We start from the raw sequence: 288,358 nt of genomic DNA on the forward strand, positions 1-288,358 counted from the left end.
CATCCATCTGTCTATTTATCCATCCATCCATCCATCCATCCATCAGTCCATCAGTCCATTCATCCATTCATCCATCCATCTGTCTATTCATCCATCCTTCCATCAATCCATCCTTCCATCTGTCTATTCCTCCATTCATCCATCCATCCATCAGTCCATCCATCCATGAAGAGGAGGAAGAGGAGGAGGAAGAGGAGTCTTCTTCAGCCACTGACTGCTCAGTTTGATTGACAGCTGCTGTCAGCTGAACGATGACACAATCTCCACCCATGTGTGGTCATGAAGCTCTCAAGACCCACAGTGACACAGCAGAAAAACACCATTCACAGCTTAAAATTATTTATTCACCGTTTAAACTTGAATTAATATTGAAAAAAATGACTACATAACACGTACATTGGTGGGAGAAAAAAACTGGAGTTGCATTAAAATATTTGCCTATTGTTAAGATATGCTCTCACATTGTTTTTTTTTTCTTTTTTCCAAATGTGTTTGGGCAATTTACTTAATTTATGCCACCTGTGAGTGGGCGTTGTCTCTTCCATTTGCCTTCAATAAAATGCCTCAGGAAAACTGAGGGCAGTCCACTGCTGGCTGCGTAAAGTGAGGTGCTGTTTCGTCTCCAAATATTATTTTCCTCCGTCTTGTAATGTGCCTATGCTGCTGCGCATCGCTATGCTAAGAGGTTATGGGCCCAGCCAAGCTGTAACCTGGAAGAGACTCTTAATGCAGCACTTAATTGAGCCAAGGTGCGTGCAATCTCTAGAAGGAGCTGCACCTGTGGCCACAGCACAATGACGGCAAGAAGGAAAGCAGAGCTGAGTGCAAGCCGCTGGTCTCGCTTGGTTTTTGATGGTGATGAAAATAACTATGAGTTATGGGAGACAAAATTTTTGGGGCATCTTCGCCTACAAGGTTTAAAAGAAACCATCCTGACAGTGCCCGCAGATGCGGCGGATGAAGCTGAAGTGGCAAAGAACGAGGAGGCCTATGCGGAGCTCATCCAGTTCCTCGATGACAAAAGCCTGTCTCTGGTGATGCGGGAAGCACCCGATGATGGCCGAGCGGCGCTGACAATTTTAAGGAACTACTACCAGGGCAGAGGGAAGCCACGCATCGTAAGCCTTTACACAGAACTGACCTCGCTCCAAAAGTTGAGTAGCGAGAGTGTGACGGATTATGTGATAAGAGCCGAGACAGCCATCACAGCATTGAGAAACGCTGGAGAGACCTTGAGTGATGGGCTATTGGTGGCAATGGTTTTGAAGGGGCTACCCGAGTCCTACAAGCCTTTTGTGATCCACATTACTCAAGCAGCCGAGCCCGTAGCTTTTGCTGAATTTAAGACAAAATTGAGAAGCTACGAAGACACAGAAAAAATGCGTGCAACTGTCGAAGAGGACAATGTGATGACAGCGCGGGGCAGACGGGCAGCGAGGCCTGCCAGAGGCGCAGGTCCAGGTGACCGAGAGCGGCAGCTAACTGTTGCGAAGGACGAGGTGTGTTTCCGATGTGGAACTGTCGGACACCGAGCTCGCACCTGTCAGCGCAAAGTGTGGTGCAGACATTGCAGGAGCACAACACACAGAACTGAGACCTGCAGGAGCCAAAACCGCCGAGATGATGCCCGCAAAGCCGCGGAGACGACGGAGGCGCACGAGTACGTGTTCCGGCTGAGTGACATGTCAGCGGACCACCCGCCGGGCCGAGATGTGAATGTGATGGGCCTGATGGTCGACTGCGGTGCAACCTCGCACATCATCACGGACCACGCCAAGTTTAAAAGTTTCGACGAGAGCTTCAAGGCCGAGTCTCACTGCGTCGAGCTGGCGGATGGGACGCGGTGCAGCGGTGTAGCAGAGAAGCGAGGGGACGCGGTCGTTTTTCTGACGGATAGCAGAGGCAGAAAGCTGAAGACAACGCTGAGAGACGCTTTGTACATCCCCTCCTACCCGCAAGACATCTTCTCCGTTAAAGCAGCTACGGCCAGTGACGCGACAGTGATCTTCAAGAAGGACAAGGACGTGCTGATCCACAAAGACGGTACGAAATTCAACATACACGTTCATAACAGACTTTATTATTTACACACTGTAGACAATGATGTGACGTGTGAAGACAATGCGAAGGGGTGTTTTGACCTACAAAAATGGCATGAAATCTTGGGTCACTGCAACTATGATGACGTTCTGAAATTGCCGCCTGTAGTAGAGGGCATGAAAATTAAAGGGGCAACAAGAAAACCTCCACATTGTGACGTATGCATACAGGGCAAATTTGTGCAGACTGTAAATAAAAAGCCTGATGCAAGGGCCACGGAACCACTAGGGCTGGTCCACACAGACTTGGCAGGGCCGATAACGCCCCAGTCGAGAGAAGGATTTAAGTATGCACTTTCCTTTACGGATGATTTTTCCAGTGTTGTGTTTGTGTATTTTCTGAAAAATAAATGTGACACAGTGGAAGCCACAGAGCGATTTCTGGCTGATGTAGCACCTTATGGTAAAGTCAAGAGACTAAGGTCTGATAATGGTACAGAATATACATCCAAAAGTTTTAAATCTTTAATGACCAAAAATAGAATAAAGCATGAAACATCAGCTCCAAACTCGCCACACCAGAATGGCACAGCTGAGCGCAATTGGCGCACACTTTTTGATATGGGAAGATGTATGTTAATAGAGAGTGGGCTACCAAAAAGTCTTTGGCCTTATGCAATACAGACAGCAGCAGTAATCCGAAATCGTTGTTTTAATCACAGAACAAAGCAAACTCCTGTGCAGTCTCTAACTGGGAGGCAACCCAATCTCTCAAAAATGCAAAAATTTGGCTCAGAGTGTTACTCTTATGTTCACGAAAAGAAGAAACTCGACCCCCGGGGTGTGAAAGGCATTTTTGTTGGCTATGACAAATCGAGTCCAGCATATTTTGTTTATTTCCCTGAATCTGGCAAGGTTTCAAAAAATAGACTAGTTAAGTTTGTTTCTGAACCCAGAGTTGAGGAACAAAACCCAAATGTTCTACCACCAGCTGAGTCTGACTGTTGGGATCTGAGGATCAGGTACCCAGACCGCAGCAGGACTGACAGACCCCAGCAAAATGCTGTTCCAGCCATTGAAGAAGAACTTGTTCCAGCCAATGAATCTGAAGAAAGTAATCAGCCACAAACAGTGGAAGTTAAAAGTGAACCTAGAACTTACCCTTCTAGAGTGCGAAATAAACCAGCCTACCTTCGTGACTATGTTTCTCTGTCAGCAGCTGAAGAAAACAATCTAGTCCAAAGTAACATAGATTATTGCTACAGAGTAACGTGCAACATTCCCGTCACCTTTCAAGAAGCAATAAATTCAGACAAGTCAAATGAGTGGAGAAATGCTATGGGTGAAGAAATGCAATCTCTGACAGAAAATAATACATTCATTTTAACCAATTTGCCTCCGGGTAAGAAAGCAGTGGGGGGTAGATGGGTTTATACAATAAAGAAAAATACTGATGGGTCAGAAAAATATAAGGCCAGATATGTGGCAAAAGGCTACAGCCAAAAACACGGTATTGATTATTTTGACACATTTTCTCCTACTGCCAACTTGACGAGTGTTAGAGTGCTAATGCAGAAAGCAACCCAAGAAAACTTGATTTTGCACCAAATGGATGTCAAAACGGCTTATTTAAATGCACCAATTGATTGTGAAATATACATGGATCAACCACAGGGATACGAGGTAAAATCAAACAATGGTGAAAAATTAGTTTGTAAATTACAGCGCTCATTGTATGGACTCAAGCAGTCTGGCAGAAATTGGAACAGACTGCTACACAAATATCTGAATGAAAACGGTTTTGTGCAAAATCAAGCTGACAACTGTGTTTACACCAGAGTGACCGAACAACACAAAGTGTTTATTTTGATATGGGTTGATGACCTCATCATTGCAGCAAGTGACGAAAATGTACTGAAATCTGTTAAAGACAAACTTTCATCAAGATTTCAGATGAAGGATTTGGGTGAACTCAAACATTTCCTCGGTATTGATTTTCTACAAACGGATATTTGTGTGAAAATGTCACAAGCTAAATATGTAGAAAAAATCCTTGAAAGGTTTGACATGCAGGATTGCAAACCAAGGGGTACACCTTGTGAACAAAAACTCCACTATAACGATAGTGCTGATATAATGACAGATGTTACAAAGTACAGAGAAGCTGTTGGTAGTCTTATTTATTTGTCAATGTGTACAAGACCAGATTTAAGTTTTATAGTAAGTAAACTATCACAGTATTTTTCAACCCCAACTGAAGAGCAATGGGTTTCTGTTAAGCATGTTTTGCGTTATCTTAAAGGTACAACTGATAAAGGGCTATGCTATTTCAAATCTGAATCTTTAAGTTTACAAGCGTATAGTGATGCTGATTGGGCAGCCGAAAGTGACCGACGCAGTACTACAGGTTACTGTGTAAGCTTAACTAATAATGGCGCTTTAGTCTCATGGAAAACTAAAAAACAGCCCACTGTTGCCTTGTCAACCTGTGAGGCCGAGTACATGGCCTTAGTAGCCACTGTCCAGGAATGTATGTATCTCAAACATCTTTTGGATACACTTGATGATCGAGTGTATCCACCGCCAAAGATTTTTGAGGACAACCAAGGCACAATTGCGTTAGCCAAGAATCCAATCAGAAGGCAAAGATGTAAACACATAGACATAAAATATCATTTTATTCGGTCCATTATTAATGAGGGATGCATTGTGTTACAATATTGTCCGACTGAGGAAATGGTTGCAGACCTGATGACCAAGCCTGCAACAAAGTCAAAGTTGACAAGGTTTGCCTCATTTATCTTTGGAGAATGATTGTATTTTCCCTGTTAAACTGAAGAAAAATGCTAAACTAAAGTTTTGTGTGACAGGTTAAGATTGTGTTATGAATTTGAATTTATTTTGGTGAGTAATTTTCAGAAGAATTTTTATTTTTAAGACAAATTACCCAGTTATTGCAATGTAAGAACAAGTGGGGGTGTTAAGATATGCTCTCACATTGTTTTTTTTTCTTTTTTCCAAATGTGTTTGGGCAATTTACTTAATTTATGCCGCCTGTGAGTGGGCGTTGTCTCTTTCATTTGCCTTCAATAAAATGCCTCAGGAAAACTGAGGGCAGTCCACTGCTGGCTGCGTAAAGTGAGGTGCTGTTTCGTCTCCAAATATTATTTTCCTCCGTCTTGTAATGTGCCTATGCTGCTGCGCATCGCTATGCTAAGACCTATCATAGGAATTGAACTTCAATCTCCAGGTATACCAACCCTGTTTCCATCCCAGTGAGCTAATTCTCATATATGAAATAATGTGACTTCACCATGAAGGAGAGCGGGTCTCAGCTGCAGAAGCTTCTGGAACGATGTCACAGAGCCATCAGTGATGTGATTGGTTGGTTTGGTGCGCGGTCACTGACATCTGATCTGGCCACACGGAGCCTTAAAAACCTCCGCGTCGGCCATCTTGACTCCTTCTGGATCTGCTGGGTGAGTCGGCTGTTTCTTTCTCTCTGCTGGAGGCATAAATTCAGGCTTTATGTGGGTTTAATGGCTGATTTTGTGAACAAATGCTGCAGAAAGAGTCATTCTTTAGTGAAACGTTACTGTTGCAGAGTGAATTGGAGCTAAATAACCTGTTTGCTGGTTGTGGAGACGTTTAATGGCTGCAGATGGTTAAATGAAGCTTTTTGTTATAAACCTCCAGTTTAAGAGACAAATGTTGGATTTTAACAGAAGGTTTTAGTCCTCATAAGGCAGTGCAGTGCTGATTGAGCAGTTTTTTAGACATTCTGAGGGCTTTTTGTCGTGTTTGGTGTGACTCTGGTTAGCTTTGGCCTGCTAGCGCTTTTGCATCGCTGCAGCCTGCTTCTGCTTGAGTTGAAGCTGTATTCACAATGTCTGGTGGGGGAGAGAACTTTCTATCTGCTGCTTGGAGATGTGTATTACCCCAGGACATTGTGTGATGCTTTTCCAGTCCTTTTTTTCTGATGTAATGAGCTTAAAAAACCCCGCGAGCTCCATGCTAATGTCCGTTTTGCTATTAGCCTGGCCGCAGGCTGCTCTCTGCTGAGTCACATTGCTGCTGTGTGGATGCTGCTGGCTGGGTGAATGGTTAGAACGTTCCAGGACCTCACTGTTTGCTCCTTCTCTGCTCAGAGTCAGATGTGGAGCTTCTGTCACTGCTGTCAAGCCAAGTCAGTTTTAATTCATATTTTTTATGAAACATTTCTTTGTTTAGCTCCATAGCTCCTGCAGCATTTGAATCGTTGACTCCAGATCAATTGTGAATCCGTACTGCAGTGTGTTGTTCATATAGGCCTCTTTGTGGTTCAGTTTTAACACTCCATGTAGTTTAATTCTTATTTTTTATGAAAATAATGCAATATTTTAGCTCCATAGCTCCACAGTATTGACTCCATTTCAGTTGTGTATCGTTACTCCCATGTGCAGTTCAGACAAACCTCTTTGTGGTTCAGTTTTAACACTCCATGTAGTTTTTACTTCATATTTTTTATGAAGAATACAGTGTTTAGCTCAGTAGGGCCCATATTACTTGACCTGTTGATCTCAAATGACTTTCGAATCACATCAGGGCAGTGTATTGTTCAGATGCTTTCGGATGCTTTGTTTCAGCTTTGAGTATTTTGTATAATGCACATTGCTTTTAAAAAACCCTGTGTGCTGACATGCTGATGGCTGCTGCCTCTCTCTGTTAGCCTCCTTAGCTCACTGGCTGTTCATGTGTGTTTCAGTGGAGGACATGAGACGTTGTGTGTGGCTGGTAGATGCATGTTTCTCCGGCTGTGAGCTGTGGAGTGTGAGTGTGTCAGTCAGTTGTGTGTTGTCGTGTTGTGAAATGTGTGACATGTTGTTCATTGCTGTGTGTTCACTGAGCACATGTTGAATCCAGATGCTGCTTGAATTGTCTTTTCACAATGAAATCATGATGATTTAAAGTGTTTGTAGCTGAAGACTTGGTTCCATTCAGGGTGTTTAGAGAGTTCAGTGCATTTAAAAATTCTCTCTTTATCAAACATGGAACTGTACAGACACGTAGAACTGCCACAGTGAAGAAAGAGGTTTCTACACTGTGGCAGTTGTGTGTTTCTGTAGAGCGGCTCATTTTCCACATTTCATTTCATTTTTCATTTATTTATTTTGTTCCATCCATCACACGATAGTTTAATGAAGTATGTCCTCCTCATTTCCCAGCTCTCCACTGTGCGGTCTGGTGTGATCTGGTGCGGTCTGTCTGCTGGTTCCTGTCTGCTGGTTCCTGTCTGCTGGTTCCTGTCTGCTGGTTCCTGTCTGCTGGTTCCTGTCTGCTGCGGTCTGCTAGTCCTTGCTGGTTCCTGTCTGCTGGTTCCCCTCTGGTTCTCTGATACTTGAGTATCTGCTCCTTCACCCACTACACAAACATCTTTACACACATTCACTCACACACTCCAACACACACCCCTCCACACACACACCCCTCCACACACACACCCCTCCACACACACACCCCTCCACACACACACACACACACACACACACACACACACACACACACACACAGCAAGCTTCAAACTCAAACACACCTCCTCTTCCTCCACACTCCGCCTCCCCCAGACTCCTCCTCCTCCCCCAGACTCCTCCTCCTCCCCCCAGACTCCTCCCCCTCTTCCTCCAACAGACCCCTCCCCCTCCTTCCCCAGACCCCTCCCCCTCCTTCCTCAGACCCCTCCCCCTCCTTCCTCAGACCCCTTCCCCTCCTTCCCCAGACCCCTTCCCCTCCTTCCCCAGACTCCTCCTCCAACAGACTCCACCTCCTCCCCAGACTCCTCCTCCTCCTCTTCCCAGTCTCCTCCTCCACCTCCCCAGACTCCCCCTCTTCCTCCAACAGACTCCTCCCCCTCTTCCTCCAACAGACTCCTCCCCCTCTTCCTCCAACAGACTCCTCCCCCTCTTCCTCCAACAGACTCCTCCCCCTCTTCCTCGCCCTCCTACTCCGCAGACCCCTCCTCCTCACCCGGACTCCTCCCCCTCCTACCCCCGAGACTCCCCCCCACACACACCCCTACACACACACACACACGCACAGTAAGCTTCAAACTCAGACACACACCTCCTCTTCCTCCAAACTCCGCCTCCCCCCAGACTCCTCCTCTTCCCCAGACTCCTCCTCCCCTCTTCCTCCCAGACTCCTCCCCCTCTTCCTCCCAGACTCCTCCCCCTCTTCCTCCCAGACTCCTCCCCCTCTTCCTCCCAGACTCCTCCCCCTCTTCCTCGCCCTCCTACTCCGCAGACCCCCCCTCCTACCCCCGAGACTCCCCCCCACACACACCCCTACACACACACACACACGCACAGTAAGCTTCAAACTCAGACACACACCTCCTCTTCCTCCACACTCCGCCTCCCCCCAGACTCCTCCTCTTCCCCCAGACTCCTCCTCCCCTCTTCCTCCCAGACTCCTCCCCCTCCTCCTTCCCAGACTCCCCCTCCTCCTTCCCAGACTCCCCCTCTTCCTCCCAGACTCCTCCCCCTCTTCCTCCCAGACTCCTCCCCCTCTTCCTCCCAGACTCCTCCCCCTCTTCCTCGCCCTCCTACTCCGCAGACCCCTCCTCCTCACCCGGACTCCTCCCCCTCCTACCCCCGAGACTCCTCCCCCTCCTACCCCCGAGACTCCTCCCCCTCCTACCCCCGAGACTCCCCCCCACACACACCCCTACACACACACACACACGCACGCACAGTAAGCTTCAAACTCAGACACACACCTCCTCTTCCTCCACACTCCGCCTCCCCCCAGACTCCTCCTCTTCCCCCAGACTCCCCCCCTCCTCCTTCCCAGACTCCCCCTCCTCCTTCCCAGACTCCCCCTCCTCCTTCCCAGACTCCTCCCCTCCTCCTTCCCAGACTCCTCCCCTCCTCCTTCCCAGACTCCCCCTCCTCCTTCCCAGACTCCCCCTCTCCTCCTTCCCAGACTCCCCCTCTCCTCCTTCCCAGACTCCCCAGACTCCTCCTCCTCCTTCCCAGACTCCTCCACTTCCCCCAGGCTCCTCCCCCTCCTCCTTCCCAGGCTCCTCCCCCTCCTCCTTCCCAGGTTCCTCCCCCTCCTCCTTCCCAGACTCCCCCTCCTCCTTCCAGACTCCCCCTCCTCCTTCCAGACTCCCCCTCCTCCTTCCAGACTCCCCCTCCTCCTTCCAGACTCCCCCTCCTCCTTCCAGACACCTCCTCTTCCCCCAGACTCCTCCTCCTCCTCCTTCCCAGACTCCCCCTCCTCCTTCCCAGACTCCCCCTCCTCCTTCCCAGACTCCCCCTCCTCCTTCCCAGACTCCCCCTCCTCCTTCCCAGACTCCCCCTCCTCCTTCCCAGACTCCCCCTCCTCCTTCCCAGACTCCTCCTCCTTCCCAGACTCCTCCTCCTTCCCAGACTCCTCCTCCTCCCAGACTCCTCCTCCTCCTTCCAGACTCCTCCTCCTCCTTCCAGACTCCTCCTCCTCCTTCCAGACTCCTCCTCCTCCTCCCAGACTCCTCCCCCTCTTCCTCCCAGACTCCCCCTCTTCCTCCCAGACTCCTCCCCCTCTTCCTCCCAGACTCCTCCCCCTCTTCCTCCAACAGACTCCTCCCCCTCTTCCTCCAACAGACTCCTCCCCCTCCTTCCCCAGACCCCTCCCCCTCCTTCCGCAGACCCCTCCCCCTCCTTCCTCAGACCCCTTCCCCTCCTTCCCCAGACCCCTTCCCCTCCTTCCCCAGACCCCTTCCCCTCCTTCCCCAGACCCCTTCCCCTCCTTCCCCAGACTCCTCCTCCAACAGACTCCACCTCCTCCCCAGACTCCTCCTCCTCCTCTTCCCAGTCTCCTCCTCCTCCTCTTCCCAGTCTCCTCCTCTTCCTCCAACAGACTCCTCCCCCTCTTCCTCCAACAGACTCCTCCCCCTCTTCCTCCAACAGACTCCTCCCCCTCTTCCTCCAACAGACTCCTCCCCCTCTTCCTCCAACAGACCCCTCCCCCTCCTTCCCCCTCCCCCTCCCCCTCCTTCCTCAGACCCCTCCCCCTCCTTCCTCAGACCCCTCCCCCTCCTTCCTCAGACCCCTCCCCCTCCTTCCTCAGACCCCTTCCCCTCCTTCCCCAGACCCCTTCCCCTCCTTCCCCAGACTCCTCCTCCAACAGACTCCACCTCCTCCCCAGACTCCTCCTCCTCCTCTTCCCAGTCTCCTCCTCCACCTACCCAGACTCCCCCTCTTCCTCCAACAGACTCCTCCCCCTCTTCCTCCAACAGACTCCTCCCCCTCTTCCTCCAACAGACTCCTCCCCCTCTTCCTCGCCCTCCTACTCCGCAGACCCCTCCTCCTCACCCGGACTCCTCCCCCTCCTACCCCCGAGACTCCCCCCCACACACACCCCTACACACACACACACACGCACAGTAAGCTTCAAACTCAGACACACACCTCCTCTTCCTCCAAACTCCGCCTCCCCCCAGACTCCTCCTCTTCCCCAGACTCCTCCTCCCCTCTTCCTCCCAGACTCCTCCCCCTCTTCCTCCCAGACTCCTCCCCCTCTTCCTCCCAGACTCCTCCCCCTCTTCCTCCCAGACTCCTCCCCCTCTTCCTCCCAGACTCCTCCCGCTCTTCCTCCCAGACTCCTCCCCCTCTTCCTCGCCCTCCTACTCCGCAGACCCCCCCTCCTACCCCCGAGACTCCTCCCCCTCCTACCCCCGAGACTCCCCCCCACACACACCCCTACACACACACACACACGCACAGTAAGCTTCAAACTCAGACACACACCTCCTCTTCCTCCACACTCCGCCTCCCCCCAGACTCCTCCTCTTCCCCCAGACTCCTCCTCCCCTCTTCCTCCCAGACTCCTCCCCCTCCTCCTTCCCAGACTCCCCCTCCTCCTTCCCAGACTCCCCCTCCTCCTTCCCAGACTCCCCCTCCTCCTTCCCAGACTCCCCCTCTTCCTCCCAGACTCCTCCCCCTCTTCCTCCCAGACTCCTCCCCCTCTTCCTCCCAGACTCCTCCCCCTCTTCCTCCCAGACTCCTCCCCCTCTTCCTCCCAGACTCCTCCCCTTCTTCCTCGCCCTCCTACTCACCCGGACTCCTCCCCCTCCTACCCCCGAGACTCCTCCCCCTCCTACCCCCGAGACTCCTCCCCCTCCTACCCCCGAGACTCCTCCCCCTCCTACCCCCGAGACTCCTCCCCCTCCTACCCCCGAGACTCCTCCCCCTCCTACCCCCGAGACTCCTCCCCCTCCTACCCCCGAGACTCCCCCCCACACACACCCCTACACACACACACACACACACACACACACACACACGCACGCACAGTAAGCTTCAAACTCAGACACACCCCAGACTCCTCCTCTTCCCCCAGACTCCCCCCCTCCTCCTTCCCAGACTCCCCCTCCTCCTTCCCAGACTCCTCCCCTCCTCCTTCCCAGACTCCTCCCCTCCTCCTTCCCAGACTCCTCCCCTCCTCCTTCCCAGACTCCCCCTCCTCCTTCCCAGACTCCTCCCCTCCTCCTTCCCAGACTCCCCCTCTCCTCCTTCCCAGACTCCCCAGACTCCTCCTCCTCCTTCCCAGACTCCTCCACTTCCCCCAGGCTCCTCCCCCTCCTCCTTCCCAGGTTCCTCCCCCTCCTCCTTCCCAGACTCCCCCTCCTCCTTCCAGACTCCCCCTCCTCCTTCCAGACTCCCCCTCCTCCTTCCAGACTCCCCCTCCTCCTTCCAGACTCACCCTCCTCCTTCCAGACTCCCCCTCCTCCTTCCAGACTCCCCCTCCTCCTTCCAGACTCCTCCTCTTCCCCCAGACTCCTCCTCCTCCTCCTTCCCAGACTCCCCCTCCTCCTTCCCAGACTCCCCCTCCTCCTTCCCAGACTCCCCCTCCTCCTTCCCAGACTCCTCCTCCTCCTTCCCAGACTCCTCCTCCTCCTTCCCAGACTCCTCCTCCTCCTTCCCAGACTCCTCCTCCTCCTTCTCCTTCCAGACTCCTCCTCCTCCTTCCAGACTCCTCCTCCTCCTTCCAGACTCCTCCTCCTCCTTCCAGACTCCTCCTCCTCCTCCCAGACTCCTCCCCCTCTTCCTCCCAGACTCCCCCTCTTCCTCCCAGACTCCCCCTCTTCCTCCCAGACTCCCCCTCTTCCTCCCAGACTCCTCCCCCTCTTCCTCCCAGACTCCTCCCCCTCTTCCTCCCAGACTCCCCCTCTCCTCCTTCCCAGACTCCCCCTCTCCTCCTTCCCAGACTCCCCCTCTCCTCCTTCCCAGACTCCCCCTCTCCTCCTTCCCAGACTCCCCCTCTCCTCCTTCCCAGACTCCTCCTCCTCCTTCCCAGACTCCTCCTCCTCCTTCCCAGACTCCTCCACTTCCCCCAGGCTCCCCCTCCTCCTTCCCAGGCTCCCCCTCCTCCTTCCCAGACTCCCCCTCCTCCTCCTCCCCAGACTCCTCCTCCTCCTCCTCCCCAGACTCCTCCTCCTCCTCCTCCCCAGACTCCTCCTCCTCCTCCCCAGACTCCTCCTCCTCCCCAGACTCCTCCTCCTCCTCCTCCCCAGACTCCTCCTCCTCCTCCTCCCCAGACTCCTCCTCCTCCTCCTCCCCAGACTCCTCCTCTTCCTTCCCAGGCTCCCCCTCCTCCTTCCCAGGCTCCCCCTCCTCCTTCCCAGGCTCCTCCTCTTCCCCCAGACTCCTCCTCCCTCTTCCTCCCAGACTCTCCTCCTCCTCCCAGACTCCTCTTACTCCTCCTCCCCCCAGACTCCTTCCGCCCTCCCCTCAGACTCCTCCTCCTCCACCAGACTCCTCCCCCTTCACCACACTCCTCCACACACACTCCTCCTTCACACACACTCCTTTCAGATCTCTCCAGGGTTTTCCTGCTGCTAAGGTGAGTTGAACCATCAGTGTCAGTGGACTCTCAAGTTTAGTATCATTGATCATTGACTCTGGTCTCTGTGTTGAACTGATCAGGTTTTTTTTTTCTCTCCTTCTTCTCCAGATGCCCCGCGCCAGGGGACATCGACGTGCCCAGGCCCTGAGACGCAGGACGGCGCAGCCCCAGGACTGGAGTCCTGCACCTGCCGTCCCGGAGTTCGTGGCCCGTAAGTGTAGGACTGTTTGGAGATGTTTCGACCTTTGACCCTGCTGTTGTGTTATGTGGCAGTGTTACCAGACTGAGGAAGAGTTTAAGAGTGGTGTTGTTCAGCGTGATGTAATGACACACTCTGTCCCTTTCCTTTGTCCTCGACCTAAACAGGGCGTGGCACGGGCTTTCGGCACCGCGTGCGGAGATGGCCAACTTCCAACCTGACCGGGAAGCCCTGCAAGTTGGTCACTCCTGCCTGGGATGGACAGAAGAAGGTATGAGTTGTTGTTGTTGTTGATCCAGACTGCGGCAGCCGGAAAGGCTCACGGCTGGTGTCTCTGACCTAAAGCAATGTCTCTGTGGATGCAGATGGTGTTCGTCGTGGGAGACTCGCAGCTGAGGGCCATCGTGGACGGGTATGTAGCCGTGCCCGAGGGAGATCTGCGTTTCTCTTTTCTTTGTGTTCCAGGTGCAGTGGGCTCCCAGCTGAGGATGGAGCTCCTGCATGCTGACCTGCCCTGGACCCCGGACGCCGTGTGCGTGTGCGCCCCCAGCAACGACCTTGTGTCCCGGACCGTGGACAAGGCGGCCCTCGACTTCTGTGCTCTCCTGACGACGGCCTGCAGCTCCTGCCCCAAGGTGGGTTGATTTTCCACTTGTTGTTGTTAGTAGTGATGGAGAGATGAGCTGTTGCTGTTGTGAAGCCACGAGGAGGCAGTCTTGGTTTGAAGACGGAGGCTGATGAAGGATCTTTCAGCCTCCGTCTTCACACCAAGAACGCCCTCTAGTGGCCTGAGGCAGCAGGCGGTGGCCGTCACTGGTTGCGTTGGTGCAGTTGTCTCTGCTGCTTCATGTGACTTCATGGCTCAATGTGTCTTTCTAGGTGTTCGTGCTGGACTTCCCTCCACGCCTGAACATCGAGCCGGGCCTTCAGGAGCTGCTGCGTCAGGAATACCGCCGTGTCGCAGCACGCATGGGTACGTTGAGGTTTGGCTGCTGTGTCCAGTTTTAATGGACGCCACATGGCAGTCATCACAAACGGCTTCTCTGAATGTACATATGACAACTGAAGGTGTGTGTCCTCACTCTGCAGGTGTCCCGTACGTGCCTGTGGCAGAGCACTTCCCCCTGCATCGGTTGCAGCTGTGGTGCCCGGACCGGGTAAGTAGGGCTGCTTTGTAGTGACGAGACGCAGGGAGCAGTAGGTGGTCTTTCTTGTTGGTACACCGGTGGACTGAAACGTGTCCTGTGCTGCACTTCTACAGGTTCACCTCAGCGACTCCGATGGCATGACGGTTCTGGTTCAGCTGCTGTGGGACGCCGCTTCCCAGCAGCTGGCGCCTCCTCCGCCCCGGCCACCGGCGCCTCCCCGGGCGCCGCCGCGTGCCGGGGCCGCTCCCAGGCTGGTGGTGACGGGACACGCCCCCGTGCCCCGTCACTGCGACCCCTGGGAGTGGAGCGTGGTTGGACAGGGAGGCAAGGTGAGGTGTTTCTCTGAGTCTCTGTGTGATTGGAAGTTTGAGCCACGTTTCCTCAAGTCCCAAAGCAATTCTAATCACGTGTGTCTGGTGTTGTTTTCAAAGGCTGCACGCCCGGTGCAACCCTCTGCCATCCCATCCAACCCGGTGTGGTTCAGCGGGGCCATGTTGGACGCCATGGAGAAGGTGTCCCCTTCTTCTGGCTCTGACGGCGGCCCCGCTGTCCCGCCAGCTGGCCAGGTAACTTTCACACTTATTCCATGTTGACACTGGTTAACCAAGCAGGAAGACAGCTGTTGGAAAGGACTGTTTTTCTGTCTTCAGACCTCCCGTGTGGTGCGTCGGCCTGCAGGTGTTGCCAGGAGGCGCAGAGGAGCAAAGCGGCAGGTTGGTAGAACGTTTTCTTTGATGTAGAATTCGATGTGACTTTGAAATTTCAGGGATGAAATGAGTTGGTGCTCAACTTGACTGTCAGCTGTTGTCCTTTGCTTCACAGGTGCTGGCAACACCGTCACCTGCCCCTGAGCCCATCCCTGCCTCCCGCCCCAGCAAACCAGTCCCCCCGGTTGGTTCTTGGTTTTATACTCTGCGTGTCTTATTTGTAGATGACCTGCATCATTTCTCTTTAGTTTGAACACGCTGTAAAACCTGCTGCTTCCTTTCTGTGTCAGGCGGAGGCAGCAACCCAGGAGGTGGTGGAGGAGGTGTTGCCCCCGACCGCAGGCCCGGTTCCAGCGGCGGTCGGGGAGGAGGATCCTGCTGCGTGCCCTGCCCTGCCAACAGAGCGACGCCTCTTCCCCGCAGCTAAGTGTCCCGTTCCCGAGCGTTCCCGGTCAGGCCAGTCAGGTGTTGGTGTGAGCGCAGCGAGGCCAGCAGCAGTGGTTGACGTCAGGACGGGGATCAGGCTCCAGAAGGTTGTGCAGGGATCCTTCCACCAGGGCAACCAGAGGTTTAGCAACGCAGGGAAGCAGTGCATGTCTGTAGCTGCATTCAGCTTAGCCAGACACACGCTGAACAGTGTGTTCTCGTGGGGGAGGCAGGACCTTGACGATGTCTTGGTTTGTGGTGATGCACTGTACACCACGGCGATGAGCCGCGATGGCTTCCAGCCTCGCTCAGAGTTCCTGTGCGTGACTGAACTGCCAAAGCAGATCCAGGTGGATGAGCAGGTGCTGGAGTTTACTCCTGGCTCCACTGTGATGGGTGACCTGCATGTGTCTGAAGGTCAGCTCATCGATGCCGGTGTGTTCTATACCCTGAGGAACGGCCTGCACACCATCTTCAGTCAGTACAGCATGTGTATGCTGACATTAGGCAGCAACACGACCGCCGTCATCAGTGAGAATGGACGGTTTGCTGTGGTGGACAGCCATTCACGTAGTCGTGTTGGCTTGTTGCACCACAGCGGCAGCAGCGTGCTTCTGCAGTTTGCGTGTCTGGACGACCTGCACCACTACATCCGACGGTTGGCTGACAGCCTGATTTCAGGCCAGCAGCTCTTTGAGCTGTGTGGCATTACTGTGGGTGGGGGTGCAGGTCCAGCGCCGTCTGGTGTTCCTCTGGAGAGTCACGTCTCTGAGACGAGTTCTGCTACAGCACCAGAGTCCCCTGAGGACACTGAGAGCAGAACACCGGCTGTGGCCCCTGCAGGCTCTTGTGGGTCTGAGAGTGGTGCTGGTGTTGCTGCCAGTCCGGCGCTGTCTGGTGTTTCTGCCGTGAGTCGTGTGTTTGAGAAGAGTGTTGTCGTGCCGGTGGAGGGATCACAGATCGTCGGAGCCAAGTCTGCTGTGTTTCAAAGATCAGACCCCCTTAGGTCAGGTGTTGTGAGTGTAGCTGGTCCAGCAGCAGTGGTTGATGTGAGTACAGGGATCAGGCTGCTGAAGGTTGTCCAGGGATCTTTCCATCAGGGCAGCTCCAGGTTCAGCAATGGGGGGGTGCAGTGCATGGCGATAGCTGCTTTCAGCTTAGCCAGACACACGTTGAACAGTGTGTTCTCGTGGGGGAGGCAGGAACTTGATGACGTCTTGGTCTTGGGTGATGCTTTTTTCACCTGGGTGATGGGCCGCCCTGGCTTCACCCCTTGGTCGTCTTATCTGTCCGTGACTGAACTGCCAACGCAGATCCAGGTGGATGAGCAGGTGCTGGAGTTCACTCATGGCACCACTGTGATGGGTGACCTGCATGTGTCTGAAGGTCACCTCATCGATGCCGGTGTCTTCTACACCCTGAGGGACGGCCTGCTCACCATCTTCAGTCAGTACAGCATGTGTCTCCTGACCATGTGTGCCAACACGACCGCCATCATCAGTGAGAATGGACGGTTTGCTGTGGTGGACAGCCATTCACGTAGTCGTGTTGGCTTGTTGCACCACAGCGGCAGCAGCGTGCTTCTGCAGTTTGCGTGTCTTGACGACCTGCACCACTACATCCGTCGGTTGGCCGACAGCCTCAGTTCAGGCCAGCAGCTCTTTGAGCTGTGTGGCATTACTGTGGGTGGGGGTGCAGGTCCAGCGCCGTCTGGTGTTCCTCTGGAGAGTCACGTCGCTGAGACGAGTTCTGCTCCAGCACCAGAGTCCCCTGAGGACACTGAAAGCAGAACACCGGCTGAGGCTCCTGCAGGCTCTTGTGTGTCTGAGATTGGTGTTGGTGTTGCTGCCAGTCCGGCGCTGTCTGGTGTTTCTGTGGAGAGTCACGTCACTGAGATGAGTTCTGCTCCACCACCAGAGTCCCCTGAGGTCACTGAGTGCAGGACTGTGGTTCAGGCTCCTGTAGACACTGGTGTCTCTGAGAGTGGTGTTGGTGTTGTTGCCAGTCCAGCACTGTCTGGAGTTTCTCTTCAGACTCTTGCCAGTGAGGTGAGCAGTGGTTCAACTGCAGAAGCAGTCATTACTGAGGGCAGGAAGCGTAAGATTTCTTCTGACACTCGTTTGTCAAAGAGATCAAAGCGCTGCAGTGCTGCTGAGCTTGATGCTGATGTGGAGTTTGTTGCTGCTGTGAGGAACGAGGAGCTGGTCTTCCGTCCTCTTGATGCTGATGTTTGTAGGGCTTTGTGTAGCAGGTTGTGTGTTGACTGTGAGCGGGTCAGTGCTTCTGCGTCCAGCCAGGTTGGTTTGCTGGGTGTTCCTTGCAGGAAGGAGAGGGTAGTGGCCGATGGGAACTGCTTCTTCAGAGCCATCTCTCAGGCTGTGAGTGGCTCTCAGAAGCACCATCGTAAGATCAGACTGGCTGTCTGTAAACAGCTGGAGAAAGAGGCAGCTCAGTACCAGGGCTTGTTGAGGACTGAGTTCTCCTCTGTCTCCCAGTACATTCAGCAGTCTAGGATGAGGTTCGTGGGGAGTTGGGCCACAGAAGTGGAAATCCAGGTTACGGCTGACTGGTTAGGTGTTGGTGTGTGTACTTTCACCAATGGACGCTGGTTGAAGTACAGTTGTAGCAGGAAGCAGTTGTCGGCTCAATGTATTCATTTGGAAAATATTGGTGGGACTCATTTTGAGAATGTTGTCTGTGTTTGTGAGCTTGGATTACAGAGCTGTTATGGGTATTGTAAGGTGAGTGAGGTGACCGGCTACAGCACCAGGTTGAGGATGACAGAGGCTCCAGTTGTGGATGCCGGTAGATCGGTCGTTGAATGTGAGGTTGATGACGTAATTTTTGTTAGTGGTGAGGCTGTAGATTGTGTTCGTCAGAGTACACCTGGTGTGTGGCAGTTAAAGTCGAAGTATCTGAAGGATAAAAAATGGAGACAGGAGAAAATGAATGTGTTGCTCAGGCAGAAACGTAGGGAAACTTTCAGGAAGGCATATCATAAAAGTAAAATCTTCAAGGACAAGGAAATGTCTCGGAGTGTCAAAAAATATTCTTACAACATTTTGCACAGGGAGAGAGTTAAAACAATGAGTATCCATAAATATAGAGACGTTATTGACCATAGAGAGCGGGTGAAAGAGAGTAGTGTGACTAAATATAGGACAAACGTGCAACACAGGGAGAAGGTTAAGCAGAGTAGTGTGACTAAATATAGGAAAAACCTGCAGCATAGGGAGAACACTAAAGCCATGAGCATCAGGAAATACTGTGACAGTTCAGAACACAGGCAGCGAGTCATTGATACTGTGAGGCTCAGTCGGCAGCAGAAGCAGGTTTTGTCAAAGGATTTTGGTTTTGTGATGGATCAGTTTGTGGAGAAGGTTAGAGATGGTCCAGATTTTGTGTGTTGCATTTGCCATCGGTTGTTGTTCAGGTATCAGGTGCTGAGTTGTCAGAGGGAAGTCTATAGTTCCAGGTCAGAATCGGCTCGTGTCGCGGACAGGTGCATCAGTGAGGATTATTTGCATCATTGTAGTGAGGAGTGTGCTGAGCCCTGTCAGCTGGTTCCTTCTAGAGGACACCTTTGGATTTGCTACACCTGCCATTCTAAGATTAGTAAAGGTGAGACTCCAGCTGAGTGCTGGATCAATGACCTGCAGCTTGATCCCATTCCACCTGAACTGGGATGCTTGCATAGTTTAGAGCAGCACCTGATCGCGTTGCATATTCCGTTCATGAAGATGTTGGCGCTGCCTAAAGGAGGGCAGAATGGAGTACATGGACCGGTCACCTGTGTTCCAGCCAACATTGTTCAGACGACCAGCGTGTTGCCACGGTCGAGTATGGAAGGCTCTCTGTTACAGGTCAAGCTTAAGAGGAAGTTGACCTACAAGGGACACTATGAGTACCAGTTTGTGGATACTCTACGTGTCCAGCAGGCGCTGGACTATTTAAAGAGAACTAATGTTTATTATAAAGACATTGAGTTCAATGAGGACTGGGTCAATGAGTTTTGTAGGCAGGAAGATGGGGAGCAGGAAGAGGCTGAATCAGGCAGTGAGGATGAGGCAGTGAAGGAGAAGGGTGATGTTCAGGTTGTTGTAGAGGGCGAGGCGGTCCATCAGGAAGGTGGTGAGGTTCAGAAAAGGCCTGCAGTTGTTGATGTTGTTGAGGAGGAATCAGCAGACATAATTCAAGATGAAATGTTACATGACAGACAGCAACACTGCATGTTTCAGGACACTTGTCTTATGCCTGTTGATATTGGTCAGGAAGCTCTTGACCAGTATTTTGAGGACATAATCAATGTAGCGCCTGCAGAGGGGAACAGTCCAGTCCGGATGCTTTCTGATAATTCAAATGAAGCTAAGTGTTTCCCCGTGTTGTTTCCTTTAGGACAAAAGACCTTCCATCATGAACGGAGTTATGCTTTGACGTTGTCGCGTTATTTTAATAACCGGATCATGCACGCCGATGGCCGTTTTGCGCGTAGCGTAGAGTATATCTTCTTTGCCCAGTTCATGTCGGAGATGGACAGGGTGGTGTGTAGTGTCTCTGTAGCGCTGCGTAAGGGAAAGGGCGGTCAGGGCTCTCGACGGATTAGCCAGAGGATGTTGCAGGATGAGGAGTCTCTGAAACAGTTGTTGGAGTTTGATGAGGGTTTCCGGTTCTTGAGGCCTGTTAGAGGAACTCCTGCGTTCTGGCAGTCTGTTCAGAAGGACATCATGGCCTGTGTCCGTCAGTTAGGCATCCCGACGTGGTTTTGTTCATTTTCGTCTGCAGATCTGCGCTGGCAGAACCTTCTGACCAGCATTCTGAAACAGGAAGGCAGAGTGCAGACGGTGGAGGATTTGGAGTGGGCAGACAGGTGTGAGTTGTTGCGGCGTAATCCGGTGACTGCGGCCAGGATGTTCGATTACAGGTGGCATTGTTTTCTGAAAGAGGTTCTCATGTCTCCTTCTGAGCCAATTGGCAGAATCATCGATCACTTCTACCGCGTTGAGTTTCAGCAGCGCGGTTCTCCTCATGTTCACTGCTTGTTCTGGATCGAGGGTGCTCCTAAAATTGACCAGAACACAGATGAGGAGGTGGTCGAGTTTATTGACAAGTATGTAACATGTGAGCTGCCCTCAGACGACGACGCATTATTGGACATTGTGTCCTCGGTTCAAACACATTCCAAACGACACTCAAAGTCTTGTAGGAAGAACAAGACGACATGTCGTTTCCATTTCCCAAAACCTGCTACTACGCGTACATTCCTTTGTAAGATGAAGGAATGTCGCTGTGACAAACAGAAGCTGAAGGAGGCCCAGAAGAATTCTGATTCAGAGAACAAGCTGGTCTGTAAGTGCTTTGAGAAGGATCACCCCATGAAGAAGGAGGTCGCAAAGAAGATTTTGAAGTCGGTCAATGATGCTATCAGGGAGGAGGAGCCGTTTGATAGTGTAGAGGAGTTGTTTGCCAGTCGACACATCAACCAGGATATCTTTGAAATGGCCTACAGGAGGTTAGAGAAGAAGACCAAGGTTGTTTATAGGAGAGGCTTGAAGGAGGTGTGGGTGAACCAGTATAGCAAGAAGTTGTTGAAGTGCTGGAACGCTAACATGGACCTTAGCTTTGTCACCGACGCCTACGCCGTAATCATTTACATCATTTCGTACATTACGAAAGCAGAGAGAGAAATTGGCCTACTATTGAGCAACGCCCAAAAAGAAGCAAACAAAGAAGGAAACCTCTCTGCTCGAGAAGCCCTGAAGAAGCTGGGCAGTGTATATTTACACAACAGGGACGTTTGTGCCCAGGAGGCGGTGTATAGGCTAACCAACATGCACCTGAAGGAGTGTTCCAGGAAGGTGGTGTTTGTTCCAACAGGAAACAACATCGTGAGGATGAGTTTACCCCTCCATGTCCTGAAGGAGAGGGCGTCATCACATGATCTGAGCTCAGATGACATGTGGATGACCAGCATAGTGGACAGGTACAGGAACAGGCCTGATGGTGGTGTGTTTGACGACATGTGTATGGCCACGTTTGCCTCGGAGTATCGTGTTCTCACCAAGAACGAATATTCTCCAAACAGAATCCAGTTGAAGAACGAATTGGGCTTCATCTTGAGGAGAACACGATCTCAGTTTGCAGTTGTCCGCTACATGCGTTTCAACTTGGACAAACAACGGGAGGCTCATTTTCAGGGTGTGCTTCAGTTGTTCCTTCCTTATAGAAGTGACTCAGAGCTCAAGCCCGAGGGCTTCCAGCTCTTTGAACAGTTCTATAACGACGGTGAGGTGACGTTTGGCGACGGCTCCGTCCATAGAGTCAAGGTGGTGGTGGATGAGAACAGGGCCCGGTTTGAGATCGATCCTGAGAATCTGGAGCGTGCTGAGGAGATTGCTCAGCATGTCCATGGCAGTGAGGAAGACGCTTGGGGGGACCTGTGTCCTGAACAGGAACTGGAACGTGACGAGTGTGCTGTGGAGTTTAGAGAGCAACAGGCAGCAGAGATAGCGGGTGAGCAGATGGTGGAGGGTCTGGAGAACGTTCCAGATCTGCAGGAACGTGGCCGACAGGTGGCCCAGTTAGAGAGAAACAGGCTGGTGTTGTCTCGTGCTGAGGGCTTAGCTCTAGTTAGGTCTCTGAATGAGACACAGCAGGCTGTTTTCTACCAGGTGAGGCAGTGGTGTCTGCAGAAGGTGAGGGGTGAAAACCCTCCGCCTCTGCATGTGTTTGTGACGGGCGGGGCTGGTGTCGGGAAGAGTCATTTAATCAGGGCCATCCAGTACGAGGCAGGGAGGCTGCTGTCAACACTTTGTGATCAACCAGACGAAATCTGTGTTTTGTTAACGGCTCCAACTGGAATCGCTGCGTACAATTTAAACGCAGCAACAATTCACCACACATTGAGCATCGGCAAACAGTGTAGTTTACCTTACATCCCTCTGGGTGAAGATAAACTAAACTCTCTGCGCGCTAAATTCCTTCACCTCCAAATTCTAGTCATTGATGAGATCAGTATGGTGGATCACCTTCTGTTGGCGTATGTCCATGGCCGCTTGAGGCAGATCAAGCAGACTGGAGACTTTTCCCCGTTCGGTAATGTTAGTGTGATCGCTGTGGGAGACTTTTATCAGTTGCCTCCTGTCAAAGGGAAGCCTCTGTATAGCAGTCAGGTGGGTGTGGACCTGTGGTGCCACTTCAGTGTGGTGCAGCTGACCACGGTGGTGAGGCAGAAGGACAGCGTGTTTGCCGAGTTGCTCAACAGGTTGAGAGTGCGTTCCAGAGACACCCCCATGTTAGAGAGTGACGTCCACATCCTGAAGAGCTGTGAGACGGGCGAGGAGAGCTCAGCCTTGCACATTTTCCCCACCAACCGTAAAGTGAATGAGCACAACGTGAAGCAGCTGTGTAGGACGTGTCCCGATCCTGTGACCTTTGAAGCTCAGGACTTCATGAACAACAGGAGCACGGGGAAGCTGGAGTTGATGGCGGGGCATCACAGTGCGGCGTTGGACACATCGTTAGAGGAGACTCTGAGTCTGGGTCCAGACGCCCGTGTGATGCTGTGTAAGAACGTTGACGTGGAAGACGGTCTGGTCAATGGAGCATGTGGCACAGTCACTCATATCCAGTTGAGACAGGGTGACAGCTTTCCTCAGACAGTTTATGTCAAATTTGACGATGAGAAAATTGGCTCCCAGAGGAGGAAGAAGCGCTCACATGCTGCAGTGGCCTGCCGGCTTTCGACTGCCATCGATCCGGTGGAGGAGAAGGCCACCAAGCGTGGAGGTTTGCGTCGTCAGTTCCCTCTGAAGTTGGCCTGGGCGTGTACCGTCCATAAGGTGCAGGGCCTGACGGTGGACCGGGCCGTGGTGTGTTTGGAGAAGGTGTTTGCACCTGGCCAGGCCTACGTAGCTCTGAGTCGTGTGAGGGATCTGTCTGGACTGATCATCATGAACTTTAAAGAGAAGTCCATTTACTGCAAGGACACCATCAAGGAGGCCTTGGACAGGATGCCTCCATTTTTGATTGAGCAGCCACGGCCTTCATTAGACACGCCCACTCTGTCGGTGTATCTAATGAACGTTCAAAATTTAAGTCGCCACCTGGTAGATTTGGTGTCCTGCACACAGCATTTGCAGCCTACCTGCATTGCTGTCACAGAGACGTGGCTCACTGCACATTCCTCATTAGACGGCGTCCAGATTGACGGCTACTCTTTCCACAGCCGCCCTCGTGCTCTGTGTTACAGCAGCAGTCAGCCCAAACTGTTAGAGCTGCAGGCTTTAGAACATGGTGGAGTTGGTTTGTACAGGCCAGCAGATTCGGACTGTGACATCCTGCAGGCACCCGATTTGGATCTGGAGTGTTTGGTGTGCCTGTGGAACAAATTCAACATAGTGATGGCAGTAATTTATCGTCCACCACGTTACCCAAATTTCCTCTTCAAGCAGAACCTGCAGCGGTTGCTGCATTGGCTTAATCCAATCAGTGACACCATTGTAGTCATGGGAGATTTTAATGAGAACATTTTAACGGGGTCATCAATTTGCAAATTAATGGGAAACAAAGGATTTGATCAGCTGGTGACACAAGCGAGCACAGAGAAGGGGACTCTGATTGATCATGTTTATGTGAGAAGCAGACAGTTTGATGTGGAATGTGCAGTGATGCCCACGTACTTCAGTGATCATGAAGGAATTCTGTGTAGTTTCAGAGCTAGAGGTGACCAGGGGCAGCTGGAGGAGCTGGACAGGTGGTTTGAGGTGGATGATGTGGAGTTTGAGGATGTTGAGGGGATGTTTGAGGACGACTTGGACTGATTGAGTCCAACTGAGCTACGTGGCAGTGGGCCGAAGCAAGTGTTGCTGTTTGTTGTTGTTGATGAGCTGGTTGATGGAGGGAACTGACTGTTAGTGCGGTGCTGCTGTTGATCTGTTAGAGCACTTTGTCTGCCAGTCCAAATCCTGCTTTATGGTTGTTTTCATGAATCATGTGTATTTATTGAAGGTTTTTAGCAAGTTTGTATTTATGTCACAAAAGGAGTTGTTTATGAATTATGAAATGATGTTGTAGATATTTTAAACTAACTTATTGACGAGTTCCAGGTTCAACTTGTAGAGAATTTTGTTTAATCAGTGAAATTTTGTATTTGTCAGTGAAATCATGGCTGTGTGCTTCCTATGGTTCTTAGTGTCTCTTTGTACTTGTAGATATTTCTCTGTGGTTGTCAGTGTCTGTCTGTGGATTTAGGTGTGGCTCTGTGATTGTTATTTGTGGCTCTGTAGTTGTAAGTTTGTGTTTGTGGTTGTCGGTGTGTTTCTGTGGTTCCAGGAGCAGATCTCTGGTTCCAGATGTGGTTCCAGGTGCAGGTGTCTGGTTCCAGGTCCCTGGTTCCAGATGTCAGCCTCTGTTTGCCAGTCCCAGCTGTGCTCTGATCCACCTTGTCTTCTTTTCTTCCTGATGTGTTGATTCAGAGCTCTTCAGTCTTCACTGAGGTTCAATATGTAAAGGTTCATTGAGCTCCAGTCTTTTGAAGGATTTACATTCAATCAGATGAGTTTTCATCTCCAACATGTTCTGAATGAACACATCAGGAAGAGTTTCAGTGGAACAACTGAACTGTAAATATATTATTGGAGACAATGTTCTTTTGACTGGCCTGACATGTAGATAGTTACGTTGTAGATCACTGTTCATTATGTTGTTTGTACAGATGTTGCTCGCTCTCTCTCTCTCTCTCTCTCTCTCTCCTCTCTCTCTCTCTCTCTCTCTCTCTCTCTCTCTCTCTCTCTCTCTCTCTCTCTCTCTCTCTCTCTCTCTCTCTCTCTCCCTCCCCCCCCCCCCACACGCACACGTCTGTCTGGCACTCTGTCATGCCAGTTTAACAGAAAACTCCAGTGATGATCACTGATCTCTGAGCTCTCTACAGAGATGATCCAGTCTCTGAGACAGAGATGATGGATTGAGAAGGAAATGTGAATCTGAGGTGTTTTCCTCATGTTTTAAACATCGGTCATGTCTGAGCAGCCAAACACTGTCTCTCCTCTGGTGTGTGTCTAATGTGTGTGTCATTGAACCTCCTGAATGGAGAACCCGTGGAGGTGTTTACTACAGGAGTCTGTTTGCTTTGTTCTCTCCAGGTCAACCTTCTGGTTGAAGATGCTGCTGTGTCCAGCTGATGGTGCTGTGGAGGACACACCACCACTCTGATGTTCCTGCTGGACCTTATTTCCTGGACATGTGGTGTATAAAGTTTAAATATAATCACATCTTCAACACAGGATTCATAGGTTTGTATGTTAATTGTTGATAAATCACTGTGATGTGCGAACCTGTGATGATCAATAAAGTGAGTGTTGACTGTAGAACGTTGTCTGTCCTCTATACATCAATGAGGAGTTTCCCCTGTAATGGAGCTCAGGTCTGCTGATGGTTCTGCTGCTTTACTGAGGAATGTCTAAACATGAATGTCTCATGGAGAACATGGTAGTTCACACAGGTGAAGATATGAGTGTTTTAAACAGGGTTTAATTCTCAGGTGGTGATTTACAGGTTTGAGTGAAGCATTCTCAAGAGAAGCTCTTCTTTCTGTACTTGTTCTTAACAGAGCCAGATGTTTTCCTTCATTCACAGCTGGACCAGAATGATGATGATCTTTGACCTTCAAGATGTTCTTTTAGTCAAACTGGGGAGTAATACATTCTGAAGGTTTTCCAGGTCATTTCAAAGTGATCAGAGTTAAACAGGTTGTGTTTGGAGTGTGGATCATGACCCAGGTGACCTGCTTAAAGCGATACTTCAACATTTTGGCAAATTGGCCCATTTAGTGCAATTCTTTAGTCATTTCGAACAGCATACTTACTTTTTTGTGAGGGCGAACTGTGGTTTATTCAGAGGTGAGTCGGGGAAGGTTTTTGGGACGGACACAATGGAGGTGAACGGTATTTGTGTTCCCCCTCGTTAAACTCGTCAAATACACAATCCAACAACCCCAAAACACTTTGGACACGCTATAATCCGCACATTCACTACGCTGTGAAATATTAATGCAAAATTACCAGATTGAGTTGTTTATGCGAAGATTGCTAAGACGGAGCTACTTACTAAACATGGCGTCTGGGCGTAGTGATCTCAAAAGAAAAAGTAGTTCCCAGTATTTGCTTCAGTGTCGTAACGCTACAATATTATTTGTTGGTGTTCCACAGCGTAGTGAATGTGTGGATTATAACGTGTCCACCAAAGTGTTTTGGGGTTGTTGGATTGTGTATTTGATGAGTTTGACAAGGGGGAACAAAATACCATTCACTTCCATTGTGTCTGTCCCGAAAACCTTCCCCGACTCGCCTCTGAATAAACAGCTCGCCCTTACAAAAAAAAAGTAAGTATGCTGTTCGAAATGATGAAGGAATTGCGCTAAATGGGCCAATTTGCCAAAATGTTGAAGTATCGCTTTAAAGGCTGATTTCAGGTGTGACGTTGGTAACAGCAGGTATTCGTGCTGATCTGTTCAGATCATTCACACACCAGTGGAGTTGTCTGCCATGCAAGGTGCTCAGTCCATCCGCTGGGAGCAGCTTGGGGTCCAGCGTCTTGCTCAAGGACACATCAACATGTGGACAGGATGAGATGGGAATAAACAACCTCCTGATGGTGAGATGACCACTCTGCCCACCGAGCCACGGCCGCCCCGGGTTGATTCAACACAACATGACTCCACATTCACAAGAAAGGCAGGAGCTTTTATTTAGAAAGAGAAACATGTCCTGTTTAGTGTGATGTGTTCAGTGAGGTGAAGGGTGAAATTTCCATTTCATGACATGTTAGCATCTCGGCTATTGGCATGCAGCTTTTAACATCTCTCATCCGTTACCATTGTTTTAAAAGCACTGCAAGCATCTCCCATCCCTTAAAATGAAGATATTAGCATCTTATCTATTAGCATGTAGCCGTTAGCATCTTCCATTAATTTACATGGAAATGTTAGAATCCTATACAGTAGCATGTAGCCATTAGCATCTGTCATCTGTTAGCATTGTATTTTTAGCACTGTTAGCATCTCCGTCCCTGAAAATGAAGTTGTTAGCATCTCATATACTAGCATGTAGCTGTTAGTATCTTCCATTCATGAAAACGAAGATGTTAGCATCTCATCAATTAGCATGTAGCTGTTAGCATTTATGATCCGTTAACATTGTTTTTAGCACTGTAAGCATCTCTCATCTCTAAAAATGAAAATGTTAGCATCTTATCTATTAGCATGTAGCTGTTAGCATGTTCCATTCATTAATATGAAAATTTTAGCATTTCATCTACTAGCATGCTAGCTGTTGGCGTCTTCCATTCATTAAAATGAAGATGCTAGCATCTAAACTATTAGCATGTAGCTGTTAGCATCTTACATTCATGAACATTTAAATGTTAGCATCCCATCAACTAGCATGTAGCTGTTAGCATGTTCCATTCATTTACAAGGAAATGTTAGAATCCTATACACTAGCATGTGCCATTAGCATCTCTCATCCATTAGCATTGTATTTTTAGCACTGTTAGCATATCCCATCCCTGAAAATGAAGTTGTTAGCATCTCATGTTATAGCATGTAGCTGTTAGCATCTTCCGTTCATGAAAATGAAGATGTCAGCATCTCATCAATTAGCATGTAGCTGTTAGCATCTGTCACCCACTAACATGTTGCTCTTAGCATCTCCCATCCACTAACATGTAGCTGCTAGCATCTGTCATCCACTAACATGGAGTTGTTAGCATGTCGCATCCACTAACATGGAGTAGTTAGCATCTCCCATCCACTAACATGGAGTTATTAGCATTTCCCACCCACTAACATGGAGTAGTTAGCATCTCCCATCCACTAACATGGAGTTCTTAGCATGTCTCATCCACTAACATTGAGTAGTTAGCATCTCCAATCCACTAACGTGGAGTAGTTAGCATCTTCCATCCACTAACATGGAGTAGTTAGCATCTCCCATCCACCAACATTGAGTAGTTAGCATCTCCCATCCACTAACATGGAGTTGTTAGCATCTCCCATCCACTAACATGGAGTTGTTAGCATCTCCCATCCACTAACATGGAGTAGTTTGCATCTCCCATCCACTAACATGGAGCTGTTAGCATCTCCCACCCACTAACATGGAGCTCTTAGCATCTCCCATCCACTAACATGGAGTTGTTAGCTTCTCCCATCTGCTTTTGAGAGTCACTGAATGAAGGCACTGAGTGTCAGAGTTTGATTGACAGCTGCTGTCAGCTGTGTAACTGCACTGTATGCCCATATATGGTCATTTCAGTTAGAGTGGAGAGAGGAGAAAATAAAAGTGTTTTTTGGGGAAACAACTGCTCCTTGTTCCTTTGCTGTTTGGCATAACTAAACAAAAAATATCACGTTTGATAGGAAAATTTGTTGTCTTTCAGTTGGTGAGGCTTTCAGAGAAGTCAGACGTTTATTTTGGATCGTAGAGGCCTCAGTTTGTGAGAAGCGCAAGATTTTTCCCCATCCGGCTCCATTATAACTGAGAGGCAAAAAAATGCAGAGCGCACACCCACTTATACCTGTGAAAACTTACAGATACATGATATTTTCCCCACTTACGTTACATCATCTTGTTCGGGAGAACCTGCTGGAATTTTGCGTGTGCTCGGTTTGTTGATAGGAGTCACGGTTTAGCCGCAGTCGCCACTTGTTCGAGGTGCCAAAAAAAGGCGACTTTTTTCCTTTTTTCACCATTATAACGGATGAGGGCCGGAGCAAGGCAGGATTTCAGACTTCCAACTTTGTACGCTTATAAAATGCACACCGTTAGACTTTTGACAAAGTTGTTCACAACTTTTGTAGAGAAATTTGTCCTCTTTCACGTCGCGTGACTATTATGTCTGTACGACAAACGGTCTCGGAGGAGATAATTTTTTCGTGAGGAGTGATTTTGATCAAAATTTTACTTTGAAAGGGAAATAGCGGACTTCCTGTTGGATTTAGGTCAGGTGTGTCAGCGCGTGAAATACAGATCATGATGAGACGAACGTGTGAGTGTTGGTTTGATCTCTCTAGGACATTCCTGTGGTTCGTGGCGACTGTTTTAGACGTTTTTTGGGATATAGGTGGCGCTAGAGAGCCGATGGTGTTCGTTTTTGTATTTTATAAAATTTTTCGCCGGTCATGATGTGCGTGCCAAATTTGGTGAGTTTTCGTTCATGTTTAGGGGGTCAAATTCGCGTTTATTTGGGCGTTAGTATAATAATAATAATTAAAGCCGCAAGCGGCATTGGTCGGGACCGAGCCTCCCCGCCGGCCTGCGACTGAGACGTCCACCCAGGAACATGCAAGTTGTTAGCATCTCCCTTTGTCTAAGATGTAGCTGTTAGCGTCTGTCATCCACTAACATGTAGCTGTTAGTATCTCCCATCCACTAACATGTAGCTGTTAGCATCTACTATCCACTAACATGGAGCTGTTAGCATCTCCCATCCGCTAACATGGAGCTGTTAGCATCTCCCATCCACTAACATTGAGTTGTTAGCATCTCCCATCCACTAACATGGAGTAGCTAGCATCTCCCATCCACTAACATGGAGTAGTTAGCATCTCCCATCCACTAACATGGAGCTGTTAGCATCTCCCATCCACTAACATTGAGTTGTTAGCATCTCCCATCCACTAACATGGAGTAGTTAGCATCTCCCATCCACTAACATGGAGTAGTTAGCATCTCCCATCCACTAACATGGAGTAGTTAGCATCTCCCATCCACTAACATGGAGTAGTTAGCATCTCCCATCCACTAACATGGAGTAGTTAGCATCTCCCATCCACTAACATGGAGTAGCTCGCATCTCCCATCCACTAACATGGAGTAGTTAGCATCTCCCATCCACTAACATGGAGTTCTTAGCATGTTCCATCCATTAACATGGAGCTGGTGGCTTCAGTCATCCACTAACATGGAGTTGTTAGCATGTTCCATCCACTAACATGGAGTCGTTAGCATCTCCCATCCATTAACAAGGAGTAGTTGGCTTTTGCCATCTGCTTTCCTGAGTCACTGAATGAAGTCATTGAGTGTCAGAGTTTGATTGACAGCTGCTGTCAGCTGTGTAACTGCTCTGCATGTCCATATATGGTCATTTCAGTTAGAGTGGAGAGAGGAGAAAACAAAAGTCTTTTTTGGGGAAACAACTACTCCTTGTTCCTTTCCTGTTTGGCAAAACTGAACAAAAAATATCACGTTTGATAGGAAAATTAGTTGTCTTTCAGTTGGTGAGGCTTTCAGAGAAGTCAGACGTTTAGTTTGGACCGTAGAAGCCTCAGTTTGTGAGAAGCACGAGATTTTTCCCCATCCGGCTCCATTATAACTGAGAACAAAAAAAATGCAGAGCGCACACCTTTTCTTACCTGTGAAAAATACATATAACATGATATTTTCCCCACTTATGTTACATCATCTTGTTCGGGAGAACCTGCTGGAACTTTCCATGTGCTCGGTGTGTTGATAGGAGTCACGGTTTAGCCGCAGTCGCCACTTGTTCGAGGTGCTGAAAAAAGGCGACTTTTTTCCTTTTTTTCCCCATTATAACGGATGAGGGCCGGAGCAAGGCAGGATTTCAGACTTCCAACTTTGTACGCTAATAAAATCCACACCGTTAGACTTTTGACAAAGTTGTTCACAACTTTTGTAGAGAAATTTGTCCTCTTTCACGTCGCGTGACTCTTATGTCTGTACGACAAACGGTCTCGGAGGAGATAATTTTTTCGTGAGGCGTGATTTTGATCAAAATTTTACTTTGAAAGGGAAATAGCGGACTTCCTGTTGGATTTAGGTCAGGGGAGTCAGCGCGTGAAATGTAGATCTCGATGAGACGAATGTGTCAACGTAGGTTTGATCTCTCTGCGACATTCCTGCGGGCCGTGGCACCTATTTTACTGTTTCTAGGTGGCGCTAGAGAGCAGATGGGGTCAATTTTTCCATTTTATAAAATTTTTCGCCGGTCATGATGTGCGTGCCAAATTTGGTGAGTTTTCGTGCATGTTTAAGGGGTCAAATTCGCGTTTACTTGGGCGTAAGTATAATAATAGAGGAGGAGGAGAACGACAAACGAACGAATAACAATAGAGACCTTGCCCTACGGGCAAGGTGGCCTGCGGCCACCTTGCCCTCCGGGGCTCGGTCCCTAATTAAAGCCGCAAGCGGCATTGGTCGGGACCGAGCCTCCCCGCGAGCCCACGACTGAGACGTCCATCCTCTAACATGGGAGTTGTTAGCATCTGTCATCCACTAACATGGAGTTGTTAGCATGCCCAGTCCACTAACATGGAGCTGTTACCATCTGTCATCCACTAACATGGAGTTTTTAGCATGTCCCATTCACTAACATGTAGCTGTTAGCATCTCCCATCCACTAACATGGAGTAGTTAGCATCTCCCATCCACTAACATGGAGTAGTTAGAATCTCCCATCCACTAACATGGAGTAGTTAGCATCTCCCATCCACTAACATGGAGTAGTTAGCATGTCCCATCCACTAACATGGAGTAGTTAGCATCTCCCATCCACTAACATGCAGTAGTTAGCATCTCCCATCCACTAACATGGAGTTGTTAGCTTCTCCCATCCACTAACATGGAGTAGTTAGCATCTCCCATCCACTAACATGGAATTGTTAGCATCTTCCATCCGCTAACATGGAGTAGTTAGCATCTCCCATCCACTAACATTGAGTAGTTAGCATCTCCCATCCACTAACATGGAATTTTTAGCATCTTCCATCCGCTAACATGGAGTAGTTAGCATCTCCCATCCACTAACATGCAGTTGTTAGCATGTTCCATCCATTAACATGGAGCTGGTGGCATCAGTCATCCACTAACATGGAGTTGTTAGCTTCTCCCAGCTGCTTTTGACAGTCACTGAATGAAGGCAATCAGTGGCAGAGTTTGATTGACAGCTGCTGTCAGCTGTGTAACTGCAATGCATGCCCATATATGGTAATGTGAGTTAGAGTGGAGAGAGGAGAAAATAAAAGTCTTTTTTGGGGAAACAACTGCTCCTTGTTCCTTTGCTGTTTGGCCTAACTGAACAAAAAATATCACGTTTGATAGGAAAATTAGTTGTCTTTCAGTTGGTGAGGCTTTCTGAGCAGTCAGACGTTTAGTTTGGACCGCAGAGGCCTCAGTTTGTGAGAAGCGCAAGGTTTTTCCCCATCCGGCTCCATTATAACTGAGAACAAAAAAAATGCAGAGCGCACACCTTTTCTTACCTGTGAAAACATACATATAACATGATATTTTCCCCACTTATGTTACATCATCTTGTTCGGGAGAACCTGCTGGAACTTTCCATGTGCTCGGTTTGTTGATAGGAGTCACGGTTTAGTCGCAGTCGCCACTTGTTCGAGGTGCTGAAAAAAGGCGACTTTTTTCCTTTTTTCCCCATTATAACGGATGAGGGCCGGAGCAAGGCAGGATTTCAGACTTCCAACTTTGAACGCTAATAAAATCCACACCGTTAGACTTTTGACAAAGTTGTTCACAACTTTTGTAGAGAAATTTGTCCTCTTTCACGTCGTGTGACTCTTATGTCTGCACGACAAACGGTCTCGGAGGAGATAATTTTTTCGTGAGGAGTGATTTTGATCAAAATTTTACTTTGAAAGGGAAATACCAGACTTCCTGTTGGATTTAGGTCAGGGGTGTCAGCACGTGAATTTTAGATCTCAATTAGACGAACGCGTGAGTGTTGGTTTGATCTCTCTGCGATATTCGTACGGACTGTGGCGATAATTTTACTGTTTCTAGGTGGCGCTAGAGAGCAGATTGGGTTAATTTTTTCATTTTATAAAATTTTTCGCCGGTCATGACGTGCGTGCCAAATTTGGTGAGTTTTCGTGCATGTTTAGGGGGTCAAATTCGCGTTTAGTTGGTAGGTCAGTATAATAATGAAGAAGAAGAAGGAGAAACGAACGAATAACAATAGAGACCTTGCCCTACGGGCAAGGTGGCCTGCGGCCACCTTGCCCTCCGGGGCTCGGTCCCTAATAAACGAACGAATAATAATAGAGACCTTGCCCTCCGGGCATGGTGGCCTGCGGCCACCATGCCCTCCGGGCTCGGTCCCTAATTAGGAATAGACGTTTTAAATAAACACTCATGAACTGAACCGGATGATTTATGGTGCATTTTGATGTATTTGTGACAAAGGTAATGGTTGTGACAGCCAGTGCTGATCTCACGCTGCTCTGATAATTTAAACATTTAACAGGAGGAAATGGTGGTGTGCTAAGGAGAATCCAGAGCAAGGTGAAAGATTAAAATCCTGACCAGGATGTTATTTTCCTCCACTGCACCATCCACGAGGAATCTCTATGTAAATCGATATTACAGCTGAATCATGTTGTGAATCCTGTCGTGGAACTCATCAACTTCATACGAGCAAAGGGACTTCTGCACCGTGAGTTTATTGCGTTCCTGGAGGAAACTTTTGCAGATCACCAGGACCTCAACTTTCTGTGCTTTAAAATAGACATTGTTAGTCATAAAAAATGTTGTTGTTGGTTCATTTAATTTTCTGTATTTTAAGACTCATTTCAATAAATAGTTAAATACTGTAAGGCGTCAAAGACAGATATTATGTCGTAATGCTTTTGTTCATTTTCATTTGAAGTTAAATCCTTCCTCCATGTCCCTTGATATGTATTTTTTTCTCCAATGAGATGGGGTTACCAAAACATTCCCTTCAGCCACTCGTGGTCTGGCCCCTCTGTCAAATTTCAGAACCCATTGTGGCCCACGAATCGAAAAGTTTGTCCACCCCTGGGTTATACAGATATCAACAAATTGACTATTATTGCCTACGAAACAAATGGTGCCTCAGAGGTTATCTGCTATTTTTCAGATTGTAAATATTTTAATAATCAGTCGCTATCTTTTGTGATCATTATCAACCATATTCATTAAAGCTCGGGTCGACGATCTTGGAAAACTAGCATGTAGCACGAATGTAGCATCTCCCCAAGGCTCCGCCCTGCTCCCACACCTTTGGAGAAGCTCCCGTTGGGAGCGATACGCACTGGACGCGGAAGTGCGCTAGCGGAAGCGCCACGCGCACAGAGTTTGTGATCGCCTCCAATGTCATTAACCTTTCTGACTGCCCGCACACAATGCGCATAGGAGCGCAGCGCGCCCGCTCCGCTTCGTTCTATTTTTCACGCGAGCCGCAAGCGCCGAGAGCGCCTTGGCAACGCACACGCGCTCTGAACCAGGGCCAGTGCACGCCATTGAAATGTACGCGCAGGGGGCTGGTAGAACGGCGAAGGGATTTGATTGGTTTCTTAAGAGCGGTCCGTGCCTTCCGATTGGTCGGAGTTTTTACTGTCCTGTGGCCGCTACAGTGGTCAGATTTTTTCCGCACCTTTTTCCGTCCACATAATGTATTGACTTCTCCCAGAGGGCAAGGAGCATTTCACTCAGTATGACAAAAAGTGCTTTTGGACAACATCGTCTACCCTAACTTTAACAAATACATCAAATTAACCTTAAAGTTGATCCACAACATAATTATACCTGTAAGTTGATGCCAGTGGTGACTGGCCAAGAGGCGTTCTGACACTGTTCAGATATTGAACAAACTGAGTAAATAATTGGAAGACTGTCCAGCACTGAGACCTCCGGGCAAAAAATAAAAAAGTAAAGTGTCATCTGCATAAATCACTAAGGTGCTCTTGTCTTAAATAACACTGTTAATATCCTGACTCTTCCTGATGTGTTTTGCCAGTGGCTCTGAGGTGAGGAAAAAGGGAGGAGGAGAGTGGGCATCTCTGTCTGGTCTACAGAGCGGCAAGAGGGGAGAGGACATGATCAACACTTAAGTCTCTGACGGATTATTCATAGTTTTATTTTCCTTGTTTGTTTTTGATAAAGTGCTCTTCTAAACCTGTCAAAGACAGAGCACGTGGTGTGATAATGATAGAGCGAGTGTTACATATGTGTTTAACATTTAGGAGCCTTCTCACATGAGAGTATTAAAACCTCCTCCTGGTAAATCCTGTCCGATCATCAACTGGAGACATTGTGAAGAACATCTCAGTCTCCAGGATGAGCTCCGGTTGTGAGTTCATACCTGAGAGTCTCCAGTTTGCAGTGTGGATCCCCCACAGCAGCAGACAGTTGTTTGACTCCTGAGTCTCCTGGATGGTTGTAGCTCAGGTCCAGCTCTGTCAGATGGGAGGACTTGGATCTCACAGCTGAGACCAGAGAAGCACAGCCTTCCTCTGAGACCAGACACCCTGACAGACTGGAGACACAAACACGGCTGCATCAAGTCAAGAAGGAAGAAGGAAGATCCTCCACATGATGAAGCAGCAGCTGGATCCTGACCTGAGAGCTTCCAGTTTACAGTGAGGACTCTCCAGTCCAGCAGAAATCAGCTTCACTGCTGAAACCTGCAGGTCGTTGTTACTCAGGTCCAGATGTGTCAGACTGGAGGACTGAGAGCTGAGAACTGAGGACAGAGCTCCACAGCTTCTTTCCGACAGACCACAGCTGCTCAACCTGAAGAAGAAGCAACAATGAAAACCAGATCAATATTTGTTATGGACTCACTTTCTACTTATCTGACTCGGAACATCACAAGCACAGTGAGTAGAGGATGTCATTCTGCTACTTTCCTGCCAATCACACATTGGAAAATGTACTGTGTGCTTTTACTTCATGGATAGCAGTGGAGAAAACATCAAATGTGACTATGTTCCACTGAGAAGTTCTACCGATGTTCTATAGAAATAGGGAGGGGGAACAGAGTGTGTTGAATAATAATTCACGATCATGTCAGAACCTGAGAGTCTTCAGTTTGCAGTTTTTATCCTTCACTGCATCAAACAGCATCTTCACTCCTGACTCCCCTGGATGGTTGTTACTCAGGTCCAGATCAGTCAGACTGGAGGACTGACAGGTGAGAACTGAGGACAGAGCTTCACAGCTTTTCTCTGACAGACCACAGCCGCTCAACCTGAAGAAGAACCAACAATTAAAACCAGCTGACTGTTTGTCATGGATACAGTTTTATGGGCTCATTATTAAGCCACCAATATTTTGTAGCTTTCAATGAATGTTTGCAGATAACAGAGTTTCTTTGTCCACCTTTTTTTTTTCATTAAGGACAAAAACAATCTGAATAAAAAACATCTACTTTTGAATGTGCAGAACATTTACATTCATGGAAAAAAACAGCACTTCCTATGAAAAAAACTCTTTTCACAAACGCAAAACACAAAACTGCGTGAAAGATTTTGAAGTTGTTGCAATTTTTGACCTCAAATTCATTCCTCTATCCTATCGGATAGTGACAAATCCAACTGTCCAATCAGGGATCAGATGGTGTTGTGTTCTTCCACACTGCTGTGGACTCTTCAAGGGGAGGGGAGTATCAACATGGTTTAAATAAAAAACTGATACAAGTCATCTCCCAGTTCTGGCTTGAAAATTGAAAACCAAAACTCTGACAATGAGTCTTTGGATTATGTGTTAATTTTGCACGTCATGGAATAAAGTTAGACCAATTCATTATATCAAGCTTGCTTTGACAACAAACCTGACAGATGTTCTTCATTTTAAATGGAAGTGACACATTGAGTCCACCACCTGCAGCTGGTGAGATCTGCTGTTTTCTGGGCTACTCAAGTCATTTAAGATATCAAAGTCGTGAAACGATGTGCCTGAGCCACATGCAACAGCAGGGAGTTTTCCTGAAAGCACCAAATAAATCACTGAAGTCATTCTGTAGCTTCATTGAACATCTGATGGGTTCTCTGTCCTCTCCTCCTCCTCTTTCTCCTGCTCAGTGTTCCTCATGTTGTCTTACTGCTTGGCCTCCATTAGTGATAACAGTACCTGTACTGAAACATCATGTCTTTGAGTGCACATATCACACACACACACACACACACACACACACACACACACACACACACACACACACACACACACACACACACACAAACACACATACATGCACCTGTGCCATTTTCAGCTATTACAAATGTCTTTGGGTTTTCCGTCAAAGCAAGCTTGAGAAAATGAATTATGGTTGTATTTTATTTTACACCTTGTTTTAAACACATAATGGGAAATCACAGCAGGCAGTTTTTAGTGTTTAAATTCCAAATCTTCAAAATGGATGTAGGAGACGACTGTTTTTCTTTTTCTGTATTCTATTTTTTAGCCCATGTTGAAACAGTCCTCCCCTTGAAGAGTCCACCGCGGTGCTGCAGGACAGAAAGCCACCTGCTTCCTCACGAATCTGGTTGATTTGCCATCTTCCAATCGCAGAGGAGTAAAGATGAAAACAAAATTTGTAACCACAACTTCAGAGTCTTGCATGACATTTTTCTGCTTTGCATCTGCAAAACATCATGTGTGAAGAAAAACTTCTACTATTGGTTCCAAATGGAAATCTCTCTTCTTTTTTTTTAAAGACCATGCAAATCCGTTGTTGACACATTCACCAATATGAATTTTCCAGGCTGATTTTTTTTACAGGATGACAAAACTTGATGTACAAAAAGAATCTCATGTTATCGTTAAAAATATTCGTTGGAAACTTCATAATATCTGGGCTTGATGTGAAGCTCACTCAGTTGTTCATATTAGTTCATGAGGTACGTACAGAGTTTTGTTGGAGGCTTTGACCACTGGCAGCAGGTTCAGAAGAGCCTCCTCTGAAGGAGAGTATTTCTTCAGGTCAAACTCCTTCAGATCTTCTTCTGATGACAGTAAGATGTAGACCAGAGCTGACCACTCAGCAGGAGACAGACTGGCTATTGAGAGACTTCCTGACCTCAGGTACCGTTGGATGTCCTCCACCAGAGAACCATCATTCAGTTCATTCAGACAGTGGAACAGACTGATGCTTCTCTCTGCAGACTGACTCTCATTCAGCTTCTTCTTGATGTACTGGACTGTTTTCTGATTGGACTGTGAGCTACTTCCTGTCTGTGTCAGCAGACCTCGAAGGAGACTCTGATTGGTCTCCAGTGAAAGACCCAGGAGGAAGCGGAGGAACAAGTCCAGGTGTCCTTTTAGACTCTTCAAGGCCTCGTCCACAGCTCTCTGATGGAGATGGTGGAGATCTGGTGTTGTCTTCATCTCTTTGGACGTCCTGGATGTTTCCTGTTGTCCATCCAGCAGGTTGATTCCAGAGTTGATGAAGGTCTGATGGACATGAAGAGCAGCCAGAAACTCCTGAAGGCTCAGATGGATGAAGCAGAACACACTGTTGAGGAGGCCTTTCTCCTTTTTCAAGATCTTTGTGAATATTCCTGAATACTTTGAGGCTGCTTCAAGATCGATGTCACAGTCTGTCAAGTTGGAGGGATAGAAGATCAGGTTTCCTTTCTGCAGCTGATCAAAAGCCAGTTTTCCCAGAGACTCTGTAATCTTCCTGCTCTCTGGACTCCAGGTTTCATCTGAGGTAGATCCGTCATACTTGACACTGTTCATTTTGACCTGGGCATTCAGGTGCTGGATGTACATCTCAGTCAGGGTCTTGGGCAGCTCTCCTCCCTCTTTGTTCTCCAACTCGTCCTCCAGAACTCTAGCGGTGATCCAGCAGAAGAGTGGGATGTGGCACATGATGTGGAGGCTTCGTGACTTCTTGATGTGGGAGATGATCCTGCTGGCCTGCTCCTCCTCTCTGAACCTCCTCCTGAAGTACTCCTCCTTCTGGGGGTCGGTGAACCCTTGGACCTCTGTCACCACCATGTCCACACAGTCAGCAGGGATCTGAATGGCTGCTACAGGTCGTGTGGTGATCCAGATGTGAGCAGAGGGAAGCAGTTTCCCCCTGATGAGGTTTATCAGCAGAACATCCACTGAGGTGGACTCTGTAACATCAGTCAGGATCTCAGCTCGACGGAACTTCAGAGGGAATCGACACTCATCCAGACCATCAAAGATAAAGATCACCTGGAATTCTTCAAAGCTGCAGATTCCTGCTTCTTTAGTTTCAGTGAAGAAGTGATGAACAAGTCCCACCAAGCTGAACTTCTTCTCCTTCACTACATTCAGCTCTCTGAAGGTGAATGGAAATATGAAGTGGATGTCCTGGTTGTCTTTGTCTTCAGCCCAGTCCAGAGTGAACTTCTGTGTCAGGACTGTTTTCCCAATGCCAGCCACTCCCTTTGTCAGCACTGTTCTGATTGGTTTAGACCTTCCAGGTGAGGCTTTAAAGATGTCTCCTGATTTGATGATTGCTTCCTCTCTGTTTGGTTTCCTGGATGCTGTTTCAATCTGTCTGACCTCATGTTCCTGATTGACCCCTGCAGTCCCTCCCTCTGTTATGTGGAGCTCTGTGTAGATGTCGTTCAGGACGGTGGACTCTCCTTGCTCAGGGATCCCCTCAGACACTCTCTGGAAGTCGTCCTTCAGTTTGGACTTGAGTTTTTCCCGACACTTCTTAGATATCGCTGACAGAAGAACTTTTTGAGGTCCGTCCTTCCCTAATTATTTTTTTATTCCGAAAAAAAAGAGACAACTTCATTTTGACTCATTTTCAAACTGATCTCGAATAAATTTAGTTAAACACACATACTTATTATACAGCTCACCAGAAACTTGAAGATCTTAGCTTTGATATTTGGGTTTGTATAATCAGAAACAATCAACTTAAATAAGATGGTCCTTAAGAAGGTAAGTAATAAAGAATCAAGAATAATTTTCTCATGTGTTTGTTTTCTCTTCAGCTTATTGGACTGTGAATTTCAGACTGGGTGCAAAATATCATGCAGAAATCAGAAACTGATCTTCAACAACAATAACTACGATTGTTGATGGGTTTTTTTTGCAGTCATGTATATTTTTTATCAAATGATATATCAACATCAGAAAAATGAAAAGATCAAACATTGTAAAAGTAGAGGACAGTTTGTCTTTTTTACCATTTCACCTGTCATGATTCATCTCTGTTGTTTCACGTTGAGTAAATATAAGTTATAACATCAAGTTTTCATGTTTCAAAGACTTACCTTCAGGTTCTGCGGTGTTTATGGTGTGCTTATCCCATATCCACTTCTTCCCCATTTTCTCTAACAGTAGTTTCATGAGATCCAGAGCATGGTTGCTGTACCTGTCGTGAATCTGTCTTGCTGTGTCCATCTCGTTAAATGTCTCCAGTTGTCCTGCTGGAAATGGTTTGCATCTTTCAAAGATTCCAATTTGACCCAAATGGAACTTAAATCTTTCAAATTTTTCACGTCCCAAATCATCCAGCATTTCCAGGATCACTTCTGGAGTTGAGCTCATCTTTGACCTTGTGAAGAGTCTGATTTATCTCACTAAACTTTCACTGTGTTCATAGACTTCCTGGAAAGACCATGATGAGGAGCTGATATGCTTTAATGCAAGTGAGATGTTTCACTCTGAAAAACACAAAACAAGAATCCTCATGAGCTCCTTTCCAATCATTTGCTTGTTTCAGGTTCAGTTTTATCAAAGACAATGTCTGATTCTATTTGGTACGACTACCACAGATTCAATGAAATATTCTTGACAACTTGGAGTGCAGACCAGGAGTCAGAGACCAGGAGTCAGAGACCAGGAGTCAGGGACCAGGAGTCAGGGACCAGGAGTCAGAGACCAGGAGTAAGAGACCAGCAGTCAGGGACCAGGAGTCAGGGACCAAGACTCAGAGACAAGGAGTCAGGGACCAGGGGTCAGTGGCATGGGCAGAATTGATGTTCGTCATGCAGGAAACCAAGGTTTGGTACCCAGCTCGGACATATGATTGTTTTTTTGACTCAACTGTGGGGTGGGGTGGTAGCAGTGGCTCAGGGAGTTACGCTGGAGACAGGCGATGATTGGCAGTTGTTTCTCATGATTGCTGATTGTCTCTCTCCCTCTGTCCCTCAGCAATGGCCGGGATCAAAAAGGCCAGAGCTCCAGTGAAGGAGGCGGCAGAGCAGAGCAAAGTCTGCTGGCTGAAGAACATTCCCTTGGGGAGAATGCGGAGAGACAACAACGGCCTGTGTTTCATCTGTGCTGGTGAACTCACGTTACATTGGTGCCCAACACACCAGCAGGGGACGTCAGAGACGCAGCCGGTGCAGCCTGTGGAGGTGTTGCCCAAAATGATGGCAGACGTAGCCAGGATGCAGCAGGAACAGCCTGCCATGAACCAGGGATTCCTGAAGTCAGTGTTGGTACAGACCGAGAAGCAGACCTGGGTCCCAGTCGGATGGCGCACCCAAGAAATGGCCAGTCCCTCCATTCTCCGGCCTCACTCTCCACAAGATGGCAGTGACAGACAATCCCCAGACATTCAATGAGATTTTTGAGGCCACGGTGGAAGCATGCAGGTGGCAAGCGACTGAGTGGGCAGTGAGGCCGCTCCTCCTCCTGACTGGGGAAGTGCAGACAGTGGCGCGGCGCTTCTAAGACATCAAGAGGGCAGTTCTGGACAGACTTGGACACACATCGGAGGACCACCACCACGGCACACACCTTGGGAAGGCGGAGCAACTCTTCCCCATTGCCTTCAAGTTCAGAGATGCCACGTCTCGGTGGTTAATGGCTGATCAAGACAACCAAGGAGAAGAGGATCATGGAGATGATTATTACAGAGCAGTTCCTGGATGGGCTGCCGAAGGGGATGGTCGAGTGGGTACGCTGGCATCGGCCCAGCAACCAGGAGGCAGCCGTCATCCTTGCTGAGGACCACCTGGTGGTCCATTCCCAGAAGGTGGAGAAGACCCCAGCTCAGAGCTCGGGGAATCCAGTCCTGGGTAGAAGCAGGAGGGCAGGGTAGCCCAGGGTTCAGCCACAAACATCAGACACTGCCCCCTCCCCCTACTAACACTGGCCTCGTGCTGCTTCCTCCTCCGAGTGTTCTTCCCAACCCACTGGGGGCCCTCAGAGGACAGGGCAGGAGTATTGGAGGTGCAGACGGACCAACCATCATTGTCCCAACTGTCCCCTCAAGATCGATCTACCTACCTACCTAACTATCTACCTACATCCCTCCCTCCCTCCCTCTCTACCTACCTACTGATGTACCTACCTACCTACCTACCGACCGACCTACCTCCCTACCTCCCTCCCTACCTACCTCCCTCCCTCCCTACCTACCTACTCACCAACCAACCGACCTACCTACCCACATACCGACCTCTCTCCCTTGTTGAAATTCAGTTGGTGACTTTGAAAATGTCCTGAGACAGACTGAAAGAATTCAGGGAAAAGGTATCAGAAGGAACAGTGTTTTAAAGCTCTGTGGCTCTGTGTTCTGGACAGACAGACATCAGAGTTCAACCATGGATTTAAAAAGGACACATAAGGAGTCATGAGAGCACAGGCCTCTTTTGCACATGGATCTGCCACTTCTGGTGCCAAAGACATTTGAAAAGCTCCCTGTGAATTTGATGGGATGGAATAGTTGATACTGAACATACTGTATTCACTTACCCCATCAGAAGGAAAATGGATCGGGACTGTCAGTGCTGATGAAAATACTGGAAAGCTGCCTGTGAGATATTTCTCCCAATATGAAGAGTCTGACGACGGCCATCATAACGCTCCTTTAACTTATGACAGCGTCAAGAGACTTTTCTCTGGTTTTATTGCTTATATTCTGTCCAGCCTGCCTGTAATGACTGTGGTTATGTAAGGCAGTTCAGTTCCTCTGGTAACAGAGGAACTGAACTTCTTCTTTGCTGCTCTGGTTGAAGAGCAGCAAAACAAAACAGCTTCATCACGTAGCCTATGTGCCACATCTCTCTTGTTCTCTCCCTCTTTTACTCCTTCAGGTCTGGACAGTGAAATTTAACAGATTATAGGTCTCTGCTCTATATCCTCTCATTGGTGTAGATATTCAAACATCAGTGACGTTCTGGCTCCACCACTGGTGTGTGTGTGTGTGTGTGTGTGTGTGTGTGTGTGTGTGTGTGTGTGTGTGTGTGTGTGTGTCCATACCTTTGAAGGACTGAAGTGTTTTCAGGTCAAAATGAGTTGAATTCTGGTCTCAATATGAAGTGAAAAGGTGAAAAAGAAGAAAGGAGCAGTCAGTTTGAAATGAGAGGATGAAAAGTCTTCTGCTCTGTTCTGGAAGCTTCTCATCTTCTTTCCCTCATGAGGAAATGTTTTCTCCCCCTTCAGAGAAATCAGGTGTCCTGCAGAGCGCTGGAGGAAGGAGGGCTGAGAGGGGAACCAGGACGTGACTTCCTGTGTCTGTGGTCTGCTTCTCAACAACAGTCGCCGTGACCTGAACGTGCACTCACTTCTGCTTCTCAGCACAAACCACAGCAGACCAACACACACACAGTTCACACAGCTTCAGCTCTCTCAGCTCAGCCTCTGCACTGATCAATAAAACTGTCTGTTGACAACGATGTGACGCATGTAGGACTAAAAATAGTTGATCTAATCTGATCCAATCTAATCTGTACATACATATATATTTATATGATGTCTTCTGAGTCTGGTTCTACAGAAAGTCTCCTCTGAGTCTGGTTCTACAGAAAGTCTCCTCTGAGTCTGGTTCTACAGGTTTCTTCCATCAGATCCAGTCTTTCCTGTCCACTGTCTCATGTTGATCTTTTTTTTTAAATTAAAAGGCAACTCCGGTTTTTTCACACCTGGACCTTATTTCTAGGTGTGTGCATGCTCATATACTCACTCAGACAAACATCGTGCAGCTCGGAGTCCTCCAGAAGTTATTTAGATCCAACCGACTTAGCGGGGGCCACGGCAGGGGAGCTTCAGCGCGTGACATAATCTCTGCAAAATCGCTCATTTCAGCTATATTTTTTCATCCATCGCCAGTGTTATCATAAAGTCAGCTCATCTACCGTCTTCAGGTGGGTCAGCTGACAGTTTTCGCTAACTTAGCCACAATTAGCTCGAATGGGAACGTTGGAGCTTCTCTCCCCAGTACAGAGGCACTCTGAGCCGGCTCTGCTCTGCTCTGATGGGATCTCTGACACCGTGCTAACTTCGCCACAATTAGCTCGGATGGGAACGTCGCGGAGCTCCTCTCTGCCTCCGTGGTTATGCGGCGAGTCCCCGCGCACTCCGTGGCCAGCACGGAGCGCATCTCCACCCGGGAGCAGAGATCCGAAGCTCTCCCATCAGCCTCCATGGAGCAGCTCCGGGCCATTTACCCAATCGGCCCCAACTCAGCCCCTGGAAGCCGCGGCCTGCTTCACGCACCTTTGTGGAGCAAGCTGCGGCGCGGCAGCTCCGGATCTCCGCTCCCGGGCGGAGACATGCTCCATGCTGGCCGCGGAGCGCGGGGACCCGCCGCATAACCATGGAGGCGCGTGAAGCAGGTCGCGGCTGCTGGAGCTCTCCTGTCACCTCCGTGGAGCAGCTCCGGGCCGTTTAACCAATCGGCCTCAACTCGGCCCCAGGAAGTCAGGCACCCAGGCGCTGTGACAGCCGAGGCTGACTCAAAGTGCTTCTCTGCTGGGGAGAGGAGCAACGTTCCCATTTGAGCTAATTGTGGCTAAGTTAGCAAAAACTGTCAGCTGACCCACCTGAAGACGGTAGACGAGCTGACTTTATAAAATGTGGCAAAGGATGAAAAAATATAGCTGAAATGAGCCATTTTGCAGAGATTATGTCTCGCGCTAAAGCTCCATCGCCGTGGCCCCCGCTAAGTGCGGCTAAATCGGTTGGATCTAAATAACTTCTGGAGGACTCCGAGCTGCACGATGTTTGTCTGAGTGAGTATATGAGCATGCACACACCTAGAAATAAGGTCCAGGTGTCAAAAAACCGGAGTTGCCCTTTAATTTCTTTGCTGATAAACTGTTTAGCATAATTCTACAGACTTCTGTGTCCCACTAGTGTGTGTGTGTGTCTGTGTGCTGCACATCCGTTTGTGGTGTGTGTACGTGTGTGCAGGCACGTATGTGTGTGTATGCGTGGCTGTGGGTGTCTGTGCAAGCATGTGTGAATGGCTCATTGTTTGTGTGTGTGTGTGTGTGTGTGTGTGTGTGTGTGTGTTCCTCTCACTCAGTGTTGAACCATCAGACGGTCCAGGTTTCCATGGCTCTAAACATCCTGTGTATATGACGGACTGCAGGTGGAACGGATTGTAAATGTGTCACATAAACACTGAGTGGATCCGCTTCACTCGGAGTGGATTGTATTTCTGATCCGATTGTACGAGGTGGGCTACGCCGATCGATAATCCGCCCTGTGTCTCATATAAACAGCGGCTGACAGCCGAGCAGATTAAATAGGTAATTAGTCACTCCTCGCTTGAGTTCCCTATTCCCTATTCATGTGGAGACGTCCTGCTGGACTCGGTAAAGTCTTCAGAATGGCGGTTGGGAACTCTATGGATGATGTCACGGAAGGTCTGTCCATTTAATCTATGCTGTAAACACATGCTGGCAGCAGCAGATGTTAAAATAAGACGCACAAAAGACTCTAAACTTATAAATTTACTGTAACTGTAGAAAACTGACATTCGCTAGAACAATCTCAAGTTTCAGTCGATATGTCAACATCTATTGGACACAAGTTAACATGGACACCAGTTAATTCGAAACATCAGCAGGTGGAGTGGAGCCCCGGTGCTTTACACCGAGACGTGCCGCTGGGCGGTGCTCCGGCCAGGGGAGCTCTCGCTCTTTGAGCAGGGTATCATGGAGATGTTGGAACATTATTTGAGCAGATATCAGCAGATAAAAACTCTCTGCTGGGCGCTGAGGACTGCTGCTGCAGAGCTACACACCTGAAAGTTCCCTGACAGACTTTGTCCTCATGTCACAGGACGCTGTATAATCCACTTCACCAGGACCCTGGAGAACCAGGATTCATCCTGGATCGCTTTGTATGCCGTCATGTAACAACTGCCTTTAACATGACTGTTTTCAGTCAGACTGAAAGAACAGCAGGTAAACTGTTCCAGAGTTCCTGTTTCCTGTTCAAACAGAGTCAAACCTGCTGAGCTCAATGAGAAACTGTTCTAATGTCAGCCTCTGCAGGAACTCAAGCTGGAACCATCAAACATGTCATAAACACACAACTGCACTGAACACACACAGAAAACACAACACCCTCAATACAAGCAGTGTGTGTGTGTGTGTGTGTGTGTGTGTGTGTGTGTGTGTGTGTGTGTGTGTGTGTGTGTGTGTGTGTGTCCATACCTTTGAAGGACTGAAGTGTTTTCAGGTCAAAATGAGTTGAATTCTGGTCTCAATATGAAGTGAAAAGGTGAAAAAGAAGAAAGGAGCAGTCAGCAGTTTGAAATGAGAGGATGAAAAGTCTTCTGCTCTGTTCTGGAAGCTTCTCTCCTTCTTTCCTTCATGAGGAAATGTTTTCTCCCCCTTCAGAGAAATCAGGTGTCCTGCAGAGCGCTGGAGGAAGGAGGGCTGAGAGGGGAACCAGGGCGGGACTTCCTGTGTCTGTGGTCTGCTTCTCAACAACAGTCGCCGTGACCTGAACGTGCACTCACTTCTGCTTCTCAGCACAAACCACAGCAGACCAACACACACACAGTTCACACAGCTTCAGCTCTCTCAGCTCAGCCTCGACACTGATCAATAAAACTATCTGTTGACAAGGATGTGACGCATGTTGGAGTAAAGAAACGCTGATCTAATCTGATCTAATCTCATCTGTACGGACATATGTATTTATATGATGTTCTTTGAGTCTGGTTCTACAGAAAGTCTCCTCTGAGTCTGGTTCTGCAGGTTTCTTCCATCAGATCCAGTCTTTCCTGTCCACTGTCTCATGTTGATTTTTTTTTAATTCATTTCTTTGCTGATAACCTGTTTCGCATCATTCTACAGACTTCTGTGTCCCACTAGTGTGTGTGTGTCTGTGTGCTGCACATCCGTTTGTGGTGTGTGTGCGTGTGTGCAGGCACGTATGTGTGTGTATGCGTGGCTGTGGGTGTCTGCGCAAGCATGTGTGAATGGCTGATTGAGTGTGTGTGTGTGTGTGTGTGTGTGTTCCTCTCACTCAGTGTTGAACCATCAGACGGTCCAGGTTTCCATGGCTCTAAACATCCTGTGTATATAACGGACTGTAGGTGGAGCGGATTGTAAATGTGTCAAATAAACACTGAGTGGATCTGCTTCACTCGGAGTGGATTGTATTTCTGATCCAACTGTACGAGGTCATCTATTCCAATCAATAATCCGCTCTGTGTCTCATATAAACAGCGGCTGACAGCCGAGCAGATGAAACAGGGGATTAGTTGCTCCTCGCTTGCGTTCCCTCGTACGTAGTGACGTGATGACGTGAGCAGTAAACGGGAAGCAGGACAGAAAAAAACAAGCAGAAGTAGTCAACGGTGGTTGAGAAAGACTTCTCTAATAAAAACAGAGAGAACAAACACTGGAGAGGAGAGATGACTGCAAATCCCTCCACAGCCAGTTGTTCAAAGAGCTTTGTAGCAGACTGTTAGCGACCGCCTGGGTGGTGTTATGGATTAACTGGTTCCCTTGTTAATGAGTGATGGATTTCTGTAAACACATGCTGGTAGCAGCAGATGTTAAAATAAGACTGGTTAAAATAGGACTGCTGCTGCAGAACTACACACCTGAGAGTTCCCTGATAGACTCTGTCCTCATGTCACAGGACGCTGTATAATCCACTTCACCAGGACCCTGGAGAACCAGGATTCATCCTGGATCGCTTTGTATGCCGTCATGTAACAACTGCCTTTAACATGACTGTTTTCAGTCGGACTGAAAGAACAGCAGGTAAACTGTTCCAGAGTTCCTGTTTCCTGTTCAAACAGAGTCAAACCTGCTGAGCTCAATGAGAAACTGTTCTAATGTCAGCCTCTGCAGGAACTCAAGCTGGAACCATCAAACATCTCATAAACACACAACTGCACTGAACACACACAGAAAACACAACACCCTCAATACAAGCAGTGTGTGTGTGTGTGTGTGTGTGTGTGTGTGTGTGTGTGTGTGTGTGTGTGTGTGTGTGTGTGTGTGTGTGTGTGTGTGTGTGTGTGTGTGTCCATACCTTTGAAGGACTGAAGTGTTTTCAGGTCAAAATGAGTTGAATTCTGGTCTCAATATGAAGTGAAAAGGTGAAAAAGAAGAAAGGAGCAGTCAGCAGTTTGAAATGAGAGGATGAAAAGTCTTCTGCTCTGTTCTGGAAGCTTCTCACCTTCTTTCCTTCCTGTGTCTGTGGTCTGCTTCTCAACAACAGTCGCTGTGACCTGAACGTGCACTCACTTCTGCTTCTCAGCACAAACCACAGCAGACCAACACACACACAGTTCACACAGCCTCAGCTCTCTCAGCTCAGCCTCTGCACTGATCAATAAAAACTATCTGTTGACAACGATGTGACGCATGTTGGACTAAAATCAGTTGATCTAATCTGATCTAATCTAATCTGTATATATTTATATGATGTCTTCTGAGTCTGGTTCTACAGGTTTCTTCCATCACATCCAGTCTTTCCTGTCCACTGTCTCATGTTGATTTTTTTTAAATTAATTTCTTTGCTGATAAACTGTTCATCATCATTCTACAGACTTCTGTGTCCCACTAGTGTGTGTGTGTGTGTGTGTGTGTGTGTGTGTGTGTGTCTGTGTGCTGCATATCCATTTGTGGTGTGTGTACGTGTGTACAGGCACGTATGTGTGTGGATGCGTGGCTGTGGGTGTCTTTGCAAGCATGTGTGAACGGCTCATTGTTTGTGTGTGTGTGTGTGTGTGTGTGTGTGTGTGTGTGTGTGTGTGTGTGTGTGTGTGTGTGTGTGTGTGTGTGTGTGTGTGTGTGTGTGTGTGTGTGTGTGTGTGTTCCTCTCACTCAGTGTTGAACCATCAGACGGTCCAGGTTTCCATGGCTCTAAACATCCTGTGTATATAACAGAATGCAGGTGGAACGGATTGTAAATGTGTCAAATAAACACTGAGTGGATCCGCTTCACTCAGAGTGGATTGTATTTCTGATCCGACTGCACGAGGTTGTCTACGCTGATCGATAATCCGCTACGGGTCTCATGTATACAGTCCTTGATGACGTGCGCAGTAAACGGGAAGCAGGAAAGTCAAAAACAAGCAGAACAACTCGACAGTGGTTGAGAAACACTTTTCTAATAAAAACAGAGAGAACAAACACTGGAGAGGAGAGATGGAAGCAAATCCCTCCACAGCCAGTTGTTCAAAGAGCTTTGTAGCAGACAACGAGCAGACCGAACGGTCGGTGTTATGGATTAACTGGTTCCCTTGTTAATGAGTGACAGATTTCTGTAAACATCTGCTGGTAGCAGCAGATGTTAAAATAAGATTCACAAAACACTCTAAACTTAAAAATTTACTGTAACTGTATAAAATCCACATTTGCATGAACCACTACAAGTTTCAGTCGGTATTTCAACATCTGTTGGTCACTGGTTAACACAGACACCATTTAGTTCGTAACATCAGCAGGCGGAGCAGAGCCCCGGTGCTTTGCACCGGGATGTGTCGCTGGGCGGGACTCCGGCCAGGGGAGCTCTCGCTCTATGAGCAGGGTATCATGGAGACGTTGGAACATTATTTGAGCAGATATCAGCAGATAAAAACTCTCTGCTGGGTGCTGAGGACTGCTGCTGCAGAGCAACACACCTGAAAGTTCCCTGACAGACTTTGTCCTCATGTCACAGGACGCTGTATAATCCACTTCACCAGGACCCTGGAGAACCAGGATTCATCCTGGATCGCTTTGTATGCCGTCATGTAACAACTGCCTTTAACATGACTGTTTTCAGTCGGACTGAAAGAACAGCAGGTAAACTGTTCCAGAGTTCCTGTTTCCTGTTCAAACAGAGTCAAACCTGCTGAGCTCAATGAGAAACTGTTCTAATGTCAGCCTCTGCAGGAACTCAAGCTGGAACCATCAAACATGTCATAAACACACAACTGCACTGAACACACACAGAAAACACAACAGCCTCAATACAAGCAGTGTGTGTGTGTCTGTGTGTGTGTGTGTGTGTGTGTGTGTGTGTGTGTGTGTGTGTGTGTGTGTGTGTGTGTGTGTGTCCATACCTTTGAAGGACTGAAGTGTTTTCAGGTCAAAATGAGTTGAATTCTGGTCTCAATATGAAGTGAAAAGGTGAAAAAGAAGAAAGGAGCAGTCAGCAGTTTGAAATGAGAGGATGAAAAGTCTTCTGCTCTGTTCTGGAAGCTTCTCTCCTTCTTTCCTTCATGAGGAAATGTTTTCTCCCCCTTCAGAGAAATCAGGTGTCCTGCAGAGCGCTGGAGGAAGGAGGGCTGAGAGGGGAACCAGGATGTGACTTCCTGTGTCTGTGGTCTGCTTCTCAACAACAGTCGCTGTGACCTGAACGTGCACTCACTTCTGCTTCTCAGCACAAACCACAGCAGACCAACACACACACAGTTCACACAGCTTCAGCTCTCTCAGCTCAGCCTCTGCACTGATCAATAAAACTATCTGTTGACAAGGATTATTCCTGTATAAATTAGTAAATATGTATGCTTTCACTCAGGAGGCGTTGGAAGGGGAGATCGTCGACAATGAATTTGTATAATCCTTCTGAATAGAAACTGTTGTGTGTTTATTAGCTGAGAGCCATCCTGTCCACTCCCTCCTAATAAACCCCCCTGATTGGCTGAAGATTTGGCCCCGCCTCAGCTGTCAGTGCTGTAGACATGAATGTATGTGTGAAATACATTCACTATATTTGTCAGTGAAATATATTCACTATATATGTCAGTGAAATATATGACAGTTAAAAATATTCACTATATATGATAGTGAAATATATTCACTATATATAACAGTGAAATATTTTCACTGTACGAGATGGTACCCAAAAGAAACCGGAATTTGGTCAGAAAATAATAATAATAAAAATGAGTTTGGACTTCTGGCCATCAGATGTCCTGCAGGTAAGCCTCGTGCATATCTGTGAAAAAGCTGAGCTCCCAGAGTGACGCTGACGTCTGTCAAGCGCTGTTTATAGCAACAGAGTGCAGCTGTGGTCTGCGATTTTTCTAAAATGGCAACATTGCCAGAGCAGCGCGTGAACATTAAATTCTGCTTTTTGCTGGGAAAAAACAGCAGCAGAAACACTCAGCTTGTTGCAGCAAGCCTACAAGGATGATCAGGTCCATGAGTGGTTCGGGTGGTTTAAAAAGGGCCAGATGTCGGCGCGTCAGGTCCGCTCAGCCATGAAAACAATGCTGAGCTGCTTCTTGGCTGTCCAGGCTCTCGTCCACAGCGAGTTTGTCCCTCCAGGTCAGACTGTAAACCAGGACTACTACAGGAAGTCCTCATACGCTCCGTGGGGATGTGAGGAGGAAGCAGAGCGTAGTGGCGGAGTGGAGCCGGTTGATCCACCACCACAGAGCGCCAGCGGACACGGCGCTGCGCCTCACGCAGTTTCTGGTGAAGAATGAGATGAATCTCCTCTCCCATCCGCCTTATTCGCCAGATGTCGCCTCGAGTGACTTTTTCTTGTTCCCCAAGTTGAAGAAAGAGCTGAAGGGACAGCGGTTTGCAGATGTGGAGGAGGTGACAGAAAAATCGCAGCCGGCCCTGAATGGCACGATTACGCACGGGTCTGACGACGCATTGGTCAAGTGGGAGACACGGCTGGAACGCTGCATTAATGCGGATGGAGATTATTTTGAAGGCGACGGTGGTGTTTTATTTTGAAATGTCAGAAATAAAAAGTTACAATCAAATTCCGGATTCTTTTGGGTACCCCCTCGTACAAAGGCATCCTTATTTGGTTGCTTGGTTTCTTTTGCTGGCTCTCGGAGGAGGCGGACGCTTTTTCGATCGCTCCCTACTTGCTTCTCCCTCCCTCTTGTCTCTGCTTGCTGCTCTCTGTCTCGTCTGTTTGACTGGAGGAATCACTTGACTTGGTTTTTTGAACAAACCAAATATCAACCATAGAATTGATCAGCTGGTCTCTCTACGCAATTGATACGAGTTTTTCAACAAAGAGCACAGGAGCGGGGGACCCTGCCTGTCCGGACGGGACTCGGCATGCTGGGTATGTGATGGACACCCGGGAGAGGTGGAGGGGTGTCACATGCCTGGCACCCCTGTCCGTCGAGGTCATTGTGGATGATTACATTTTCGGATTTATGATGATCGGCCTGCTGCTGATTGGCTTGTGCTGCGACCTGATCCTCTGGAGGATTAAGAAGACCGCCACCACAAAAGACGTCCAAGGGATGACGGTCTTTCCAAATCAATGGGCAACAGCTGAGACTGACCGTTTGTGCGAACTCTTCGAAAGGTGGACATTTTGGGTTATGGACGATTGAGACGCTAGTTGGATGTCACCATCGCCGAGAGGGTTAAGCCAGCTTCTGTCTGAAAGTGGAGATACCGAGCAAAGGAAGGTCAAACGGCTCTTTATTGATTGCTTTTCTATCTTTTCTATCTTCTCTCTCTCACTCCCAGCTGCTACCCAAGTTCACCTTTGGACTGCTTCGTTCAAGGCCGTCCCGGCAACGACCATCCGAGCTGGAGCGCAAAGGGGAGGCGGGCCAAACCACACACACGTACATCGACTGATGAACTGAAATGCCACATACATGCCACACGCACTCCCTCCCCCACTCTCAACGTCTCCACCACACTTTTCTGCTGACGACTAGTGGTCACGACGTGTTGTGCTGAATATGCAGTTGCGACTGTTGATCCGTTAGTCTGATAGCAACTTGTCTCACGTGTCTTGCTATGTTTGTGAGCAGGTTGGCTTTTTTTTGGTCTCTCACTTCCAATCACGACTCCCTTTTAGAACCGTGATCTGAATTGACGTATCTTTTTTTTTTTACCACCCCCTCCCCCCCAATCTCTGTCTGACTTTCTGTAACTCTGTTTCTTTTTCAAGACGGAGCACCGTAATTGGCTGCCTGGGCGTCTTAAAACCCAAGCAATTTCGTTGTAACTTGTAACTTCGGTAACATGTTGCGATGACAATAAAGGCTATTCTGATTCTGATTCTGATTCTGATTCTGATTTGTACGGTCTCATGAGGGATAAAAACTCTTGCGTGGTGCCGATCTGATGGCCCTGTTCTTCTTTTCTCTTTCGTAACCGGTGAACTTGGTTGCTCCATGATTCCACAGTGACGGTCCATGGGTAGGATATGCTCCTTGTCAAGAAATGAGGAGTGTTTGGGGCTCAAAGCTGGCACTCCTCTCAAAACATTAAATGTCTCATTTGAAAAGCGGTGTTTCATCTCCATCAGTAGCTTGTCTATTACAGGAAAGAAAGAGTGAATCTTTAGGTCGTTCGAACTTTTCATGCGTTTTCTTTCCAACGTGGCCTCCACAACTCTCCACTTGTTTCCCCACCGTCAGAAGTTTTTTTTGTCCATCCGTGGACGTTTTTGAAAAACAAAGCGATCCAGCTCAGCACCGTTCACCACGCAAGCTACCAAACTAACAAAACATGCCTCACCAGCCAAAAACGGATGAGTGGGGTCAAAGGTTATGGGCGTAATCTCGTACATATTTCGGCATTTTTTCAAATTGATAAGTTTTATATTTTCTTATTTAAAATTACTTTGAATGTGTATTGCACAGCTGAAAATAAAATTACATAAAAAATTTAAAATTTTTAAATTTAAATTTTTTTCGGGGGTGCTATGGGGCACTTTGAAAATCCCAGGGGTAGCTGAAGCACCCCCAAGCCCCTCCCTGCCTATGTGCTCTGTATTGCCGAGTCTTTGGACTATTTCAAAAAGAACTTGAAGACTCTTTTATTCAGGGAATCTTTTTGCTGATTATTCACCACATAAATGTGTAAAACTGTCTTTATTTCTTAATTCTTGCTCTCTGCAGCACTTTGTGATTTAATCTGCGAAAACAGCTTCATCAATAAACTTTACTTACGTTCTTATCAATACAGTGTGTGGGAACAGTGTGAATGAGAACTGTGTGTGTTGGTGTGTCGATGGGAGCCGCCCATCCAACAGCACCTGTAACACAACCTGCTGATTCCCTCCACCACCACCTGATCCAGGTACAGCTGAACAATCATACCAACAGTGGAGTCCAATTATCGAGTCTCAGGACGGTCTCATCTCAGCTTGTGTTCCCGCTTAGTGGATGAATCATCCAATGCTTGGTGATTCTGCTTCACAATGGGTGGGTTCACATAGGACTTTTACTCCTCTTTAATTTTGAATAAATGATAATTCTGATTTAAAATGACCACCTAATCCTGAATGAAATGTTTATTTCGAATAAAACGTAATTCTGAATCAATTGGCCGGTACTTCTCATTGTAAAGCAGAATTAAATGTAAATTTGACATGTAAACCTTCTATTCCACCTTGACTTTATTCCAGTTGTTCTCCTCATGCTGGTTCCCTGAGCACAGACCTATTCTAAGATGGCAGCCTGTGGGAAGCATTTGACTCAATCGGACAGAAGCCATCAGAGAAATGGATATCATGACAGGAGCAGGTAGACGGAAACATAAAAACGTGGAATTTTTTAAAGGTCTTGCATCAAAGTTAAAACAGAAACAAAGTGAGAAAAATATGCATACACTGTCACTTCCACCCGCTGTCCAATCAGAACCCTTCTCAACCCCAGAGTTACTCCTTCCTGTTTCCCATGTGTATACAGAGGAGAATATCATAATTCTCATTGACTTCATTCAGAATAAACTAATTTGCCGTATACGTAAGATGCTGTCAAACCCTCTGAGTGTTTCCTGCCTAAACACAGTGTAAAACCCACTTACCTCAATAAAAACCAGCCCAAACCTCAACCTCTGCAGAAACTGAAAAACATGTAACAAACACACACAACAAACTTGCCAGTTGTGCTTCCGCGTACAGACTTGCGACCAGGGTTGGGAGGGTTGCTTTAAAAATGTAATCCAATTACAAGGTAAGGCTGGTTTTCACACTACAGGATAATTGGGACGAATTTAGCCTTTATCTTCTCCTCTTCATCAAATCCAGCAAACAGACTCCCTGGAAGTGCCAGGCCTGTCATGGTGCCCTCTTTGTTGTTATGCAAAAGAAATTATAGTTACTGAACCTAACTACAGTTCTACGAGTGTGTGCGTGTGCCCACCGACGGGCTTCGCTTTTGGTACTCTCCCTGGCGCAAGCCAAACACTGAGACAGATCAAAACAGCTACCGCGCCAATCGTGCCCACGCGCTGGCACACTGCCCCGCCCCAACCGAGGGGATATCAGCAGCACGAGCCCGCACAACTTCCTTCCTACAGCTGGGATTGCAGGTCGGTGGGCACGCACACACTCGTAGAACTGTAGTTACCTTTAGTAACTATAATTTCTACTTCATGTGGTGCCTGGCCCACCTACAGGCTTTGCTATTAGTACACTACCAAGGTGGAGACCGTAGGGATAAATGTACCCCCAGCTGGAATGGCTGACGAGATTGATGCGGAAAAGGAAGCAGGCAGGCTGTACGCCCAGTACCACCACACCAAACCTCCAAGACACCGGCGGCCAGCAACCTCGCACCGAGGCACTGACCACAGACGTGTCTGACAACAACCATAACACAACGGCACACATACGCCGGCCAGGACTCCCCAGAGTCACAACGGCAGGCAACAGGACCACACACGGCCTGAATCCCTCCAGGGAAGCAGTAGCCGGCCACGTCAAGAACCAACACAATTAAGCGACAGAACCCCTGTTCTCGCTGAAAACTGACATGGCCTCAGAATCTGTGCACATATCCATCAGGTAGGAGTGCACAAAGGTGGACACAGAGGCACAAGAGGTGGCCTGGCAGATGTCACCCACCGTGACACCCCTGCACAGAGCCGCAGAAGCGGCGACACTACGTGTAGAATGAGCGCGAACCACCGAAGAGGCGGGCGGTTCCGAGCCTCATACGCAGCCGTAATAGCGCCACCGACCCAGTGGGCAGGGCGCTGCGAGGACAGCGGGGCACCACGCCCCCTGGCTCCAAATCCCATAAAGTGCGGAAACCAGCTGTATGCTCAACGTAGCAACGCAGAGCCCTGACCGGACACAGCAACCTCAGCCGTGGATCATCCACTGATGAACCAGGCGAGGAGCAAAGTGCCCTGATCCAGATCACTCTCAACCGGAAGTCCGAAGTGATCACTTTGGGATGAAAAGTTGGGCTATGCCCCAGCGTAGTGAAATGCAGCGCTGGCAAAATAGTCGTAGAGAGCCGCTCAATGCTCATGGCCAGGGAAACCTCGGGCGCATGAGCAGAGGATTGTTACATGCCGTCACCTCGGCAAGGACGGGTGTCTGGTCGCAGCCAGAACGTTCCTTGGCCGCCTCCATCCACCGCTTGTCCCAAGCAGCAGCAGGCAGGGCCACCAACGTCGCCGGAGGGGGGGAAAGTGCCCGGCACTCCCAGCCGTATGAAAAACCAGGGCGCAATGAGCACGGGACGTCTGGAAAAAACCCGCAGGAGAAGGCCTCCGTGACACCGGAGCCTCGTCCCATGTGTGTTGAGTGCCCTGGGGGGGCTGTGGTGAAGACAGCTGTCGAGACGCTCCGCCGGGTCAGATTCCCCGGGTGCGGAGTGGGAAACACGGCTCCCCAGAAGGCAGTCCGGCACTGAGCCTCTTCCAGCGGGAGGACAGGACAGGCCAAAGAAGCACTTACTTGAACCAGATGCTTACCTGAAGCAGACGAAGCAGCTGTCCTTTCCAGAGCGGTGTGCTGCAGCAGCGGCAGGTGAAAAAGGCCCGGAGGGCGACTCATATCGGGCCTCATATCGGGCCGGCTTGTCCATGTCCTCGTCTTCGTCTTTGTCTTTATCTTTGTCGTGAGAGTGGGAGCTTCTCGTGATCAGTCAGTCTCATGACTGAGAAAGAAGAAGGGAGTTGTGCGGGCTCGTGCTGCTGATATCCCCTCGGTTGGGGCGGGGCAGTGTGCCCGTGCACGAGCGGGATTGGCGTGGTAGCTGTTTTGATCTGTCTGTGTCTGGCTGGCGCCAGGGAGAGTACCAATAGCGAAGCCTGTAGGTGGGCTAAGCACCACACAAAGTAGAACTGTTTTTTGAGCAGCACAAATAGACACTGCATTTGTGATTCATACTTCTTTCATAAATAGTTGCACAAAATCACCTGAGGCATTGTTTCCATTTTATTGTAAATATTTCTGTATAACTGTGTTGTTTGAGCCTTCTTGAGTGTTTGGAATATATAGATCGGATTTGCTATAGAAGTGATAAAAGTCATTTGTTACACGTTTTTGACAGAAAACTGACTTTGGATTCATATATTTTTCTTTTAGTGACACCATAAACATCTAAACAGTCATTCCTTTTCCTACAGTACAATAAAAAAAACACCCAGATCAGGGATTTTGATTACAAAATAATGATTTATTTTCAGTGACAACAATGGACAATTCAACAACAAAAAAACTCAAGCAAGATTTCAGAGTGAGTGAGTGAGTGAGTGAGAGAGAGAGAGAGAGAGAGAGAGAGAGAGAGAGAGAGAGAGAGAGAGAGTGTGTGTGTGTGTGTGTGTGTGTGTGTGTGTGTGTGTGTGTGTGTGTGTGTGTGTGTGTGTGTGTGTGTGTGTGTGTGTGTGTGCACTCCTCTCTGGTCAGCTGGTGCTGACTTCCTCTCCAGAGTTGTGATGGTGCCTCTTCAGGCATAATTCGGTACTTCATTAAGTTCTCAGCTTGGTAATCACAGACAAGCCCAACCGGGGCTCCCCAAAGCAGGTAAAAAAAAACATGAAAAAATACAATTCCAGTCTAAAGACATCCGTGGCAACCAGAGACAGGAATTAGATTGACGTCTAAAGATGTCATTGGCAGTCAGTGAGGTAATCAACCCCTCCCACCTTCTGATTGGCTCCTCCTCCTTCCTGCTGTCAGAAACAGAGATCATCCTTCCTACAGATCACACAGAATCACTGAAGAACCAGGAGACCAGAGTCCAAATCCAGCATAGAGAGGATCAGTGAATGTCGCCTTGAAGGTGTGGAGGTGGATCAGAGAGTCAGAGGAGACTCTGAAGAAGGACAGAGAGCCAGCAGGACAGTCCACATACACTGCTACTCTACCAGAGGAAGAGGAGGAGGAGGAGGAGGAGGAGGAGGAGGAGGAGGAGGAGGAGGAGATGGATGTTACTGTCTTATTGTGTCGGACATAGTAACCTCCACCAGAACACTCCAGACTCCAGGACTGATGATTCCATCCGAACACAACCTCATCACTGACTCCTTTCCTCCTGATTCCTCTGTAACTCACTGATATTTCAACATCTCCGCTCCACTCGACCTCCCAGTAACATCGACCACTCAGATCATTTCTACCCAGCAGCTGCAAGACATTAAATCTGTCTGAATGATTATAATAAGGCTGCTTTTCCTTCACATATGTCACCTTCCTGTTGATGTTGGACAGTTTGAGGTTTCTGCTCATGGAGTTTGTGTCCAGGTCAAGTTGGGTGAGATCTGATGGAGAGAAAAAAGAGAAAAGTCCTGATCAGACACATGTGGTGGATTTGATGTTTGTGGACTTCCTGATTGAGAGAAAGTTTGATGAGGACACTTTTGTCAGACTTGTCTTGACAGTAATGTTTGAATGAATCCGAAGCTTTGATTGAAAGACAAACGGACAGTGATGAGTCCAACTTACACTTCCTCAGACCAGGTTTGAGCCTCTGCTGTCCACCATGGTCCACCCTGCAGGAAGAGAGACAGTCAGAAGGGTTTTCTCTCCAACATGAGTCCTCACTGCTGCTGAACATGAAGCAGAACTCCTCATTTTGTCTCTGGAGACAGAAAGAGGCTGAAATACTCTGAGTCCACCATCTGTAGGACTCCATGATAAGCCCAACTTAAAGTTTTAAACTTTGCTCCAAATGTTTGTGTTGATGTTTTTCTTTACTACTCATTGAAAAACTCAGTTTTTCGCGGCTGAAACCCAATGGGGGTCTTGGCCTGGGGTGGGTAGCTGCCCGTGGCATGGAGTCTGGTTCTCCTGGGTTTGGACATGGCCCTCTGCCTGAGTGGGTGTGGTTGGCTGTTGGGCTCTTGGGCCCTGGGTCCCCCTGCTGTGCCCGCTCTGGGTGTCTGGTCTCTGAAGAAGACAGCTGACAGCTGCCGAAACCGTCAGGTAAATAACAAAATACCTCCCTGGTCTTTGGAAAAGAACCTTTGTTCTGGGTGTCTGGTGCCCGGCAGGGTCAGAGAAGGAGAAACATGCAGAACCAGGCTCAGAGGAGATTTTATCGTGATTGATCATCAAAAACCTAGATCCCACTTTTTCAGATGTCTTATAGCCCCTATAGTTTTTGCCAAAACACATTTTCTCTTTTCCTCATTTGGCACCAAGAAATCAGCTTAATGCAATACTTTAGCTTGATCCTTTTGACAGGTAGAGGCCTTCCATCATTGACGAAATGATACACAGATTAAGTAAAAAATCTGGGAACAAGACAGAAGCAGCATGGGAGACAGATTTGGGGGAGAGACTATAGATGATGCCTCACAGAAGAGTCTAACTCCTACACGTATTTCCTCTCTTTGTGTCCGCCATGGGTTGATTCAGTTCCACATTCTTCATCGTCTATACGATTCAAATGATAGACTTTCTAGAATCTTCCCCAGTGTGAACCCGGGCTGTCTCAGATGTAGTCATTGTCCTGCATTAGTTGGACTTATGTTGTGGTTATGTTCTTCTCTCACTGAATATTGGAGACTGATCTTTGGGGTTTTATCTCATAGCTGTGGACAGACGACAAACCAGTTAAAGCCTTTTTTGGCAGAACAGCTCCAAATTTCAAACTCAAACGCTGTGTTTTCCTCTATGTTGGCCCGCAGAATTATTCTCTTTGATTGGAAATCAAAAAGTGTCCCGTAATTTTCACCTTGGCTGAGGGAATTGCATTCTTCTATACCCTCAGAAAAGTTGAGTATAGAATCTTGCAACAGTTTTACCCTGACTTGTGAAACTTTCTACAGATTCTGTTGAGTGTTTTTATTTTGGTTGTAATTGATGACTGTAATCTCAGCATTGATTCTATACACCATCATCCCAGACATCCTAACCACCAAACTGCAAGAACTACAAATCCCGATCCTCACCTGCTCCTGGGTTAAAAACATCCTGACTGGACACCCACAGTCTGTGAGACTCGGTCCCCACCACTCATCCACAACCACACTCAGCACTGGTTCCCCCCAAGGCTGTGTTCTGAGCCCTCTTCTGTCCGTCCTGTACACCCACGACTGCTCTCCGACCCCCCAACCAACCGCATCATTACATATGCCAATGACACCATCGTGGTCAGACTCATCCGAGGCGAGGACGAGAGGACGTACAGGGCCGAGGTGGAGGAGCAAACAACCTGACCCTGAACGTCCAGAAAACTACAGAACTGATCATGGATTTTAGGAGGATCAGACAGGACCACACACCCCTCCTCATATAAATGGAGAACAGGTGGACTGTCACCACCTTCAGGTTTCTGGGCACCCACATCTCCGCAGACCCTCCTGGTCTCACAACATCAGGGCCCTGGTCAACCAGGCTCAGCAGCGACTACATTTCCTTTGTGTGCTCAGGAAAATCAACCTGAACACAAAGCTGCTGCTGGCCTCCTGTCACTCCTCTGTGGACAGCGTGCTGACGTCCTGTCTGAGTGTGTGGTACCAGGCTCCACTGCTGAGGACAGGAAGGTGGTGCAGAGGGTCCTGGGCTGCCCCCTGCCCAGCCTGGACCACATCTCCACATCCTGCTGCCATCACCGGAGACCCCTCATCCCCTGCCCACCCCCTGTTTGACCTTCTGCCCTCTGGGAGACGCTACAGGTCGATTAAATCACACACTAGCAGACTGACAAACAGCTTCTGCCCTTGGGCCATATGCACTGCAAACACCCAGGGATACAGAGACACACACTCACTCAGGAACAGTCTCCCATAACACCCCATAATGTCTCCCATATTGTTTCTGTTATCCACCAAAATGCCTGTGTTGTTTCCTGTTTTGTCCCTTATGTTTGTCTCTAGTTTCACCTGTCCTTGACCTTGTTTCACTGTGGTGACTTATTGCTGTACATGAGCACCCCCAAAATGTCTTTGTACGCCCCCCCCCCCCCCCCCCCCCCCACAGACAATGACAATAGAGGCATTTCCACTTGCCACTTGCACTGCCACTTGCACCTTTTAGCCATATAAATGTCATATATTCTTGAGGTTTTAGTTTTTATCTGTTTTTATTGTAAGTACTTGTTTATTCTTACTGTTAATGTTATTCCTCTCTTCTTTGGGTATATATTTTTCTCAGTAGTTAACCTTAATTTAATGTGATTTAGTTTGATTTGTGTCTCTTATCCTTTTGTGTATTTATCCTTTTGGTATTCATCTGTGTACCCAGCTGAGAGTGCAGCTCACCGGAGTCAAATTCCTAGTTTGTTGACAAACCTGGCCAATAAAATCTTTCTGGTTTCTGATTTCTATTCTATTCTATTCTATTCTATTCTATTCTATTCTATTCTATTCTATTCTATTCTATTCTATCAACAAACTTACAGTACGCATGTAAATCGGCATGAGCTTGACTGGAAGACACTGTAAACACTGCTGTTTTCTTGTTGTTGTTATTCTGAGAGCCTTGACGTGGGGGCAGGAGGATTTTGGTTATATGTGTGTTGAGTGTGTTTCAGTTTAGTTGTTAAAAAGATAAACAGAATGTTTTTTTCATGTGAATTATGTATTTTGAGGCCTAAAGACAGGTGGTAACAATAAACATTCACATTACGTGCTGACGGAACATCAGGAGGCAGAACACCAGCTGAGGGGAAATCTCCCCTTATTGTCTCAGTTTATTAGGTATCTTTGGCCCATTGTGTAACATTGGGAGGTTCATCACTTCTCTGCTGCTTTAAAGCATACCTCCCAGTCTCCAGGATGAGCTCCTGTTGTGAGTTCATACCTGAGAGTCTCCAGTTTGCAGTGTGGATCCTCCACAGCTTCAGACAGTTTGACTCCTGAGTCTCCTGGATGGTTGTAGCTCAGGTCCAGCTCTGTCAGATGGGAGGACTTGGATCTCACAGCTGAGACCAGAGAAGCACAGCCTTCCTCTGAGACCAGACACCCTGACAGACTGGAGGCACAAACATGGCTGCATCAAGTCAAGAAGGAAGAAGGAAGATCCTCCACATGATGAAGCAGCAGCTGGATCCTGACCTGAGAGCTTCCAGGTTACAGTGAGGACTCTTCAGTCCAAGAGACAGACGCTTCACTCCTGAACCCTTCAGGTCGTTGTTACTCAGGTCCAGATGTGTCAGACTGGAGGACTGAGAGCTGAGAACTGAGGACAGAGCTCCACAGCTTTTCTCTGACAGACCACAGCCGCTCAACCTGAAGAACCAGCAATGAAAACCAGATCAGTTTAAAATCAATGTTTTTGAGATTATGTTTTTGATAAACTGCTTTCTGAAATGAAATATGTCCAGATCAAATCAAACAACAACCCCCACTTGACCCAATCAAACATCTTTCAATGATAGATCCTGTGTCCAGTGTTACGACAGTGCGGAATACTGTTCAGCGTTTAGGAATCTTTTCACCTGACAGGAATAAAACCTCCTCCTGATAAATCCTGTCTGATCATCAACTGGAGACATTCTAAAGAACATCTCAGTCTCCAGGATGAGTTGACCTCGGAGGAGTAAGACCTGACCCTGAGAAAGTGAAGGCTGTGCTCGACTGGCCTGTACTATCCACAGTGAGGCAAGTCAGAGCCTTTCTGGGACTGGCAGGCTACTACAGAAGGTTCGTATCAGGTTTTGCTGAAATTGCATTCCCCCTGAATTCTCTGCTGGCTGGCATTCCAACAGATCAGAAATCACAGACGACAGGGGTACAGTGGACATCTGAATGCCAGACCTCATTTGATGCCCTTAAAGCAGCCCTGACACTGGCGCCTATTCTGGCGTATGCCAGTTTTGAAGAATCATTTGTTGTGTACACTGACGCAAGGTTCAATGGACTTGGGGCTCTTGTTGCTCAGGTAAAAGGAGCGCGAAAGCATGTAATAGCCTATGTGAGCAGAAGCTTACATCCCGCAGAGCGAAATGATGCTAATTATAGTTCCTTTAAATTAGAACTGTTGGCGTTGAAGTGGGCTATAACAGAAAAGTTTAAGGACTATCTAACAGGAGTGCAATTCATGGTGTACACTGACAATAACCCGTTAGCTCACCTACACACTGCAAGACTGGACGCTGTAGAACAACGTTGGGTTGCCCAACTTGCGTCCTTCGATTTCAACATCAAGTATCGAACAGGTAAAAGTAATGCTCATGCTGATGCCCTCTCCAGATTTGCGGTTCCCACAGCCCAATGGAGTGATTCAGCTGCACCTGTTACAGCCATTGTGGAGCTGCTGTCGGAGGGCAGCGAGCCAAGGCTAAAGATCCAGACAGTCAATGTGTGAAGAGCGTCGTGGAAAGTCAACAAATGCCCTGAAAACCAGAGCGCCTGGCCCTCTCCAGTAGAGCAAAGTGGCTGCTGCAACAGTGGAAGAATCTGGAGGTGAGAAACGAGCTGCTGTGCCGTAAGGTAATAGACCAGAAGACTCATGAAGTACACCACCAGATGGTCTGTCCAAGTTCCAGTTGTGAGGAAGTTTGGAGGAAGGTGCATGAGGCAGGGGCCCATGCTGGTGTTAAGAAGACCCTGGCCAGCCTAAGACATCACTTCTACTGGTCTGAAATGGAGGGGGACGTACATCATTTCCATCAGGGTTGTTTTGCCTGTAGCCTGCAGAAAAGTAGGGTGGAGCCTAAGGCCCCCCTAAATCTCATTCCAGTTTCTTACCCACTTGAAGTCATAGCTTTAGACCATTTATCTCTTGGCTATCCCACTGATGCATATCAAAATATATTGGTAGCCCCGGACCAGTTCACGTGTTTCGCTTGGGCCATCGCCACACGTGACCAGACAGCCCAGACACTGTTAGGGTGATCTGGGCGAGCATCGTACAAAGTTTTGGTTGCCCAGCCCGCTGTCACTCAGACCGTGGAGCCAATTTTGAGTCTTCGTGAACCAGCAGACGCGAGGTGCGCCCCAGAGACTGCAAGGGAGGACGACGCGAGTGCACATTGGAGACCAGGAACACGCTGGGACCGCCAGTGCCACAACATGACGTACACGCAGGGGAAACTCTGCCTGGCCCGTGAGTACCTTGAAGGTTCAGTAGCACTGGTCGGACGAGCTGCGCTGAGAGCGTGGGCGTGTTAGATCAAGTCACTGCCGCAGCTCTGTTCCATGTAGGGTTCCAGCGTGTAGACCCAGCCCGGAGAGAGCAAGGCGAGCAAACGGGTGTGTGACGTTATATATACACACATGCGTCAGAGCAGAGGAAGACGCCGCCTTTGGTGGGACCTGGCACGAGTGACCGAGAGATCCCTGTACCGGATCCCAGGAACAGCATAGAACACCTCGGAACTTTGAGACCTGCGTTTGTTTTATTATATATATATATATATATATATATATATATATATATATATATATATATATATATATATATATATATATATATATATATATATATATATAGGCCCATTTGTTTTACTGAACTTTTAACCAACTGAATTTTATTTGTGGGCTGAAATGGTTTCAATATATCTTATTAGAGTAACTTCCTGTCTGGTGTCCTTGGCAAGTGTGCTCACACCCGGTCAGATCCCGTTCATTAACAGTAAACTTCGACCAGGTCAAACTTTTCTGTTATTCAACCTATCCATAGCCCATCCTCACATACATCAATATCAGCCTGATCAGGCAGCAGCTGGATCCTGACCTGAGAGCTTCCAGTTTACAGTGAGGACTCTCCAGTCCAAGAGACAGTAGCTTCACTCCTGAATCCTTCAGGCCGTTGTTACTCAGGTCCAGATGTGTCAGACTGGACTGAGAGCTGAGAACTGAAGACAGATCTCCACAGATTCTCTCTGACAGACCACAGCAGCTCAACCTGAAGAAGAACCAACAATTAAAAGCAGCTAAGTCTTTGTCATGGACACATGTCTTCATATTTGTTCATGCAGTACGTACAGAGCTTTGTTGGAGGCTTTGACCACTGGCAGCAGCTTCAGAAGAGCCTCCTCTGAAGCAGAGTATTTCTTCAGGTCAAACTCCTTCAGATCTTCTTCTGATGACAGTAAGATGAAGACCAGAGCTGACCACTCAGCAGGAGACAGACTAACTATGGAGAGACTTCCTGACATCAGGTACCATTGGATCTCGTCCACCAGAGAACCATAATTCAGTTCATTCAGACAGTGGAACAGACTGATGCTTCTCTCTGCAGACAGATTCTCACTCAGCTTCTTCTTGATGTACTGGACTGTTTCCTGATTGGTCTCTGAGCTACTTCCTGTCTGAGTCAGCAGACCTCGAAGGAGACTCTGATTGGTCTCCAGTGAAAGACCCAGGAGGAAGCGGAGGAACAAGTCCAGGTGTCCATTTGGACTCTTCAAGGCCTCGTCCACTGCTGTCTGATGGAGATGGTGGAGCTGAGGCTGTTGTGGAGATTGTTGAATGGTTGTTTGTTTCTCTTCCAGCAGGTTGATTCCAGATTTGATGAAGGTCTGATGGACATGAAGAGCAGCCAGAAACTCCTGAAAGCTCAGATGGATGAAGCAGAACAAAACATTCTTGTGGCCGTTCTCCTCTTTCAAGATCTGTGTGAACATTCCTGAGTACACTGAGGCTGCTTTGAGATCGATGCCACACTCTGTCAGGTCGGGTTCATAGAAGATCAGGTTTCCTTTCTGCAGCTGATCAAAAGCCAGTTTTCCCAGAGACTCTATCATCTCCCTGCTCTCTGGACTCCAGTGTGGATCTGTGGCAGCTCCTCCATCATACTTGAACTTCTTGACTTTGGCCTGGACCACCAGGTGGTGGATGTGCATCTGAGTCAGGGTCTTGGGCAGCTCTCCTCCCTCTCTGCTCTTCAGCTCCTCCTCCAGAATTGTAGCAGTGATCCAGCAGAAGACCGGGATGTGGCACATGATGTGGAGGCTTCGTGATTTCTTGATGTGGGAGATGATCCTGCGGGCCTGCTCCTCCTCTCTGAACCTCTTCCTGAAGTACTCTTCCTTCTGTAAGTCGTTAAACCCTCGGACCTCTGTCACCCTGTCCACACTGTCAGCAGGGATCTGATTGGCTGCTGCAGGTCGTGTGGTGATCCAGATGTGAGCAGAGGGAAGCAGTTTCCCCCTGATGAGGCTTATCAGCAGAACATCCACTGAGGTGGACTCTGTTACATCAGTCACGAATTTGGTCTGGTGGAAGTCCAGAGGGAGTCGACACTCATCCAGACCATCAAAGATGAAGACCACCTGGAAGTTTTCAAAGCTGTAGATTCCTGCTGCTTTGATTTCAGTGAAGAAGTGATGAACAAGTCCCACCAAGCTGAACTTCTTCTCCTTCACTACATTCAGCTCTCTGAAGGTGAATGGAAATATGAAGTGGACGTCCTGGTTGGCTTTGTCTTCAGCCCAGTCCAGAGTGAACTTCTGTGTCAGGACTGTTTTCCCAATGCCAGCCACTCCCTTTGTCAGCACCGTTCTGATTGGTTTAGATCTTCCAGGTGAGGCTTTAAAGATGTCTCCTGGTCTGATGCTTCTTTCTGCTCTGTCTGCTGTCCTGGATGCTGTTTCAATCTGTCTGACCTCATGTTCCTGATTGACCTCTGCAGTCTCTCCCTCTGTGATGTGGACCTCTGTGTAGATCTGGTTCAGGAGGGTGGACTCTCCTTGTCTGGGGATCCCCTCAGACACATACTGGAACACATTTTTCAGTTGGGACTTGAGTTTTTGCTGACACTTCTTAGATATCGGTGACAAAAGAAGTTTTTGTGGACCATCTTTCCCGAATGATTTTTTAAGCGACAAAAAACATCAACAGAAAAAGAAAAACATTAAAACATTTAGACTCATATTTAAACTGCTCAACAATAAATTAGGTTTACATTAGGTATAACATATACACTTCTTATACACTTCACCAGAAATCGGAACAGTTGACATTTGGGTTTGTATAATCAGAAGTGATCAACTCGAACGAGGTGGTCCTTCAGAAGTAATAAAAAGTAATGAATCATTTTCTCATATGTTTGTTTTCTCTTCAGCTCATTGAACTGTGAATTTCAGACTGGCTGCAAAATATCATGCAGGAATCATAAACTGATCTTCAACAATAACGACAATGACTTTTGACATTTTTTGTGAAGTCATGTATATTTTTTATCAAAAAAAAAATCAACAACAGAAAATGAAAAGATAAAACGTAAAAGGAGAGCACAGTTTGTCCTTTTCGCCATTTAATCTGTCATGATTTATCTCTGCTTTTTCACATTGTAAAAATATCAGTTATAACATCAAGTTTTCTTGTTTCCAAGACTTACCTTGAGGTTCTGCGGTGTTTATGGTGTGTTTATCCCATATCCACTTCTTCCCCATTTTCTCTAACAGCAGTTTCATGAGATCCAGAGCATGGCTGCTGTACCTGTCGTGTATCTGTCTCACACTGTCCACCTTGTCCAATGTCTCCAGTTTTTCCTCTGGGATTGCTTTGCAACCTTCAAAGATGCCAATTTCAGTCAAATGGAACTTGAATCTTTTAAGGTCTTCAGGTGTCAAATCATCCAGCATTTTCAGGAGGATTTCAGGAGTTGAGCTCATCTTTGTCGTTGTGAAGAGTCTGATTTATCTCACTAAACCTTCACTGTGTTCATCGACTTCCTGGAAAGACCACGATGAGGTGCTGATATGCGTTAATGCAGGTGAGATGTTTGATCCTGAAAAACACAAAACAAGAATCCTCATGAGCTCCTTCTCAATCATTCGCTTGTTTCAGGTTGAGGTTTATCAAAGACAATGTCTGATTTCATTTGGGTACGACGACCACAGATTTTATTATATGTTCTTGACAACTTGGAGTGCAGAGCAGGAATCAGAGACCATGAGTCAATGACCATGTCAGGACCCTCTGGGCCCCGCCCCCTGGCTGGGTCCCATCCTGTTCTGTGTCCATGTGTGTCTTCAGCCCCACCTGTTGTCTACCTCACCTAATGTTTCCATCGACCAGTGGTCATTCCCCGTGTGCTCAGTACCCTCATGTGCTGGCTCTGTGTCTCCCCTTTATAAACCTTTCTCAGCTCTTGTGTGGTTGCTGGTTCATCTGGCTTCCTTTGTGTTTCCCCAGTCACCTTGCTTTGTTTCCTTGTGTGCCCATGTCATGCAGCCTTCTGCAACTCTGCTTTGGGTTTCAATGCCTCTGAACTTCAGGAAACCCTTCACTACTCCATCCTCATGTGGTCTGAGTTTGGGTCCATCTTTTGGGTGTGACAAAACAAAGAGTCAGTTATCAGGAGTCAAGGACCAGGAGTCAGAGACCAGGAGTCAGAGACCAGGAGTCAGGGACCAGGAGTCAGAGACCAGGAGTCCGAGACCAGGAGTCAGAGACCAGGAGTCAGGGACCAGGAGTCAGAGACCAGGAGTCAGAGACCAGGAGTCAGGGACCAGGAGTCAGGGACCAGGAGTCAAGGACCAGAAGTCAGGGACCAGGAGTCAGAGACCAGGAGTCAGGGACCAGGAGTCAGAGACCAGGAGTCAGGGACCAGGAGTCAAGGACCAGGAGTCAGGGACCAGGAGTCAGAGACCAGGAGTCAGGGACCAGGAGTCAAGGACCAGAAGTCAGGGACCAGGAGTCAGGTTTTATTGCATATATTCTGTCCAGCCTGTCTGTAATGACTGTGGTTATGTAAGGAAGTTCAGTTCCTCTGGAAACAAAGGAACTGAACTTCTTCTTTGCTGCTCTGGTTGAAGAGCAGCAAAACAAAACAGCTTCATCACGTAGCCGATATGCCACATCTCTCTTGTTCTCTCCCTCTTTTACTGCTTCAGGTCTTAACAGTGAAATTTAACAGACTATAGGTCTCTGCTCTATATTCTCTCATCGGTGTAGATATTCAAACATTGGTGACGTTCTGGCTCCACCACTGTTGTGTGTGTGTGTGTGTGTGTGTGTCTGTGTGTGTGTGTGTGTGTGTGTGTGTGTGTGTGTGTGTGTGTGTGTGTGTGTGTGTGTCCATACCTTTGAAGGACTGAAGTGTTTTCAGGTCAAAATGAGTTGAATTCTGGTCTCAATATGAAGTGAAAAGGTGAAAAAGAAGAAAGGAGCAGTCAGCAGTTTGAAATGAGAGGATGAAAAGTCTTCTGCTCTGTTCTGGAAGCTTCTCACCTTCTGTCGTTCATGAGGAAATGTTTTCTCCCCCTTCAGAGAAATCAGGTGTCCTGCAGAGCGCTGGAGGAAGGAGGGCTGAGAGGGGAACCAGGGCGGGACTTCCTGTGTCTGTGGTCTGCTTCTCAACAACAGTCGCCGTGACCTGAACGTGCACTCACTTCTGCTTCTCAGCACAAACCACAGCAGACCAACACAACCACAGTTCACACAGCTTCAGCTCTCTCAGCTCAGCCTCTGCTCTGATCAATAAAACTATCTGTTGATGACGATAATACTGCATAAAGGAGTAAATATTTGTGATTATAACTTGGGACTGAAAAGATGATCTAATCTAATCTGATCTGATCTGATTAATCTAATCTAATCTAATCGAATCGAATCTAATCTAATCTAATCTAATCTAATCTAATCTAATCTAATGTGATCTGATCTGATCTGATCTAATCTGATCTGATCTGATCCGAATTAATCTGATCTCATCCCATCTGATTTGATGAAAACCTAATAAATCCTCATCCTCATCCTCATCACAACAGTGAAGGTTGGACGACTGTCAGATCATTTCTTCTTCTCAGTTGCTTCATGAACGTTCATCCGTTCTCTGAATCCCTCCTTCAGTCTTCAGGACAGAAACTGCTGGAAGTCCCACAGACACAAATGAAAACCCTGGAGACCGATCCTGTCAGGTTGTTGGTTTAAAACCCTGGAGACCGATCCTGTCAGGTTGCTGGTTTAAAACCCTGGAGACCCATCCTGTCAGGTTGCTGGTTTAAAACCCTGGAGACCCATCCTGTCAGGTTGTTGGTTTAAAACCCTGGAGATCGATCCTGTCAGGTTGTTGGTTTAAAATCCTGGAGACCGATCCTGTCAGGTTGCTGGTTTAAAACCCTGGAGATCGATTCTTTCAGGCTGTTGGTCTCAGACTCTGGAACTACTTGCCCATGTTGCTCTGTATTGTTGAGTCTTTGGATTATTTGAAAAAGAACTTGAAGAATCTTTTATTCGGGGAAGGTTTTGCTGAATATTCACCAGATAAATCTATAAAAACTGGTAAAACTCTCTTTATTTGTTATATCTTGCTCTCTACAGCACTTCGTGATTTTATCTGTGAAAACAGCTTCATCAATAAATGTTACTCGCATTCTAATTAAAACTGTGTGTGGGAACAGTGTGAACGAGGCACTGTGTCAGTTGATGTGTTTGTGGGAGCCGCCAATCCAACAGCACCTGTTACACAACCTGCTGATTCCCTCCAACACCACCTGTACATATATAGTTTCCAATTGCAGGTACCGTTGTCTCTGCTGTACATCTGTACTTTGTACTTTTTTTTTATTCTTACACCCCTCGTATTCTTACTGCACTTTGTGTAGCCATATATTTATATGATTTATTGGTATTCTTTATTTCTTTGCTGTCTTTCTATTTGCTCCAAGGAGTGGTTTCAATGTCCTCATGCATGTATGATGACAATAAAAAACATTTTGTTCTATTCTATCCCCGGACCCCTCTCTGGCCCCGCTCTCATTCACACACGTAGGGTTTTGGTAGGCGTGCTTATCATGTCGGGTGTGGTGGAGGAGGCCATCTAAGTGGCCTCAATCACTGCACCCTTCGTTGGCTCACCTCTCAGTCTTAAAGCGATACTTCAACATTTTGGCAAATTGGCCTGTTTAGCGCAATTCCTTAGTCATTTCGAACAGCATACTTACTTTTTTTGTGAGGGCGAGCTGTTGTTTATTCAGAGTTGAGTCGGGCAAGGTTTTCGGGATGGACACAATGGAAGTGGACAGTATTTTGGTTCCCCCTCGTCAAACTCATCAAATACACAATCCAACAACCCCAAAACACTTTGGTGGGCAAACCAGATTGAGTTGTTTATGTGAAGATTGCAAAGACGGAACTACTTGTCTGGGCGTAGTGATTTCAAAAGAAAAAGTAGTTCCCAGTATTTGCTTCAGTGTCGTAACGCTACAATATTATTTGTTGGTGTTCCACAGCGTAGTGAATGTGCGGATTAGAATTTTGCGGATTAGAACACATTGTGCATGTGGACTCAGTTATCTCATTTTCTTGTGGTGGGTCAGTCGAATGGTGATCTGTAATAGGCCTCTCCTGATGCTCTGGTGTAATTTGACACCTGGATCCTCAGCTTCAAGCCCCAGTTCTCTACCAGCTATATTCTCAAACTAAAGTCCATAGGATGCCTTCTGTCATGTCTTCATGAAGGTGCAGTAGCCGATAGTCTGGATTGTCAATATTAATAAAAAGACCGTCATATCTGTGCACTCTCCTCCTTCGCTTCACTTTCTTTTTGTTGTTGTCTACTTGTTTGTTCACAAGTTTCTTTCTTCCACTTTCCTGTCTCTTTACCTGTCTTTTTGTCTCCCTGTCAAGTCCAGCAATGGCATGTATCAGTACTCAAAGTAAACAAAATAAATTAGGAAAGCATGTTAACAAGAGGAGCTTTATGTTCATAAGCTCCTCTTGGAAGAGCAAATCTGTTTCAAAATGTAATCCGGAACAATTACAAGGTAAGGCCAGTTTTCACACTGTAGGATAATCACAATGAGTTTAGCCCTGATCTTGTCCTCCTGATCAAAGCCAGCAAAGGTCTGACTGTCTTGTGTTTGTAAAAGAGATGAACATGAACATGAAAACATTTAATACTTCTGAACAGAAACTGTTGTGTGTGGATCAGCTGGGAGCCAACCTGTCCACCCCCTCCTAATAAACCTCCCTGATTGGATGAACCGCTCTGACTGATGCTGCTGCTCCAGAAATCCCTGTCTCAGCTGTGTTCATGTCATGGAGACATGAATATGTCACGGGTGTGGGATGGAAGGACCCACGCGCAGGCAGCCAGGTGGAAAACAAAAAGTCCTTTATTTTCAGAACAACTCAGGAACTCAGGAACGGAGCTGGTGCAGGCCAGGACACACGAACACATGGACAGACCCACAAGGAGCCGACAAGACACACCAGGGGAGCAGGGCTTAAATAGGGGCAGACACAGGTGAGGCACATTAGGTGGTAACGAGGCAGGCAGGTGAACATGACTGCAGACAAACACAAAACAGGACCCGAGCGCCCCCACATGGCGGCAGGGGCACAGGGCGTGACAGAATATATGTCAATGAAATATATTCACTATATGTCAGTGAAATAGGAGCAATGCCGAAATGAATGAATGTGCTGAGGGAATGAGCTCTCTGCTTACTGTTAACAGTGGAGATGAATGTAAACAAACTGCACAAAGTCAGGTTTGCAGGCAGTCACGTGACCTGAAGATATGCCCATAGGAAAGACTGGATGATCAAATGTTGCAGTACAACACTCTCCAGATGTTTACCATGACATGTCTACAACATGTGCTGCGGACCAATGTACCTATTGCACAATTTGGAGTGAGACTGGGCTGAAATGTCTCTCACTTCTGAAGAAACCTTGTCCCGTGTAGCTATCCAGGTCTTACTCAGAGGAAATGACACCACTGCACCGAAGCTTTTTGAACTTTTATTGTGTTTTTTTTTTTTATTCAGACCAAGGATTACAAGTTTTAATTCAAGAGAACATTTTTGCAAACAGATAAAACACCAAAAGAAATGAGTAAAAATCAAAGAGAACTGATTTTGTGTTGGTTCCTACACGTCTTAAATTTCAGCCATGTGTTGATTTGGATTTGGAAAGTTTAGGTGAGCAGTGATCAGAATTTACCACTCCTGGTGATCTGTTGTTAATCTCATTTTTGGTGTTTAATTCAACTTAAAAGTTTGTCTGATTCAAAGTTCAGAGAGCTCCCAGCAGGTGGCAGCCTCTTTTGAGCATGCACACTCCACCGGAAGATAGGGCCGTCATATAAGGTTCATACATAAGCTGCTCTGACGCATGTGTTCCTGTCTCGTTACCAAGGAAACCAACTCAGCCTCAGTTCTCAGCAAAACACAACAGCACATTTTGAAAAAAAGAAAAACAATCTTCTGCTTTCAGCCCACGTGGGATCTGCAAGTGAGTTCTTCACACCAACCAATCAGGACAAGATGTCGACTCGCGAGGTGACATTCAGTTCAACACCTGCAGAGAACCCACCACTTCCTGTTCAACTTTCTGTGCAGCAAAGCCATCCTTATTTGCAACAGCTGATAATGTCTGCATCTCAATCATAACAAAATCTTATTGGTTAAATCAGCCAGCATGCGTGGGATTACATATGAGCGGGATTATAAAATGATATTTGATGAAATGAGCTTACATGATACTACTTCAAAACATAAAAGAGTAATGAATAAAAATCAAAAGTAACATAAAAATCAACTGAAACTTCCACTGTGATGTGTGTCACTGAAAAGCAACGCTCATTCATTTGTCCTCTTTTGACTCCCTCTCTCACTGGTTTGGAAGTATCTTTCATGAGGAGGAGCTGGTCTTGCACCATGGAACCTCCTCCAGCATGTTCACTTATTCATTATCTGAGAACCATCAACATGAAAGCCTGCCAGTCATCAGAAACCCAGCTGGCATAATATCCTGGACACTGGACGAGATGAAGCTACCAATATCAAGACAAAGAAACTCCTCACAATGCACAGAGGGTTCTAACCGAAGTCCAACAAGTATCTATTTCTGTTTGTGGGGACTTCTGACGAAAGAAGGAGGTGGTGAGCTATACAGAATCAATCTTTACGGCAATTTATTTTAAAACACCCCTCTCACCTTGTGATAGACTTCTCCTCCTTCCTGTTGTCAGAGATAGAGACTGTCCTTCCTACAGAGGACACAGACTCACTGAAGAACCAGGGAACCAGAGTCTAAATCCAGCATAGAGAGGATCAGTGAATGTTGTGTTGAAGGTGTAGAGGGGGATCAGAGAGTCAGAGGAGACTCTGAAGAAGGACAGAGAGCCAGCAGGACAGTCCACATACACTGCTACTCTACCAGAGGAAGAGGAGGAGGAGGAGGAGGAGAAGAGGACTGTTCTGTTGCCTTTGTGACAGACAGAGTAAGCTGCACCAGAACATTCCAGACTCCAGGACTGATGATTCTGTCCAAACGTGTCCTCAGGCCTGCCTTTTTTCCTTTCGATTTCTCTGTAACTCACTGATATACAAACTTCACCGCTCCACTCAACCTCCCAGTAACATCGATCTCTCAGATCATTTCTACACAGCAGCTGAGGAAAGTAATGAAATCTGTCTGGGTGATCAGGATACGGCTGCTCTTCCTTCACATGAGTCACCTTCCTGTTGTTGTTGGACAGTTGGAGCTTTCTGCTCATTGAGTTTTCATCCAGGTCAAGTTGGGTGAAATCTGATGGAGACAAAAAGAGAAAATTCCTGATCAGACACACGTGATGGATTTGTTGTTTGTGGACTTCCTGATTGAGAGAAAGTTTGATGAGGACACTTTTTGTCAGGCTTCTATTCACAGTAATGTTTGAATGAATCCAAAGCTTTGATTGAAAGACAAACGGACAGTGATGAGTCCAACTTACACTTCCTCAGACCAGGTTTGAGCCTCTGCTGTCCACCATGGTCCACCCTGCAGGAAGAGAGACAGTCAGAAGGGTTTTCTCTCCAACATGAGTCCTCACTGCTGCTGAACATGAAGCAGAACTCCTCAGTTTGTCTCTGGAGACACAGAAAGAGGCTGAAAGACTCTGAGTCCACCATCTGTGGGACTGTTTGACTGAGTGACAAGAACAAGTCCAACATTTCTACACAGAGATCATCATACAAAGCAACTGTGACAGAAGGGAGTTAGAGAGAGGGAGGGAGAGAGGGAGGGTGAAAGAGAGAGACACAGAGAAACAAAGAGAAGAAGACAGAGAGAAGGAGAGAGAGTGAGATGGACATTTCTGTTCCTCTCCTCTTAAATCCAGCTGGGAAATGTGCTTTCAAAGGATCCTTCACACTTCTTGACTGTTCAATGAAAACATAGTTTGACTGTGTCGGGGACTCAAGGATGGCGAAGCATTAATGTGATGAACGAAAGCATGTGTGGCAGAAGTCATGTTTCTTGTTGAGGGCTCCTCGCAAAGAGCCGAGCAGCCACGGCAGGCTGCCGTGGCCATGCAGCCTGCTCAGTCTCTCAGAACAAAGAAACAATAGCTCCTGTTGATCTACCCCCCACAGCAGGAGGCTCACCCAGTGGTGCAATAACACAGTCCCACCTCATGATGGCACTAGTGAGGCCCGCTCCAAACATGGAAGAGGGACCCAGAGTGTGCAATACAATTGGTGGAGCTGGGGGCGGGAGGCTGACGTCATCAGCGGCTCAAAAGCCCCCGCACAACGAGAAAGCAGCAGACTAAACACAGACTTTTTCTCTGAGCAGATGCGGATCCCCCACATCTCATTCACCGAGTAACACGAGGCCCAAGCCGCCTTGCTAGTTATGGCTTGACTGGACCATCTTCCCTCCTCTCATCAGTGGATCAGGCTGTTTTGTTCATTCCACATGTGAATCTGTTTCTTTTACGGCATGGAACACACGTTCATGTGCACAGCGAGCATTTCCCCTCCCACCTCAGTTCCACCGAGACGACCAGGCTCGCCTGTATTATCTCTGTGTGTGAGAGAAGGATTCAATTGCTGATTCTCATTTTTCCCCTCTCTTTAATGTTTGGTGTGCTGAGGATAATCCAAAACAAGGTGAAAGATGAAAATCCTGACCAGGATGTTATTTTCCTCCACTGCACCATCCACTAGGAATCTCTATGTAAATCGGTATTACAGCTGAATCATGTTGTGAATCCTGTCGTGAAACTCGTCAACTTCATACGAGCAAAGGGACTTCTGCACCGTGAGTTTATTGCGTTCCTGGAGGAAACTAATGCGGATCACCAGGACCTCAACTTTCAGTGCTTTAAAATAGACATTGTAAGTAATAAAAAATGTTGTTGTTGGTTCATTTAATTTTCAGTATTTTAAGACTCATTTCAATAAATAGTTAAATACTGTGAGGCGTCAAAGACAGATATTATGTTGTAATGCTTTTGTTCATTTTCATTTGAAGTTAAATCACACGTTTTCTTCCATGTCCCATGATATGTATTTGTTTCTCCAATGAGGTGGGGTTACCAAAACATTCCATCCATCCGCTCCTGGTCTGGCCCCTCTGTCAAATTTTAGAACCCATTGTGGCCCAAGAAATGGAAAAGTTTGTCCACCCCTGGGTTATACAGATGTCAACAAATTGAACATTGTTGCCTACGAAACAAATGGTGCATCAGAGGTTATCTGCTATTTTTCAGATTGTAAATATTTTAATAATCAGTCACTATCTTTTGTGATCATTATCAACCATATTCATTTACAAATACATCAAATTAACCTTAAAATTGATCCACAACATAATTATACCTGTAAGATGATGCCAGTGGTGACTGGCCAAGAGGCGCTCTGACACTGTTCAGATATTGAACCAACTGAGTAAATATTTGGAAGTCTGTCCAGTACTGAGACCTCTGGGTAAAAAATAAAAAAGTAAAGTGTCATCTGCATAAATCACTATGGTGCTCTTGCCTTAAAGGTCTAATACACGATTTTCTCGAAAAGACGAAGCCCCACGTCTGTTACTCACTTTTTGAACAACGCCATGCGCCAGACCATCCGCCCGGCTCTCCTGCTTCTCCCAGGAAACGCGGAAGTGTACAAGCGCGATCTCCTCTTCTCCGGCGTGCACGGCTCTGTTTACAGTTTCTGTGATCCGCCTCGCTCATAAATAAAGCTTTTTTTCCAAAACAGTTACAGTTTCATTATGTCAGACTCGCCATCAGTAAGTACTAGCTCAGAAGCTCACCGGCTACATAAACACTCTGAATGCGTAAAAGGGAGAAGCTGATTGGGCGCAAGCACGTAAAACCGCCTTACGAAAGCAGCTCATCAGAATGACTGACAAACAGACCCACCAGTTATTTAGGTGATCCACCCAGAAATCAAAATGTTGTATTACACCTTTAAGTAACACTGTTAATATCCTGACTATTCCTGATGTGTTTTGCCAGTGGCTCTAAGGTGAGGAAAAAAGGAGGAGGAGAGTGGGCATCTCTGTCTGGTCTACAGAGCGGCAAGAGGGGAGAGGACATGATCAAGACTTAAGTCTCTGACGGATTATTCATAGTTTTATTTTCCTGTTTGTTTTTGATAAAGTGCTCTTCTAAACCTGTCGAAGACAGAACACGTGGTGTGATAATGATAGAGCGAGTCTTACATATGTGTTTAACATTTAGGAGCCTTCTCACATGAGAGTATTAAAACCTCCCCCTGGTAAATCCTGTCTGATCATCAGCTGGAGACATTGTGAAGAACATCTCAGTCTCCAGGATGAGCTCCTGTTGTGAGGTCATACCTGAGAGTCTCCAGTGAGCAGTGTGGATCCTCCACAGCAGCAGACAGTTGTTTGACTCCTGAGTCTCCTGGATGGTTGTAGCTCAGGTCCAGCTCTGTCAGATGGGAAAACTTGGATCTCACAGCTGAGACCAGAGAAGCACAGCCTTCCTCTGAGACCAGACACCCTGACAGACTGGAGGCACAAACATGGCTGCATCAAGTCAAGAAGGAAGAAGGAAGATCCTCCACATGATGAAGCAGCAGCTGGATCCTGACCTGAGAGCTTCCAGCTTACAGTGAGGACTCTCCAGTCCAGCAGAAATCACCTTCACTGCTGAAACCTGCAGGTCGTTGTTACTCAGGTCCAGATGTGTCAGACTGGAGGACTGAGAGCTGAGAACTGAGGACAGAGCTCCACAGCTTCTCTCTGACAGACCACAGCCGCTCAACCTGAAGAAGAAGCAACAATGAAAACCAGATAAATATTTGTTATGGACTCACTTTCTACTTATCTGACTTGGAACATCACAAGCACAGTGAGTAGAGGATGTCAATCTGCTACTCTCCTGCCAATCACATGTTGGAAAATTTACTGTGTAGTTTGCTTCATGGATAGCAGTGGAGAAAACTTCAAAAGTTACTATGTTCCATTTAGAAGTTCTGCAGATATTCTATAGAAATAGGGGGGAGAACAGAGTGTGGTGAATAATAATTCCCGATCATGTCAGAACCTGAGAGTATTCAGTTTGCAGTTTTTATCCTTCACTGCATCAAACAGCATCTTCACTCCTGACTCCCCTGGATGGTTGTTACTCAGATCCAGATCAGTCAGACTGGAAGACTGAGAACGGAGAACTGAGGACAGAGCTCCACATCCTCTCTCTGACAGACCACAGCCGCTCAACCTGAAGAAGAACCAACAATTAAAACCAGCTGACTGTTTGTCATGGATACAGTTTTATGCACTCATTATTAAGCCACCAGTATTTTTTAGCTTTCAATGAATGTTTGCAGATAACAGAGTTTCTTTGTCCACCTTTTTTTTTTTCATTATGGACAAAAACAATCTGAACAAAAATATCTACTTTTGAATGTGTGGAACATTTACATTCATGGAAAAAAAAGCAGTCGTTCCTTTAAAAACAAACCAAAAAAATCTGTTCACAAATGCAAAATACAAAACTGCATGAAAGATTTTGAAGTTGTTGCAATTTTTGACCTCAAATTCATTCCTCTATCCAATCGGATTGTGGCAAATCGAACTGTCCAATCAGGGAGCAGATGGTGTTGTGTTCTTCCACACTGCTGTGGACTCTTCAAGGGGAGGGGAGTATCAACATGGTTTAAATAAAACATTGAAACAAGTCATCTCCCAGTTCTGGCTTGAAAATTGTAAAACAAAATTCTGACAAAATTTGGATTTTGTGTTAATTTTGCATGTAATGGAATAAAATTAGTCCAGTTCATTACATCAAGCTTGCTTTGACAACAAACCAGAAAGATGTTCTTCATTTTAAAAGGAAGTGACACACTGAGTCCACCACCTGCAGCTGGTGAGATCTGCTGTTTTCTGGGCGACTCAATTCATTTAAGATATCAAAGTCGTGAAACGATGTGCCTGAGCCACATGCAACAGCAGGGAGGTTTCCTGAACGCACCAAATAAATCATTGAAGTCATTCTGTAGCTTTATTTATCAGCTGATGGCTTGTCTGTCCTCTCCTCCTCCTCTTTCTCCTGCTCAGGGTTCCTCATGTTGTCTTACTGCTTGGCCTCTGGGTGTTCCGTCAAAGCAAGCTTGAGAAAATGAATTATGGTTGTATTTCATTTCACGCCTTGTGTTAAACACATAATGGGAAATCACAGCAGGCAGTTTTTAATGTTTAAATTCCAAATGTTCAAAGTGGATGTAGGAGACGACTGTTTTTTTTTTTCCGTATTCTATTTTTTAGCCCATGTTGAAACAGTCCTCCCCTTGAAGAGTCCACTGCGGTGCTGCAGGACAGAAAGCCACCTGCTTCCTCACTGATCTGGTTGATTTGTCATCTTCCAATCACATAGGTGTAAAGATGAACACAAAATTTATAACCACAACTTCAGAGTTTTGCATGATGTTTTTGTGCTTTGCATCTGCAAAACATCATGTGTGCAGAAAAACTTCTACGATTGGTTCCAAATGGAAATCTTTTTTTTCTTTTTCTTTTTTTTTTTTTTTTTTTTAACATTCAAATCTGCGTTGACACATTCACCAATCTGAATTTTCCAGGCTGATTTTTTTTACAGGATGACAAAACTTGATGTACAAAAGGAAACTCATTTTATCGTTAAACATTCGTTGGAAACTTCATAATATCAGTGCTTGATGTAAAACTCACTCAGGTCTTCATATTAGTTCACGAGGTACGTACAGAGCTTTGTTGGAGGCTTTGACCACTGGCAGCAGCTTCAGAAGAGCCTCCTCTGAGGGAGAGTATTTCTTCAGGTCAAACTCCTCCAGATCTTCTTCTGATGACAGCAAGATGTGGACCAGAGCTGACCACTCAGCAGGAGACAGACTGGCTATTGAAAGACTTACTGACCTCAGGTACCATTGTATGTCCTCCACCAGAGAACCATCATTCAGTTCATTCAGACAGTGGTGCAGATTGATGCTTCCCTCTGCAGACTGACTCTCATTCAGCTTCTTCTTGATGTACTGGACTGTTTCCTGATTGGTCTGTGAGCTACTTCCTGTCTGAGTCAGCAGACCTCGAAGGAGACTCTGATTGGTCTGCAGTGAAAGACCCATGAGGAAGCGGAGGAACAAGTCCAGGTGTCCATTTCGACTCTTCAAGGCCTCGTCCACAGCTCTCTGATGGAGATGGTGGAGATTTGGTGTTGTCTTCGTCTCTTCAGACAGCCAAGAGGTTTCCTGTTTTCTATCCAGAGGGTTAATTCCAGTGTTGAGGAAGGTCTGATGGACATGAAGAGCAGCCAGAAACTCCTGAAAGCTCAGATGGATGAAGCAGAACACAACATCCTGGTACAGACCGCTCTCCTCTTTCAAGATCTGTGTGAACATTCCTGAGTGCACTGAGGCTGCTTTGAGGTCGATGCCACACTCTGTCAGGTCAGATTGATCAAAGATTATTTTTCCCTTTTGCAGCTGCTCAAAAGCCAGTTTTCCCAGAGACTCTATCATCTCCCTGCTCTCTGGACACCAGTGTGGATCTGTGGCAGCTCCTCCATCATACTTGAACTTCTTGACTTTGGCCTGGACCACCAGGTGGTGGATGTACATCTGAGTCAGGGTCTTGGGCAGCTCTCCTCCATCTCTGCTCTTCAGCACCTTGTCCAGAACCGTAGCAGTGATCCAGCAGAAGACCGGGATGTGGCACATGATGTGGAGGCTTCGGGAGGTCTTGATGTGGGAGATGATCCTGCTGGCCTGCTCCTCCTGTCTGAACCTCTTCTTGAAGTACTCCTCCTTCTGGGGGTCGGTGAACCCTCGGACCTCTGTCACCCTGTCCACACAGTCATCAGGGATCTGATTGGCTGCTGCAGGTCGTGTGGTGATCCAGAGGCGAGCAGAGGGAAGCAGATTCCCCCTGATGAGGTTTATCAGCAGAACATCCACTGAGGTGGACTTTCTAATGTCAGTCAGGCTCTTAGTGTGCTTGAAGTTCAGAGGGAATCGACACTCATCCAGACCATCAAAGATGAAGATCACCTGGAATTCTTCAAAGCTGCTGATTCCTGCATCTTCTGTTTCACTGAAGAAGTGATGAACAAGTTCCACCAAGCTGAACTCCTCCTCCTTCTCCAGATTCAGCTCTCTGAAGGGGAATGGAAATATGAAGTGGATGTCCTGGTTGGCTTTGTCTTCAGCCCAGTCCAGAGTGAACTTCTGTGTCAGGACTGTTTTCCCAAAGCCAGCATCTCCCTTTGTCAGCACCGTTCTGATTGGTTTAGGTCTTCCAGGTGAGTCTTCAAAGATGTCTTCTGGTCTGATGCTTCTTTCTTCTCTGTCTTTTATCCTGGATTCTGTTTCAATCTGTCTGACCTCATGTTCCTTATTGATCCCTGCAGTCCCTTCCTTAGTGATTTTCAGCTCTGTGTAGATGTCGTTCAGGATGGTGGAACCTCCTTGTTTAGGGATCCCCTCAGACACACACTGGAACTTTTTCTTCAGTCTGGACTTAAGTTTTTCCTGACACTTTGATATCGCTGACAAAAGAACTTGTTGAGATCCGTTGTTCCCTATTTTTTTAATTCAGAGACAAAAAAAAAAGAAAGATTTGAACAACTTCATTTTGACTCATCTTCAAACTGCTCTAAAATGCATTTAGCTTAACACATACATACTTAGATCACAACTTATTGCTGAATAAACTGTCTGCTTATGGCTTTTCTGCTTGTTCTCTTAAGTGGTTTAACAGCTATTTAACAAATAGATCACAGTCAGTATACTTCAATGGTAGTTTTTCTTCTGTGCTGAAGCTAGAATGTGGTGTTCCTCAGGGTCGCTGCCTTGGCCCTCTGTGTTTTTCAATTTTTACAAATGCTCTTCCTTTCATCTTAGATAGATCCCATGTAGCTGTGGTGCACCCAAATGTGCAACCACATTTTGATAATGTTTTATTATGAATGTTATAACCAAATGTTATGGTGTCAAAGTATTATTATTTATAGTTTAAAAATCTAGTGTGATGAAACACAAGTGTTTTATGTTTATAAAAGATGTATCTGTGAAGTTGTGGGTTAGTGATTGAGAGATGGAATGCGGAACCTTTGCCGCTGTGCCCGCCCCGATGCGCTCTGGGGACGGACTTCCGGTCTCAGCCTCAGACGTGTTTTGGGAACGACACGAGTGCATCTGTGGTTCTTTCGCTCATTCTCTTTCTTCATTTCACAGGTCAGTCACTGATTAAACTTGCTGTAAATGGAAGCCTTAAGCTTCGTATGACTTCTTCAAGTAATGGAAAGCCATTTTATGTTGTTTGATGGCCGTTTGATATGACTTTTCACGTGGGTTTATAGAGCCGCGCTGCGCCGGAAGTCTCGCGAGAGTTAGGTGTCTTATCGCGAGATTTCGTGTGTCTTCATGCCAGATGTGTATTTTCTTCAGAAATGTATTTGTTTGCACTTAATAGCTCCGAATTGACACAAGAGGACTCTTTGACTCGAATTTATTTGTTTAATCAACCCTTAATGCTTTGTTTGTGTAGGAATAAGAATGATTTATGAAGTTTACTGAGATCTAAAATATGTTTTGTGTTGTATGAATATTTTGTTGCAGATTGACATGGTTATTTAATTTATATATTTCTATTTCTATGTGCTAAGTCCAAATTTGTATTTGTTTACACAGCAACTGAACCAATAATCGGAGTTTGTGATAAATGTGAATGTATATTCATGTGAGATTATTTTATGGAGACTTTTATAGTTATCTGGATCTGGACAGAAGACATGGCACTTAATGTGAATTGTATACATGTTTATTGATTTAATAAGGCGTGTTTTGGGAACGACACGAGTGCATCTGTGGTTCTTTCGCTCATTCTCTTTCTTCATTTCACAGACACAACAATTCTTTTTGTTCTCGCGGTCACCAAACCTGGGACCCGTAACATAGCCATGTACGCTGATGACTCAACTATATATTACAGTTCAGAGAACCTGCAAATTTTGAATAATGTGCTTCAAAGTGATTTAGACCATGTATTTGAATGGGTAGAGTCTAACAGACTAGCTTTAAATGTTAGTAAAACGAAATGCATGATTCTGGACACTAGGAAGCAATCTAAGAACAGAAACTTTTTGTCCCTCACCGTAAATAATATACCCCTGGAGCAGGTGCAAAAGTTTGTTCTCCTTGGCGTAACTATAGATGATCACTTGAGCTGGACTAGTCACATTGGAAAGATTGTGACAAAAATGGGTAGAGCTCTTTCTGCCATCAGACGATGTGCTTATTTTATGACAGAATCATCAGTTAAATATGTCACTCAGTCTTTAGTTCTATCTCATCTGGATTATTGCTCAGTCATATGGTCGGGTACCACAAAAAAAGATATTCATAAACTACAGGTGCTGCAAAATAAAGCCGCACGACTAGTTCTTCGTTGCCCATTTCGGACTCACATTGACTATATGCATCAGTGTTTGTCATGGCTACATGTGGAGAAGAGATTACAGAGGAATCTTGGAACTTTTTTTCAGAATATAAGGATAAAAATGAAACCTAGGCCTCTATATGAAAAAATTATCTATGTTCATGATCGCCACTCTCATTTGACTAGATCCCATGTGGCAGATTGCATATCACTTCCAAAGGCTCAATCTGGGGCTATGCGAAGAACGGTGATGTACAGGGCAGCAAATCTGTGGAATAGGCTACCTTCTACTGTAAGAAAGGAGAACAACATAAAAGCTTTTAAAACCATGGTCACGAAAATCCTCATAGCATGATTGCCTTGTAGGTGCATTCTTAGTTCTTGTTGTATGTCTCATTTGTATCATTGCCTTGTTCTATCTGGTTTTCTGGTCTTCTATTTAATTATGTGTGTATATTTATTTTACTTCTTTTTCTTATTCAATTGTTTAATGGTCTTTATGCACTGCGTTTTATGAGTAGTTGTTTTATCCATTCTGCTCACTGTTTTATGTACTTTGCTTATGTTTTTATTTATAATTGTTGTACGTAGTTATGGACCCCAGGAAGATTAGTTGTCACCCTGGGTGACAGCTAATGGGGATCCAATCTTTAATAAATAAATAAATAAATAAATACTTCCTATACACCTCACCAGAAACTCTAAGATTTTAGTTTGGATATTTTGTTTCTATAATCAGAACCTGTCAGGATTCTGCTCTGGCAGGCTATGGGCCATCCCAGTCTCCCTGGGTCCTACTGATTATTCATTGCATTCACCTGGGGACTGCCACTCTGCCTACCTAATTAAACCTCTCTCTGCCACCTGGTCCATGTCGGATTGTTATCCTCACTAGTCTGCTGTGCTGCTGAAGAAGTTTTTTCCTGCTCAGCCTTTCTCTGTAAGGGATTTCGCCTTGACCCCGCCCCGCCTCGCCATGCCACGACCTCACCACGAGCCAACCTGTGGCACTGCCGCCAGGCTGCAGTCGTTGTGACTCTCAGCACTGAACAAACCTGTGCAAACTTCATCTTGTCTCCATCTCTGCGCTTGGGTCAAACGGCACTCTGATCATGACAGAAACAATCAACTTAAATGAGATGGTCCTCAAGAAGGAAAGTAATTAAGAATCAATAATCATTTTCTCATTAGTTTTCTCTTTAGCTCATTGGACTGTGAATTTCAGACTGGCTTCAAAATGTCATGCAGAAATCATAAACTGATCTTCAACAACTACACAGACATTTGGTGTTTTGTGTGACAGAGGGACTGTAAGGTCATATATCACTTTTTCCAGATAAAAAAAAACATGGAAATGAAACGATCAATGTTGTCGGAGAAGAGAGTTAGTTATTATTGCCATTGTACCTGTCGTGATTCATCTCTGTTGTTTCACATTATGTAAATGTAAGTTATAACATCAAGTTTTCATGTTTCCAGGACTTACCTTCAGGTTCTGAGATGTTTTTGAAGTGCTTCTCCCATGTACCCATTATCTTCATTTTCTTGCAAACCACTTTAGTGACTTCAAGAGTATGAATGCTGTAGGTTTGGAGCATCACATCCACTGTGTTTTTCCTGTCCAGTCGCTCCAGTTTACTCTTTGAGATTTGTTGACACCCTTCGAGAACCCCATTGCACAAATACCACTTGAAGTCTTCAAAGTCCTTATCTACCAAATCATCCAGCATTCCCTTGAGGATTTCTGCAGTTGAGCTCATCTTGTCCTTGTGAAGAATCTGATTTATCTCACTAAACCTTCAGTGTGTTCAGAGAGTCCCTGGAAAGACCACGATGAGGTGCTGACATGCTTTAATGAACGTGAGATGTTTGACTCTGAAAAACACAAAACAATAATCCTCATGAGCTCCTTCTCAATTGTTTGCTTGTTTCAGGCCCCATCCACACGAAGACGAATCCAGGCCAAAACTCAAAAATATTTGATCAATTCACCCTGTCATCCACACCAATTCAGCATTCCGTGGATCTGACAGCGATCATTTTTGAAACCAGGTCCCAGGGTGAACAGATCCGAAAACTGTTGAATCCATGGCTCCGTTATTACTCCTGTTTTGGAGCGTTTCCTGATATGCTTGCGTCGTCGCGCTACGTCGTAACAAATGCGCAGAACACTGTCAACAATAACAATGGCACTGTGCAGTGTAGCAGACAGCCTGCTGAAGACTACGAGCCTTTTGCCACTTTTACAGCAAAATATTGCACTCCTTCAGTACTACCGGATACAACAAATCAACATGGAGAACACGATGCTTCATGTGATTTTTTTTTTTTAATTGTAAACATACACGTACATGGCAAACATTATGCCAGTGTGTACACACTAAGCGATCAGTTTCTTTCAAACTCTTTAAATTTCTCACAGATACTGGTAGTTTTTACAGCCCTTTTGTTTTCAGAGTCTTTTAACATTTTTATATAAGAGAGTACAACATTTTTGAAGTGGGTAAAGGATGGCTTTCTGCCTGCTTATTTGCATTTATGAATAAAGAATTTTGATTCTAGGATTAGTAAATTGATGATAAAAAATCCATCCTTTTCTTGTTTTCTGAAGAAACAAAAAAAAAAAAGACATTTTCCCACCTCAAAGTAAAGTCCTTGTATACATTATTAATTACAAAGTGAATAAATATTGTCACAAATATTGAATCAACTCCGTCTTTACGGGCAAACGTTTTTGGAACTATGAGCGTTTTGGCTTCATATGGATGGGGCCTCAGGTTCAGGTTTATCAAAGACAATGTCTGATTTCATTTGGGTACGACGACCACATATTTTATTATATGTTCTTGACAACTTGGAGTGCAGAGCAGGAATCAGAGACCATGAGTCAATGACCATGTCAGGACCCTCTGGGCCCCGCCCCCTGGCTGGGTCCCATCCTCTTCTGTGTCCATGTGTGTCTTCAGTCCCACCTGTTGTCTACCTCACCTCATGTTTCCATCGACCAGTGGTCTTTCCCCGTGTGCTCATTACCCTCATGTGCTGGCTCTGTGTCTCCCCTTTATAAACCTTTCTCAGCTCTTGTGTGGTTGCTGGTTCATCTGGTTTCCTTTGTGTTTCCCCGGTCACCTTGCTTTGTTTCCTTGTGTGCCCATGTCATGCAGCCTTCTGCAACTCTGCTTTGGGTTTCAATGCCTCTGAACTTCAGGAAACCCTTCACTACTCCATCCTCATGTGGTCTGAGTTTGGGTCCATCTTTTGGGTGTGACAAAACAAAGAGTCAGTTATCAGGAGTCAAGGACCAGGAGTCAGAGACCAGATGTCAGGGACCAGGGGTCAGAGACAAGGAGTCAGGGACCAGGGGTCAGCAGCAGGGGCAGAATTGATGTTTGTCATGCAGGAAACCAAGATTTGGCACCCAGCTCGGACATATGATTGGTTTTTTTTTTTGTTTTGTTTTGGCAAGACATGTATTAATGAATTTATGTTGTGATTGACACATATTATTGGAGCCAGACTCAAGAGGAAATGAAGCCATCCCAGAGCTCATCCAGCTTCTGTCCACTCTGGGATTTTTGCCACGGACTTTAACATCAAACCATCTTTTGCGATCTCTCCTCTGAGCATTAACTGCGGAGGTTACCTTCATCCCAGACAGATCTCCTCTTTTCCTGGTGTGGTGGTGGGCGGGGTTTTGGCTCAACTGTGGGGTGGGGTGGTGGCAGTGGCTCAGGGAGTTATGCTGGAGACAGGCGATGATGGACAGCTGTTTCTCATGATTGCTGATTGTGTCTCTCCCTCTGTCCCTCAGTATTGGCCGGGATGAAAAAGCCCAGAGGTCCAGTGAAGGAGGCAGCAGAGCAGAGCAAAGTCATGAAAGCTGCTGGCTGAAGAACATTCCCTTGGGGAGAACGCGGAGAGACAACGACCTGTGTTGCATCTCTGCTGGCGAACTCACGTTACACTGGTGCCCAACACACCAGCAGGGGACGTCAGAGACGCAGCCGGTGCAGCCTGTGGAGGTGCTGGCCAGAATGATGGCAGACGTAGCCAGGATACAGCAGGAACAGCCTGCTATGAACCAGGGATGCCTGAAGTCAGTGTTGGCACAGACAGAGAAGCAGACCCGGGTCTGAGAGGGTTTTCTGTCCCAGTCGGACGGCGCACCACAGAAATGGTCAGTCCCTCCATTCTCCAGCCTCACGCTCTACAAGACGGCAGTGACAGACGCTCCTCAGACATTCACTGAGATGTTTGAGGCCACGGTGGAAGCATGCAGGTGGCCAGCGACTGAGTGGGCAGTGAGGCTGCTCCCCCTCCTGACTAGGGAAGTTGAGACGGTAGCGCAGGGCTTCCCAGACGTCAGGAGGGCAGTTCTGGACAGACTTGGACACACATCGGAGGACCATCACCACAGAACACGCCTTGGGAAGGCGGAGCAACTCTTCCCCATTGCCTTCAAGTTCAGAGATGTCACGTCTCTGTGGTTAATGGCTGATCAAGACAACCAAGGAGAAGAGGATCATGGAGATGATTATTACAGAGCAGTTCCTGGATGGACTGCTGAAGGGGATGGTGGACTGGGTACGCTGGCATCAGCCCAGCAACCCGGAGGAAGCCGTCATCCTTGCTGAGGACCACCTGGTGGTCCATTCCCAGAAGGTGGAGGTGAGCCCAGCACAGAGCTCGGGAAGGCTAGTCCTGGGTACAAGCAGGAGGGCAGGGTAGCCCGGGGTTCAGCGACAAACATCAGACACTGACCCGCCCCTACTAACATCGGCCTCGTGCTGCTTCTTCCTCCGAGTGTTCTTCCCAACCCACTGGGGGCCCTCAGAGGAATGGACAGGAGTATTGGAGGTGCAGACGGACAAACCATCATTGTCCCAACTGTCCCCTCAAGATCGATCTACCTACCTACCTAACCCCCCCCCCCCCCTCCCTCCCTCCCTCCCTCCCTCCCTACCGACCTCCTTTGTTGAAATTCAGTTGGTGACTTTGAAAAAGTCCTGAGACAGACTGAAAGAATTCAGGGAAAAGGTGTCAAAAGGAACTGTGTTTTAAAAGCTCTGTGCCTCTGTGTTCTGAACAGACAGACATCAGAGTTCAACCACTGACCTAAATAGAACACATAAAGGAGTCATGAGAGCAATTGCCTCGTTTGCACCTAGATCTGCCACTTCTGGTGACCAAGACATTTGAAAGACTCTCTGTGACTTTGATGGGATAGAATAGCTGATTCTGAACATACTGTGTTCACTCACCCCAGCAGAAGGGAAATGGATCGGGACTGTCAATGCTGATGAGAATACTGGACAGCTGAACGTGAGATATTTCTCCCAATATGAAGAGTCTGACGATGGCCATCATAATGCTCCTTTTAATTTCTGTCAGCATCAAGAGACTTTTCTCTGGTTTTATTGCTTATATTCTGGCCAGCCTGCCTGTAATGACTGTGGTTATGTAAGGAAGTTCAGTTCCTCTGGTAACAGAGGAACTAAACTTCCTCTTTGCTGCTCTGGTTGAAGAGCAGCAAAACAAAACAGCTTCATCACGTAGCCTATCGGCCATGTCTCTCTTGTTCTCCTTCAGGTCTGGACTGTGAAAATTAACAGTCTCTGCTCTATATCCTCTCATCGGTGTAGATATTCAAACATTAGTGACGTTCTGGCTTCACCACTGGTGTGTGTGTGTGTGTGTGTGTGTGTGTGTGTGTGTGTGTGTGTGTGTGTGTGTGTGTGTGTGTCCATACCTTTGAAGGACTGAAGTGTTTTCAGGTCAAAATGAGTTGAATTCTGGTCTCAACATGAAGTGAAAAGGTGAAAAAGAAGAAAGGAGCAGTCAGCAGTTTGAAATGAGAGGATGAAAAGTCTTCTGCTCTGTTCTGGAAGCTTCTCACCTTCTTTCCTTCATGAGGAAATGTTTTCTCCCCCTTCAGAGAAATCAGGTGTCCTGCAGAGCGCTGGAGGAAGGAGGGCTGAGAGGGGAACCAGGACGTGACTTCCTGTGTCTGTGGTCTGCTTCTCAACAACAGTCGACGTGACCTGAACGTGCACTCACTTCTGCTTCTCAGCACAAACCACAGCAGACCAACACACACACAGTTCACACAGCTTCAGCTCTCTCAGCTCAGCCTCTGCTCTGATCAATGAAACTATCTGTTGACAGTGATGTGACGCATGTTGGACTAAAAACAGTTGATCTAATCTGATCTGTATATATTTATATGATGTCTTCTGAGTCTGGTTCTACAGAAAGTCTCCTCTGAGTCTGGTTCTACAGGTTTCTTCCATCACATCCAGCCTTTCCTGTCCACTGTCTCATGTTGATTTTTTTAAATTAATTTCTTTGCTGATAACCTGTTTCGCATCATTCTACAGACTTCTGTGTCCCATTAGTGTGTGTGTGTCTGTGTGCTGCACATCCATTTGTGGTGTGTGTACGTGTGTACAGGCATGTATGTGTGTGTATGCGTGGCTGTGTGTGTCTGTGCAAGCATGTGTGAATGGCTGATTGTTTGTGTGTGCGTGTGTGTGTGTGTGTGTGTGTGTGTGTGTGTGTGTGTGTGTGTGTGTGTGTGTGTGTGTGTGTGTGTTCCTCTCACTCAGTGTTGAACCATCAGGTGGAGTGGATTGTAAATGTGTCAAATAAACACTGAGTGGATCTGCTTCACTCGGAGCCGATTGTATTTCTGATCCGACTGTACGAGGTCGTCTACGCCGATCAATAATCCGCTCTGTGTCTCATATAAACAGCAGCTGACAGCCGAGCAGATTAACCAGGGCATTGGCTGCTCCTCGCTCGCGTTCCCTCGTATGTAGTGACTTGATGACGTGAGCAGTAAACAGGAAGCAGGACAGAAAAAAAAAAGCAGAAGTAGTCGACGGTGGTTGAGAAAGACTTCTCTAATAAAAACAGAGAGAACAAACACTGGAGAGGAGAGATGACTGCAAATCCCTCCACAGCCAGTTGTTCAAAGAGCTTTGTAGCAGACTGTTAGTGACCGCCCAGGTGGTGTTATGGATGAACTGGTTCCCTTGTTAATGAGTGACGGATTCCTGTAAACACATGCTGGTAGCAGCAGATGTTAAAATAAGACTCACAAAAGACTCTAAACTTATAAATTCACTGTAACTGTAGAAAACTGACGTTCGCTAGAACAATCAAAAGTTTCAGTCGGTATTTCAACATCTGCTGGTCACAAGTTAACACAGACACCATTTAATTTGAAACATCAGCAGGCAGAGTGGAGCCCCGGTGCTTTGCACCGGGATGTGCTGCTGGGTGGTGCTCTGGCCAGGGGAGCTCTCGCTCTATGAGCAGGGTATCATGGAGATGTTGGAACATTATTTGAGCAGATATCAGCAGATAAAAACTCTCTGCTGGGCGCTGAGGACTGCTGCTGCAGAGCTACACACCTGAAAGTTCCCTGACAGACTTTGTCCTCATGTCACAGGACGCTGTATAATCCACTTCACCAGGACCCTGGAGAACCAGGATTCATCCTGGATCGCTTTGTATGCCGTCATGTAACAACTGCCTTTAACATGACTGTTTTCAGTCGGACTGAAAGAACAGCAGGTAAACTGTTCCAGAGTTCCTGTTTCCTGTTCAAACAGAGTCAAACCTGCTGAGCTCAATGAGAAACTGTTCTAATGTCAGCCTCTGCAGGAACTCAAGCTGGAACCATCAAACATGTCATAAACACACAACTGCACTGAACACACACAGAAAAGACAACACCCTCAATACAAGCAGTGTGTGTGTGTGTGTGTGTGTGTGTGTGTGTGTGTGTGTCCATACCTTTGAAGGACTGAAGTGTTTTCAGGTCAAAATGAGTTGAATTCTGGTCTCAATATGAAGTGAAAAGGTGAAAAAGAAGAAAGGAGCAGTCAGCAGTTTGAAATGAGAGGATGAAAAGTCTTCTGCTCTGCTCTGGAAGCTTCTCATCTTCTCTCCTTCATGAGGAAATGTTTTCTCCCCCTTCAGAGAAATCAGGTGTCCTGCAGAGCGCTGGAGGAAGGAGGGCTGAGAGGGGAACCAGGGCGGGACTTCCTGTGTCTGTGGTCTGCTTCTCAACAACAGTCGCCGTGACCTGAACGTGCACTCACTTCTGCTTCTCAGCACAAACCACAGCAGACCAACACACACACAGTTCACACAGCCTCAGCTCTCTCAGCTCAGCCTCTACACTGATCAATAAAACTATCTGTTGATGATGATAATACTGTATAAAGGAGTAAATGTGTGATTATCACTTGGGACTGAAAAGCTGATCTAATCTAATCTGATTTCATCTGATCTGATCTGAATTAATCTGATCTGATCTCATCTGATTTGATAAAAACCTCATAAATCCTCATGCTCATCCTCATAACAACAGTGAAGGTTGGACGACTGTCAGATCATTTCTTCTTCTGTGGGAATTTGTTTTAGTTTCAATATCCTCCTTATTCTAATACTTGCTTGCTCACATATGATACTCAGGGAAAAATATTACAATATAATATGCATTTAACTTTGTTTTGCAGCTGCTTTTGTATTTCTTCATGATTTGTAACTTTAACCATGAAAAAAGCACATGAGGTCCCGGGAGGTTTTTCTCGTCTGAGCTCTTGCAGATAACACTGGAGGGAGTGAAGGACGGAGCCTGTCGGGGCGAGATAACCCGGGGTGCGAAACCAAGGAGATCCACGTGCCTGCGAGACAGGACGGGGCGGCCAATGGAAAACTACCGAGAACCACTGTTTGAGAACCCTGCCTGCGAGCAAGGAATCAGAAATACACACACACAGTTTAGACATCGCTTTTTGCCTGCTGGACGCTACTTTCGGGTAGACCAGGGACTCAAAGACTAGAATTCCTTGTCAGGGAAACAACATCTTACTGTAATAAATTCACACACTAAACAGCCAGAAGTTGTCAGGTCCTTGTTCTACACCTTGATACTGGGATCCAAAAAGGCTCTGTGGGACCGAGGCGTGATTGGAGGGGAAGCCTCGGCTGGAGCGGCCTCATGGAGACAGCCTGAAGATTCTACACCTCCACAGTTGCTTCATGAACCTTCATCTGTTCCCTGAATCCATCCTTCAGTCTTCAGGCCAGAAACTCCTGAAAGTCCCACAGACACAAATAAAAACCCTGGAGACCGATCCTGTCAGGTTGCTGGTTTAAAACCCTGGGGACCCATCCTGTCAGGTTGTTGGTTTAAAACCCTGGAGACCCATCCTGTCAGGTTGTTGGTTTAAAACCCTGGAGACCGATCCTGTCAGGTTGCCGGTTTAAAACCCTGGAGACCGATCCTGTCAGGTTGCCGGTTTAAAACCCTGGAGACCGATCCTGTCAGGTTGCCGGTTTAAAACCCTGGAGACCGATCCTGTCAGGTTGTTCTTAAATGACGCAGACATGAGAAACTGCGCTCAAAGCTCACTGATGTGACAGGAAGGGTGAGGGATATGGACAGGAGTTTAATCAAGTCTATAAAGGCATCCTTGTAACGTCTCATGAGGGATAAAAGCTCTTGCGTGGTGCCGATCTGATGGCCCTGTTCTTCTTTTCTCTTTCGTAACCGGCGAACTTGGTTGCTCCCTGATTCCATAGTGACGGCCCATGGGTAGGATGTGCTCCTTGTCAAGAAATGAGGAGTGTTTGGGGCTCAAAGCTGGCACTCCTCTCCAAACATTATTTGTCTCAGTTGAAAAGCGGCGTTTCATCTCCATCAGTAGCTTGTCTATTACAGGAAAGAAAGAGTGAATCTTTAGGTCGTTCAAACTTTCCATGCGTGTTCTTTCCAACGTGGCCTCCACAACTCTCCAATTGTCAGAAGTTTTTTTGTCCATCCGTGGAGGTTTTTGAAAAACAAAGCGATCCAGCTCAGCACCGTTCACCACGCAAGCTACCAAGCTAACAAAACATGCCTCACCAGCCAAAAACGGATGAGTGGGGTCAAAGGTTATGAGCGTTATCTCGTGCATATTTCGGCTTTTTTTCAAATTGATAGGTTTTATATTTTCTTATTTAAAATTACTTTGAATGTGTATTGCACAGCTGAAAATAAAATTACATACAAAAATTTACATTTTAAAATTTTAAATTTTTTCAGGGGTGCTATGGAGCACTTTGAAAATCCCAGGGGTAGCTGAAGCACCCCCAAGCCCCTCCCTGGCGCTGCCTTTGTGCTCTGTATTGACGAGTCTTTGGACTATTTCAAAAAGAACTTGAAGATTCAGGGAATCTTTTTCCAGAATATTCACCAAAAAATCTTTAAAAACTGTTAAAACTGTCTGTATTTCTTAATTCTTGCTCTCTACAGCACTTTGTGATTTAATCTGTGAAAACAGCTTCATCAATAAACTTTACTTTCGTTCTTATCAATACAGTGTGTGGGAACAGTGTGAATGAGAACTGTGTGTGTTGGTGTGTCGATGGGAGCCGCCCATCCAACAGCACCTGTAACACAACCTGCTGATTCCCTCCACCACCACCTGATCCAGGTACAGCTGAACAATCATACCAACAGTGGAGTCAAAGTATCGAGTCTCAGGACGGTCTCATCTCAGCTTGTGTTCCCGCTTAGTGGATGAATCATCCAGTGCTTGGTGATTCTGCTTCACAATGGGTGGGTTCACATAGGACTTTTACTCCTCTTTAATTCTGAATAAATGATAATTCTGATTTAAAATGACCACCTAATCCTGAATGAAATGTTTATTTCGAATAAAACGTAATTCTGAATGAATTGGCTGGTTGCTCTCTTTGTGAAGCAGAATTAAATGTAAATTTGACATGTAAACCTTCTGTTCCACCTTGACTTTATTCCAGTTGTTCTGCTCATGCTGGTTCCCTGAGCACAGACCTATTCTAAGATGGCGGCTTGTGGGAAGCATTTGAATCAATCGGACAGGCGCCTTCGGAGAAATGGATATCATGACAGGAGAAGGTAGACGGAAACATAAAAACGTAGAATTTTTTAAAGGTCTGGCATCAAAGTTAAAACAGAAAGAGAGTGGGAAAAATATGCATATACTGTCACTTCCACCCGCTGTCCAATCAGAACCCTTCTCAACCCCAGAGTTCTTCCTTCCTGTTTCCCATGTGTATACAGAGGAGAATATCATAATTCTCAATGACTTCATTCAGAATAAACTAATGTGCCATATACGAGGGGGGACCCAAAAGTTTCTGGACAGTGGTTATAACTTCTTATCTTTTTATTTTCACATTCAATCAAAGCTGTCACCTTCAAAGTACTGTCCTTCGGCTTGAATACAGCGCTGCAGCCGGGATTTCCATTGCTCGAAGCAGTCGGCAAACTCGTGCGTAATGATCGCTTTAAGAGCGTCCTTCGATTTTTTTTGCACCTCTTCCACGTCATCAAATCTCCGCCCCTTCAGTGCCTTTTTCATTCTTGGGAATAGAAAAAACGCACGGAGCTAAATCGGGGGAATACGGCGGATGGGCCAGCAGGGCCATGCCGTTTTTCACCAGGAACTGTTTTACGCGCAGAGCCCTGTGCTCTGGCGCGTTGTCATGATGGAGTCACCAGTCCCCACTCTCCCACAGCGCTGGCCGCTTCAGCCTGACCGCCTCCCGGAGCCGCCGCAGCACTTCGAGGTAAAAGTCCTGGCTGACGGTTTGCCCCGGCAGCACAAACTCGCTGTGGACCATCCCTTTGATGTCCAAAAAGCAGATCAGCATGGTCTTAATCGTTGATCTGTCCTGACGCGCTTTCTTCGGCCATGGTGATCCCTGATGGCGCCATTGGCTGGACTGCTGCTTGGTCTCCGGATCATAACCATAGCACCATGTCTCATCCCCAGTGATGATCTTCTCAAACAGTCCTCCATCGTCCTCCAGTTGCCTTTTCAGCTCCTTGGACATGTCCACGCGAGCCTGTTTCTGCTCCATGGTTAAGAGGCGCGGGACCATTTTGGCAGCGACCCGCCTCAAGCCCAAATCCTCACAAAGGATCCTCTGGCAGGAATTCCAAGAGATCCCTGTCAAATGTTCAATCTCATCGATGGTCCTGCGTCGATCTGCCATGACCACAGCTTCGAATGTGTGGACATTTTCCTCTGTGCGGGAGGTGGAGGGTCGGCCGAAGCGAGGCGAGTCTTCAATGGACATCTGACCACTCTTAAAGCGCCCATACCAGTCGAAGACCTGTGTTCTCCCCAGAGCCTCATCTTTGTACGCGGTCTGGATCATGGTGAGAGTTTCTGTTGCCGTTTTCCCCAGTAGAAAACAGAATCTGATGCTGGTCTCGCTTATCAGTGGGGTCCGCCATTTTCGCATTTTTTGAAGAAGGGGGAGGTACTGTAGTAACATTAATGCTGCCTGTGAGCTGCCTGTGTGTCTTTGGGAGGTGTCATTTTTCACAGTTATGCTTAAGGCCTTGCTATAGCGACATGTAATGGCCAAAAGTCTGAAATCATTCTTGTTTTTTTTTTTTAATAACCGCAGTCCGGGAACTTTTGGGTCCCCCCTCGTACGTAAGATGCTGTCAAACCCTCGGAGTGTTTCCTGTCCGATCACCGTGTAAAACCCACCTACCTCCATAAAAACCAGCCCAAACCTCAACCTCTGCAGAAACTGAAGAACATGTAACAAACACACACAACAACAAACTTGCCAGTCGTGCTTCCGAGTACAGACTTGCTACCAGGGTTGGGAGGGTTGCTCTAAAAATGTAATCCAATTACAAGGTAAGGATGGTTTTCACTCTACAGGATAATTGGGACGAATTTAGCTCCGATCTTCTCCTCCTGATCAAATCCAGCAAAGGGACTCCCTGGAAGTGCCAGGCCTGTCATGGTGCCCTCTTTGTTGTGATACAAAAGAAATTATAGCTAATAAACGTAACTACAGTTCTACGAGTGTGTGCGTGCCCACCTACGGGGTTCACTATTGGCACTCTTCCTGGTGCCAGCCAGACACTGAGACAGATCAAAACATCTACTGCACCAATTGTGCCCACGCGCTGGCACACTGCCCCGCCCCAACCGAGGGGATATCAGCAGCACGAACCCGCACAACTTCCTTCCTGCAGTTGGGATTGCAGGTAGGAGGACACGCACACACTCGCAGAACTGTAGTTACGTTTAGTAACTATAATTTCTACTTCATGTGGTGCCTGGCCCACCTACAGGCTTTGCTATTAGTACACTACCAAGGTGGAGGCCGTAGGGATAAATGTACCCCCAGCTGGACTGGCTGACAAGATTGATGCGGAAAAGGAATCTGGCAGGCTGTACGCCCAGTACCACCACACCAAACCTCCAAGACACCGGCGGCCAGCAGCCTCGCACCGAGGCGCTGACTGCAGATGTGTCTGACAACCACCATAACACAAGGGCACACATACGCCAGCCAGGACTCCCCAGAGTCACAATGGCAGGCAACAGGACCACACACGGCCTGAAACCCTCCAGGGAAGCAGTAGCTGGCCAGGTCAGGAACCAACACAATTAAGTGACAGAACCCCTGTTCTCGCTGAAAACTGACATGGCCTCAAAATCTGCGCACATATCCATCAGGTAGGAGCGCACGAACGTGGACACAGAGGCCCAAGAGGCAGCCTGGCAGATGTCACCCACCGTGACACCTCTGTACAGAGCCGCAGAAGCAGCGACACTACGTGTAGAAAGAGCGCGAACCACCGCAGGTGGCGGGCGGTTCCGAGCCTCATAGGCAACCGTAATAGCGCCACCGACCCAGTGGGCAAGGCGCTGGGAGGACAGTGGGGAACCACGCTCCCTGGCTCCAAATCTCACAAACAGGTGGTCCAAAGTGCAGAAACTAGCTGTACACTCAACATAGCAACACAGAGCCCTGACCGGACACAGAAACCACAGCCGTGGATCAGCCACTGACGAACCAGGCGAGGAGCAAAGTGCCCTGATCTGGATCACTCTCGACCGAAAGTCCGAAGTGATCACCTTGGGATGAAAAGCCGAGATAGGCAAAAGATGAACCAGTCCCCCCTGTCCTGGCTGAAGGTCACGCAGGAAAGGGTGGACCGAAAGGGCACAGAGATCTCCAACCCTTTTGGCAGAGCCCAGCACCAAAAGAAGGGCAGCCTTGAAGGAGAAATAATGGAAGTCCGCTTCTTCCAAAGGCTCGAAAGGGGGCCCCCTCAGACCATCCAGCACGGTGTAGAGGTCCGTGGGGGAACTACATGTCTAGGGGAAGGCCTCAGCTGACACGCCCCTACCAGAAACCACTTCAGCAGCGGGTGGCTGTGTGCCGAGAAAACGCCCGAAGCCTTCGTGGCCTGTCGTGACAGCCGATGCAAACATCACGAGGGTGGAAGCAGCGCGACTGCTATCCAGGAGATTCTGCAGGAATTCCAGTACCCTGCCAACAGTGCAGGAGCCGGGGTCCAAACCCCTCTCCGAGCACTATGACGTGAAGAGGCGCCACCAAGACTTGCAAGCCCTGACAATAGAGGGGCCCTGGCACTCACGATGGTGGACAACACGGCCGGAGGAGATCTAGCCCAGCTGGTCTCAACCTCTCAGCATCCAGCCAAGGCATCTACCCCGAACGGGGTTACGAAAGGTGACCTGAGTGAGAACCAGAGTGGGCACTGTGCATTCTCCGCACTGACGAAAAGGTTGGCCACCGGGTGGCCGAACCTGCGCCAAATCTGGATTACCCTTCGGGGCGACAGGCACCATTCTTCGGGAAGTGGGCCTCCCTGAGACATCCTGTCCATGCCGACATTGAGTGCGCCTGGCACGTGTCGCGCTCTCAGAGATGATAAGTGGCAACCTGCCCACAGCAGAATCTCACGCCGCCTTGCGATGCATAGGAGGGGATCTGGTCCGCCCTTGCCTGTTCAGGTAGGCCACCACCGTGGTGTTGTCAGACCTGACCAAGACATGTCTACCCTGCAGCCTTGGCTGGAAATGAAGCACCACCTGCGGCACCGTAGTCATTTCCAAGACATCGATGTGAGTGGGTGTGGAGTCCCAGACACGTTCACTGGGGAGTGGCCTAGAGTGCCTCCCCAACCTGAAAGCGATGAATCCGTGAACACCTCAACGTGATGCGAGACGCAGCCTACAGGGACTCCTTGCTGGGGGCGAACTGGGTCCAGCCAGAACAGGAGGTCTTGCGCGCCTGCGGTGGAATCGAGACCTTCCCGGTCCTGTCCCGCACCGAAAGGTAGGCGGAAGTGACTGAACCATCGCTGAAGTCCTCGTATATGAAGGCGCACCACAGGGTGGGCCATGGCCATCATTCCCAGAACGGTCTTCACCTGGTGGACCCAGATCACGGGTGACACAACCAGGGCCCGTAGAACGGACAGGAGCGAGCTCCTCCTCTCCTCTGATAGGCGAGCCATAATGGACACCGCATCCAGTTCCAGGCCCACCTACGTCGTCTGCAGGGCCGGAAGGGGCGCACTCATGTCCTCGTTCACCACAAACCCAAGGCGTTAGATGTGATGGAGAACCCAGGCTGTGTGATCCACAGCCTCCTGACGAGAGCATGCCCGTACCAGCCAGTTGTCGATGTAGGTGAGAATCCTCAAACCTTGGCGACGGAGCAGTTCCAGCGCAGCCTCGATGCATTTGGAGAAGGTGCGTGGACCGAGGGAGTAGCCAAAAGGGAGGCGGTCATACTGAAAAACCCGGTGTCCGATGGCAAACCTGGGGAAAGTCCTGTGCTTCACCAGGATGGGGATATGGAAGTAGGAGTCCCTGAGGTCGACTGACGTCATCCAATCCCCGGAGCGTACGCTCCCCAGGAGGTGTGACCATCAGCATGCGGAACCTCCTGGTGGTCATGCGAGTGTTGAGGACCCGCAGGTCCAGAATAGGTTTCACTCCTCCCGTTTTCTTGGGAACCAGGAAATAGGGGGAGTAGAAGCCCGAGCGCGCCTACACCATGCTCAACTCCATTATCGCGCCCCAAGGGGCGTGAGAGCCGCGTGCAGAGGATTCCTATGAAGGGAGGCGGGCGACATGCAAACTGGAGGGCGTAACCGCACCTCGGCATTCTGGACGACCAGGGTGAGAGGTGAGAGTGGACCCAACATCTCGCGCCATGCTTGAAAGTGAAGTGTAAGCGGTTGTACCACATTCACATCCAGGAGCCCCGGTCCGCCCGTCCTCTGGAACAAAGAGGCGGGGGGCCCATAACAAAAGGGCTGTGGGTTGCTGCGGGTTGGGAGGCAGCGGGGAGCCAGCTGTCTGGCCAGTCCCCAGCATCTTGCGGCAGCAAAAGCAGGTGGAGGGGGCGTGGTCCCGAGCCGCATCAGGGTCCCAATACCGCTGGTAATCCCAGTCGCTGGGGAAACAGTGTCCAGCTGTCCTGCTGCATGGATGCCGTTCTCCATGGTCCGCGCGCCGTCGATTACACCTCCGCTCCATCGTGAGCATGTCCAAGGAGGGTGGGGGGAGAGGCATATGAGAGTTTCGCTCGGCACTCCTCACCGGGAGTCGGACAGGAAGCACGAGTGGATCGGCATTCTACACTGCCGTGGGGGCCAAACTGGGACACTTGGGAACCGACACCGCGTCACCATGGGCGCCCGACTTGTGTGCCTCATGAGCACCAGTGGCCGGCCTGGCCATTGCCACCGGAGAGGACCCCGCAATACGCTGTAGCGGCGTGAGCATGACACGTCTCTCAGCAGTCGAAGCAGGAGGAGGGGGCGTGGTCCTGAGTTGCATCGGGCCCTTGACACTGCTGATAACCCTGGTTGCCGGGTAAACAGCGCCAGGATGTTCTGCTGCAGGGAAGCCGCCAATCATGGTCCAGGCACCATTAAGTTCTCCTCCACTCCATTGTGAACCTGTCGGAAGAGGGCGGGAGAAAGGCGCAGGAGAGGGATGCTCAGGGCTCCTCGCCGGGAGGCAGACAGGAAGCGCAAGCGAAACGGCATTCTACACTGCCGCACGGGCCAAACTGGGATGCTCGGGAACCGCGTGTTCACCATGGGTGCCCGTCCTGTGGGTCTCACAAGCGCCAGTGGCCGGCCTCGCTGCTGCCACCAGAGCAGGGGTGAGGAGACCCTGTAACACCTGCCAATGTAATAATGCCCAAAAACGTAATAAACCACAAACATGAAAAAAAATATGCAGCTTTTAATGTAATAATCCTGCAAACGTAATACATTTTCCACAAACGTAATAGCTGCTGCCTACTACAAAGGTAACACGCGATTTCCCACAAATGTAATAACTGTTATGTTTGTAGAGATTTATTACGTTTGTGAGGAAGTGAAAATCTTCAACTTTCAATGTTGTAATAACTTCCTACATATGTAATAATGCAATAAATAATGGTTGCTGCTGCTGTTTGATTGTTGTTGTTCTTACCTACTAATAGCCTACTGACCGTGGGTACAGAAAAGCTCTCTGTCTTTGGTTTCAGTGGTAAATAACTGAATTGGTAAACCTTGAAATTCTTGCCTAAACTGATAAGTGGTATGTTTACAAATGAGCAATAAATCAAATTTTTCTTCTATTTCTTTCATAGTTGATGGGGTTTAGTCAAAAACAAAAACAATGCCAAATGAAGCACGCTTGGGGCTCCTCGCCGGACAGCGGACAGGCAGCGCGAGCAGGAGGGCATCATATCGTGCCCTGAGAGCCAATCTGGGACGCTTAGGGACCAACGCCGCACCACCAGGGGCACCCCACTCCAGAGTCCCAGAGTCCCACCAGCACTGGCGGCCGGGCTTGCCGCTGCCGCCAGAGTGGGGGTGAGAGGACCTGCGTCAGCCACTGCCGACGGGGTGAGGTCACAGCTGCGCTCCGCTCGCCAACAATGGGAGCGTCTGGGTGTAGTCACAGCATCTCCACTCGTCCTGACACTGAGCTGGCATCACTACACCCCAGCGTAGTGACGTGCAGCGCCAGCAACGTAGTCAGACATAGCCGCTCAACGCTCATGGCCGGGGAAACCCCAGGCGCATGAGCGGAGGCTAGTCACATGACTTCACCTCGGCGAGGATGGGTGTCTGGTCACATCCAGAGCATTCCGTGGCCACCTCCATCCGCCGCTTGTCCTGAGCGGCCGCCGGCAAGGCCGCCAACGTCGCCGGGGGTGAGGGGGGGGGGGGTCGCCCGGCGCTCTTGGCCATAGGAAAAACCAGGGCGCGAGAACAGGCGCGATGTCTGGAAAAACGCGCGAGAGGAGGCCTCCGTGACACCGGAGCCTCGTCCCACGCGTGTTGAGTGCCCTGGGGGGGCTGCGGTGAAGACAGCCATCGAGACGCTCCGCTGGGTCAGATTCCCGGGTGCGGAGCAGGAAACACGGCTCCCCAGAAGGCAGTCCGGCACTGAGCCTCTTCCAGCTGGAGAAGAGGGAAGGCCGAAGAAGCACACAGAGTTAGATGCTCACCTGAAGCAGACGAAGCAGCTGTCCTTTCTAGAGTGGTGTGCTGCAGCTGCGGCAGGTGAAAAAGGCCCGACACCGGAGGGCGACTCATATCGGGCCTCATATCAGGCCGGCTTGTCCATGTCCTCGTCTTCATCTTTGTCTTTATCTTTGTCGTGAGAGTGGGAGCTTCTAGTGATCAGTCTCATGACTGAGAAAGAAGAAGGGAGTTGTGCAGGTTCGGGCTGGTGATATTCCCTTCGGTTGGGGCGGGGCAGTGTGCCCGCGCACGAGCGGGATTGGCGTGGTAGCTGTTTTGATCTGTCTGTGCCTGACTGACGCCAGGGAGAGTACCAATAGCGAAACCTATAGGTGGGCTAAGCACCACACAAAGTCGAACTGTTTTTTGAGCAGCACAAATAGACACTGCATTTGTGATTCATGCTTCTTTCATAAATAGTTGCACAAAATCACCTGAGGCATTGTTTCCATTTCACTGTAAATATTTGTGTATAACTGTGTTGTTTGAGCCTTCTTGAGTGTTTGGAATATATAGTTCGGAATTGCTATAGAAGTGATAAAAATCATTTGTTACATGTCACTTTTGGAATCATATATTTTTCCTTTAGTGACACCAGAAACATCTAAACAGTCATTCCTTTTCCTACAGTACAATAAAAAAAAAAACACCCAGATCAGGGATATTGATTACAAAATAATGATTTATTTTCAGTGACAACAATGGACAATTCAACAACAAAAACTCAAGATTTCAGAGTGAGAGAGAGAGAGAGAGAGAGAGAGAGAGAGAGAGAGTGTGTGTGTGTGTGTGTGTGTGTGTGTGTGTGTGTGTGTGTGTGTGTGTGTGTGTGTGTGTGTGTGTGTGTGTGTGTGCGTGTGTGTGTCTGTGTGTGTGTGCACTCCTCTCTGGTCAGCTGGTGCTGACTTCCCATCCAGAGTTGTGATGGTGCCTCTACAGGTATAATTCGGTACTTCATTAAAGCGAGGGTCGGTGATCTTGGAAAACTAGCATGTAGCACGAATGTAGCATCTCCCCAAGGCTCCGCCTAGCTAGCTCCACCCAGCTCTCACCCTATTGGAGGAGCTCCTCCAATGGGACGCACCCACTTACATGCACGAGCACCGCTGTTATGGGGCAACGCACTGGACGTGGAAGCGCCGCTCACGGAGTTTCTGGTCGTCTCCCGTGTTAACCTATCTGACTGCCTGCACACAACGGGAGCGCCGTGCGGGCCGCGGCTTGCACTCTACATGGCACCCACTCACCTTCGTTCTATTTTTCACGTGAACCGCGAGCGCCGAGAGCACCTCACCCATGTTTAAAATGCTCTTTAAACGTGAAAACCTAGAGCAGACGGATCCAGTACAGTCGATGTGTGACCAGCGCGGAGAGCGCAGGCAGCAGATATGCCTCCAATACAAATAGCCAAGCGCCTGGGTGGAGACGTTCGCGGCTTCCGCGTCCAGTCCCTGGCATAACCTGTCCTCAGCGCTTCGTTTCTTCGTTTTTCTTTATTTGCACTACGCCAAGTTATGGCGCACTCAACAGTAAGTAAAGCCCCAAACACTCTTCTCCGCCATTCTGCAACAACGCTCCGTCCTTCTATGTGCGCACTGAACCAGGGTCAGTGCACGCCATTGACATGTATGCGCAGGGGGCAGGTCAGACGGCGAAGGGATTTGATTGGTTTAAAAAAAGGTGTCCCCTCAAGACTATTGGTTGCTGTTTGTCCCGTTTTACTCCTGCTGTAGGTCACGGATATTTTCCAAACTACTTTACAAACACGCTATGAATTGCTTCCCATCGGGTCATAAAGATCATTTTAACCAGTATTTGAAAAAATATATCTAATTCAGATCGCCAACCCTAGCTTTAAGTTCTCAGCTTGGTAATCACAGACAAGCCCGACCGGGGCCCCCTAAAGCAGGTAGAAAAAAACATGAAAAAATATAATTGAAGTCTAAAGACATAAATGTCAGCCAGAGATAGGAATTAGATTGACATCTAAAGATGTCATTGGCAGTCAGTGACGTAATAAACCTCTCCCACCTTCTGATTGGCTCCTCCTCCTTCCTGCTGTCAGAAACAGAGACCGGCCTTCCTACAGATCACACAGCATCAGTGAAGAACCAGGAGACCAGAGACCAAATCCAGCAGTCAGAGGATCAGTGAATGTGGTGTTGAAGGTGTAGAGGGGGATCAGAGAGTCAGAGGAGACTCTGAAGAAGGACAGAGAGCCAGCAGGACAGTCCACATACACTGCTACTCTACCAGAGGAGGAGGAGGAGGAGGAGATGGATGTTACTGTCTTATTGTGTCTGACATAGTAACCTCCACCAGAACACTCCAGACTCCAGGACTGATGATTCCATCCGAACACAACCTCATCACTGACTCCTTTCCTCCTGATTCCTCTGTAACTCACTGATATTTCAACATCTCCGCCCCACTCGACCTCCCAGTAGCATCGATCACTCAGAACATTTCTACCCAGCAGCTGCAAGACATTAAATCTGTCTGGATGATCAGGATACGGCTGCTTTTCCTCCACATGTGTCACCTTCCTGTTGTTGTTGGACAGTTTGAGCTTTCTGCTCATGGAGTTTTCATCCAGGTCAAGTTGGGTGAGATCTGATGGAGAGAAAAAGAGAAAAGCCCTGATCAGACACATGTGATGGATTTGTTGTTTGTGGACTTCCTGATTGAGAGAACGTTTGATGAGGACACTTTTTGTCAAACTTCTCTTCACAGTAATGTTTGAATGATTCCAAAGCTTTGATTGAAAGACAAACTGTCACGGTGCAAGGTGAAAGGATCCACGTGCAGGCAGCCAGGCGGAGTACAAAAAGTCCTTTATTTCCATAAGAACTGAGGAACTCAGGAACACAGCTGGTGCAGGCCAGGACACACAGACAGACCCACAAGGAGCCGACACGACACACCAGGGGAGCAGGGCTTAAATAGAGGTAGACGAGGTGAGACACATTAGGGAGTTAACAAGACAGAAGACCAGACAGGAGAACAAGAGGAGCAAGCAGGTGACCAAGCACGAGAACATGAGGGCAGACAAACAAAACAGGACCTGAGCACCCCCACATGGCCATAGGGGCACAGGGCGTGACACAAACGGACAGTGATGAGTCCAACTTACACTTCCTCGGACCAGGTTTGAGCCTCTGCTGTCCACCATGGTCCACCCTGCAGGAAGAAAGACAGTCAGAAGGGTTTTCTCTCCAACATGAGTCCTCACTGCTGCTGAACATGAAGCAGAACTCCTCAGTTTGTCTCTGGAGACACAGAAAGAGGCTGAAAGACTCTGAGTCCACCATCTGTGGGACTGTTTGATAAGATCAACTTCAAGTTTCAAACTTTGCTCCAAATGTTCGTTTTGACATTTGGAGCCTGAAAGTGACTCTGCTGCTTTGAATCAGTGTGATGAAGATGAAACCTGTTGGAATGTTTCTGTTCCTCTCCTCCTTAATCCAGCTGGGAAATGTGCTTTCAAATGATCCATCACACTTCTTTGCTACTCATGGAAAAACACAGTTTTTTACTGGCTGGAACCCTTTTCAGATGTCTTTCAGCCTGTAGTTTTTGCCACAACCCATTTTCTCTTTTCCTCATTCAGCACCAAGAAGCTTAATGCAATACTAGAGCTTGATCCCTTTTACAGGTAGAGGCCTTCCATCATTTGCAAAATGATATACAGATTTAGTAAAATATCTGGGAACAAGACAGAAGCAGCATGGGAGACAGATCTGGAGGAGAGACAATAGATGATGCCTCACAGAAGAGTCTAACTCCTACACGTATTTCCTCTCTTTGTGTCCGTCATGGGTTGATTCAGTTCCGGATTCCTCATCGTCTATACGATTCAAATGATAGACTTTCTAGAATCTTCCCCAGTGTAAACCCGGGCTGTCTCAGATGTCATCATTGTCCTGCATTGCATTAATTGGACATATGTTGTGGTTATGTTCTGGTCTCACTGAATATTGGAGACTGATCTTTGGGTTTTTTTCTCATAGCTGTGGACAGACGACAAACCAGTTAAAGGTTGTATAGAGGATTTTCCATGGAGAGAGAAATCCAGTGACAGTTAGTCCTTTTTGAAGTATGTGTGACATACATGCGTGACCCACAGCCCCTCCTCCCCTGCTCTCTCCGGAGGACCGCCTCCTCCTTACGCAGAAAGTAGCACGTAGCAACTTAGCATCACAGCGCTAACACATAGCTACCAACGTGTCCTTTCGAACGACACAAAACACAGCCAATATGAGTGAAATCCTGCACTTGTGCCAAATCCTGTCCCTGAGCCGTCCCTGCTCTCGGGTGGATCAGAGGAGGACGGGGAGGTTTGTGTGGAGCTGCAGGACTGGAGCAGCATGGAGCTCACAGCTGATCTGTGTGGCTGCAGCATGCAGGCTAAACAAACCCCCCCTCCTCCTCTCACTCTCCAGACTTTTTCATACAAGTCTTGTTTTAAGATTAAACATACATTTTCGCCAAATGGCAGCACGCTGCAGCTATGATGAAGAAAAATTGTATCAAGTCAGCAGGTGAAAAGGTGTTGATCGGGGCAGCAGAGCCTGGCATGGGCGGAGTGGGGTGGAGCACGTGGGGGAGGGGGGTATGAAAAGTGCGTAGGAGCATGACAGCTACGCTACAAATGTAGAGAGGTCGATTGACACGTCAGAAAACTAATAGATAACGAGGCTACCTCCTTATTGATTGGCTAAAGTAATGTTGATTTTACAACGTCCAGAGTTGATGAATGTTTATGATTTTTTTTTTTATCACAATAAAAACAAGGCTGCTACAGCTTAATAACGCCATTTTTTTTAGCTTTAATTCATTTTTGTTAGTAATAAAGATCTTCTATACAACCTTTAAAGCCTCTTTTGGCAGAGCAGCTCCAAATTTCAAACTCAAACGCTGTGTTTGCCTCTCTACTGGCCCGCAGACTTGTAAAACTTTCTATAGATGATGTTGAGCGTTTTTCTTTTAATTGTAACTGATGGTCACCTGCCTGTAATCTGAGGACTGATTCTATTGACAAACTTACTGTACTCATGTAAATCGGCATGAGCTTGACTGGAAGAAATTGTAAGGACTGCTGTTTTGTTGTTACTCTGAGGGCCTTGACGTGGGGGCAAGAGGATTTTGGTTATGTATCTGTTTACTTCTTTAAAAAAAAACAAAAAAAAACAACAACAGTGTTTAGAAATTAAATTTTTGAGGCCTAAAGACAGGTAGTAACAATAACCATTCACATTGCTGACAGACCATCAGGTGGCAGAACACCAGCTGAGGGTAAATCTCCCCTCATTGTTCCAGTTTATTAGGTATCTTGGGCCCATTGTGTAACAGTGGGGGGGGGGGGGGGTCCGTCACTTCTCTACTGCTTTAAAGTTTATCTCCTCACCACAAACACCAATTTTGTCAAATTTTGATTCAGATCTCCTCAGAGACGATGTTTTTGATTAACGGCTCTCTGAATTGAAATATGTCCAGGAACTCAAACATAAACCCCCACTTGACCCAATCGAACATCTTTTATGCATCTAATGATAGATCCAGTGCCCAGTGTCAGAACAGTGAGGAATACCATCCATCATTTAGGAGTCTTTTCACCTGACAGGACTAAAACCTCCTCCTGATAAATCCTGTCTGATCATCAACTGGAGACATTGTGAAGAACATCTCAGTCTCCAGGATGAGCTCCTGTTGTGAGTTCATACCTGAGAGTCTCCAGTTTGCAGTGTGGATCCTCCACAGCAGCAGACAGTCGTTTGACTGCTGAGTCTCCTGGATGGTTGTAGCTCAGGTCCAGCTCTGTCAGATGGGAGGACTTGGATCTCACAGCTGAGACCAGAGAAGCACAGCCTTCCTCTGAGACCAGACACCCTGACAGACTGGAGACACAAACATGGCTGCATCAAGTCAAGAAGGAAGAAGGAAGATCCTCCACATGATGAAGCAGCAGCTGGATCCTGACCTGAGAGCTTCCAGTTTACAGCGAGGACTCTTCAGTCCAGCAGAAATCAGCTTCACTCCTGAATCCTGCAGGTCGTTGTTACTCAGGTCCAGATGTGTCAGACTGGAGGACTGAGAGCTGAGAACTGAAGACAGAGCTCCACAGCTTCTCTCTGACAGACCACAGCAGCTCAACCTGAAGAAGAACCAACAATGAAAACCAGATCAATGTTTGTCCTGGACTCGGTTCTATGTACATCTCTGACTTGAAGCATCACAAACACAGTGAGTGGAGGACAGAAAGCTGCTCGTCTCCAGCTGAATTTAGACTACAAATTATTTGCACCCCAGTGAGAAATAATGATAAATATTTAAATATGTTAATAAATAGAATGTTTTCAATGGATTAAAACAATTCAAATGTGTATTTTCAGCTTCTGCATTTCTGTGTTTAAAAATGCATGTGGATTGTGAAAAATTAGTGTTGTCAATTGATTTAAAAAATTAACTCATTAATTGCAAGTGTGACCATAGTTATTTGTGATTAATCACATCATTTGTGAACTTGTAATCAACACATAAAATCTCCAATTTATTACTCGGAAATGTCTTTATCTGGATGTTTTAACTTGAGTGGAGCAGTTTCACAAGAGAAAACACTCACAAATGTCGAATTTCAAACATCCGACATTTTAAAGTCGAGATGTGCAACTTTCTTAATGTTGAACAGTCCAAAAAATAGACAGCCACAGTAGGATATTATAACCAGGGGTGCACATAATATTTTTTGTCTGGTTCTCAGGGGAGGACCTTGGGTTTTTGCTTGGTCCTCACATTTTTAAATACATTTTTTTTCCCACGCCTACCTACAGGAAGAACAAAATAGAGGGATGTTACATAGCCTGCTTTAATTTCAACTAAAAATGTAGAGAAGCAGTGCAACAGAATGTCTTAAACCTTGTAATTTTCACAAAATATAATGGTGTTTAAAATTCTGAAAAATAAAAGTGCTCTACAGAATCTGCTTTTTATCACTTTTCGCTTTTTTTCAAAGTGTGAGGCGTGCCTCCCCTGGGAGGCACCAGAGGGCTTCAGGGGAGGCGCAGCGAGCTTTTTGTCCCTGTGAAGGTGCCGTACTCCATGCACGGGACTAAACAGGACAGTCTGAAGTATTATGCGCGGCATTTTACTCACAACAGCAGAACATTTGCACCTGAAAAGAAAGCTCTGAATGAGCACCGTCCACTCTGCTGTCCCCAGAAAAAAGAGCTGCAAATGCTGCAAAATGACTGACTTCTTTCAGCATTTCCTGCTGCTGCTAGCAGCAGATATTGAAATTAGACTCGTAAAAGGTCTGACACGGCTCTGGTTGTTAACATCTATCAGCAACAAGGGATGTGAAATAAACCCAGTCGCCAATCAAGGGTAACTAGTTCTTCCAAAACACCGGCTCCGCTCCGGGTTCTACACACTTCTCCGCCAGTCAGCTGCTGCGTTCAGGTGACTGGAGCGAGCGGCGGAAAACTGAAACTGTTGTTCACATGAAAGCAGCGGTGACAGCTGGACTCAGGAGACACTCAGGAGACACGAGAAGGAAGCGTGGACAATTTCACAAAGGAACGGCTCTCAGACAGCTGTGATTCGGCTCTCGTCGTTCACTTAAATGAGCCGTTCGTTCACTGAACGTCGCAGCACTAATGCGCACCTTGCTTTCCCCAAATCTTGGCACGCAAATGAGAGTTACAATGTTTCATCAGGTACGCATTTTTTAATTTGGTAGCGCATGCGCACCAGCGCACCGCTTATGTGCACCCCTGATTAGAACATTTTCAAGCATCAAATGAAGAACTGAATCCTCATAATTCAGCTGTACTGCACAGGGATGGAAAAACAATGAAGTTCCAATGACAGTAAACAAGTTGTATCCTGTTTCTTTTCTTTGAGCCAACTGCCAACCCTAACCCGAACTCTTTCATTAATCGGAATTAAAAAAAATAATCTGACAGCCACCCCTGACAGAATCATGATTAATGCAATTAAAACTGACAGCACTAAGAAAATGTTTGAACTTATTTTATTCCATGAATGTTGCAAAAGGAATTCTATGTTTGGGTTATTTTTTCTGCAATATCTTCTGTAGTCTTGCCTTAAGTAACACCGTGGATATCCTGACTATTCCTGATACATTTTTCCAGTGTCTCTGAGGTGAGGACTAAAAGAAGGAGGACATGAGGCATTCCTGTACTGTCCCTTGACAGGAAGGGGGAAGAGAACATGAAATTGGTCAAGACAAAAACCTCTTGAGAATAAGTGAGTTTCTGTTTTATTTTTATTTTTTTAAATCAGCTCCTCTTCTCATCCAAACCTGTCCATGACATCCCAACAAACTCCCACTTAACTATATCACACATCTTTCCCATGTCAAATAATAAAGCTAGAATCCAGTGTTACAACAGTGAGGAATACTGTTCAACATTTAGGAGTCTTTTCACCTGACAGGACTAAAACCTCCTCCTGATAAATCCTGTCTGATCATCAACTGGAAACATTCTGAAGAACGTCTCAGTCTCCAGGATGAGCTCCTGTTGTGAGTTCATACCTGAGAGTCTCCAGTTTGCAGTGTGGATCCTCCACAGCAGCAGACAGTAGTTTGACTCCTGAGTCTCCTGGATGGTTGTAGCTCAGGTCCAGCTCTGTCAGATGGGAGGACTTGGATCTCACAGCTGAGACCAGAGAAGCACAGCCTTCCTCTGAGACCAGACACCCTGACAGACTGGAGGCACAAACATGGCTGCATCAAGTCAAGAAGGAAGAAGGAAGATCCTCCACATGATGAAGCAGCAGCTGGATCCTGACCTGAGAGCTTCCAGTTTACAGCGAGGACTCTTCAGTCCAAGAGACAGACACTTCACTCCTGAGTCCTTCAGGTCGTTGTTACTCAGGTCCAGATGTGTCAGACTGCAGGACTGAGAGCTGACAATGAGAACTGAGGCCAGAGCTTCACAGCTTCTCTCTGACAGACCACAGCAGCTCAACCTGAAGAAGAAGCAACAATGAAAACCACATCAATGTTGAAGGACAGTTAAACTGATCTGATTTGCAACATCACAAAGACGGTGAATGGAGGATGGAAAGCTGCTACTGTCCTGATGAACTCAAACTGGAAACCTATTTTTTTTTATATTTTACTTTCGAGAGTGTAGTGGGGAAAATATCAAAAGTTACAATGTTTCACTGAGATGCTGGACAGATGTTCTGCAGAAGTGAGGAGAACAGAGAGTGGCGGATATGATTTGACAATCATGTTAGAACCTGAGAGTCTTCAGTTTGCAGTCTTGATTCTCCACTGCACCACACAGCATCTCCACTCCTGACTCCCCTGGATGGTTGAAACTCAGGTCCAGATCAGTCAGACGGGAGGACTGAGAGACGAGAACTGAGAACAGAGCATCACAGCTTCTCTCTGACAGACCACAGCCGCTCAACCTGAAGAAGAACCAACAATTAAAACCAACATCATTGTTGTGGACTTCGGTCTTCATATTAGTTCATGAAGTACGTACAGAGCTTTGTTGGAGGCTTTGACCACTGGCAGCAGGTTCAGAAGAGCCTCTTCTGAAGGAGAGTATTTCTTCAGGTCAAACTCTTTCCGATCTTCTTCTGATGACAGCAAGATGAAGACCAGAGCTGACCACTGAGCAGGAGACAGTCTGTCTGTGGACAGACTTCCTGACCTCAGGTACCATTGGATGTCTTCCACCAGAGAACCATCATGCAGTTCATTCAGACAGTGGAACAGATTGATGCTTCTCTCTGCAGACAGACTCTCATTCAGCTTCTTCTTGATGTACTGGACTGTTTCCTGATTGGTCTGTGAGCTACTTCCTGTCTGTGTCAGCAGACCTCGAAGGAGACTCTGATTGGTCTGCAGTGAAAGACCCAAGAGGAAGCAGAGGAACAAGTCCAGGTGTCCATTTGGACTCTTCAAGGCCTCGTCCACAGCTCTCTGATGGAGATGGTGGAGATTTGGTGTTGTCTTCATCTCTTTGGACATCCTGGATGTTTCCTGTTTTCCATCCAGCAGGTTGATTCCAGTGTTGACGAAGGTCTGATGGACATGAAGAGCAGCCAGAAACTCCTGAAAGCTCAGATGGATGAAGCAGAACACACTGTTGAGGAGGCCTTTCTCCTTTTTCAAGATCTGTGTGAACATTCCTGAGTACACTGAGGCTACTTTGAGATCGATGCCACACTCTGTCAAGTCAGGTTCATAGAAGATCAGGTTTCCTTTCTGCAGCTGATCAAAAGCCAGTTTTCCCAGAGACTCAATCATCTCCTTAGTCTCTGGACTCCAGTGTGGATCTGTAGCAGCTCCTCCATCATACTTGACCTTCTTGACTTTGACCTGGACCACCAGGTGGTGGATGTACATCTGAGTCAGGGTCTTGGGCAGCTTTCCTCCCTCTCTGCTCTTCAACACCTTCTCCAGAACTGTAGCAGTGATCCAGCAGAAGACCGGGATGTGGCACATGATGTGGAGGCTTCGGGAGGTCTTGATGTGGGAGACGATCCTGCGGGCCTGCTCTTCCTCTCTGAACCACCTCCTGAAGTACTCCTCCTTCTGGGGGTCGGTGAACCCTCGGACCTCTGTCACCCTGTCCACACAGTCAACAGGAATATGATTGGCTGCTGCAGGTTGTGTGGTGATCCAGATTCGAGCAGAGGGAAGCAGTTTCCCCCTGATGAGGTTTATCAGCAGAACATCCACTGAGGTGGGCTCTGTAACATCAGTCAGGGTCTCAGTCTGGTGGAAGTCCAGAGGGAGTCGACACTCATCCAGACCATCAAAGATGAAGAACACCTGGAATTTTTCAAAATTGTCAATTCCTGCTTCTTCAGTTTCATTGAAGAAGCGATGAACAAGTCCCACCAAGCTGAACTTCTCCTCCTTCAGCACATTCAGCTCTCTGAAGGTGAATGGAAATATGAAGTGGACGTCCTTGTTGGCTTTGTCTTCAGCCCAGTCCAGACTGAACTTCTGTGTCAGGACTGTTTTCCCAATGCCAGACACTCCCTTTGTCAGCACCGTTCTGATTGGTTTAGACCTTCCAGGTGAGTCTTTAAAGATGTTGTCTAGTGTGGTAATTGTTTCCTCTGTGTCTGGTTCCCTTGATGCATTTTCAATCTGTCTGACCTCATGTTCCTGATTGACCTCTGCAGTCCCTCCCACTGTGATGTAGAGCTCTGTGTAGATCTGGTTCAGGAGGGTCGGCTTTCCTTGTTTAGGGATCCCCTCAGACACAAACAGGAACTTCCTCTTCAGCTTGGACTTCAGTTCTTCCTGACACTTCTTAGATTCTGATAACAAAAGATCCTCTTCATGACTTTTGTGCCCTGTTTGTTTGTTGGGAGACAATTAAAAAAATAAACAAATTAAGTCATGTTGGAATTGCTCGAGCGTAATTCAGTTTTTATTTAATCCAAACTCTCTGCCAGAAGGCACTGCTGAAAGCACTGGATGTTCCTTTTGTGCTTGCACAATTTGAGTGTGCATACAAACAACATCACCTGTGACCCCTGTGTGACCCCCAGGAAGATAATATGTTCCGGTGTCAACTCAGATTTGGCTAATCTTTTCTTCTCGCCTGCAGTTTGCATACCACTTGGAAGAGTTCTGGACAAACCTACATGGCATCTTTGTTACTGATATCCCTGCAACTGCATTGGTCTGAGCAGCGAAGTTTGCCCTTCAAAGACTGTGATGGCAGTTACACCCTTTCTCCTTCCTTTAAGGTGGGTTGGTGCTGCGGTGGCGTCTCCTCTGGATGAGGGATTCACTCATTCTTAACCAGCAGACGGTAACGTTATTGAATTTCCTACTGTTTTCTTGTTGAGTGTCCGGTGAACGGCAGTTCCCCTTCCCTGGCGTGTTGAGATGCTCGCCACGGCTGTTAGCAATGCGGTTGGTGTTAGCTTCGCCGGTGTGGTGGGAAGGGCCACTCGTGTGGCCCTGCAGGGCCTCCCAGACTCTTCCCTACTTTTCTTTCACTTTATTTTTCGCTGTTTCTAACATTTTACGACTCTCTACTTACAACGAAAAAACGGTAAAACAGCAAAAAAGAAACATGACGGCCTGCGTCCTCCATTTAGCTTGTTTACATCCACTGAGGGGCGGAGTGTTTACCGTCTGATTTCCCCGCCCACTGACGGGTTTCCAGGGAGATAAAAAAGGCCGGTGGAGACACAACCAGACCAAGTAGAGTTGAGTCGAGTGAAGTGGGGTGGCGTCGAGTAGAGTAAGGCCAGTGGAAAAACGCCGTTATATAGTGCTTTCTACACTGCTACAGCAGAGGCCAAAGTGCTTTACACCGCATTATCACATTCACCCATTCACACACACCAGTAGAAGCATCTACCATGCAAGGCGCTCAATACATCCACTGGGAACAGTTTGGGGTTCAGCATCTTGCTCAAAGACACTTTGGCACATGGACAGGGGGAGCTGGAGCTGGAGAATCCAAACAACAACCTCCCTATTGTGAGACGATCACTCTAGTAATCGAGCTACAGCCGCTAAGCACTACCACAGGTGTTGGTACACCCGAACAGCTGTTTGTCTGCTATGGGGGCCTCAATAAGGGCTCTGCTCTCTCCAAGCTGTGCTTATTCCACCGGGTTGTGGACACCATTCACCATTCTTACAGAACGCTGGGCTGCCCTCTGCCACAGGGCATATACCGCCTGGTATATGCAGGAAGTACCCCTGGATGAGAAATGTGCCGCTGCCTCCTGGATGACAGATTCTCCTGATTTTACAGAGTGAACATTGCCACAGTCGTTCCACTGGGTGTGGTCCTCTGCCCTGCAGAAGCTTCCCAGTGAGGTGAATATCTGGGATTTCTAGTGACTCATTCAGTGTTTTCAGCACCGCCTTCTGGCGGTCAGTAGGGATGAAATAGAATGAAAGCTGTGAATGTCGCTATGGTTCTACAAATCCTGGGTGAACGCCAAAGCGTTCTGTCACTCAGAATTCTCGTGATCACGCAAGAAGATTCTGCAGGATGAGCCTGTGTGGGCACCAGAACTTATTGCCTTCCTGGAGTCACCCAGGGGTCACAGGTGACCTTGTTGGTATGCATACTTGAACTGCGCATGTGTGAAGGGAACATTCAGTGCTGTCAGCACTGCCTTCTGGCGGTCATCTGGGATTCAAACTGTAGTTACATTCATGGCTTTCATTTTACTCACACACTTCCTATACACATCACCAGACACTAAAATATCTGAGCTTTGGTATTTGGGTATGTATAATCATCAACAATCCAATCAAAATTTCTTAAAATGTTCAGTAATATGGAGTCATGGATCATCTTCTCATGTGTTTGTTTTCTCTTCAGCTACTCCTGTGAATTCCAGGCTGGGTACAAACTGTCATGTAGACGTCATAAACTGATGTTCAACATGAACTCCAGAGACTTGTGGACATTTAGGAAGAGATTTTCTATGTGTGAGAGACAGACTGTAAGGTCATGTATCACCTTATCAAATGAAATACTTGTCACTACTGCTGTCTTGATTGTAATCCATCAGCTCTGTTGTTCTTGTTCTTTCACTTGATGGTGTTATAAATGTGATTTACGACACCATCAAGTTTTCATGTTTCCAGGACTTACCTTCAGGTTCAAAGATGTTTCTGGTGTGTTTCTCCCATATGTGGGTCATACGCATTCTCTTTAAAATCATCCTCGTGACTTCAAGAGTTTGGCTGCTGTAGGTTTGGTCCATCTCTACCACCATTTCAGGAAGGCTCAATCCCTCCAGCTTACTCTTTGGGATTGGTTCAATCCCTTCATGAACCCCATAATTCGCCAAATACCACTTGAACTTCTGAAAGTCTGCACGTGTCAAATCCTCCAGTATCCCCAGGAGGATTTCTCGAGTTGAACTCATCTTTGTCCTTGTGAAGAGTCTGATTTATCTCACTAAACTTTCACTCTGTTCCCTGGAGAGTCCACGATGGGGTGCTGACATGCTTTAATGCAGGCGAGATGTTTGACTCTGAAAAACACAAAACAAGAATCCTCATGAGCTCCTTCTCAATCATTCTGTTGTTTCAGGTTCACTTCATGAAAGACGGAGTCAGAGACCAGGAGTCAGAGACCTGGGGCCTCGTATATCAATGATTACCTCTTGATAATGTTTTTCTTACATTATTTTATTTCATTTGAAGATGATATTTCTGGACCTGACAGGGCACACAAAGACAAGAAGAGAGAGAGAGCAAAACATTGTTTTAAAAAGAGTGGGGAGAATGAAGATACAATGATCTTTGTAAAGGGAATTTTATTTAATAAATGGGTTCAACCCTTTGAAAGTGCTCGAATCAAGTTGTTTATTAGAATAATAATATACTAATGTGTTTTTGCTTTGTTTTTGTCGGGGAAGCATTTGTTTTGTGAGAAAATTCCTGCCGGTATCCTCCATTGCGCTGATCCACAATTCTGATCCTCTATTGCCAGCCACACTGCACCAACCTGAGGAGAGGAGCAGCTTCACACACACACACACACACACACACTAGGTCACCATACAAGATGTCTTTAGGGATTCGGCCGTCTTCCAACATGGCCGAGCCAGCGCAGCCTTCGCTGTCTGAGCAGCGTATACATTGTGGGGAGGCCAGCGCGTGTGAGGACCTCTGCGTTTGGCACCTTGTCGCTCCACTTGTTATTGAGGACACGGTGGAGGCAGCGCATGTGGAAACTGGACAACTTATGCTGCTGCTTTGCGTGGGTTGTTCATGCCTCACTGCCATACAGTAGAGTGCTGATGATGGAGGCATTGTGCACTGCCATCTCGGTCGTGGTTGTGAGCTTGGGGTATACCCAGACATGTGTAGTGAGCCGGCCAAGTGCAGTCGCAGCCTTCCTGATGTGCTGTTGACTTCCGCATCGAGGGACAGGTTGTCTCTAATTATAGTATGTCGCTAAGATATAACACGAGCTTCTGGGAGGTGAATCGAGACGGCTGAATCCGTACGGGTTCAATTCTTCGGAGGCCAGCTGTAAAAATTCTTGATCCCTTCTCAGAGGCTGGATTTGACAGGATTCAGGAGACACGGACATCGCATAAACCACAGGGTCAGGACTGATTTCAGTGAGTTGGTTAGAGAAACAGCAATGTGAGGGACTAACCTGTAGGCAAGATCTGAATTAGTGGTGTCTGCAGTGAGCTGTACAAGCAAGACCTGACGCACGGCGGTCGCAGAATAGAAAAAAAAAACAACAACAACAAAATCAGGAGCAGGTTCGAACAGTGTGAATGAATGACGTGAATTCACAGTTGACACAGTGGGCAACTTGAAACCTCACAGTGTCAATGAACGGTTTCTGAGCAGTGGAAGGAAATTGTGAAGTTCACTTATTAATTTACAATTTTATTCAGCAGACGCTTTTATCCAAAGTGATGTACAGCACTGGGGCAACTCAGGGTTCAGTGTCTTGCCCAAGGACACGTCGACATGCAGATAGTGATCGAACTCACAACCTCCCGATTGTGGGACAACCACTCTCACCACTGACCCACAGCCACCCACACTGAGGTTCAGCTGATTTTTGTTTTTAATGTATTTATTTTTATTTAGGATTTTCAGGTGATATTAAGATTTAGGTGATTCTGGCGAAGGAGTCTGAAACATTTGTCCGCTCTGGGATGAGGACCCCGAGTGGAAAACCGGAAAGAACACAGCTTTTTTTCTAGAAGCTTGTTTTCCAGGAGTTGAAGATTGGTTCAAAGAGATATTCTCTTTCCACCGTCTCACACCGGTAATTTTTTTAACATCTGACAGGCCTGAATCAATACATAAATAAATTAAAAGTAAAAATAATTTAAAAAGGAAAAAAGAAAGAAAGAAAAAGAAAAAGAATTCAGAGTTCAAAAAGAGATTTTACACTGCAAAAAGTCCAAATCTGAGCAAGTTTTTTCAACTTGTTTTGAGTGAAATTGTCTAATTTTGCTTGATTTAAGATAAATTTACTTAAATTTTATATTTGATCAAGATGAAAAGGCTTGATTTAAGAGAAAATTCTCTGAAATCAAGACAATTGTTTTGCTTGTTCTATTGGCAGGTTTTTTTTTCTTAAATTAAGAAATGTTTACTTGAAATTAGTATGAAAATCCCCCGCATGGGGCCCTTTCCGAGTGCTCAGCGGCTCGTTGCTCGTTGGAGGGCCCCGATAGACTGATGTCAGCAACACAACTTCAAATCCCCCTGATAATTTACAATGACACTTCAGGAACCTACCTAATGGGGCCCCGCTACTACCCGGCTTGCATCAGTATTATTATTATTATTATTATATTATTATTATTATTATTATTATTGTTATTTTTATTAATTTTTATTATTATTATTATTATTATTAATATTATTATTATTATTATTATTATTATTATTATTCATTGCAAAATTGCACTAAAGAAACATGGACATGTAAAAATAATTGTCGCTCTTAGAATTCTGAACTCGTCCTTTTTCTTGTTGTGAGAATGACTGTTTATGTTTATGTTGTGTCATGAAAATGCTTTCAGCATTTTCAGGCAAACTGATGATTATTTCAGATTGTATCTTCTTTTTCGTCCATGAACTGTGACTGCAATGAAATAAATAAAGCAAAAAGTTTTGAACTGCTTTCACTGTCCCTGTTATTTAGCCTCCTTTATATGTTTACCCAAATTCCAGATTTTTGCAGGTACGGTATTTGAAGTTTTCAGAGTGGCTGCTTTCTTTGAGTCAAAAAGTGAGTATAATCAATGGTTTAATGTCATTTAATTCAGTGTTTGTTTTTGCATGGATGTAGCGCTGCGCAATGGAGCCGACACAGCGCAATTAAGCCTATTTCATTTAATTTGAGCAGATAATGTGAAGAGTTGAGCTTATCTGCAGAGCTTATAGATATAAATAAATGACCTGCTTTAGCCCGTTTGTTAGAAGAGGGTTTGGTTCTGGTCATTTGAACTACTTCATTTGTTTGATGTTTAAAGTTACCGACACTTTGTTCCAGTCTGTGTTTCAGTGTGGAGGAAACAAAGTAAGTGTTGTTTCACCTGCCTGCCTTTTGCTTTTTTTTTATGACTGCAACATTCTGCTGTAGCGTTGTGTGTGGAGAGACGTGCCTGTGTGCCGCCATCTTGGAGAGGGGTCAGAGACGCTGCAGTGCATGTGGCCATGACACAGGATGCTTGGATGTTTTAAAAACAAAATCCAACACGATTTAACTGGAAAAGATGCTGGATCTTTTTGTCCCTCTTGTGGATGTTCTATTTAAACCAGATACTGTTCATTATAAATCTTTAAACCAATTTTCTCAATTAAAACCTCAACCAGCCTCAACGGTTCCTGAGTTCATTTTATACTTTTATGTCTGTGTGTCCTCCATGTCTGATGTTTCCAATGAAAAGGAATAGAAGTTGAAAACTGACGGATTTATGATCACTATTATGGTGAAACTGGGGGGGGGGGGGGGAGTGGTCGGACTGAAAATGTGATCAATCAGCAACCAGCTGTGGCTTCAGTGAAAACCAAAACATCGCAATGCTGAAGGAGAAAGAGAAGAAAATGAACAAAACAATAGTAATAAAAACAATGTCAGCAAAGCGAGCAGTAACTCTGTGGTCTGTTAGGAGGTTCAGATGCTCATTTGTTTAGTGGGGGATGAAAAGATCCAGCAGGAACTTGATGGTGCCACCCGAAACTTTTCAAGACCTCCCTGAGTCGGTGGCGGACCACGGATCCCACCAGACCTCAACCCAGTGGCGAGAAAAACTGAAACACCAAGGACCAGAACTGAAAGAGCGCGGCTGAAAAGACATGGAGACGGTTCCAACAAACGGACGCAATCGACGGACCCCGGCCCGTAAACAGCGGAAGGGACGCGGCCGTGGCTCGGCTACGGCGCTGCTGGAGTCACCGATTGGAGGATGATGGTGGGATTTTGGCAAACAGAGTTTGTTATAAGGTAGAAAAATGTGTTATCTGGATTGAGAGTTTGTGTAAGAATGTGTTTAGACGCTGCTACTCCCAGGAGTTTACAGTCATCGTCCTCAGAGTAACACAATCACACTCAGAATGCCAGCAGTAAACTCCAGCTGATAGCAAATGCAACGCTGATATTTAATAAGACCACCGGACAAAGTTTCAGCTTCTGAGGCGCTTTTAATTTAAGCATATGTATGAATACCTGATGTCTGATTCTTTTCCTCCTCATAGTGAAATCACTCACACAACCACACAACCACACACACACACACACACACTTGGAGGCTGTTCCTGAAGTGTGTCTCCACTAGAACAGCAGGTCTCCATAATGTAGGCTGGACAGGCACACAGCAGCAGCCACACAGTTCAAATCCAGTCAAACACAGAGTAGAGAAAGCTCTGCGGTGAGCTGACAGAGATTCTCACCTGATCAACTCTCTTCACATCTTCTTCCAGACACTTTTGGAGAGAAAAAGCTGCTTCAGTCCGTCTCCGTTCTTCATTCAGTCTCCGTTCCGCTGTACAAACACACAGCGAAAAGTTTATCTTATCTTTCAGGGAAGTCACGTGTCCTTCAGAGCGGTGGAGGGAGGAGAGCTGACAGAGGAAACAGGAAGTGGGGGGTTGCTGTTAGAGTGTCGGAGATCACTGAACCCCCCTCCCCCCCCCCTCCATGCTGCATTCCACCATCTCCCTTCAGGACGACGTCTCTGCTGCAGCTAGAGAGTGACCTTTGACCCTGGAGCTGTTCACCTCCTCAACTCCTCCAAATACCTACCTCGAACACCCCCCCCCCACACACACACACACACACACATACTCCCACGCCATAACTTTTGAGACCATTGGTCAGGATTGTCATCTGGGGGGAACGCCCTTTCCAGGGCTCATACAGCTCTGAAAAAAATCAGCAAAAATCAGCAACAGTCAGATATTACAAAAGTCTGTTTAAATAAGCAGAATTAAATAAATGAAATGAAATTAAGGAGTCAGTGCTCCCTTTTGGGGACTATTCTCAGGCTTTGTCATCTGTTGGACCCATATTACCCACTTCTCTTACAACGTCACTTTGGAGCCCCCGTGTTACACACTTCTCTTACTGTGGCACTTTTTGCAGCCATTCATGCATTTCTCTGTGTTACTTGATGGACCCATATTTTGACACAGTTGTTCTCTCAGTATCAGTAGTGGGCATTATCAACATCTCATTAGATTTTTGGGCTGTTGTAGCATAACATTCAGAACGCAGACGTTGAATATCTCCGTCTTCAACCACAGAGCCAGCCACGCCAAAATAAAATCAGATGCAAACAGAAACAACCAAACTGGCTGTACAATTCTGCCACCTGCAAGAGTGACATGCTTGTCCACTGCAGGCTGAGGTTTTCAGAACCCATTTGATGCGACAGTGCCCAGCACACCTTAACAAACCCACTCCACCTCAATAGGGCTCTGAAGGATGACGTCAGCAGTGAAAAAAACCGCAATGCATTGTGGACAAGTCGGGACGCGGTAACGTCTGTTTACGCCGGCTCCGGGCAAGACGCTGCGCTCGTGTTGCTCTTTTAATTTTGTTTGGCGAGTTTCTACACATTACAAACATGGCGCAGTCGTGCTGTCATTAACTGCCACAGTCGTTCCCTCGATCGCTCCAGTGAAAAAAGAACGAAGGGATGACGTCTGTCTCTTTCCCAACTTAGAAGCAGCGGCAGGGACCGGGAGATGTGAGCTAACGGAGGATGGCCGAACGGCCCGGAGAGCAGCCGTCAGACGACCAAACATCACTTTCAGCGCCACCACCGACACACGCTGGACTGTTCACGGCATCTTCAGATGGTGAGTTCTGTGATATTACTGGCGTGTTGCGGTGTTAGCAGCGTTAGCTGGTTGCTAGCCTTAGCCACGCTAGCTCAGGGCAGTTAAAGCAAACACTGTCTCTCTTTCCTCCACTTCCTTATCGATTACTTTTGAATTTATATCATAATTGTCCTCACTCATAGGAGATAGAGGACTGTTTATCGTTTATGTGACCAACTTCTGTTTTTCCGTAAATAAAATTGATGGCTAACAGTCTTCCTCTGCTTAATTCTAATATTTATCCTTGACATTTCATAATGTCCTGAACAAGTAAACCTCCTCAGCTGTTACCTGCTCATATAATGACAAAAAACAGCCTCTGCTTTAATAAGTTAAGAAGACTATGGTGAAAATAAATATTGTAGCTCAGTAGCTATTTATGAAACTTCATTTTATTGGGAAATCCTCTGTGAGAGTCACCCATGCAATAATGTCAGACCATTTCTTGTTTCAAAGTCGTTTCTGTTTATTACCAACCTTCTTGTGTAGCAGCGACACTGTTAAAGTTACAGTTACAGTTCAAATAAGGTGCAAAAGTCTTTATGCACACAAATATCACTGCAGCTATATAAAGTACAATTAGATTGTGCATAAACAAATAACACTGCAAACAAAATGCAGGAAAACAATGTGCACCTTGCAGTCCACCGGCGTCCACACAACTAAGTCACAAAACTTTGCACAAAGATGTGAGTCTGTCTGGCTGTAGTGTTTCTGTGTCTTCTTCAAGACAAAATGCCGTCACTGAAGTCCAGACTGAAGTTTGTGCCCTGACAAGCCTGTAGCGCTGTGCTGCTGCGATGCTTTGATGGACATTTCATTTCCAGGCAGCCTTTTCCACAACAGGAACGGTCAGTGAGCCCAACCGGGTTTGAACAGGGTCCAGCTGGTCTCGGTACGGTCCGTCGCCTTTCTGTTGCGGTCCATTTTTCCTCCTGTTTACTTCTGTCTGTCACAGCACGGTACGTGATCATCCACTGTAAACATGAATGTGCTGTTCCCGTATTGCCCACAATGCATTGCAAGATATCACGTGTCCTTTCGAGCCCTATGACAAACGGCAAACTTCTGGGGTAACGATGCCCGCATAGCACACACATGCCTGGTTGACACTGGCCTCAGGACGACAGATCAGCCCTTAATTTTCAATGTCTGCTAAGCAACAGCGGCATGGGCAAATATCTTCTCATTTTTCCCAGCTCATCAAACGTCTTTGTTATGTCGGCCCACAGGCCGACCTGAAGCCGACACATAGCCACAGGCAGAACTTCAGAACTCGGCAGTGGCGGAGTGGAGGCGGGCGTGTCGTGTCTCTCCTTACTTGGCTACTACTCTTCGTGACCCTGACATATGCAAGTGAGTTTTGAAAAAAAGAAGAGAAAGCAAGTTGGCTGCAGCCATGAACTAGCTTCAATTTTGGCCTCAGTCTGTCTTTTTATACAGTATATGATTTATACCCACCAGATGTAGATGTAGCGAGAACGTGTGTTGCTATGACAACCTTCTAAGCATCATCAGCATTTATTCAGCCCCTGTCACAGTACAAGCATGTACATGGGCAGCTTCAGAAACATAACACAAGTGGAATGTTGTATATGGTCCACTGATGAAGCATCAACCACCTTCGCCAACACCCAGGTTTGCCAACACTGTACCTACAAAGCTATTAAAACGTTCCCTGCCTGTTCATAGAAAGTACAGCTGCCAACTGTGAGCCGCTGGCACAGCTGCAGTTCAGCGTGCTCAGCATTGCCTGGGAAAAATGAATGTTCATCCTGACTGAGGGAACTATTTTTGCAGAAGGCAGCAAATAAAACAATACTGAATAATCTATTTAGCCTTTCTTCAAAACTCAGAATAGTGTCGTTGAACTGATCCATAAAAGAAACATGTCATGAAACTGCAAGCTGCCTATGACCAAATCACAGCAATGACAATAACACAGTACTACAGTAACACTCTTCATCGCATGTGATATTACTTCAATATGAAAATCTAGGAATTTGTCGCTTTGCTGTCCTGCTGCGATATCTCTTTGGGGAGTTTAAACACTTGTATCCATGTCATTTTACTCTGAAAGGAATTCTGACAGTGCTTTGTACCTCTGGCATTAGCTTTAAGTACTGTTGCTTTCAAGTTGGACTTGTTACCTGAGTAAAAAGCATTTTTCATTATTTTTTCTCCCCATTTTAATCAGATCATAATCTCGAGGAAGGGGGCAGAATAGCTTGACAGACTGTAATGCACTGGCTTTCTTTAATGAACAATACCAATTTATGTTACAAAAGCTCTCTGTCCTTTTTTTGAATTGAAGAATACAAACGTACAAACTAAGCAGGTATACATAGTCAGAAAACAGCATATAAAAAGAGAAAATAAATTGCACAAACAACAAATAAAAAATATGGGTCAGTTATGATCGTCAAATACGCAATTATGTATTAAGACAATGACTTAGGGTCTCTTGTCATGTAACGAAGGTCATGGGTGTTGTTTACATTCATCAGCTGTGAAATATTAATAAATGAAATATTGTACTTTAAAAGGGCCGACCTAAACCTTTTTTGAACAAAAAGGCGTAGTAACGCATATGCTGACAGCCACAACCTTTTCTCTTTTTCTCAATAACGCGCACACATCCACATCCAAAAGTCAAAGTGTCCCGCAAGTTGGCAGATGGCCTCACTCCTTATAGGAACCGCCAGTGCTAAACTGTTGAATAGTTTACCTGAAGAAAAGTGGGAGCCACAAACACGATCTCTGCTGCTTACTGGGGTCCAATTTTTCCTGTTGATGGCCTGAAGCCATTGCCAACTTCTCTCTCCTGAAATTGGTATTCGATGAAATTTCAAGCCTGATCCTTTCTTAAAACGCTTAGAACAACCAACAACTACACATGATATCACCATTGTGATAAATACAAGTGCATTTTCAGTCATGAAAAGTGATAAATGTACGTATTTGCTTCAGACCCGATGCCGTTCTCATTGCAAGCTGTTATGTTACTGCCGGTTCTTGCCAGCTGGCAGCCATCTTGTATCACGTGACCACAACAAATGACGTCACGGCATTTCCTGGAGTCCCCACAAGTGATAGCAGGGAGGAACAAACACGCACACCATAGCCTACATGCCAAAACTGCACATACATACAAACTAGGCCTAAACATTGATGCTAATTTGTAGTTACTACTCTGTCTGACCCGCTGCCGGAACAAAATGCTAAATACGTCTGAAGTGCTTGCCTTCTGAATGGAGTTCACATGGTCAGGGCTGTCATGATAGCTGCTCCACTCACACTCCAAATAACATCCTCTCAACGTGTGAACATGACACAGCCATTGTTTTAACATGGACAAATACCACTGTCACGGCCAGCTCCTCTGCATCCGAGGAGGGATGCGGTTTCTGTTTGACTTTCAGGTGGGCGGCGCTGGAGCGTGTTCAGAGGCGTGGTTCCAGTTCATCAGCGGGATGATTTTCAGCTGTTCTCCCCGTCACTATTTCAGTGGCGTCCTGGCTGGAATTCGGCACTGGATCTTAACACCGACACCAGTATGTCAGACGTGCTCACTTCGCTCTGCTCTAGTGAAACTCCAACTTACTCTGTTTCTCTTTGCTCACAGTTTGGGATCCCGCTCTGCCTGCTGCACGCCTCGCCACCTCCTGTCGCTCCTGCCGCCCGCCTGCTCCAAACTAACTTCTGACTCGGATCCTCATCTTCTTCTGGACTTTGCCCCCGAGCCACCTTGGATCCAGCTTGGTCCACGACTCACCTCCTGGATCCACCATTAGTTTCTGGAATAAATCAGTTATTTCGCCCGCCATCTGATCTCCTGTGTCGTCTGCTCCTCAGCCCCCGAACCGAGCCGTAACAACCACACTGTGTAACATTAAGAATAAACTCACCACCACTGGCATGTAAGACGTTTCAGCAGGAGTTGAGTGTGACTCCTGAGCTGAGTATCTGTGTTAGCTCCAACCAACATAAAGTTATCGGATCAAAAGGTTTCCATAAAAAAAAAAAAAAAAATCCTTTCGCCCATAAACAGCTCCAAATGTGGCTCCCACTGTCCAGTGTCGTGGATTTTTATGTAAAAAGTATCCTAGGCCAGTTGCGATGGAAAAAAAACCCCACAAACACATTTTCCAGAAAAATCTTAAAATCTTCAATTATATCCACTCTTGGTTCTTGAAGTCTTCAATCGACCGATTTCAGTCCCCCCTCTTTATACTTTTCTGGACACGCACCTGTGTCTCATATGATCCTTCGTCTAAACTCTACACATACACTCAGTGGGGACTAAACGCATCTAAAAGCACAGCTGCATACTACATGACACTTCGTCACTTCCCTCTCTCTCCCCCCTTTGCAAAGGTGCCTGTCCGTGACCTCTTCTGAGTCCTTGTCAGGATCCACTAATTCTCCATCCATCCTTTACGAGTGCCAGATGTTGTTCAACAATACACATAGTGTTACATTCCTTGTCAAATGAGCCTCATTTGCGTAAGAGGGAAACAGAGAGGCGAAGTTACATGAAGCTTTTTTGCCTTTAGAAACAACAGACTGTCCAGCTGCCAGGAGGCTGCCGTAAAAATGAAAAATGGCAGGCAGGAGAACATAAAAAGGATACATTGTCTTTCCACACTATAACTAACAGAGACATGCATAACGTCAATAATACTAAATAACATAAAGTAATAAGCATGATGTGAAGAATACAATACAATTATTCAACACCAGACAACTTGGTGTGATGGCCCGGTTTGTTTTATCCTCCAGCAGCAACATGCTAACAGGTAGCCACTACGACAAGCAGCTGTCTGTGAGGGCTGAACACTATGCTCTAAACAGGAAGTTGGACACAGTACTGATGTAATACACTTCCGCCCCCTTTCAAAATAATCGCTTCATAAGGACTTTGTGAGACATCCAGTTAAGAAAACAAAATGATGTAAGGGCTTGACTATAGTCTTAACTAAAGTCTTAAAGTCTTCTATAAGGACACACTCACATCATCTGTGCTGAATTTGGGGTGTCTGGTGTGACAGGGGACTCCACAGGTCCCCTCTCTGGGTCTGCTCTCTTCTCTGCAGCTTAAGCCCGCCACACACGACAGGATTTTTTCAATCTTCCCCGATTCAGACACCACACACTACAAGACAGCAGAGGACAGATCGCTCCCGATCTTCTAGTGTGTGTGTCGCTCTGGAGCAGAACACACACTAACAGATTTGATAGTTTACACCAGAATAAAAACATGTTGAGCTTTGATTAAGTCAGTTTCATTATAGTCCGCTCTCTGAAGGCACGGAGTCCGCGGAAAGTTTTTTTTTTTCCTCCCCATTCTTCCGTGATGGTTAATAACGGAGATGAATTAAAACATTGGGATTATTGCAGGACTGGCGGAGATGAAGATATTAGATCGGAGTTTGGGTCTGAATGGAGGAAATCCAGTTCATCCAGCAGCGACAGGATTAACCATCACTTCCTGTACAGCTGAGTTTAGGAGCTCTGGCTTTTCTGTTTCACTGTCATATAGTGAATATATTTCACAGACATATATTCATCCAGCTCTGACAGCTGAGAGGGGATTTTTTTTTAATCAGCAGCACCTTGGTGAGACGGAGCTGTTCATCCAATCAGGAAGCTTTATTTCGAGGGTGTTGACAGCTCTACTCAGAGCTGATTGGCGCCTCTCGGAGCTCCACACACTACAGGATTTGCGATCGGAAATATTAAACATGTTCATTATCTACAATCTCCCCTTCCGGCGCCTCCCGAGAGGCTCCGACCGGAAAAAATCTCTCTGAACACACCGCACACTGCACGAAGATCGGACCCGAACTCATTTGCATACTCCCGACAGTCGGACCCTGTCGGCTTCGGTCGGCAGGAGAAGATTCGGGAGGAAAAATTCGGCCCGATTATCCTGTAGCGTGTGGAGGCCTTTAGACTGCTGTGTGATACAACAGTGAACATGACTGCCTGGAGTGGGGGAGGGGTAAAGGGCAGCACTTGGGCAACACTGTGTGGTGTGTGGGTGACAGGGGACTGCACAGCTCCCCATGAGATGCTTCAAGCGCCCAAGAAAATTGGAGGGAAAACTGCTTTTCTTGAATATTTCATCAACACTTTGAGGCAGAAGGCTGACCAGGGGTGTGATGAGTGTGCTGTGTTTCAGACCCAAGCGACCTTCAGAAGTGTCCAAGGTCAGGGGGTCAGGGTGCAGGAACCTGTGCAGAAACCAATATCTTGCTACTGTAACTGATGATAAACTGTCCTTTGAGCCTCAAGTAGATGATGATTGCAAAAAAGCCCATCACAGGATGTACTGTTACCACAAAATTTGTGCTTTTAACATTGATAAGACCCAGGCAAGATGGCGCCAGCAATGTGCAGGGTGCTTTGCCGGTCTGCTGTTTGTCTTGCTGGTTACAGCAAGCTTGTATGTTTAGGATGTCTCAGCCTCAGTTTGATTGACAATCGCGTTTAATCATCAAAGCGTCTTATGAATTGTTTCTGAATTGGACCGGTAAACAACACCGGGACGCCCCTCCGCCTCTCCAGTGGCCTATCCCGGCCTGTCTGCTGAGGTCACCCTGTTCCATGCTGAGGAGGAAGCGTCCCAGGAGGCACAGGAAAAGAGCTGGCGTGCTGGTGCGTCTGCTTCGTCGGCACGGTCCTCGATCTTTTGGCCCCATTCTCCCGTGTTTGATCCGACATCAGAGGAGGTCATCACGCGCTTGGTGCGTTGGTTAAAACCGATCGTGCCCGAAGGTGTCGCCGCCGAGGATCTGCAGCCCCGGGACAGCACTTACATTCCTCGGCGCCACCGCTGCAACCGTGGACGCACTGTGGACCACCGCAACCTCCGCACGCTGAACCGTGCCCGGTCACCCGATCGCCAGGATCTGTGTCTTCGTCTGGCTTTGTTCAACACCAGATCACTGGCCAAAAAGACCTTTGTTTTAAATGATTTTATCTTCTCGAGGCACTTGGATTTACTGTTTTTAACTGAGATGTGGCTCAAAAGTGGTGAGTTTGTTCCTTTTTCTGAACTTTTGCCTGCTGGCTATTCATTCTTCAGCTCTCCCCGTGTCTCTGGCAATGCTGGGGGGGGTGGCTTCAATTTTTCGCACCTGCCTGCACTGCTGGGAAACACCTCCGCAAAGCGCGTTCTCCAGCTTTGAGATTCAGCTGCTCAAGTTGCAGTGTGACTCTCCTGCACTGTGCGCATTATTATACCGCCCACCTAAGTACCACAAAGACTTTATTGAGTTTTCAGATCTTGTTGCATGGATCTCTGTGAACTATGATGGTTTTTGATTGTCGGTAAGTTTAATATTCATGTCTGCTGCCAATCCAAACCCATGGTTAAGGACTTTTGAAATGTGATCAACTCTTTTAACCTCACGCAACGGGTAAATGGCCCAACCCACGAAAAGGCCATATACTTGACTTGGTCCTGTCCTGTGGCTTGGATGTGTGCTTGAATGAAATTTGTGAGATCTGCATCTCTGATCACTTCCCAGTCCTGTTCACACTTACGCTTCCCTGCGTCCCACCGCCGCGTGCACAAGAGCGTGCACAGCGCACCTTAAATGCGTCCACAGCGGCTCAGTTTTCTGTAGCCTACTGTTAAATTCTGTCTGGGAGAGTGTTGATGAACTACATGGACTTCTTCTTTCTACATCTTCGAACATCTTGGATTGCATTGCACCGCTGTGTGTTAGGAAAGCGAAACGTGACTCGGAACCATGGATGAATGAGTCCACGCGCGCTCATGATGCTTTGGTTGCTTATCAAAGAGTTGTAAAGGATGTAAAATCTAAATATTTGTCCAATCTGGTTTCTTGTCACAACCGCAAGCCTCAGGTCCTTTTTAATGTGCTCAACACCATTGTAAATCCACGTGTGAATGGTACTGTTACCTCATCTACAATGTTATGTGAAAATGTTGTTGTGCTTTTCACTGAGAAGGTTGAGAAGGTGAGCTCCTGTCTTTTGTCCTCCTCTCCAGTCTCTGCTGGTGAAATTGTGAACCTTGGATCATTTTGAGCCAATAACTCTGACTGAGTTGGCCAAATTAGTCAGTCCTATAAGGGCCTCCTTTTGTCCGACTGATTGTCTTCCTCCTGAGCTGCTCAAGGAAGTTTTTGATGTTGTTGGGCCTGTTCTGTTGTCCTTGATTAACTCCTCACTGGTCTCTGGTTGTGATCCTTCTGCTTTGAAGCATGCTGTTGTCCAGCCCCAGCTGAAAAGGAACAGCCTTGATCCAAATGAGCTGTCTAATTATAGAAGCTTCCTTTCCTTTCAAAAGTGCTGGAAAAAGTGATTTATTCTCAGCTGCAGTCCCACTTAATTGGAAATGATATTTGTGAAAAATTTCAGTTAGGCTTTAAACCTAAGCACAGCACAGAGACTGCACTTTGACGTGTTTTTAATGATCTCTTTTTAGCACTTGACAGTCGTAGCTCTGCTGTTCTATTACTTCTTGACATGTTATGCGCTTTTGACACAGTAGATCATATTTTGCTCTCTCGTCTGGAAGTGTGCATTGGGGTCAAAGGTCCAGCACTGGACTGGTTCAGATCTTATCAGTCAGAAAGAACCTTCTCTGTTCATATTGGCACCCGCCAATCAAAATCAGCCCCTCTCAGATGCGGTGTCCCTCAGGGTTCCATTTTGGGACCTATTCTTTTTGCCATGTATTTGTTGCCTTTGGGTTACATATTTAGGAAGCACAATATTTCTTTCCACTGCTTTGCAGATGATATGCAAATTTATGTGCCTGAAGCCAAACAGGTCCTCTTTTGAACCACAAAAAAACTGTCTGAAAGACATCAAGGACGGGTTAACTGGGAGTCTGCTACACTTGAAGGAGAAAAAAAACTGTAATTGTGGTTTTTGGCGACTCGTGTGTTCTTGAGGGCGTGGACACTGTGCTTGGTCCACGTTCCTGTTTTTGTAAGCCTGTTGTGAAAAATCTTGGTGTGTTTGTAGATTCTTGTTTCAAAATGGACAATAGAATGCGTACCTCCCAAAATATGCTCTTCAACCTGTGCAATACTAGGGTTGATTTAGGGTTGATACCTCATATAACTGTGAATAAATTGGTGCAATACTGCACATATGTCGCTGCTAACACTACTTTTATTTATATAACACTTTCTTATTGTATGTCTTATCTTCTAAATTATTCTTATTGTAGCGTTGACTTCAGGCAAGAAGACGAGGCGGAGATTGCTCTATTGCTCAACCCAGCTTTATTGTTAACACAACTAAGCACAGGAAACATTCACACACCAACACCGAGGCAAACAGTGACGGCCTGTAGGCCCCAGGTCACTCCCCCGGCAACCCCTCTGACCCACGGTCCGGCATGAAATGAAAATAAAAGTAAAGGAAAACACGGCCACGACACGATAACAATAAACTGAACACAACCACAATAAAAAGGAACGCAAACAAACCCCCAAAACACACAAATGGCCCGGAACGGCCCAAACAGTCCCGCCTCCCATAATCCTTTGCGGCGGAACACTCAGTTCTGGGGCAGCGGCTCTCTAGCGCCCCTAGCGACCCCCACGGTCGCTACATTATGTTATTTATGGAGAGCCACATCCAATTTCGTTGCTTTACAATGTTCTGTTTGGTGTATTCAGTGACAATAAAGATCATTCTATTCTATTCTATTCTATTCCAAAATGGACAAGCAAATTAATGCCGTGGTAAAAAAAAAAAAAATGCTTTTTTCAACTGCGGCTCCTCACAAAAGTAAAGTCATATTTACCAGCCACAGACTTTGAGCGAGTGATGCATAAGTTCATTACAGCAGCCTGGACTACTGTATCTCTTTGTATTTTGGTTTGGACCAGGCCTCCTTGAAAAGGCTACAGTTGGTCCAGAATGCTGCTGCTCAGTTCTGGGACAAAACGTCGTGACCACGTCACCCCAGTGCTGCAATCACTGCACTGGCTTCCAGTCCCTCCAGGGTTACTTTTAAGTTGTTGCTATTGGTTTTCAAATGTGTTAATGGTTTGGCCCCTTCTTATCTGTGTGGCCTGCTGACTGCTCCCACTCCGGCCAGAGCCACCAGGTCGTCCTCCCAGTGGCTCCTGGAAGTCCCGAGGACTAAGCTCAGAAGCAGAGGGAACCGAGCTTTCTCTGTGGCCGGCCCCCGTCTCCGGAACAGTCAGCCTCTCCACGTCAGGACGGCAGAGTCCTTAATGCACTTTCAATCTTTGCTGAAGACACATCTGTTTTCATTGGCTTTGAGACATGAGTTGAGCTGAGTGCCTCCTTATTTACATGTTGTTGTATGCTGCTGTATGTGTTTTTACTGTAAAGCACTTTGAGCTTTTTTTTAGTTGTAAAAATGTGCTATATAAATTAAGTTGACTTTGACTTTGACTTTTAATGTGCCCCTTCTCTGGTGTCCCCTAGGGGGGGCTGCGGTCTTCTCTCTGAGCGTTTCCGTCCCGGTCTGGTCCGGCAGCCATGCCAGATGCCAGTCTCAAATAAAGGCAGCAGCAGGAGGAGATTCAGTCTCTTCCTCCTGCTAAGATTGAAATCAGTTTGAACAGTAAAAGGCTTCAATCATTCAACAGGACAAGGGAAAAAAAAAAAAAAAAAAAAACTAAATCACTGAGCAGGGTGCATTAACACACATTTAATACTTCACTCATTCATTTGACAGTAAGTCATTGATTCTCCCTCTTTCACACACAGACATTGGCGCTTTCAACACTGGGGTTGCTGGGCTGCTCCTCTGCTTCTGATTCTTCTGGGACGAGAACAGTTTGCCTTAGATGAGTAAAAATGAATCCAAAACAGTCTGCCAGAGATGAGTAAAAATTAAACTGAAACGGTTTGACAGATATCTAAAATTAAACTAAAACAGTCTGCCACAGGCATGGTGAATACAGACAGAACATACCAATACCACAAAGGGCTTTTCTCTTGAGAGCTGTGATCTTGTTCTTTACATGGAATTTGACTGCTTTCCAGTCACGCTCTTTTAAAGCCACTGGGTTTGCATTGATGCAGGCAATGCAGTCTTTTTTCCCTGGGGCCACAAACTTCTCAATCAATATTTCTGCTCATGCTTCTGTCGAAAGCTGAGGATTCTTCTGTGGTCCAAGGCCTCTTCACTGCTGATAGGCATAGTACATGAAAAGGAGAATCGCTTACTAAATCCATACATCCATCCATCCATCTATCTATCTGTACCATACCCAGCTGTTTGTGAGGGACTCACAGTAAGTAAATGTTCCCACTGAGCTACAGCACATTTGGACGTGATTTGATCAAAACTTGTTTTGAATATTTTCTCACCTGCTTTAGATGAGGAGGTACCACTGGATGATGCTTCCATTTGGGCTGGTATTTCAGGGGCCAGGGAGTCGCTCGGTCTGGTCTCTCCCAAAAAAAAAAAAAAAAAAAAACCAAAAAAAAAAAAAAACATTAACTTAAGTTAAACGTTAACATGAACAACCATTAACTTGCAAAGTACATCTTCCAGGTGACCACCCTGCTGTCCCACATGTCACAGCAGGGAGTGGACACTGGCATCTACTTAACAATTCACAAGAGACTGGATTCCACCCTGTTAGAAGCACCCATCCCCACCTGCTGCTGTGATATAAGCCGGACTCACATATCAGAGCTTTCTTGCTCTCTGTACCCCCAAAATCATCAGACAAATGGAGCTGTCGAAGAAGCATCATACTGTAACGTTCTGCAATCTGCGAAGCACCAGACGTCTCCAGGTCGTTCCACACGGCTCTTTTTATTGCACTTAGGCAAAACAAACAACAACACAGGGCTACTGTTGCGGCCGTAACCCACGCCAATCTCTCAAAACTAACTCTTTTCAACAGTCCATGAACAACAGCAAAAGGCTCGCTTCAGTCACCTCTCTAATCCTAGAGTGCCACCCTCAGGAAAAATGGTGCAACAGCACATTTAACTAATACTGACTCAAGAGTCATTACACTGTCCCCCCAACAAAAAGTTCCTCGTCCCCGAGGGAACAACACAGTCTCTGAGGCGCCGTGGCAACTGTCGACGCCTTCTCGGCCGACTGGGGGCACCATGGGACTGAGAAGCAGGTGAAGGGGGTGACAGTCCCAGTTGTGTGTGTATGTGAGTGTCAGGCAGCGGGTGTGAGTGCTGTGTGGGAGAGTTGGGGGGCTCCATCCCTGGGTCAGGATGAGCAGGTGATGCAGGGGGAGAAACACTGTCAAGCGTGATCTGAGGGGCCGTGAGGGGGTGTGCAGGTCCTTGGGGAAAACAGGGAAGTGAGTGTCCTCTATAAGGGGCCAGCCTGTCCCTATGTAAGACCACCTTCCTGCCCTTGGGTGGTATCTGGACTCTGTAAACCACCTCACCCACCCTCTCCAAAACCCAGCAGGGTCCATCCCAGTGACTGTCCAACTTAGGGCAGCGCCCCTTATTTCTCTTTGGATTGTAGACCCAGACTAGTTCTCCTGTCTGGAAGTTTCTCCCTTTTGATGTGACATCATAGTTCCTCTTCTGCCTCATGCCTGCTTTCTCCAGGTGGTTTCGAGCAAAAGCATGCGCCGTCTCCATGCGATCTTGCAGCTTCTTTGCATAATCTCGGCCAGGTGGTGCATCAGGGGCATCTGGTGGTTGTCCAAAAGCCACCTCTGGTGGAGTCCGAAGCTCCCTCCCCAGCATGAGGAGTGCAGGTGTGCACATGGTGGAGTCCTGTACGGCGGATCGGTATGCCATGAGAATGAGAGGGAGGTGGGTGTCCCAATCACGCTGGTGATCTGCAGTGAGGATGGCTAGCTGCTGAGCCAGTGTTCTGTTGAATCTTTCCACTAAGCCATCACTCTGGGGCCGTAGAGGTGTTGTGCGGGTTTTCTGTATGCCCAGCCGTTCACACATAGCAGCAAACACCTTTGACTCAAAATTTCGCCCCTGGTCACTGTGTAGCGTGCTCGCTGTGCCAAACCTGCTGAACATGCCCTCCACCAGAGCATTAACCACCGTCTCTGCCTCCTGGTCTGGGATGGCATATGCTTCCGGCCAGTGTTGTTTTCGTTAACAATGACGACAACGAAAATATTTCGTCAACGCCCCTTTTTTCCGTGACTAAAACGAGACGTGACGAGCTAAAAATATCTCTTTAAAAGACGGAAATGTGACGAGAACGTATCTGTTGTTTTCGTTAACGAGACGAGACGAGACGAAAATGTCAGTATTTTGACTTTCAAAATAAATTAAAACCAATGCGATTCTCCCAGCTTTTCACACAGATCGGCTGCTTTACTCTGAAAATATTATGAATTCACGAGCTGCTTCCTGTTTGACCACGCCTGCACTGCATGCACCGGTGCACTCGAGAGCGGCAGCAACTTTCGCCGGGGCTCGGCGAGGGGAAAAGACGCAGTGATTTATGGATGTACTTTAATCAGAATCCAGCAGAAAATAAAACAGAATGCCTCGTAGTGGGAGACGGAGGATCTAATCCAACTGTTTGACTGTTTGTTCTTACTGTGAAACTGCAATAGGAGCCCACCATTAATTAGTGAAGATTTTTTTCCCCAAGTAGCCTACCTAATAAATCTTTACTTTCTTTCTTTCTTTTTTTTTTTTTTAATAATTCAGGTGTTCAGCCGAGTGTGAAGCGGCAGGGATGAGGATCAGCACCTCCAAATCCGAGGCCATGGTCCTCGACCGGAGGAAGGTGGCTTGCCCCCTCCAGGTTGGTGGAGAGACCCTAGCCCAAGTGGAGGAGTTCAAGTATCTTGGGGTATTGTTCACGAGTGGGGGACGGATGGAGCGTGAGATTGACAGGCGGATCGGTGCAGCGGCTGCAGTGATGCAGTCGTTGTATCGGTCCGTCGTGGTGAAGAAGGAGCTGAGCCGAAAGGCGAAGCTCTCAATTTACCGGTCAATCTACGTTCCCACCCTCACCTATGGTCATGAGCTTTGGGTCATGACCGAAAGGACAAGATCCCGGATACAAGCGGCCGAAATGAGCTTCCTCCGTAGGGTGGCTGGGCGCTCCCTTAGAGATAGGGTGAGGAGCTCAGTCACCAGGGAGGAGCTCGGAGTAGAGCCGCTACTCCTCCACATCGAGAGGAACCAGCTGAGGTGGCTCGGACATCTGTTTAGGATGCCTCCTGGACGCCTCCCTGGGGAGGTGTTCCGGGCATGTCCCACTGGGAGGAGACCCCGGGGAAGACCCAGGACACGCTGGAGAGACTATGTCTCTCGGCTGGCCTGGGAACGCCTTGGGATCCTCCCAGAGGAGCTGGAGGAAGTGTCTGGGGACAGGGAAGTCTGGGCATCCCTGCTGAGACTGCTGCCCCCGCGACCCGGCCCCGGATAAGCGGTAGAAAATGGATGGATGGATGGATGGATTCAGGTGTTGTCTTATTTTGAAGAAATGCATTTTGACTTTTGTTTAATATTTGTATGGAGAAAATTCAGGTAAGGAATACTTACAAAGTTTATCAAACTCAAGTTATGTTTGTCATTTCAGTTTTGAAGACTTCCAAGTGTTTCATACCATCAAGTGTACTCAAGGAATTAATTTTGTTTATTTCAGTTGTTTTAATGGTAGAATTTTTCTAATAACCATCTTAATATTAGTTTTATTGCTCCTCCAAAATAACAGGCAGTTAATCTTACCAGTTCAAATCAGTAACATAGAAACATAACAGACCAGTTTTAATAAAAGATCTCAGCCTTTATATCAGTATGGACATTATAAAAATAGCTTGAAAGTATCAGCAAAACTCCTATTACTCCTCTCATTCTGTCTGGCAGAGCTCATATAAGCACTGCATTGAGTTTCCAAAGCATCAAGCTAGTCCAGTTTATTATTTGATATTCAAAGGCATCAATGTGTTCTGCTGGTTTTGTGCCATTTAAGTATATTTTATTATGTTTGTTTGGTTTACAATTTCCTTTGTCTGTCTTTTTCCTCATGTATGGTTTAAGCCTTTTTTAAAGACTAAAACTGGACTAAAACCCGTTTGGTTTTCGTCGACTAAAACTAGACTAAAACTATCAAGTGTAGAAATGACTAAAATGTGACTAAAACTAATAAGCATTTCGTCCAAAAGACTAAGACTAAAACTAAATCAAAATAGGCTGCCAAAAACAACACTGCTTCCGGCCACTTGATAAAATAATCCATGGCGGTCAGTACATAGCGGTTGCCTCTCTCAGTGTGGGGGAAGGGCCCCATAATGTCCACAGCCACCCTCTCCATGGGTGCTCCAGTTGGTTGTTGTTGGAGCTGAGCCCGGGACTGATCGAGGGGGCCTTTGTGAGCTGCGCAGGCATCGCAACAGCGGCAAAAATCCTCTGTGTCTCGCCTGTGCTGGCCCCAGTAGAAGCCCTGGCGGAGGCGACGGAGCGTCTTGGAGACCCCAAAGTGCCCTGATCCTCTATCCCCATGGCAGGCCTCAAGTACAGCACCCCTCAGTGACTTAGGCACCACGACCTGCCACCTCTCCTCTCCTGTCGCTGGTTCTTTCCATGCTCGCTGAAGCACTCCGTCTTTCAGGCGCAGCATGTCAAATTTGGACCACAGTCCCTTTGTGGCAGTGGAGAGGCCAGTAATCTCTTCCCAGACTGGCCTCCGCCCTCCCTCCAGCCATTGCAGCACTGGTTCCAGGTCACTGTCGTGTAGCTGCTGAGACCTCCACCCCACTGCATCCACAACCTGCAGTGCTCTACAGGAGAGTTCAGCTGCATCATCCCATTGTGTGAGCTCCTTTTCTCTCACTTCCCTCTTTTCACAGTAGCGGTAGCCCTCAGCAGCACATGGTCGGCGGGACAGAGCATCAGCATTAGAGTGCTGGGTCCCAGCTCTGTAGGCGATTGTGAAGTTGAAAGACTGGAGTTCTTCCAGCCAGCGAGCCACTTGGCCTTCTGGTTCTCTGAATGACATCAGCCACTGCAGGGCAGCATGATCTGTTCTGATTGTGAAGGGCGTGCTACACAGGTAGTATTTGAAATGTCTTATAGCGGCCACCACAGCAAGAAGTTCTCTTCTCGTGACGCAGTATCGACGCTCACTCTTGTTAAGTACTCGGCTGAAATATGCCACCACCTTCTCTCCCTCAGGCCCTACCTGTGATAGCACCGCCCCCAGTCCAACGTTACTGGCATCAGTATCCAAGACAAATGGCAGGGCTGCATCAGGAGGCACAAGAACAGGGGCTGCGATCAGTGCTGCTCTCAGAGTGTCAAACGCGTTTTGACAGTCCTGTGTCCAATCAAAGACACTGTCTTTTTGAAGAAGGCCGAAGAGGGGTGCAGCAATAGAGGAGAAGCCCTTCACAAACTTCCTGTAGTAGGAGGCTAGCCCCAAAAAACTTTTGAGCTGGGTCTGATCAGTGGGGGTGGGCCAATCCTTGATGGCCTGAGTTTTCTCCTCCAATGTGCTGATGCCCTCTTCCCCCAGCTTGTGACCCAGGAACTCCACCTCTCTCCTAAGGAAGTGGCACTTTTCTGGATGCAGCTTCAGTCCTGCGTCCGCCACTCGCCTTAACACCAGACGTAGTGAATCCAGGGCTGCATCAAAGGAGTTGCCATGAACCAAGAGGTCATCAAGGTACACTAGGCACTTTTGGCGAGGGATACCAGCCAGCACTTTGTCCATAAGCCTCTCAAACGTGGCTGGGGCATTACAGAGACCGAAACTTAGGACTTTAAATTGCCACAATCCCCTGGCTGTGCAGAAAGCAGTTGTGGGTTTGGACTCTGCAGACAATGGCACCTGCCAGTACCCACTCCGGAGGTCCAGAGATGAGAACCATGAGGACCCAGACACCAGGTCTAGGGATTCATCAATCCTGGGGAGGGGGTAAGAGTCCTTTTTAGTGACTTTATTCAGTGGCCTGTAATCCACACAGAACCGCATCCTGGAACTTTTCTTCTTGGGCACCATGACCACTGCAGAGGCCCATGGACTGTCTGAGGGTTCCACTATTCCTGCCCTCAGCATCTCATCTAGCTCTCTGTCTGCAGCGTCTTGGTGCGCCAGTGGGAGGCGTCGTGGGCGCACTTTCACCGGCTGGGCATCACCAGTGTCAATCTCGTGCTGCACCAGGTGTGTTAGGCCCACTTCACTGTCATTGAGGGCAAAAATGTCCTTAAACTCGAGCAGCACCTGCCACAAAGTCTCTCTCTGTAGATCGCTCAGTCCCTCACTGTTCTTGGACCAAATGTCCTGTAATGCAGAAAGCCTCTCCTCCTCTGTTGTTGGCTGGTGTTGGGAAAGTTCAGGAGGGTTGCCGTGCATCAACGGGGGCTGGACAGGGGGAAGTTGTGGGTCAGAGCTGTCCACATTGTGTGTTTCGGACTGCCGTGTGTGGTCTGGAGCTACAGCAGCTACTGTCGTGGCTGGGGGGTTTGTGCGTGTTGGAGGGGGGGTTAGCTGCACACTGTGCCCTCCAGGGAGAATGAGCAAACCCCTGCCTAGGTCCAGCGTACCACCAATGGCCTGAAGAAAGTCCAGCCCGAGGATGCATGGGTCTTGCACCTCAGCCACCCACGCCGCAAAAGACACAGCGAGGCTTCCCACAGTAAACAGAAACTCCCCTCTGCCTTTTATTGGAGCCAGGTCACCAGTCACTGTCTTCAGCTGAACAGAGGTTGGTTCTACTGTGAGCCCCACCGGGATGATGTCAGGACGCACCAAGGTTGCATTCGACCCCGTGTCCAGTAGGGCTGTACATCCAACTCCTGCCACTGTCACAGGGATGTGACAGAAGCTCCCAACCTGTGTCCAACCAACAGCTATTTCGGTCAGAATTGATGGTGATGGTGCCAGGCAGTGGGTGTCTGCTTCACGGGCCCGCGTTCCACCACCTACACGGGCCCCTGGTCGTTTCCCTGCAGAGGTGCAAATTTGGGGCACTGCCTGAGGAGGTGACCCAGCTGGTTACATCCCCAACAAAGCTTGGAGCGGCGTCGTGGCTGCATGTCCCGAAAAGGGGTGAGTGACTGGGGAGGGTTTACTATACTGCATCCTGTATGTCTGCTGGTCCCTTCACGCCTGTCGTCATTGCTACTCTCACCACTGGCATGTCATCACACCTTGCAGCCTCGTTGTTCACCATTTCCCTCTCCACAGCCAGCTCTAGCGCCTCACTGAGAGTGGATGGGTGAGCTAACTGTGTCTGTATGCGCAGCTCTTTGGGACTGAGGGCCTGTATGAACTGGTCTCTGGCAAGCTCTTTCCTCACTGACGGTGGCATGTCAGCATAGGCTTGGCCGCACAAACATTCAATGTCGTTAGCAAGAATGCGAAGGGGCTCACCAGGTTGTCTGCGTCTACTGTTGAACTCTGTGCGCAGCAGCGCGGGCTGATTGAACTGTCCAAAGCGCCTCTGAAGAGCTCCAGTCAACGCACCATAATCCATCCGCTCCTCGGGGCTCAGCAGCAGGAGGCAGTCGGCCGCTTCATCGGTGAGACACAGAGCCAGCTGCAGCGCTTTATGCTTCTCTGACCAGCCAGCAGCCACGGCCAACAGTTCAAACTGAGCCTTGAAAACCTCCCACGCTGTCTTGCCGGAGAACTTAGGTGTTTTTATGGTCCCCGGTGCCTCCGGACCAAGGGCGCCGCCATCTTTGTTTACATCACGTGACTTGCAACATGCCGTTCCGGATCCATCATGGCCGTGCAGAGCGTGCGAAGCTTCCTCGCGGCGTCTAGCGTGTCCCGGGGAAAATCCGGCTTCAGCCGCAAGCAGCATAGCAGTCTTTCTGACAGTGGACGTAGGTGGGCGCGATTCTGCATCAGTCTGGCCGCTCCATTTTAATCCTGGTGGACATACCTGGCTGCTGTGCGCGCTGTCCGGTGGCTGGCCGCTCACCCCAGTGTCGGCTGCTCGAGCTAGCCTGTAGCATCGTGCGTTGGTCCGTCATTTTCGACCGCTTCTGACACCAGTGTAACGTTCTGCAATCTGCGAAGCACCAGACGTCTCCAGGTCGTTCCACACGGTTCTTTTTATTGCACTTAGGCAAAACAAACAACAACACAGGGCTACTGTTGCGGCCGTAACCCACGCCGATCTCTCAAAACTAACTCTTTTCAACAGTCCATGAACAACAGCAAAAGGCTCGCTTCAGTCACCTCTCTAATCCTAGAGTGCCACCCTCAGGAAAAATGGTGCAACAGCACATTTAACTAATACTGACTCAAGAGTCATTACAATACAATATTCTTTTGTGGATGCACTGATTTATGTAGGTTTAGTTCATGAAACTGGATTTATTCCTCCCAGCATCCTTTGTTCCATTTCGTTACCTGAAAAAATTGCAATAACAGCCTTGATATTTCCCATGAAATTTAGATCCAAAATCAAGCGGCAGACATCCGTATACGGCTAGCAGATGGGGCATCGATAACGCCGCTCCTAAAATGGCTTTAATCATCCAAAAACTCATTAGTTTCACCAATATTTCATCACGGTCCGCTCACTCCACGACAGCCCAGTGATGTGAGATAAATGTTGTAGTGGTTTTGTTGACCTCTGAACTGAAAGCTTTGTTTACGGCTGCCGCGCGCACGCGCAGTACGGCTCTGGCCAGCCATTCTTCTCTTTGCCTCTGCGCTCGCCTTTCGATGAGCTCTTCATCTGTATACTCTGGCTTAAAACTGTAAGGACACCCTTCACATTCAAAGTTCTCGTCCACAACATCTTCATCCGACAGATATTCTTCCATTTTACACTAAACTGGAAGAAGAAAGTTGTGTATCCTCCGGTAGCCCCTGAAACAATGAGCCTGTCAAAGTAGCCTCACACAGTCTTTTCCAGCTGGTGAAGCTTCCTCTTCCAGGTCCTTGATGCCATGGGTTACCTCTTTTTCAAGATGAGCATGAAGAAGTCTAACATCATCTGTAAATGGCAAGAGCTTGGGAGCATTGAATTTGGCCTCCCTGAGGTCCCTCCGGTCATGACCTGACACATACACGCCCCAGTGACTTTCATAAATTGTGGTAAATGCACGGTACCGGTCTGCTTCGGCATGATCCATGATCTGCAGTGCTTCAGCTCTCAAGTACTTTGCCACATTGTTCAATCCAATACCCAATTTACTATTAGGACTCGGAATTTCTGACCTTGATGTTGTTTCATCAAAACTGACGACATGACGAGCAACCTTAATGGTCTCCTTGACATTTTCAGGGCTTACTAAGTCTTGGATGGTCTTCATAGTTGTTATCTCTCTTGCTGCCTTTATCATCAGACTCCTCAGCTGTTGTGTGACATTCTTCTTATTGCCAAATGTGTCAGTACCACTTTCCATGACTTTGTTCAATATATGGCAGCCAAAACTCCTGATTGCTGGATCGGTTTTCACAATATCAGTGATATCATCATGACGCATGCTCTTGGTCAGATCGTTAAACATTCCAGGCATGCCTGAAGGTGAAGGCTGTTCAACAGAGCAGGTGGCCAGCACTCGAGTTTTAGACAGCGTTTTCGATGCTCCTTCCTCAGATGGTGTTTTCTGAGGTGTTTCCACAATAGCTTTCTGGAAAAAAGGCCAAGGCAGTGCGCACAGTGCAGATATTCTTTCTCGGAACTATGTGCTCTGGGTCACTTCTTTGCGATGAGGCTACCGTGTCCACTCTTGAGTACAGATTGCATGATGCTGAAAGTTGCCACTGCTTCTAAGAAAATTCAAATGACTTTTTCTTTCCTTTGAACCCTTGTTGTAACTTAAAGTCTTGGCAATTTTGGCCACACTACTGTGATGACGCTCCAGATGGTCTTGCACATTTAGTTACTGATTTTTCACAAACTTGGCAGTACTAGTACTGTTTTTTTGTCACATATCCGGGCCCCATCTGACTTTATGGAGACTTCAGAAACAGACACAGGACAAGGTAGTGGTGTCTCACCTTCTTTCTAACCAGGAGGACTTTTAGATGTGGCAGGGATGCTGCTGCTTCTTATTTTCCGTGAACCCGGGGCTCTGCTATCTGATGACATTGCATCACCTTTCTTCGGGGTCCTCTTTATTTTTTTCCTCTGTGTGAAGAATTCTTCACTTCCACTCAAATCATCTGTGCTGTCCTCATACTCATCTTTCGTTGGTTTGTATTCGTTTCCCATATCTACACTGGAGGAGTCCCATTCTGATTCATCACCCAACTGATCCACTGCGGCATCTGACTCCAACTCGTCTGAAGAACAGCCCACTGCTGACTCCTCTTGCTTTTCAACAGTTTTCTGCTGGCGCTGTCCTGTAGTCTTCTGTTGTCAGTGCCTGCTCAGCTGTTTTGTTGTCTTCGCTTTTCTGTAGGGGGTAAAACAAAGACAGAGAAACTTCTGAGTGAAAGTTCTCCTTCAGCCAAGTCACAGTATGTGATTTGTCAGAGCATGTGAAGACCTCACGGTGAGTTCTAAACAACTACCACAGCGCAGAACTAAGCATTATTATTTTGAACCTGTTCTGGTCTCACCTTGTCACAGGGGTCTCGGCAGGATGAGACACCTTCCACAGCAGCTGGAGGAGTGATGCGAGCAGAGTCTGTAGGCTGTACCATGGGAACAGCAGACTTTTCCACCAAAGCACTGTCAGGGGAAGTTGTCAGCAGACACTCTGTGAGCGTCTGTAAAATAAAACGCAAAAACGTGTTCTCCAATTGAAAGGGGGTGTGCCCTGAGCCATAAAGTCTTAAAGCTATGGGGCTTTAAGATCAGAAGGCCAAATGCTCGCTTGATCTTGATTTTCAGTGTGAGTACAGAGTGTGAAAGCAGGGCCTCATCATCCTTCTGACTTTTTGGGTTTTGAGCAGGAGGTGTCAGAAAAGTTACCACAGGGAGAACTGGCTCGTGGCGGCCAAGCGTTCATAGCGACGTCACTTTTTGATCCTCGGATGTCTGCTCTTCCTATCATTGTGAAGCAGAATTCACGAAGCACTGGATTGTTCTCTCACTAATGGGGAACGTGAGCTGGGTTTAGGCCGTCGGGAGACAGGTTAGACTGTCATGAGACATGTTAGTTTTATCCTACTGATGATGTGTTGTTGCAATTACTAATTTGGCCACAAATTAGTAATTTGTGCACACGATTTAGTGTTTCGTGGCCACAATGTAATTTTTTTTTACCATGTCATGTCCGGGGCTCCATACATTGGAGCACAATAACACGACAGAGAAAATATCTCTGTCTCTATGAATCTCTATGAAAAATTTCAATCTGGTTTCCGCCCCTCCCATCGTACAGAGACTGCACTCATCAGAGTTACAAACGACCTGATGATGGCCTCTGAGTCTGGTTCCACTTCTCTTCTCATCCTCCTCGACCTCTCTGCTGCGTTTGATACAGTTGACCACAACATCCTCCTTCACCGTCTCCAGCATTACATCGGTCTCACTGGTCCTGCCCTGCACTGGCTTCACTCCTACTTCACTGATAGGACGGAGTACGTGGCTCTGGGGGAGGCAAAATCCAGACCACACACCGTCACCTGTGGGGTCCCCCAGGGCTCCGTACTCGGTCCTTCCCTCTTTACCATATACATGCTTCCCCTTGGTCATGTCGACAGCAAGCATGGAATAAACTTCCATTGCTATGCTGACGACACACAACTCTACATCAAATTTCATCCAACAGCTCTCCTGCCCCCTCTGTCTCCCCCCTTAGCTCCTGCCTGGAGGATGTAGGGGCGTGGATGAGTCAGAACTTCCTGCAGCTTAATGGCTCAAAAACAGAAGCCATTCAAACTGGTACTCCTCGTCAACTCCGCTCCTCTCCTCTTACCTCTGTTTCATTCCTTGGTCACACCATTCCCTCTCTCCCTCCGTTATAAACCTTGGGGTCAAGTTTAACCCCCACCTCTCTTTTGACAATCATGTCGCCTCCATTTGCAAAACCTCCTTCTTCCACCTTCGTAACATTTCCAGACTCCGTTCCTCCCTCTCCCTCCCCGCTGCAGAGAAGCTTGTCCACGCCTTTGTTTCCTCCAGGCTGGACTACTGTAACACACTCCTCTTCTGGATCTCTGGCAGGAGCCTGCAAAAGCTCCAGTACGTACAGAACAGTGCTGCCAGACTCCTGATGGGGGGGGGGGGGGGGGGACATGAGCACATCACTCCCATCCTTCACACTGTCCACTGGCTTCTCATTCAGGCCCGTATAGAGTACAAGATCCTCCTGCACACCCATCACTGTCTGCACGGTGCCGCCCCCACCTACCTCACTGAACTGCTCACACCACACACCTCTGCCCGGACCCGGTCAGGCCAACTGCATCGTCTGGTTCAGCCCAGGACACGGCTCAAAACCATGGGGGACCGGGCCTTTGAAGCCGCAGCTCCCCGTCTGTGGAACACTCTCCCAGACCACCTTCGGGCCCCACAGACGGTGGGCGCTTTTAAAAAAGGACTGAAGACCTTCCTCTTCAGAAAGGCTTACCAGCGATAATGTTTCTTAAAGTTTGCTGTACTGTAATGTTTTTACCCTGCGCTTGTTTTTAACCCTGTGCCTATTGTAGCACTTTGAGATTTCATTGCAAATGTAAAGTGCGTCAAAAATAAAATCTATTATTATTATTATTATTATTATTATTATTATTATTATTATTATTATTATTATTAAAATTGAAACTGTCTGTTACTTGTCAATGATTTGTCTTTATTACTTCATGATAAAACATTTCAAGCAAACCCACAATGATGCTGTTGCAGCAAAACAAAACGGAACTAAAACAAATAGAATCTTTTCTGAAGACACTTCCAGTGTGTGTACACTTTTGCTACAGTTCAATCTGTGAGGAGGAGCATCGCGCACTAGTGCTTCACCCACTGGCACAATCTCAGATATTAACATTTCAGTGGAATACTGTGAATTTTCTGAACTTTAAATTCATACACTGCTGTTGGACTTTCTTTGACTTTCAAGTTATTTGAAAAATTTAAATCAGTTCAATTTCTGGTTTTTGAGCATAACAGAGAGTGAGACTGTCCTGCCCTTGAGCATTCCTAAATATTGGTTCAAATTCCACATCTGTGAATGGTTTTGAATGTGAAATTGTTAACAATTAAAATACATGTTTCAACTAAGATAAAACTTTTTTTCATATAATTGGTGAGTTTTGCATTGATTACAAGTTCACAAATTGTGCAATTAATCATGAGAACTACAGTCTGATTTGCAATTAATTACTTCAAAAAGATAACTGATTCACACCAATGAAATTGAGCAAATTTACTATCGTTATTGAGGCTAATAATTTTAACAGTCTTAAAAAATGCACCTGTTTGATGCTTTATGTAATGATTTAGACCATTTTCAAAAATGTTGTCATATTAGTATTCAGGCTGTATTTAGCAACTGTCACAAATTTAGTGGCTTTAACAATTTCACTTGTTAATTGATTTATATATAACAATTTAAAATAGTTTTAATCTTTCACTTCTTCACCCTTGTCCTGTTAGCTTCTAGCCTATTAGCATTTTCCTGTTAGCCTCTTGGCTGTCAGCCTTTATCCTGTTAGCTTCGAGCCTATTAGCATTTTCCTGTTAGCCTCTTGGCTGTTAGCCTTTATCCTGTCAGCTTCTAGCCTGTTAACTTTAGAATATTGTCCAGAAAGTGAGAGTGAGGATGTGTTTCCAAAGTGTTTGAGGCTCCGTCAGTGAGCCCTGCTGAACTCCACTAATATGCTCTGTGCCTCTGATTGGTGCTGACAGGACTGCTGTCAGAGACAGAGACGTCCTTCCTACAGAGGACACAGACTCACTGAAGAACCAGGGGACCAGAATCCAAATCCAGCATAGAGATGATCAGTCAATGTGGTTTGAAGGTGAAATCCCGGGACTCCTGAAAACTGGATTTGCTTTTCCACCGACCGGGAGCCACGAAGGTGGAGGTGGAGCCACGTCATTGCGTCATTGCAGAACATCAGTACGTCACTGTGGGCGTAGCTGTTCACATGCAAACCACAACAACAATGGAGGACTCCCATAATTCATGGTGAGCTATCAAAGCCTCCTCCAGCTGTTAGCCACGCCCACCCTTGTCTCACCAGCGACGACGTTTGAGAAAGAAGGTAAATATCAGACGTTTAATTGCTCTATAGTGAACGTGTTACAGTTAGCCTCGCTGCTAACGAGTACGCTAGTGTCAGTCATGTCGCGGTTAAACAAATTCAGTAAATATATGATGATGTCTGTGTTTCTCTTTCTAGATTATCTTCAGGACTGAACTGCAGATCTCCTGCTGCCTGGTTCCACCATCACGCTGCCGCTGGACACATTTCAGCAGCAGCAGTTTGTGCTAAACTTCCGTGTGGCGGACTTATTTCAATACTTCTGTGATCTGATGGAGGATTTTAATCTTTCTGGTGACTGATGTTTAGAGTGTGACCGAAGGTTCTGCATTCTGTTTGCAGAACAGAGGGATAATGTCATTGTTGTTCTGTCTCCTTTGCTGTTGTTACCATAAAAACACCAAAGATAAATAATATTTATACAAAGGGAAAGCAGTCCAGTCTCTTCATGGTGTTTTCCAGTAACACCGACGTGAGCTCCTCCTGCTGGCTGCTCCAGTTGCTGCAGGTCTGAATGCTCCACCGGACCGCCATCAGAACCGCGCTCGTTTTGCTGAACAAAAGCACAGAAACAAGAACAGCTTTTAATAAATACTCTCTACATTCATAAACAAACCAATAAATGTTGTACTCTGCGGTCATGAGTTGGTACTGTAAACAAATCTTACCGGTCTTGTCTGGTCTGGTCTGGTCTGGTCTGGTCTGGTCTGGTCTGGTCTGGTCTGGTCTGGTCTGGTCTGGGAGGACGCCGATCCATACATCCTGAGGGACGGAACCGGTCACCTGCAGGACGGTCCCGGCAAACTGCTGATCAGTTTCAAAGTTTGGATCATTTCTAGCTTCCATATTCACAGCAGGCTAACACCTCGGTGCTTTATGAATAAAACTTACCAGGATACAGAGTCATTCAGGAGCTGCTTCACCTCCCCTTGGATCCCAATTTGGGTCTGCGCTGCCCCGCCAAGTTTCTCCTGAACTTCTGCTGCAGACCACAGCACCAGGAGGCCCCGGGTCTCCTCCTCAGACCACCGCTTATTCTTGATATCCATTTCTTGGCTAAATTAAACTAAATTAAATGCTGCTCCACTGCCACTTTCTAATTAAAAAAAAAAAAAAAAAAACGGCGACTCCGTGTTTTGCCGGAGGAGACGTAACCCCGCCCCCCAGGGCTTGATGTAGTGGATACGTGGCCGGGGCCTGATCTGGCCCAGCACAGAAGAGGTGCCTGAAAAAGCTCCCATTTTTTGGAGCCGGAGCTGGCCTTCAGTCGGTGGAAACACAAAAACCGGTTCAAAGTGAGGCCCTGTCCCCAATTTGGCACGGGAACTGGTTTGGTGGAAAAGGGGCTTTTTACAGCCCACGACCTCTAAAGTCATGCAGACAGTCCTCGCCTTCACAGCCATGCTAGCCAGGAGACCTCAACCTCAACCTCCATGTGCAGTCCTGAGGTTCTCCAGCAGGCTGTTCCACATACGAGGGCCATGGTGGCTCAAAGCTGCCTCATCGTGAGCTTGAGTTCTGGTTTTTGGCATGGATAATTAGCCGCTGATGGAGCACCTCAGGGTCCGCGAGGGTACATATGGTAAAAGCAGATCTGATAAATAAGAGGGTGCAAGGCTGTTGAGACATTTAAAAACACCTAAACTAATCTTCAGCTGTTGCTTCAGCACCATGGACAGCACCATGTGTCCTGAAAATAACTGCGTATGTCCATTTATGACTGTTTGTGTGTGTCCATATATGTATGTCCATTTATATGTATGTGTTTGTGTGCAAGTGTAAGTGTGTGTGTGTGTGTGTGTGTGTGTGTGTGTGTGTGTGTGTGTGTGTGTGTGTGTGTTTATATTTGAGTTTTTTGCGTGCATGAGGCTTAAACAGTACCCAGTAACTGTATTTGGTTGTTGTTCAGCACCGTGGACAGCACCATGGTTCCTGTCCAGACGTGTGTGCAGCAGCCCTTGGATTAACCACGCAAGAGCTCTGTCTGATGCCACGGGGCTTTATTTATTCATCAAGATGAACTACTTACGACGCAGTGAAACAGTTTTCAAAACATCTGTATAAACAAAATAATAATTAGATCAACATTTCACAGAGTAGTCAAATCATTAGAACAGTCAAACATTTCAAAAACATAAATGTTCACGACACATTCCTCCCTGCGCTTTCCAAGGAATGCAAACCTGATCCGAGCCTGTCTGACAGCTGCAGTTTCTTTCATTTGATAAACATTTAGATAAACAGTAAAGTCACATCATGGCCTGTTGAACTCTTTCTTCTCTTACAGAGAAAAAAACCTGCTGCCCATCACCTGTGTCTTTCCAATAATCATTTCTGATCATCATGCCCCACCTAGTGGTCAAACATGAAACTGAGATTAAAGCTCCAACAGCAAGTGTTTTATTCATTTTCATGACTATTTACATTGTAAATTCTCACTGAAGGCATCCAACCTATGAATGCACACATTTTGGATTTACATAGTAGTCAAAAGGTTTGTCATCAACATAAGAATGACAGCTGGTTAGGTGTAATACAGGATTTTCTATTTGCTTTGAGTTCCGGGTGGATCATCTAAATAACTGGTGGGTCTGTTTGTCAATCATTCTGCTGAGCTGCTTTCGTCAGGCCGTTGTGTGCTTGCTCTGAATCATGTTCTACGTATTGCGCATGTGCATTTAGAGTGTTTATGTAGCCGGTGAGCTTCTGAGCTAGTGCTTACCGATGGCAAGTCTGACATCATGAAACTGGAATTGTTTCGGAAAATAAGCTTTATGAGCGAGGCCGATCGCAGAAACTGTGAACAGAGCCGTGCACGCCCGGAGAAGATGAGTCGCGCTCGCACCCTTCCGCCATTGATAGGCGTTTCCTGGGAGAAGCAGCAGAGCACTGCGGATGGTCTGGCGCATGCGCGTTTTTCAAAAAGCGAGTAACAGACGTTTGGCCTCGTCTTTTCGGGAAAATCCTGTATTACACCTTTAATATACATGCCCCGGCGTTTTGTCCTCCCCTGGGAAAACGTGACATGCGACGTCACTCCCAAATGCAAGAGAAACATTTTCTCTTAGAAATTCACTTATTGTAAGTGAGATGAGGTGTGAGGCGCAGTTCTTTAGGTTGATCCAGCATTCAAGATGAGTGTCGGTACGAACACAGGAGGAGGAGGAGGAGGAGGTTTGGCTCTTCAGATGCGTGTTTATTAGGTGATGCCCGTAACCACAAATCTGTTCTGGAATAAATCATAATAAGAAACAGATCAGCTCCAGTCTCTGTAGTTTTCACCTTTCAGTCACATATATCATTTTGCATCTGTCATGTCCCAATACAAGGCCCCAATACAAAGAAAATCTCTTCGAATGAAGAATAAACATATAGGCAAATAAACACCACCCGCCCGAATGCGCGGGTGTGGAAAACAAGCGCTCCCACCAATGCGGAAGTTTAACTTACACCACCCACCACTCGCTGTGTGGCTGGTTAAACCAAGCGCTCCCACCAGCGCAAACGCTATCGATTGACCAATTAAGGAAATTAAACAGGGATGAAACTACCGGATGACACACAGGCACGACTTGGTAGCGGCAGGAATGAACATCTTTCTGTAATGAGGGGGCCCAGCACGGCACGGAAAGAACACACGGATCACAGCTGATGGGGACAAACGCATGCTGCGGATGAATGATACTCACTTTGGTCATTTACTGTGGATCCGAGGCATCAACCACAACACGCACATCCGTAAGGTGAAGCAGGAAAGGTGGAGGTGATACAGACTCGTAGGCAAAGGATTTAAGGTGACTGAAGGGAGGGGGATCCGCGAGTCCAAACGCTCCCGCTGAACATTCAAGTGCCACAGCTGATGACCTGCCGTCATTTCCGGCCACCAGAACCAACCCGGACACTCCCTAACCCAGCCTTTTATACACTTATACATATATTATGAGGTAATAACAAAATAGTCACGCACAGTCACTTAGGAAACTAACTTTAATCAGATTACTGGTTTGGAAAAATGAACGCGTTAGGTTACTGAAAGAAAGTAGTCAGATTAAAGTAACGCGTTAATTAGTAGCACGTTAGTGACAACACTGGTGGTCATTGTCACGGAGGTGAGCCTTGCTTTTCTTTCCTTGCTGCCTCTTGCTGGCCTTCAGGGTGGCTTGTCATGTGGTTGAGTGGTCAGCAGACCTCGGTCAAAATGGAAAACCCAGTATGGAGAGATTGAATAATGCAATGTGAAGCGTCTTTGAGTGTCCTGAAAAGCGCTGTATAAAACCAATGCATTATTATTATTATTATTAAAAGTTAAGCTGTTACACTCATTCCTTTCATTGAACCGAGTTGCTCTGTCATTTTTCGGTTTTAGTGTTTATTATTAGTGATAATAATAAAACCAGTAAAGTGTGGTTTTAGTTTGGGAAAATGTTTGTCTCTGTCCGGTGTTGTCAAACATTGCATGACCTTCCTTTCTTTTATCTCCTGGAAGTGAAATTCCCCTTGTGTCATATTTTTTTCAATGTCATCAACATGTCAGCATTGAACATTTCAAGAAATCTTTGAAGGAGCTACTTTATTACAGACCCCTCCCACCTTCTGATGGGCGTCTCCTCCTTCCTGCTGTCAGAGACAGAGACCAGCCTTCTTACAGATCACACAGACTCATTGAAGTCGAGACTGAAAATCCAGCATAGAGAGGATCAGTGAATGTGGTGTTGAAGGTGTAGAGGTGGATCAGAGAGTCAGAGGAGACTCTGAAGAAGGACAGAGAGCCAGCAGGACAGTCCACATACACTGCTACTCTACCAGACCAGGAGGAGAAGAAGGAGGATTTGGGCAACAATGTTGTTTTGTTATTGTGAAAGACAGCAGAATAGCAGAACAGCTCCCAGGACTGATCATTATGTCCAAACATGCTGTCAATGAGTCGTTTCCGACTGATTCCCCTGTAGCTCACTGATACAGAATTAGTCTTCACCAGTCTACTCCACTCGACCTCCCAGTAACATCGACCACTCAGAACATTTTTACACAGTAGCTGACCACCCCAGTCACCAAATCTGTCTGGGTGATCAGGATATGGCTGCGGTTCCTGCACATATGTCATCGTCCTGTTGTTGTTGGACAGTTTGACTTTTCTGCTCATTGAGTTTTCATCCAGTTCAAGTTGAATGAAATCTGATGGAGAGAAAAAGAGAAAAGTCCTGATCAGAAACACGTGACGGATTTGTTGTTTGTGGACTTCCTGATTGAGAGGAAGTTTGATGAGGACACTTTTTGACAGGCTTTTCTTGTCCAACTTACACTTCCTCAGACCAGGTTTGAGCCACTGCTGTCCACCAGGGTCCACCCTGCAGGAAGAAAGACAGTCAGAAGGGTTTTCCAACATGAAGAGAGAAATTGAGATATATCCTGTGTTTCCTCTTAAAGGTTCAAACTTTGCTCCAAACCTGAAAGTCTTTCTGCTGCTTTGAGTCAGTGTGATGAAGATGAAACCTGTTGGAATTTTTCTGTTCCTCTCCTCCTAAATGCAGTTGGGAAATGTACTTTTAAAGGATCCTTGACACTTCTTGACCTTTCATTGAAAAATTCAGTTGGAGGTTTAAAGACAGGTGTTAACAATAAATCTTCACATTTCACTCTCACAGATCATCTGGTGGAAGAACACCAGTCGAGGGCATTTCTCCCCTAATGTCCAGTTCCCTGAAGGCAGACCATGTCCTCTCAAACAGATGATCAGCTCCATTCATTCATGCAGTCAATCTTTATCTAGGTCAAACTTTCTGCATTCCCTGGTCCCATAGTGTAACAATGGGTGGTTTGTCTCTTTTCCACTGTTTTAAACTGCATATCCTCACCACAAACACAAGTTTGCCACAGATTCTGAAGTCAGATCTCCTCAGAGATCATGTTTTTGAAGGCAGGTCTAATTTGAAAAGACTTGAATCCTTTGGGACTTTAAGAGAGAACATTTGACCCAATTCCTGTGCTACGTTGCTGGAAATCAAAGGAACACTTCCAGAAACTTTGAATGAATGTCCCTATATTCTGTTTCCATTGAATGCAAAGAACAGAGGTCTGGTTCTCCTTCTTTTTAAGGACACATGGTGCTATGTGGGCTCTATGCAGTATCTTACATTGTCTCTCTGTATCAGCCTCAGATTTGGTTTATATCCACATATTGAACCTCATGTGTTAAAAACTGACAGAGTGTCCAGGACTGAGACTTCAGGGTTTGAAAGAAAAAGTGAAATGTCATCAGCATACAACAATATCTTCTGTCGTCTTGCCTTAAGTGACACCGTGAATATCCTGACTATTCCTGATAAATTTTCCCAGTGTCTCTGAGGTGAGGACTAAAAGGAGGAGGACGTGAGGCGTCCCTGCATTGTCCCTTGACAGGAAGGGGGAAGAGAACATAAAATTGGTCAAGACACAAACCTCTTGAGAATGATAAGTGAGTTTCTGTTTTGGTTTTTTTTGTTTTTTTAAACCATCTTCTCTCCACATCCGAACCTGTCCACGACATCCCAACAAACTCCCACTTAACTATAATCACACATCTTTCCCATGTCTAATGATAAAGCTAGCATCCAGTGTTAGAACAGTGAGGAATACTCATTTAGGAGTCTTTTCACCTGACAGGAATAAAACCTCCTCCTGATAAATCCTGTCTGATCATCAACTGGAGACATTCTGAAGAACATGTCAGTCTCCAGGATGAGCTCCTGTTGTGAGTTCATACCTGAGAGTCTCCAGTTTGCAGTGTGGATCCTCCACAGCAGCAGACAGTAGTTTGACTCCTGAGTCTCCTGGATGGTTGTAGCTCAGGTCCAGCTCTGTCAGATGGGAGGACTTGGATCTCACAGCTGAGGACTGAGAGCTGAGAACTGAGGACAGAGCTCCACAGCTTCTCTCTGACAGACCACAGTAGCTTAACCTGCAGAAGAACCAACAATGAAAACCAGATCAATGTTTGTCCTGGACACATCTCTATATTTTATTTCATGCAGTACGAACAGAGCTTTGTAGGAGGCTTTGACCACTGGCAGCAGGTTCAGAAGAGCCTCCTCTGAAGCAGAGTATTTCTTCATGTCAAACTCCTTCAGATCTTCTTCTGATGACAGTAAGATGAAGACCAGAGCTGACCACTGAGCAGGAGACAGACTGTCTGTGGACAGACATCCTGATCTCAGGTACCGTTGTATCTGCTCCACCAGAGAACCATCATTCAGTTCATTCAGACAGTGGAACAGATTGATGCTTCTCTCTGCAGACAGACTCTCACTCAGCTTCTTCTTGATGTACTGGACTGTTTCCTGATTGGTCTGTGAGCTACTTCCTGTCTGTGTCAGCAGACCTCGAAGGAGACTCTGATTGGTCTCCAGTGAAAGACCCAGGAGGAAGCGGAGGAACAAGTCCAGGTGTCCATTTGGACTCTTCAAGGCCTCATCCACAGCTCTCTGATGGAGATGGTGGAGATCTGGTGTTGTCTTCATCTCTTTGGGCATCCAGGATGTTTCCTGTTTTCCATCCAGCAGGTTGATTCCTGACTTGATGAAGGTCTGATGGACATGAAGAGCAGCCAGAAACTCCTGAAGGCTCAGATGGATGAAGCAGAACACACTGTTGAGGAGGCCTTCCTCCTTTTTCAAGATCTTTGTGAACATTCCTGAGTACACTGAGGCTGCTTCAAGATCGATGCCACACTCTGTCAGGTCGGACGGATCAAAGATCAGGTTTCCTTTCTGCAGTTGATCCAAAGTCAGTTACCCCAGAGACTCTATCATCTCCCTGCTCTCTGGAGTCCTGGGTTCATGTGAGGCAGGTTTGTTATCATACTTGACACTGTTCAATTTGACCTGGGTCACCAGGTGGCGGATGTACATCTCAGTCAGGGTCTTGGGCAGCTCTCCTCCCTCTCTCTTCTCCAACTCTTCCTCCAGAACTGTAGCAGTGATCCAGCAGAAGACCGGGATGTGGCACATGATGTGGAGGCTTCGGGATTTCTTGATGTGGGAGATGATCCTGCTGGCCTGCTCCTTGTCTCTGAAACTATTCTTTAAGTACTTCTCCTTCTGTAAGTCGTTAAACCCTCGGACCTCTGTCACCCTGTCCACACAGTCAGCAGGGATCTGATTGGCTGCTGCAGGTCGTGTGGTGATCCAGATTCGAGCAGAGTGAAGCAGTTTCCCCCTGATGAGGTTTATCAGCAGAACATCCACTGAGGTGGGCTCTGTAACTTTATTCGGGAATTTGGTCTGGTGGAAGTCCAGAGGGAGTCGATATTCATCCAGAACATCAAAGATGAAGATCACCTGGAATTCTTCAAAGCTGCAGATTCCTACTTCTTCAGTTTCATTGAAGAAGTGATGAACAAGTTCCACCAAGCTGAACTTCTTCTCCTTCACTACATTCAGCTCTCTGAAGGTGAATGGAAATATGAAGTGGACGTCCTGGTTGTCTTTGTCTTCAGCCCAGTCCAGAGTGAACTTCTGTGTCAGGACTGTTTTCCCAATGCCAGCCACTCCCTTTGTCAGCACCGTTCTGATTGGTTTAGACCTTCCAGGTGAGTCTTTAAAGATGTTGTCTAGTGTGGTAATTGTTTCCTCTGTGTCTGGTTCCCTTGATGCATTTTCAATCTGTATGACCTCATGTTCCTGATTGACCCCTGCAGTCCCTCCCACTGTGATGTGGAGCGCTGTGTAGATCTCGTTCAGGACGGTGGACTCTCCTTGCTCAGGGATTCCCTCAAACACATACTGGAACTCGTTCTTCAGTTTGGACTTGATTTTTTCCTGACACTTCTTAGATATCGCTGACAGAAGAACTTTTTGAGATCCATCTTTCCCCAATTAATTTTTTGAGCGAAAAAAAAAAAAACATAAAAAACATTTAGGCTCATATTCAAACTGCTCAAAAATAAATTAGGTTTAACACACATATGTCCTATACATTTCACCAGGAACTGGAAGTTCTTAGCTTTGACATTTGGTTTGTATAATCAGAAGCGATTAACTCAAACTAGGTGGTCCTCTGGAAGTGATAAAAAGTCAAGAATCATTTTCTCATGTGTTTGTTTTCTCTTCAGCTCATTGGACTGTGAATTTCAGACTGGGTGCAAAATGTCATGCAGATAAACTGATCTTCAACACTAACACCAGAGACATTTGATGTTTTGTGTCAGAGAAGGACTGTAAGGTCATGTGTTACTTTTACCAAATAAAAAACCATGGAAATGAAAAGATCAATGTAGTAGCAGAGGACAGTTTGTCATTATTGTCATTTTACCTGTCATGATTCATCTCTGTTGTTTCACATTAGGTACATGTAAGTTATAACATCAAGTTTTCATGTTTCCAGGACTTACCTTCAGGTTCTGAGATGTCTTTGTCGTGCTTCTCCCATATACCCATTATCTTCATTTTCTTGCAAACCACTTTAGTGACTTCAAGAGTATGATTGCTGTAGGTTTGGAGCATCACATTCACTGTGTTAATCCTGTCCAATCCCTCCAGTTTACTCTTTGGGATATGTGGAAACCTTCCAAGAACCCCATCATGCCACAAATATCGCTGGAACTTTTCAAAGTCCTCACGTTCCAACTCCTCCAGAATTCCCAGGAGGACTTTTTCAGTTTTGCTCATCTTTGTCCTTGTGAAGAGTCTGATTTATCTCACGAAACCTTCACTGTGTTCATCGACTTCCTGGAAACACCACGATGAGGTGCTGATACGCTTTAATGCAGGTGAGATGTTTGACTCTGAAAAACACAAAACAAGAATCCTCATGAGCTCCTTCTCAATCGTTCGCTTGTTTCAGGTTCAAGTTTATCAAAGACAATGTCTGATTTTATTTGGGTACGACGACCACAGATTTTATGATATATTCTTGACAACTTGGAGTGCAGAGCAGGAATCAGAGACCATGAGTCAGTGACCATGTCAGGACCCTCTGGGCCCCGCCCCCTGGCTGGGTCCCATCCTGTTCTGTGTCCATGTGTGTCATCAGCCCCACCTGTTGTCTACCTCACCTCATGTTTCCATCGACCAATGGTCTTTCCCCGTGTGCTCATTACCCTCATGTGCTGGCTCTGTGTCTCCCCTTTATTAACCTTTCTCAGCTCTTGTGTGGTTGCTGGTTCATCTGGCTTCCTTTGTGTTTCCCCGGTCACCTTGCTTTGTTTCCTTGTGTGCTCATGTCATGCAGCCTTCTGGAACTCTGCTTTGGGTTTCCACGCCTCTAAACTTCAGGAAACCCTTCACTACTCCATCCTCATGTGGTCTGAGTTTGGGTCCATCTTCTGGGTGTGACAGACCAAGAGTCAGAGACCAGGACTCAGGGACCAGGAGTCAGGGACCAGGAGTCAGGGACGAGGAGTCAGAGACCAGGAGTCAGAGACCAGGAGTCAGGGACCAGAAGTCAGCGACCAGGAGTCAGGTACCAGGAGTCAGAGACCAAGAGTCAGGGACCAGGGATCAGCAGCAGGGGCAGAATTAATGTTCGTCATGCAGGAAACCAAGGTTTGGTACCCAGCTTGGACATATGATTGTTTATTTTTTTTTGGCAAGACATGTATTAATGAATTTATGTTGTGATTGACACATATTATTGGAGCCAGACTCAAGAGGAAATGAAGCCATCCCAGAGCTCATCCCGCTTCTGTCCACTCTGGGATTTTTGCCACAGACTTTAACAGCAAACCATCTTTTGCGATCTCTCCTCTGAGCATTAACTGTGGTGGTTACCTTCATCCCAGACAGATCTCATCTTTTCCTGGTGTGGTGGTGGGCAGGGTTTTGGCTCAACTGTGGGGTGGGGTGGCGGCATTGGCTCAGGGAGTTACTCTGGAGAGAAGCAATGATGGACAGCTGTTTCTCATGATTGCTGATTGTCTCTCTCCCTCTGTCCCTCAGTTGTGGCCGGAATTAAAAAGGCCAGAGCTCCAGTGAAGGAGGCAGCAGAGCAGAGCAAAGTCTGGAAAGCTGCTGGCTGAAGAACATTCCCTTGGGGAGAATGGGGAGAGACAACAATGGCCTGTGTTTCATCTGTGCTGGCGAACTCAGGTCACATTGGTGCCCAACACACCAGCAGGGGACGTCAGAGACGCAGTGGATGCAGCCTGTGGAGGTGCTGGCAAGAATGATGGCAGACGTAGCCAGGATACAGCAGGAACAGCCTGCTATGAACCAGGGATTCCTGAAGTCAGTGTTGGTACAGACCAAGAAGCAGGTACAAGCAGGAGAGCAGGGTAGCCTGGGGTTCAGCGACAGACACACACTGCCCCGCCCCCCACTAACGCCGGCCTCGTACTGCTTTCTCCTCCGAGTGTTCTTCCCAACCCACTGGGGGGTCCTCAGAGGAAAGGACAGGAGTATTGGAGGTGCAGACAGACCAACCATCATTGCCCCAACTGTCCCCTCAAGATCGATCTACCTACCTACCTACCTCTCTCCCTACCTACCTAAATACCTCCTTCCCTACCTACCTCCCTACCTACCTACGTACGTCCCTCCCTCCCGACCTCCCTACCTACCTACCTACCTACCTACCTACCTACCTACCTCCCTACCTACCTCCCTCCCTCCCTACCTACCTACCTACCTACCTACCTACGTACGTCCCTCCTTCCCGACCTCCCTACCTACCTACCTCCCTCCCTCCCTACCTCCCTATCTCCCTACCTACCTACGTACGTCCCTCCCTCCCGACCTCCCTACCTACCTACCTCCCTCCCTACCTACCTACCTACCTACCTCCCTACCTCCCTACCTACCTCCCTCCCTCCCTACCTACCTACCTACCTACCTACCTCCCTCCCTACCTACCTACCTCCCTACCTACCGACCTCCCTCCCTACCTCCCTTCCTCCCTACCTACCTCCCTACCTACCTACCTACCTACCTCCCTCCCTACCTACCTCCCTACCTCCCTACCTACCTCCCTCCCTACCTACCTCCCTACCTACCTACCTACCTACCTACCTACCTACCTCCCTACCTCCCTACCTACCTCCCTCCCTCCCTACCTACCTACCTACCTACGTACGTCCCTCCCTCCCGACCTCCCTACCTACCTACCTCCCTCCCTCCCTACCTCCCTATCTCCCTACCTACCTACGTACGTCCCTCCCTCCCGACCTACCTCCCTCCCTACCTACCTCCCTACCTACCTACCTACCTACCTACCTACCTACCTACCTCCCTACCTACCTACCTACCTACCTCCCTCCCTACCTACCTCCCTACCTCCCTACCTACCTCCCTCCCTACCTACCTCCCTACCTACCTACCTACCTACCTACCTACCTACCTACCTACCTCCCTACCTCCCTACCTACCTCCCTCCCTCCCTACCTACCTACCTACCTACCTACCTACCTACGTACGTCCCTCCCTCCCGACCTCCCTACCTACCTACCTCCCTCCCTCCCTACCTCCCTATCTCCCTACCTACCTACGTACGTCCCTCCCTCCCGACCTCCCTACCTACCTACCTCCCTCCCTACCTACCTGCCTACCTACCTACCTCCCTACCTCCCTACCTACCTCCCTCCCTCCCTACCTACCTACCTACCTACCTACCTCCCTCCCTACCTACCTACCTCCCTACCTACCGACCTCCCTCCCTACCTCCCTCCCTCCCTACCTACCTCCCTACCTACCTACCTACCTCCCCACCTACACTGTAAACAACTGTCCTGTAAAATAACAGTAAAATACTGGCAGCAGTGGTTCCAGCATTTTACTGTTAATTTTACGGTTGGCCTACTGTTATATACTTCACAGTATATTACCGTAATAATACTAACAGTAATGTGCTGTAATTCAGCACATGAATTACAGGACATTACTGTTTTTTATTGATTTTTACAGTAGACTGCTGGCAGAAGGTTTCCAGTATATTACCGTTTTTATACAGCTTGCTTACTGTAAACTTAATATACATTTTATTACTGTTAAGTATTAAAACACTGTAAATCTTCACCATAATCCCAAGCAAAATACTATAAGTTATTTTTGTAAAAATAACATATGATTAGAATTAGCAGATAAGCAAATGTAACATGATATTCTGTACAAAATGCTGAATGAGTCAGTTAACTTAAATGCAGTAGTAAATTAATCTATGGAAAAGAAGAGACCTGAAAGTATCTTATCAATATTTATTTGAAACATTTATTAACATTTCATTTATTAACATTTTAAACATTTTTTTAAATATAAAAAGAAGGCTCCAAGTCCTCCAAAAATAGAACATAATAATCATAAACAACATTTTTTCTGCAGTGCTACACAACTTAAATAGCCACATTTTTGCAGTAAAAAGGAGAACACATCACAAAAACACAAACAAAAAAAGAACATGGGAAATGAGGCTGCACTGATGTGCAGTGCTTAGGTGACGAGGTCTCACTAACTTAGCCGACATGAAATCCCACTCCAAGTCCATTAGGTTCTTCAGAAGAGTGGACACATGGTGGTTAACAGTAGTGGACTTCTTCTGAACGACTCTCCCTGTCCTGTCTTGCCCTGGTTTGCCTTGGTCCTTTTTTCCGGGTTTATCCCGATGAAGCCCCTGAAAAACACGATAGTCACAAATGTTGGCTGAGGCCCTCACACAAGATATGACGCTCAAGGCTGATCATCCAGCGTCCAGCACTCACACACTCTGTTCCACCTGAAATGTGAAGTTATTATTTCAGAAAGAACATGTATAAATTTCTCTACTTCAAGAAGCTGACATACTGATAAAAAAGTAGCTCTACTAAATGTAGTCTTTTAATGTTAGCTGCCATTCATTCATGTGATGCACAGAAACATAGGAAACACTCCAAAACCCCCCAAAATAGAAGTACAGTGATGTTTCTAGCTGCTAACCAAACACAACACAAAACAGAAAAAAATATGGCTAACTTAACTGAAGTGTTCATAAAGTCATCCTTACCAACAAAATGATGATAGTGTTGGACCTCTGACAATGTGGTCAGAAGGCAGCAGTATGGATGGTCGTCTCAACATGCTGTGGTGGCGAAGAGACGGGATACACATGTTGAGCTGATTCACTCCACAGAGGAAGGTTTATTCTTCACAGAAATCAGGTGCCAAATCAATCAAAACATCATCTTCAGTCCCATTTCTTTCATATTGATCATAACATAATTTTCTTAACAATCTGAATTTATCACATCCCATTATTTCTAAAGAAGGATTATTTTAACAAAATAACAAAGATCATGAACTTGTTTCTCTGACTATTATGCACACAAACCAATTCACTTAAACCAAATACCATGAACTGTGCCTATTTATTTTCTATATGCATACTGATTATCACATAGAACACAGATTACACAAGGCTGAACAAAGTATGCGTTTCTTCCTGATGGTGCCTTAAAATAATATTTCTCTCATATTTACTCTCACCTCCAATATGGTATTTCTAATCTGGTATCCACCACACAGTTTTACAATAGCAATATCATAGTGTAAGAACCGTTTCCAGAAGATGCAAAGTAAATACCATTTGATAATCTCAGCTGTTTCTTTTCAGATCACACATGCAACTCAGCTCCGCTAGCATTAGCATAGATTAGCAGTGCCTTCTCTGCTGCTTTCCCTCATGAGTCTCTTCATAGATCACCTCGATTGCAACCGCATGTGATCTCCTCAATAAACAACATTTTCAGCCATTGATGTCTGCTTTTTATATTCATTTTAAAGCACTTTACACTAACCTGTGGTGGAGAAGAGACAGGACACGCGCGAGCTGACTTAACTCCATCTAGGAAGGTTTATTCTTCTTCTGCGGCCTCCTCTACTCCATACCACCAGAGCCACGCGCCTCCCAGCGGCTGGATGTGGAATCGCAGTGTTTACTGAGATTATTGTGCATAGAAAATAACTCAACTTAAAACAGAATAAAGGGATGTCTGTTTTTTCTATCCTTTATCTTTTTGAGCCTGTACAATAGCAAGTTACTGAACATTACTGCTGTACTTTCCTGCAAGCTTACTGATAACTTTGTTTGAGGTTTATTTATTTCTAAGTTTATTGCAATAGAAGTACCCTTTAGAAAGCAAACGTCACCAGAAAAGATAAAAGGTATTTCAACTTACATTTTATACGATGATAGAGGATTCTATCCAACAGTAAATCCAAAAGAAAAGAGTCCAGAAATGACTTCCCAGCATGCACCTCTTGACACATAGCTACTGTAATTTCACCGTTTATTCAGACATTACTCCCAGAATGCAATGCTGTTAATGGTATCTTACAGTATTTTATGTAAAACAGTAAAGTGCCCAGAAATATTGCCCAGAATGCATTGTTTTAAACACTATATTGCTGTTTTCAGGAGAAACAGTATGCTACTGTCAGAATTTGACCATATTCTTACAGCATTTCGTTACAGTGTACCTACCGACCTACCCACCTCCCTACCTACATCCCAACACCATCATCCCACAGACACTGGTGCAGAAGCTTTCCTTCCTTGGGCTGAGATCCACACTGGGGAACTGGGTCCTGGACTTCCTGACCAACAGACCTCAGACCGTCAGGATCCATAACACCATCTCCTCCTCCATCAGCCTCAGCACCGGCTCCACACAAGGCTGTGTGCTGAGACCCCTTCTGTTCACTCTGCTGACATACGACTGCTCGGCGACACACTCCGGCTGTCACATTGTGAAGTTTGCAGACGACGCAGCAGTAGTGGGATGCATCTCCGACAACCATGACTCCAATTACAGAAAGGAGGTGGAGCACCTGGTGCAGTGGTGTGGAGACAACAACCTCTGCATCACTGTGAAGAAGACCAAGGAGATGGTGTTGGACAAAGGACAAGCGCCCCCTCTCTCCCCTGCACATTGGCGAAGCAGCCGTGGAGACGGTGTCCAGCTACAGGTACCTGGGTGTGCACATATCCAGTGACCTCACCTGGAGGACAAACACCTCCTGTCTGGTGAGGAAAGCCCACCAGCAATTCTAATTCCTCAGGAAGCTGCGGAAGTCTGGGCTGGGGAGCCCGGTCCTGAAAAGCTTCTACCGTTGTGCGGTGGAGAGCGTCCTCAGCACCTGCATCACCATGTGGCATGGCAGCTGCACTGCCACTGAGAAGAAGACTCTGCAGAGGGTGGTGAAGGCTGCAACAAAGAACTGTTGGGAGCAGCTTGCCCACCATCTCGGACCTCTACTCTTCACGTTGCAGAGGGAGGGCTCGCCGCATCCTCAAAGACACCACTCATCCAGCACACAGCCTGTTTCAGTCCCTTCCCTCAGGAAGGCGGCTGAGGAGCATACAGAGCAGAACCACCAGACTCAGAAACAGCTTCTTTCCTGAAGCTGTTAGACTGCTGAACTCCAGTCGTGCTCTGTAGGCTCCTACTCCGCACCAGAGAGACACTGCTATTACTGAGCACTGAACACTTTGCACACCAGGTTACTGCTCTTGTAACACTGTCTGCAAATACTTTTTATGATTATTTATTTATTGATTTTTTTAATCTGTATTATCATTAGTATCCTTTGAGTTAGTCCTAGAGTTAGACTTCTGACCCGGGACCTGAGTATCCCCTTTTTGTGCCACAAACATGTTAATGTGAACTGGTATGACAATAAAGTTTTCTTGAATCTTGAATCTACCCACCTACCTACCTTCCTACCTCCCGCCCTGCCTACGTACCTACCTACCTACCTATCTACCTTCCTACCTCCCTCCCTACCTACGTACCTACCTCCCTACCTCCCTGCCTACATCCCAACCTCCCACCGACCTACCTACCTACCTACCTACCTACCTACCTACCTACCTACCTACCTACCTACCAGCCTACATCCCTACCTCCCACCTACCTACCTACCTCCCTACCTACCTACCTCCCTGCCTACATCCCGACCTCCCACCTACCTTCCTACCTACCTACCGACCTACCTACCTCCCACTCTACATACCGACCTCCCTTGTTGAAATTCAGTTGGTGACTTTGAAAATGTCTGGAGGCAGACTGAAAGAATTCAGGGAAAAGCATGAGAGAGCTAACTGGGATGTGGCTGCCTCTCCTGAACGCAAACTGCCTTCAAAGTTTGACACTTCTATTGTCACCAGTACATTGCGGGAAAACAACGGCTGTCAAAAGGAACAGTGTTTTAAAAGCTCTATGGCTCTGTGTTCTGGACAGACAGATGTCAGAGTTCAACCATGGACCTAAAGAGGACACACAAGGAGTCATGAGAGCACAGGTCTCTTTTGCACCTGGATCTGCCACTTTTGGTGCCAAAAACATTTGAAAGCCTCTCTGTGACTTCAATGGGATTAAATAGCTGATTCTGAACATACTGTATTCACTCACCTCATCAGAAGGAAAACGGATCGGGACTGCCAACTCTGATGAAAATACTGGATCGCTGCCTGTCAGATATTTCTCGTAATATCGAGAGTCTGATGACGGCCATTATAATGCTCCCTTTAACCTCTGTCAGCATCAAGAGACTTTTCTCTGGTTTTATTGCATATATTCTATCCAGCCTGCCTGTAATGACTGTGGTTATGTAAGGAAGTTCAGTTCCTCTGGTAACAGAGGAACTAAACTTCTTCTTTGCTGCTCTGGTTGAAGAGCAGCAAAACAAAACAGCTTCATCACGTAGCCTATCGGCCATATCTCTCTTGTTCTCTCCCTCTTTTACTGCTTCAGGTCTGAACAGTGAAATTTAACAGACTATAGGTCTCTGCTCTATATCCTCTCATCGGTGTAGATATTTAAACATCAGTGACGTTCTGGCTCCACCACTGGTGTGTGTGTGTGTGTGTGTGTGTGTGTGTGTGTGTGTGTGTGTGTGTGTGTGTGTGTCCATACCTTTGAAGGACTGAAGGATTTTCAGGTCAAAATGAGTTGAATTCTGGTCTCAATATGAAGTGAAAAGGTGAAAAAGAAGAAAGGAGCAGTCAGCAGTTTGAAATGAGAGGATGAATGTTTCTCAGCTTCTTTCCTTCATGAGGAAATGTTTTCTCCCCCTTCAGAGAAATCAGGTGTCCTGCAGAGCGCTGGAGGAAGGAGGGCTGAGAGGGGAACCAGGGCGGGACTTCCTGTGTCTGTGGTCTGCTCAACAACAGTCGCCGTGACCTGAACGTGCACTCACTTCTGCTTCTCAGCACAAACCACAGCAGACCAACACACACACAGTTCGCACAGCTTCAGCTCTCTCAGCTCAGCCTCTGCACTGATCAATGAAACTATCTGTTGATGACGATAATACTGTATAAAGGAGTAAATATGTGTGATTATCACTTGGGAATGAAAAGCTGATCTGATCTAATCTGATTTGAATTAATCTGATCTGATCCCATCTGATTTGATGAAAACCTCATAAATCCTCATCCTCGTCCTCATAACAACAGTGAAGGTTGGACGACTGTCAGATCATTTCTTCTTCTCAGTTGCTTCATGAATCGTCATCCGTTACCTGAATCCCTCCTTCAGTCTTCAGGCCAGAAACTCCTGAAAGTCCCACAGACACAAATGAAAACCCTGGAGACCGATCCTGTCAGGTTGCTGGTTTAAAACCCTGGAGACCCATCCTGTCAGGTTGTTGGTTTAAAACCCTGGAGACCCATCCTGACAGGTTGTTGGTTTAAACCCCTGGAGACCGATCCTGTCAGGTTGTTGGTTTAAAACCCTGGAGACCGATCCTGTCAGGTTGTTGGTTTAAAACCCTGGAGACCCATCCTGTCAGGTTGTTGGTTTAAAACCCTGGAGACCGATCCTGTCAGGTTGTTGGTTTAAAACCCTGGAGACCGATCCTGTCAGGTTGCTGGTTTAAAACCCTGGAGACCGATCCTGTCAGGTTGTCCTTAAATGACGCAGACATGAGAAACTGCGCTCACAGCTCACTGATGTGACAGGAAGGGTGAGGGATATGGACAGGAGTTTAAACAAGTCTATAAAGGCATCCTTGTAACGTCTCATGAGGGATAAAAACTCTTGCTTGGTGCCGATCTGATGGCCCTGTTCTTCTTTTCTCTTTCGTAACCGGCGAACTTGGTTGCTCCCTGATTCCATAGTGACGGCCCATGGGTAGGATGTGCTCCATGTCAAGAAATGAGGAGTGTTTGGGGCTCAAAGCTGGCACTCCTCTCAAAACATTAATTGTCTCAGTTGAAAAGCGGTGTTTCATCTCCATCAGTAGCTTGTCTATTACAGGAAAGAAAGAGTGAATCTTTAGGTCGTTCAAACTTTCCATGCGTGTTCTTTCCAACGTGGCCTCCACAACTCTCCAATTGTCAGAAGTTTTTTTGTCCATCCGTGGCCGTTTTTGAAAAACAAAGCGATCCATCTCCGCACCGTTCACCACGCAAGCTACCAAGCTAACAAAACATGCCTCATCAGCCAAAAACGGACGAGTGGGGTCAAAGGTTATGGGCGTAATCTCGTGCATATTTCGGGTTTTTTTTTTTTAATTGATAGGTTTTATATTTTCTTATTTAAATTACTTTGAATGTGTATTGCACAGCTGAAAATAAAATTACATAAAAAATTTAAAATTTTTAAATTTAAATATTTTTCGGGGGTGCTATGGGGCACTTTGAAAATCCCAGGGGTAGCTGAAGCACCCCCAAGCCCCTCCCTGGCGCTGCCTTTGTGCTCTGTATTGCCGAGTCTTTGGACTATTTCAAAAAGAACTTGAAGACTCTTTTATTCAGGGAATCTTTTTCCAGAATATTCACCAAAAAATCTTTTAAAACTGTCTTTATTTCTTAATTCTTGCTCTCTACAGCACTTTGTGATTTAATCTGTGAAAACAGCTTCATCAATAAACTTTACTTTCGTTCTTATCAATACAGTGTGTGGGAACAGTGTGAATGAGAACTGTGTGTGTTGCTGTGTCGGTGGGAGCTGCCCATCCAACAGCACCTGTAACACAACCTGCTGATTCCCTCCACCTGATCCAGGTACAGCTGAACATATCATCACAGTCATACCAACATGTACTATTGCAACAACACATCCTCAGTGGAGTCAAAGTATCGAGTCTCAGGACGGTCTAATCTCAGCTTGTGTTCCCGCTTAGTGGATGAATCATCCAATGCTTGGTGATTCTGCTTCACAATGGGTGGGTTCACATAGGACTTTTACTCCTCATTAATTCTGAATAAATGATAATTCTGATTTAAAATGACCACCTAATCCTGAATGAAATGTTTACTTCGAATAAAACGTAATTCTGAATCAATTGGCCCATTTGTTCTCATTGTAAAGCAGAATTAAATGTAAATTTGACTTGTAAACTTTCTATTCCACCTTGACTTTATTCCAGTCGTTCTGCTCATGCAGGTTCTCTAAGCAGAGACATTTTCCAAGATGGCAGCCTGTGGGAAGCATTTGACTCAATCGGACAGAAGCCATCAGAGAAATGGATATCATGACAGGAGAAGGTAGACGGAAACATAAAAACGTGGAATTTTTTAAAGGTCTTGCATCAAAATAAAACAGAAAGAAAGTGAGAAAAACATGCATACACTGTCACTTCCACCCGCTGTCCAATCAGAACCCTTCTCAACCCCAGAGTTATTCCTTCCTGTTTCCCATGAGTATACAAAGGAGAATATCATCATTCTCATTGACTTCATTCAGAATAAACTAATTTGCCGTATACGTAAGATGCTGTCAAACCCTCTGAGTGTTTCCTGCCTAAACACAGTGTAAAACCCACTTACCTCAATAAAAACCAGCCCAAACCTCAACCTCTGCAGAAACTGAAGAACATGTAACAAACACACACAACAAACTTGCCAGTCGTGCTTCCGAGTACAGACGTGCTGCCAGGGTTGGGAGGGTTGCTTTAAAAATGTAATCCAATTACAAGGTGAGGCTGGTTTTCACACTACAGGATAATTGGGACGAATTTAGCCCCGATCTTCTCCTCTTGATCAAATCCAGCAAAGGGACTCCCTGGAAGTGCCAGGCCTGTCATGGTGCCCTCTTTGTTGTTATGCAAAAGAAATTATAGTTACTGAACCTAACTACAGTTCTACGAGTGTGTGCGTGTGCCCACCTACGGGCTTCGCTTTTGGTACTCTCCCTGGCGCCAGCCAGACACTGAGACAGATCAAAACAGCTACCACGCCAATCGTGCCCGTGCGCTGGCACACTGCCCCGCCCCAACCGAGGGGATATCAGCAGCACGAGCCCGCACAACTTCCTTCCTACAGCTGGGATTGCAGGTAGGTGGGCACGCACACACTCGTAGAACTGTAGTTACCTTTAGTAACTATAATTTCTACTTCATGTGGTGCCTGGCCCACCTACAGGCTTTGCTATTAGTACACTACCAAGGTGGAGACCGTAGGGATAAATGTACCCCCAGCTGGACTGGCTGACGAGATTGATGCGGAAAAGGAAGCAGGCAGGCTGTACGCCCAGTACCACCACACCAAACCTCCAAGACACCGGCAGCCAGCAGCCTCGCACCAAGGCGCCGACCGCAGACGTGTCTGACAACCACCATAACACAACGGCACACATACGCCAGCCAGGACTCCCCAGAGTCACAACGGCAGGCAACAGGACCACACACGGCCTGAATCCCTCCAGGGAAGCAGTAGCCGGCCAGGTCAAGAACCAACACAATTAAGTGACAGAACCCCTGTTCTCGCTGAAAACTGACATGGCCTCAGAGTCTGTGCACATATCCATCAGGTAGGAGTGCACAAAGGTGGACACAGAGGCCCAAGAGGTGGCCTGGCAGATGTCACCCACCGTGACACCCCTGCACAGAGCCGCAGAAGCGGCGACACTACGTGTAGAATGAGCGCGAACCACTGCAGAGGCAGGCGGTTCCGAGCCTCATAGGCAGCCGTAATAGCACCACAAACCCAGTGGGCAGGGCGCTGCGAGGACAGCGGGGCACCACGCCCCCTGGCTCCAAATCCCACAAAGTGCGGAAACTAGCTGTATGCTCAACGTAGCAACGCAGAGCCTTGACCGGACACAGCAACCTCAGCCGTGGATCATCCACTGACGAACCAGGCGAGGAGCAAAGTGCCCTGATCCGGATCACTCTCGACAGAAAGTCCGAAGTGATCACCTTGGGATGAAAAGCCGGGCTACGCCCCAGCGTAGTGAAATGCAGCGCTGGCAAAGTAGTCGTAGAGAGCCGCTCAATGCTCATGGCCGAGGAAACCTCGGGCGCATGAGCAGAGGATTGTTACATGCCGTCACCTCGGCGAGGACGGGTGTCTGGTCGCAGCCAGAGCGTTCCTTGGCCGCCTCCATCCACTGCAAGTCCCGAGCAGCAGCAGGCAGGGCCACCAACGTCGCCGGAGGGGGGGAAGGTGCCCGGCACTCCCAACCGTACGAAAAACCAGGGCGCGAGAGCGCGGGACGTCCTGAAAAAAACCCACAGGAGAAGGCCTCCGTGACACCGGAGCCTCGTCCCATGTGTGTTGAGTGCCCTGGGGGGGCTGTGGTGAAGACAGCTGTCGAGACGCTCCGCCGGGTCAGATTCCCCGGGTGCGGAGTGGGAAACACGGCTCCCCAGAAGGCAGTCCGGCACTGAGCCTCTTCCAGCGGGAGGACAGGACAGGCCGAAGAAGCACTTACCTGAACCAGATGCTTACCTGAAGCAGGCAAAGCAGCTGTCCTTTCTAGAGTGGTGTGCCGCAGCAGCGGCAGGTGAAAAAGGCCCGGAGGGCGACTCATATCGGGCCTCATATCGGGCCGGCTTGTCCATGTCCTCGTCTTCGTCTTTGTCTTTATCTTTGTCGTGAGAGTGGGAGCTTCCAGTGATCAGTCTCATGACTGAGAAAGAAGGGAGTTGTGCAGGCTCGTGCTGCCGATATCCCCTCGGTTGGGGCGGGGCAGTGTGCCAGCGAACGAGCGGGATTGGCGTGGTAGCTGTTTTGATCTGTCTGTGCCTGGCTGACGCCAGGGAGAGTACCAATTGCGAAGCCCATAGGTGGGCTAAGCACCACACGAAGTAGAACTGTTTTTTGAGCAGCACAAATAGACACTGCATTTGTGATTCATACTTCTTTCATAAATAGTTGCACAAAATCGCCTGAGACATTGTTTCCATTTTACTGTAAATATTTGTGTATAACTGTGTTGTTTGAGCCTTCTTGAGTGTTTGGAATATATATATAGTTCGGATTTGCTATAGAAGCGATAAAAATCATTTGTTACACGTTTTTGACAGAAAACTGACTTTGGACTCATATATTTTTCCTTTAGTGACACCAGAAACATCTAAACAGTCATTCTTTTTCCTACAGTACAATAAAAAAAAAACACTCAGATCAGGGATTTTGATTACAAAATAATGATTTATTTTCAGTGACAACAATGGACAATTCAACAACAAAAACTGAAGATTTCAGAGTGAGAGAGAGAGAGAGAGAGAGAGTGAGTGTGTGTGTGTGTGTGTGTGTGTGTGTGTGTGTGTGTGTGTGTGTGTGTGTGTGTGTGTGTGTGTGTGTGTGTGTGTGTGTGTCATTAAGTTCTCAGCTTGGTAATCACAGACAAGCCTGACCGGGGCTCCCCAAAGCTGGTTAAAAAAAAAAGAAAAACATGAAAAAATACAATTAAAGTCTAAAGACATAAATGTCAGCCAGAGATAGGAATTAGATTGACGTCTAAAGACGTCATTGGCAGTCAGTGACGTAATAAACCCCTCCCACTTTCTGACTGGCTGCTCCTCCTTCCTGCTGTCAGAGACAGAGACCGGCCTTCCTACAGATCACACAGAATCACTGAACCAGGGGACCAGAGTCCAAATCCAGCATAGAGAGGTTGAGTGAATGTGGTGTTGAAGGTGTAGAGGGGGATCAGAGAGTCAGAGGAGACTCTGAAGAAGGACAGAGAGCCAGCAGGACAGTCCACATACACTGCTACTCTACCAGACCAGGAGGAGGAGGAGGAGGAGGAGGAGGAGGAGGAGATGGATGTTACTGTCTTATTGTGTCGGACATAGTAACCTCCACCAGAACACTCCAGACTCCAGGACTGATGATTGCATCCGAACACAACCTCATCACTGACTCCTTTCCTCCTGATTCCTCTGTAACTCACTGATATTTTAACATCTCCGCTCCACTCGACCTCCCAGTAGCATCGATCTCTCAGATCATTTCTACCCAGCAGCTGGAAGACATGAAATCTGTCTGGATGATCAGGATATGGCTGCTTTTCCTTCACATATGTCACCTTCCTGTTGTTGTTGGACAGTGTGAGCTTTCTGCTCATGGAGTTTTCATCCAGTTCAAGTTGGGTGAAATCTGATGGAGAGAAACAGAGAAAAGTCCTGATCAGACACGTGATGGATTTGTTTTTTGTGGACTTCCTGATTGAGAGAAACACTTTTTGTCAGACTTCTCTTGTCAGTAATGTTTGAATGAATCCAAAGCTTTGATTGAAAGACAAACGGACAGTGATGAGCCCAACTTACACTTCCTCAGACCAGGTTTGAGCCTCTGCTGTCCACCATGGTCCACCCTGCAGGAAGAAAGACAGTCAGAAGTGTTTTCTCTCCAATATGAGTCCTCACTGCTGCTGAACATGAAGCAGAACTCCTCAGTTTGTCTCTGGAGACAGAAAGAGGCTGAAAGACTCTGAGTCCACCATCTGTGGGACTGTTTGATGAGATCAACGTAAAGTTTCAAACTTTGCTCCAAATGTTTGTTTTGACATTTGGAGCCTGAAAGTGACTCTGCTGCTTTGGGTCAGTGTTGTGAAGACAAAACCTGTTGGAATGTTTCTGTTCCTCTCCTCCTCAATCCAGCTGGGAAATGTGCTTTCAAATGATCCATCACACTTCTTTACTACTCATTGAAAAACTCAGTTTTTTACTGGCTGGAACCCTTTTCAGATGTCTTTCACCCTGTAGTTTTTGTCAAAACACATTTTCTCTTTTCCTCATTTGACACCAGTTTAGTGCAATACTAGAGCTTGATCCCTTTTACAGGTAGAGGCCTTCCATCATTTGCAAAATGATATACAGATTAAGTAAAATATATGGGAACAAGACAGAAGCAGCATGGGAGACAGATCTGGAGGAGAGACTGATATGGAATAATGCTTTGTTTTCAAAGTTCTCAGGAACACAGTGTGAAGGCCGCTCTGTTTTGTCTGAAGTCACTTGGAAACAGCGTCTGCTAGTCTCGTGAGATCTAGCTATATGACCTGGCATGGCCGGAAGTCATGCCAGAGTCGGGTTGGATTCTCCTCGGAGCAACAGCCTTGCTCTCAATCAGCTGATTTGTGTGTGCTTCCTCTGCAATCCTCAATAAATCCTCCTTGTGCAGCGTCAACACCTTGACTCGTCATCTTTGGCTCTGATTCACCAAAAATTCCACAACAGTTTGGGGGCTCGTCCGGGATCTAAATACAACATAAACGAGGTAAGTGCAAATGTTTCCTCTGTTAAATATTTAACTCAGGAAGTAATGCCTTACCTGTGGGGATGTTTGACTAGATAAAAGAACTATTTCATGGTTGATTGGAATTGTTAAAGCAAATTTCTAAACATAAAGAGCCAAAGATGTCCCTAAATTTTTGATTGATTCTTCTCAATCAATTGCTAATGATTAGTAACAATTGGGTTGTAATAATAATTTAATTCTAACTTGGAACTGTGGCTGAGAGAGCTTTGGAAGAGTTTCTAGACTTGGAGTCTGGACGGCCCTGGGGGCCACTGGCGTGGAAGGGCTGAGTCCCTGAAGAGACTTTGTTTTCACTCGGATTGGATCCGATCCGAGATTGACGCACCGCAGAGCTTGGGGGGTATCTTAATATAGCCTCTTCACCAGGGCGGGCCTGGTGCATGTAACAGAAGGGTTGATGATTTCCCTAACGGGCTGACCTGCACTGTTGCAACTGTGGGTGGCGTCGCGTGTGGAAGTTTCTACTGGTGAAACTTTTTGAAAACTGGGTGAGTGTGATTCTGCAGGTCACACCTCACGACTCTGACTCTCTCTTTCACGTTAAAAGAAAAGGGGGTAAATAAAGAAGAAGGTCATGATGCTGGGAGGTTGTTTAGGTTTGTAGAGGACATGTGTTGCTGTTTGTTTTGCTGTTTTGTTTGCAGTTATTGTTTGTGCTAAACGTTTGGTAAACACCAAAGTGTTGAACATAGGAAAAGAAGAGACAGGAAGTAGAACAGAGCGGCGTGGTCTGATCCCGTTGAAAGTTTTCAGCAACTATTCGATAAGTTCACACCGGTCGGGGTGGTCGGCAGGACCAAGATATTGGAATGTTTAGAAGAGTCACAATCTACGGCCCGAGCGATGATTTCTGGCTGGTTACGCAGACCACCGAGTGATCTGAGAACACCGAGAGAATTAAAGTTTACTTTAATGCATGGTGGTTTTGATTTGCTGGTTCTGTGTAAAACACGGATTGTGACTCCTCACTGGTGCCACAAAACCGGTTGTTGAAGAGAAGTGTGAGGATAGAAATGCTGAAGAGAGAGAGACAGGCAGAGAGAGAGAGAAAGAGGTAGAGAGAGAGAGTGAGAGAGACAGGCAGAGAGAGAGAGAGAGGCAGAGAGAGAGCGGCAGAGTGAAGTGAAGAGATGAAGGGTTTGATGAACAGGGAGGAAGAACAGGAAGTTAAGAAAAATAAGCAGGGATTTAACCAAAGGGAAGGTTTTCAACCTGTTTGTTTTGTTTCCTGTTTTTTACATGTTTAAAATAAGGAATCCATCAACGAGTCAACAAAGTTGCTTGTTGAACATGTAATCTACTCCACTATTTTTAACCTGAAGTCTACTGAGGACACCCAAAATTTGAATTTATATTCAAATCATTGAATCTAATAGCCTGTCTGATCACGATGGGTTGATTAATCTATGATGTGATTGATGATTGGTTCTCTGAGAGAGATTCACTCTGCAATCTTAAAAATTGATTTATCTAAAAATCGAATTCAACTGCAGATTAAACCAAAATAAAGGAAAAACAGTAACCTTTTCCTAAAGAGAGGGAATACAATAGAAATAGATTCCTGCTTATATCTACATTTGGTCACAAGACAAGCTGTCTTGGCATAGTTTTTCATTATTCCTCTGAGGAACAAACTTTGAATGCAGTATTTTATCAGAAGAATCAAATAAGATGTCTGCTACTGACAACACAAAACATCCATTGGTTAAAAGTAACAATACTTTGAGCAGTTTGTCTAGAGACATGCTTTGCACTCATAAGTATTTTCTGATACTGGTACTTTTACGGGTCATTGAGCATTAATCAATGTAGCAGTATTTGTACTTCAGTGCTAAATTTTCAGAAACCTCTGCCTCTGGAAGTTTGTCAAAATAAGTTTCTTTTCTTTTCCATCTTCAGTAGGTGGGCAGAGGCCAGGAGAGCCACCTGTGAACCGTTTCCTGGATAATGCTGTAGAGCATGTGACTCAGGCCTGTTTGAGAGAAAACTGATTTCTCCAAGACTGCCAGCTGCATGCAGGGTCAGAGGTCACTGCTTGGGTCATTGACAGGTTTGAGGATGGTTCCCTGAGGACAAACTCTCAGGATGATTATTCATGATTGTGTTAAAGAGAAAAGACAACCTGAATTTGCTGAATTTGAGAGGCAGTCTATTTTCTTTGACAAAATTTCCACACTATTTTAAACCCTCCAAAGTGAGCTGAAGAAAGCAGTTCTTTCAGTGGTTCCTCCTTATCAGACTGCTGAGGAGCCAAGGACCATGAACAGAAAACAATCCAGAGAAAATATCAGCACCAGTGAGAGAATGGAGACGAAGGTCCACCAGTCACACTGTTTGATAGACAAATATGATCATAGACTAATATGTTTTTCTCTCTTGAGTGTTTGTTTTGTTATAAAGTCCTGTACAGGCACTCGCCGCCCCGATCCACAGCCCCGATCCTCACGGCCAGCTGCACTGCACCAGCCAACCGGGAGGGAGAAGCTCGGTCAGCAGCGGGAAGTGCAGACATACACACGCACACACACACACACACGCACACACACAGGAGTGATGAAACTCAGATTTTAGCGAGAAAATTGGTTTTTCTATGATGATGACATGTGTGGTGATTCTCTGTTCTTCTGTTCTGCTGAGACTTTCCATACAGGAGGGGAGACGTTGTGACTGCGAAAGCAGTGGACACATTCTTGGAGACGGCTGCTCCTGGTGGCTGGGTGGCTGGCTGGGAGGAGGCTGTGGAGGCGGTGGGTTTGATTACGATGTGAAAACATCGGACGTGATAACGGCGTACTGCAACGTGATGGAAAATATGAGGCAGCATGACCGCGACAAGGTCAGGCCATGAACACACACACTGGGGGGAAGAGAGATTAGACTTTAAAGAGTTTTAAATTCCTTACTTTTTTAGCTTTTGAATGAATTATGTGTTTTGTTTGTTTTATAAGTCACTAGGAAGATATCAGTGGGTCGACGGGCTGAACTGTCCTGATCAGACTGAACCAGAGGCAGCAGGAAGCCTCCATGATGGTCACTTCTCCCCCACATCACTGTAACCTGAACACAGGGTGTGGGGCTTTAGTGAAATGGTTTTAATTATCGACCAATTGCTCAGATGGGTGAAGAATTAAAGTGAATTAATTAAATGAATTTGTTTCAATACAGTTTCAATGAAATAACTTGGAGGTCACATTCCGGGTTTTCAAACTGAGGGAAGGGGGAGACAGAAGCAGCAGGTTTATCTCGACCTTCCCCTTCGACATAACAAAACTAGCATGACAATGTTTTTACATGACTGTGCTACGAGAATTTGTTACTGTCTATGAATCTACATTCCTAACTTTGAAATCTACTGAAATGAATTACATTTGCACCTTTATTTGATTTAGTTGGAGAATTTGTGGACTAACTATAAAGAGATTACTCAGATTTAGCATCGACTAAACCTCACAGAATCACACTGGAGCTAAATGTCTAACTGATACAGATAGACAATAGAATGTTTGTCCAGAAGTCATGGGAGGTATTGAATGTTTTATGAAGTCATTGAATGATTCAGTGATGTTTAGTACCGACTCTTTCTACACCAAGAAGAGGAGGACCTGATGGGTGGACATTTTTCCAAGATTTTATAGAAATCAACTGAACTGTACTATCTGCTACTTCAAAATCTACTGATTTTAAAATCATTTTGTCTTTTGGACCTCTGACTCATGCTACTATCCAGTTATTGACCTGTCTGACCTGTCTGCTGCATTATTTTCACTCAGATTGGATCCTGAAAGGCAATATTTGCCTGCATTCACCTAAAGAGGTAAATAATGCTTCACATTTGGCCCAGGACTTTGTCTCTAGTCTGGGAGTTCGTGCATCGGCAGTGAGGGGATCTGGATCTGGACCTGTCAGGTGGAACTCTGATACAGTATGAGGAGGATGTTTTCAGACTAAAAGGTTGAAGGAAGCTTGCAGAGCCTGACACTGTTCTACTCCTGAACCGTCTTCCTGGGGGAGGCCACCGAGCATCCTGAGCCCAGCTGCAGCTAAAAGTGACGTTCCTTGGACACGTTCTGGAGGAGAAGATCTGGAGGAGAAGAACCGGTCCTGGTCCTCGGGAAGACCTGAACTGTGGTCTAATCTGCCGCTACAGACTAAAGGAAGAGACGTTGTCTTTTCTAGGTCTGGCAGAATGCTGTCGTCACTGGATTTTTGGTTTGCAGCTGTAGACTCTGTGTTCGAAACAACCACACAAGGATGTTTCTGCAGGACTGGAGTGAACAGAGACCAGGTCACGTGAGGGTTAACATCTGGAAGAAGACTAAACATCAGCCTCTGGTCTGGGATTACCTGGCTACGGACCGCCCTGTCATCTCTATTCCAAGAGAAGGGACGGTTCTCTACAGGTATTCTGGTTTGGACACATGGATCACGGTTTCACCCTGATGCTTATTTCTCTTGCAGACTCCTGACTGTGATCCTGGGCTCCTAAATAGTCTGTGAGCAGCTGATGCTCCAGCAGAGATTATCATTGCAGCAGGTTTTGGTTCGGGGCGACGGATGCGTAGTACATGCGTCACATTCTGCTGCTGGTGAATAAAGCACAGAGTGCCTGTCAGCAGGGGGGTCGGGGTGTGAAGCCATGTTCTGTGGTTTTACTTTTACCTTTGAAATATCTGCTCAATTGAATATGTGTGAATGTGACTATGACTGTGTTACGGCTGACAAACTAACTTACTAACAAACTAACATTGACATTGATGACTGACTTTGAGAACGACCAGATGTTCAGTGTTTTATTGTTGTTCAATGTGTTTGCTAATTTTAAGGGTTTTTCTTTCTTTTCTTGGTTTAGCTTGATTGGACACATCGCGGCCACTGATTGTCTTTTGCCTTCCTGGTTGATTGGCCTGGACCAGGATTGATTGTTTGGCATGAAGGTATTTCCAGCTGTCACTGTCCCATGGTATGCTGGTTTGTTTAAATTGTGCATCCATGACTGAGTGCTGCTTGGTGTTTTTTTGTGACAGTGGATCAGTTGGAAATGGTCGTTGAAACATAGGTAACTTAGGATATATAAAATAAAAATGACAATGCACTTGGAGGAACTGATCTTATTGATGTTTATGGAGAACATTAATATTGACGTGTGACACAAATGAAAAGTGGTTTTACTTTGTCTGGCTTTACTGTTTCCAATAGTGAGTTAGATTATTGTTAAAATTCGAATTTATTTTGTGTCTGGTTTTGTTTAAATTGAAATTTAACAACAGGAGGGATTGATATGGAATAATGCTTTGTTTTCAAAGTTCTCAGGAACACAGTGTGAAGGCCGCTCTGTTTTGTCTGAAGTCACTTGGAAACAGCGTCTGCTAGTCTCGTGAGATCTAGCTATATGACCTGGCATGGCCGGAAGTCATGCCAGAGTCGGGTTGGATTCTCCTCGGAGCAACAGCCTTGCTCTCAATCAGCTGATTTGTGTGTGCTTCCTCTGCAATCCTCAATAAATCCTCCTTGTGCAGCGTCAACACCTTGACTCGTCATCTTTGGCTCTGATTCACCAAAAATTCCACAACAGAGACTATAGATGATGCCTCACAGAAGAGTCTAACTCCTACACGTATTTCCTCTCTTTGTGTCCGTCATGGGTTGATTCAGTTCCGGATTCCTCATCGTCTATACAAGTCAAATGACAGACTTTCTAGAATCTTCTCCAGTGTAAACCCGGGCTGTCTCAGGTTTAGTCATTGTCCTGCATTAATTGGACATATGTTGTGGTTATGTTCTTCTCTCACTGAATATTGGAGACTGATCTTTGGGTTTTTTCTCATAGCTGTGGACAGACAAACCAGTTAAAGCCTTTCTTGGCAGAGCAGCTCCAAATTTCAAACTCAAACGCTTTGTTTGCCTCTCTACTGGCCCGCAGACTTGTAAAACTTTCTATAGATGATGTTGAGCGTTTTTCTTTTAATTGTAACTGATGGTCACCTGACTGTAATCTGAGGACTGATTCTGCGTTGCAGAACTGAGCGCTTCAAGAGGTCGTTCATCCCCTCAGCAATCAGGCTGTATAACAGATGTGCCTGAGCCAAACTAAGTACAATCCGAGCACTTGTATTTATTGTACTGTTGTTATTTATTTGCATGTGAATGATCTGTGTGCTGCTGGACACCGGAATTTCTCCCTTGGGAGATTAATAAAGTTTTTATCTATCTATCTATCTATCTATCTATCTATCTATCTATCTATCTATCTATCTATCTATCTCTTGACAAACTTACTGTACTCACGTAAATCGGCATGAGCTTGACTGGAAGAAATTGTAAGGACTGCTGTTTCGTTGTTACTCACAGCGTTGACGTGAGGGCAAGAGGATTTTGGTTATGTGCGTATCTGTTTACTTTTTACAAAAAAAAAACCAAAAAAAAAAAACAGTGTTTAGAAATTACATTTTTTGAGGCCTAAAGACAGGTGGTTACAATAACCATTCACATTACGTGCTGGCAGGCCATCACGTGGCAGAACACCAGCTGAGGGTAAATCTCCCCTCATTGTTCCAGTTTATTAGGTATCTTGGGCCCATTGTGTAACAGTGGGGGGGTCCGTCACTTCTCCACTGCTTTAAAGTGTATCTCCTCACCACAAACACTAATTTTGTCAAATTTTGATTCAGATCTCCTCAGAGACGATGTTTTTCATTAACGGCTCTCTGAATTGAAATATGTCCAGGAACTCAAACATAAACCCCCACTTTACCCAATCGAACATCATTTATGCATTCAATGATAGATCCAGTGTCCAGTGGCGCTGCTCAGCTGGCGACTCGGACGGTCCTGCTGCTGCTACTTTTTGTTCCTTTGTCGCTGTCTTGTCTTATGAAGTAATGTACCTACATGTGCTGTTAAGTACTGTTAAGTGTGTCAACGTCTCCATATACGCCAGAGGAAGGTCTACAGAATTCGTGGTCTATTACTGCATCGACACAAACGGCTAACTACCACTGCTAACTAGCATGGCTAATTAGTACAACAGGCGAACCAGTCTGCAGACATGAACACTGCAAGTCTCCAGCTCTACAGTATTCTTCATCATGGAGACTTACATACCCCTCCTGTGTTTACTTTTGATGACTCGGGAACTCTTATCTGCTGTCCAGCTGCATCAACGGCTCCATCGGCAGACACTGATGTTCAGAGGATGTATTCAAGGGAGAGCCTGTTAGCTCTCCGCCACCTTGGGGATGCGCCGCCGGATCATCTACCGCAGGAGGTGAGGAGAAAGCCAGCCGAAAAAGACTCTATCGTCGTAAGAGGGGCAGACGTGGAGGAGTCAGACAGCGCCTCAGACGGAGGGGAAACAAACCACCGCTGCCATCTACCATCTTGAGCAGCGTGCGCTCTCTGTACGGTAAAATGGACGAACTCAGAATGAATGCACGTTACAGTCATGAATATAGAGAGTCATGTGTTATGGTTTTTACCGAATCTTGGCTACACAAAGACATTCCCGACGCACTGATTGACTTGCGGGATTTCTCCTGTGTGCGTCAGGACAGGGGCATCTCTTCTGGGAAACTGAGAGGTTGGGGGTTATGTGTCTACATAAAAGACAATTGGTGGAAACAAGTCACAGTTAAGGGGTCTGTATGTGACCCAGACTTGGAGCTACTCTGTGTGTCCCTGCGGCCGTTTTACCTGCCCAGGGAGTTTGGGAATATTATTATCTGTGCAGCTTATGTACCCCCAAATGGGAACGCTGCCAAAGCTGCAAATCGGCTCATAGAATGTGTGCAAAATCAACTTTTGCGGACCCCCGCAGTCCCCATATTCCTTCTGGGAGATTTCAACCAATGTAGGCTGGAGTCTGTTTTATCTGGGTTTTATCAATATGTAAAATGCAGCACACGGAACAATAAAACTCTTGACAAGTGTTATGGAAATGTCAGTGGGGCTTATATAACTAAGTCTCTCCCACCTCTTTCCAACTCTGATCATCAAACAGTCCATCATGCTTAAGTCCACCAAGCCTAAACAAAAATCCATTCTGCAGTGGAATGAAGACAGCCTAGAGACATTACGGAGCATTTTCCATGACCTGGGGCGGGGCGGTGCTACAGAGACTATCACTGACTACATTAAATTCTGTGTTGAAAGCATAATTCCAAAAAAAAAGTGGTCACCCATTTTCCCAATAATAAGCCTTACATAACCAAGGAGGTGAAATCATGTATTAACAAAAAGAAGATTGCTTTTAAAAACAAAGATCGTATGGTTGTGGCTGCTGCAGAAAAAGAAATTAATGCAGTCTTGAGGGAGGCTAGAATGAGGCATCGGGCCATATTAGAGCAGAGTTATAACTCCAATGACAGTAAAAAAACCGTGGGACTCCATGAAGAGAACGACTAATATGACAACAATGGATTAAAAGGGAATTGTCACCCCCAACAATTTTGACAAAGCCAAATCTTTGAATGACTTCTTGAGATTTGATTCACAGTCCTCTCAGTCCTCTTCCCCTGTACTGCTGGATATGTCCTTTGAAAACTGCTCTTTTTCTAACCAGGTGGAAATAAGCCCCATGGAGGTCCAAGCCACCTTTAAGAAAGTGAGCACTAAGAGATCTGTAGGGCCTGATGGTATATCAGGCATATTGCTTAAGTCTTGTTCATCTGAATTACCTGCTGCCTGGCTCCCCGTCTTCCAGCGATCTATTGACTGTCACCATGTTCCTGCTCTCTGGAAAAAGTCCATAATCATCCCAGTCCCAAAGATTTCATGTCCCCAGGTAAATAGGGACTTCCGCCCGATCACATTAACATGTTCTGTAATGAAATGTGTTGAGAAACTCATTGTAAACTTAATCAAACCTGGCTCATCCCCATATCTGGATCCCCTCCAGTATGCATACAGGGCAGGGTGTGGAACAGAGGATGCACTTGTCAGTGTGACCCATTTGGTCAGTAAGCACCTGGAAAACTCCCCAGCCTCTGCCCGTATTTTATTCACAGATTCTAGTTCTGCTTTTGACACAGTCAGTCCTCACTTGCTCATTCAGAAACTAATTAATTTAGAGGTAAACCCCTGGATTATAAAATGGTTCCATGCTCTTTTAAGTGACCGGACACAACAAGTAAATATGAATGGCACACTATCAGCTGTTAAACATTGCAGTACTGGAGTCCCACAAGGAGCTGTGAGTTCCCCTTTTTTATTCACATTGTATACTAACGAATGCAGAAGCAGCCAACCAAATAACTTCATCATCAAATTGTCAGATGATACAATCATCTTGAGTCTTCTGCATGCGGGTGAATGTCCCTCTGTGTATTTTAATGAGATAACGTGTTTTAAGGACTGGTATGTGAGAAACAATCTCATTTTAAATACAACAAAAACTAAAGAGATGGTTTTCGACCCGAGAGGGGTACAGAAACATGACTCGGTACTGATAGACAACTGTGTTATCCACCAGGTCACCTCTTACAAATATTTAGGTATTATCATGGACAACTTTTTGAAATGGTCAGACCAAGTGGATTTCCTCTGCAGCAAATTATCTCAAAGGCTGCATTTCCTACGCAGACTGTTTGGTGTCAGGCAAGAAATCATGTTGATTTTCTATAATGCCATTTTTGAGAGTCTCTTGAGATATGGACTTGTAGCCTGGTTCGGCATTCTTTCCACCCAGAGTAAATCCAAAATCTACAAACTGATTAAATCTGCTATGAAGGTAATAGGTCAAAAAGACCACCCATCTCTCCAGTCTGTTTATGATAGTGTGGTCCTAAATCAGGCGCATAAGATTCTGAATGATCCTTTTCATATTCTTTTTCCTGAATATGAACTTTTGCCTTCTGGGAGATGACACAGAGCAAGCAAATACAAAACTAATCGCTATAAGCTCTCATTTCTCCCACCATCCATATCTCTGCTTAACAAACAGTGTTCTCACAAACAGTCTGAGTAAGATGTTTGCTGAAACTGATATTTAATTTCAGGTTATAGACCCCTCTCTTCTTTCTTCTTTTTTAGCTATTTATTGCCACCGGTCTCTTATTTGTTATGACTCGTCTTTTATTCATGGTTTTATTATTCTTATATTCTCGATTATTTAACTTCCTATTATTTTTAATTATGATTTTTATGAGCACCGCACTGTAGCCCTGTGCAATACTGACGATGCTTGTTACTGACCATGCTTGTTGCTGACCTCTGCTGTTTTTAACTGTTTTTATGTTGGCTGGTGATTTTTCTGTATGTACGTTGTACCTGTAGCCAGTAGCACTGCCGTCCAAGACAAATTTCCCGAAAGGGACAATAAAGTTTATCTCATCATCATCATCTCATCAGTGTTACAACAGTGAGGAATACCATCCATCATTTAGGAGTCTTTTCACCTGACAGGAATAAAACCTCCTCCTGATAAATCCTGTCTGATCATCAACTGGAGACATTCTGAAGAACATCTCAGTCTCCAGGATGAGCTCCTGTTGTGAGTTCATACCTGAGAGTCTCCAGTGAGCAGTGTGGATCCTCCACTGCCGCTGACAGCTCCTTCACTCCTGAGTCTCCTGGATGGTTGTAGCTCAGGTCCAGCTCTGTCAGATGGGAGGACTTGGATCTCACAGCTGAGACCAGAGAAGCACAGCCTTCCTCTGAGACCAGACACCCTGACAGACTGGAGACACAAACATGGCTGCATCAAGTCAACAAGGAAGAAGGAAGATCCTCCACATGATCAAGCAGCAGCTGGATCCTGACCTGAGAGCTTCCAGTTTACAGTGAGAACTCTCCAGTCCAGCAGAAATCAGCTTCACTCCTGAGTCCTGCAGGTCGTTGTTACTCAGGTCCAGATGTGTCAGACTGGAGGACTGAGAGCTGAGAACTGAGGACAGAGCTCCACAGCTTCTCTCTGACAGACCACAGCAGCTCAACCTGAAGAAGAAGCAACAATGAAAACCACATCAATGTTTCAGGACACAGTTAAACTTATCTGACTTGCAACATCACAAAGACAGTGAATGGAGGATGGAAAGCTGCTACTGTCCTGATGAACTCAAACTGGAAACCTAATTTTTTTTATATTTTACTTTCAAGAGTGTAGTGGGGAAAATATCAAAAGTTACAATGTTTCACTGAGATGTTGGACAGATGTTCTGCAGAAGTGAGGAGAACAGAGAGTGGCGGATATGATTTGACAATCATGTTAGAACCTGAGAGTCTTCAGTTTGCAGTCTTGATTCTCCACTGCACCACACAGCATCTCCACTCCTGACTCCCCTGGATGGTTGTAGCTCAGGTCCAGATCAGTCAGACGGGAGGACTGAGAGACGAGAACTGAGAACAGAGCATCACAGCTTCTCTCTGACAGACCACAGCCGCTCAACCTGAAGAAGAACCATAAATGAAAAGCAGTTAAATGTTCGTCATGGTCTCAGGTCTTCATATTAGTTGATGAAGTACGTACAGAGCTTTGTTGGAGGCTTTGACCACTGGCAGCAGGTTCAGAAGAGCCTCCTCTGAAGCAGAGTATTTCTTCAGGTCAAACTCCTTCAGATCTTCTTCTGATGACAGTAAGATGAAGACCAGAGCTGACCACTGAGCAGGAGACAGTCTGTCTGTGGACAGACTTCCTGACCTCAGGGACTGTTGGATCTCATCCACCAGAGAACCATAATTCAGTTCATTCAGACAGTGGAACAGATTGATGCTTCTCTCTGCAGACTGACTCTTACTCTCACTCAGCTTCTTCTTGATGTACTGGACTGTTTCCTGATTGGTCTGTGAGCTACTTCCTGTCTGTGTCAGCAGACCTCGAAGGAGACTCTGATTGGTCTCCAGTGAAAGACCCAGGAGGAAGCGGAGGAACAAGTCCAGGTGTCCATTTGGACTCTTCAAGGCCTCGTCCACTGCTCTCTGATGGAGATGGTGGAGATTTGGTGTTGTCTTCATCCTTTTGGACATACTGAATGTTTCCTGTTTTCCATCCAGGGGGTTCAGTCCTGACTTGATGAAGGTCTGATGGACATGAAGAGCAGCCAGAAACTCCTGAAAGGTCAGATGAATGAAGCAGAACACAATGTCCTGGTACAGGCAGCTCTCCTCTTTAAGGATCTGTGTGAACATTCCTGAGTACACTGAGGCTGCTCTGAGGTCGATGCCACACTCTGTCAGGTCGGGTTCATAGAAGATCAGGTTTTCTTTCTGCAGCTGATCAAAAGCCAGTTTTCCCAGAGACTCTATCATCTCCCTGCTCTCTGGAGTCCAGTGTGGATCTGTGGCAGCTCCTCCATCATACTTGACACTATTCATTTTGGCCTGGACCACCAGGTGGTGGATGTACATCTGAGTCAGGGTCTTGGGCAGCTCTCCTCCCTCTCTGCTCTGCTTCTCCAGAACTGTAGCAGTGATCCAGCAGAAGACCGGGATGTGGCACATGATGTGGAGGCTTCGGGATTTCTTGATGTGGGAGATGATCCTGCTGGCCTGCTCCTTGTCTCTGAAACTATTCTTTAAGTACTTCTCCTTCTGTAAGTCGTTAAACCCTCGGACCTCTGTCACCCTGTCCACACAGTCAACAGGGATCTGATTGGCTGCTGCAGGTCGTGTGGTGATCCAGATTCGAGCAGAGCGAAGCAGTTTCCCCCTGATGAGGTTTATCAGCAGAACATCCACTGAGGTGGGCTCTGTAACTTTATTCAGGAATTTAGTCTGGTGGAAGTCCAGAGGGAGTCGACACTCATCCAGACCATCAAAGATGAAGATCACCTGGAATTCTTCAAAGCTGCAGATTCCTGCTTCTTTGGTTTCAGTGAAGAAGTGATGAACAAGTCCCACCAAGCTGAACTTCTTCTCCTTCACTACATTCAGCTCTCTGAAGGTGAATGGAAATATGAAGTGGACGTCCTGGTTGTCTTTGTCTTCAGCCCAGTCCAGAGTGAACTTCTGTGTCAGGACTGTTTTCCCAATGCCAGCCACTCCCTTTGTCAGCACCGTTCTGATTGGTTTAGACCTTCCAGGTGAGTCTTTAAAGATGTTGTCTAGTGTGGTAATTGTTTCCTCTGTGTCTGGTTCCCTTGATGCATTTTCAATCTGTATGACCTCATGTTCCTGATTGACCCCTGCAGTCCCTCCCACTGTGATGTAGAGCTCTGTGTAGATCTGGTTCAGCTCAGTGGACTGTCCTTGTTTAGGGATCCCCTCAAACACATTCTCGAACCTTGTTTTCAGGTTGGCCTTGAGGTTTATTTGACAGCTCTTAGATTCTGCTGACAACATATCCTCTTCAGGACTTTTTTGCCCTGTTTGTTTTTTGGGAGACAATTAAAAAAAAAAAAATCAAGTCATGATGGAACTGTTCGAGAATGATTTAGTTTCTATTTCATCCGTACTGACCGCCAGGAGGCGGTGCTGAAAGCACTGAATGTTCCCTTCATGTTTGCACAGTTTGAGCGTGCAAACCAACAACATCACCTGTGACCCCTGGGTGACCCCCAGGGAAATAATAAATTCTGGTGTCAACTCATATTCGGCTCCTCATTTCTTCTCATCTGCATTTTGCATACCACTTGGAACATTATATGACAAGCCTATACAGCATCTTATTTTGTCGCTGATAGCCCTGCAACTGCATTGGTCTGAGCAGCGAAGTTTGCCCTCCAAATCCTGCGATGGCAGTTACACCCTTTCTCCTTCCTTTACAGGATGAGTTCGGACAGTTTTCATGTTGTTTATAGAATGAAGTACAACAATATGCTCAGCCAGAAGACTTTTCTGATCCCAACAGTGCTTTGGGAGAAATTTAGATCCAAAATCAAGCGGCGCACATCCCTATGCTGTTAGCAGACGGGGCATGTATAGCGCCACAAGCAAAACAGCTTTAATTGTCCAAAAACTCATTAGTTTCACCAATATTTCATCACGGTCCGCTCATGCCTCTCCTCCACGACAGCCCCGGCTTCGCCAGATATGTCATATATGCAGATATATGACATATATGCAGATTTGAATGTATTACTTGGCGTCCACGCGTATCTGGACACCTACATCTAGATATTTATGTCTATATGTCTCGGCAGTAGTGTGACGTAAGCGGGGGCTACGGAAGCCACAGTGTTGTTGTGTGTGTGTTTTTTCGACTGCCGATGCTAAATGCTAATGCTGCTTTTGCTAAAGAGAAAATCATTCAAAGTTCTCATCCACAACATCTTCATCCGACAGATATTCGTCCATTTTACACTACATTGGAAAAAAGCGCCGTGTGTAGCCTCAGGTTGCCCCGGAAACAATGAGCCGTACTGCGCACGGCGCGGCGCTGTAAACAAAGCTTTCAGTTCAGAGGTCAACAAAACAACCAAAACATTTATCTCTCTAACATGTTTGAAAGAAGTCCAGAGGCGTTTGGAAGCGTGAGGATGTTTGTTCAGATGTTTGTTCAGAAACATGCGTTAGGATCGGCAGTCGAAGAAACACACACACACAACACTGCGGCTTCCGTAGCTCCCACTTACGTCACACTACCGCCTAGACATATAGACATAGATATCTCGATGTAGGTGTCTAGATACGCGTGGACGCCAAGTAGTACATTCAAATCGAACATATATCTGCATACATGACATATCTCGCGACCCCAGGCTGTGGTGGAGGAGAGGTGTGAGCAGACCCTGATGTAAGGTAAGGTCATTGTACAGTGAGTGTACAACTAAATTTGTTCCCTGCATTTAACCCATCCATCGATGCCCCTGAAGCATTCCGTAGGAGCAGTAGGACCCATCTCCAGATGTAGAGCCAGGCTAATGGTCAGATCACCTGACCGGAGGATTGATCTATAGTGCATGTTATCAGTTGATGGGGGGAAAACCGGAGATCCCGGAGGAAACCCATCCAGATACAGGGAGAAACATGCAAACTCCACACAGAAAGGTCCACACGGTCCAGGGATTGAACCCATGACCTTCTTGCTGTGAGGCAACCACTCATCCACCGTGCTGCCTGAAATATTGGTGAAACTAATGAGTTTTTGGATGATTAAAGCCGTTTTAGGCGCGGCTATACACACAGACCCGTCTGCCCCGAAGCACTGTTCGGATCAGAAAAGCTCTCTGGGTGAGTATATTGTTGTACTTCATTCAACAAACAACGTGAAAACTGTTTAAACCGAACTCATCCTTTAAGGTGGGTTGGTGCCGCTGTAGCGTCTCCTCTGGATGAAGCTTCCCAGCGTGGTGTCTTTCTGGGATTCCTTGTGACTCAGTTGGGATACGTCATTCAGTGTTTTCAGCACCGCCTTCTGGCGGTCATCTGGGATTCAAACTGTAGTTACATTCATGGCTTTCATTTTACTCACACACTTCCTATACACATCACCTGACACTGAAAGATCTGAGCTTTGGTATTTGGGTATGTATAATCATCAACAATCCAATCAAAATTTCTTAAAATGTTCAGTAATATGGAGTCATGGATCATCTTCTCATGTGTTTGTTTTCTCTTCAGTTACTCCTGTGAATTCCAGGCTGGGTACAAACTGTCATGTAGACGTCATAAACTGATGTTCAGCATGAACTCCAGAGACTTGTGGGTATTTAGGAAGAGATTTTCTATGTGTGAGAGACAGACTGTAAGGTCATGTGTCATCTTATCAAATGAAATACTAATAAGACAGAATAAAATATAACAGTGTGAAAGCAGAAGACAGCTTGTCACTATTGAAGTTTTGATTGTAATCCATCAGCTCTGTTGTTCTTGTTCTTTCACTTGATGGTGTTATCAATGTGATTTATGACACCATCAAGTTTTCATGTTTCCAGGACTTACCTTCAGGTTCAAAGATGTTTCTGGTGTGTTTCTCCCATAAATGGGTCTTACGCATTTTCAACAAAACCAACTTCATGACTTCAAGAGCTTGGCTGTTGTAGGTGTGGAGCAGCTCATCCACGGTGTCCTCTCTGTCCAAACTCTGCAGTTTGCTTTTTGGGATTGGTCTGAATCCTTCAAGAACCCCATCATGCCATAAATACCACAGAAACCTTTTAAAGTCTTCATCCATTAAATCATCCAGTATTCCCAGGATGACTTCTGGAGGTGAGCTCATCTTTGTCGTTGTGAAGAGTCTGATTTATCTCACTAAACCTTCACTGTGTTCATAGAGTCCCTGGAAAGACCACGGTGAGGTGCTGACATGCTTTAATGCAGGCGAGATGTTTGAATCTGAAAAACACAAAACAAGAATCCTCATGAGCTCCTTCTCAATCATTCGCTTGTTTCAGGTTCACTTAATGAAAGATGGAGTCAGAGACCAGGACAGGATTCAGGGACCTGGGGCCTCATTTATCAATGATTACCTCTTGATAATATTTTTCTTACGTTATTTCATTCAGTTTGAATATGATACTTCTGGACCTGACAGGAGGACACAAAGACAGGACGAGAGAGGAAGCATAACAAAAAAAAAAAAAAAAATTAAAAGAGTGGAGAGAATGAAGATACAATAATCCTTCAATGAGAACCAACCCTCCAGATGAGCAGCTACTACACTTGCATAAAGACATGACAGAGGGCATCCTGCGGACTTTTGTTGGGAAACGTAGCTGGAAGTTATCTCAGATGTGCAAGCTGAGGATCCAGGTATCAAATTACAAACCAGAGCACCATTAGAGCTCTAATCCAGATAACCATTAGTCTGACCCAGCACTGGACAACAAGGTGACTGAGTCCACATGCAGAATATGGAGAGTGATTAAAGATCAGCGTGATCATTAAAATGTGACAGTGATCATGCAAATATGACCTCTGAGAAGATCAGAAACAAGCTGGAGAGGCCCTCAGGGCCCAAGTCCCCGTAAGATGTCCACGCACCAGTCCATAAGGGGGCAGAGGAAGGTCCCGGTCAGGACCCCCAGCAGCCATGGAACCTGGCCCTTCACCAGCCACAGGGCCCGGGCCCCTGGGGAGCAAGACCTGCCAGCGCCGACAGCGGGCAGAGCCCAGGGCCCAGAGCCCAACAGCCCAAGAGCTGAGCCATTACCCTCCACACTACACCCACGAGAAACAACAAGCACAGGTGGCTACCTGGGATGGGCCAGAAACCCTCCCGGGCACTACCAGTGCATACCCTGGGAACCAGGGCATTACAACCCCCCTCCTCCAACTCACAGGCACACGACAGGCAATGAGATTCATATTTATAGATTTTTTTGTCCATACTCAGATTCTAATTTTAATTTGTACAACAGAATTTAGAACCTGTTATATTGACAGATAGATAAATCAAGCCCCAAAGAGTCATAGAATAGGAGACCTGGGGACTCATTTAGAAAACATGATGCAGGAGACATACTAAAAGTCCATGTATGCCCACAAGCTAAAAATGGCATCCATCCAAAAATAAATAAATAAATAAAGATTTATAAAACTGGCATACGCTCACGTGGTTGTTTACATGTGGCACGATGGCTTATATAAGGAAAAAACTGTGTTCAGGAATCAGGAACCTTCATCCAACCTGTAGGTGCAAAACAACACACACACACACACACACACACACACACACACACACACACGCGGTCTCGTATTTCTATCCTTGTGGGGACCTTCCATTGACTCCCATTCATGTCTAGCCCCTAACCCTGACCCTTACCCTAACCCTAACCCACACCACAACAAAGCCTAACCCTAAAGAAATGTTTTTGCACTTTTACTTTTTTCAGTAACAACAACATGGTCAAGAAAACACTGTTTCTCCTACTGAGGACAGGAAAAAGGTCCCCACAAGGCACGTCGTTCCACGTTTTGCTATCCTTGTGGGGACATTTGGCTCCCACAAGGATAGAAATACGAGTACACACACACACACACACACACACACACACACACATTTGAAGGCTGTTCCTGATGTGTGTCCCACTAGAAACGTAGGCTGGACAGACACACACACACATCCAGCAGCCACACAGTGGAATCCAGTGGAAGACGGCGTGGTGAAAGCTCTGCTGTGAGCTGACAGAGATTCTCACCTGCTGAACTCTCTTCAAATCTTCTTCCAGACACTGTAGGAGAGAAGAAGCTGCTCCCCGTCCCTCCTCGGTCCTTCTGTCTGTCTCTGCTTGATGTGAGGACGCCGTCTCAGCTTCACAACCAAGAGTCAAAGTCCATATTCCGCTCTGACACGTCCTCAGAGCGCCACAGTCCATCTGAACTAAGGTGAGGCAACGTGATCTGTATGGCAGCACTCCTCAACAAATCAATGATTGATGGACTTCCTGCTGGGCCGGCAGTGTCCCCTTCATGTCTCTGAGACGGAAGACAAACAACTGGTGTCTTTGGAGCGTTGATTGGAATTCTGCTAAAGCTTGAAGGAGGAGAAAATCAGTCAGTGAGCTGTTAGTCTGCAAGCAGCTTCCCACCAATGATGATGTGTTGTTGTGTTGAAGCAGGTTTCCAGGTGGCTAACAAATAAGAGAGAGGTACCAATAAAGATAAAGATCCATCATAATCATGAGCTCCTGTTAATATTTAACGTTGTTTAACTCTGACACACCTTCTGAACCAAACCAGTCTCCACCTGAGAAACACAAATGGAGAATAAGAACATGTGACACGTTGACTTATGTAAGGAAAAAAAACTATTTTCAGGAACCAGGACCTTCATCCAACATATAAGATCTGGGTGGACTGGCAGGTGGAACTGATCCAGACTGTCTGTCCAGGTGTTGGTTTCTGAAGTGGTCTGGTATGGTGTCTCCTGTTTTGCCTGCTCACTCCCCCCCCCCCCCCCCCCCCAGGGGTGAAAGTAAGGTAAGATTCTTGCAGGAACTGTGCAAAAAAATGTTTTAGTTTGTACACAAAGTGTGCGAGCATCGTACAAGACAGACATTGATAAGTCCTGCTCTTTTTTGACATCCTTGAAAGCATAATGATTTTTTAATTGTTTGAATGTTTAAATGTAATACATGTTGTGACGGCAGCAGTGACCTCTTCACGACGGAGCCAACGATCAACAAGGACTGCTGCCCCGAAGCTCAACCAAAGCTTTTATTGTTGTTACAACTAATGTATACTGGGAGCATGTCGCTCACACCAAACAATACTGGCACAGAGGCCAGATCACTCTCACACCGACCCGTCTCACTGTTGGTCCAACATAACGTAAATAAAACTTAACATAAAAAGACCGGAAAAAAGGCATCAACACATAGAAAAACAATAACTTAACACATCTATAACAAAACGAAGTACATTTTACCACATTTTAACACAAAATACATCTTGAAATGGCCCGAACAATCCCCTCCCATGATGCCTTGCGGCACCAAACAGTATGGCGGCCCCCAGCTGCGCCTGCCGCCGCCACAAAATATATATATATATATATGTATGTATATATATATGTATATATATAATGTATATATATATATATATATATATATATATATATATATATATATATATATATATATATATATATATATATACATATATGTATATATATATATATGTATATATATATATATGTATATATATATTGTTACGTCCCCCCCCTTTAGATGTTATAGATGGCCAAGCTAGGAGCGGGGGGGAAACGCAACGCTTACGCGCAGGCCTACTGGCTGATGTAAATGCTTCAGGTGGTGTGCGGACGAAGCAAGGTGCAGCATAAAAGACTTTGGGTGGCCTTTTCCCCAAAGGAAAAGGGAATTTATATAACAAAAGATAATTAAACAGAAGCAACGTTACAAACAAACTCACAAGATACAACAAAAATGCCAGAATGCAGCCAGCAGGCTTTAAACAACAAAACATAATGAGCCTAAACAAAAAAATCTGGCAAACAGCAAAAATGGGGAGAGCTAATGGAGGGCAGGCGGACGTTAGGAGAAGGGCCCTGTGGGCGGTGCCACTAAATCCAAAACCCTGTCCGTACCCTTCCTAGGCATCCAGGTACGCAACAAAAGACCATCCTCTATCACATAGGCTACCTTCTTCTTAGAAGCCTCTTCTGAGCTTACCACTGCAGAAACACAGTAAGAGTACACTGTATCCACAGGAAGAAGCCTCTGACCAGGGCAACACGTCAGCTAAAATCACTGACTGCGCTGCTCCAGTGTCACGCAGAATGCGAATGGGCACTTCCTCAGAACTGTCACATAAAGACACAGACCCAGGGAATATGAAAGGTGCATAACTGGGATCTGGAGAGTCAGCACTCCCACCAGATACCTCAAGTGCACGAGCAACAGGTTTAGTTTTGACCAGCACCACAGGCTTTTTACTGTTGGGTGAAGAGGGAGACCTTTTCTCCGCCTGAAAGCGTTTCCTACAGTCTTGAATTACATGTCCCACTTTAAGGCAGTAGAAACACTCACGAGTACCAATCCCTTTAGAGGCAGAAGCGACTTGGGACGGACCAGACTGTACAGGAGGCGGGACAACTCTCCGTGCCTCCACACGAGGTGCTGTGAACACAGTTTTGTGGGTTAAGGCAAACTCATCAGCCAGTACTGCTGCCTGGGACAATGTAGTGACCTTTTGTTCATTACAGTATACAACAAACTTCTCAGGGACACAACTTTTGAATTCCTCAAGGAGGTTGAGTTCACGAAGGGAAGCGAAGTCTGTCACTTTGCTAGCCTGTAACCACCGATCATATAATTGCTCCTTCTCACGGGCAAATTCAACAAAGGTTTGATTCGGGACCTTCTTATGCTGACGAAATTTCTGTCTGTATGCTTCTGGGACCAGTTCATAGGCTCTCAACACTGTAGCTTTCACCTTGTCATACCTTAAACTGTCTTCTAAAGACAATGCAGAGACAACCTCTTGAGCTTTACCAGTTAGTTTGCAGTGTAGCAACAGCGGCCACATCTCCTCAGGCCACTTAAGAGCTGCTGCTATACGCTCAAACACTCCAAAGTAAGAGTCTACTTCAGACTCTCTGAAGGGCGGAACAAGAGAAATATTTTTGGTCACATCAAACTGGTCGGGTGGGCCGGCTGTGGCGAATGCCGAGGGGCTGGAGACTTCAGGCGTACGACTGCCCGACACTCTGGCATGAGCCAGGGCTACCTTCTCCTCCATCTCCACACGCCTCTTCTGGACCTCAGCCTCCAGTTCCAGCTTCCTGAGCTGTAGTTTATGCTCATACTCGGCCCTCTCTCTACGCTCTCTCTCACGGTGTTGCAACTCAAGAGAAGCCACACGGAGACGTAACTGAGCCTTATCAGACGTCTCAGGAGGGGATAACCGAGCTGGGCTGAACCGAGGCATGGTCTGAGGGATTGCTGGAGGGGCAACCAAAACGTCTGAGGCAGCCAACAAGCCGGGAGTAACAGGCACGACCGGGGGAACCACCACTTCCGGCGTAGCCTGCGCATCAGCCTCCAACTCCAGGTCAGGCTGCGGGAGCCTACCACTACCAGGGGAGATTTCCTCCACCCCAGGGAAATGAGCAGACGACACCACCTCAGGCACCACCACAAGCACACCAGCCTTCACCAACTCTTGTTTGACATGCTGCATCAACTCAGCCTTCAGCAAGCCCTTAGGCACTTGAATAGAAAAGTGCTCTGCAATGGCCTGTAAATCTGTGACACGGCATCTATCCAACAGGTCTACTGCTGGGGTATCAATAAACAGTTGCACAATGGACTCCGCCATAGCACCAACCAAAAACAAGGCAACCACACCACCAGAACCACGGTGCAACAGTACACCTACACACAAGCCTCCGGACAAATAAGAATTTTCCCGGACGAGCCCCCGCTATGTTACGTCCCCCCCCTTAAAGGTGTTACAAATGGCCAAGCTAGGAGCGGGGGGGGGAAACGCAACGCCTATGCGCAGGCCTATTGGGCTGATGTAAACCAGGCTACAGGTGTCCAGGATGGCTGCTGGCTGGAAAGGTGAGGTCTTGGCTGAAGGCTGGGAAAGGAAAGAAAAACACCACAACTGGACACCTGGGGGAGACAAACAGGATCAAACCCATGACACACAAAGGCAGCAGCCGTAACAATATATGTATATATGTATATATATATATATATATATATATATATATATATATATATATATATATATATATATATATATATATATATACACATACATATATATGTGTGTTATGATATATGTTGTTTTTAGTTAAATGTTTTTTCTTTGTTTTTCTTTGCATTTTTGACCTGTCCTGGTTGTCTCTTGAGATGGGGACGGGGGAGTGTCCTTACATCACCTAGGCAACCAGCCATCCAATGAAAAGAAGCATTGAGTTTACCTCACTTCCACGTGTGCTTGTTTGCGGAAGGAGTGATGCTGCTCGCATGACAGAGAGATGGAGAATATTTTACGATGCGTGAACCCTCACAATATTACTCGTGGATTTATGTTTTGTTTATTTTGCAAAAATGACGACCCTGTTGTCTGCAAAACTCACAACAGTGGACATTGGATTAACGTTACGCTACAGCGAGAGACTGCCGCTACAAGCTGCAACCTGTCACGGTAAGCAAGTGCTCCAGGGCTCGTCAGGCGCATTAACCTTGTTCAACACGTCACAGAAGATGTAGTCTGGAGATGAGTTTTATGTATTCATCAATTTTACACTTATTTCGGTAAAATTTGCTTGAAAAAAGAAAGGGCTCGCTTTGTATGCATGAGTGAAAGTTGCTTTTCAGAGGCGTTCCGGGGCGTTCCGGTAGAAGAGGCCAGTATATTTCCTACCGGCACGGCGTTCTGATGCGTTCCGGCTTACTTTCACCTATGCCCCCCCCCCCCCCCCCCCCCCCCCCCCCCATCCTCCTGGTGTCTCTCGATGGCTGAAAATCTCCCCCTGTGGGGCTAATAAAGGAATCTCAACTTCAGCTTCCAAAAGCAGATGAAGCAGATGAAGCAGCTCCTTCAGCGGTGTGGCTATTGTGGCCAACTGTGGCATGAACTTAGCGAGGTCATAGCCATGCTCGAGAGATGCTGAAGGTCTTCCTCTCACTTGGGCTGTGGCAGCTGCTCAGTCACTTTGGCTTTGTTTTCACAAGCACATCATCACCATGACAGACCAGACCATCAAGTCCTCTCACATCTCTGACACTCTCCTTTGGAAACACTCTGGTGCTGACGCTACACCACCGAGAGGGCAGTGACACTGATACCGCCCAAAAGGTGTGATGAATGTTGTGAGCTTCAGTCGGCACCGCCGTTCCCCAGGAGCCCTACGGCGCAGGACAAGGCATGTGCAGCCGTATTTACTGATGTAGAAAACCCTTCACTGGCTTTATTTGTCTTTTAGCCTTATTTTTCAATGTGTTGAAAGGTTGAAGGTGGGTTATCTGATTGTGATTACCACTGGCTGGTAACTGACAAAATATAAATAAATTTCTGTTTACAGTTTAAGAACAGATGAAATGTATATAATCTTTCTTCTTTCTTCATTTATGTCTGCATTAACTGAACAGGAGTAGTCTTTAATTCTATATAATATATATACATATACATATCCATTGTTGATTTTAGAATCCAATAGTCTTGGCTTACTTGTGAATGTTGATTGAGCAGGAAAAAACTTCCACAGGACTCAGGTGTAAAAATGAAAAAACAAAGTCTTTAGTCCACAGTTTGTTAGCTCTTTTTACAAGAGTATTCCAATTTAAGTCATCCTAAACAACAAACAATTCTGCGTAAGAAAACCATGTGGCTCGGTTTTTAATTAGTTCAGGTCAGGGGCCAAAAGTATAATCTGTTTTTCTGACCAAACCAACAAACGAAAAAGGAAAAAACGGCTCAATTTTCCTTTTTTCGTTTTCAACCAAAAACAAAAAAAAAAAAACGTTTTTTTTTCTTTCTCAATTCAAAACCAAAAACCAAACCAACACAAGCAAATTACAGCCGAATTTTGTTTTTTGGATTCAATTTTTCATTTTTTCGTTTCAGGTCTCAAAACCAAAAAACGGAAGCACGTGACCCTGACGTCACGGGTCAAATGGACTCCCTACCAAAATAAAAGCCTTACTAATAAATGGGTAATAAAAGATAAATTACGTTAAATAGCGTTTTTATTTTTGCACAGCATTTATTGCATACATTGCTAGGCTTGTAATAATGTTAGAAAATAATAATAATAATAATAATTATTATTATTATTATTAACAACAATACTACTACTACTATTACTACTACTACTACAATAATAATAATAATAATAATAATCACAGGTCTGCTGCCTGGCCTTTAAGTGTTCACCTTTTCGATAAGTGTGACAAGTCTGTTGATCATAAAATATGTGTCATTTTAACTTTGTGACATGTCAGCTGCATGGCGTGTGCTGATGAGAAACGTTTCCCTTTTTCGCCCAGTAGATGGCAGTGTGAGCCAGTTGTTTGTGCAAAATAATGTCAGAAAGAAAGTCATTGATGGTATTGCAAAACCACTAATGTATGTTTTCAACCTGTCTTTCCAAAAAGGAATATTCCCACATAAGATGCAAATTGCAAAAGTTATTCCGATATTCAAAGCAGGCGACAAACATAACTTCAGTAATTATAGACCAATTTCAATACTCTCCCAGTTTTCCAAAATACTAGAAAAATTATTCATAAAACGATATGATGGTTTTGTTGAGATATACAAGTTGCTAACTGATAGTCAGTATGGTTTCAGAAACAACAGATCAACAACAATGGCCCTTATAGAACTGGTAGAAGAAATAACAGACTCTATTGACACAAAGAGGGACGCACTGGGAGTGTTTCTCGATCTCAAGAAAGCATTTGACACAGTTAATCACGATATACTAATAAGAAAATTGGAGAAATATGGTATCCGAGGTCATGTTTTGCATTGGTTGAAGAGCTATCTACAAAACCGTCAACAATTTGTACATATTAATCAGACTACATCGAATCTTATGGACATTACTTGTGGGGTCCCTCACCTTAGGACCAAAACTATTTATAATGTACATAAATGACATTTGCTGTGTGTCCAGTGTATTAAAATTTGTGTTATTTGCAGATGACACAAATATCTTTTACTGTGATGTGGAATTACAGCAGCTTTTGGAGGTAATTACAACGGAAATGAATAATGTTAATAGATGGTTTAAAGCAAATAAGCTGTCTTTAAATCTGAAGAAAAGAAATTTTATGTTATTTGGACACCGAAGCAAAAGTATAAATATAAAATTAAATATTGACAATGTTAACATAGAAAGAGTTAATGAAATCAAATTCCTTGGTGTAATTCTAGACCACAAAATCTGCTGGAAGCCACATATCAAATACGTTCAGGGGAAGTTGGCACGGAGCATTGCCGTCCTGGGAAAAACAAGGCAAATTTTCAGCCAGAGAGCACTTTATATTTTATTTATATTGTGCATTAACCTTGCCATACTTGTCATACTGCCTCGAGGTATGGGGAAACACATATAAAAGTAATCTCCAAACACTGATAAAATGCAGAAAAGGGCCATCAGATTCATCCATAAAGCAGGATTCAGAGACCACACAAACAGATTTTTTTTTCTAGAATTACAAACTCTAAAACTTCAAGATATGATCCAGTTTAAAACAGCACAAATAATATTCAAAGCGAGAAATAATTTACTTCCAGACAACATAAGAAATCTGTTTCCAGAAAGAGAAGGAGGTTCTAGTTTAAGAGGGGAGCTGAACTTCAAAATACATCATGCCAGAACAACACTGAAAAGTATGTGTTTGTCAATATCAGGAGTTAAATTATGGAACAGTTTAGCAGATGAATTAAAGAAAAGTAAAACCATAGGCATATTTAAAAGAATATTAAAAACGCAACTTCTAATTAAATATAGGGATGAAGAACAGCAGTTTGACCCAGAGCGGTAATGACAGAGTCAATTAAAAATAAACAAACAAGCAAACAAACATAAAACAAAATAAATGTGTATGACTGTGTATATACTTATGTGTGTGTGTGTGTGTGTGTAGGTATGTATGTATGTATGTATGTATGTATGTAGGTATATAGCTATGTATATATATATATATATATATATATATATATATATATATATATATATATATATATATATATATATATATATATATATATATATGTATGTGTATGGGTGAGTGTGTATGTGTGTTAAAATATCAGAGTTATCAAATTTATACCTCCTAAATGGCATGACCGATTTTTACGAAACCTGGTAAGTGTGACCCTAATTTTTTCCTGAGGCAATGTCTCAAAGTATATCACGATTAGTAAAAGTGGGCGTGGCTTGATAATACAGCCAGTACACAAATATCAAACGTTTCTGTGAACACAATTATGATACTGAGGACTGTGAAATTCACAGGATATGTTTAGAACAGCACACAGATGATCCCAAAAAAAAAGATGTCTCCTCCACTAGGTGGCGCTGTACCCAGTTTTGGGCTATAACTCCCACCCGTATGTCGTACATTCAAAAAACGTCTATCCTCCCATTCCCTGAGAAGACCTGAATCACGTGGGCGATACCCCGTCCATTTTCTCAGTTTTCTTTTGCTGGATCGCAAAAACTGAAAAACATACTTTTTTGAACTCCTCCTTGATGTTTTGTCCGATCCGCATGAAAATTGGCAGATACAGTCTTCAAATGAACCCCAACTATAACGATAAATTTGCCCTATGTGGTTCAGCTTCTGTCAGTAACATATTAATGAATAATTTAAAAAATATATATATTCAGTTATCTATATTTTAACAAAGTTTATTTCGCACGGAGGCTGCCATTGTTGTGCACGTTGCAAAGCATTCTGGGTAGTGACGTCGCAAAGTTGTTTCACCTCTCAGCAGTGTTTTTAGGAGTGATCTGTTCACAGCTTTATAAGCATGAGTGTTCAAGCCTTTCAATTCGAACCAACACGAAACCAAATACAGAGCGAGGACGAAAATGAAAGTAACAGAGGAGATGACGATACAAATGGTAGCTATCAAGAGGAAGAGAGAGTCGGTCACAGCCGCTGGGGCCTTTGTGGACGCTGCCTCCCAGTGGCGACCGAGAGAGAGCGTCTGCTGCAAAGAGCTCAATGTTCTTTCTGTCGCTGTTCATGGTACTTATTTACTTTATATCGTCACGATTAACACAAAAATGACAAACGGAGATGGCTGCTCTCTCTACTTTACCACAGATCTCCCCTGTATCACAGCGCATCCCAACTTTCAGGCTGTCTGCATAAACCTGGATGTGTTGTGGGCCCCGGCCAGCCTTCATGATGATTCAGGACCGATCTACCCAACATGAGCCTAATCACCAACAGAGAAGTATTTTATCTAACCAAGAGTCAAATATCCAGTGCTTAATAGACCACATTGGAGTTCCGTGTGCGCAGGGGATTGTGGGTAGGGTGAAAGGTTAAGGCATATAAACAATGTGGCAAGATGGCGTCGTATGATGAATTGTTATTGTGGAAGAGAGAACGTTTGGTGAAGTTTTTGAGAGACAGGGGTATCTCCACCTTGGAAAAAAAATCTGAACTTGTAGCTGTGGCATACGGTGCCTCCTTTTTCAACATCGACAAGCTGCCGACCGTGAAAGAAGAGGAAAAGTCGCATGCCGATCGCTACAGAGCTCGCTATGGAGTTGGACAGTGATTATGCCCCTAATGTTGATCAGAGGAGAGTGTGGCTAGGTGGTAAAAGACCATAAAACGGTAAAGAAATAAAATATGTCTAAAAATATCTTGTGTTTGGTGTGGATTGCTTTGAAATTTGGTGAAGAATTGTGTGAGAAACATGCAATCTGAATGTTGGCTGTAAAATGTGAAGATCGATTTTTGGTTTGTTTTGCTCCTGACGGCAGGAGGTCGGCTCAGACAATATTCTGCCTGGTTTCATGTTAAAGTGTATCTTTGGTAGTTTCATACGATATCCAACATGTTGTGATGGAGGAGAAGTTGCGTTTTGTGTCGGGAGGTGCGGGTAAGAAAAGCGTGTTAAATTGTTGCATGTGGATTTTAAAGTTGTTATAAAACAACCACTCGGTCGTCAAAGTGCAGCTGGAGCGTTCAGTTTATGAGGTTACGGCTTCTTGTTTGAGACACAATTGAAAGAAATCATCCTCACGGCATTTTATTCACTTTTTACACATGTTGAAGTGGACCCGGTACAGGATCCGTCGGGCCGAACGGGTTAAGATCATTAGAGAGAGAGACAGATATAGCACTAACTCAAAAAGTATGATTTTAAAATCGTGCTATCGTGCACAAATAATTTGAAAAGTACGATTATTCCATCTGTTATTTCGTCCTTTCTGTTGATGAGGTTCACCCAAGCCTTTCTCCTCAGCTCGAACGGCGGGGCGGGGGGGGGGGGGGGGGCAAATACATCTCCCCCACACCGTGTTTCACCCCAGGGTGCTCTCGGCAGTCAATAGATCGCCACTTGTTCAGCGTATAATCGCCATTACCACAACATATAACGGCACACACGGGCAAAGTTCCGACGGAACAAGCTGAACATTAAGGGAGAGCTGTGGTGAGAAGAGGTTGTTTGTATGCCTTGACCCCTGAACCGGAAGTAAACAGCGGGTTTTCGCACATGCGCAGTCGGAACTCCAATGTGGTCTATTCGTAAATCATAAGGTACCGGAACGCATACAGAAAACAGCGCTGAAAGCAACACGCAAATGCTCAGGCACCGTGCTGTGGGACTTACAAGCCTAAATTTCAGATAGCAACCATGGTATAAATGTTCTGGCAATTATTTATCATCATTATTATTGTAGGTCAGGGGTCGGCAATTGGCATCTGGCCAATGCTTGTTTGGGTTTTTTTGCGACTGTCAGCGCCAGCTCCCTCAGTCCTGAGAGCTACACAATGATCCCTGAACAACGAGATGAAGATAAAACAACAACAGAACAGTAAACAGCCAGGCTAAACCCAGAAATTAACCTACCAGAACAGTATTTCCCTCGTTCTCTCCAAGCCGCCGCTACGCTGCTCAGATCCTTCCTCTCAGAACTGAACTGTTCGTCAATAACAACTTTTCCCGTTCTGTCCGAGACGCTCAGCGTTTAAATCTTCTTCCACCGTCTCAGAAGTTGAGATCACGTCCCGTCCACTGATGTTGGAGCTCGGAGGAATCGTTCAAAGCCAGCTAGCTCGTCGGTGGCTAACAGCTAAGCTAACAGCTGACTGAGACACGCAGCAGGAGCTGCCAGAGCTTACAATGGATCACACAAATCTTCTGTTATCATTTAAAATCTGGCACGGCGGCCTAATAACAGACAGTGTTCTTACCATATTTAACAGTCCAGAACACTCCACATCACGGCCATGTCCGGATTCTCCTCCTCCTCCTTGTTTCAGCTGAGCGTCACTTGCTGGTGTTATTCGGACTCGTTTTGAGTCATCATCGCGTTCCCCTTCCTTCTTTTTACAAAAATGACAGTAAATTTAACTGTCGTTTAGACATGTTTGATTCGCCCTTTACTGGCTCTCTTCATGAATAATCTCAGATGCAACAACTTTCTGTCAGAGGCGGGTTTGATTCACTGCGTCAGCAGATCTGCGGCTCTTTTAAATGACTTATTTTTTTTAACCTTTAATTGTATTAAACAATCTGGAATTAGTAACAGTTGTTCTGTGAATTAATGTTAGAATATTATTATTTTATGCAATCAATGTGATTTCTGAGCACAGGTATAACGGAGGCGTGGCCTAAGTCGGACCAAGTGGAATGCGCTTGGCCAGAGTCGGACCAAGTTATTTTTAGCCGTTTGACGCGCTTGCGTAAAAGTTAGAGACAACTGACGCTTGCTACCAAGGTAAACTGCATCTCGGCAGATTCATCTACCTTTATGGTGAATTTTACGTCTGTAAGTTCACAATTTGAAAAGTAATTATGCTCTTAAAGATAATTTGATTGGCATTAAGCGTCGGTAGCACCTGGGCGACATCTAATATAGCTCACCTGACTGATTTTGTTTGGATTACTATGCCTCGTTATTCTCCCCTGTAGAGCGTTAACTTCATCCTGATTGGACAAAACAGCGAACACTGGGAAAAGTTACCCTGTATTGTTGGTAAAAAATGTCAATGTCAATGTGATGAGAACGTAAATTTAATAAGTCATGACAACAAAAACTAAAACAAAAGGTGCGTTCGACATGAGAAAGCCAGAGGCAGACTTTTGAGACTTTTGAGCCGCCCCGCCCACATTTGGCCCGGCGTCACTGATACGTAGGACCTACGTAGGGCATCGAAAACTCGCGAGATCGGTCACAGCGGTAGCCGCGGTGAGCTGCTCCAGAGCAACTCACCACGGCTACCTGGCCCACCTCTCTGCTTCAGACAGGCAGGGGATTGGACCCCAGCCCACTCGTCATCAGTTTGATGACAACACGCTTTATTTGCATAAATAAACACCCAGTCCCGGCTCCAGTCCAGTGTAGAGGGGGGTCGGGGGGCGGCGGCTTAAACCCGGGTGGGGGGGGGGGGACGCATCGGTGCCGAAAAAGTAACGGAGCAACACAAAAACAGAATCCACAGATCAGAGGTGCTGTATGATCATTAACCACACTGCTAAAAAGCACAAATGGTAAAAAAACAAATGATAAAATAAGCAGCTCTCACCTTCAGCAGAGCTGCAGTCTCCTCTTTTTTTGACTTTTGAATAGCAAAACACCTCATATTGATCTGAGCAAGCCAGCAGAGTTTGCTGTTGTTTTTTAAGGACATAATAGACTGAAAACTTAATGTTTTTAATGAAATACTATATTTTGACTGAGGGGGCGAGGCAGTCTGCCCCCCCTTGACGCCTGGTCCGCACTTGCAGCAGCACGCACGTGTCACATGTAACTTAAAATTATTTTGTTTTTTTAAATTTTATTTATTTCAGTTAACTGAATATGAATCAACACAATGTGACACACGAAAGAAATTATGAATTCTTTTGTTTTTAATAAGAAAAAAAAAATTACCCCTCTGACAGCCAGGGAGGGGTGGGGGTGTGGGAGGGGGCATTGCCCCCCTAATTGACACCCCGGACGACGGGCCTGTAAACACCCCCCACTGTGGGAGTCATGAGAAACACGAACATGGAGAACATAGCTTTGTCCGAGTTGGAGTCTTACTTATAACTCCGCCCCACGGCTGCGCCGTCTGCTTCGTCTAGCTCCGTCTACCTCTGGCTTTGCCATCGTGAACGCACCTGATATCTCTGAACATCATGAACTGACGAGTAAAAATGTGACGAAAAAGCTGACGCTGACCGCCGGACAAGCTGGGTTATTACAACCATCCTCACGCCGGGCTCACCGGCTCCGGTCCGGCTCCGTTCTGTGTCTGATAGGTTACGGAGACGCAGCACCGCAGCAGCACTGTTTGTTGTTGTGCTCGTCTTCTTCTTCTTCTGTGATGTTTTAAGGCAGCTTGCATCCCGTTGGTTGCATTACCGCCACCTGCTGATCGTTATGATTGGAGCTTTTTTCTTGCAGGCTGTCATTTGTTGTAAGAATTTACAGAAAGAATCAGAAGTTCATATATTCATTTTTTTTTTCCAACAAGCCATAGATTTTCATATTTATGATACATGATACATTCTACATTTAAATATCTAAACATAATGCTTACAGTGGAGTTTTTACAACCGTGACAAATATCCTTTTGCACTTCTGCTACTGTACTTTTCCTACTGGGACAATAAAGCTATCCATCTATCTAATTTACTACAGTACAACAAAACTGTCAAATTTCATCAAGACTAAACTGTGACTATAACTAAATCAAGTCTTTGGTGAGTGACTAAAACTAAAATGAAATGAAAAATTCATGTCAAAATTAACACTGAATGTCAATATGTTGTCATTTCTTCCTTATTTTCCAATGTTTTATCAGGAAAAGTGTTAAAGTTTTTTGCTTTTCTTTGTGTTCTTGTAATGATGAGGATTTGTTGTTTCAAGAGTCACGTGACTTGTTTATTGAAACGATTCCTTACTGTGTGTGTGTGTGGAGTGTGTGCGAATGCAGATAAACTATACTTTTTTCTTACTGTAAAAGTGTCAGATTAAAATTGCACTTTAGTGAATAGTACAGAAGTTATATTCTTTTAATCATGAGAGTGAAAGTATTTAACTCTGATTTTTCATTTGCAATCAATTTAGTTATTTAATAAAATAAAAAAAGATCATGTAAACCAGGACATAACAACAATTTAACTAGGCAAAAACATCAGGTATGCATTAAAAAGAACAAAACCAAAAAAGTATATAAACATTGAGATCCAAACTACAGAAAGTGTAACAGAGAAGATGTAATTCCACACCCTTTACTTGTACAAAATAAGTATTTCACAGAAAATTCACTCGGGTAAGTAAAAGTAACTCCTACATTGTGTATTTTTATTTGTACTTTTTATTTACACTGAAATTTTAAGCCAATGATTTAAGAAAATGTTAACATTTCTACCAATTTTCCATTTTGATAAATGCTGTGTTTTTTTTATATTTTCAAGTGAGACCAGAGCCAGTGAGGGAAAGAATCATAATCAGCGAATCACAACCAGCAGTAGAGATTTTTTATACAGTGAAAAGCTGAGAACTAGAATCTGGATCGCAGTTGAGGAGAGTCGTTGAAGCCAAGAAGGTGGGTTTTGGGGTGTGGGAATGTGTGTGTTTTTGTCTTTTCCGCAGGTACCTGCAGAGTATAAAGAATATGTTTCCAGAGCTTGCTCAGGTAACAAAACTGTGTTTGAACTTTGCATGAAAAACATAATTTTTAACAAAATGAATCTCAATTATATTATTAAATTGGGTTATATTAGTTCTTTTTCCAATGTTCCCTATTTTTTTTTAATTTGTTGATTTATATCCTTCAGATGCCAAACATTCGCCAGATCAGGCAGAGACAGGGGGAGAGGAAGACTCGTCTTGGGGCTCCGGAAGCCATGGCCGGAGCTATGGAGGAGGTGCACGCAGGCAGGCTCACCATCAGGCAGGCAGCAGCACATGGGGTCCCTAAGTCCAGCCTGAGTGACCGAATCAGTGGAAGGGTGGCATCTGACTGCAAACAAGGTCAGATGCCACTTCTCAGTACCATCGATGAGAACGCCCTGGTAGAGTACTGTCTGTACTCTGCCAGCTACGGGTTTCCACTGACGAAGCCTCAGGTTAGCAATGCTTTCTTGAAATGTCAAGCTCTGCTTACTGTCACTTGTGATATTTTAATCAAATATAAGTAGAGAAAATTAAGACTTTTTGTATCCTGTTGTAGGTCCTGGCCCACGCTCTGGCCATCTACAATCAACGCCACCGAGAGGCTCCAAAGGTGGCACTTGGTCAGACGTGGTGGATTAACTTCAGAGAGCGACACCATCAGCGCCTCACCACCCGGACCCCAGACATTATTGACCGTGGGAGGGCTGCCCATGCTAAGAGGGGGCCCATCGAGGAATATTTCAGACTGCTCCAAGCAACCATCGACGAGCATGGGCTGAGGGAGGAGCCGCAGCAAATATACAACTGTGACGAGACAGGTTTCCAGCTTGACAGTGTGAGGCGAAAAGTCATCGTGCCTCGGGGGACCAAACATGCGTACAGGCAGGCCCCTGGCACAAGAGACCACATCACCGTCCTGGCCTGTTTTAATGCGACTGGTGAGGATGTCCCCCCCTTCATCATTTACAAAGGAGGATATCCAGGGGGGGCATACAACAGGGAGGGCATCCCCAATGCTCTCTATGGGAAGTCCCAGGCAGGGTACATTGATGGAGAGCTATTTTATAAGTGGTTTACCACTCATTTTCTCCTCCACGCCACCAAGGAGCGTCCGCTGCTCCTCGTCATGGATGGCCACCAGTCCCACTAAGGGCCAGAGCTGGTTAGGGCGGCACAGAGAGAAGGAGTCATTCTTCTGTGCTTGCCACCACACACCTCACACATTCTGCAGCCTCTGGATGTGAGTTTTTTTGGACCCTTGAAGGCAGATTTCTCTAGCACAACGAGTGATCTGTCGGCTGTTAGCCACTCTTTTCTGATTTCAAAGAAAGAGTTTTCAAAAGTCCTCAAACATTCATATCAGAGGCTAAAGAATCGTGGGGTTGTGGTGGCTGGGTTCAGGAGATGTGGCCTCTACCCTTTGGATCCGGATGCAGTTGACTGGTCCCGGGTCATGCCGTCCGGACCCCAACGTAGGGCACCTTCACCTCCCCCTTCTCCACCCCGTCAGCCTGTTCCACCTTCATCTCCGTTGCAACCACCTCCCTCCTCTCAAACTCCTCCTCCAGCCACGCCTTCTCCACCTCCTCCTCCAAGACCATCCTCTCCACCTTCAGCCTCTACGTTGGATCCTCCACCTCCTGAAGCCAGGCCCGATGTCTTCAATTCACATCCGTTGGTGACTTCAGGCCGTATTCCATCAGATCTTGCCAACCTCCTGGCTGAGATTAAATTCACTCACAAGAACAGCAGAGCCAGGAGGAACATCTCAAAGGCACGGATCCTCACAGCTGAGGAGATGACGGCAGCTATCGAGGATGCAGAGGACAGAGCTTCGAGGAGAGAGGCCCAGGCTCTGGCCAGAAGAGACCGAGAGCAGCAGCGGGCTGAAGACATCTCACCAACAACCGCAGCTGCCCTGCCTGGTGAACCAGCCTCCCACCCCAGTCGCAGAATGTCCTCCGACAGCCCCACTGTCAGTTCCAGACACTCCATCTCTGGTCCCTCAGCCCCCGGGGCCCCCTCTACATCCTTTTGCGGTCATAACTCCATAACACAAACAACAGTGAGCCTGCCTGCAGTGATGCCTCTACAAGGTCAAGGTACGTTTGACACAGGAAACTTTAAAGGATAAGTTCGGTTTAAACAGTTTTCACGTTGTTTATAGAAAGATGTATAACAATATACTCACTCAGAAGTGATCAGAGCACAGCGCCACCTACTGTGTCTCTTGGTGAATGTACTTCAGTTTACTTCCAGATCACTGTATTCACTTCAGAGATCTGTAAAACCAACAGCATGTATTTTGCGACACCGGGCTGTGGTGGAGGAGAGGCATGGGCGGACCACGAGGAAATATTTGTGAAACTAATGAGTTTTTGGACGATTAAAGCCGTTTTGGGAGCCGGCGCCACGGATGCCCCATTGGCTAACAGTATATGGAGGTCTGCAGCTCCACTGTTGATCTAACTTTCTCCCGGACCACTTTTCAGATCAGAAAACCCTTCTGAGTGAGTATATTGTTATACATCTTTCTATAAACAACGTGAAAACTGTTTCAACCAAACTTATGCTTTAAACAATAATCCCTTAAAATTTTGAAATAGTGATTAAAATTGTGCTGAAAATGACAACCGCGAACAACATTTTTACTTTCTTCTTGTGATGACCATTTATTAGGAATACAGCTCAGAACAAAAGCTCGTGGCCTCCTGAAAAAAAGAAAAAGAGCTTCCTCTCCCCCTTCATGTAAGTACTATTATTAAACTTGGTAAAATTATATTTATATTGCAACAGTTTTACACGTTAAAACTGTCTTATAATGGGACCATTTACAATGTTTTTATCTTTATTACAGGACTTCAATTGAGCTCCAGCCCCTTCTCTCCGTCCACTGGATCCACGACACCTACAGCCGGTAAAAACAAACTGAACATTATAACATTGGTTATCACAAGCTGATATTGTTTCTTGTATTTACAACATATACATATTTGTCCTTTGCAGGTCACACCACTAAAAAACAAGTGATGGAGCCAAAGGTGTGGCGGTGTGGCCGGTGTAGACAACCTGATCCACCAAATGATGAACAAGAGGTGTCCTGGGTCCAGTGTGACAACTGCTCTAAGTGGTTTCACACATTTTGTGTTTCCTGGGAGGAGGGCCTGGAGTAGTATTTCTGTTATTGGTGTATAGATATATAGGTTTTTAGTTTTTATATATTTGTAAATAGTTTTTATATATTTGTAAATAGTTTTTTTTATTAAATCATATTTGTATGTAATACTTAAATTATTTCTTAATTAATTTATCAATTTATCAATGATATCTTTATGAATTCATCAATTTTAGTTTGTCATACTTTTTAAAAAATAATTTTATTAATACTCTTTAAAAATATTGTCTTAATTAAAAATAATTTGTCTTGCTTGTCCAAGTTGTCTCATTTCTATGTACATCTTTAGCTGCCCTCATTAATCAGGAACATAAATAAGTCACTCATAGTTAATTACTGACCTAATTCAATCAAAACTGTATTTATATTGAGCTTTGCATACAAACAGTCTGCAGGACAAAGTGCAAATGGGCTGGACCTGGTTGCAAGAGGCTCTGAGGTTCTGATTTGGCCCTGGACCGGCTCTGGTTCAGCTCCGGAACTAAAATTAAAATCGGAACTTTTTTGTCGTGACACCGGCTCTGATTTGACCCTGGACCGGATCGGGCAGGCAATTGGGGCTGTGTTTATGGAATATAACAACGGACTAATGCAAACATCCCAGGATATAAACAGAAGACGTGAAAAGGTGAGCTTCTGTTTTCGAACGCAGCCTGTCCGACTCTGGCCAAGCCACACCTGAGCGAAACTGGCAAAGTTTGTGAGCTTTTATCTCGGCTACAAACAAATATTTTGCAAAACAACCGGACAACAGGCGCATTTTTGGAAAGACAACAATGCATACTTTCGTTTTGTCATAAAGGGCGACAGCTAAATAATAGTGCAAAGCTTTGTTTTCAAGTTGAAGAGAAAAAAATAGTAGAAAACAGCAGAAACCCTGTCCGACTCAGGCCATTCGTACGCTAGATACTTGGGGAGCTGAACTCTCCCACAGGCATCTTCCCACTCTTTTAATTTTCTGTCCTGAGGAAAGCTGTGGATGCTCACCACACTTCATTTAATTCCCTTGTTTTCAAAATTACACCCAAAAGCGACGCAATGTGGCATTTTGTTCAGTTGTAGCTGATGAGAGAAGTACTTTGTGAGTGGTTTGTGGCTTTGCTCGGTGAACAGACAACTACCTGACATCATCACTCCCAGAATGCATTGCGCAGCCAAAACATGGCCGCCACCATGTAAACAATAATCCTATAAACGAGTGGCATTTTATAACTTATGCATTATGTTTATACTTTTCTAACAGCGTATTTTAAGTGTAGACATCAGTGACAACATTTCTAGAGCTAATAGACGTTTTAATCGGGGTTCGCTTACAGCTCGTTCTGACCTAAAGTTATCAAAAGAATTTTGCTCCATCATAATATGCGCAAATGACGCTTGACTAAACTTTACTAGCTAGTTCAACATAAACTTTTGCATATCTTGGTCACAATGACTGCTAACGCCACCAAACTTGAGATCCTTGGTTGGCATGCAAACCCGTAGTCCCTCGTGGTGAACTCTTGCGAACTCCGCTAAATCCGGGCCCGAGTTGCGCAGGAGGCTTGGCCCCCTATCAGCACTGCTTGCAGTTCTAGTTATTTTTAAAATCAAGAGTCCAACAAAAATATGTGAGTAATTTCTGCCATGCCTTTTAAAGAACCTTTAATTAGAAATATATATGTGTGTGTGTGTGTGTGCTTTTTTTTTTTAATTCTGGTTCATCATTTTTTGGAGAGATGTGAGGACTATGCAAGTTTTTTTTTTCCCCCCCTCCGGGATATGAAGTGTTAGTGGTATCTTGGCAATATAAAATAAAGCCATTGTGTTTGAAAACATCGTTATCAAAGTCATGAAATCATCCTTTGAAAATGTGTTTGCTTCATTCATTTAATAAAATCAGTTTAAAGCACAATCTGAGTCCAGAATAATTTCCAATGTATAAATAACCAAAAGAGGCAGTTCTCCATTGAATATTGGTAACATTTTGTTAGATAAAAAGCGGTACAAGCAATGTAAACATGTACGTAGACAGTTAGAAAATTGTAAAGATGAATTCAGCTGATTTTATGAGTGATTGTTGGAAAATGGCCAGCTTTCTGCTCCATTTAATAAATCACGGTCTCTTCAGTGGCTCCACTTTGGCACCAATCCGCTAAAAAACACTCATTTTACAAATTTTTTTTTCAGATTTGCCCCTTTTTTTCGTGTCTTTCCTTTTACCATCCCTTATTATTTTATTTTACCGAGAATTTGACTAGGGCACGGTAGAAAATAACAGAGAATTTACTGTGGTTCACTGCAGCGTTGTCAACGCAAAGTACAGCGGACTTTTGGCTGCATGTGCATGTGAATAAGCTGAATGATTATCAAATGCTAAAATTACAAAAGATGTTTCACTCTTCTGTACTGTACCATTTAAATTTTCTGGCACTCCTCACAGTCTGTGCTGCGTCCAGAGACATCCGCCATAATCATTACAAAAGATGATTTCTATAAAAATATACGTAGATATATACTTCATGAGTGATTTTGTGTATCTTTCATGACACTGACAAGCTGAAAACCTGTCTGTGAGGTTTTCTCAGACAAATGATCATCTTCCCTCCCCTGCCTGCACACTTTCTGCATGAAATTATCACTGCGCCCAGCTGATTCTGTTGACACCTCCCCCTGGTGCTCGGCCACGCCCATCTAGGCGCAAGCGCAGCGGACCGGTCAGACACCTGTTGATGAAAACACAAATCTGCCTCCGCTGGTTTGCGGTTCTCTGTGTTGCGCCATGAAAATACGGCCCATGATGTTAAATATAATGCAAAAAAGTGTGCGATTTTAATCTGCCGTACTAAAAGTGTCAAAAACCTGCATTTTCCATACTTTCATTTGTCTAGCCAAAAGCTGAGTGTAGTAGTCGTAAAATTAAATATCTGGGTCATTTCATCACAGATCAGCTTTGTGATGATGATGATGATGATGATGATGACATTTATCGTCAATGCCGATCATTGTATGCTCAAGCCAACATCTTGGTGCGAAAATTTCATATGTGCAAAGAGAATGTAAAAATTAAGCTGTTAAGACCGACAGCTCACCTCTGTATACCGCCCCACTGTGGTGTAAATTTAAGAAGGGCACACTGCAGAAACTGAAAGTTGCCGTCAATGACGCTTTTCAAATCGTGTTGAAAAAGCCCAGGTGCAGCGGTACCGTCTGCTGTTCTGTCAGGCTCATGTCAACTCTTTTTCAGCTCTGATGAGAACTCTGATTTATGGATTTATATGTCAGCTAAATGACTGTAAGAACTCTCTGATACAGAATCTGGTTGTCCGTTACCAGTCAGCTCTGTGGAAGCACTGGTCTCAGTGCCTTTTATAATTGTGTGTCTGTCTTTTTGTTTTGCTTCTTCTTTTATATGGACCGAGAGTCTGTTTAAATAAATATATAATAAATAAAGTAAGTTTTTATTGTGGTTCATCCTTTGATCTGTTTGAGTCACTATTTTAAAGATTTTGTTATGTTTTCAAAGTCAAACAAGTTTTTATTCAATGCAGAGTTGTATTTGTGGTGATTAAAGCGACACTAAGGAACTTTCAGTTTTCGTTGATTTTGGCGGCGCCAGTGGACAAAAGCGGTAGTGTTTTGCCTGAATGAATACTACATTTCCCATGAGGAGTAGCGCGTGGCGTGGTAAAATGCTGCTCCCGGTGGCGTGCTGTCGGACTGAACTCGCCTACATTTGTTTCCAGTGGCTGTGTGAAGGACGGATAGCGACGAGGTAATGAATCTAATGGTGGCTAAAACAATGTTATATCATGATGTGGCGCATGCCGTAAAGCAGTCTGCACATTTGGAGCTTTTTAGTGTGCAGGATTCCTACCACCCTCCTCACAGCTGCTTAGTCCAAGTGAAAGCAATACTGACGCCCTCAGGCCGTGACAGAGGGGTCATTCAACTAGCTGTAAGTCGATGCATCATCACAAAAGATATTAAAATGTTTTATTAAGGTTGAAAAGTTCCTTAGTGTCAGTTTAAGTGCAACTCGCTCTGCTAATAAAAAATAAATAAATAAAAAAAAAAAATCTCCTTGATGGGTCTGTGACATCATTAACATGGCCACTAGGAGGAAAGTGATGTCATAATTAAGGCATGAATTGATGACCATTCTAGTCATTTTGCAGGGGAGGACAGTCTCCATCTTTCACTACCTCCACATCAATATAATAACGAACACCATTACAGGACGAACTGAACAAAGGAGAGTGGAGGCAAGTCATTTAAATCTGTATTCCAATGAAAGTGTACATATGTACAATATTCTGTTGATCTCAAAAATTATTTCCAAGCTTTGCAAACAGGGTCCAGCTTTTCTCAGTATGGTCCGTTTTCTTGTAATTATCCAATGTAGTATCTCTCATGGCATGGCACACAGAAGCTGGACATGTAAACAAACAACGCAAGCTGCAAATAGGCTGCCGTGGCCCACAATATACTGAGATGTGACCTCGTGGTTCGAGCCCTATTGTGTTACAAGACTGCATATTTTATTATCAAGTTAGAATAAAGTTAGGATTGTGATGACTATGTCACCATATTAGTGTTAGTATTTAATTTTTATCATGTTGGGGTGGGCCATGGAGGAGGACGATCGGTCGGCCGCGAAGAAATTCTGGCAAACCGTCCGGCGCCTCAGGAGGGGAAAGCAGGTCTCCGCCAACACTGTTTACAGTGGAGGTGGGGAGCTGCTGACCTCAACTGGGGATATTGTTGGACGGTGGAAGGAATACTTTGAGGACCTCCTCAATCCCGTCGCCACGTCTTCCGTGGAGGAAGCAGAGGCTGAGATCCCAGAGGTGGACTCGTCCATCACCCAAGCTGAAGTCACCGAGGTGGTTGGCAAGCTCCTCGGTGGCAAGGCACCGGGGGTGGACGAGATTCAGCCTGAGTACCTTAAGTCTCTGGATGTGTAGGGACTGTCTTGGTTGACACGTCTCTGCAACATCGCGTGGCGGTCGGGGACGGTGCCTCTGGATTGGCAGACCGGGGTGGTGGTCCCCCTGTTTAAAAAGGGGGACCGGAGGGTGTGCTCCAACTATAGGGGGATTACACTCCTCAGCCTCCCTGGGAAAGTCTATTCCAGGGTACTGGAGAGGAGGATCCGACCGATAGTCGAACCTCGGATCCAGGAGGAACAATGCGGTTTTCGTCCTGGTCGGGGAACACTGGACCAGCTCTATACCCTCCATAGGGTGCTCGAGGGTTCGTGGGAGTTTGCCCAACCAGTCCACATGTGTTTTGTGGATTTGGAGAAGGCATTCGACCGCGTCCCTCGTGGAGTCTTGTGGAGGATGCTCCGGGAATACGGAGTCCGGGGCCCCTTGTTAAGGGCCGTCCGGTCTTTGTATGACTGGAGTAGGAGTCTGGTCTTCATTGCCGGCAGTAAGTCGGACCTGTTCCCGGTGCATGTTGGACTCCGGCAGGGCTGCCCTTTGTCACCGGTTCTGTTGATAATCTTCATGGACAGAATTTCTAAGTGCAGCCAGGGGCCGGAGGGGGTCCGGTTCGGGAACCACAGGATTTCATCTCTGCTTTTTGCAGATGATGTTGTCCTGTTGGCTTCATCGAACCCGGACCTACAGCATGCCCTGGGGCGGTTCGCAGCCGAATGTGAAGCGGCAGGGATGAGGATCAGCACCTCCAAATCCGAGGCCATGGTCCTCGACCGGAGGAAGGTGGCTTGCCCCCTCCAAGTTGGTGGAGAGACCCTAGCACAAGTGGAGGAGTTCAAGTATCTTGGGGTCTTGTTCACGAGTGGGGGACGGATGGAGCGTGAGATTGACAGGCGGATCGGTGCAGCGGCTGCAGTGATGCAGTCGTTGTATCGGTCCGTCGTGGTGAAGAAGGAGCTGAGCCGAAAGGCGAAGCTCTCGATTTACCGGTCAATCTACGTTCCCACCCTCACCTGTGGTCATGAGCTTTGGGTCATGACCGAAAGGACAAGATCCCGGATACAAGCGGCCGAAATGAGCTTCCTCCGTAGGGTGGCTGGGCGCTCCCTTAGAGATAGGGTGAGGAGCTCAGTCACCAGGGAGGAGCTCGGAGTAGAGCCGCTACTCCTCCACATCGAGAGGGGCCAGCTGAGGAGGCTCGGGCATCTGTTTAGGATGCCTCCTGGACGCCTCCCTGGGGAGGTGTTCCGGGCATGTCCCACTGGGAGGAGACCCCGGGGAAGACCCAGGACACGCTGGAGAGACTATGTCTCTCGGCTGGCCTGGGAACGCCTTGGGATCCTCCCAGAGGAGCTGGAGGAAGTGTCTGGGGACAGGGAAGTCTGGGCATCCCTGCTGAGACTGCTGCCCCCGCGACCCGGCCCTGGATAAGCGGTAGAAAATGGATGGATGGATGGATGAATGTTGGGGTGTTTTATCATGTGAGCATCATATTACCATCTTAAGTTACTTTTTTGATTAAACAAAAGGAACAAACGGAATTCAACACAAGTAAAAGTGAGAGTGCTTGACTTGTCAATGATTTACCTTTATTGCTTATGATGGAACATTTCAAGAAACACCACAACAATTCAACCACAACAAACACCAAATGGAACAAAGAAATCATTAGTGGACCTAAACTCCTCCCTCCTTCTGATAGAACCCCCCCCCCCCCCCCCCCCCCCCCCCCCACCTTCTCGTAGACCACTCCCAACTTCTGTTAGACCCCTCCCACCGTGTGATAGCTCCCACCTTCTGATAGGCCCCTCCCACCTTCTGACAGGCTCCTCCTCCTCCCTGCTGTCAGAGACAGAGACCGTCCTTCCTACAGAGGACACAGACTCACTGAAGAACCAGGGGACCAGAGTCCAAATCCAGCATAGAGAGGATCAGTGAATGTGGTGTTGAAGGTGTGGAGGAGGATCAGAGAGTCAGAGGAGACTCTGAAGAAGGACAGAGAGCCAGCAGGACAGTCCACATACACTGCTACTCTACCAGACCAGGAGGAGGAGGAGGAGGAGGAGGAGGAGGAGGAGGAGGAGGAGGAGGAGGAGGAGGAAAGGACTGTTCTTCTGTCATTGTGCCTGACATAGTAACCTCTATCAGAGCATTCCAGTCTCCAGGACTGATGATTCCGTCCAAACACACACTCCACACTGTCTCCTTTCCTTCTGATTCCTCTGTAACTCACTGATATGTCAACATCTCTGCTCCACTCGACCTCCCAGTAGCATCGACCACTCAGATCATTTCTACACAGCAGCTGAGGACAGTCATCAAATCTGTCTGAATTATCAGGATACAGCTGCTCTTCCTCCACATGTGTCACCTTCCTGTTGTTGTTGGACAGTTTGAGGTTTCTGTTCATTGAGTTTTCATCCACTTCAAGTTGAGAGAAATCTGATGGAGAGAAAAAGAGTTCAGTCCTGATGTGACACATCTGATGGATTTGTTGTTTGTGGACTTCCTGACATGTTGTTGATTGAGAGAAAGTTTGATGAGGACACTTTTTGTCAGGCTTCTCTTCACAGTAATGTTTGAATGAATCCAAAGCTTTGATTGAAAGACAAACGGACAGTGATGAGTCCAACTTACACTTCCTCACACCAGGTTTGAGCCTCTGCTGTCCGCCATGGTCCACCCTGCAGGAAGAGAGACAGTCAGAAGGGTTTTCTCTCCAACATGAGTCCTCACTGCTGCTGAACATGAAGCAGAACTCCTCAGTTTGTCTCTGGAGACAGAAAGAGGCTGAAACTATTCTGAGTCCACCATCTATGGGACTGTTTGCCTGAGTGAGAAGAACAAGTCCAACATTTCTACATGAAGGTCATCATACAAGTCAACTGTGTTGGGAGGTAAGGACTCGACGAAGACAATGTTCTCTGTGTTCTTTATTCAGCAGATCTGAGAGCATAATCACACATTGCTCACGTCTCAGTGAGCTGTCCCCTATCTCCAGCTTAAATTCTGTGTTCGATTCCCAAGAGGCTTTTCCTCCATATTGCCTCTAAAATCTGGATTCAATCACCACACCTCATTATCTAATAATTATATAATGCAAATACTCATATAAGATTTCACATAAATGTTTAGATCATAGTTCACTTAAAGGTTCTATTATGCATACATCATACAGGAATTGATGAAGACAAATTGATGAACAAAGAAAGCCTCCTCTTATGTGTTTGCCGACATTCACTCACCCCAACAATTATGCCACAGTCGATATATTTTTTTTAAAATGAGTGTTGTTAGAGGCTTCTCTTCTCACTCACCAGATATGTTTCATGACTATGTGCCATTAACCATTGTCTCTCCTCTTGTCTATCTCTCTCTCTTTCTCTCTCTGGATCCATGAGATTCATGATCTGACGCCACCTGTTTTGATCCACCTGTATCGAGTAGAACAATGCTGAGCTGAATCAGAAAATCAACCCATTTTGTAGGTTTCTTCCTTTTAAAAGGGAGATTTTCCTTTCCTCAATCACTACAACCGAAGAGGAACAAAATCATTCCAGCAGTATGAATACACCTCTGAATCGAAAACAAATGATAAATAAATATTATTTCAAAGTAAAAAAATGAAGTTGTTATTTAATGTACAGAAGAGTATTCATGGACAATTATAATTAGTTCAAGAGCAAAAATCCCTTCTCAAAGAGAACAAAATCCAGTCCGTGACTCACATCAACTTGCTTCTGGGTCAGAGGTCAGAGTGATAAGGATACAGCGGAGTGACAGCTGTTCAGATGAAGCCGTCAGGAATATTTATAAAAAGAATATTTGTCTCCAGAGAAGCATTACTTAAATTTCAATACAGATATTTCAGTAACACTTTATTTGAAGCCCCCCTGTATAAAACATAATTACATTTATAAAGCATTATAATGCCATTATAAGACGTGTAGCTATAGTTATAAACATTCATAGATGATCACAATGCCAGGACCTATCCCTAACCCTAACCCTAACCCTAATCCTACGCTGTATAGTGAGTTATAAAGCATTGTGATCATGTATGAGTGTTTATAACTACTTATAATGTGTTATACCGGGTGCTTCAAGTAAAGTGTTACCGATATTTCTCCTTTCTATAGATTTGTTTGAAGTTTTGTTTTTGTGGCTCATATTGCGGCTTCTGATCTGTTTCAGAAACTATTTCAGAGATTTTGTCCTGTTTTGAAAATCAATCAATGCAGAGAATTGTATTTGTGGTTAAATGTAACTATTAAGTGCAACTCGCTCCGCAAAAAAAAAAAAAAAAAAAAAAAACTGTCAGTCCGTCATGTCCGTGACATTATTTACATGGTTACTAGGGGGCATTTGATTTTAAAATGTACCCCATGGTTGTAATTTGAGGCATGAATTAATGACCAATGTGGTCCTTTGAGTTGGAGGACTTGTTGCTTCTGCTGCATCCAACAGGAATTCAGCTGATGCGGGCTCATTTGGAGGTTCATGTGAAAAAAGTCAGTGGTCCAGGTCTTCTGGTCCCCTGGCTGCAGGCCTGGGAGATGGAAGAAGGCAGCTGCTGCAGTGTCCGGCCAGCTACTACATGAGGTGAGGAGGCGATAGTGCACCTCCAGAGTCGGATTCCAGCTGTGAGGTCTTCCATCTGAGGTGCCATCTTGCCTTTGTTATAGAGGGTTTAGCTGGCCACATGTGCTCAGCCAGAAGCGGAAATCATCAAACCTCATCTCAAGTCCCAGACATGTCTCCCATTATGCATGATCGGTTCATCAAAATATGAGATACATATTTCTCCATTCCATGAGGTCCCAACAAAGTCAACCTGTTCCTTTATTGAAATAAATATACTGTAATAACAAATAACTGTGTTCTCGTCACCCCGGCGGTATTGTGTCTGTCTCCTTCAAGCTCGGGTCCTCTACCAGAGGCCTGGGAGCTTGAGGGTTCTGCGCAGGATCTTATCTGTTCCTAGGATTGCGCTCTTTTGAACAGAGATTTCAGATGTTGTTCCTGGTCTCTGCTGGAGCCATCCTCCCAGCTTGGGGGTTACTGCTCCCAGTGTCGAGATATATATATATATATATATATATATATATATATATATATACATATATATATATATATATATATATATATATATATATATATATATATATATATGGCTGGATAGTCTAGTGGTTAGGGACACAGACTTTGGAACAGGAGGTCGGGGGGTTCGAATCCCGGCCAGGGCGTAATCCAGTTGGGCCCTTGGACAAGGTCCTTGGACAAGGTCCTTCACACATACGTGTCCACACCTCAGCATGAGCGAAACCAGAAATGACAGAGTCATACCGGCTCGGACGTCGCCCGGGTCAACAAGGTCCGCGTCAGTTGTTGTGGAACCAGGGCATACTGATGACAAATTGGCTACTGGAACAAGACACTCGTGGAGCAGTTCGGAGAACAGAGCGTTAATGGAATGCTACTACAGCAGTAATCCCAGCGAAAGGGGATACATGCAGAGAATGTGGGAACAATGGTTACTTCGAAACCCAACATCCAAGCTGACTAAGAAACAGCTACTAAGTCAGTGCTCGAATATCCGGAAGAGGAACTTACTGTCACAGTTGGAGATTGATGAGGTGCAACAGGAATGTTGCAAGACCCAGCACCTCACCCACGGTACAAGATGCTACATCAAGAGGGAGCCAGGACGACAGGTCATACGAGACTGGGTACCAAGCCCCAATAACAGAGCTGAACACGAGAGCAGCTGACCTGAGAGAGAATATCATGACGTCCTGGGGGAACTCAACACCCTCCTGGCTGCCAAGGCTAAGTAATGACAAAGTACCATCGGGATCTCTACTGGAAGATGTGAACACAGCACTGCTAACAACGCCTACCAACACCATCACTGAGACCAATCAGCTGATATATGCAACAGCGACAGTCATCCTTGAGATGCTTGGCTACAAGATGAACAGCATGAGTAGCCGGAGTGACCAAGAACCTCCATGGAAAAGAAGGCTAGAGGCAAAAATCATGGCAACACGGAGAGAAGTCAGCTTCCTCGCAGAACTAAGCAGAGGGGTGAATCTCAAGAAAGAACTGCCCAAGAAATACAGAAAGCTGTCAATAACTGAGGCACTGGAGACTGCTGAGCAAAGACTCACAGCCCTAGCTACCCGCCTAAAGAGATACACGAGAGAAGTGGAGACCAGGAGAATAAACATGGTGTTCTCCAACAATCCAGCTAAGGTCTACTCTCAGTGGCAGGGTAGTAAGACCACAGCAGACCCACCCAGGACTGAGACTGAGCAATACTGGAAGAGTATCTGGGAGAAAGATGTGTCACACAACACCAATGCCCAATGGCTGGCAGCCTTGCAGGCAGAGCACAGCAACCTCCCAGAACAAGACCCAGTAGTAATTACAACAGCAGATGTACAGGCAAGAGTGGCCAAAATGAAGAGCTGGACAGCTCAAGGGCCCGACAAGTTTCACACCTACTGGCTTAAGAAGCTAACTGCACTCCATGAACGCCTTGCAGCACAAATGAACCAGCTGCTAATATCAGGGACCCACCCCCCAGAGTGGCTAACCCAAGGTCGGACAGTCCTCATCATGAAGGACACCCAGAAGGGAACAATACCATCAAACTACCGGCCTATAACCTGCCTCAGCACCACATGGAAACTCCTATCAGGCATCATAGCGGCCAAGATAAGTAGGCACATGGATCAGTACATGAGTAAAGCACAAAAAGGGATTGCCAATAACACCAGGGGGGCCAAACACCAGCTACTGGTTGACAGGGCAATCGCCCAAGACTGCAAGGCCCGCAGCACCAACCTGTGCACTGCCTGGATTGATTACAAGAAAGCCTATGACTCAATGCCACACACGTGGATACTGGAGTGCTTGAAACTGTACAACATCAACAGGACTCTGAGGAGCTTCATTCAGAACTCAATGGGGCTGTGGAAGACAAGTCTAGAGGCCAACTCAAAGCCAGTGGCACAGGTTAGCATCAAATGCGGCATATACCAAGGCGATGCCTTGCCCCCCCTGCTGTTCTGCATATGCCTGAACCCCCTCAGCCAGATCATTACCAAGAGCGGCTTTGGATACCGGTTCAAGAGCAGAACAACTGTCAGCCACCTCCTCTTTATGGATGACATCAAACTGTATGCCAAGAATGAGCGTGATATCGACTCCCTGATTCACCTCACCAGGATATACAGCAATGACATCAGAATGTCATTCGGACTGGATAAGTGTGGACGAATGGTATCTAGAAGAGGGAAGGTGATCACAACTGAAGGAGTTGAATTGCCTGAAGGGAACATAACAGATGTGCAGGACAGCTACAAGTACCTGGGGATCCCACAGGTAAATGGTAACCATGAGGAGGCAGCTCGAAAGTCAGCCACAGCCAAATACCTACAGAGAGTAAGACAGGTCCTGAAGAGTCAGCTGAATGGCAAAAATAAGATCCAGGCCATAAACACCTATGCCCTACCAGTAATCAGATACCCTGCTGGCATAATATCCTGGCCACTGGAAGAAATGCAAGCCACTGATATCAAGACAAGAAAGCTCCTTACAATGCACGGAGGGTTCCACCCTAAGTCCAGCATACTGAGGCTATACACCAAGAGAAAGGAGGGAAGCCGAGGACTAGTGAGTGTCAGAGCCACTATCCAGGAGGAAACCAAGAGCCTCCATGAGTATACCAAGAAGATGGCTCCCAGTGATGATCTGCTAAGTGAATGCCTCAGACATCAAAAGCCCAGTAAGGAGGAAACAGAGGAGCTATGATGGACAGATAAAGCCCTGCATGGCATGTACCACCGACAAATTGAAGAAGTGGCTGACATTGGAAAAACATACCAGTGGCTGGAAAAGGCCGGACTGAAGGACAGCACAGAGGCACGAATCATGGCTGCACAAGAACAGGCCCTTAACACAAGATCAATAGAGGCCGGGATCTACTACACCACACAAGACCCCAGGTGCAGACTGTGCAAAGAAGCCCCAGAGACAGTACAGACCATCACAGCAGGGGGTAAGATGCTGGCAGGTAAGGCATACATGGAACAGCACAACCAGGTAGCGGGCATCGTGTACAGGAACATATGTACCGAGTATGGACTGGAGGTCCCAGGGTCAAGATGGGAGACACCTCCAAAGGTGTTCGAGAACAATCGAGCCAAGATCCTGTGGGACTTCCAGATCCAGACTGACAAGCAGGTGATGGCCGATCAACCTGACATAGTGGCAGTGGATAAACAGCAGAAGACAGCTGTGGTGATAGATGTAGCTGATAGATGTATATTTTCGTTTTTCTTGGAGTTTTATTGATCATTATCGTGGTGGTAGTGTGGAGCTCTGCAGCTGGTGCTGGGTGGCTGTGGTTCAGGCTTGGGTGGATATTTCGGTTGTAATGTCGGTTTCATGTGCATATTTGAAGGTTTAAAGATATTTGTGTTTTGTGCAATGTGTATATTTGTTTATTGTGTAAGTTTCTGTTTATTAAAATGTATATTTGTATGTTTTCAGCTCTCACGTTTGGGGTTTGGGTGTTAAAGTGAATAAACCCTGAGCATTAAGAAGGAACAGTTGTGCTGTCCTCGTTTCCATCACGCCGAGGGAGGAACAAGTCTGGACGTGGACAACGTGACAACACCTGGCGACGGCGGTCCTGGGTATTCGGGATGATGGAGATCAAGGGTTCCTGTAGACCAGACGGGTCTGCAGAAAACACATGATGTGAATTCACAAGACTGGAGCAGTGTACTTATTAATGTTGATTTATAGTGATTGTTTATCACTGTTATTTGTATTTTGTTTTTTGCAAAAGAAATCTGTTCTGTTTCTTAAAAAAAAAAGGTGCCTGACTGCTAAAAATGTGCACTGTTTTGTAAATTGTTTTATAAGAAGTTGAACTCCATTTGATTAAAACGTTTATCTTTGGCAGCTCTCTTGTTTTTGCATGTCTGTCACAGTGAGGTGTTTGGAGTGAGGAAGTGTAATAATAATGCGTTCATCTTAATGTAATCTGACGGCTGGTGATGGTGGTTTTGATGGAAACTCTGATCTCCTGACAGATACAGTGTGCTGTTCAGAGACTGTATCACAGACACTGATGGGGTTTGCTGCATTTTTGGTGCAAGTGTGTGGGGTATGTGAAAGTTTCAGAGTAACAGGCTAAATACTGAGTAATTACCAGGTAATAACATGGAAACAGACCTCACTTCCTTTTACAGTACAAATCCACTTTAATAACTATGTAATTTCCAGGTAAATATTTTTCTATTTACTGGGTAATAAATGAGTAATTACCATGTAATAACATGGAAACGGACCTCACTTCCTTTTACAGTCCAAATCCACTTTAATAACTATGTAATTTCCAGGTAGATATTTTTCTATTTACTAGGTAACAAATAAGCAATTACCATGTAATAACATGGAAACAGACCTCACTTCCTTTTACAGTACAAATCCACTTTAATAACTATGTAATTTCCAGGTAGGTATTTTTGCAGTTCCTGGGTAACGAATAAGTAGTTACCAGGTAATAGTGTGGAAACAGGCCTCACTTCCTTTTGCAGTAGTCTACAGTTCAACCGTAATTACCAGGTAAATGTTGTAGTTACTGAGAAATACTAAGAAGTTACCAGGTAAGTAGTAAAAAACACTTAACTAATAGGGAAATACATAGCGTACACACCTAGCAGTACCTAGTAATACCTAGTAAAAAGTCTACATTTCCCAATGATTACATGGTAATTACTTAGCAATTACTTAGTAAGTACTTGGCAATTACCGACATAGTTGCTATATACATTATAATTACCCAGTAATTAATACTTACGACCAGGTAGTTACTTGGTATTTGCCTAGAATTGGTTTAGTAATTACTCTAAAAGTACTAGGTAATTAGAAACATAGTTACCCTGTAATTACATGGTAATTTTACAATAACTTCTCCTTATTACATGGTACTTACCCTGCAATTACCACGTTAATACATGGTAATTACCGTACTGTAAAAGGAAGCGTTACCGGTTTTTTTTGTCATTTAGTCAGTGGTGTTCTGTCTTGTGTATTTTTCCAGGATTCTGATTGGTTAACATAGCCTTGTGCTTCTCATAGCAAACCTTGATGTAGGTTTGGGTGCATTTAATAGGTCAAAACGAGGTTTCGATGTAACATTGTCTCAAATATGAGTTTTTCAAAAAACAAAGGAAGATAATGCACTCTTTGTAAACATAGCGGTCATTGTAAACATAGCTTCAGTTTGAGTGACAAAACAAGATATTTGATTGAAAGTTCATGAGAAGTGGAGGCATTGTGAAGAACATCTCAGTCTCCATGAGGAACTCCTGTTGTGAGTTCATACCTGAGAGTCTCCAGTGAGCAGTGTGGATCCTCCACTGCCGCTGACAGTTCCTTCACTCCTGAGTCTCCTGGATGGTTGTAGCTCAGGTCCAGCTCTGTTAGATGGGAGGACTTGGATCTCACAGCTGAGACCAGAGAAGCACAGCCTTCCTCTGAGACCAGACACCCTGACAGACTGGAGACACAAACATGGCTGCATCAAGTCAACAAGGAAGAAGGAAGATCCTCCACATGATGAAGCAGCAGCTGGATCCTGACCTGAGAGCTTCCAGTTTACAGTGAGGACTCTCCAGTCCAAGAGACAGAAGCTTCACTCCTGAATCCTGCAGCTCGTTGTTACTCAGGTCCAGATGTGTCAGACTGGAGGACTGAGAGCTGAGAACTGAGGACAGAGCTCCACAGCTTCTCTCTGACAGACCACAGCCGCTCAACCTGAAGAAGAAGCAATAAAGAAAACTAGCTAAATATTTGTCATTGACTCAGTTCTCCATATTAGTTCATGAGGTACGTACAGAGCTTTGTTGGAGGCTTTGACCACTGGCAGCAGGTTCAGAAGAGCCTCCTCTGAAGCAGAGTATTTCTTCAGGTCAAACTCCTTCAGATCTTTTTCTGATGACAGTAAGACGAAGACCAGAGCTGACCACTCAGCAGGAGACAGTTCATCTGTGTCGAGATGTCCTGATCTCAGGTACCGTTGGATCTGCTCCACCAGAGAACCATCATTCAGTTCATTCAGACAGTGGAACAGATTGATGCTTCTCTCTGCAGACAGACTCTCACTCAGCTTCTTCTTGATGTACTGGACTGTTTCCTGATTGGCCTGTGAGCTACTTCCAGTCTGTGTCAGCAGACCTCGAAGGAGACTCTGATTGGTCTCCAGTGAAAGACCCAGGAGGAAGCGGAGGAACAAGTCCAGGTGTCCATTTGGACTCTTCAAGGCCTCGTCCACTGCTCTCTGATGGAGATGGTGGAGCTGAGGCTGTTGTGGAGATTGTTGAATGGTTGTTTGTTTCTCTTCCAGCAGGTTGATTCCAGAGTTGATGAAGGTCTGATGGACATGAAGAGCAGCCAGAAACTCCTGAAGGCTCAGATGGATAAAGCAGAACAAAGACTTCTGGTGGCCTTTCTCCTTTTTAAAGATCTGTGTGAACATTCCTGAGTACACTGAGGCTGCTCTGAGATCGATGCCACACTCTGTCAGGTCGGGTTCATAGAAGATCAGGTTTCCTTTCTGCAGCTCCTCAAAAGCCAGTTTTCCCAGAGACTCTATCATCTCCCTGCTCTCTGGACTCCAGGTTTCATCTGCGTCAAGGTCTTCATCATACTCGATCTTGTTCATTTCAACCTGGACCACCAGGTGGCGGATGTACATCTGAGTCAGGGTCTTGGGCAGCTCTCCTCCCTCTCTGCTCTGCTTCTCCAGAACTGTAGCAGTGATCCAGCAGAAGACCGGGATGTGGCACATGATGCGGAGGCTTCGTGATTTCTTGATGTGGGAGATGATCCTGCTGGCCTGCTCTTGGTTTCTGAACCTCCTCCTGAAGTACTCCTCCTTCTGGGGGTCGGTGAACCCTCGGACCTCTGTCACCATGTCCACACAGTCAACAGGGATCTGATTGGCTGCTGCAGGTCGTGTGGTGATCCAGAGGCGAGCAGAGGGAAGCAGTTTCCCCCTGATGAGGTTTATCAGCAGAACATCCACTGAGGTGGACTCTGTTACATCAGTCAGGATCTCAGCTCGACGAAACTTCAGAGGGAGTCGACACTCATCCAGACCATCAAAGATGAAGATCACCTGGAATTCTTCAAAGCTGCAGATTCCTGCCTTTTTGGCTTCATTGAAGAAGTGATGAACAAGTCCCACCAAGCTGAACTTCCTCTCCTTCACTACATTCAGCTCTCTGAAGGTGAATGGAAATATGAAGTGGATGTCCTGGTTGTCTTTGTCTTCAGCCCAGTCCAGAGTGAACTTCTGTGTCAGGACTGTTTTCCCAATGCCAGCTACTCCCTTTGTCAGCACCGTTCTGATTGGTTGAGATCTTCCAGGTGGGGCTTTAAAGATGTCTCGTGGTCTGATGCTTGTTTCTACACTCTAAGAAATAAAGTAACAGCTCAGCTTAATTCAATTAAGGTAACAATTTGCATCAACCTTTTTAAGAAATTCCAACTAAAACCTTTCAATAAATCCCACAGAACTTTTCAATGGTCGAAACTCAGTTATTTAAGGACAACCAACATAATTTACTTCAACCTGCAAACAGTTAATTAGGGTGAAGTAACATAATTTTAATAAACTGGTCAATGTCAAAATTAAGGTGAAGCAACTTAATTTCAGTGAAATGGTTTATGTAAAATTAAGGTGAAGCAATGTATGAAAGAGGTGAGGTTACCTCACCTTAAAACATGGTTTGAAAATCTTACATGAACTCATTCATTTTCTTCCGCTTCCCCCTTTCGGGGTCACGGGTGGCTGGAGCCAATCCCAGCTGCTGTGGGCGAAGGCAAGGTCACCCTGGACAGTTCACCAGTCTGCCACATATATATATACAGACATACAACCATTCACACACACATTCATACCTAGGGGCAATTTAGGGTGACCAATTAACCTGACATGCATGTTTTTGGACCGTGGGAGGAAGCTGGAGTACCCGGAGAGAACCCACGCGCACAAGGGGAGAACATGCAAACTCCACACAGAAAGGCCCCGAGCCCTAGCCAGCATTTGAACCCAGGACCTTCTTGCTGTGAGGCATGAATACTAACCACTGCACCACCGTGCGGTCATCTTACTTACACTCAGCCCTAAAATATTTAGGAACACTTTTGTTTGTTTTGTCTTACTTATTTAAAGTTTATTTTTTACATTTATGTTTTTCAGTTATTTGTTATCTGCCAGTTGCCATCTGAGATTTGGGCAAACCGATGGGAAAACTCAATATACAGCAAAATTTCAGTCCCTGATTCAGCTCAGACAATGAATGAGGTGTAGCTGATTTCAGGTCTGGCCTTTGAATTGCCCTTGGGGACAAATGAAGTTTTTTCAGTTTGAATTTGACAGGTTTTGTTGAAAATATACATACATATTTAAGTTGACACAGTTTCCGATTTCAAGCTGGACCAACTTCTTAAAATAGTCACCATTTTGTTACAATAAGTCCATGTATCAAATTTAGAATGTTATGTTGACAAAGCTCTTGATTTTAAGCTCAACGAGCTAACTCAATATTTTCAGTCGGACTAACCTCTTAAAACAAATTACCACCTTGTTATAATAAGTCCATGTAACAACTTTATTCTTTTATGCCGAAAAAGCTCATGATTTTAAGCTCAACTAACTAACCCCATGAATCATTTGTTAAAGTGTACTCTGTCTGCTGTCCTGGATTCTGTTTCAATCTGTCTGACCTCATGTTCCTGATTGATCCCTGCAGTCCCTTCATCTGTGATGTGGAGCTCTGTGTAGATCTGGTTCAGGAGGGTGGACACTCCTTGTCTGAGGATCCCCTCAAACACACACTGGAACCTCTTTTCCAGACCACATTTCAGCTTCTTTTGGCAGACTCCTGCAGAAGTTCCCAAAAAGAAAAAAAAAACAATCCTGAATGAGTTGAGTGGATTAGACATTGATTGTGAAGATAATGGTGTGTTACCCCCAAATTCCACATAATCCGTCTGAGCTCCACTCTGCTGCGCTCCAGTCTGACCCCCACAGCAAATACGTTGCTATTTTAATGACTGTAGCTGATTCCACAGCCTGCGTTCGGCTCCGTCTGGGTCCGCCCCGCTCCGCTCCGTCAGCCCAAAATAGAGCCAAGGTCTGTTTTTCTCTCCGGTCCGGTCCGTCCAGGTCTCCGTACGCTTTAATTTCCACAGTTCAGATGCACCAAACAGGAAAGAGAACTCCAACAACCTCCGGCTTTATACAAAATAAAATCATTTTGTCTTATTAAAAACTTTAAACTGTTTCAAGACGTTTTATTTGTCCTCACATTAATTTTCAAATATATCACGAATAGACATACCATACTGATTAAAATATACACTTTCAAAAGCGGGCAAACAAAGACTAAAACACACTTTCAAGTTTTATCTGACAAACTTCTATTTTGCCTGTAATCAAGCTATAGTTGAACATTTCTGAATGTTTACGCAGCTGCATATATGGCCCATTTGTAGGCTGTTGTCCATAAATTTCGTGTTTTCTACAAAATACATGTCCAGGACCTTGTATGCATTTTATTCTGAATGGCCTGAACGTGCTCCTCGCGCATGCGCTTCTCTGCTTCTCCGGCCAGGCGGAACAGAGGCGCAGTGGAGCAATGCGGGCGCTGTGGGTTTTGAGAATACGGAGTGGAGCGCAGCGGAGCAGAACGGACCTGATCGGACCGCAGACAGAAGATGTGGAATTTGGGGGTAAGTGGAGATGTGTCTCCATCATCAGATCCTTCCAGCTCCTCAGTGGAGACCAAACAGCCTCTGATCTCATAAAGAAAGTTGTCCTGGAAATTCTCTGTTACTCATTCATACTTGTTTTCACTGTTTGTACATGTCTGCTTGTTTCATCTTTCTGGAGAACATTCCACACCTCAGATTTGCACACAAGAGGAAGCATCTGCACCTCACATGCTCTACTCAATCCTCTGGAGGATTAAGAAGACCGCCACCACAAAAGACGTCCAAGGGGACGTTCTTTTCAAATCAACCGGCAAAAGCTGAGACTGACCGAATGTGCGAACTCTTTCGAAAGATGGACAATTTCGCTGGGTTGTTGGACGAACTGAGACGCAAGATGGATTTCATCACGAGGGGGTTAAACTCAGCTGCTGTCTGAAAAGACAGTTGAGAACCAGCCAAAACTGGAAGGTCACCATGGCTCCTTCCGACCAAAACAAGATATCAAGAAACCTTTTGACTGCATCTGGCGCCCCTTGGAATTCAAACAATCTCCCGGAAGAAGATGAGAACACGAGGTCGCTCTCTGTCTCCCACAACTGACTCCTCCCCGAACACTTCCCTCCCTTTCTGGACTGCTTCGTTGGAGGACATTCCCGTGGCAACGAAGGTCACCAGCTGGAGCACAGAGAGGATAGACCAACCACACTGATAGAGCACACACACATGCACACATCTCCCCCCCCCCCCCCCCCCCCCCTTTCTGCTGACGACTAGTGGTGATGGCGTGTTGCGCCGAAGATGGCTGCGACCACTGACCCATTAGTTTGATAGCAATGTGTCTTATGTGTTTTTTGCTATGGTTGTGCGCTGGCTTGCCTTTTTTTTTTTTTTTGGTTTCTCACTTTTAATCACAACTCCCTTTGGAACCGCGATCTGAATTGATGTATCCTTTTTTTACCACCACCCCTTCCCCCCCTCCCCAAAACTTCTGTCTGAGTTTCTTTAACTCTTTTCATTTTCAAGACAGAGCGCCTAAATAAGTGGTTGCCTGGATGTCTTTAAATCCCATTCATTTCGTTGTAACTTGTAACTTCTGTAACTTGTTGCAATGACAAATAAATCCTTTCATTTCATTGAAAATTTACACTTCTTTCACTTCCCGAGCATGAACTTGGTGCATCCACATTACCTCTAAGATAATGTGCATGCACTGTATAAGTTCACAGATACTTTAGTATCTGCCTGCTTTGTTCTGGAGCTGAAAACATTTCAATGAACATTTCAGTGTTTGATGAGATCAAATCCTCTTACTGCTCCACAGACACTGAGCCAGCTCCTCCTGCTTCATCCTCCTCAGGAAGTTCAGTGTCATCCTCAGAAATGACTCTCTGCTGCTCCTCTGCTCTTCACCCTCATCCTCCCTCTCACTCTCTGAGCTTGCTGGGTAATCTGGACTCAGGAGCTTCTTCATCTTCTTCAGCTCCTCCTTCATGAAAGTCACCATGTTGTCCTCCAGCATCTGGAACAGAGAAACATCTGGGGTTGACTTTCAGCTGAAACTGTGAAAACACATTCAGATGTGAGAGGAAATTCACTATTCTTATGACTGCAGTTAACACTGTGGTATTTATTGCTGTTATCAAGAACACTATCAATATTGCTAGTGTTACCACTACCATTATCACTAAAGCTAGCATTTCTGCTCATGTAAAGCACTTTGCCCAGATATATGGAGAGAGTTCAGACATAGAGCCAATCATAAGAAAAGTTGAGGAAGCTTCAAAAGTAGAAATAAAGCTCAGAGCAAAACAAAGTACCGTATTGGCCTGAATATAAGGCGATATTTTTTTCCAGAAATTGTATTCTCCCAAATGGGGTCGTACTGTAATCGAAGACTATTGTTACACATCCGCGCCGCTAGATGGAGCCAAAGTACCGGTAACCAGAAAGCGAATGAAGCGTCACAGTCATATTGTCTGTGGTCACAGTGATCTTATGAAAAATGGAGGACCATGACCATCTGAAACAAATTAGCTGGAACGCCAGACAAGTGAGCAAACAGCAGAGGTGAAGTTTTGATGCCAACTTTAAACTGATACTAATCAGTCAACAAACAACCACCAAGTGGCCCAGATATATTAGACTGAATTATTAATGTTCATGAAGTTGAATAGAACTTGACTTTGATGGTTATAAAGTTATTTACATCGTTAATGCAGTTATGGAACCTTTGAGGTTCTTATCCATCCATCCATCTTCAACTGCTTATCCGGGGCCGGGTCGCGGGGGCAGCAGTCTCAGCAGGGATGCCCAGACTTCCCTGTCCCCAGACACTTCCTCCAGCTCTTCCGGGAGAATCCCAAGGCGTTCCCAGGCCAGCCGAGAGACATAGTCTCTCCAGCGTGTCCTGGGTCTTCCCCGGGGTCTCCTCCCGGTGGGACATGCCCGGAAAACCTCCCCAGGGAGGCGTCCAGGAGGCATCCTGAACAGATGCCCGAGCCACCTCAGCTGGCTCCTCTCGATGTGGAGGAGTAGCAGCTCTACTCCGAGCTCCTCCCTGGTGACTGAGCTCCTCACCCTATCTCTAAGGGAGCGCCCAGCCACCCTACGGAGGAAGCTCATTTCAGCCGCTTGTATCCGGGATCTTGTCCTTTCGGTCATGACCCAAAGCTCATGACCATAGGTGAGGGTGGGAACGTAGATTGACCGGTAAATCGAGAGCTTCGCCTTTCGGCTCAGCTCCTTCTTCACCACGACGGACCGATACAACGACCGCATCACTGCAGACGCTGCACCGATCCGCCTGTCAATCTCACGCTCCATCCGTCCCTCATTCGTGAACAAATCCCCAAGATACTTAAACTCCTCCACCTGGGCTAGGGTCTCTCCACCTACCTGGAGAGGGCAAGCCACCTTGTTCCGGTCGAGGACCATGGCCTCGGATTTGGAGGTGCTGATCCTCATTCCTGTCGCTTCACACTCGGCTGTGAACCGCCCCAGTGCATGCTGGTCTGGGTTCGATGAAGCCAACAGGACAACATCATCTGCAAAAAGCAGAGATGAAATCCTGTGGTTCCCGAACCGGACCCCCTCCGGCCCCTGGCTGCACCAAGATATTCTGTCCATGAAGATTATGAACAGCACACCGGGAACAGGTCCGACTTACTGCCGGCAATGCGGACCAGACTCCTACTGCAGTCATACAGAGAACGGACAGCCCTTAACAGGGGGCCTCGGACTCCGTATTCCCGGAGCACCCCCCACAAGACACCATGAGGGACGCGGTCGAACGCCTTCTCCAAGTCCACAAAACACATGTGAACTTGTTGGGCAAACTCCCACGAGCCCTCGAGCACCCTATGGAGGGTATAGAGCTGGTCCACTGTTCCACGACCAGGACGAAAACCGCATTGCTCCTCCTGAATCCGAGGTTCGACTATCAGTCGGATCCTCCTCTCCAGCACCCTGGAATAGACTTTCCCAGGGAGGCTGAGGAGTGTGATCTCCCTATAGTTGGAGCACACCCTCCGGTCCCCCTTTTTAAACAGGGGGACCACCACCCCGGTCTGCCAGTCCAGAGGCACCGTCCCCGACCGCCACGCGATGTTGCAGAGACGTGTCAACCAAGACAGTCCCTGCACATCCAGAGACTTGAGGTACTCAGGGCGAATCTCGTCCACCCCCGGTGCCTTGCCACCGAGGAGCTTACCGACCACCTCGGTGACTTCAGCTTGGGTGATGGACAAGTCCACCTCTGAGACCTCAGCCTCTGCTTCCTCCACGGAAGATGTGGCGACGGGATTGAGGAGGTCCTCAAAGTATTCCTTCCACCGTCCAACAATATCCCCAGTTGAGGTCAGCAGCTCCCCACCTCCAATATAAACAGTGTTGGCGGAGACCTGCTTTCCCCTCCTGAGGCGCCGGACGGTTTGCCAGAATTTCTTCGAGGCCGACCGATAGTCTTCCTCCATGGCCTCCCCGAACTCCTCCCAGACCCGAGTTTTTGCCTCCACAACCACTCGGGCTGCAGTTCGCTTGGCCTGCCGGTACCTGTCAGCTGCTTCTGGAGTCCCATGAGCCAACAAGGCTTGATAGGACTCTTTCTTCAGCTTGATAGCAGCCCTCACTTCCGGTGTCCACCACCGGGTTCGGGGGTTGCCGCCACGACAGGCACCGGAGACCTTACGACCACAGCTCCGAGCAGCTGCTTCGACAATGGAGGTGGAGAATATGGTCCACTCGGACTCAATGTCTCCAACCTCCCTCAGGACATGAGAGAAGCTCTCCCGGAGGTGGGAGTTGAAAACCATGCTGACAGAGGGTTCCACCATACGTTCCCAACAGACCCTCACAATATGTTTGGGTCTGCCAAGTCTGTCGGGTTTCCTCCTCTGCCAGCGAATTCAACTCAGCACCAGGTGGTGATCAGTCGACAGCTCTGCCCCTCTCTTCACCCGAGTGTCCAAGACATGCGGCCGGAGGTCAGATGACACTACAACAAAGTCGATCATCGACCTCCGACCTAGGGTATCCTGGTGCCAAGTGCACTTATGGACACCCCTGTGCTCGAACATGGTGTTTGTTATGGACAAACTGTGACTAGCACAGAAGTCCAATAACAGAACACCACTCGGGTTCAGATCAGAGAGCCCATGCGATCCAATCACCCCCTTCCAGGTCTCACTGTCGCCGCCCACGTGGGCGTTGAAGTCCCCCAGTAGAACAATGGAGTCCCCAGTCGGAGCACTGTCTAGCACCCCTCCCAGGGACTCCAAGAAGGCCAGGTACTCTGCACTGCTGTTCAGCCCATAAAGGCCCGTCCATGCTTCACATGTCCGCGTGGGTGTGCGTTGCACGTTGGTCCGCATGACGTAAAAATCGTCATGAATTCCTGTCCGCTCGGGTCCGCGCGGACTGATCCGCGGACGTCCGCGCAGCAGCCAGATTTTGAGACCGCGTTGCGCATTGCGCGCAGGTCGCGGAAGTGTGCGCCTGCGCCAGAGCGCTATAGCAAACAAAACATGACGGTAAAAGTGAAAGTAGACGGAGCTCCAGCCTGATGGCTCCACTTAAAGACACGGAAAGAGTGAAAAACTCGTGGAAAGAGAGAGAGACTGTCTGGAGGAGGAGAAGGTCTGCAGACAGAAGTGAAAAAGTAACTAATCGCTCCGGTGCCGCCCCCGCGATTCAGAAACAGAAAAAAAAGGCTAAATAAACTTTAATACTTAAAGATAATGTACTGACAATGTATGTGCTTAATTTTCTCTAAATAATCCGTAATAAAGGAGCAGATTAACAGTCTGTAGAGCCAGAAAAGCTTGTCGAGGCTGCGTGGATCACCGCGCCTGCATGAGACGCGCACAGCTGAGCTCAAAATGTAGCATGGGAGAAAGCGCGTCCGCAACGGTGGTGCGCGGACCTTCCAAAGCGGACGCGGAAACGCGTACATGTGAAGCATGGACGGGCCTTTAGCCGAAACAACAGTGAGGCACCTATCCCCGACCCGAAGGCGCAGGGATGCGACCCTCTCGTTCACTGAGGTGAACTCCAATACATGGCGGCTGAGCTGCGGGGCTATAAGCAAACCCACACCAGACCGCCGCCTCTCACTGCAGGCAACGCCAGAGAAGTGGAGAGTCCAGCCCTTCTCGAGCGGTTGGGTTCCAGAGCCCAGGCTATGTGTGGAGGTGAGCCCGACTATATGTAGCCGGTATCTCTCAACCTCCCTTACAAGCTCGGGCTCCTTCCCCCCCAACGAGGTGACATTCCATGTCCCTAGAGCCAGTCTCTGTGTCTAAGGATCGGGTCGCCGGGCACCCTGCCGTCGGCTGCCACCCAATCTACATTGTACCCGGCCCCTACGATTCCCTCGGCGGGTGGTGGGTCCACCGGAGGGTTGGCCCACGTCGCCCCTTTGGGCTGAGCCCGGCCAGGCCCCGTGGGCAAAGGTCCGGCCACCAGGCGCTCGCTTGCGCGCCCCAACCCCAGGCCTGGCTCCAGGGTGGGGCCCCAGCTGCGCCATAACGGGTGACGTCACGGACCTCAATTGTAATATATTCATAAGGGCTGTTGACCTGCCCTTGGTCTGGCCCATCACCCAGGACCTGTTTGTCATGGGAGACCCTACCAGGGGCATAAAGCCCCGGACAACATAGCTCCTGGGATCACGTGGGCACTCAAACTCCCCCACCACTTTAAGGTGGCAGGTCGGGGGAACGCCAGACAAGTGAGCAAACAGCAGAGGTGAAGTTTTGATGCCAACTTTAAACTGATACTAATCAACGCAACAGAGTCAACAAACAACCACCAAATGGCCCAGATATATTAGACTGAATTATTAACGTTCATGAAGTTGAATAGAACTTGACTTTGATGGTTATAAAGTTATTTACATCGTTAATGCAGTTATTGAACCTTTGAGGTTCTTATTTGTTGCTTATTCACTGAGTCATAGCCTCAGATTTTGAGAAAGAGAATATAGTTTTTTATTAATACTGCTTTAATATTTCTTGACTTAAATCACATGAAACATTTTCTCTGTTGTGAGTTTTCCTAGAATAATTGTACAATAAAGACTTGTTTAATGAGTAACTTTTTTTTCTTCAACATAGTTTTACTTTCACAAAATGATATTTGAAAACTCGGTCTTATAATCAGTCGTCTTATTCAATTCAATTCAATTCAATTGTATTTGTATAACACATTCAAAAATACAACTTTGGTTGGCCAAAGTGCTTTACAGAAATACAAAAGTAAAAAAGAAAGAGATAGAATAAATAAATGAAAATAAAAAAGGCCCACCTAAACATATTTAGAAAACACAAATAAGACAAATAAGACACCAAGATATACTCCAGTTTAGCTAGTGTTAAAAGCCTGCGAGAAAAGGTGTGTTTTCAATCTGGACTTGAACTGTCCTATAGAACGAGAGGACTTGACATCCAGGGGGAGGCTGTTCCAGAGGGTGGGCGCAGCTACTGAGAAGGCTCTGTCACCTCTGGTTTTTAGCCTGACTTTAGGGACAACCAGCTGGAGCTGGTCAGCTGACCTCAGGTCGGCGTGTTGGGCTGCAGCATATCACTCAGGTATGAAGGGTCCAAGGAGTGCAAACACTTAAAAGTGATCAGTAAAATTTAAAATTCCACTCGAAAGCGGATAGGCAGCCAATGTAAAGAGCACAGCACAGGGGTGATGTGCTCCCGCTTCTTTGCTTTAGTCAGAAGATGGGCTGCAGCCTTTTGCACGCTTTGCAGGCGCTGCAGTCCTGGTCCAGCCCAACATAAAACGCATTACAATAGTCCAAACGAGAAGTTACTAATGCATGGATCACTCTTTCAAAATCAGCCAGAGGAAGATAAGATTTAATTTTGGCCAGAGTCCCCAAATGCAACAAGCTGGTCTTGATGATAGAGCTGATGTGTTTGTCAATTTTAAACAAAGGGTCGACCATCACCCCCAAGTTTTTCACAAAAGGACGGCAGAAGGAGGACAGAGGACCAATAACACTGTCATGTTCTTGCAGGGGGTTATCTGGACCGAACACCAAAATCTCAGTTTTATCTTTGTTTCGGTTCAGAAAATTTGCACTCATCCATGCCTGGACATCACTGAGACAGTCCTGCAGAGTTTTTATTGCAGACTGACAGTCACAGGCCGTAACAGACAAATAGACCTGGATGTCGTCTGCAAAACAGTGAAAGCAGACTTTATGCTTTTTTAAAGATAGAACCCAAGGGGAGCATATACAGAGCGAACAGGACATGTGCTCGTATTGAACCCTGTGGAACGCCATAATTCAGGGGAAACACAGATGATGAGTATTGTCCCAGATTTACAGAGAAGCTTTGATCAGACAGATAGGATTGAAACCAATTTAGTGCTGAACCCTTGATGCCTACATGTGTCTTCAGGCGGGACAAGAGTGCTGGGGACTGTTCAATGGAAATATTCCACCAAGGAATATTTAATCCAACAGGACTAGGAGTCATGCTTCATGTGAGTACTACATGCTCCTCAGAGAGGAGAACAAAGGAACCCCCTGCTGTGGCCATGCGGCAGCAAGCCTGACCTGGTGAACAAAGGGAGCCCTTCCCTCCCCCATCGGGTGGCAGCCATTTCATGGTGCGAACATCCAAATGGCTGCCCTCCTTCACCATGAGGCATCTCAGAACGAAGAACTATGGCGTCTGATCCTCACCTCTGCACGGGAGGAAAACCAGATAATGGTGCAATACTACCGTCCCACCTCACGAGGGCCCTTGAGAGGCCCTTCCCAGAGCAGGGGCGGGAGGACCCAGATCACCGTCTGATTGGCCAAGCAGACCCTGGGGGTGGGAGCTCCGCCTGCCAGCCAAATAGACGTCACCAGAGAGGCCATCTTCAGTTAAAAAAAAAGTTTCTGTCTTGGAAGGACGTGCGCAGCGCATCTCTCCCACGGACTAAACCCGGTACCGAACTGACCCGCTGGCCAGGACTCTTTGGGACCATCTTTCCTTCACCGGTGAACCTTCCCCCAGTGGAGCAGAACGGCAGGAGCTGTCCCTGGAACGGACCGAGACACCAGGCAGCAGGACCACGCCGCTGCTACAGCTCCGCTCCTCCTGCAGAGCCACGGCTCAGCTCTCCTCCGTTTTCCGTCACTGGACAGAGCGGACCGAGCCCGATTCACACCCCACTCAAACACACCGTACACGGTACCAGAGCCAGCCCCACCGAGCCACGCTCCAAACGGGTTAACGCCCCTCCTCGTGCGTCTCCAGACACGCGCGTGCGCGCACACACACACACACACACACACACACACACACACACACACACACACACAAAACTTGCAAGTTTTGAATGTTCTGTTTGTGTTAATTAAATGTGTTAATTAGTAATAGACATTGTTAATAAATGCTCATTGACTGAACTGGACGATTCATTCATCTTGTGTGTTTTGTGACAAATGTTGATGGTTGTATCAGCCTGAGCTCGATCTCACACCTTCTCTGATAATTTAACTGTTGTTTATCCAAAGATTAACATCCAGCTTAAATTATCTTTCCATCTTTGAGACTGAAAATTGGTAATGAATGTTCCTCTGACGAGGTGGTGCCCCGGAATTATCAATTAAATAACCCACAGGTTTATTTAATGAATAATTCACAACTTCCCTCAGCTCATTTTCTGTAGTTTACCCATTTCCAGTAATTGGTAATTTGTGGCATGATTGATTAATTAATAACACCTTGTTAACCAATAATTTGATGGTTAAATCACTCTGTGGTCTACTCCATTCCCAAATATCTGATTATTTGACACTTTTTTTACGAATAAATGTTTATTCTGATTAATAATAATTGATGTTGGGTTAAATTACTTGGTGCTTCACTAAAAACAGTTTATTACGCCGTAATTGATTGTTATTGGTGATCCACTGTTAATTACCTGCAATTATTAATTGGTAAATCAAAATGTACTCAAATTGATAAGTAACTAAATTACTTAAAGTAATCTATTACTCTCAGTAATCAATACTTTAGTAATTTATTCCCAATTACCAATCGTACACCCCAACAAGAGGATGCTGTTATCTACAGTATCAAAGTTAGCAGACAAGTCTAAAGCAAAAGGACAGCAGATTTTCCTGCGTCAACAGTTAAAGGAAGGTCGTTAAAAACTTTTAAAAGGGCAGTTTCAGTGCTGTGTCACATTTTGAACCCTGATTGGAACTTTTCCCCAATTTTGTTTGAGTCATAGTAAGTCTGCAGCTGGTTATAGGCAACTTTCTCCAAAACATTAGACACAAAGGGCAGCTTTGAGATAGGTCTAAAGTCACATAACACATCTGGATCAAGATTAATCTTTTTGAAGAGCGGCTGAATAACAGCATGTTTCAGTGAAGAGGGAAAACATCCAGACATTAAAGAGATATTCACTATTTGCACAATGCATGGACCACTACAATTAAAACATCCTTAAACAAGCGACTTGGGACGATGTCCAGAGGACAAGAAGAGGGTTTCAACTGCTTAACTATTTTAGTCAGTTCAGTTAGAGACACAGGTTCAAAACAGTCAAAACTGGAATGACAAACTGATGGAGCCAGTGGGTTCTCTACAGACGAAGAAGCCAATCTGAGAGCAGAAATTTTGTTTGTGAAAAATGACAGGAAATTTTCACAAAGGGTTTCTGAGGGCGCAGGAATGATTTTATCACACAGGTTTACAACAGATTTCAGCGTGTTGAAAAGCAACTGGGGTTTGTGAACATTTGTGGACACCAGGTTTGACAGAAAAGTGCTTTTTGCAGCTCTAACTGCTTTCTGATGCTCCATGAGCCTGTCCTTTAGTATTTGCATGGAGATTTGGAGACGGTCCTTCCACTGCCGTTCAGCGCGCCTAAGCGCACGTCTGAGCTTGTGCGTCTCTTCATTTAACCAGGGTTGCGCATTGGGCATGGTGTTTTAGCCTAAAGGGAGCTACTGCGTTCAAAACGTTTGTGCAAGTGCTAATTAAATATGAAAGGAGTTTGTCCGAGGAGAAATTCTACTGGTCAAAACGGTACATTTCACTGAAAGTGCTGGAAAACGATGAGGTTGTCTGGGAATTGATTGTGCGCACCCGACGAGCTGGAGCGCGGAGCGACCACACACTGAGACAGCGTCACCACAAATAGTATCGCAGAGTGATCCGAAATGTGCGTTTCACAAATATCAGTCACCCTGACATTAAGACCAGGGACAGCACCAGGTCCAGGGTGTCCCTCTGTGCATGGAGCCAGACACCAACTGTGTCAAGTTAAAAGAGTCGATCAAATTTAAAAAGTCTTTGGCCAGTGGTCTGGACTCACAGCAGACATGAATATTTAAATCTCCAACAATCAAAAAATGATCAAAGTTCAGGGACACGCCTGATTGAAAGTCTGTAAAGTCCTGGGTGATACACCAACACACACGTGACTGGAGTATCAGTTTATCACAAATGTCTGAAGTTCAAAGCTGGAGAATGAATCTGCCGGTGCCTGCCGACAGGTGTAGCTGGATCTGTACCTGGCTGCCAGTCCTCCACTTCTACCCGTGGTCCAGGGTGAGTTAAGATAGAAGCAGTCAGGAGGTAAAAGTTCAGAGAACGGGGTCGACTCAACGACTTGCAGCCATGTCTCCGTGGGCAACATGAAATCCAACTTCCACGACGTGAAGAGATCGTTCAGAATCAATGGCTAGTGATCTAGCATTCAGCAGGCCAGGTGCAGAGTCACATCCTTGCAGGCCCGTGGAGAGGTTACAAAACAGTAAAGTGCTGAATGGAGACTTGTTCTCACCATAAAGATGGAGTCCAGATGTGTTTGATGCTGAGGGGTGGAGCCTCCATGGAGAACCTGGGAGCTCTGCTGGCTGACGCTGCAGAAACATGTTGACTTTGTTCAAGCTGCTGTGAGCTGTGATGATGAATCCTGACACAAACTCTGATTCTCAGCCCTCATCAGCAGGTCTGGGTTCTGATTGAAAGAGAATGGGTTGTTCCATAGACTGGTCACTCTTCACGGACACACTGCTGGATGGAAACCCAGAGTCAGAGCTGAAAACAAACACAACATCAGGAACAGACTGACTGGAAAAATTAAGGAATATTGGAGAAGAAAGAGAAGAACTGGGACTTTCAGATGGACTTTGATGATTCTCTGAGTCACAACTTTGTCAAAATGCTGTGAGGATTTTTAATAGTTAGGAACTTTAGCAGTATTTTAGGACTCAGACAGAAAAGTCAGTCACTGCTTTGGAATGAAATGCTGAGTAAAATCCAGTGAATAATCTGACTGGTCATCTCTGCATCCTAACAAGATTCATCAAGATCAAACCTGTTGACTGGTCCTGATTGAATGTTTGTCTTCTGATCAATTCACCTGTCATGTCCTGATGTGTCTGATGTCAGTGTGTAGAGCTCATCATGATGAAGACAGATGGAGTGAGAAGGAGACAATAATGTGTGTCATGTTCAATGAATCATTTAGTGAAGAATGACAGAAAATACACAACAGCAGATGAAATGACAGTAAACCTACTGAGATCCTCTGGAATCTACAGATGTATCATGGGGCAGGTCACTCTTCATGGACACACAGCTGGGACCAGGTTCAGGCCCAGGTTTGGGTCCGCATCCAGATCCAGATCCAGGAGAGTCTGCTCTCTTCTGCTGCCTTCAAGAAAACAAATTTAGATTTGAACAAGGAAATCAACTTTTAACTAAGATAACCCCTGAACTCTCTCTCTCTCACACATGCTCAGACACAGAGTGGTGTGAAGAAGAGAAGAGGACAATAAATGATGACGGTCTCACCTTTTAGCCTTGGTCAGGTTCTCATGTTCTCCACTGAGTGTCCTTTTAGAGGGACAGACTCTGTCCTGTCTGTCCTCACTCTGATCCACAGCAGAGCACACACCTACACACACACACACACATACACACACATTCCTTTTAACGTCTTTTTTTGATAATGGGCTAATAATTAATTAATTACGTTAGTTGAATTAAGCCTTTGTGAAAGGAAAAAAACAGAGAGAAGAGACAAATTTCTACTGAGATTACGACATAGTGGAGAACTGCTACAAGAAAGTCCTGAGAAAGAAAGAAAGTCCCGAGGTTCGGAAAGTTTGCAGTTCCTTCTTGGAATTATTGAAAGACGGGGGGATCCTGCCTGTCCAGACGGGACTCGGCTTGCTGGATTTGTGATGGATGCCCGGGAGAAGTGGAGGGGTGTCACATGCCTGGCACCCCTGTCCATGGAGGACATAGGAAATGTGTACATTTCCGGATTTATGACGATTGGCCTGCTGCTGATTGGCTTGTGCTGCGACCTGACCCTCTGGATCTGTTGATTTGCCGCGCCGTTGCTCCACGAACCTCGCCCGTACCGCCCAGCTGCTAAGGCGGAAAAGATCATTGCCGACCTGAGAGAAGACATCCGCCGGCTGTGGAATGAGCTCAGGAAGAAGGACGACCTCCTGGAGAGGCTCGGACGTTGACGATCGACCAAAATATGGTGATATCCTCATTAATGGCCGCCGCCGCCTCGGCACCCTGCGCTCCTTCACACTCCACACCGGAGCACCGTTCCTCGGCTGAGGTGGTAGTGCGAGGCCACAAGCCTCGGCCCACCTCCACTCCCCCTCTCCAACCGCTGCCTCGCCCTGACGCAGCACGACGGCGATGACACGGCGGATGATGAAGGCCCGCGGTCTGCTGCGGCTGCTACCGCACCCTCCGGTGGGCCCACGGCCCGCCGCCGGGATCATAACAATCCGGAAACCACGCCGCCCGACGCCGCTACAGTCCTCCATCCTGCTGGGTCCCAGCCTCGCAGCTCCGCCGCCCCACCCCCGCCTCGGCCTCTCTTCCCGCCGTCTTCACTCATCATCGGCGCCAGCATCGTGCGGAATATTCGCTTCTTTAACGCCAACACACAGTGTTTTCCCGGCGCCACCGTCCCCACCATCCTGGATAAACTTCCAGAGCTCCTCCGGTCCGCCCCCTTCCTCCGTTCGCCGGGTGATTGTTCACATCGGGTCCAACAACACGATGCGGCGACACTCCGAGCTCACCAGAAAGGATTTTAAGGACCTTTTCAGTCTTCTGCAAAGCTCCGGAAAAATGATCTACATCAGCGGCCCCCTGCCAACGCTCTTCCGGGGTGCTGAGCGCTTCTCCAGGCTCCTCAGCTTGAACACCTGGCTTCAACAGTCCTGCTCAGCTCACAACCTTCACTTCATCGACAACTTCAACCTCTTCTGGAACCGCCCTGCTCTCTACCGTCACGATGGATTACATCCCAGCAGGCTGGAAACTCCGTCCTGTCAGGGAACATCCAGCAGTCCAGACATCTCCAGCTGTCAGTCCAGCTGATTGGCTGAAGGTAAGTCCCGCCCACTCTCCACACCCCTCTATCTGTTATTATCTCCAGCAGACAGCACGTTCACCAGAGGAGAGGAGTTCATCTTAAAAACCTCATCAAAATTAAAACTAAATCTGCAGCAGAACAAAAACCCACAATAGTCAAATGTGGACTGTTAAATATCTGATCCCTCTCCTCCAAATCCTGCTTATTGGCGACTTAATAACTGATCATAATTTAGATTTATTAAACCTCACTGAAACCTGGCTAAGGAAGGATGGATATCTCAGTTTAAATGAAGCAACCCCAAATACACACGTCAACTATCATATTCCCCGAGAATCTGGCCAAGGCGGTGGAGTAGCGTCCATCTAGAACTCTAAACTTTTAATCAGTCCTGGAACTGAAATTAAGCATAAAACCTTTGAAAGTCTTCCTCTGAATCTCATGAACTTCAGCTGGAAAACACAGAAGCCAGTCCTGCTTGCTGTAGTGTATCGCCCCCCTGCTCCAGACTCTGAATGGATAATACAACGCACTGCTTGGGATGAAATTACTCTGAGCAATCTAGCAATTTTGGTGCAAAAAAAAAAAAAAGAAAAAAAAAAGAAAAGAAAACATGTCATCTCCGTGGCACATCTTTATTAGCATAACAACAAGCCAGGTTAAAATCGCCAACTAGCTTACCGGTATTTAACAGCGATATAAGGCAACTGGACGTACAGGAGGCTATCAAACGCAAACACAAATAAACATCGTTGGATGATCAGAAACAAACTTGTTTGAGCCCGATTAAGACTGCTGCAGAGCCACAGAAGCTGTGCTTTTCAGCTGCCCGCAGACCGGAAATCACTTTATGGCAGGGAATCACTTTGTGGCACGACACCGGCGCTTCCACATGACGTACGCCCTCTCTCCCCCTAATCTGCCACGGTGATTCGCGTTTGCACAGCGCGAATCACCGTTGGAAACGGTTTTTATTCTGTGTGAATAAGGACAGCTGGTGAAAAAAAGATGGACTCTTCCGAAGAGGTAATTATTGTTTTCTTTTTCTTTTTTTTTTTTTTTTTTTGCCACAGAAACGCAAATAGCTTATTACAAACGGAAGACAAGGAGCCTGCTAATTTGTAACTGAGAGGTCAGTGGATGAAAAGACCCAGCGGTCGTCAGCGGAAATCAATGGTCTCCAGTAGCTTCTTGATGAAAAACAAAGTGTAAAGTACAAAGTAAACAAAGTACAGTGTTTCCTACAGGAAAAGAGTTTGGTGAGGGGCGGGGGGGTGGGGGGGTGGGGTGTCGCTGCTAACGCTGCTAGCTGCTAACGCTGCCGGTGTTCAACTGTCTGAGAGTTTTTTTTTGTTTTTGTTTGTTTTTTTTTCTCCTCTGTCTGAGCTGAGCTCCTGCCTGTTGCTATGAGACCCTCCCGTCCTCCCCCTCCCTTCTTGTTGTGATGTAAAATACATAATTTCCTGCTCGCCAGCGCGGGAATGTTGCCGGTCGACACACAAAGCAAGAATTATATATATTGAAAAAAATCCTGCGACATGTTAGAGGAGCCGATGGGCTTAATCTGCATTTTGCCATCTCCACTAGTGGTGGCTTGGCTAAAATGGACGTTCATAGACAAAGTTACGCACTATAGCTTTAACCTATAAAGCTCTAAACAACCAGGAACCATCACATCTGAAACAGCTATTAGTCCCATACTGTCCCAGGAGAATGCTTTGTTCTCAGAGTGCTGGTCTGCTGGAGGTTCCTAGGTTCTCTAAAAGTAGAACAGGAGGTAGAGCCTTTAGCTATCAGGCTCCTGTTATGTGGAACCAGCTCCCAGTGTCTGTAAGGGAGGCTGACTCAGTCACTGCTTTAAGACCAGGCTGAAGACCTTTCTATTCAATAAAGCTTACAGTAAAGCCCGCCACACACTAAAGGATTTTTTCAATCTTCCCCGATTCAGACACCACACACTACAAGACAACAGAGGACAGATCGCTCCCGAGTGCAGCAGTAGAATAAAGTTATCAGCAGACCGTGCCAAATAAAAGCTACTTTTTTAAATCACCAAATATCTTAAATCATTCTTTATGATTTGATAGTTTACACCAGAATAAAAACTTGTTGAGCTTTGATTAGATCAGTTTCATTATAGTCCGCTCTCTGAAGGCACGGACTCAGCGGAAAGTTTTTTTTTCTTTTATTATTAATATTTTTTTTCTTCCCCATTCTTCCGTGATGGTTAATAACGGAGATGAATTAAAACATTGGGATTATTGCAGGACTGGCGGAGACGCAGATATTAGATCGGAGTTTGGGTCTGAATGGAGGAAATCCAGTCCATCCAGCAGTGACAGGATTAACCATCACTTCCTGTACAGCTGAGTTTAGGAGCTCTGGCTTTTCTGTTTCACTGTCATATATAGTGAATATATTTCACAGACATATATTCATCCAGCTCTGACAGCTGTGAGTGAGACGGAGCTGTTCATCCAATCAGGAAGCTTTATTTCGAGGGTGTGGACAGCTCTACTCGGAGCTGATCGGCGCCTCTCGGAGCTCCACACACTACAGGATTTGCGATCGGAAATATTAAACATGTTCATTATCTACAATCTCCCCTCCCGACGCCTCCCGAGAGGCTCCGACCGGAAAAAATCTCTCTGAACACACTGCACACTGCACGAAGATCGGACCCGAACTCATCTGCATACTCCCGACAATCAGACCCTGTCGGCTTCGATCGGGAGGAGAAGATCGGGGCAAAACTCGGCCGACCATCCTGTAGTGTGTGGAGGCCTTTAGGGGTCGTGCCTGCTCTCTCTCTCTCTCTCTCTCTCTCTCTCTCTCTCTCTCTCTCTCCCCTTCCCTCTCTCTCTCTCAACTATTATGTAACTGTTCTGTAAGGTGATGTTGGGAAAATGAGTCGTGGATTTATTGTATAAATCTGTGAACCTGTGTCCACTTCAATGGAAATAAAATGATCTCTCCATCTCTCTCGCTCTTTCCACTGTGGGAGACCAAAAAGTCAGAACACCAGAACCCTGGACCAAGAGGCTGTCTTTCAGGTGGACTGGAGCCGTGCTTGAGGGATCGCAGACAGAACATCAATCAGCTGATCCATTGAGACAGCCTGGATCCAAGGGGTGCAATTGTAATTGGGCATCAATCAAAACAGCTGCTCCACTGATTAGTCGAGGAACCCGGACCCAGGTGTAAGGTTTACTGAACCCCGGGCTCCTACCATGTGGAACCGGCTCCCAGTTCTGCTCCTTCTCTCGTTTCAATGTAATTTCATTGTATTGCTACATGCCATTGATGATTGTTCCTCTTGTAACCTATGTACCCTGTGTTTATATATGAACTGTATGTAGATACAAGAACCTGTCTGTCCTATCTCCTTCTCTTTCTGTCCCCTCACCCCAACCGGGACAGCAGACATCCGCCACCTCTGAGCCTGGTTCAGCAGGGTTCTCCTCCTCTGAGCCTGGTTCTACAGGGTTCTCCCCCTCTGAGCCTGGTTCTACAGGGTTCTCCTCCTCTGAGCCTGGTTCTGCAGGGTTCTCCTCCTCTGAGCCTGGTTCTGCAGGGTTCTCCACCTCTGAGCCTGGTTCTACAGGGTTCTCCTCCTCTGAGCCTGGTTCTGCAGGGTTCTCCTCCTCTGAGCCTGGTTCTACAAAGGTTTCTTCCTGTTAAAAGGGAGTTTTTCCTTTCCACAGCCGCTTATGCTGCTCATGTGGATCTGTTGGGTTTCTCTGTAAAAGTGTCTGGAAACCACCATGTTGTAATTGGCACTTCATAAATAAAGCTGAATTGAATTGTGCTGCATAGGTTCTATTTCTCTGGACAACACTCTTAAGCATTCTCACTTTTCTTTATTCAGCACATTTCACAGTTCGTGCTTATTATATATGTATGTGTATATATATATTTATATATGCGAGTATATATATGTATGTATGTATATAATGAGTATTTGTGTATAGGTATGTCAATATATGTATATAATAGACTTTACTGTAGACTAATTTTTCTGCACTAATTACATATTTTTACTCAGCATTTTATCTCAACAGGCGCCATCATGGAGTCCTTTTTTTGTTTGGAGTTTTTTGGCAGCTTGCAATGGTTGCACAAGCGCCATCTCTCCCAGTGTTACCTTTTACCGGTACACACCCACACCGCAAGACTCCTGATTACAGCGGGTGTGCTGTTCCACATAAAGTGCACCAGATTATATGGCACACTGCCAGTTTTGAAAAGAGTTGAAGGATTTTTAGTGTGCCCTATAGCCCGAAAAATATGGTAAGTTAGGTTTTACTCATTCAGTTTCTACACACATCAGCAGAAACTAGAAGATCTTAGCTTTGGCATTTCAGTATGTATGATGACTGAAACTCAAAATATGTGTTCCTGAAGAGGTTCAGTAATGTGATAACACCATCAAGTTTTAAAATTTCCAGGACTTACCTGCAGGTTTTGAGAGGTTTTTGCAGTGTTTCTCCCATAGACTCTTCATCTGCATTTTCTCTAAAACCATTTCAGTGACTTCAAGAGTGCGATCACTGTAGGTGTTGAGAATCTTATCCACTGTGTCCCCCCTGTCCAATGTCTGCAGGTCACTCTTTGGGATTGGTTTGAACCCTTCAAGAACTCCATCTCGCCACAAATACCACTTGAAATCTTTAAAGTCTTTATCTTCCAAGTCTTTCAGAATTCCCAGGAGGACTTCTGGAGGTGAGCTCATCTTTGACCTCGTGACGAGTCTGACTTATCTCACTGATCTTTCACTCTGTGTTCATAGAGTCCCTGGAAAGACCACGGTGAGGAGCTGACATGTTTGATTCAGGTGAGATGTTGGACTCTGAAAAACAAACAAAAAAAAGTGTACTGATGAGCTCTATGCCAATTTGCTATTGTTTCAGGTTAAATCTATTCAAAGACAACATCTGATTTTATTTGACATGTTATTTGAATTTTCGACTCCTGCTGATTCTATCATGCAGTGATATTCTAAACAAGCCTGAATACAGACAAGCAGTGAAAGACCAGGAGTTACAGACCAGCTGCCTTATTGATCAGTGCCATTTAGAATGTCAGTTCAAAATAATCTTTTTGCCAAAAAACTATATGAACAGAATTTTGTCTTTGATGGGAATCAAACCCCAAAAACTGGCATGAGAGGCAAAAAAGTTTAAAACTGGACAGTAGCCATATTCATGGTTTCTGACCGTGTTGCTGAACTCAAAGTCAAACCACATAAATTCACACCGAGACCTCCTGAGAAGCCGCTCTGTGTTCTCAGTTATCAGATCAGCTGCACTCGAAAACCGTGTTCCTGGTGGAGCTCATGGTTCAGCAAAAACCTTCTGAGGAGTGTTGTACATCTTAAGCAGCTGTAAAAACTTCTTTTTAAGCAATTCACACCACATACAAAATGCCTGTTTCTGTAGAGATGAAACTCCTAATTAAGCTTGTCAAGGCAACAGAAGATAAATGTGGTTCTGCACCTGCTGGGACTCTCTTCATGCTTTCTATTTGTAATTTAACTGTTCTGCCACTAGATTATGTGCGTGAGCACAGTGAGAAGAACTGTACTTATATTTACACACATTCTTAAAGCTATACTTCAACATTTTGGCAAATTGGCCCATTTAGGGCAATTCCCTAGTCATTTAGAACAGCCTACTTACTTTTTTTGTGAGGGCGAGCTGTTGTTTATTCAGCGGTGAGTCTGAGGAGAGCTTCACGGCGGACATAATGAAAGTGGATGGTACAGTTGCTTCCCTCGTCAAACTCATCAAATACACAATCCAACAACCCCAAAACACTTTGGTGGACATGTTATAATCCGCACATTCACTACGCTGTGAAATATTAATGCAAAATTCCGAGATTGAGTTGTTTTTGTGAAGATTGCTAAGACGGAACTACTTACTAAACATGGCGTCTGGGCGTAGTGATTTCAAAAGAAAAAGTAGTTCCCAGTATTTGCTTCAGTGTCGTAACGCTACAATATTATTTGTTGGTGTTTCACAGCGTAGTGAATGTACAGATTATATCGTGTCCACCCGAGTGTTTTTGGGGTTGTTGGATTGTGTATTTGATGAGTTTGACGAGGGAAGCTACTGTACCATCCACTTCCATTATGTCCGCCGTGAAGCTCTCCTCGGACCCACCGCTGAATAAACAACAGCTCGCCCTCACAAAAAAAGTAAGTAGGCTGTTCTAAATGACTAGGGAATTGCCCTAGATGGGCCAATTTGCCAAAATGTTGAAGTATCGCTTTAATGTTTAGGACAAGCTGATAAATCCCAGACCCTGCATGGAAATGTTTGCTCTCATCACACACAGAGCTGTGACAGCCAGCTAATAAATGAGGCCAAAAGGGTCAGAGAGACGACTGAGCTGAATGAGCGAGAAAACAGGCAGTGTGAGTGTAGATGTGTAAGTTGCAGCAGCATGTCAGACTGTGTGTGTGTGTGTGTGTGTGTGTGTGTGTGTGTACCTGCTGTCCTCACAGACTCTCTTCCAGAAGCTGCTCTTTGCTGGTCTCGTCCTTCAGTCTGTCTCCTTTCTAACGTCCAGCTCTGACAAACCTGTGGTGGAAATGTGAGGAAATGGGTTCTTCCTCTTTCAGAGAAATCACGTGTCCTGCAGAGAGGAGGAGGAGGAGGAGAGCTGACAAAGGAAACAGGAAGTGTGTGTGGTCTACATGTTGACTCCTGCATGTGTCCAGAGTGAGACGTCCTCATGTTCCAGCATGCTGCACTCCTGAGTTCTCACTCTGTTAAATACATGGTTTTATTCATTCATTTGAGTTTTATCAGTGTTTACATATATTTATATCTGTGTTTGAGTGTGTGACCTGTTTTCTTAAAACCTTTAGTGTTGGAGACACAGAGAAGGACTTTCTCTGTCTTCAGGAGAATAAAAACTGTCCTGAGAGCAAAGTCCTGATTGTTTCCAACCATCAAGAGATCAAATGTTTCTAAAACTCCCCAACAGAACAATGAAACTTCTAAATAGAGTCGCTGATCTCATAACAGCTGTTTCACTACATTTAGCATGATGCTCTGCCTTCAAGGTTCTCTGACAGGAGAACTTGAAGCTCCTGGTTTCATCCTCCATCACATCTGTAGAGAGAACATTAATGACAGTCTGTCTCTGTCCTCCCTGGTCTCTACTGCTGGACCCTCAACCCAATGAGGACAGCAGGACGTTTCTGAGTCTGGTTCTCCAGGAAGTCTCCTCTGAGTCTGGTTCTACAGGTTTCTTCCATCAGATCCAGTCTTTCATGTCCACTGTCTCATGTTGAATTGTTATTTTTTCTTTTTCCTATTAATTTCTTTGCTGATAAACTGTTGAAATTAAACTGCATGAAAAAACAGAAAAGAAGTTTTGCATCACTCGACAGATTTCTGTGTTCCACTAGTGTGTGTGTCTGTGTGCTGAACATCCGTTCGTGTGTGTTTGTGCATGTGTGTACGTGTGTGCGTGTGTGCAGGCACGTATGTGTGTGTTTGCGTGTCTGTGGGTGTGGGGTCTGTGCAAGCATGTGTGAATGTGCACACACATGTGTGTATGCCTGATTGTGTGTGTGTGTGTGTGTGTGTGTGTGTGTGTGTGTGTTCCTCTCACTCAGTGTTGAACCATCAGACGGTCCAGGTTTCCATGGCTCTAAACATCCTGTGTATATAACGGACTGTAGGTGGAGCGGATTGTAAATGTGTCAAATAAACACTGAGTGGATCCACTTCACTCAGAGTGGATTGTAATTCTGATCCGACTGTACGAGGTCGTCTATTCCTATCGATAATCCGCTCTGGGTCTCATATAAACAGCGGCTGACAGCCGGATAGATTAACCATGGAATTAGTTGCTCCTCGCATGCGTTCCCCCGTACAAAGTGACGTGATGACGTGCGCAGTAAACAGGAAGCAGGACAGAAAAAAAAAGCAGAAGAAGTCGACGGTGGTTGAGAAACACTTTCTTAACAAGAACAGAGAGAACAAACACTGGAGAGGAGAGATGACTGCAAATCCCTCCACAGCCAGTTGTTCAAAGAGCTTTGCAGCAGACTGTTAGCGACCGCCCGGGTGGTGTTATGGATGAACTGGTTCCCTTGTTAATGAGTGACGGATTTCTGTAAACACATGCTGGTAGCAGCAGATGTTAAAATAAGACTGGTTAAAATAGGACTGCTGCTGCAGAGCTACACACCTGAAAGTTCCCTGACAGACTCTGTCCTCATGTCACAGGACGCTGTATAATCCACTTCACCAGGACCCTGGAGAACCAGGATTCATCCTGGATCGCTTTGTATGCCGTCATGTAACAACTGCCTTTAACATGACTGTTTTCAGTCGGACTGAAAGAACAGCAGGTAAACTGTTCCAGAGTTCCTGTTTCCTGTTCAAACAGAGTCAAACCTGCTGAGCTCAATGAGAAACTGTTCTAATGTCAGCCTCTGCAGGAACTCAAGCTGGAACCATCAAACATGTCATAAACACACAACTGCACTGAACACACACAGAAAACACAACACCCTCAATACAAGACTGTGCGTGTGTGTGTGTGTGTGTGTGTCCATACCTTTGAAGGACTGAAGTGTTTTCAGGTCAAAATGAGTTGAATTCTGGTCTCAATATGAAGTGAAAAGGTGAAAAAGAAGAAAGGAGCAGTCAGCAGCTTGAAATGAGAGGATGAATGTTTCTCAGCTTCTTTCCTTCATGAGGAAATGTTTTCTCCCCCTTCAGAGAAATCACGTTTCCTGCAGAGCGCTGGAGGAAGGAGGGCTGAGAGGGGAACCAGGACGTGACTTCCTGTGTCTGTGGTCTGCTTCTCAACAACAGTCGCCGTGACCTGAACGTGCACTCACTTCTGCTTCTCAGCACAAACCACAGCAGACCAACACACACACAGTTCACACAGCTTCAGCTCTCTCAGCTCAGCCTCTGCTCTGATCAATAAAACTATCTGTTGATGACGATAATACTGCATAAAGGAGTAAATATGTGTGATTATCACTTGGGAATGAAAAGCTGATCTAATCTAATCTGATTTGAATGAATCTGATCTCATCCCATCTGATTTGATGAAAACCTCATAAATCCTCATCCTCATCCTCATAACAACAGTGAAGGTTGGACGACTGTCAGATCATTTCTTCTTCTCTGTTGCTTCATGAACCTTCATCCGTTCACTGAATCCCTCCTTCAGTCTTCAGGCCAGAAACTCCTGAAAGTCCCACAGACACAAATGAAAACCCTGGAGACCGATTCTTTCAGGTTGTTGGTTTAAAACCCTGGAGACCGATTCTTTCAGGTTGTTGGTTTAAAACCCTGGAGACCGATCCTGTCAGGTTGCTGGTTTAAAACCCTGGAGACCCATCCTGACAGGTTGTTGGTTTAAAACCCTGGAGACCCATCCTGACAGGTTGTTGGTTTAAAACCCTGGAGACCGATCCTGACAGGTTGTTGGTTTAAAACCCTGGAGACCGATCCTGTCAGGTTGCTGGTTTAAAACCCTGGAGACCCATCCTGACAGGTTGTTGGTTTAAAACCCTGGAGACCGATCCTGTCAGGTTGCTGGTTTAAAACCCTGGAGACCCATCCTGACAGGTTGTTGGTTTAAAACCCTGGAGACCGATTCTTTCAGGTTGTTGGTTTAAAACCCTGGAGACCGATTCTTTCAGGTTGTTGGTTTAAAACCCTGGAGACCCATCCTGACAGGTTGTTGGTTTAAAACCCTGGAGACCGATCCTGACAGGTTGTTGGTTTAAAACCCTGGAGACCGATCCTGACAGGTTGTTGGTTTAAAACCCTGGAGACCGATCCTGTCAGGTTGCCGGTTTAAAACCCTGGAGACCGATCCTGTCAGGTTGTTGGTTTAAAACCCTGGAGACCGATCCTGTCAGGTTGCCGGTTTAAAACCCTGGAGACCGATCCTGTCAGGTTGTTGGTTTAAAACCCTGGAGACCGATCCTGTCAGGTTGTTGGTTTAAAACCCTGGAGACCGATCCTGTCAGGTTGCCGGTTTAAAACCCTGGAGACCGATCCTGTCAGGTTGTTCTTAAATGACGCAGACATGAGAAACTGCACTCAAAGCTCACTGATGTCACAGGAAGGGTGAGGGATATGGACAGGAGTTTAATCAAGTCTATAAAGGCATCCTTGTAACGTCTCATGAGGGATAAAAACTCTTGCTTTGTGCCGATCTGATGGCCCTGTTCTTCTTTTCTCTTTCGTAACCGGTGAACTTGGTTGCTCCCTGATTCCATAGTGACGGCCCATGGGTAGGATGTGCTCCTTGTCAAGAAATGAGGAGTGTTTGGGGCTCAAAGCTGGCACTCCTCTCAAAACATTAATTGTCTCAGTTGAAAAGCGGTGTTTCATCTCCATCAGTAGCTTGTCTATTACAGGAAAGAAAGAGTGAATCTTTCGGTCGTTCAAACTTTCCATGTGTTCTTTCCAACGGGGCCTCCACTACGAACAACTCTCCACTTTCCCCACCGTCAGAAGTTTTTTTGTCCATCCGTGGCCGTTTTTGAAAAACAAAGCGATCCATCTCAGCACCGTTCACCACGCAAGCTACCAAGCTAACAAAACATGCCTCACAGCCAAAAACGGACGAGTGGGGTCAAAGGTTATCTGCGTAATCTCGTGCATATTTCGGGGTTTTTTTTTTAATTGATAGGTTTTATATTTTCTTATTTAAATTACTTTGAATGTGTATTGCACAGCTGAAAATAAAATTACATAAAAAAATTTACATTTTAAAACTTAAAATTTTTTCAGGGGTGCTATGGAGCACTTTGAAAATCCCAGGGGTAGCTGAAGCACCCCCAAGCCCCTCCCTGGCGCTGCCTTTGTGCTCTGTATTGCTGAGTCTTTGGACTATTTCAAAAAGAACTTGAAGACTCTTTTATTCAGGGAATCTTTTTCCAGAATATTCACCAAAAAATCTTTAAAAACTGTTAAAACTGTCTTTATTCCTTAATTCTTGCTCTCTACAGCACTTTGTGATTTAATCTGTGAAAACAGCTTCATCAATAAACTTTACTTTCGTTCTTATCAATACAGTGTGTGGGAACAGTGTGAATGAGAACTGTGTGTGTTGGTGTGTCGGTGGGAGCCGACCATCCAACAGCACCTGTAACACAACCTGCTGATTCCCTCCACCACCACCTGATCCAGGTACAGCTGAACAATCATACCAACAGTGGAGTCCAATTATCGAGTCTCAGGACGGTCTCATCTCAGCTTGTGTTCCCGCTTAGTGGATGAATCATCCAATGCTTGGTGATTCTGCTTCACAATGGGTGGGTTCACATAGGACTTTTACTCCTCTTTAATTCTGAATAAATGATAATTCTTATTTAAAATGACCACCTAATCCTGAATGAAATGTTTATTTAGAATAAAACGTAATTCTGAATCAATTGGCCCATTTGTTCTCATTGTAAAGCAGAATTAAATGTAAATTTGACTTGTAAACCTTCTATTCCACCTTGACTTTATTCCAGTCGTTCTGCTCATGCTGGTTCTCTAAGCAGAGACATTTTCTAAGATGGCAGCCTGTGGGAAGCATTTGACTCAATCGGACAGAAGCCATCAGAGAAATGGATATCATGACAGGAGCAGGTAGACGGAAACATAAAAATGTGGAATTTTTTAAAGGTCTTGCATCAAAGATAAAACAGAAAGAAAGTGAGAAAAACATGCATACACTGTCACTTCCACCCGCTGTCCAATCAGAACCCTTCTCAACCCCAGAGTTATTCCTTCCTGTTTCCCATGTGTATACAAAGGAGAATATCATCATTCTCATTGACTTCATTCGGAATAAACTAATTTGCTCGATAAGATGCCGTCAAACCCTCTGAGTGTTTCCTGCCTAAACACAGTGTAAAACCCACCTACCTCAATAAAAACCAGCCCAAACCTCAACCTCTGCAGAAACTGAAGAACATGTAACAAACACACACAACAGACTTGCCAGTCATGCTTCCGAGTATAGACTTGCTACCAGGGTTGGGAGGGTTGCTTTACAAATGTAATCCAATTACAAGGTGAGGCTGGTTTTCACACTACAGGATAATAGGGACGAATTCAGCCTCGATCTTCTCCTCCTGATCAAATCCAGCAAAGGGACTCCCTGGAAGTGCCAGGCCTGTCATGGTGCCCTCTTTGTTGTGATGCAAAAGAAATTATAGTTACTGAACCTAACTACAGTTCTACGAGTGTGCGCGTGCCCACCTACGGGCTTCGCTTTTGGTACTCTCCCTGGCGCCAGCCAGACACTGAGACAGATCAAAACAGCTACCACGCCAATCGTGCCCACGCGCTGGCACACTGCCCCGCCCCAACCGAGGGGATATCAGCAGCACGAGCCCGCACAACTTCCTTCCTACAGCTGGGATTGCAGGTAGGTGGGCACGCACACACTCGTAGAACTGTAGTTACCTTTAGTAACTATAATTTCTACTTCATGTGGTGCCTGGCCCACCTACAGGCTTTGCTATTAGTACACTACCAAGGTGGAGACCGTAGGGATAAATGTACCCCCAGCTGGACTGGCTGACGAGATTGATGCGGAAAAGGAAGCAGGCAGGCTGTACGCCCAGTACCACCACACCAAACCTCCAAGACTCCGGCAGCCAGCAGCCTCGCACCGAGGCGCTGACCGCAGACGTGTCTGACAACCACCATAACACAACGGCACACATACGCCAGCCAGGACTCCCCAGAGTCACAACGGCAGGCAACAGGACCACACACGGCCTGAATCCCTCCAGGGAAGCAGTAGCCGGCCAGGTCAAGAACCAACACAATTAAGTGACAGAACCCCTGTTCTCGCTGAAAACTGACATGGCCTCAGAATCTGTGCACATACCCATCAGGTAAGAGTGCACAAAGGTGGACACAGAGGCCCAAGAGGCGGCCTGGCAGATGTCACCCACCGTGACACCCCTGCACAGAGCCGCAGAAGCGGCGACACTACGTGTAGAATGAGCGTGAACCACCGCAGAGGCGGGCGGTTCCGAGCCTCATAGGCAGCCGTAATAGCACCACAAACCCAGTGGGCAGGGCGCTGGGAGGACAGCGGGGCACCACACCCCCTGGCTCCAAATCCCACAAAGTGCGGAAACTAGCTGTATGCTCAACGTAGCAACGCAGAGCCCTGACCGGACACAGCAACCTCAGCCGTGGATCATCCACTGACGAACCAGGCGAGGAGCAAAGTGCCCTGATCCGGATCACTCTCGACCGAAAGTCCGAAGTGATCACCTTGGGATGAAAAGTCGGGCTACGCCCCAGCGTAGTGAAATGCAGCGCTGGCAAAGTAGTAGTAGAGAGCCGCTCAATGCTCATGGCCAGGGAAACCTCGGGCGCATGAGCAGAGGATTGTCACATGCCGTCACCTCGGCGAGGACGGGTGTCTGGTCGCAGCCAGAGCGTTCCTTGGCCGCCTCCATCCACCGCTTATCCCAAGCAGCAGCAGGCAGGGCCACCAACGTCGCCAGAGGGGGAGAAGGTGCCCGGCACTCCCAGCCGTACGAAAAACCAGGGCGCGAGAGCGCGGGACGTCTTGAAAAAAACCCACAGGAGAAGGCCTCCGTGACACTGGAGCCTCGTCCCACGCGTGCTGAGTGCCCTCGGGGGGCTGTGGTGAAGACAGCTGTCGAGACGCTCCGCCGGGTCAGATTCCCCAGGTGTGGAGTGGGAAACACGGCTCCCCAGAAGGCAGTCCGGCACTGAGCCTCTTCCAGCGGGAGGACAGGACAGGCTGAAGAAGCACTTACCTGAACCAGATGCTTACCTGAAGCAGGCAAAGCAGCTATCCTTTCTGGAGTGGTGTGCTGCAGCCGCGGCAGGTGAAAAAGGCCCGGAGGGCGACTCATATCGGGCCTCATATCGGGCCGGCTTGTCCATGTCCTAGTCTTCGTCTTTGTCTTTGTCTTTATCTTTGTCGTGAGAGTGGGAGCTTCTAATGATCAGTCTCATGACTGAGAAAGAAGAAGGGAGTTGTGCAGGCTCGTGCTGCCGATATCCCCTCGGTTGGGGCGGGGCAGTGTGCCAGCGAACGAGCGGGATTGGCGTGGTAGCTGTTTTGATCTGTCTGTGCCTGGCTGACGCCAGGGAGAGTACCAATAGCGAAGCCCATAGGTGGGCTGAGCACCACACGAAGTAGAACTGTTTTTTGAGCAGCACAAATAGACACTGCATTTGTGATTCATGCTTCTTTCATAAATAGTTGCACAAAATCACCTGAGACATTGTTTCCATTTTACTGTAAATATTTGTGTATAACTGTGTTGTTTGAGCCTTCTTGAGTGTTTGGAATATATATATATATAGTTCGGATTTGCTATAGAAGTGATAAAAATCATTTGTTACACGTTTTTGACAGAAAACTGACTTTGGACTCATATATTTTTCCTTTAGTGACACCAGAAACATCTGAACAGTCATTCCTTTTCCTACAGTACAATAAAAAAAACACTTAGATCAGGGATTTTGATTACAAAATAATGATTTATTTTCAGTGACAACAATGGACAATTCAACAACAAAAAAACTCAAGATTTCAGAGTGAGAGAGAGAGAGAGAGAGTGAGTGAGAGAGAGAGAGAGAGAGAGAGAGAGAGAGAGAGAGAGAGAGAGTGTGTGTGTGTGTGTGTGTGTGTGTGTGTGTGTGTGTGTGTGTGTGTGTGTGTGTCATTAAGTTCTCAGCTTGGTAATCACAGACAAGCCTGACCGGGGCTCCCCAAAGCTGGTTAAAAAAAAAAAAAAAACCTGAAAAAATACAATTAAAGTCTAAAGACATGAATGTCAGCCAGAGATAGGAATTAGATTGACGTCTAAAGACGTCATTGGCAGTCAGTGACGTAATAAACCCCTCCCACTTTCTGACTGGCTGCTCCTCCTTCCTGCTGTCAGAGACAGAGACCGGCCTTCCTACAGATCACACAGAATCACTGAACCAGGGGACCAGAGTCCAAATCCAGCAGTCAGAGGTTGAGTGAATGTGGTGTTGAAGGTGTAGAGGGGGATCAGAGAGTCAGAGGAGACTCTGAAGAAGGACAGAGAGCCAGCAGGACAGTCCACATACACTGCTACTCTACCAGACCAGGAGGAGGAGGAGGAGGAGGAGGAGGAGATGGATGTTACTGTCTTATTGTGTCGGACATAGTAACCTCCACCAGAACACTCCAGACTCCTGGACTGATGATTGCATCCGAACACAACCTCATCACTGACTCCTTTCCTCCTGATTCCTCTGTAACTCACTGATATTTTAACATCTCCGCTCCACTCGACCTCCCAGTAGCATCGATCTCTCAGATCATTTCTACCCAGCAGCTGGAAGACATGAAATCTGTCTGGATGATCAGGATATGGCTGCTTTTCCTTCACATATGTCACCTTCCTGTTGTTGTTGGACAGTGTGAGCTTTCTGCTCATTGAGTTTTCATCCAGCTGAAGTTGAGAGAAATCTGTTGGAGAGAAAAAGAGAAAAGTCCTGATCAGACACATGTGATGGATTTGTTTTTTGTGGACTTCCTGATTGAGAGAAACACTTTTTGTCAGACTTCTCTTGTCAGTAATGTTTGAATGAATCCAAAGCTTTGATTGAAAGACAAACGGACAGTGATGAGTCCAACTTACACTTCCTCAGACCAGGTTTGAGCCTCTGCTGTCCACCATGGTCCACCCTGCAGGAAGAGAGACAGTCAGAAGGGTTTTCTCTCCAACATGAGTCCTCACTGCTGCTGAACATGAAGCAGAACTCCTCAGTTTGTCTCTGGAGACAGAAAGAGGCTGAAAGACTCTGAGTCCACCATCTGTGGGACTGTTTGATGAGATCAACGTAAAGTTTCAAACTTTGCTCCAAATGTTTGTTTTGACATTTGGAGCCTGGAAGTGACTCTGCTGCTTTGGGTCAGTGTTGTGAAGACAAAACCTGTTGGAATGTTTCTGTTCCTCTCCTCCTCAATCCAGCTGGGAAATGTGCTTTCAAATGATCCATCACACTTCTTTACTACTCATTGAAAAACTCAGTTTTTTACTGGCTGGAACCCTTTTCAGATGTCTTTCAGCCTGTAGATTTTGTCAAAACACATTTTCTCTTTTCCTCATTTGACACCAGTTTAGTGCAATGCTGGAGCTTGATCCCTTTTACAGGTAGAGGCCTTCCATCATTTGCAAAATGATATACAGATTAAGTAAAATATCTGGGAACAAGACAGAAGCAGCATGGGAGACAGATCTGGAGGAGAGACTATAGATGATGCCTCACAGAAGAGTCTAACTCCTACATGTATTTTCTCTCTTTGTGTCCGTCATGGGTTGATTCAGTTCCGGATTCCTCATCGTCTATACGATTCAAATGATAGACTTTCTAGAATCTTCTCCAGTGTGAACCCGGGCTGTCTCAGGTTTAGTCATTGTCCTGCATTAATTGGACATATGTTGTGGTTATGTTCTTCTCTCACTGAATATTGGAGACTGATCTTTGGGTTTTTTTTCTCATAGCTGTGGACAGACAAACCAGTTAAAGCCTTTCTTGGCAGAGTAGCTCCAAATTTCAAACTCAAACGCTTTGTTTGCCTCTCTACTGGCCCGCAGACTTGTAAAACTTTCTATAGATGATGTTGAGCGTTTTTCTTTTAATTGTAACTGATGGTCACCTGACTGTAATCTGAGGACTGATTCTGCGCTGCAGAACTGAGCGCTTCAAGAGGTCGTTCATCCCCTCAGCAATCAGGCTGTATAACAGATGTGCCTGAGCCAAACTAAGTACAATCCGAGCACTTGTATTTATTGTACTGTTGTTATTTATTTGCATGTGAATGATCTGTGTGCTGCTGGACACCGGAATTTCTCCCTTGGGAGATTAATAAAGTTTTTATCTATCTATCTATCTATCTATTGACAAACTTACTGTACTCATGTAAATCGGCATGAGCTTGACTGGAAGAAATTGTAAGGACTGCTGTTTCGTTGTTACTCACAGCGTTGACGTGAGGGCAAGAGGATTTTGGTTATGTGCGTATCTGTTTACTTGTTAAAAAAAACAAAACAAAAAAAAACAGTGTTTAGAAATTACATTTTTTGAGGCCTAAGGACAGGTGGTTACAATAACCATTCACATTACATGCTGGCAGGCCATCACGTGGCAGAACACCAGCTGAGGGTAAATCTCCCCTCATTGTTCCAGTTTATTAGGTATCTTGGGCCCATTGTGTAACAGTGGGGGGGTCCGTCACTTCTCCACTGCTTTAAAGTTTATCTCCTCACCACAAACACTAATTTTGTCAAATTTTGATTCAGATCTCCTCAGAGACGATGTTTTTCATTAACGGCTCTCTGAATTGAAATATGTCCAGGAACTCAAACATAAACCCCCACTTTACCCAATCGAACATCATTTATGCATTCAATGATAGATCCAGTGTCCAGTGGCGCTGCTCAGCTGGCGACTCGGACGGTCCTGCTGCTGCTACTTTTTGTTCCTTTGTCGCTGTCTTGTCTTATGAAGTAATGTACCTACATGTGCTGTTAAGTACTGTTAAGTGTGTCAACGTCTCCATATACGCCAGAGGAAGGTCTACAGAATTTGTGGTCTATTACTGCAATCGACACCAACGGCTAACTACCACTGCTAACTAGCATGGCTAATTAGTACAACAGGCGAACCAGTCTGCAGACATGAACGCTGCAAGTCTCCAGCTCTACAGCATTCTTCATCATGGAGACTTACATACCCCTCCTGTGTTTACTTTTGATGACTCGGGAACTCTTATGCTGCTGTCCGGCCGCATCAACGGCTCCATCGGCAGACACTGATGTTCAGAGGATGTATTCAAGGGAGAGCCTGTTAGCTCTCCGCCACCTTGGGGATGCGCCGCCGGATCATCTACCGCAGGAGGTGAGGAGAAAGCCAGCCGAAAAAGACTCTATCGTCATAAGAAGGGCAGACGTGGAGGAGTCAGACAGCGCCTCAGACGAAGGGGAAACAAACCACCGCTGCCATCTACCATCTTGAGCAGCGTGCGCTCTCTGTACGGTAAAATGGACGAACTCAGAATGAATGCACGTTACAGTCATGAATATAGAGAGTCATGTGTTATGGTTTTTACCGAATCTTGGCTACACAAAGACATTCCCGACGCACTGATTGACTTGCGGGATTTCTCCTGTGTGCGTCAGGACAGGGGCATCTCTTCTGGGAAACTGAGAGGTTGGGGGTTATGTGTCTACATAAAAGACAATTGGTGGAAACAAGTCACAGTTAAGAGGTCTGTATGTGACCCAGACTTGGAGCTCCTCTGTGTGTCCCTGCGGCCGTTTTACCTGCCCAGGGAGTTTGGGAATATTATTATCTGTGCAGCTTATGTACCCCCAAATGGGAACGCTGCCAAAGCTGCAAATCGGCTCATGGAATGTGTGCAAAATCAAAAGCAACCCCCGCAGTCCCCATATTCCTTCTGGGAGATTTCAACCATTGTAGGCTGGAGTCTGTTTTACCTGGGTTTTATCAATATGTAAAATGCAGCACACGGAACAATAAAACTCTTGACAAGTGTTATGGAAATGTCAGTGGGACTTATATAACTAAGTCTCTCCCACCTCTTTCCAACTCTGATCATCAAACAGTCCATCATGCTTAAGTCCACCAAGCCTAAAACAAAATCCATTCTGCAGTGGAATGAAGACAGCATAGAGACAATACGGGGCTGTTTTGAGTGTACAAACTGGAGCATTTTCCATGACCTGGGGCGGGGCGGTGCTACAGAGACTATCACTAACTACATTAAATTCTGGTTTGAAAGCATAATTCCAAAAAAAAAAGTGGTCACCCATTTTCCCAATAATAAGCCTTAAGCCCCTTTTCCACTGCGCAGCTGGTCACGGTACGGGTCGGGTCTGGTAGGATCGGATCGGTTAAAGCGTACCAGGCACAAATCACGTGTCGCGTTTCCATTTGCGGGGTTCCTGTTGTAATGTAGGCGGGGTGATGAACGGCCACAGGAAGTGACGTCATTACGCACCGGCAAACGCGCCGGCAAAACAAGACATCAGACGGAGGAGTGGAGGAGCTCTGAGCAGCTCGTAATGTTTCAGTATTGAATAAAATTACATTTCAGTGAAGCGTGAGGCTGTGTTGTGGTCATGGAAATTCGGTAATAAATTATGAAGTCATTGAAAATCAGAGGTGAGAAAGTGACTGAATCGTGTTGACACAATATAGATATTATATTATGGTCACTGTAGAACCCCGAATCAACCATGGACACTTTATTATCCACGCATTCTGTTGCTCTAAAACATACTTGAACATATTTCTATACATTATAGCTCCAGTTTTATTTTGGCAGTAGTAGCAGTGTTATAATTTAGATCTGTTGTATATTAAGTTAGATCTCTTCGTCTTTTAGATTTCTATTACTTATTTGCAAATTTCATTTATTTGCAGCCGTTTGTTCTACGAGCCTCCAGAACTGAATGTCTCCATGGTGAGATAAATAGTCTGTTCTGTTCTATATGAAGCACAGATCTGCTCACATCTGGGTAAAAGTCATTTTTTTTCTGACAGACAGAAGTTTGCTGTTAAAGGTTTAGTTTAAAACCAGTCTTAGGAATTGCGCAGAGACTACATGCTTAACATGAGGCCAGCTCAGAAGAAGAGCTGGTTGATGACGGGAGAATTGTTTTATAAGGCTGCATTTAGTGACAGTTGTGTTTAAAGCTGTAACAGGGTAATATTAAATCAGTCCTGGCTTCTCCCTACATGTACATGACTCTGGCTCCACCTTACCTTTCGCTCTTCAACCAGCAGTCAGACTGAAGTGTGTGTTTCCATAAAGCACCCTGTTACTGTAACGTGTCGCAGTGCAGAATTGTCTGAAGTTCATGATAATCACCATGTAAAATATTCAAAATATCACCACATACAACCTTTACAAATGAAGTTATTTCATCCCCATTCAGCACCACTACTTGGACAGAAATGCCAAATGCAAAAACACTGCTGTGCTTGTGTTGAGCAAGAACCAGTGAATTCAGACACATATGGGTGTGAAAACTGTTTTTATTGGAAAGGACATCAACACCACCAGTTGTTGAGTTGCTCCTGTGTAGCGCTGGGTTCTTGGGGTGTGGACCAGCAGAGAGACCTGCTGCAGGACCGTCTAAAGGCCTGGCTGTGCTGCTGCTGAGAGGACAAATCAGCCTCATTCAGCCTCGCTGCTCTGCTCCGCCTTCAAGGAGCTGCAGGCTCAGACGCCGCTGCTCCTCCTCCTCCTCCTCCTCCTCCTCCTCCTCCTGCTGCTCCTCCTCCTGCTGCTCCTCCTCCTGCTGCTCCTCCTGATGGACATGCCGTTCATCTCGCTGCAGCTCCCAGCTCACCTGAAGCCTGAATTTCTCTCAGGGGCTCCGTCAGGTCTGGTTGGTGCTCCAGCCTCCTCCTGGGTAAAAAGCAAAGGGGGAAAGAGAGCAGTTCAGCAGACACTGCCACCCACACCCTGCCTCCACCCATCAGACCCTGTGGTGGCAGGTGGTGGAGACGTTCCTGGACAGTAACATTGCTGGATGTAATTCCCAGGATGTAAATGCAGAGTGTGGCCGATCAGCTGACTGCTCTGCTCTTCTGTAATGGATTCAATATGATCTATTGTCGTTTGTCCAGCAGTTTTTGCTACTTCACCAGTTTGTGTTCACTGTAACACTGGACGAGAGACAGCTGTTCAGCGTCCACAGTTCACCAGAGCAAAGTGGAGCTGCAGAAACAGCAGCATAGATTTATTTCAGTGCTCTGCATCAATAGTACTGCACACTGGGCCCTGGATCCAGCTGGAGCAGCAGTGGTGAACGTATCAATGTGATACTTGATAGAATACCAGTATAGATGCTGAATCCTTTCCTGCATTAACTACAGCATGAACAAAGCTGCTACTCACCTCCCAGCTGCTGGGGCTTCATAACAGTCTGGCTGGAGGTGGAGTGGATGCTCCATCCTGCTCCTCCCTTCTCCACCCCTGGGCTCAGAGGACGACGACTCCTGGTCCAGGAGTGACTCCTGTCCTCCTGCAGAAACGTTATACAAACCACATTAATGCAACAGACAAGCTACATGGGAAATGATGTACAGCTGGGTGCAAAGCTAACTAGCCTAGCCGCGTGCTAATGCTAAGCAGCTAGCGCGCTGCGTTTATTTAAGACAAATTTAAGACAGAAACCTCAGATTTCAGTGGTGGATAACTGCATGGTAACACTGGTGTACAGTTCAGAGTTTAAAACTTACCATCAGCTCCTCCTCAGCCGGGCGGCCGCTCCGTCCTCCAGCCTCCTCTGCTCCACTCGCCGGTCTATGTTCATAACTTCGGTCCATGGCATCAAAACACCGCCGGATCTTCCTCAGGATCCCACTGCAGCTGTTGTGATCCTTTATTTTTCTGTAATCTCTCCTCAGTTTCTTGCATTTTGCGCGGTGCTGACCGGGTCTGGAGCCGACGGAGAGCAGCCGCTCTGAGACTACGGTGTTTTTTTTCCCCCTTTTTTTCCATTTGCGGTGTTTTTTTCCCCCCCCCCCTTTTTTTCCATTTCTAACGGCACCGTTCGGTTCCATTGAACCTCCTCTGCAGTGATGGAAAGCAGCCGCTGCTCCTCCCGTGAAGACCGGTGTTCAGTAGACTTTTTGGAAAGGTTTGCGGAGTTGTCGCGGTGAGACCGGTGGAGCAGATCGTCACAGATTGCTGGCTGCTTCGCGGGCTAGCTAGAGTGGCACTTGTCACGGACCAATCAGCAGACACGGGTGCTCAAGTCCCGCCCTACCATATCCGGCACAGTACGGGTGGTAGCTGCTCGTGAGCAGGACCAAAAATTGTCGCGGTTGGTCACGGCTCGTCACCCTTATGACGTCACCACTGGCAATGGAAACGCGCGCATATCCGATCCGATCCTACCAGACCTGAACCGTACCGTCACTGTGGAAAAGGGGCATTACATAACCAAGGAGGTGAAATCATGTATTAACAAAAAGAAGATAGCTTTTAAAAACAAAGATCGTATGGTTGTGGCCGCTGCAGAAAAAGAAATTAATGCAGTCTTGAGGGAGGCTAGAATGAGGCATCGGGCCATATTAGAGCAGAGTTATAACTCCATTGACAGTAAAAAAACCGTGGGACTCCATGAAGAGAACGACTAATATGACGACAATGGATTAAAAAGGAATTGTCACCCCCAACAATTTTGACAAAGCCACCTCTTTGAATGACTTCTTCTTGACATTTGATTCACAGTCCTCTCAGTCCTCTTCCCCTATACTGCTGGATATGTCCTTTGAAAACTGCTCTTTTTCTAACCAGGTGGAAATAAGCCCCATGGAGGTCCAAGCCACCTTTAAGAAAGTGAGCACTAAGAGATCTGTAGGGCCTGATGGTATACCAGGCATATTGCTTAAGTCTTGTTCATCTGAATTACCTGCTGCCTGGCTCCCCGTCTTCCAGCGATCTATTGACTGTCACCATGTTCCTGCTCTCTGGAAAAAGTCCATAATCATCCCAGTCCCAAAGATTTCATGTCCCCAGGTAAATAAGGACTTCCGCCCGATTACATTAACATGTTCTGTAATGAAATGTGTCGAAAAACTCATTGTAAACTTAATCAAACCTGGCTCGTCCCCATATCTGGATCCCCTCCAGTATGCATACAGGGTAGGGTGTGGAACAGAGGATGCGCTTGTCAGTGTGACCCATTTGGTCAGCAAGCACCTGGAAAACTCCCCAGCCTATGCCCGTATTTTATTCGCAGATTCTAGTTCTGCTTTTGACACAGTCAGTCCTCACTTGCTCATTCAGAAACTAATTAATTTAGAGGTAAACCCCTGGATTATAAAATGGTTCCATGCTCTTTTAAGTGACCGGACACAAGTAAATGTAAATTGCACACTATCAGCTGTTAAACATTGCAGTACTGGAGTCCCACAAGGAGCTGTGAGTTCCCCTTTTTTATTCACATTGTATACTAACGAATGCAGAAGCAGCCAACCAAATAACTTCATCATCAAATTTTCAGATGATACAATCATCTTGAGTCTTCTGCATGCAGGTGAATGCCCCTCTGTGTATTTTAATGAGATAACATGTTTTAAGGACTGGTATGTGAGAAACAATCTCATTTTAAATACAACAAAAACTAAAGAGATGGTTTTCGACCCGAGAGGGGTACAGAAACATGACTCGGTACTGATAGACAACTGTGTTACCCACCAGGTCGCCTCTTACAAATATTTAGGTATTATCATGGACAACTTTTTGAAATGGTCAGACCAACTGGATTTCCTCTGCAGCAAATTATCTCAAAGGCTGCATTTCCTACGCAGACTGTTTGGTGTCAGGCAAGAAATCATGTTGATTTTCTATAATGCCATCTTTGAGAGTCTCTTGAGATATGGACTTGTAGCCTGGTTCGGCATTCTTTCCACCCAGAGTAAATCCAAAATCTACAAACTGATTAAATCTGCTATGAAGGTAATAGGTCAAAAAGACCACCCATTTCTCCAGTCTGTTTATGATAGTGTGGTCCTAAATCAGGCGCATAAGATTCTGAATGATCCTTTTCATATTCTTTTTCCTGAATATGAACTTTTGCCTTCTGGGAGACAATACAGAGCAAGCAAATACAAAACTAATCGCTATAAGCTCTCATTTCTCCCACCATCCATATCTCTGCTTAACAAACAGTGTTCTAAGAAACAGTCTGAGTAAGATGTTTGCTGAAACTGATATTTAATTTCAGGTTATAGACCCCTCTGTTCTTTCTTCTTTTTTCTTCTTTTTTTCTTCTATTTATTGCCACCGTTCTCTTATTTCTTATTATTCCTCTTTTATTCATGGTTTTATTATTCTTATATTCTCGATTATGTAACTTACTATTATTTTTAATGATGATTTTTATGAGCACCGCACTGTAACCCTGTGCAATACTGACGATGCTTGTTACTGACCATGCTTGTTGCTGACCTCTGCTGTTTTTGACTGTTTTTATGTTGGCTGGTGATTTTTCTGTATGTACGTTGTACCTGTAGCCAGTAGCACTGCCGTCAAAGACAAATTTCCCGAAAGGGACAATAAAGTTTATCTCATCATCATCATCTCATCAGTGTTAGAACAGTGAGGAATACCATCCATCATTTAGGAGTCTTTTCACCTGACAGGAATAAAACCTCCTCCTGATAAATCCTGTCTGATCATCAACTGGAGACATTGTGAAGAACATCTCAGTCTCCAGGATGAGCTCCTGTTGTGAGTTCAAACCTGAGAGTCTCCAGTTTGCAGTGTGGATCCTCCACAGCAGCAGACAGTAGTTTGACTCCTGAGTCTCCTGGATGGTTGTAGCTCAGGTCCAGCTCTCTCAGATGGGAGGACTTGGATCTCACAGCTGAGACCAGAGAAGCACAGCCTTCCTCTGAGACCAGACACCCTGACAGACTGGAGACACAAACATGGCTGCATCAAGTCAAGAAGGAAGAAGGAAGATCCTCCACATGATGAAGCAGCAGCTGGATCCTGACCTGAGAGCTTCCAGTTTACAGTGAGGACTCTCCAGTCCAGCACAAATCAGCTTCACTCCTGAGTCCTGCAGGTCGTTGTTACTCAGGTCCAGATGTGTCAGACTGGAGGACTGAGAGCTGAGAACTGAGGACAGAGCTCCACAGCTTCTCTCTGACAGACCACAGCAGCTCAACCTGAAGAAGAAGCAACAATGAAAACCACATCAATGTTTCAGGACACAGTTAAACTGATCTGATTTGCAACATCACAAAGACGGTGAATGGAGGATGGAAAGCTGCTACTGTCCTGATGAACTCAAACTGGAAACCTAATTTTTTTTATATTTTACTTTCAAGAGTGTAGTGGGGAAAATATCAAAAGTTACAAGGTTTCACTGAGGTGTTGGACAGATGTTCTGCAGAAGTGAGGAGAACAGAGAGTGGCGGATATGATTTGACAATCATGTTAGAACCTGAGAGTCTTCAGTTTGCAGTCTTGATTCTCCACTGCACCACACAGCATCTCCACTCCTGACTCCCCTGGATGGTTGTAGCTCAGGTCCAGATCAGTCAGACGGGAGGACTTAGAGACGAGAACTGAGAACAGAGCATCACAGCTTCTCTCTGACAGACCACAGCCGCTCAACCTGAAGAAGAACCATAAATGAAAACCAGTTAAATGTTCGTCATGGTCTCAGGTCTTCATATTAGTTGATGAAGTACGTACAGAGCTTTGTTGGAGGCTTTGACCACTGGCAGCAGGTTCAGAAGAGCCTCCTCTGAAGCAGAGTATTTCTTCAGGTCAAACTCCTTCAGATCTTCTTCTGATGACAGTAAGATGAAGACCAGAGCTGACCACTGAGCAGGAGACAGTCTGTCTGTGGACAGACTTCCTGATTTCAGGGACTGTTGGATCTCCTCCACCAGAGAACCATAATTCAGTTCATTCAGACAGTGGAACAGATTGATGCTTCTCTCTACAGACTGACTCTTACCCTCACTCAGCTTCTTCTTGATGTACTGGACTGTTTCCTGATTGGTCTGTGAGCTACTTCCTGTCTGTGTCAGCAGACCTCGAAGGAGACTCTGATTGGTCTGCAGTGAAAGACCCAGGAGGAAGCGGAGGAACAAGTCCAGGTGTCCATTTGGACTCTTCAAGGCCTCGTCCACAGCTCTCTGATGGAGATGGTGGAGATTCGGTGTTGTCTTAATCCTTTTGGACATACTGAATGTTTCCTGTTTTCCATCCAGGGGGTTCAGTCCTGACTTGATGAAGGTCTGATGGACATGAAGAGCAGCCAGAAACTCCTGAAGGGTCAGATGAATGAAGCAGAACACAATGTCCTGGTACAGGCAGCTCTCCTCTTTGAGGATCTGTGTGAACATTCCTGAGTACACAGAGGCTGCTCTGAGGTCGATGCCACACTCTGTCAGGTCGGGTTCATAGAAGATCAGGTTTTCTTTCTGCAGCTGATCAAAAGCCAGTTTTCCCAGAGACTCTATCATCTCCCTACTCTCTGGACTCCAGTGTGGATCTGTGGCAGCTCCTCCATCATACTTGACACTATTCATTTTGGCCTGGACCACCAGGTGGTGGATGTACATCTGAGTCAGGGTCTTGGGCAGCTCTCCTCCCTCTCTGCTCTGCTTCTCCAGAACTGTAGCAGTGATCCAGCAGAAGACCGGGATGTGGCACATGATGTGGAGGCTTCGGGATTTCTTGATGTGGGAGATGATCTTGCTGGCCTGCTCCTCATCTCTGAACCTCTTCTTGAAGTACTTCTCCTTCTGTAAGTCGTTAAACCCTCGGACCTCTGTCACCCTGTCCACACAGTCAACAGGGATCTGATTGGCTGCTGCAGGTCGTGTGGTGATCCAGATTCGAGCAGAGCGAAGCAGTTTCCCCCTGATGAGGTTTATCAGCAGAACATCCACTGAGGTGGGCTCTGTAACATCAGTCAGGATCTCAGCTTGACGGAACTTCAGAGGGAATCGACACTCATCCAGACCATCAAAGATGAAGATCACCTGGAATTCTTCAAAGCTGCAGATTCCTGCTTCTTTAGTTTCAGTGAAGAAGTGATGAACAAGTCCCACCAAGCTGAACTTCTTCTCCTTCTCCAGATTCAGCTCTCTGAAGGTGAATGGAAATATGAAGTCGATGTCCTGGTTTTGTTTGTTTTCAGCCCAGTCCAGAGTGAACTTCTGTGTCAGGACTGTTTTCCCAATGCCAGCCACTCCCTTTGTCAGCACTGTTCTGATTGGTTTAGACCTTCCAGGTGAGTCTTTAAAGATGTTGTCTCGTGTGGTAATTGTTTCCTCTGTGTCTGGTTCCCTTGATGCATTTTCAATCTGTATGACCTCATGTTCCTGATTGACCCCTGCACTCCCTCCCACTGTGATGTAGAGCTCTGTGTAGATCTGGTTCAGCTCAGTGGACTGTCCTTGTTTAGGGATCCCCTCAAACACATTCTCGAACCTTGTTTTCAGGTTGGCCTTGAGGTTTATTTGACAGCTCTTGGATTCTGCTGACAACAGATCCTCTTCAGGACTTTTTTGCCCTGTTTGTTTTTTGGGAGACAATTAAAAAAAAAAAAATTAAGTCATGATGGAACTGTTCGAGAATGATTTAGTTTCTATTTCATCCGTACTGACCGCCAGGAGGCGGTGCTGAAAGCACTGAATGTTCCCTTCATGTTTGCACAGTTCGAGTGTGCAAACCAACAACATCACCTGTGACCCCTGGGTGACCCCCAGGAAGATAATAAATTCTGGTGTCAACTCATATTCGGCTCCTCATTTCTTCTCATCTGCATTTTGCATACCACTTGGAACATTATATGACAAGCCTATACAGCATCTTATTTTGTCGCTGATCGGCCTGCAACTGCATTGGTCTGAGCAGCGAAGTTTGCCCTCCAAATCCTGCGATGGCAGTTACACCCTTTCTCCTTCCTTTACAGGATGAGTTCGGTTTAAACAGTTTTCATGTTGTTTATGGAATGAAGTACAACAATATGCTCAGCCAGAAGGCTGTTCTGATCCCAACAGTGCTTTGGGAGAAATTTAGATCCAAAATCAAGCGGCGCACATCCCTATGCTGTTAGCAGACGGGGCATGTATAGCGCCACTAGCAAAACGGCTTTAATCGTCCAAAAACTCATTAGTTTCACCAATATTTCATCACGGTCCGCTCATGCCTCTCCTCCACGACAGCCCCGGCTTCGCCAGATATGTCATATATGCAGATATATGACATATATGCAGATTTGAATGTACTACTTGGCGTCCACGCGTATCTGGACACCTACATCTAGATATTTATGTCTATATGTCTCGGCAGTAGTGTGACGTAAGCGGGGGCTACGGAAGCCACAGTGTTGTTGTGTGTGTGTTTTTTCAACTGCTGATGCTAAATGCTAATGCTGCTTTTGCTAAAGAGAAAATCATTCAAAGTTCTCATCCACATCTTCATCCGACAGATATTCGTCCATTTTACACCACATTGGAAAAAAGCGCCGTGTGTAGCCTCAGGTTGCCCCGGAAACAATGAACTGCACTGCGCACGGCGCGGTGCCGTAAACAAAGCTTTCAGTTCAGAGGTCAACAGAACAACCAAAACATTTATCTCTCTAACATGCTTGAAAGAAGTCCAGAGGCGTTTGGAAGCGTGAGGATGTTTATTCAGATGTTTGTTCAGAAACATGCGTTAGGATCGGCAGTCGAAGAAACACACACACACAACACTGCGGCTTCCGTAGCTCCCGCTTACGTCACACTACCGCCTAGACATATAGACATAGATATCTAGATGTAGGTGTCTAGATACGCGTGGACGCCAAGTAGTACATTCAAATCGAACATATATCTGCATATATGACATATCTCGCGACCCCGGGCTGTGGTGGAGGAGAGCTATAACAAATTTTGTTCCCTGCATTTAACCCATCCATCGATGCCCCTGAAGCATTCCGTAGGAACAGTAGGACCCATCTCCAGATGTAGAGCCAGGCTAATGGTCAGATCACCTGACTGGAGGATTGATCTATAGTGCATGTTATCAGTTGATGGGGCAAACTGGAGATCCCGGAGGAAACCCATCCAGATACGGGGAGAAACATGCAAACTCCACACAGAAAGGTCCACACGGTCCAGGGATTGAACCCATGACCTTCTTGCTGTGAGGCAAGAGCGCTAACCACTCACCCACCGTCCTACCTGAAATATGTTTTCAGCACCGCCTTCTGGCGGTCAGTAGGGATGAAATAGAATGAAAGCTATGAATGTAGCTGTGGTTCTACAAATCCTGGGTGAACGCCAAAGCGTTCTGTCACTCAGAATTCTCGTGATCACGCAAGAAGATTCTGCAGGAAATGAGCCTGTGTGGGCACCAGAACTTATTACCTTCCTGGAGTCATCCAGGGGTCACAGGTGACCTTGTTGGTATGCATACTTGAACTGTGCATATGTGAAGGGAACATTCAGTGCTGTCAGCACCGCCTTCTGGCGGTCATCTGGGATTCAAACTGTAGTTACATTCATGGCTTTCATTTTACTCACACACTTCCTACACACATCACCAGACACTAAAAGATCTGAGCTTTGGTACTTGGGTATGTATAATCATCGATAATCCACTCAAAATTCCTTAAAATGTTCAGTAATATGCAGTCATGGATCATCTTCTCATGTGTTTGTTTTCTCTTCAGTTACTCCTGTGAATTCCAGGCTGGGTACAAACTGTCATGTAGACGTCATAAACTGATGTTCAACATGAACTCCAGAGACTTGTGGGTATTTAGGAAGAGATTTTCTATGTGTGAGAGACAGACTGTAAGGTCATGTGTCATCTTATCAAATGAAATACTAATAAGAGGAACAAAAATATAACAGTGTGAAAGCAGAAGACAGCTTGTCACTATTGAAGTTTTGATTGTAATCATTCAGCTCTGTTGTTCTTGTTCTTTCACTTGATGGTGTTATAAATGTGATTTATGACACCATCAAGTTTTCATGTTTCCAGGACTTACCTTCGGGTTTAAAGATGTTTCTGGCGTGTTTCTCCCATATGTGGATCATACGCATTCTCTCTAAAACCATCTTCGTGACTTCAAGAGCATGGCTGCTGTAGGCTTGGACCATCGTATCCACCATGTCAGTTCTACCCGATCTCTCAAGTTTACTCCTTGGGATTGGTTTGAACCCTTCAAGAACCCCATCAAGCCCCAAATACCACTTGAACCTTTCAAAGTCTTCACGTCCCAAATCGTCCAGTATCCCCAGGAGGATTTCTGGAGTTGAACTCATCTTTGTCCTTGTGAAGAGTCTGATTTAATTCACTAAACTTTCACTCTGTTCCCTGGAGAGTCCACGATGAGGTGCTGACATGCTTTAATGCAGGCAAGATGTTTGACTCTGAAAAACACAAAACAAAAATCCTCATGAGCTCCTTCTCAGTCATTCGCTTGTTTCAGGTTCACTTAATGAAAGACGGAGTCAGAGACCAGGACAGGATTCAGGGACCTGGGGCCTCATTTATCAATGATTACCTCTTGATAATATTTTTCTTACGTTATTTTATTCAGTTTGAATATGATACTTCTGGACCTGACAGGGGGACACAAAGACAGGACGAGAGAGGAAGCATAACAAAAAAAAAAAAAAAAAACAATTAAAAAGAGTGGAGAGAATGAAGATACAACAATCCTTCAATTAGAACCAACACTCCAGATGAGCAGCTACTACACTTGCATAAAGACATGACAGAGGGCATCCTGCGGACTTTTGTCGGGAAATGTAGCTGGTAGTTATCTCAGATGTGCAAGCTGGGGATCTAGGTATCAAATTACAAACCAGAGCACCATGAGAGCTCTAATCCGGATAACCATTAGTCTGACCCAGCACTAGACAACAAGGTGACTGAGTCCACATGCAGAATATGGAGAGTGATTAAAGATCAGCGTGATCATTAAAATGTGACAGTGATCATCCAAATATGACCTCTGAGAAGATCAGAAACAAGCTGGAGAGGCCTTCAGGGCCCAGGTCCCCGTAAGATGTCCACGCACCAGTCCATAAGGGGGCAGAGGAAGGTCCCGGTCAGGACCACCAGCAGCCATGGGACCTGGCCCTTCACCAGCCACAGGGCCCGGGCCCCTGGGGAGCAAGACCTGCCAGCGCCAACAGCGGGCAGAGCCCAGGGCCCAGAGCCCAACAGCCCAACAGCCGAGCCATCCCCCTCCACACTACACCCACGAGAAACAACAAGCACAGGTGGCTACCTGGGATGGGCCAGAAACCCTCCCGGGCACTACCAGTGCATACCCTGGGAACCAGGGCATTACAACCCCCCTCCTCCAACTCACAGGCACACGACAGGCAATGAGATTTATATTTATAGATTTTTTTGTCCATACTCAGATTCTAATTTTAATTCGTACGACAGATTTTAGAACCTGTTATATGGACAGAGAGATAAATCAAGCCCCAAAAAGTCATAGAATAGGAGACCTGGGGACTCATTTAGAAAACATGATGCAGGAGACATACTAAAAGTCCATGTATGCCCACAAGCTAAAAATAGCATCCATCAAAGAAAAAAAAAAAGATTTCTAAAACTGGCATACACTCACGTGGTTGTTTACATGTTTCACGATGGCTTAAATAAGAAAAAAAAAAACTGTATTCAGGAACCAGGAAACTTCATCCAACCTGTAGGTGCAAAGCATTCTGGGATATGTTGTCTTACTATTTTACCTCCTCCTTTTAGATAAAGTCAGACTCATTTTCAGGTAAACAGCATAAAGTATCTGACCGCTGATATGAACATTAAAGTCCTGCAGACTCATTTCAACCTGAACCTGAACGTCTCTCTTTGTTCACAACATGAACACAGAGTGTTTAGAATGACAGCATGAACAATGTTTGAAAGCGTCTTTTAGTCAGAAAAGTGAGCATGTGTCCCTGGTTGACTCATCCATCCTATCAGGAGGTCCCACCACTCCTCCAGGTCTTGTAAGAACCCCTGTAGGTCTCAGGAGTTTCTCCTTAGAAACCCTCCATCAGTGTCTACCGCATGAGATCTGGGAGGACTGGCAGGTGGAACCGATCCAGACTTTCTGTCCAGGTGTTAGTTTCTGAAGTGGTCTGGTACGGTGTCTCTCACTCCTCCCCTCCTCATCCTCCTGGTGTCTCTTGATGGCTGAAAATCTCCCCCTGTGGGGCTAATAAAGGGTGGCTATTGTGGCCAACTGTGGCATGAACTTAGTGAGGTCGTTAGCCATGCTCGTGAGATGCTGAAGGTCTTCCTCTCACTTGGGCTGTGGCAGCTGCTCAGTCACTTTGGCTTTGTTTTCACAAGCACATCATCACCATGACAGACCAGACCATCAAGTCCTCTCACATCTCTGACACTCTCCTTTGGAAACACTCTGGTGCTGATGCTACACCACCGGGAGGGCAGTGACACTGATACCTCCCATAAGGTGTGAGCCCTACGGTGTAGGACAAGGCATGTGCCGAATGCAGCAAATACAAAGCTGTGGGAGCCGACTGCGGGAGCCAGCCAGGTCTGAAACTGGGCAGTGTGACTGTTAAGTGGGTTAGCCCAGCCTAGCCGCTATTGTCCTATGGTTTTTCTGGGGTCAGGTTTAACGAATTTCATTGGGTTAATTCAGGCTACAAAATCAACCCCATGACTATTAACTGTTATCTAGTAACTCCTTGATGTCGCCCACCTCCTCTGTCCTATGGTGTTTTCTTTGGATGAATTCTGTTTGAAGCTCAGTCAGCTGTTAGTCCACTTTATTCACCTGTCACCTCTCCCTCCTTTAGGCATCCATCTCTAGGGATGGGAATTGTTAAGAATTTAGCGATTCCGATTCCATTATCGATACTGCTTATCGATACGATTCCTTATCGATTCTCTTATCGATTCTCATTGAGTGAGAAATGAAACAATACAAATGGGGTGTTTGCATCAACTCTTTAATATCTTCATCCTGAACAGAAGAAAAAAATATCCATGTAGTGAAAACTTTGCAAGCTGCAAGTAGCGCCAGTTTCATCTTTTGGTGTAAAATCCAGCCAAACTCTGAGCTTCTTCCTGACGCCAGGTTGAAAAGCTACAAAACAAATTACACCGGCCTCACACTGGATGCCCCTGTCTGGTCCAGCTCTGCAGCTCTGTCACTGACACAGCCTCTGTGTGTCTGCTGTCAGCTGATGGAGGTTGCCACATCTGTCCCAAATATAACATTAAAACTGTCCAACAATAGAAAGCAATCCAAACCTCCATCTCTGAAGAAAATGCATGTTAAAACCGTAAAAACCGGATTTGCATTTAAAAAAAACATGTCACAAACACATTGCCATTCCATCAACCCACGTCGGGTTCAAAAGAAGCTTGATTGTGCAGAAACCCGTCCAATCTGGCAACACAGCCGCTCCGGTCATAGAGCTTTGTTTTGTGCAATTTTGGTGTCATTTGACTTTCCTACAATGAGTAAGAACAACATCGTTCATTCTTCTAATGCATATAATGATTAGATCGCGCTGTTTATCATATATTCTGCCAGAAGAATTACAAAAAACAATATGAAGGCAAAAACGCGACAGATTTTATTTTGAAATCACTGTTTTAGGAACACGTGTCTACTTTCCATCTGGCACCGACTTGTTTCTGTTCAGACTGAAGCCGCAGGGCTCCGGAGTGAGGGAAAAAAGGATCCTTGCTGAAAGTTTCCGGTCCACGGCTCTGTAGCGGCGCCAGAGCGGACCGCAGCTGCGCTGTGCGAGTCCATGCGCTCCGCGCATGATATGTCGTCACGCATACAGTGGAATCGATAGCGGAATCGTTAAGGAGACAGCCAAACGATTCCTTGGAATCGAGACATGAGGAACCAGTTCTACAAAAGAATCGGTTCTCGATTCCCATCCCTATCCATCTCTCTCTCTGGTTTCTTCCTTTTAAAGCCACAGTCTTCTGTCCATCATCTCCTGCTCGGGTTAAATTGCTGGTTTTTCTCTGTTGAAGATTTTGCTGAGAACTTTGTTGAATTTAAGATACTACACTGAAGTTTTGTGTCATTCTACAGACTCCTGGGTCCTACTGTGTGTGTGTGTGTGTGTGTGTGTGTGTGTGTGTGTGTGTGTGTGTGTGTGTGTGTGTGTACCTGCTGAAATCTCTTCAAATCTTCTCACACACACTGTTCCAGAAGCTGCAGAGAGAAGAAGCTGCTCTTTGCTGGTCTCGTCCTTCAGTCTGTCTCCTTTCTAACGTCCAGCTCTGACAAACCTGTGGTGGAAATGTGAGGAAATGGGTTCTTCCTCTTTCAGAGAAATCACGTGTCCTGCAGAGAGGAGGAGGAGGAGGAGAGCTGACAGAGGAAACAGGAAGTGTGTGTGGTCTACATGTTGACTCCTGCATGTGTCCAGAGTGAGACGTCCTCATGTTCCAGCATGCTGCACTCCTGAGTTCTCACTCTGTTAAATACATGGTTTTATTCATTCATTTGAGTTTTATCAGTGTTTACATATATTTATATCTGTGTTTGAGTGTGTGACCTGTTTTCTTAAAACCTTTAGTGTTGGAGACACAGAGAAGGACTTTCTCTGTCTTCAGGAGAATAAAAACTGTCCTGGGAGCAAAGTCCTGATTGTTTCCAACCATCAAGAGATCAAATGTTTCTAAAACTCCCCAACAGAACAATGAAACTTCTAAATAGAGTTGTTGATCTCATAACAGCTGTTTCACTACATTTAACATGATGCTCTGCCTTCAAGGTTCTCTGACAGGAGAACTTGAAGCTCCTGGTTTCATCCTCCATCACATCTGGAGAGAGAACATTAATGACAGTCTGTCTCTGTCCTCCCTGGTCTCTACTGCTGGACCCTCAACCCAATGAGGATAGCAGGACGTCTCCTCTGAGTCTGGTTCTACAGGAAGTCTCCTCTGAGTCTGGTTCTACAGAAAGTCTCCTCTGAGTCTGGTTCCACAGAAAGTCTCCTCTGAGTCTGGTTCCACAGAAAGTCTCCTCTGAGTCTGGTTCTACAGGAAGTCTCCTCTGAGTCTGGTTCTACAGAAAGTCTCCTCTGAGTCTGGTTCCACAGAAAGTCTCCTCTGAGTCTGGTTCTACAGGAAGTCTCCTCTGAGTCTGGTTCTACAGGAAGTCTCCTCTGAGTCTGGTTCTACAGGAAGTCTCCTCTGAGTCTGGTTCCACAGAAAGTCTCCTCTGAGTCTGGTTCTACAGGAAGTCTCCTCTGAGTCTGGTTCTACAGGTTTCTTCCATCAGATCCAGTCTTTCATGTCCACTGTCTCATGTTGAATTGTTATTTTTTCTTTTTCCTATTAATTTCTTTGCTGATAAACTGTTGAAATTAAACTACATGAAAAAACAGAAAAGAAGTTTTGCATCACTCGACAGACTTCTGTGTTCCACTAGTGTGTGTGTCTGCGTGCTGCACATCCGTTCGTGTGTGTTTGTGCATGTGTGTACGTGTGTGCGTGTGTGCAGGCACGTATGTGTGTGTTTGCATGTCTGTGGGTGTGTGTTCTGTGCAAGCATGTGTGAATGTGCACACACGTGTGTATGCCTGATTTTGTGTGTGTGTGTGTGTGTGTGTGTGTGTGTGTGTGTGTGTGTGTGTGTGTGTGTGTGTGTGTGTGTTCCTCTCACTCAGTATTGAACCATCAGACGGTCCAGGTTTCCATGGCTCTAAACATCCTGTGTATATAACGGACTGTAGGGCGAACGGATTGTAAATGTGTCAAATAAACACTGAGTGGATCCGCTTCACTCGGAGTGGATTGTATTTCTGATCCGACTGTACGAGGTCGTCTATTCCTATCGATAACCCGCTCTGTGTCTCATATAAACAGCGGCTGACAGCCGGAGAGATTAACCATGGAATTAGTTGCTCCTCGCATGCGTTCCCCCGTACAAAGTGACGTGATGACGTGCGCAGTAAACAGGAAGCAGGACAGAAAAAAAAAAGCAGAAGTAGTCGACGGGTGTTGAGAAACACTTTCTTAACAAAAACAGAGAGAACAAACACTGGAGAGGAGAGATGACTGCAAATCCCTCCACAGCCAGTTGTTCAAAGAGCTTTGTAGCAGACTGTTAGCGGCCGCCCGGGTGGTGTTATGGATTAACTGGTTCCCTTGTTAATGAGTGACGGATTCCTGTAAACACATGCTGGTAGCAGCAGATGTTAAAATAAGACTGGTTAAAATAGGATTGCTGCTGCAGAGCTACACACCTGAAAGTTCCCTGACAGACTCTGTCCTCATGTCACAGGACGCTGTATAATCCACTTCACCAGGACCCTGGAGAACCAGGATTCATCCTGGATCGCTTTGTATGCCGTCATGTAACAACTGCCTTTAACACGACTGTTTTCAGTCGGACTGAAAGAACAGCAGGTAAACTGTTCCAGAGTTCCTGTTTCCTGTTCAAACAGAGTCAAACCTGCTGAGCTCAATGAGAAACTGTTCTAATGTCAGCCTCTGCAGGAACTCAAGCTGGAACCATCAAACATGTCATAAACACACAACTGCACTGAACACACACAGAAAACACAACAACCTCAATACAAGCAGTGTGTGTGTGTGTGTGTGTGTGTGTGTGTGTGTGTGTGTGTGTGTGTGTGTGTGTGTGTGTGTGTGTGTGTGTGTCCATACCTTTGAAGGACCGAAGTGTTTTCAGGTCAAGATGAGTTGAATTCTGGTCTCAATATGAAGTGAAAAGGTGAAAAAGAAGAAAGGAGCAGTCAGCAGTTTGAAATGAGAGGATGAAAAGTCTTCTGCTCTGTTCTGGAAGCTTCTCATCTTCTTTCCCTCATGAGGAAATGTTTTCTCCCCCTTCAGAGAAATCAGGTGTCCTGCAGAGCGCTGGAGGAAGGAGGGCTGAGAGGGGAACCAGGGCGGGACTTCCTGTGTCTGTGGTCTGCTTCTCAACAACAGTCGCCGTGACCTGAACGTGCACTCACTTCTGCTTCTCAGCACAAACCACAGCAGACCAACACACACACAGTTCACACAGCTTCAGCTCTCTCAGCTCAGCCTCTGCTCTGATCAATAAAACTATCTGTTGACAAGGATTATTCCTGTATAAATTAGTAAATATGTATGATTTCACTCAGGAAGCGTCAGAAGGGGAGATCTGTCATGCCCTGTGCCCCTGCCACCTGATGGGGGCGCTCGGGTCCTTCTTGTGTTCGTCTGCCACAGGCGCCAACCTCCGCTCATACATCATGAAGATAATGCGGAAGTGCAAAAAAGCTGTAATTCCGGAGAGATTCCAGCAGGGGGCGATGATGCTGGTTTCAAAAAGAGCCCCGGTCTCATTGGAACCATTCAAAAAGGCCGATTTTCAGAGTGCAAAAAACATATAAAGCGCCCAGTTTCAGGACATATTTTGGTCTCCATCACTAGTTTCTATAACCTGCTGCTTCACCAGACTCTGATTTTCACATAAATCATCTGTTGATTTTATATTACGAGTTAAAGTTTTGCATAAATCGCCTTATCACAGCGCCTCCTCTGTCCACGTGATGCGGTCACGTGACGGGCTGGACCAATCACATTTACATCTGGTTTCAAATATTCAGTGTGGAGACGTCCTGCTGGACTCGCTTGTCGTCTTCAGAACGGCGGTTGAGAACTCTATGGGTGATGTCACGAAAGGCCTGTCCATTTATTTACTGTCTGTGGTCTGCCCTCATGTTCTCCTGCCTCCCTCGTTGCCTCCCTAAGGAGTATCACCTGTCCTGCTCTCTGTTTAAGTCTTGCTTCCCTGGTGTGTCTCGTTGGTTCCTTGTGGGTCTGTCTGCGTGCTTCCGTGTCCCTGCCTGCACCTCAGCTCAGCTTGCCTGCCTTTCTGGAAGTAAAAAAACTTCGAACTCTGCCTGACTGCCTGCGCGTGGGTCCTTCCATCTCACACCCATGACAAGATCGTAGACAATGAATATGTATAAAACTTCTGAACAGAAACTGTTGTGTGTGGATCAGCTGAAAGCCGACCTGTCCACTCCCTCCTCATAAACCTCCCTGATTGGCTGAAGAGCTCCGACTGGCCAAGGTGTTGATGCCATCTCAACTGTCAGTGCTGGAGACATGAATATATGTCAGTGAAATATATTCACTACATATGACATTGACATTTCTTCACGTTCTGTGTCAGTTAAATATATTTACTTGATACATCAGTGAAATATTTTCACTATATGACAGTGAAATACATTAACTATATATGACAGTGAAATATATTCACTACATATGACAGTTAAATATGTTTACTATGTATGACAGTGAAATATATTCACTATATATGACAGTTAAATATGTTTACTATATATGACAGAGACATATATTCACTATATATGACAGTGAAATATATTCACTACATATGACAGTTAAATATGTTTACTATGTATGACAGTGAATATATATTCACTATATATGACAGTTAAATATATTCACTATATATGACAGTTAAATGTTTACTATATATGGCTGTGAAATATATTCACTATATATGACAGTTAAATATGTTTACTATGTATGACAGTGAAATATATTCACTATGTATGACAGTGAAATATATTCACTATATATGACACTTAAATGTTTACTATATATGGCAGTGAAATATATTCATTATATATGACAGTGAAATATGTTCACTATATATGACAGTTAAATATGTTTACTATGTATGACAGTGAAATATATTCACTATATATGACAGTTAAATATGTTTACTATGTATGACAGTGAAATATATTCACTATATATGACAGTTAAATGTTTACTATATATGACAGTGAAGTATATTCATTATATATGACAGTCAAATATATTAACTATATATGGCAGTGAAATATATTCACTATATATGACAGTTAAATATGTTTACTATGTATGACAGTGAAATATATTCACTATATATAACAGTGAAATATATTCACTATATATGACAGTTAAATATGTTCACTATATGTGACAGTGAACTATATTCAACCATCACAGAAGACTGAGGGGAAAAATAAAGAAACTTCTGGAGGACTCTGTGTTGTACAAGTGGAGGCAGAGCAGATGAATAATGAAGCTTTTCCTAATCAAAGCTAAACATGTTTTTATTCTGCTCTAAAGTGTCCAATCTGTGGACAAAAGTTCCAGAAGTTTGGAGATTTAAAAAAGTAGCTTGTATTGGCCAGAGACTGTAACTTCTTTCTACTGCTCCACTCTGGAGTCATTTCCTGGAAGACAACATGATGGAAAGGGTGACCTCCTGCCCCAACATCTGAAGGTCGTTGTGAGGAGTCAAGGTCAGAGTGAAACTCAGTAACTTCACCAGTTATGGATTTGAAAGTAGGAAAGTAGGAAAAGACTATGTAGTAAAACCCTGACCACTCTCCTCATCCATAATTCATTCTTTCCATTTTATTTATCACTGCAAACTGTCACATTTTTAATGGGCTAAACTAAGATCTAAAAGTATAAAATCATCCTGGATCATAATAACCTCAGGTCTGTTGTCTGTAACAAAGCAGATCAGTGAAAATGTGCTGTAAATTCAGTCAGTTGTGACTTTTTAGAGATTAAAGACTTCTTTCCTCAATAGTTGTCATTGAAGGCCCATCCAAGATGGCCGCCACACCGTTCACTGAGGAGTCTGCTCCGATATGTCTATGACAGAGAGCAAATCTGCTGGCCAAACAAAAACTATTCATGTGGCTGAACCATGCAAACTGTACAGTTTACACACTGAATTGTCAGTGTCCCTTGTCAGTACCCGATCCGTACCGGAAACCTGATTTGCACTGCACATGTGAGGAAAGTGCGTCACTTCCGCTGCTCGTACTTCAACGCATCTCACTGCATTTTAACCCCAAAAACAAAACAAACAAAAAAACTACACCATCCGTACTGCGCAAGTGCACATTTACTCCTCCTTAAAAACAACTTTATTTAAATAGAATGTTGACTCAAAGTCGTCATGTTCTCAGGAAATGACACTGGATTGATTGCAAAAAACAGAAGGGGATTTATTAATGTACAGAACATGAAAAGAAATAATGGATGCTGAAATCTGAGGAACTGGTGCCATGGCTTTACTGTCCTTTATTGTCCTAAAAGAAATGTCTTGGACAAAGTGCCGCATCAGGTCACTGCAATTTCAACAGCCACACAATCAATTCTTACTCCCATATAACCCATCAATACATGTTTAATCCATCCCTACAGTCTCATCAGCACTGTCTACTGTCCTCAAGAACCCACAAAGCATACTTAAAACGTCATCCAAACTATATAAACACAAAATACATCAAAATGTGAAAAAAAATACAATAATTAAACTTCAAAAATACTAAATATTGTAAAATCTAATAGTCTAAGATAAACACAATAAAGTATAATAAAAATCTTAAAACCTGTTGATTTGATTTTACTCCTCGTTCAGCAAGGGATAAAAGATCATTCATGTTTGTTTTATATTTAATAGCTCTGAAACGCCTTCCTGATGGTCATAGCTCATATTCTGATAAAAGGATCTGGGATGGATCAGTAACTATTTTATGAATCAGTTGAACAACACATCGCAGCACAACTTCGAACACAGGCAGTCGACATGTTCATTCCATTTAAATGACTTATCGATAAAAATGCCTAAATACTTATAGAACAGACCTGTTTAATTGAAAAATCATTTATTGCTACCGGTTCATGCATACAATCACATTTAGGGTCGAATATCATCTCTTTTGTTTTCCTTGTACTCAAAGTAAGATATACTGCAGTTCTTAACCATAGAAAGAACACCGTTCACGTTCACCTGCTGTGACCTATCAGTCAACACAGAAAATAGCCGTTTAATTATTAAGGGATTAATTTCTCATTTCAAAAGTTTTTGTACCAGCAGATGGGGACAAACTGTGTGAAATGGGATGAATAACGGATATCAAATAACATTAAAAAAAATAAAATAAAAATAGCACAGACTGCAGAAGTGACTGCAGCAGCCTGGGTTCCTCTCCTCTGAATGGAAGGCTAGAACTTCTCCTCTTTTCCCTCTGCCAACATATCCTGTAAAAAAAACAGATGATGAATGGCCTCTAAGCGCTATTTCCTTCAGTGAGATTTTCAGTATCTGTAATGACACAAATATAAGACTATACAGTTAGCATACCTCGTGGCATTTCTTTGTATTGCTCGCCACATTCTTGGCAGATCTCGATGGTGTACATTCTCCAGTACTCCTTCCTGCAATTTGCAGAGAATCTGCTCCATGTGCAAACACCTGTGGAAAGGGAAAAAAAACAAAACAAGAACTAGCTAGTGAAAAGTATGTGACAACAGCATTTATAATTGTATTATTTAATGAAGCACTGTGAAGCCACTTAAAGTGTCTCCTGAAAAGCCTTCTGAAAAGTTCAGTAGACACAAGGTCCCTCAAAGTGGAGCACACCAGAGCCAGTCTGCAGACCGCAGCGTCACCTTCACTGAGGACAACTCCTTGTAACATGTCCACCAGGACACATGATGGCAACTGTAAAATGTAGACGAGCCGACGACGATGATACAAAATTTGTACATTGAGTTGCAGAAATGTACACACTGGAAATGCGAAATGTACTGAATTGTGTTTTTCTTAACAATTACTTCACTCACGACACAATAATGCCGCTTTCCGCCCTGAAGCAGCTTCCTGTGGCTGTACTTACTAATTCAGTTATGTCCAGTTATGTGTTTCAAGATAAAGGAAATTGAAAACATTACCTCCAACAAGAAGTCAGCCTCAGCCTTGAAAGGAAAACATGAACACCACATTACAAGGACACCATCCATCCAAACCTATATAGCAACAGATAATCCCACCATCAACATTGTGTGGTTACATTTCTACACATGGTTACCTCATTGTTGTCCTTTTCCACCTGTTCCGCCGGACTTGGCAAAGGCTTGGAAGAGGTTGCCTTGAAGAGGCACCCTGAAGACAGGCTGGAGAGTTCCCTGGAGGAGAAGGGATGCTTCCTCTGCCCAGAAGGCAAATCGATGCCCATGCCTTTAAAAAGGAATATTGTGAATGCACTCCACTCGTGTACTACCTCTCTGTCCAGACCGTCCAGTCACAGGGTTATAGATACAGATGACTACAGTGAGCAACGTTCACTTGTAACTGTGACTATGCTGCCAGCAGGGCTCGCTTGTCTTTAGTACCAACCATACCCTTCTGCTCAGAATCTCTCCATCAGCTGGATGCACCACCAGTCGAATCGCTGGCATTTCCCACTAAAGACAAATACAATCCCATCAGGGCGAAGTGAGTCCAGAAAGAGGATCTGTCTCTCAGCTATCAATATAGCCTGTAATAGACAGTTGTTGTTGTTGTTGTTGTTGTTGTTGTTGTTGTTGTTGTTGTTGTTGTTATCATCCATGAAAACACATCACATCAATCTCGGTTATTTTCTGTCAGATTAAAAAAACAGGTTTAGAAAGACCAAGTGCTCTCACACAGAGCAGACAGTGGTCAGTTCCACCCGCCTGCCTGCTCTAAGCTGGAAACAGCAGGATGTCTTTGGCCCTAAAGTCATCCTACAGGCATTGTGTAACTGTGCTGTATCAAAAACTGCGTAGACACCGTCACAGTGAGCAAAAAGATCCGCGTCTTCCCCAACCAGAAGCCCTGGATGAATCGGGAGGTCCAGCACCTACGGCAGGAGAGGAACACCGCCTTCAGATCTGGCAACAGTGACCTCTACAGCACAGCTCGAGCCGGCCGGAAGAGAGGCATCAAAGAGGCCAAGGCAGAGTACAGGAGGAGGATCGAGGTCAACCCGGACAGCAGCAACAGTCGGTAGGTGTGGCAGGGCATCCAACACCTCACCAACCACCGGACCGACCCGGGAGCCGCGGATGGTGACCTCACGCTGGCAGAGGAGCTGAACATTTTCTTTGCCCGCTTTGAGGTTGCTGCACTTGACGTGGCCAACCTACCCCAGGCCCACACCGACACAGTGCTCCCCCTCGAGGAACCTGAGGTGAAGCGCTCCCTGCGGTCCATTAATTCTGGGAGAGCAGCGGGATTGGAAGGCATCCCTGGACGTGTGCTGAGGGACACTGCAGACCAACTGGCTGGAGTCTTCACCAGGATCTTCAACCAGTCCCTGGTGCAGTCCACTGTCCCATCCTGCCTGAAGTCCTCCAGCATGTCCCCGTGCCCAAGAAACCTCACATCGACAACCTCAACGACTACAGGCCAGTCGCACTCACCCCTGTGGTGATGAAGTGCTTTGAAAAGCTGGTCCGTGGTCACATCACAGCAGCCCTACCCCCCAGTCTGGACCCCTACCCCCCAGTCTGGACCCCTACCCCCCCAGTCTGGACCCCCACCAGTTTGCTTACAGAGCGAACCCCTCCACTGAGGACGCAGTAGCCACAGCTCTCCATGCCGCCATCACCCATCTGGAGCAGCAGGGGAGCTCTGTAGGGATGCTCTTCGTGGATTACAGCTCTGCATTCAACACCACCCTCCCACAGAAACTGGTGGTCAAGCTGAGGGACCCGGGCCATCCTCAGGCCATGTGCATGTGGATTACCAGCTTTCTCTCTGATCGAAGACAGAGAGTCAGGGGGGAGCCATCACACATCCTCGGCCCTCAGCCTCAGTACTGGCTCCCCCCAGGGCAGTGTGCTGAGCCCCCTGCTTTACTCTCCGCACACATATGACCAGTGGCGGCTCCTGACAAATTTCTCAGGGGGGGGCAACTGTTCTGATTATGACTAAGGTGACCTGTTGTATGGGAAATTGAATAGGCAGCAAGACTATTTCCACATCTTATTTTCTGGTCAACTTGCATAGCAATACCAAATGTAATGGCTACAGGGGAAAGGTCACATGTAGAAGTGTTGAACCAATACAATTATTTTGGCTCTACAAATGAAGATCTACAGAGAGAAACTGAATCAGTTTACCCTAAAATACCTTTGAAAATGAATGAATACATTTGTTTCGCCATTATTAATAAAGGGGACAACATATAAGTCAAAATCATTAAAGCATTTGTTTACAGCTCTTTAGTTCTTTTAACAACAAATTATTATGGGGTAGTGCGTTCAAATTGCTCAACAATGAACAAACAATACTCTATTTCTATAAACAGAAAATACAGAATATGTACAGATTATCATATGGGTAACAACATTTTAAAAGGTTTTGTGCAGCTCAACAAGCTTCAAGTGCAAATGAAAGTGCACACATTCAACACTGAACTATAAATGCAAGAGTAATATCTGGCCAATTGTATAGATTTGCAAAAAATAACATACTGCTTGAAAGCAGCATTTGAATGAAAGGATAACCATTAAAAACCAACAGTTCAACAGATCCACAGTCTCAGAAAATGTCTCTTGGAGGCTGTGTCTCTGCAGAACCTGGTACAGAGCACCACAGCAGCCCTTGAACTCTGGATTCTCATAGATGAGAGACAGTTCCGTCCTGAGCTTTGCCTTGTTCAGCATGGGATATGCCCTCACAGTGGCATTCAGAGCCTCAACAGGAAATGTATGGCAGTGCTGCTCAAACATCTCTGCCTGCAGCAGTGTGGCACTCACAAGGTGGTCGGTGAAGGAGAACCTTCGTTTGGCGTGATCCAGGATTGTGTTGCAGATCTCCCTTGACAGCTTCTGCTTCTGCTTCTGCTTCTGCTCTTCTCCCAAGGCCTTCCTTGGTCTTGTGGTTCCTGTCGCTACTTCCTGCTGCTTTTGAGAGGAGTCTCTGAGGGCAAGAAGATCAAGAGTGTTAGCACATGAAAATATGAGTTCCTGGTAGCATTTAGAAAATAGAAGACAAAGCTGATTTCAAAACACTGATATTTATGAAGTTATTAGTTATAATGGTATCTAGCTTTACTTTATGTATATACAGTCAGTCACTGAATTAGATATGTGGCACTGAGTGTTTTCAGTGAGACAAAAAGTGTATTAATAGACATAATTAAGAGAAAGGGACTCATTTAAAATACCCCCCCCCCCCCCCCCCCCCCATTCGCTTCCCGGCGCTGAAGTCTGAATTAATGGAAAACAGTCAAAGGACTTTAAACATGATCAAATTATTATATTTATATTATACTCTGAGTGTGACTGTTTTTCAACAGGTCTGGGTTAATTTGATGTAGTTAGAGTAACCGGCCAGTAGGTGTAGCTGCGCTCATTACATAGTCAAAGCAGACACCGGCCGGTACGGGAGTGCGCCGTCAGCAGCGCAATACGACAGAAACGCTAATACTGTTATGCTTGTTGTCGCTGTTTTTTCAAGAAAAATAAAACTAATGTTACATCAACAATCGACCTCATCGTTTTGAAATGTCAGGTCAGAAAAGTGATTATTATTGCTGTTGCAGTGGCTGGTGGGAGTGTATTGAACTGCATTATCCTGAAGAGTGCTTGTAACATTTTATGTTAATGGCGGTGAACAAAATATTAAGAACACCAGTCACTATAACGCACTCTAATATGTCACAATCACCTACCATCAGCAATAAACAAAGTAGAATTATCACCTTATTGACATCAGCAAAACTGAAAATGTATAAATTGCTTCATGCAGTTTTTATACCAGAGCTATTGTTTTGGAATGTATTGAGTTGCATATGTGTACCAAGTAAAATGGCCAATGACTGTATTTCTTTCTGACAAGGTTCAGCATTGAGAAGGATTGAACAATATTATTTTATCTTACCTTATCATTTGCACACTGCTTGTGAAGGTCTGGAGGGCACGCTTGATGAAGACTGCATCAATGTCCTTCTTCTGCAGCTGCTGGTACAGCATGTCAACGTGAGGCATGATGTGATGAAAGAGCTGCAGAAAAAAACTTAAAGTCCTCATCCTCCAGCATCCTTAGGAAACCAGATGCCTCCCCCACTGTGGTGCTGTCAAATGAACCCGATGTCCTGATGGATTCAAAACACTGCATCAGGTCATCAAAGTTCTCCTGCACAGCATTGACCAGCCTGCTGTTGAAGTTCCATCTTGTTGCTAAAGCTCTTGGCAGCCTTCTTTGAGCAATCTGATCAAGTATGCTGGTGCGTTTTGGTGACCGAGTAAAAAACGTTGCAATACCGCACAGCTCCGAAAAGAAAACTCTGACTGCTGGGATGTGAGAAGTGGCCTGCTGCATGATCAGATTCAGCTGATGTGCATAGCAATGCACATAATGGGCATTTTTAAAAAGCTCACGCACCTTCTGCTGCACACCAGCCCACTCTCCCCTCATCACATTGGCTCCATCATATGCTTGCGCAATGAGTTTCTCTCTGTCTCCTTCAGAAAAAAGGCCGCTCAGTCTGTCCAGAATGATGCGAGCAGAGAGCAGTCTGGACGATTTTCATCTTGCCATAAGTCGTCCAAAAGGGGCGTGACTTCATGGAGCACTGCCCCACGCTGATTGGACAATGACAGAGAGAGCCGCTCTGGCTGTCTAGAACTTGTCACGGCTCTGTAACACTGGAAGAATATGATAAAAAAAAATCCTCCTTTTTCCCCTTTTGGTGGGGCGTTGCCCGATCGCCCTTATGAAGAAACCGCCCATGCATATGACTGCACCCCCGGCCATCACATCAACGCCATGGTA

At 46.1% G+C, this 288,358-nt stretch overlaps 9 protein-coding genes and 1 long non-coding RNA gene across 16 annotated transcripts in view; 4 read left to right on the forward strand and 6 right to left on the reverse strand.

The window, feature by feature from the left end:
• Window positions 1–1,682: 1,682 nt before the first annotated feature.
• On the forward strand, window positions 1,683–12,672 carry LOC115381305 (extensin-like; the record flags this gene model as incomplete). Its single annotated transcript, XM_030082584.1, has 6 exons — window positions 1,683–2,043; window positions 6,784–6,848; window positions 10,893–10,990; window positions 11,122–11,283; window positions 11,628–12,008; window positions 12,390–12,672. Coding segments are annotated over exons 1-6 (1,350 nt in total), but the record flags the coding sequence as incomplete, so codon positions are not given.
• Window positions 12,673–12,999: 327 nt separating this feature from the next.
• LOC115381306 (uncharacterized) lies at window positions 13,000–15,103 on the forward strand. Its single transcript, XM_030082585.1, has 10 exons — window positions 13,000–13,116; window positions 13,272–13,375; window positions 13,470–13,739; window positions 13,984–14,077; window positions 14,194–14,261; window positions 14,366–14,581; window positions 14,684–14,764; window positions 14,811–14,818; window positions 14,931–14,965; window positions 15,075–15,103. The coding sequence occupies exons 1-10, from the start codon at window positions 13,014–13,016 to the stop codon at window positions 15,101–15,103; spliced, it is 1,008 nt and encodes a 335-aa protein (XP_029938445.1). The 5' UTR covers window positions 13,000–13,013.
• Window positions 15,104–15,666: 563 nt separating this feature from the next.
• LOC115381307 (uncharacterized) lies at window positions 15,667–24,366 on the forward strand. Its single transcript, XM_030082586.1, has 2 exons — window positions 15,667–16,098; window positions 16,471–24,366. The coding sequence occupies exons 1-2, from the start codon at window positions 15,667–15,669 to the stop codon at window positions 24,202–24,204; spliced, it is 8,166 nt and encodes a 2,721-aa protein (XP_029938446.1). The 3' UTR covers window positions 24,205–24,366.
• Window positions 24,367–34,847: 10,481 nt separating this feature from the next.
• Window positions 34,848–120,933, reverse strand: LOC115382175 (NACHT, LRR and PYD domains-containing protein 3-like). 3 transcript variants are annotated; one of them, XM_030083861.1, is made up of 11 exons: window positions 120,815–120,933; window positions 116,025–116,409; window positions 111,915–113,745; window positions 111,208–111,387; window positions 110,951–111,124; window positions 108,374–108,547; window positions 108,117–108,290; window positions 77,946–78,119; window positions 62,272–62,442; window positions 35,773–35,946; window positions 34,848–35,689 (listed from the first exon to the last, which is right to left on the reverse strand). In XM_030083861.1, exons 2-11 carry the CDS (start codon window positions 116,299–116,301, stop codon window positions 35,479–35,481), a joined length of 3,540 nt encoding a protein of 1,179 aa, XP_029939721.1. In that variant the 5' UTR covers window positions 116,302–116,409; window positions 120,815–120,933; the 3' UTR covers window positions 34,848–35,478. The 3 variants fall into 3 exon arrangements, with proteins under 3 accessions (XP_029939721.1, XP_029939722.1, XP_029939723.1); XM_030083862.1 differs by lacking the exons at window positions 34,848–35,689; window positions 35,773–35,946; window positions 62,272–62,442; ... (1 more) ...; window positions 108,117–108,290; window positions 108,374–108,547 and adding exons at window positions 104,128–105,006; window positions 105,527–105,573; window positions 111,664–111,837; XM_030083863.1 differs by lacking the exons at window positions 34,848–35,689; window positions 35,773–35,946; window positions 62,272–62,442; ... (1 more) ...; window positions 108,117–108,290; window positions 108,374–108,547 and adding exons at window positions 104,128–105,006; window positions 105,527–105,573.
• On the reverse strand, window positions 43,501–48,560 carry LOC115382253 (uncharacterized). 2 transcript variants are annotated; one of them, XR_003930512.1, is made up of 3 exons: window positions 48,382–48,560; window positions 46,542–46,851; window positions 43,501–43,663 (listed from the first exon to the last, which is right to left on the reverse strand). It is a non-coding gene; the product is annotated as an uncharacterized LOC115382253 (long non-coding RNA). The 2 variants fall into 2 exon arrangements; XR_003930513.1 differs by having other exon boundaries at window positions 46,542–46,854.
• LOC115382200 (protein NLRC3-like) lies at window positions 80,059–165,270 on the reverse strand. Its single transcript, XM_030083895.1, has 7 exons — window positions 165,163–165,270; window positions 91,824–92,133; window positions 89,920–90,082; window positions 89,773–89,815; window positions 85,510–85,898; window positions 85,079–85,129; window positions 80,059–82,164 (listed from the first exon to the last, which is right to left on the reverse strand). The coding sequence occupies exons 5-7, from the start codon at window positions 85,781–85,783 to the stop codon at window positions 80,309–80,311; spliced, it is 2,181 nt and encodes a 726-aa protein (XP_029939755.1). The 5' UTR covers window positions 85,784–85,898; window positions 89,773–89,815; window positions 89,920–90,082; window positions 91,824–92,133; window positions 165,163–165,270; the 3' UTR covers window positions 80,059–80,308.
• A 5,583-nt stretch (window positions 165,271–170,853) lies between these two features.
• Window positions 170,854–250,854, reverse strand: LOC115382172 (NACHT, LRR and PYD domains-containing protein 3-like). The gene is made up of 15 exons (XM_030083852.1): window positions 250,759–250,854; window positions 248,689–248,817; window positions 246,634–247,027; window positions 240,621–240,723; window positions 240,346–240,480; window positions 239,605–239,683; window positions 229,612–229,819; window positions 227,272–227,468; window positions 224,415–225,994; window positions 224,161–224,334; window positions 223,904–224,077; window positions 183,498–183,671; window positions 183,241–183,414; window positions 171,749–171,795; window positions 170,854–171,578 (listed from the first exon to the last, which is right to left on the reverse strand). Exons 3-15 carry the CDS (start codon window positions 246,908–246,910, stop codon window positions 171,034–171,036), a joined length of 3,867 nt encoding a protein of 1,288 aa, XP_029939712.1. The 5' UTR covers window positions 246,911–247,027; window positions 248,689–248,817; window positions 250,759–250,854; the 3' UTR covers window positions 170,854–171,033.
• Window positions 204,285–208,629, forward strand: LOC115382230 (uncharacterized). The gene is made up of 6 exons (XM_030083939.1): window positions 204,285–205,417; window positions 205,560–205,850; window positions 205,955–207,500; window positions 208,078–208,146; window positions 208,256–208,315; window positions 208,405–208,629. Exons 1-3 carry the CDS (start codon window positions 205,397–205,399, stop codon window positions 206,546–206,548), a joined length of 906 nt encoding a protein of 301 aa, XP_029939799.1. The 5' UTR covers window positions 204,285–205,396; the 3' UTR covers window positions 206,549–207,500; window positions 208,078–208,146; window positions 208,256–208,315; window positions 208,405–208,629.
• LOC115382236 (stonustoxin subunit alpha-like) overlaps window positions 215,254–288,358 on the reverse strand; it is an 829,400-nt gene continuing 756,295 nt past the window's right edge. For 2 of the 3 annotated variants that reach the window (XM_030083948.1, XM_030083949.1), the window contains exons 3-5: window positions 216,816–216,932; window positions 216,136–216,182; window positions 215,254–215,940 (exon numbers count right to left, since the gene is read on the reverse strand). In XM_030083948.1, the coding sequence (XP_029939808.1) occupies window positions 215,366–215,940; window positions 216,136–216,182; window positions 216,816–216,829 (636 nt within the window). In that variant the 5' untranslated portion in view covers window positions 216,830–216,932 and the 3' untranslated portion in view covers window positions 215,254–215,365. Of the gene's footprint in view, window positions 215,941–216,135; window positions 216,183–216,815; window positions 217,474–288,358 lie in introns of those variants that run through there. The other variant, XM_030083950.1, reaches the window with a different exon arrangement.
• LOC115382186 (NACHT, LRR and PYD domains-containing protein 3-like) overlaps window positions 256,769–288,358 on the reverse strand; it is a 63,260-nt gene continuing 31,670 nt past the window's right edge. The window contains exons 3-9 of one of the 2 annotated variants that reach the window (XM_030083875.1): window positions 271,754–272,138; window positions 267,451–269,284; window positions 267,197–267,370; window positions 266,745–266,918; window positions 266,488–266,661; window positions 257,837–257,883; window positions 256,769–257,664 (exon numbers count right to left, since the gene is read on the reverse strand). In XM_030083875.1, coding sequence (XP_029939735.1) covers window positions 257,126–257,664; window positions 257,837–257,883; window positions 266,488–266,661; window positions 266,745–266,918; window positions 267,197–267,370; window positions 267,451–269,284; window positions 271,754–272,030 — 3,219 coding nt within the window. In that variant the 5' untranslated portion in view covers window positions 272,031–272,138 and the 3' untranslated portion in view covers window positions 256,769–257,125. Of the gene's footprint in view, window positions 257,665–257,836; window positions 257,884–266,487; window positions 266,662–266,744; window positions 266,919–267,196; window positions 267,371–267,450; window positions 269,285–271,753; window positions 272,139–275,896; window positions 276,074–278,403; window positions 278,543–288,358 lie in introns of those variants that run through there. The other variant, XM_030083874.1, reaches the window with a different exon arrangement.

The sequence above is a fragment of the Salarias fasciatus genome, chromosome 23 (assembly GCF_902148845.1).
Source record: "Salarias fasciatus chromosome 23, fSalaFa1.1, whole genome shotgun sequence".
Taxonomy (NCBI): Eukaryota; Metazoa; Chordata; class Actinopteri; order Blenniiformes; family Blenniidae; genus Salarias; species Salarias fasciatus.

Coding starts and splice junctions, on each gene's coding strand:
- LOC115381306 (XM_030082585.1), top strand. CDS start 13,014: ATGCCCCGCGCCAGGGGACATCGACGTGCCCAGGCCCTGAGACGCAGG. Junction 14,582..14,683: donor TGGTTGGACAGGGAGGCAAG/GTGAGGTGTTTC, acceptor TTGTTTTCAAAG/GCTGCACGCCCGGTGCAACC. Junction 14,966..15,074: donor GCAGAGGAGCAAAGCGGCAG/GTTGGTAGAACG, acceptor TTTGCTTCACAG/GTGCTGGCAACACCGTCACC.
- LOC115381307 (XM_030082586.1), top strand. CDS start 15,667: ATGAGCCGCGATGGCTTCCAGCCTCGCTCAGAGTTCCTGTGCGTGACT. Junction 16,099..16,470: donor TTGAGCTGTGTGGCATTACT/GTGGGTGGGGGT, acceptor AAGGTTGTCCAG/GGATCTTTCCATCAGGGCAG.
- LOC115382200 (XM_030083895.1), bottom strand. CDS start 85,783: ATGAGCTCAACTGCAGAAATCCTCAAGGGAATGCTGGATGATTTGGTA. Junction 85,130..85,509: donor AAACATCTCAGAACCTGAAG/GTAAGTCCTGGA, acceptor TGTCATGATCAG/AGTGCCGTTTGACCCAAGCG. Junction 82,165..85,078: donor ACAAGATGAAGTTTGCACAG/GTTTGTTCAGTG, acceptor TTAAAAAAATAG/GGAACAACGGATCTCAACAA.
- LOC115382175 (XM_030083861.1), bottom strand. CDS start 116,301: ATGAGTTCAACTCGAGAAATCCTCCTGGGGATACTGGAGGATTTGACA. Junction 108,548..110,950: donor TGCAAACTGGAGACTCTCAG/GTATGAACTCAC, acceptor GTTCTTCTTCAG/GTTGAGCTGCTGTGGTCTGT. Junction 35,947..62,271: donor TGCAAACTGGAGACTCTCAG/GTATGAACTCAC, acceptor CTTCTTCTTCAG/GTTGAGCAGCTGTGGTCTGT.
- LOC115382230 (XM_030083939.1), top strand. CDS start 205,397: ATGTTTCCAGAGCTTGCTCAG. Junction 205,418..205,559: donor TGTTTCCAGAGCTTGCTCAG/GTAACAAAACTG, acceptor TATATCCTTCAG/ATGCCAAACATTCGCCAGAT. Junction 205,851..205,954: donor TTCCACTGACGAAGCCTCAG/GTTAGCAATGCT, acceptor ATCCTGTTGTAG/GTCCTGGCCCACGCTCTGGC.
- LOC115382172 (XM_030083852.1), bottom strand. CDS start 246,910: ATGAGCTCACCTCCAGAAGTCCTCCTGGGAATTCTGAAAGACTTGGAA. Junction 225,995..227,271: donor AATCCAGGACAGCAGACAGA/GTACACTTTAAC, acceptor TTTATTTCTTAG/AGTGTAGAAACAAGCATCAG. Junction 183,415..183,497: donor TGTAAACTGGAAGCTCTCAG/GTCAGGATCCAG, acceptor TTGTGTCTCCAG/TCTGTCAGGGTGTCTGGTCT.